Genomic DNA, 273,485 nt, shown 5'->3' with positions numbered 1-273,485 from the left:
TCATTTCATATTCAACTTAATTAGGGCTGGCAAAAGGAATTCTAGGTTTAATTACATGTTTCTTCCAGACTTTAATTTCCTAAAAATGAATACTCAGAACCCTGTATCATTAGAGCTTAAGAGATGTTCTGTAATCAAACCACTTTGTCAAATAAGTTCTTTTTAAGTTAAGCAGCTTTCTTTATTGTAGGATATTTTAAAGCCTCAGATATGCTAATATATCTTGTGAGTCTCTAAACCACCACTGTCCAATAAAACTACCAAGTGAGCCACACATGCAATTTTGAATTTTCTAGTAGCCACATTTAAATAGTAAACAGAAACATGTAAGATTAATTTTAATAATATATTTTATTTAACCCAATATATCAAAAGCATTATTTCACATATAATTATAATAAAATTATTGAGGTGGTTACATTATTTTTTTCATACTAACTCTTTGAAATTTCATATACATTTTAAACTTACGATACCTCTGAATTTGGACTGGCCATATTCCAAGGTTAAATAGCCACATGCTGCCAAACACCATATATTGGACAGTACAGCTCTAACTATAGCATCTCTTAACTTTTCCCTTGGCATTGCAGTGAATTTACCTAAATTTTATTTTAAGAAGCTGAGAAATAAGATCCGATGGTCTGTGTCTGTAAAGGAAACAGCTCAACAGAGTTGGGAAGACGTCCAATATAAACAAAATCTTACATATCTCAGAACATTCAAAAAGAGTCAGACCTATCAAAATGGTATCAAGAAAGCTAAAGAGTACAACGGGCAGATATTTTAAAATAAAATACTAAGACTTTAAAAGTTTCATCATCATTGTTAACTTTATATTTTCTCTGCACTAACACTGTATCTGATAAGTTTTGAAATTCACTTTTTAATTTTTCTGTGATTACATTATAGGTTGGACATAATATATGCTATTACAGATAATGAGATATACAAACAGTAGATTTATAAAATAAAAAGAACTAACTCCTACTTAAGCTTATGACACACTTTGCACTGTGCTAAGCACTTTCATATATTGTTTTATGTAACACTTGCAACAACACCATGAATACTACTATTGACATTTAAAAAGTGAGGAACAAAGAATTTAAGTATTCCACCAAGTCTCATAGCTAATAGGTAAATGGTAGAGCCAAGATTTAGACCCAGAGACAAAGTCTCAAGTTTTCAATCACTATGAAAACTGTGTGCTCCTCTAACTTTCACAAAGTGGCTTACAAATAACAGCAGGTTTTAAAATCCTAAATGAATTAATTAATATTTTAGAATAGATTCAACTGCAAAATTGGATGATCTACAATTTTTCTTTCAAGCCTAAGATCATTATTTGAAGGACTTCTAATTTTGGCTTAAGGGATTCAATCTAAATATGTCCCATGCCAGGGCAATGTATACTTATCAAGTGCCTGTAGCTTCCTCATATTTAAGAAATAGGCTAGGAATAAATTATAAATAAAATAAACATCCTCTAAAAAGTCAGCATTATATCGGATGCCACCAGGGTGTAAAACTCAATTTTTAATACAGACACTGGGCACAGGCCCTAGAGTTGGATTGCTGGGTTCAAATCCTGACTCTGCCTTGTAAACAAGACTTTAGGCAAAATACTTAACATCTCCATACCTCACCGGCCTCATCTATATGGGGATAATAACACCTCACACCTTGTTGTGAGAATAAAATAAGTTAATACATGTGAAGTGCTTAGAAGATAATAAGAACTAAGTACAAATGTAAGCTATGATTAATAGTCTATTGCTATTTCTACTATTTTTCTCTAAAAGCCCTGGTCATCTCTTAGTTAAACCTTCATGTTACCTGTTCTTCATTTCTTAGCTTAGCCCCCTCCTCATATCCACTCAGTGCTTTGCTCAAAATGGATCCCCAAGCATTGCTCCATCATTATCACTCTTCTATTTATAAAAATTAGGACAGAAAAATGTCCTTCTGCTCTGGAGACCACCACCAGGCAACCCAGATTACCATCTTTTCCCATTTCCTCTTATTATACTCATCTCTTAAGTCACCGTACTGTTTTAACAGGGACTTCAATTACTTACCTGCAATATCTCAAAACCATCACCTAAACCGCACTATGCAACCAGAACATCAAGTTCCTACTATTTTATAAAGTGCTCTTTTCTTTAAGTAAAATGAAAACAAAATTCTGTATCTTTTATGAAACTTTCCTGATATTGATACGACCTTGGTTACTTTTTCCTCTGACAAAATTTTCTCTAAGTGAGCAAATTCTGTCACTCACACTAACTGTACTCTTTCCTTTACCTGTGTATAAACAAAATAATTTTTCATATTTTTTTCTTCAATCTTTGCTCAATGATCTATTTGATCTTTGTATCTAACCAAACATATCTGCGTTTACCACTAGTTGTGATTTGCCACATAGGGGACTTGTAGCAATTTTCTAACAAAAATTTTGGTTGGCTCAATTGGGAGGATCCTACTAGCATCTAGTGAGTAGAGGCCAGGGATGCTGCTAAACATTCTCTAATTAACAAGACATATCCTCACAAAGGAGAATCACTCAGTCCAAAATGTCAGTAGTGGTAAGGCTGAGAAATGCTGCCACAGACTAAAACTTCTAGAATGGGTCCCATTTTAGTGTATTTGATTGTATACTTTACCTATCATAATACTCTGTAGAAGAAGACATTTGACACATGATTTAACATATTTGGTTTTTAGAAATAGATAAGGTATATAGTATCTATTAATATAGACAGATACTCCTCAACTTACAGTGTGGTTATATCCTGATAAACCCATCACAATTGATGCGATATTTTCCACTTGTGATGGGTTTATTGGATGTAACCCTTATGTAAGTCGAGGAGTGTACTGAATGCATATTGCTTCTGCATCATTGTAAAGTAGAAAAATAGTAAGTTAAAGCATTGTAAGTCATAGATTATCTGTATAAATAGAACAAAAATGTGCAAAGTGTTTGACTCTTTTAAAAGTCAAAAAGAATCTCAGAGGTCATCTAATTTAAATTTCTCAGAAACTTGATACCCAAAGACATCAGGTAACTTGCCCAGTAGTACTTAGCTAACAAGTGCCAAATCCTGGAGTAAAGCTGGTACATGAATTCTAAACTCATTCCTTGTTTTGCATTATCACATATATATCACATTTGGGAGGATAATAGTGTATGTGTTAAGCAGCATAAGGCCAACCCTCACAAAAGATGCCCAAATGCTAAACCCTGGAATGGTGAATATGTTGTGTTACATGGCAAAAGGCACCTTGCAGATGGAACTAAGATTATAAACCATAAACAGAGATCAACCTGGATTATCCAGATAGGCCCAATCTAATCATATCAGCCCATAAAAGTAAAAGAGGAAGGCAGAAGAGTCACATATGATGGGGGGAAAGGGGAGATTTGAAGCCCGAGTGGCAGTGGACCCTCCTTTGTTGGATGTTGGAAGAGGATCACAAGTCAAAGAATGAGGCATCATCTAAAATCTGGAAATAACTGTCAGCTGACAGCCACCATGGAAATAATTACCTCAGTTCTACAACCACAGGGAATTGAATTCTGCAAACTACTTGAATGAGCAAGGAAATTATTCTCTCCTGGAATCTACAAAAAGGAACACGGCCCTACTAGTACCTTGATTCAACCAGAGAGAAGTATGTTGGACTTATGACCTATAGAACTATGAAATAATACATTTGAGTTGTTATAATTTGCTACAGCAAAAATAAGAAACTAAGAAAATGTTGACAGCCAAATAATAAATACCCATACCCTGAATTATCACCATATGTCTGCGACCTCTGGGTCATTTGCCCAATCCATAGCCTTCAAGATCACTTAAGAGTAATTCTCATGTGTTACTCTTGCAATCTTGTACTTTTTTGAAAAATTTAAAATATTCATAGGCTTCATAGCTTCCTTTGGATTTAAAAATTACTCTCTAAATTACTCAGGATAGGATTTTATTCTCTTTACATATTAAAAAACAAAGTCTTTCAATATTGAATTGCTTATAGTTCCAAAAATACATCATATTCATTTACACCTCCATAATTTTGCATGGGCTGTTCCCTAACTCTGGGAGTCCTCCTTTTCACACACTCCATATCCTCTCTAGTCTGATTAGCAAATTCCTAATCCTTTTACAGACATTACCAGCCCCAAAGAGCTTTCTCCATCAAGGCCATAGAGCTAATCTTTCCCTCTTCTGTGTAACTACAATAAGTTTGGACATACTTCCCTTGCTTCACCTGTTGCATTGACTTATCCTACATGTGTTTCCATGCTTGTATTCTTTACTATCCTGTGGCTGTCATAAGACTATGCTTTTTCATGTGTATAACACATATTAGGATGTCAAAGACAAAGAACACATTTTTAGGAGAATAGATGATCCCCAAATACACCACATAATTCCACTAGCTAGATCTCTAATTCAGTGTGAAACTGAATATAATATTAACCTCATTTATTGATCACTATGTGTCAAATAATGTTTTATTCAATTTATATTTCACATGTCATCTCAAAAATCTGCAGAACAGGCCAGGTGCAGTGGTTCATGCCTGTAATCCCAGCACTTTGAGAGGCCGAGGTGGGTGGATCACCTGAGGTCAGGAATTTGAGACCAGCCCGACCAACATGGTGAAACCCCATCTCTACTAAAAATACAAAAATTAGCCAGGCGAGGTAGTGTGTGCCTATAATCTAGCTACTCAGGAGCCTGAGGCAGAAGAATTTCTTGAATCCAGGAGGCAGAGGTTGCAGTGAGCCGAGATCACGTCATTGCACTCCAGCCTGGGCAACAAGAGCAAAACTCCGTCTTATAAAAAAAAAAAAAATCTGCAGAACAGCCCACTAAAATGTGTACTTTTATCCTCTGAAATAGTCTATAGACTGTAAGTTTTCAAATTTCAAAAAACTCCACTGAAATTTTACCTTGAACAATACAATATATAACAGAAATGTGAATTTCTTAAATATCAAAGATAATTTGCATACCTGCAACAACCCTGGTAAACATGCCAGATCCTCCAAGGTTGCCTCTTATTCTGTCTACCATTATGTTATATATTACACCATGAGTCACACCTGTAACTGTGTGCTCAGTCACCATTTCCCAAGTAAGATAGTCTTTTGCAAATGTTCTATTTGATATATAAATCTTATAATGAGTGAAATTGGTCTTTGTTGTATTCCACATTAAATTTGAAGAAGTATTCACAGCTTTCAAGGTTAAGCCACAAATCCTAGATGGTTCTAATGAAAAGGTAAATTATATGTAAATAGAAATTACACATATATTAGTAAAAATAGAGCAATTATGAATATTATAATTTAAATATCTATGTAACAGTCCTTTAATTTACTCATGTATAATGTTCTTTTTTTTCTTTTTCTTTTCTCTTTTTTTCATGTATAATGTTCTATATGTTTATCTCTGCAAACAGAAAAATAAGATATTACATATGGGTTTTAATTTAAGTGACACAACAATATTCTCTCTAGTTCCCAAATATCTTTCCTTAGTCAATCATAAATCACTTGTAATAAAGACATTCCTTTAGCTTTGTGTCTCTTATAGCCATAAATATCCTTATATAACATAATCAGAATTTTGTTAGCTACCACCAAGCAGATAGCTAGATGCCAAAGAAGATGAAAGAGAATAAGTTATAGAGGGTGTGAGGGCTAGGAGTAAGGGCTTTTCCAAATGTGGCTCTTTTTGTTTACATCAAAGTTTTTAGCATTCCTATATTGCTGCATTTTTAATCTGTTCATCAATGGAACTAATGTTGCTCCTTGCATTATCATTTAGTCTCCACTGAGAGGCAACCTCACAAATTTTCACGAGAACTATTGATAACCAATATTATTATTCCACCTGACCCAGAAACATTACAAAACCAATTTACAATAAATCTACAAACTTCAGGAAAGAGAAAACAGAAGTACTCTGTTTATCAACCCTCAGGTCAGTAGAAAATGAATTGTGTTTATATTATTAGGGCATAATATATATACATGTGTATACATAGATATTCCATGTATGTAACATATATAACAATATGTACATACAAACATATATGCGTACTTTTGGCTTCAGATTATTTTTAAAAAATCTGTGTCACTCTCAGTATATCTAGATATACAAATACTTTTATAAGTTCACATATTTTTGAGTTATCTTAATCACATTAAGATCATCATTATTTATCAGCTTTTGTGTCTTAAAACAACTATAATCATGCTTAGCCAAAATACTTTCAAGTGTTACAGGACTATAAAACTAAATGCTATTTATGATCTTCCTTACTTGTAGTCACTTTTTTCATTACAGATACACTGTAATCTTTGTCTTTAACTGTCTTCATTTGAAACATGTAGTCCATGCCCAGAGTCATTATTTTTACTTTGGCTTTGTCACCATAAACAATGACCTTAATCAGCTTTTCCTTTCTGGATGGCATGCAGTAGGATATCTAGAGAAAGAGAAAAGTAAATTTATATTTTCCAAAGTTTAAAAAGCACTAACTCTGTAATAATCATATTTACCATAATTACTACTATAAGGTAGAGGTTGTGATCCTTCCTGTGTTCACTAAGGAATAATTTTAGGCTAGTAGAGGCAGAATAACTCAGTGAAGTTCACAGAGTAATAAGCATAGTCGATTGTCTTAGAAGTTTATGCACTAAAAGACCAATAGACTCCATCTGTTTTTAAAGTTCACATGTATATACACACATACAAACACATATACTGATTTTTAAGTGTATACGCATATAATAGATATATTACATAATGAGTAGGACTTACTCTTCTGCACACCTGAAACAAAAAAAAATGTAAAAATGTATTTTAGAGATAGCTAATCATTATGGATAGTACCTACTACCTACTCTCTCAACTCCATGTAAACAGAAGACTATAGGAAGAGAAAGAAAAAAATCAATGGAGTCCCAAGTTTCTGGCCTAGCAGAGAATATCATGGCTTTTCCGTGGCTGCCCACAGAATGGTAAATAGGTTGCTTCTGCACACATTCTGACTCCAGCTAAATGAGGAGGGGCCCATGTGTATCACTACCATACATCTAGAGTGCCTGCTAGAGGGATTGACATCTCTCAATTGGACAGATACTTAGGCAGCAGACTTCCTGCTCTGCCCTTATTCCTTACGGAGCAGAGCAAAGGGGAAATAGAAAGAGAAAGCAGAACAAAGAAAATGTTGCTGTGGAGCAATTTGTACACCCACCTTTGCCTGAACAAAAATGCCAGAGTCTCCCATGGGTCAAGTATGACCACTGAGAGTGATCAGTCTTGGATCATCTTACCATTACCCAACCCAAGAAGGCTGGTCACTGTGCAAGAAGACCTAGCAGCAAAAACCAGTGAGATGTGATGCCAGAGGAAGGCGCTAATAGGAGTTACAAATGTTGAACCCGAACTGGGTCTGCCAAGTCAAGGAAATAGGCAATAGAAATAACCCCCAAGGTTCTCCAGAAAACTCACATATGTGCCTCAGGAGACAGCCAGTGTTTGAAGAACTGTCAAACAGATGTCAGTGAAAGCCAGTCAGTATAGTCAGGGGAGTAGTAAAAAACAACAAGAGAGAGAACTACAATAATAGACACCTGAAATAGAAAAGGCACTTCAAGTTCTTGTTGTATAGATTAGTGAATAAATGATAAATTTACACTACATTCTGGTCCATCTTTCATCATAACCTAGGCCAAGTCTACATATTATTCATTAAAACTCTGAGAGTGAGCATTGCCTTTAGAAATTTTCAGTGGTGTAATCTGATAATTCCAATAACCTGGAGATTTTTTAATTCATTAAAAGCTACTTATAACAATTTTTATTCTTCTTTATTCCATACTTCATGTTTGTAGAATGCAAAGAAAGATATGTCAATTTTATAAGTTATTTAAACTTTATTATGCTTTGAAAAACAGCTATTATGTGGTAGAAGTCAAACAAATTTCCTAAGCAGACATAGTTATCACTGTCTTGTGGGAAAAGTGCTTCATTAATGAAGAAGATAATCCTGAGGTCTAGAAGCATACCATTGCTTGTTGATTCATAAGGTGTCACTGATAATTACCTTACTTGTCTAACATATGTAGTGAGTAGAATGCTGAGAACTTCTGGTATGAAAAAGGATGGTAGGAGAAAATGTCATGCAATTATAGTAGAATATAATCTTAATAAAGTGCTAAGTTCAGGCACAGTCACATTAAGACATTACCAAAGGGTAGAAGAAAAAGAAACTGTAGTGATCTAATGATAAAAGTATTTGACTAATTTTTTTAAATGTAATTCAAAAAATAGATGATTATCCCCTCTAAAAATTATGTAGAATACACATGCCTAATAGAAATTCAATTTGTGCTTTATTTCTACTTTTAAAGCATAGTTTGGAGGCATGTGATGATTAATTTTAAATGATTAGAGAAATGATCCCAATTATCCAAGTGCACTTCGCTAAGCAACCAGGATACTGTTACCTAATTCATTAAAATTTAACAAATAATCTAATTGACCAAGAAAGAATCAGATAACCATTAGTGATATAATGTGTTCAATAATAATATTCTGAACCTTAAAGATTAATATGTTACCTTCAAATCAGTTTCATGTAGTAACATACATAATTTATATCTCTGAAAAAAATGTGCCCAAATAGAGTAAAAAGTAATTGTATGGTTATATATTTAACTGACAACAAATGAATTTATGGCCTCAGTTAACCCCACAGAAGATCATTCCATTTGACATTTGCCTTAAGATATAAGAATTAGAACAAACAGAAAAGGTTAAGAAACATAAATCTTTTACAATTAATATTAAAAATGCTTAGGCTTTTCATTATAGAATACCTATAGTGAATATAGGAATGAATTGAATCATTCTGGAAAGGATGGAATTTTTCATGAGTGATTTATTATTCAGGATGCCCCTATCATTGGATGACATTTATAAATGACAAATAGAATACTAATCCCTGACTTTGTGACCTTGCTAGTGTAGAGTATCCTCACCTCTTTTCCATGAGCATGAATCTTATCTGTTATTAAAAGGTCATCTCAAGTTCCACCCTTTCCTGATAACTATATTCAGTATTGATATATTCCCTCCATAATCACTCCAAGCATATATGGAAACACTAGGCATATAAACTGTTATTTACTCATCATCTATTGAACATCTATTAAAGGGGGTTAGCATTATTCTAGGTACTAGAGATACGGTGTAAATAATACAGAAAGGGCTTCTCATTGTAGGAAAGTTACATTTCTCTGGTGGCACCTGATAACAAGCAACTAAATAAACAAATGAATGTGATAACTCAGCTAAATAATAGCGTGACTACTAAGAGGGATTTTATTTAGATTTGGTAATCAGGGAAGGATATAGGGAGATTATATTCGAGCTGAGAACTCAGTGACAAAAAAAGGTTAACCAAAACTGGAGGCAAGATGCCCGTGCAATGGGAATGTCAAGCATTAAAACCATGTAGGGTGGGTGTGCTTGGCACGTTTGAGGAGGAGAGAGATATATACGATTAACACATAGTAACTGAGTGAGCTGGATAGTTAGACAAAAATCCAATCAGGTGAGATCTTGGAAACCATGGCAAGTGTAGATTTTATTTGAAGAGCAATGGAAATCCACTAGAGGATATTCAACCAATGTTATATGAATTGTAAGGAAATCACAAGTGGAAATAGAGAAACCAGTTAAGAGAAGAAATGCTATCATTCATCATCTAGGCTGCTGGTCTTGGTAAGAAAGGATAGTGACTGTGGACCGTGCGTGGTGGCTCATGCCCGTAATCCCAGCACTTTGGGAGGCTGAGGCGTGCAGATCACAAGGTCAGGAGTTCGAGACCAGCCTGGCCAACATAGTGAAACCCCGTCTGTACTAAAAATACAAAAAAATTAGCCAGGTGTGGTGGCACGTTCCTGTAGTCCCAGGTACCCGGGAGGCTGAGGCAGGAGAATCGCTTGAACCTGGGAGGTGGGGAGGTTGCAGTGAGCCGAGATGGCACCACTGCACTCCAGTCTGGGTGACAGAGTGAGACTCTGTCTCAAAAAACAAAAAAACAAACAAAGAGACAAAAAGAAGAAAAAGTAAAAGTAAAAAAGAAAGGATAGTGACCATGACAAGAGGAGTGCAGAGGAGATAGAAAAGTGAACACATTCAGAAGCTGTTTCAGAGGTAGAAATGGCTAAAATAGCTGAGAGATTGATGGATAAGTGATAGGAGGAATCAAAGACAGCTGAGCAAGTGATTGAAGAACAAAGGAAAACTACAAATTTTACCTTTCATTCACCAAAACATTTATTGATTCCTGCTATGCCTCAGACATAGGTCTCAGTAATAGTATATAACAGTGACCAAAGTAGACAAAACATCTGACTACAGGGAATTCGCATGTCAGGGCATTTGCAAAGTGCATTATCTTATTGAATTCTCACAGTAATTTCGTAGAGTAATAAAAATAATCTTCATTTGTCAGATGAAGGAATAGAACCAAAGAGGATAAAGATTTGCCCAAGGTCTCAGAGTAGGGAGTGAAGTCAGAATTTAAAGCAAGGAATTCCAGGGTCATTGCACTATACTGCCTACCACACCTTGTAAAATTACAGACAAACTGAACGTGCACATGTATATAAGACTGCCTCGCATTAGAAGGCTACCACATGAGGTCTGGAAGGAAGAAACTGTGGACAAATAAAAGGAAGTACTGCTTTATTCAGTACATAGTAACTTTGGAACTCCACTCTTAAGGAAAGCTAAAAGATTCCTCAAGGAAATGGCATAGGGATGTTAGCACTTGTGCATCAATAATAACAATCAAAGACAGCATGTTAAAAGTAACACAGAAAAAGTTAAAGGAAAGTTTCATAAAACACTCTGTGTAAGAAAATGTCACTCCCTGCAGATGGGATCAGAGAGGCATCTGGGAAGAAATGGGATTTCAGCCGGACACTGATGGGCCAATTTTTGCCATTCTTTCACTTTATCATTTAATCCAGATGACAATAGTCACTCTCTGTAACTAAGCTGTCCAATATGATAGCCACTTGCTATCTGTGTCTATTGAGTGTTTAAAATGTGTTTAGCCTCAATTGAGATGTGTTCTAAGTGTAAAACAGACACTAGATTTTGGAGAATTCATATGAAAAAGTGATGTAAAAATATCTCATTAATGCTTTTTATACTGGTTACATGTTAAGATTTTGAATACATTGAGGTAAAATAAAATATATTACTAAAATTAATTTTACTTTTTTACTTTTAAAAATATTTCTACTAGAAATTTTAAACTGTGCATATGGTTCACTTTTGTGGTTCACTTAATACTTTATTTCTATTGGACAGTGCTGCCTATAATAAAAATATACTCAGGGTTCATAAAAAACAGCTGAAAGGTATAAGAAAGAAAACGGCAAACTTTCATAAATATTCTGTGTCAACTGCCTGATGTTTTCTAAATTCACAATGAATCCTTTTGGGTCTTAAATATGCATGCCAACGTTTATTTTCATGCTTGGAATAGACTATACCTTCAGTTCCATTACAGTTCTGAGTTGTTTTTTTGTTTTTGTTTTTTTTTGAGACGGAGTTTTGCTTTTGTTTCCCAGGCCCAGACTGGAGTACAGTGGCATGATCTAGCCTCACTGCAACCTCCTCCTCCCAGGTTCAAGCAATTCTCCTGCCTCAGCCTCCTGAGTAGCTGGGATTACAGGCACGTGCTACCATGCCTGGTTAATTTGGGTTTTTTGTTTGTTTGTTTTTTTGGGTTTTTTTGTATTTTTGTAGAGATGGGGTTTCACCATGTTAGTCAGGCTGGTCTTGAACTCCTGACCTCAAGTGATCTGCCTGCCTCAGCCTCCCAAAGTGTAGAGATTACAGGCATAAGCCACCATGCCCAGCCAGTTCTGAGATTCTTTTAAAGGATATAAATCTCTGCACTCCCATCATTCAAGAAAAGAAAGCCGGCAATCTAATACTTTCAGGGAATTACTCACTAGAATACATATTTGGTGTTCAAATGAATTTCACAGTTTGCCCTTATCTTTTGAACTGTCAGAATGCTGGGCAAAACAAAATAGGATATCTGTTTTGTAAAGAAACTTATATTTTCAAATTTATTACCAGAATATTACACGCAAGTATATCACTAAGAGCTAAATTCTTCTCCTGAAAAAAAATTGAATTTTTCTTCTCCTGAAAACAACAAAATTGATTGAAGTTAATATATGTGAATCTGTTAAAAATTTAAGGTATGTGTGTCCTTACGTTCTCTATAACATAGACTTTAATGATCTTACATGCTGCACAGACGCCATGATTTTACATTGCTAGAGAATGTTTAGAGAGTTTGGTGTTCTGAGGACCCTGCAGAGACAAATGGAATTTACACCGCAGTAGTAGAATTGTTAATACTTGGTGACTGAAGACGGTATTTGTTTAAGATTGTTCCCTTTTGAAATTTACATTGATGAATCAATCAGATCTTTAACACATAGGACCCCTTCCTTTTGGTTTCAGGGAAAGAGAGTTATCTGCTCTTCCCAAGGCTAAAGATATTCAGAGGCTTGATCTAACCTCCTCTAGTTCTCTAGAATATACCACAAGGACAAGAAATTGTTGAAGGAATGAATTTTTTGAATTTGCATGTTGAATTTGTTAAATCAATAAAATTATTTTTGTTCTCAAAATCATTCAACTAAGTCTATAGGCATACATAATACCCTCATTCATTTAAAAAAAAAGTCTTCTTGTTGCTTATTTCTTCAAATCTTAAGCATAACAATAAAGAGACCAACTCCATTTGTTTTGTTTCACTGGATCTGGATTGGCTTTCTATTCCAACCTGGGATAATTACATTCCCTTCTTTGGGAATTTAGGGAGAAATTATCTTTCTTGGTGCCCATTTGTGCTTGGAAATTGTATATGGCATTCTTCTATTCACCACATGAATTGCTCAGCAGAAAACGTTGGTCTTCAGGGAAAAAAAAAAACAATAAGGCCAATAAGCAGAAAGAAGTAACCAGACAAAAAGAAAATAATCCCTGGGTTCTCAATGACCTTAAAATAACTGATTCCAATTCTTTCCAACATCCAGTTCTACTGGTCTTCATAAGGGACTCTTGCATTAATATTTTTTTTCTTTATTGCTTAAACTATTTTAGGTTGTTTTCTGTTATTTGAACTAAAGTTACCATCTCCTACCACTGGAAACATTGATTGCTCCCACAGACTACCAAGCAATAATGGTATACTAGAAGCATTTCCATTTGCAAACCATAAGATATAGAACGGGTATAATTTGTCCTCATGCCCACTGCCAGATTACATTATTAACAAAAAGGCAGTGAAAATGCACATATTTACCTGATGAATAACAGACAGTTGGAAAGTGCTATTTAGGCTAAAAGTCTTCTACTGTCTAGGCTAAAAGTCTCCATCCAATTAAATCTCTAGGATGGGACAGAAAGAGCATGTGGCAAATCACGTGGCTGTGAATTCTGGAGTCTTTGTGCCAGCCAATGCTGTCACAGGAGCATTATCCTCCAGCACCACCACTCCTTTATTCACTTTCTTGGTACTACGTAACTACGTATGTACTTGTTTATGTCCACCAAAAAACCAACTCCTCAAAAATCAAGTGTCAGTTTTACACACATTTAAATACTTTCCATAACAACTCTGTACTTTTAAAGAAGTAAATACAAGAATTACTTGGGGGAGAAATCCTACATTAACGAAGTGGCACAATAATTTCTAAAACCATTAATGTAAAATGAATGACAAAAAGAAGGAGTGAAATAAAGACCTGGATAAACATCAAGATGGTATGAGAGCATCAGTGTTATTTACCTGAAACTTGTCAAACCCTCCTTCTGGTAGTTTCCAAGACAAACATACCGTGTTTCCTTCTTGCCCCAAAATTAGCAAATCTGATGAGTCTGGATCTAAAGAAATGAAATAAGACACCAGGACATCTTTTAAAAGACATTTCTACCACTAAATTATTTAGGCTGAACCAATAACCTTGACTTTGAAGAGTAGTAGATATGAGACATAAAACCTAGGCTTATCCAGTCAATTTTAGCACTAAGTGACCATGTGCAAGCTATTTACCCCAAGTCTAAGCTCTCTATCTCTACAAGGAAAGAGAAAAAAGAATTTCTGGAAAGCCTTTTCCAATAATAAAATTATGGATTTTCCCATTTATTTTTCTCACAGCAGAATTCAACTTTAAGTTCTTACAATTGATATTGTTTACTTGTAATTTATATACTGAATAAAGAAATATATCTCCCCTCTTTAAGTTCACAAATTCCTTTTCTCTGTAACCACTTTACCTGAGATAGTTCTAGAAGCTTATTTTCCAAATTGGCAACATGCCTCTATTTCAAACCTATATTGCAAATTAAACTATTGTATTGCCTTCCTTTGCTAGAAGAAATGTAATGTTAACATTTTATTAAAATAATTTCACCTTAAAAATTCAAATTTTGAATTTTTTTGCCCCTACTTACATACTGATTTAAGTTTATTAGAATTCATCCCTGTGGTAGATTTAACCTGAATCACTGACTCATACTCCTTTATATTCTGTTTCTATAATGCAATTCCCTTACAATTGGAATTAATTTATTGTCCCATAATATATTTTAACTCTATTTTGTACATTTATTAATATTCCATCTACTTCCAAATTGACTTGAGAGGACTTGCAAATAAACAAAGGTAACTAAAAAGATAAAAATATCAATAATATATAATAGAAGACAAAAGACAGATTGCAATACGGGAGACATTAAAGAAAGGTTACCAGCCTTGTTTAAGAAAACATAGTCAAAAAGGCAACAACATCATGAACAATGGAAAGTATTATTATTAACCTCAGGTTAGAAATAAGGAACTTGCAGTGCAAACGGAATACGATTTTCTCAAAGTCACAAAGCTAGAATGGGTAGAATTAGTCTTTCCTATAACATAGTGGCCTTTCCACTGAAGCACAAGGGTTACAAAGTCAGAATTTGATGTCAGAGAAATGTGAGTTCAAATTTCTATCATCTTGTATAAGTGACTGAAATTCTCTAAGGCTCTGTTGCTTCTTCATTTGAAAAACATGTACAAAATATACATCTCATTATGATCTGTAGAATAAAGGTTGTCATTCAGAATGAAGTGATATAAAGCATAGAAAATGCTTAGCAGAGTACCTGATAGAGGCTCTCAATGTGATGCAATCAATGTGATGATGACCATGGTGATGATGCTGACAATGAGAATGACAACACCTAAATCTAAGCAGCAACTAAGCTTTCACTGATATATAATAATGAGCTATCTTTTTTAAAAAATTGAAAACTTTTCTCATCTATTTCTGATGTTTCTTTGAATGGTCTTTATGAGAGTCAGCAGGGTCATATCAGTTTTAGATGCCTGGGATAAAATCTCACCTTCAACAATGAGTTATGAACACCTCTGAGCCTTAACCTACATTTTGGGTAGCCTGCAGAGATTTGATGCAGTTACTGAAGCACATAATACCATGCTGGTGTATAATCATACCTCAATTTTTTAGTTTATTTTCACAGAATTGATTTGACCATTGCTGCATTTTAAGTGCTTCCCTTCCTTCACACTGCAACTTCTGCAATCGAACCTCTTCTCATAACTAAGAGGACCTTGGTACTTGAGCACACTTTCATAGGACTCGTCCCCACAAGTGAAAGGACTTTCTGAAATAGCTACACATGTTCAGAGCAAGCATGTAAGTCAAGTTATGCTAATAAGGTCAGAAGAGGCAAACAGAACCCAAATAATTCAATCAAAAAGACAGTATTTTTTAATTTAAAAAGTCTATATTTTTTCATGCCCCAAGTTTATTTTCATAAAATGTTAATATAGTCCAAGTACTAGAAAAATATTATTTCATGCCAATAATACTTTAGGGTTTTAAAGTACTTTACACTTTCATGAAGAGTTTCACATTTCACTTTAGTAACAGGTTATTTTACCTAGGCAGGAATAATTATTCTCATTTCCTAAGTGAGAACATAGTTGTCTTGCCTAAGGTCACATAATTAATAAGTGATAGAGGCAGGAATATATCTCAGGCATTCTCGATGTAAATGCAGTGCTCCTTCTCTTCCAGCATATATAAACCACTTTCTAGTCATTCATTTCTAATTAGGCATTGTCCTTAAATACAACTATGTCTCTCTTCTTTTTACCCATGAAAAGTTAATTAAATATAAAATGAACTTACAAGTGCTAACCATGAGGACAGTAGGATGGCTTCTTTTCAGTCCCTTGTTAGTCATAATACCAATTAAAAATTCGGTCCCTGGAGAAAGGCTCTTAAATGTGAATGTGCTACAGGTTAAAGAAAAGTGACATATTAAAACGTTTAGCTCGGACACATTTGGAGAACTCCATTTTCTCACCTGCAGAAAAATTTGTGTATGTTTCATTTTTAAAATATCTATCATGGAAATAATTTGCTATGCTTAGGCACAAATGGTTAATCAAAAATCATATCTTCTTACAGAGAAATTTTAAGTAAAAAATAATGTATCATACATATGATAATATTCTGAATTCATTATTTATTTTCAGAAATAATTTGTTACAATATGTCAGACCTAGTTATTCTGATCACATTGTAGTCCAAAAATTATCTTGCAAAATTTTCTCATTTCTGTTTGTATTATCCCATTAAGAGAGCTTTCTAAAAACATATATAAGATGTTAATTTGTGTTCCATGTTAACTGGATATAATTTCTTTTCAATATTTTCATACCTCTTAGTGGAGGGCAGAACTTCTTCTTTCATCAAGCTTTCACTGGATATGGAAACAATGTAACCATCCAGAAGACTTCTAGCTGAAGGCCAGCTAACAGTTACTGCACTTAGGGTTCTGCTATGTTTCATAAATTCAGCTGCACTTGGGGCTATATCATTTGAAACAGACAGTAAGAGAACATTTTCTATAGCACAAAGCACCTGCCAGCCCTGAACTGCTCTCAGGAATTGACTCTATGCAAACCCTGAGGATAACCGAGGCACTCCTTTTTGTTAAAATGTAATTTGATTTAATTTAATTTTAAGTTCCAGGATACACGTGCAGGACGTGCAGGTTTGTTACATAAGTAAACATGTGTCATGGTGGTTTGCTGCACCTATCAATCCATCACCTAGGTATCAAGCCCCACAAGTATAAGTATTTATCCTGATGCTCTCCCTGCCCCGCCTCCGTGACAGCCCTAGTGTGTGTTGTTCCCCTCCCTGTCTCCATGTGTGCTTATTGTTCAGCTCCCACTTATAAGTGAGAACATGCGCTGTTTGGTTTTCTGTTCCTGTGTTAGTTTGCTGAGGATAATGGCTTCCTTTTATTCTACCTGCTAGATATGAGAAGTTAAAAGTATTGTTTTAAAACAGCCAGAATTATTTTAAACTTTGAAATAAAATACATGTGTGTTTTAAGGGCACAAAATGTGTCCCAGTAGCATTGAACTCAAAATGTCCCTGGCCTCTAATATGCAGGAAGTAGATCATACCTTAGTCTTGTGTAATCACTGATTTCAGAAATATTTAATTATTTTTAGGACTCATCCTAATTAAATACCAAAGAGTGCCAAGTCTAATTAGCAGGAAAGTTAATTGCAATCTGAATATGAAATGCCTCCCTTCTTTCCTGAGGGAAAAAAAGTTAAATTAAATAGTGTATAATGGGCATATTGTTTTCTCTTTAAAATTCTCCCATATATGAGAAAAGAATCAAATTGTGAAGATATTCTCTCTCAATCTCATTCTTTCTTATTACAGTAAAAGAATACCAGACATGGCCAGGTTCTAAACATATAAATCAATGTACCCATTGCATCAATGTCAAGAATAACTAAAATAGTTTAGTAGAATACTTGACAATTTTACTTTACTAGATACGACACCTTATACATTTGCATGCATCTTTCCCAGTCATCCTTTATTTCATATGATTACCATGGGATAGATCACCATCTGCCTTCGGGAATAAAATGTTTACACTGGCAATGTGGCACTTCATTATCTGCCTAATGGAAAATGGGGTAATTACATCACAAATGGAAACTCTGGCCAGACAATAAGCAGTTAGCAATGCTACCATCTGACAATACATACTTAAAAGGATGTTGTGATAACTCATACTAAGGAAAAAGAAAAAGATACAAGAGACACTGCCCATAAAGAAAACCTGGGAGGAATGAACTACTTACTAACCTTCCCTTAAAGGACCAAGGAACTATCTGAACATGAAAGAAACTCCTAAGGTGCCTACATAGGCTTACCTATCTGTATGTCTTTTATGTTAGCAGAAATGTCTTTAAAACCTTCTTTTTCAGTCCGAATTGAAAAGGTGTACACTGTGGCAGGATCCAGGTTAGAGAATATTGCTGTTTCTTGAACAACCTTCTGAACCTATCAATCCAAAAGAATACATTATCAAGTATGTGTTTAAGAAAAACTCCACAATTGAACACAATTAGCAATTATTTAGTTTCACTACTATACAATGTAAGAATGCAGTAATGTTGGTTTCAGCATGAAAGATTCAAGTTTAATTCCTCCAAGAGCTCTTTATAACATACCATGAAAGCAGCAGCATAGTTTATGCATGTGATTTCATAATGCTGGAAATTCCCAGCAGCTCGATTCCAGAGAATTTCTATAGAAGAGTCTGTAACTTTGTCTTCATGGATATTCAGTTGTGCTTCCAGACCTATCCAAACACACAACAAACTTAAATTCCTCTTGGAAATTTCCTAATTTTTTTTAACTTATCTCTTAAAAGTGAATAAAAAACATAATGACAAAAAGAACAATAGTTTATTAATTAATCTATGCTTCTATCCTAATTAAAAATAGTTTACAGATTCAATGACAGTTTGTAAAATACGGTAATCAGTTCCAATACTGAAAGCCATTGTAAATACCATCACATACAGCTAATTTTGATGCTGTAGCAAAAAACTACATAGGAACAAATTCACTGAAGAAAACACATAATATTCAAGAAAACAAAAAGAGATTAAAACTATTAACATAAGCTGAAACGACAACAGAGAAATATGAATTTTAGATAAGGAAGTGAAAGTATCCCCTTTGTATCAAATATTTGCTGAAGCTAAAAATAAATTGTATCTGATGAGTGTTAATGTTTATTTTTCCCATTTTAAAGATTTAATCTAGCATAAGGAAAGAATTATTTCAGAAGATGGGGAAAATGGCAGCTTTAAACTATCATCTTATATATTGATTTATTTTGCTCATTGATATCACAGTATTGATGTATTTAGATAATCAGGTAGTAATTTTGTTTAAAGACAAGAACTGCCAAATACAAAGACTGTAGCCCATAATGATTTATAAAGTAATGAAGACAGGCAGAGAATACAGATATAAAAAGTACATAGAAATTGAAAGCAAAAATAAACTATAAATAGGTTTTGAAATGATTATAAATATGCTAAAATGCTGTCAAAATAATGTGATTTCTGACATCAGTTTGGGAGTATTTTGTAGACAAGTTGAATTTAAACAGAAATGGAAAGGTTACAATTTGTGGGAGCAAAGATACATGGCAGCCTCGTGACCTAGATGGATATACATAGAGACAGGAAGAGCAAATAATAAGGTAACTGGACATGTTATAAGTCAGAATTATGTTTTTAGGACTCCATGTGATTTTGGTTGGTATGGCATTTATTACTCTTCATCATTAATTTCGACATATACCGGATGGATATTTTAGATAAATTGTATGCGTTCCAAATGTTCAATATAATATATGCAGAATTTGTAAGTGATTTAAAGAGAAGATAAAACAATATGAATCTAAAAATGCAACTACTCATATAAATAAACACCCAGCACACATATATAATAACAAACATTAATTTTTTTATTATTATTATACTTTAAGTTCTACGGCACAAGTGCACAACGTGCAGGTTTGTTACCTATGTACACATGTGCCATGTTGGTGTGCTGCACCCATTAACTCGTCATTTATGTTAGATATATCTCCTAATGCTATCCCTCCCCCCTGCCCCCACCCCACAATAGGCCCCGATGTGTGATGTTCCCCTTCCTGTGTCCAAGTGATCTCACTGTTCAATCCCCACCTATAGTGAGAACATGCGGTGTTTGGTTTTCTGTTCTTGTGATAGTTTGCTAAGAATGATGGCTTCCAGCTGCATCCATGTCCCTACAAAGGACACGAACTCATCCTTTTTTATGGCCACATAGTATTCCATGCTGTATATGTGCCACATTTTCTTAATCCAGTCTGTCACTGATGGACATTTGGGTTGATTCCAAGTCTTTGCTATTGTGAACAGTGCCGTAATAAACATACATGTGCATGTGTCTTTATAGCAGCATGATTTATAATTCTTTGGGTATATACCCAGTAATGGGATGGCTGGGTCAAATGGTATTTCTAGTTCTAGATCCTTAAGGAATCGCCACACTGTCTTCCACAATGGTTGAACTAGTTTACAGTCCCACCAACAGTGTAAAAGTGTTCCTATTTCCCCACATCCTCTCCAGCACCTGTTGTTTCCTGACTTTTTGATGATTGCCATTCTAACTGGTGTGAGATGGTATCTCATTGTGGTTTTGATTTGCATTTCTCTGATGGCTAGTGATGATGAGCATGTTTTCATGTGTCTATTGGCTGTATAAATGTCTTCTTTTGAGAAATGTCTGCTCATATCCTTTGCCCACTTTTTGATGGGGTTGTTTTTTCTTGTAAATTTGCTTGAGTTCTTTGTAGGTTCCGGATATTAGACCTTTGTCAGATGAGTAGATTGCAAAAATTTTCTCCCATTCTGTAGGTTGCCTGTTCACTCTGATGGTAGTTTCTTTTGCTGTGCAGAAGCTCTTTAGTTTAATTAGATCCCATTTGTCAATTTTGGCTTTTGCTGCCATTGCTTTTGGTGTTTTAGACATGAAGTCCTTACCCATGCCTATGTCCTGAATCGTATTACCTAGGTTTTCTTCTAGGGTTTTTATGGTATTAGGTCTAACATTTAAGTCTCTAATCCATCTTGAATTAATTTTCGTATAAGGAGTAAGGAAAGGATCCAGTTTCAGCTTTCTACTTATGGCTAGCCAATTTTCCCAGCACCATTTATTACATAGGGAATCCTTTCCCCATTTCTTGTTTTTCTCAGGTTTGTCAAAGATCAGATGGCTGTAGATGTGTGGTATTATTTCTGAGGACTCTGTTCTGTTCCATTGGTCTATATCTCTGTTTTGGTACCAGTACCATGCTGTTTTGGTTACTGTAGCCTTGTAGTATAGTTTGAAGTCAGGTAGCGTGATGCCTCCAGCTTTGTTCTTTTGCCTTAGGATTGTCTTGGAGATGCGGGCTCTTTTTTGGTTCCATATGAACTTTAAAGCAGTTTTTTCCAATTCTATGAAGAAAGTCATTGGTAGCTTGATGGGGATGGCATTGAATCTATAAATTACCTTGGGCAGTATGGCCATTTTCATGATATTGATTCTTCCTATCCATGGGCATGGTATGTTCTTCCATTTGTTTGTGTCCTCCTTTATTTCACTGAGCAGTGTTTTGTAGTTCTCCTTGAGGAGGTCCTTCACATCCCTTGTAAGTTGGATTCCTAGGTATTTTATTATCTTTGAAGCAATTGTGAATAATCATCTCCACCCAAAAACTCCTTAAGCTGATAAGCAACTTCAACAAAGTCTCAGGATACAAAATCAATGTGCAAAAATCACAAGCATTCTTATACACCAACAACAGACAAATAGAGAGCCAAATCATGAACAAACATTAATTTTAAATATTCAAAAAGCTTAGGAAAATATATACTTTTTTCCAGACAAATGTCAGTATGGGGAATAGCAAGCACAGTCTTAGATCATGTGCTCTAAGATATTATCAGGTCTCCTAGGCTCAAAAAATAAAATTTTATTCTCACAATTGGCTTAAAATTAGTCACATTCCTTGCTCTTTGATTAAGTCATTTAAAGTTCTGGTTTAAATGCAAGCATTTCTTTTTGTGAAAGGACAGATAAAAAAATTCTTCAGAGAGTTTCAACTTTCCATAGATTTAGCTCTACCTGTATACAGGCAATGAAAGATCTGGCTCAATAGTAAGGCATTTAAAATTACCTTAAAAGATCCTTGAAAATGATTACATTAAACTAAGTATAGACTCCTCATTTGAAATGGTACACAAAATTGAAATCAAGAAAAAGCTTTCCAAGTCTTAAAATACTTACATGTTTTTACTGCAGGCACATAATACATATCACTTAATTTAGTCCCACTGATAATGGAAACAAAGAAATTATATTCTGTGTCTGGGGCTAAATTGTCAACAGTTATTTTATTACCATGGTGTAAAGCCATGGTCACGTTTGCCCCTCCTTCCATTACAATACGTATTCCATCAAACACTCCAACGTCGGGCATTTGAACAAATAAGATTACAGAGGTACTACGCCTTTCACAGGGGATAACAATCCAGACTGGTTTGGGCTCTGAAAGATAAAAACGAGATTTATAATTAGTACTTTTTTAAACGTCAATCATATTTCTCTGCATTTTATCTAGCATGTTCCAGAATTTGTGAGAATATAAATGTTTATGCATTAAACTTATGTCTACTATGTTAGCATTAGACAGAGAAATAAGGTAGATATTCTGACAGGTTATACATACATGAAATTGAAAGTACATAATTAACTTTTATTTACTGATTATCAGTAACAATCACAAGAAACACAAATCTGAGATTTTTTCATTATGTTTTACCTTTTAATCTATTCATTAAGTAAATGTTTTTGAGAACCTATATACAAGGATTAGTGCTCAAATAAAGTAAATAAGGCCAGGTTCTTGCTTTCAAAGAGTTCTCAAATCTCAGGAAAGAGATTCGTAGGTTATTAACTAGAATCTCAAATAGTCAGACCTGAGCTAGTGACATGAACAAAAACTTGCTTAGAACAGAGGAGGAAATCACCAATTTTAGCAGAGATAATTGGGGAAGGCTTTCCAGAGTTAACGATGTTTTATCTGAGTCTTGAAAGAGTACAAGTTTACCAGAAACAGTATGTGTGAAGGGGAAAGGGGAGTAATGAAGGAATTCCAGGAAAAAAAAAAGATAATCAGGGGCAAGGCATAGAAACCAAAAAGGGCATTGTCATGTGTTCAAGAATACCAAGTTCTTTTAGCTCTTTAATAGCAGGATATTCTTTGACAAGTTACTTAGCCACTCTGCCTTGGTCTTCTTCTCTAAAATGGGAAGGAGACTAGTATCTACATCGCAGAGTCACTGTTTTGATTACATAAGAAATTGCATTCATATATAAAGTACTTAGAGTAGTGTCAGGCATGCAGCAGGCACTCTGGGTGGCTGAAAGACGGACTGCATGGGAGGAATGAGACTGGGCATACAAGGGCCACCTCTGAGACTGAATGCATCTGTAAGGGGCTTTGCATGCCATGCTATGGAGGTCAGACTGTATCCTGGAGGCAACAGGGATTTTGAGCAGGCATGTAATTTCATTTTTAGAAACACATTTTTGGCAACAGTTTGGAGGAAGGATTCATTTACATTTTACACTCTCCTTGACCTCTGCTAAAGATTTTGATTGTACCTCAATTCTCTACTGTGCTATTTAAAGCAGATTTAAAATTTGAGATAATTTCTAGACACATTATTTCTTTCTCAGGTCAATTTTAATTTCAGTACGATTTGTGGGTGATGGGGATAGCATCCAGTATTTCCTTAAGCCTGCATTTCTCCCAAGCAGATATCTTCTCCTAAAATATACAATCTGAAAATGAATTTTTTCCCTCCAGAGCATAATTAGATGGCCTTTCCTTTTCAGTTTTATTTGCGACATCTGGTTTGATACAACGGAAGTTGTTCCAAGTTACTGTTAAATATTTGATAATGTTATTCTGCTACTTTACCCAGAGCCAGTACTTTATGAAAGAATGTCCACACACACCTATAATGAGAATTCCAGAACATAAAATCAGTGCAATAGCTCTACACATTTTTGTGAGCTGCAACTTGCAATTTTTTTGCCTTTTCCATTCTTGCTGGTGATGAGGAAATGTTCAATAAATGAACCATAACCAATTCCATATGGTGTACTACTGGGTTTCAAGGCACTTTTATCATAGTTTTCCTTCTCCAGTTACATTATGTTAACTTTTATTTTTCCATCATCACTAATATCTTCTGTGGGTTTTCTCTTTAAACTCTGCACAGCCCCCTTCAGTTACAAAGGTCTTACAGTTACTATGACATTCCCCAGACAAGAGTAACATCCCACACACATCTAATACATCTGGGTCTGTGGACAATGATCTATGAAAGCTTCCAAGTGTGGCTTAAGCAGGAATTAAAAGATCTTGGGATGGTAAATGAGTGATGAGTATAGTCATAGAGCCAATTCATTTCCATGTTGTTGGGCACTGAAAACATTTTCTAAAAAAGAGAGGAGACTTTAAATAGGCATGGTCTAGTGTAGGTTCTAAAAGTATATAAAAATCAGCGTCATCCCCTCTAGTGGGTAAACATGGGGTTTTCCATCATTTCCACCTGTCCTAGAAAATAAGTCAAACTGTGTAATGCATGACACTATAGTCACCAAAGCTGGAAAGGTGTAGAATAGGACAGAGTTCTGTCTTGTCTTAAAAGTTATATCCTGATCTGGAAAAATCATATGAGAAAAGATTTCACGAAAAAAAAAAAAAGAATAAAAGAAACATATTGCCACATACTGGGGACTTTCGGCAAGTTTCTACCTCTGGACTGTGATTTCTATCCTGATCCGTTGTCCTGCAAAAGCTTTATCAAAAGAAATGGTAAGATCAGGGGCTACATAAGATTTTTTTTTCAATATGAGGTGAACTGAACTAGGCCAATTTCAAAGGCTTTTATTATAGGCAAGGTAGAACAAAGTCTGAGGGATGCTCCTATCATAAAATGTATTCTCCTATGTCAAGAGGGGAAAAAGGGAAATTCAAACACCAGCTCTCCAATAGCTCTTTCTCCCTCAAGAAAACCTGGGTATAGTTAATTCCTCCAACAAAGAAAGATCACGCAGACTGCTGAAATGGCTTTACTTCCCACTGTGCATGGCCATAGCTCCCCAAGGCCACCACTCCACTCCTATTGAGAAATGAAAATCACAACAAACACTCTTATAGCACTTATTTGGTGCCAGGCACCAAGTCCTTAAATTACATTACCTTCATAAAATGGATAAGATTAATATTATTATTCCCATTTTAGAGAGAAAGAAGCTGAGGACCAAAGAGCCTGAGTGACTTTGCAAAGGATGTAAGAAGCGGCTAAACCATGGAGCTAGAATACAAACCCAGGCAATTTGGTTCCATGGTCTGTGCTCATAAGCGCTGCCTTCTTCCCAAGGGCACATTTGATGGTTCAGGTGCACAATCATAGCTAGAGATCAAGTTCTGCTGGTTATGTTCAGGACAAATTAGAGAGAGGCACAGACAGATAAGTTGCAAAGGGGAAAGGGAAAAAAAGTATGTGTAAATTATATTTTCTTCTACATGCCCATAAAAGGCAAATGCCTCTCTTGCTTGGCTATTTCAAAGTATATGGCAGAGAGATAAATACAATGTGGTAAATTACATGTATCAATAAATATCTGTTGAATGAATGTATGCCAAAAAACTTGTTTCTATGCACCTTGGGACAGGTTAATATTTGCTTTAGGAAGTTTGAAGCAATAACAACGATGCCTGATAAATAATCTGGTGATGCTAAATCTGATAGCAAGCCTACAAACTGCATAGAACACCCACGAGAAATAGTGGAGTGCTTGAAGGAACTAAAGATAATTAGTCAGAAGGAAAGAAGACATAGGAACCAGGGACACCTTATGGATGTCTCTAAACATTTGCAGCCTGTCATGTGAACCTCAGAGTGGGTTTGCTTTCTGATGTCCTAGAGAGTAGACTAGGACCATGATGGGGAAAATTTTGGAAATGAATTATAGAAGCCCTGAATGACCAGAGATATTGTGCTGGGAATTACATATCACATGAGAGCATTGGCAAGATCTCTGTCCTAATTTCAAACCCCAGAATGCTATTATTATTCTTAGGATTTGCATATGTTAATATGTGTTTCTGCATCCATGTTGAATACCAGCTTGACAAACAAATAATTGAATTACATAGAGCTAGGAACTCTATTTAGGCTGGAGATAAGGAGCTGAACAAGAGCTCTAGAAAGAGAGGCAAAACAAGTTTACATTTTACATGGCAGATGGATGAAATATGCTAAGTACCCTAGAGGCAAAGAATTATGAGGCTTTTGGTTTTGACCTGGAAGGAAATTTAGAAATAACATATTAAATGTCTTAAGTTTTTGAGAAAGAAAACAGACCCCGGGATGACATGGGGACATTCTCTAACCTCAGACTGCTAAAACATGAACTAAGAAGAAAAACCATTTTCCATCTTCACAGTTTAGTCCTTCTGCTATGCCAATAATCATTTAGAGGGTTGTTTCATAGGCATGAAATAATTCTTCTTGGTAACATCTCTTTCTTAGTTTTCTCTTTTATAACTGCTTCTTATTATAATTATCTTTAGGTAGTTTTCTTAGAAATTTAAGCCTGGAAGTTCCACACATAAATTTAGTTTTAGTCTTTGGATGGTAAAATAGGAAGGTATAGCCCTGGTTGAGTGTGGATATTATCATTGCATAATTTTTTGGATCAATTTTTTTTCAATCAGACTGCCTGTATGGTTAGCTAGAATGCCTGTAAGGTCCAATAATTTTCTCTTCTTCAGTGTCATCACCAAGCACCCAAATTGCTCAAATTAAAAGCCTAAGTTTCTCCCTTTTTTCATGCATCACAAGCAGCCCATCTTGGACTTCCTACTTCCACACAATAAAATATATCTCCTCCTTTCCTTCTGTACTGTCCCTACCCTTGGTTACCATAATCTTTTGCCTGGGTTTCTGTAATATCATCCTATCCAGTTTCTCAGCTTTCAGTCTTGCCTCTTCACAATTCATTCTTTAAACAGAGCAAGAGGGAACTTTTTGAAACATAGGTCAGATTGTCACTCTCCTGCATAAGACCCTCTATGGTTCCCACTTCCCTCAGAACAAACTCAAAAGCGTAGTCTACTGGATCCATGTGATCTCACTCCTGGGTACCTTTCCAAGATAATTTATTTCTACTTTTCTCCCTCCTAATTAGATGCACTGCATACACTGCACTTTTTGTTCTCAAATGCACTAAGAACTTTTTGAATCTTGCATCCTTTATGCTTGTGTTCATGCCTGGAGTACCCTTCCTCCATCCTGACCCATGACAGATCCTTCTTATCCTTTGGCCTCCGTTCAAATATAACTTCCTTCCATTACAGCCCATTTACGGTAGAACCCAGCAGCCATTTTCAATTACTCTCAATCACATCACTTTCCTTTTCCCCCCCTAGTATTTATCACAATCTACAAATATTTATTGTATTTATTTATTCAATTTACTAATATTATTTTTTCTTCCTCTCTAATAACTACTCAATGATTATTTATTGAGTGAATTAATCATATTTGAGAAAAACATGGAAACATTATTTATTTATTTGAGACAGAGTCTCACTCTGTCTCCCAGGCTGGAGTGCAGTGGCTTGATCTAGACTCACTGCAACCTCCACCTCCCAGGTCCAAGCGATTCTCCTGCCTCAGCCTCCTCAGTAGCTGGGATTACAGATTTGTATCACCACACTGGGCTTATTTTTGTATTTTTAGTAGAGATGGTGTTTCACCCTGTTGACCAGGCTGGTCTTGAACGCCTGACCTCAGGTGATCCACCCGCTTCGGTCTCCCAAAATGCTGGTATTATAGGCGTAGAGCTACCGCACCTGGCCGGAAATATTTTTTAGTTTGATTCCAAGCCTTTTATACTGTTAATATTTTTTTCAATGTGCTATAATATAAGGGTATGTCTTTGTGAATATAATAATAATTATATACATATAACTATGTGTAAGGCACTATTCTTAGTCCTTACATTTATTACATCAGCTGTTCTTAGAATAATCTGATGAAATACATACTATTATTTTCTTCATTTCACAAATACAGAAACTAAGGCATAAACAGGTTGAGTACATTGCCCAGAGTTACTCAAATAGTGGGACCCAGATTTGAGCCCAGGCTCTGTGGCTCAGAAGTCAAATTCTTAATCACAAGGCAATGCTGCCCTCAGAAAAGCATGGAGCCTTTTCAGGAAAAAAAAAAAAAAAGATGCAAATTGCTTCGGGTTCGGAGGCTACCATTAGATAAAGCACACCAAAATCTACTAGAAAAGATGCAACCAGCTACTGGAGGGGTATATCAGGGAGTATTTTACAATATCCTCAAATCAGCAAATACCTCATAAGAATGAAAAGTATCTGGCGGAGCAAGATGGCCGAATAGGAACAGCTCCAGTCTCCAACTCCCAGCGTGAGCGACACAGAAGACCGGTGATTTCTGCATTTTCAACTGAGGTACTGGGTTCATCTCACTGGGGAGTGCCGGATGATCGGTGCTGGTCAGCTGCTGCAGCCCGACCAGTGAGAGCTGAAGCAGGGCAAGGCATTGCCTCACCTGGGAAGCGCAAGGGGGAAGGGAATCCCTTTTCCTAGCCAGGGGAACTGAGACACACAACACCTGGAAAATCGGGTAACTCCCACCCCAATACTGCGCTTTAAGCAAACAGGCACACCAGGAGATCATATCCCACACCTGGACGGGAGGGTCCCACACCCACGGAGCCTCCCTCATTGCTAGCACAGCAGTCTGTGATCTACCGGCAAGGCAGCAGCGAGGCTGGGGGAGGGGCGCCCGCCATTGCTGAGGCTTAAGTAGGTAAACAAAGCCACTGGGAAGCTCGAACTGGGTGGAGCTCACGGCAGCTCAAGGAAACCTGCCTGTCTCTATAGACTCCACCTCTGGGGACAGGGCACAGTAAACAATAACAACTCAGCCGAAACCTCTGCAGACGCAAACGACTCTGACAGCTTTGAAGAGAGCAGTGGATCTCCCAACACGGAGGTTGAGATCTGAGAAGGGACAGACTCCCTGCTCAAGTGGGTCCCTGACCCCTGAGTAGCCTAACTGGGAGACATCCCCCACCAGGGGCAGTCTGACACCCTACACCTCACAGGGTGGAGTACACCCCTGAGAGGAAGCTTCCAAAGCAAGAATCAGACAGGTACACTCGCTGTTCAGAAATATTCTATCTTCTGCAGCCTCTGCTGCTGATACCCAGGCAAACAGGGTCTGGAGTGGACCTCAAGCAATCTCCAACAGACCTACAGCTGAGGGTCCTGACTGTTAGAAGGAAAACTATCAAACAGGAAGGACACCTACACCAAAACCCCATCAGTACATCACCATCATCAAAGACCAAAGGCAGATAAAACCACAGAGATGGGGAAAAAGCAGGGCAGAAAAGCTGGAAATTCAAAAAATAAGAGCGCATCTCCCCCGGCAAAAGAGTGCAGCTCATCGCCAGCAACGGATCAAAGCTGGACGGAGAATGACTTTGATGAGATGAGAGAAGAAGGCTTCAGTCCATCAAATTTCTCAGAGCTAAAGGAGGAATTACGTACCCAGCGCAAAGAAACTAAAAATCTTGAAAAAAAAGTGGAAGAATTGATGGCTAGAGTAATTAATGCAGAGAAGGTCCTAAACGAAATGAAAGAGATGAAAACCATGACACGAGAAATACGTGACAAATGCACAAGCTTCAGTAACCGACTCGATCAACTGGAAGAAAGAGTATCAGCGATTGAGGATCAAATGAATGAAATGAAGCGAGAAGAGAAACCAAAAGAAAAAAGAAGAAAAAGAAATGAACAAAGCCTGCAAGAAGTATGGGATTATGTAAAAAGACCAAATCTACGTCTGATTGGGGTGCCTGAAAGTGAGGGGGAAAATGGAACCAAGTTGGAAAACACTCTTCAGGATATCATCCAGGAGAACTTCCCCAACTTAATAGGGCAGGCCAACATTCAAATCCAGAAAATACAGAGAATGCCACAAAGATACTCCTCGAGAAGAGCAACTCCAAGACACATAATTGCCAGATTCACCAAAGTTGAAATGAAGGAAAAAATCTTAAGGGCAGCCAGAGAGAAAGGTCGAGTTACCCACAAAGGGAAGCCCATCAGACTAACAGCAGATCTCTCGGCAGAAACTCTACAAGCCAGAAGAGAGTGGGGGCCAATATTCAACATTCTTAAAGAAAAGAATTTTAAACCCAGAATTTCATATCCAGCCAAACTAAGTTTCATAAGTGAAGGAGAAATAAAATCCTTTACAGATAAGCAAATGCTTAGAGATTTTGTCACCACTAGGCCTGCCTTACAAGAGACCCTGAAGGAAGCACTAAACATGGAAAGGAACAACCAGTACCAGCCATTGCAAAAACATGCCAACATGTAAAGACCATCGAGGCTAGGAAGAAACTGCATCAACTAACGAGCAAAATAACCAGTTAATATCATAATGGCAGGATCAAGTTCACACATAACAATCTTAACCTTAAATGTAAATGGACTAAATGCTCCAATTAAAAGACACAGACTGGCAAACTGGATAAAGAGTCAAGACCCATCAGTCTGCTGTATTCAGGAGACCCATCTCACACGCAGAGACATACATAGGCTCAAAATAAAGGGATGGAGGAAGATTTACCAAGCAAATGGAGAACAAAAAAAAGCGGGGGTTGCAATACTAGTCTCTGATAAAACAGACTTTAAACCATCAAAGATCAAAAGAGACAAAGAAGGCCATTACATAATGGTAAAGGGATCAATTCAACAGGAAGAGCTAACTATCCTAAATATATATGCACCCAATACAGGAGCACCCAGATTCATAAAGCAAGTCCTTAGAGACTTACAAAGAGACTTAGACTCCCATACAATAATAATGGGAGACTTCAACACTCCACTGTCAACATTAGACAGATCAACGAGACAGAAAGTTAACAAGGATATCCAGGAATTGAACTCATCTCTGCAGCAAGCAGACCTAATAGACATCTATAGAACTCTCCACCCCAAATCAACAGAATATACATTCTTCTCAGCACCACATCGTACTTACTCCAAAATTGACCACATAATTGGAAGTAAAGCACTCCTCAGCAAATGTACAAGAACAGAAATTATAACAAACTGTCTCTCGGACCACAGTGCAATCAAACTAGAACTCAGGACTAAGAAACTCAATCAAAACCGCTCAACTACATGGAAACTGAACAACCTGCTCCTGAATGACTACTGGGTACATAACGAAATGAAGGCAGAAATAAAGATGTTCTTTGAAAACAATGAGAACAAAGATACAACATACCAGAATCTCTGGGACACATTTAAAGCAGTGTCTAGAGGGAAATTTATAGCACTAAATGCCCACAAGAGAAAGCAGGAAAGATCTAAAATTGACACTCTAACATCGCAATTAAAAGAACTAGAGAAGCTAGAGCAAACACATTCGAAAGCTAGCAGAAGGCAAGAAATAACTAAGATCAGAGCAGAACTGAAGGAGATAGAGACACAAAAAACCCTCCAAAAAATCAATGAATCCAGGAGTTGGTTTTTTGAAAAGATCAACAAAATTGACAGACCACTAGCAAGATTAATAAAGAAGAAAAGAGAAGAATCAAATAGACGCAATTAAAAATGATAAAGGGGATATCACCACCGACCCCACAGAAATACAAACTACCATCAGAGAATACTATAAACACCTCTACGCAAATAAACTGGAAAATCTAGAAGAAATGGATAATTTCCTGGACACTTACACTCTTCCAAGACTAAACCAGGAAGAAGTTGAATCCCTGAATAGACCAATAGCAGACTCTGAAATTGAGGCAATAATTAATAGCCTACCAACCAAAAAAAGTCCAGGACCAGATGGATTCACAGCTGAATTCTACCAGAGGTACAAGGAGGAGTTGGTACCATTCCTTCTGAAACTATTCCAATCAATAGAAAAAGAGGGAATCCTCCCTAACTCATTTTATGAGGCCAACATCATCCTGATACCAAAGCCTGGCAGAGACACAACAAAAAAAGAGAATTTTAGACCAATATCCCCGATGAACATCGATACAAAAATCCTCAATAAAATACTGGCAAACCGGATTCAGCAACACATCAAAAAGCTTATCCACCATGATCAAGTGGGCTTCATCCCTGGGATGCAAGGCTGGTTCAACATTCGCAAATCAATAAACATAATCCAGCATATAAACAGAACCAAAGACAAGAACCACATGATTATCTCAATAGATGCAGAAAAGGCTTTTGACAAAATTCAACAGCCCTTCATGCTAAAAACGCTCAATAAATTCGGTATTGATGGAACGTACCTCAAAATAATAACAGCTATTTATGACAAACCCACAGCCAATATCATACTGAATGGGCAAAAACTGGAAAAATTCCCTTTGAAAACTGGCACAAGACAGGGATGCCCTCTCTCACCACTCCTATTCAACATAGTGTTGGAAGTTCTGGCTAGGGCAATTAGGCAAGAGAAAGAAATCAAGGGTATTCAGTTAGGAAAAGAAGAAGTCAAATTGTCCCTGTTTGCAGATGACATGATTGTATATTTAGAAAACCCCATTGTCTCAGCCCAAAATCTCCTTAAGCTGATAAGCAACTTCAGCAAAGTCTCAGGATACAAAATTAATGTGCAAAAATCACAAGCATTCTTATACACCAGTAACAGACAAACAGAGAGCCAAATCGGGAATGAACTTCCATTCACAATTGCTTCAAAGAGAATCAAATACCTAGGAATCCAACTTACAAGGGATGTAAAGGACCTCTTCAAGGAGAACTACAAACCACTGCTCAGTGAAATAAAAGAGGACACAAACAAATGGAAGAACATACCATGCTCATGGATAGGAAGAATCAATATCGTGAAAATGGCCATACTGCCCAAGGTAATTTATAGATTCAATGCCATCCCCATCAAGCTACCAATGTATTTCTTCACAGAATTGGAAAAAACTGCTTTAAAGTTCATATGGAACCAAAAAAGAGCCCGCATCTCCAAGACAATCCTAAGGCAAAAGAACAAAGCTGGAGACATCACGCTACCTGACTTTAAACTATACTACAAGGCTACAGTAACCAAAACAGCATGGTACTGGTACCAAAACAGAGATATAGACCAATGGAACAGAACAGAGTCCTCAGAGATAATACCACACATCTACAGCCATCTGATCTTTGACAAACCTGAGAGAAACAAGAAATGGGGAAAGGATTCCCTATGTAATAAATGGTGCTGGGAAAATTGGCTAGCCATAAGTAGAAAGCTGAAACTGGATCCTTTCCTTACTCCGTATACGAAAATTAATTCAAGATGGATTAGAGACTTAAATGTTAGACCTAATACCATAAAAATCCTAGAGGAAAACCTAGGTAGTACCATTCAGGACATAGGCATGGGCAAAGACTTCATGTCTAAAACACCAAAAGCAACAGCAGCAAAAGCCAAAATTGACAAATGGGATCTAATTAAACTAAAGAGCTTCTGCACAGCAAAGGAAACTACCATCAGAGTGAACAGGCAACCTACAGAATGGGAGAAAATTTTTGCAATCTACTCATCTGACAAAGGGCTAATATCCAGAACCTATAAAGAACTCAAACAAATTTACAAGAAAAAAACAAACAACCCCATCAAAAAGTGGGCAAAGGATATGAACAGACATTTCTCAAAAGAAGACATTCATACAGCCAACGGACACAAGAAAAAATGCTCATCATCACTGGCCATCAGAGAAATGCAAATCAAAACCACAATGAGATACCATCTCACACCAGTTAGAATGGCGATCATTAAAAAGTCAGGAAACAACAGGTGTTGGAGAGGATGTGGAGAAATAGGAACACTTTTACACTGTTGGTGGGATTATAAACTAGTTCAACCATTATGGAAAACAGTATGGCGATTCCTCAAGGATCTAGAACTAGATGTACCATATGACCCAGCCATCCCATTACTGGGTATATACCCAAAGGATTATAAATCATGCTGCTATAAAGACACATGCACACATATGTTTATTGCAGCACTATTCACAATAGCAAAGACTTGGAATCAACCCAAATGTCCATCAGTGACAGATTGGATTAAGAAAATGTGGCACATATACACCATGGAATACTATGCAGCCATCAAAAAGGATGAGTTTGTGTCCTTTGTAGGGACATGGATGCAGCTGGAAACCATCATTCTTAGCAAACTATCACAAGAACAGAAAACCAAACACCGCATGTTCTCACTCATAGGTGGGAACTGAACAATGAGATCACTTGGACTCAGGAAGGGGAACATCACACACCGGGGCCTATCATGGGGAGGGGGGAGGGGGGAGGGATTGCATTGGGAGTTATACCTGATGTAAATGACGAGTTGATGGGTGCAGCACACCAACATGGCACAAGTATACATATGTAACAAACCTGCACGTTATGCACATGTACCCTACAACTTAAAGTATAATAATAATAAATAAATTAAAAAAAAAAAAGAAAAAAAAAAAAAAAGAATGAAAATATCTGATTGTCACTTAGAGTTTGTTGAACAGTTACCACTCACTCAAGTTTCCATTAATCACTGTGGCCACTCCAATGCCATATGTCATTCCAGGGATTAAATTATCAATCTTGAATCTATTCATGACTTCACGTGGATCTGATATGGATTTAATTTGAATGTAGATCTCATGGCCATCTTGTGAAGGTTCCCACTGAAGAATTATATTGTCTTCTCCCACATCTTCAGGTTTTATGAAAACTTTCTGAGGTGGATTAATACCTTAAGTAAACAAATAAATAGATACACACACCTCAGCTTATTAGTTAGCATTATTCATGCTACTGAGTGAAAATAATTCAATATTAATGTTCAAAGTAAATTTCACTATTTCTTATGTCACCATGTCTTGGAAAGTATTCCAGTTTTGAGAAAAGTGTATCTTCTTATTACTATGCAAAATTTATTAAAATGGTTAAACATAAAAATTACAAGTCAAGGGAAAACGGAAATATAATCCTCAAGTTTTTGGCAAATTCTTCATACTTTTAAGAGTGACATCAGAGTAATGTTCCCATTATTGAGATTATTCATGTTTTAATCAAATATACATGGGCACCTACAAAGTGCCAGGCACTCTTCTAGGCAGATAGAGTACATGGGTAAAAAATAAAGATTCTTGTCCTTATGGAGTTCATATTCTAATAGGTGTAATAGATAATAACAATACATAAAATAAGTACCTATGTTACATAGAACTTCAGAGGTGATAAGTGCTACAGAAAAAATAAAAAGTAAACCAGGGTGATGGAGATGGAGAGTATGGTGGCTTTAAGGAGGAAGTTGTGGCATGAAGAAAGGATTTCAGGGCAGACGTTTTTCAAAAGATGGGGTTTTCAGTAAAAAGGTGAAGGAGGTCGGAGAGTCAGACATATGGATTTCTGGAAGAAGAGTATTAAAACTGAAGAAACAGCTAAGCCAAATCCCTAAAGTGGGCGCTTACCTGGTGTGTTCAAGGGCAGAAGGAAAGCTAGAATGAAAGAAGGAGAGAATAAGATGAGGTCAGAGGCTAATAGAAAGCCAGTTCATGCAAGGGCTCAAAGGCATTTGCTCCAAGTCAAATGGGTAGCAACTTCTGAGTTATATACAGAGGCATGATCATTCCTATTTTTTAAGACTTACTTGGTCCATGACATTAATAACAGGCCACATGGAGGGCCAGTGGTAGAAACAGGGAGCCAGCCCAATAATCTAGGTGAGGTAGAATGGTGGCCTGGATGAAAACAGCACTCAGGGAAGTGGGGAGATATAGTGTGACTCTGGATTTATTTTGAAGATAGAACAAACAAGATTTCCTGACAGATTGGGAATGGGTTGTGAGAGAAACAGAAGAGTCAAGAACAACTTCAAGGCTTTTGACTAAACAACTGGATGAAAAAAATTACCATGAACTGAGAAGGGCTGTGGATAAAGCAGATTTGGGTGGAAACACCTGGAGTTCAGTTTTGGGCATGTTAAATGTAAAACATCTCATAGATATCCAAATGAGGGATAATGCATAGGCAGTTAGATGATTGAATGTGGAGTTTGGGACAAAAGTCTAGACTTTATATAAAGTTATACAGAGACATAACTTTATGAGTCATTGACATATAGATGTCTTTAAAGTTTCAGAACTGGTATTTATTATAAAATAGTTCCAACTTTATACTACTTTTCTGATTTTTGAAAGGTATGATATTTATTAGAAATAATATCATTGCAGAAGAATCTTCTTGATATTTTATAATAATAGCTGAAGATGATACTTCAGCTTATCTCCTTGCACAGTTTCTTTATTGAATACCAAGCCTTCTGATTTTTTTCCTATCATACAGTTTTCTGGAAATTGTAAATGCTTTCCTTATGGTCTTATTTATCCTATATTATGTTTTTCCTGATCTTTTAATAGTTCTCAGCTACAATAATCATTAGTTCATATCTCTAAGGATAATTATGCAATTTTAAGCTTTTTAGTAGTTTCACTTAAAAAATCTTTAAAGAATTCTCTATGATTTTTATAGTTTGCAGAACCTATAATTTGAACTTTTATCTGTTTTAGAGTTGACTTCTTTATCAGTACAATTTAATATCACATTTTAACTTCTCAGGAAAATATTCTGGGTGGAACCCTTAGTCTGCATCCCATGTCTTCATTTCACAAAATTGTAGCTGATGTTTAAATTAATTATTTATGTAAAATTATCAGAAAATGCCAGAGTAATCCAATTAGACAAACTATCCAATAAGATTCCAGGGTGAAACAACTTCAGAAAATTATTCATATATCCTTGCAAAACCTAAAAATCTATTTAAACATTTACTACAATGGAGGACTTAGATATAATCTACCAAATGCCACATATAAGCAGAGATTGAGGAAATGCTGGGATTTGGTGGGTCTGCGATAGCGCTGAATTTGCTTACAAAATCGTCTGTGCATACATTTGCATTTTCATGAGAAAGAGTTTTTTGTTTTTTTTTTTTAATTCTCAAGAGGTTCCATGACCCCACAAAGGTTCAATGTTACCAAATAAAATATACTCCAGAGTATGTATCAAGGGTGTTCACATTCTGCACCTAGCTTACATTTTCTAGACTCTCCCTACATGCCCCTCTGTTCTCTAGTCATTCCTAATGTTCAAGTGTCAGTGTCTTCAAAACGCCTTCTCTAGCTTTCCCAGGTCGGCTTAGATGTCTTCTCTCTGGCCTTTGCCTAGGCGCATGCGCTTGCTCTACTTGCAGCATCCTCCTGACTCCCTACTGTCACCTGCTGGCTAATTTCTACTCCTTCATGATTAAAACCATCACTTACCCATGACCATCCGCACCCTGAGTTTGATCCCTCTCTATGTTCCCATAGTATCCAGAGTATAACTGCTATAACAGCAATTATAATGCAGCACTATCACTCTTAACTTACTGGCCTCATTTCATTACTGCATAAACTTACTGAGACTAGGTCTTCTTCATCTTTGTATCTCTAGTGCCTAGCTCAGTTCCTGATACTGAAAAATAATTCACTGAGTGAATAATGCATGAAAAAAAGAATAATTCCTCAAGCTTAAGAGAGTAAAGGAACACTGGATTACTAAATCCTGGACATGCACTGGTATATCAGCTTACAGTAAATATACACAGCAAATGACCCCCAAAAAAATTAAAAGTGCAGACTCACATTGTACCTTTTATGAAATAAATAGGTATATGTCCTAGAAGATTTTAAGTCGACTTCAAAATTAATAAATCTGTGAGAAATCCTTCTAGTCCATCTGTCAATTAAAAATGTGCCTTCCTAAAGTGTAAAGGACCCAACCGACCAAGCATTTGCCAATGGAAGGATACTTCGTCTTGTCTAAGTTTGGGGAAGAGAAAACATCTGCTAGTATCCAATTGGAAAAATATTTTTATTAGGATTTGCAGTACTGAATACTTGTATGTTAAGCACTGGCTTTTAGTAAGCATTAAATTGTATCTATTGTTATTATTTTCAAAGAATCTTAAATATTCCCAATAAGTATAGGAAGGTTAATTAATCTATGGCTCTGCACATACAGGTTTTCCATTCCACCTACCTCAGCCCTAGGGTGTTTACATTTTAGCTGTTGAAATTCCAAAGAACTTTGCACACAGCATGTCAAATACACACACACAATACACACTACACTTATAAGAATGTACTGCCAAAATGTGCTTCACTATGCATTGTTTTGTAAGATAATGTTTTATCTTTTAAAAAATACATCCTTATATTTTAGGGAATAAATAGAATTATTAAACAATCGATTAACAATTATGTTCTGGACAAGGATTCAAAAACTGCTACGTGGAGGTTAAGAGGAGGATAGAAATGCATTTGTCAAAAATGCTAGGATGAGACTGCCCCCTAGAGGTCAACACACTACACTGTGTGAGAAAATAAAGAACCAAGTAAAACTGATGAAAATATGCAGACCTCTTCGTTGGCTCTAGTGTTAACTAAAAAGAACTGGGTGAACTAATATTCATGTGATAATTTGTTTATCTTATGACAAATAAAGATAAATTTATTTTCCATCCAAGGCTATGACAAAGAAGATGTTTTCTAGGGACTTTGGTAGAAAAAAAAATGCAGATTGGAATAATGTTTAAAGAGTTCATGTAAATCTAAATAAATTTAGTATTTTTGAATACATGCTTAGAATTGTGATTCAACATTCAAAAACATGTTCAACTGTATTTGTACTTATGAAGAATCAACATAACTAAATATCAGCAAAATAATATTTTGAAATATGCAGTTAACTATTTTTATTATTTTAGATTTTGGGGTAAGTGTACAGGTTACCTGGACATATTGCACAACAGTGAAATCGCACAGAAACAGAACTATCAGTTTAGATTTTTTTAGTAAAAGGCAATACGCAGCCATGCTTACCTGTAATGACTGAAAGTGGTTTCTCCAAGCAACTTAAAGTTCCTCTTTCTGCTACACTGAATAGATATACTAGATAATGATGAAAAGACTTGAGGTCTCTAATTATTGTGGCTGTGTTGCATTTTTCAACAAACACCTCTTCTGATATATTGTTTTCAACATCCAAAATAGTGATAAGGTAATGATGAAAAAATACAGGATCTGGAGGATCCCAGTGTAAAAATATTTCTGTTGGGGTAACACGTGTAACTCTGAAATTTTGGGCTGACAAAGGGCCTGGGAGATAAAAAACAACCAAAAAATACATTGTATTAGTGACATGATTTGGCAGAATAATCTCTCGCTTCTCAGTATTTCCAAATACTCTAGCTTGGAAAAGAAACAAAAACTGCGTTTGAGTCCTGGCTCTTCCACTTTCAAGTTTCACTCCCTGAGAAAATTATCTACCCTCTCTGACTGTAAAATGGGAATTATATTAGTAGGTACCTCATAAAGCTTTTGTGAAGATTGAATGAGATGAAGAATGTAAAACACTTGGCACGGTGTTTGCCACACGCTATTGTTCAATAATTATTTTACTATCCTCACCACCAAAACAGCATGTATGGCATTCAACGATCATGCATTATATATGTCTCTTACCTCTTCTGTCTTGTCAGACTAGAGAGCAGAGACTTTGTTATTCACCCTTCATTCTCATTATCACTGCAACGCAGGCATTCATCCTTTTACAGAAATGTTTGCCTACTCTGGCCATTTCATTCAGTGCCAGTGATTGTCCTAATTAATGCTTCCAGATTAATTTTCTTAATATTGTACCTTGCAAATGGCCTCAAACCTATACCCATCCCCCACTCCTCAATATACATGTGCTAACACATTCTTGATTCTTTCTTCAGGAGCAACAGCTCAGGAGTTACAATAAGACCATCTAGGTTATTGTGTAGCTCGGTTACTTAACAAAGCATGTTACTCTAGTCAGTTTACTTAACATTCCGGAAGTTCAGTTTTCTCATTTGTATATAGCTACTCTCAGGGTTAAGGCAAGGACTGAATGAGATAATGAATTGAAAGTGCTTTGTAAAATGTAAAACAATTGTTAGAAACTATAGTCTTAATGAATTTCCATCGCTTCCAAGGTCAAGTCCAAGCATCTGAGGCAGATACCCCTGCCAGTCCCAAGTCTGGCACCATCTACCTCCCACACTGATTTTACCCTCATGCCTAAGGAAATTGTCTTCTCTAGTCAATCTTCTTCTAGTCAAGGCTTCTTCTACAAATTCTTATCTCTACACTACTGCTCACAACATGCTTTTTCTTCCTTCAAGTTTGAGTCTAAGCCTCTCCTTTCCATGAGTCTTCTCCTGTCATCTACTGTATGAATTCAAGTCAGTATTTATTAAATGCACCACTGGTTGGATATTTAGGTTATTATTTTGCTGTATAGTTTTGTCTGCTTCTGTTTTTATTCTTTACTAATTATCTCCAGTGCAAGGCGATTAAAGGCAGGGATGCATAGCTCCCCCTTTCCTGCTCTCAGCACATATCGGAAATTCAGCTCCACAAAAATTTATTGATCATCCCCTATGAGGTAGGCAGTAGTTTAGCTGGTACTATAAGACAATTAAGACATAGTTAATGTCCTCATGAGGTTTGTAGTTTAACAGAAAACCCACACATAAACAGATTCATTGCAAATTTATTATTATTATTACTATTTGACACTGAACCTTGATTTGTCATCCAGGCTGGAGTGCAGTGGCACAATCTCAGCCCACTGCAACCTCTGCCTCCTGGGTTCAAGTGATTCTCCTGCCTCAGCCTGCCAAGTAGCTGGGACTACAAGCGTGCACCACCATACCTGGCTAATTTTTGTATTTTTTGTACAGATGAGGTTTCACCATGTTAACCAGGCTGGTCTTGAACTCCTGACCTCAGGCAATTCACCCACCTCAGCCTCCCAAAGTGCTGGAATGACAGGCTTGAGCCACCGCACCAAGCCTAAAATGATTAAATATAGAGGTATCTCCAGAGTTATATGAGAAAATACCAGACTCTCATAAAATATCTGCCAATGACAGAATTAAAAAGTTTTTAAATTATATTTTCAGGTGTCTTGTAACTTACGCGTTTCTATAGTGAATATTGGACTGAAAGTAGTTTTTGCCTCCCATTCATTTATTGCGAAGAGTAAAAATCTATAAATATGACCAGGAAACAGTTGGGTAATTGCTTTTTCTGTAGTATTTGGGGGTATGCTTTCAAAACGTTGTTCTCCTGTATAATCTAAAGAATATTTAATGATAATCTTATATCCCAATTTCATCCACTTATTCAAAGTATTCCAAAAATTCAAATTATTCCAACTAAATACAACTTCAGTTGTTCCAACATCCTTTAAATAAAGCAAAAAGCTTTCTTGCAGAGAAGGTACTGAAAAAATAGAAAAGATAATTATTTTTAATTAGAAATTATAATTCCATACTGAAAATAATGAAATAAATTAAAATTAAATAATGAAAAGCTGCATGAATATAAGAAAGAATAATAAAAATAATTACATTCATATTCACAAACATATGGCAATGGAACATAACAGAAAAATCTTGTAAAGAAATAGTTTGATCCAGTTGCATTTTGCTGTAAAATGTAGCAATGTGTTTCATTCTCGGATAGCAACGAAAGAGAAAATATTTCATTTTTCTTAAGGCTAAAAGATGATCCATCTGCCCATGTAAGAAGACCTTCTTTCTGTAATAAGATGAACAAATTAAGCCAATTAAAAGGAAAAGTGTGATATATTCAGTCACTGCATTTCAAATATGTGTATTTGAAAATTTTAATTAATCATAACTTTATTATAAAATTTTCTAAGATTTTAAAATCATCAGCCAGTTTAAAATTTTTATGTAGATGTCCTTCATGATAAAGTAGCTGGCACCAGGCCAGTGGCTCATGCCTGTAATTCCAGCTACTTGGAAGGCTGAGGCAAAAGGATGGCTTAAGCCCAGGAGTTTAAGGCTGCAGTAATCTCTGCTTCAGTCACTGCACTTCAGCCTAGGTGACAGAGCAAGACTTATGTCAAAAAAGAAAAAAGAGAAAGAGAAGGAGGAGGAGGAAGAAAAGAAGGAGGAGGAGGAGAAGGAGAAAGAGAAAGAGAAGGAGAAGGAGAAGGAGAAGCAGCAGCAAGCAGCAAGAAACAGAGTTCAGTTTCATTTACTCATTAGCCATATTGCAAATCTCACAATAAGCTGCTATTTTCTCATCTGTAAAATGAGTATAATAATAGAACCTACATCTTAAGGTTGTTGTAATGATTAAAGAGGCAGTACCTTCAAAGGCTCAACACAATGAGGCACGGAGAAATTATTCATTAAATGTTAGTTATTTCATTTGAAATCATCAAATAAATTGCATGCATCTGGAGAGGTTGTTGATACCTTCCTGCTAAAGGATGTCCTTGGTGAATCTCACCAACCCAATTTTCACGAGTAATAAATATGTGTCATATATCTACCCTTCTTGAAAGGGGTAGTTTAAAAAAAGTATAAGCTTTGACAAAATACTCCTGCATACTAATTATATTTCTGACACTTACTATCTACTCTTGGGCAACTACTAATCTTAGAAACTAAATTTTCTTGCCTATGCAATGGAAATAATCATGACTACTTTGCATAGTTGTCAATAGGTTTAGAGAGTATGTTTGTAATACAGCAAACACATAACAGCTCCTTAAAAAATAAATGTAATACTTATAGAGATAATGAACACTACGAAAACAGATACTAAATCTATATTTTGGTTATCAGATCATCCCCAAAATCAAGCACAGCGCCACCCTAGCTGCATGGGTGAGAATTAAAGAGACCTGTTTCCTCTGAACATTTTAAAGAGATTTTAAAACAATACATTCAAATTCCACCTAACAGAACGAAGAAATCCCATTTCCTCAGAAAGTCTGCTTTATTGCATATGTATTGCTGTAGTTTTAAAAATAGTCATAGGATCAGAGACAGTATTTCAAGTGATTAAGACATGAGAGTTGGTCAGACAGATACAGGTTCAAGGCCTGGAATGGGCATTGGTAAGTTATGTGCCCCAGGATCTCTCTAAGATCTATTTTCCTGTATAAAATGGGAATAATGATAGCACCTACTACAACTATAAGGTGAGAAGTAAATGAAGGTTGCCTATGCAGGTGCCCTAAAAAGGAAGAAAGAGACTATTAATCTTTCATTCATTAAGTTCCTGCTGAGTACCAAATCCCAGTTTGAAGCTAGGAATGGAATGCTGAATAAGACACACTCTTAATCCTTGAAGTCCAGTAACAATTTTGCACTTATTCAGCACAGATTTACTTAAAGGAGTGATTGCTTTCTGAACCTACCATGGGGATTATGATGTAGCAGGTAACTTTGATGTCAACCTCAAAATATCGTGGTTAAGGGTAGCATCTGATGCATGTCCATATGGGCAAGCAAATCTCCCTGTGCTCCAATTTCCTAATATATCATGCTAACAGTAGTGAACAAATATACATATATATGTGTGTGTATGTGTGTGTGTGTGTGTATATATATACATACATATATATACATACATATATATATACACACACACACATATATGTATATATACACACACACACATACACACATTAACTGGTCTACTTGCTAAAAGACTGGCATGCTGGGAGAGGGAGTCTGAGAGGGAGTCTGAGATGTCTAAGTTGAATTGTGGTTTAAGGAATCTTTATTAGAATGTAATTCATTGCCTACTAAAAGATGAAGAAAATTCAATAAAAGAATACTTTTTAAATGCAATTAAAGATTCCTAGAGGTTTTCCCAAGCTTATGCAAAGCTCCACAGGAAAGTTGGCATCAAATTGGTAGGATCTGCCTTAGTTCACCATAGATAAGGATATCTCATGGAGAACAGATTTATCTTTGAGTGCCAGGAAATAAAAGTCAATGGATCACCAAGAAGAAAACACAGACTAGGCAAGAGATTACTGTGTTAGGTCTTGAGTTTCTCTACAAAATGCTGACCAAATGAAGTTTCATGAGACATTCCAAAGTGCTAGGAATGTTGAAGAAAAATGTTACACATTCCTTATTTCACTAGTGTTAAATAAAATCTCCAGATATTTCTGTATTGCTTTTAGTAAAATTGAGCTTCACAAGCCTGATGTGTGGAGTGAAAAGAAGAAAATGGAAAAAACTTTTCATGTTTTGGGTTTCATATTATTGCACTGTTTGCAGAGGTGAGAAATAAAGGAAGTGAGACAGGTTTGATTAGAGGGAGAAGGCAAGTTCAGTCTTGGCAATGTTAGAGTGTCTGCAAGAAGTGCCAGAGGGATCATTAGAAGAAAATTAGATATATGTCTGGACTCATAAGAGGAAAGTAGACTAGATAAAGAAGTTAGGAATAATTGGTTTAGGTGGTAAATGGAGTGAAGAAATGGATGAGATCACTCAAATGAATTTAGAAATGGTCTGGGGAATACCAAAATTAAAGCGAAATTAGGTTTTAAAAAAGATGCCTACAAAAATACATTAAAATGGGTATCTATAGAAAGAGAAACTGTATTGAATTAATGAAGGAAGAAATCAATGAGTAAAGAATGCATGAATGAATATAGATAATAAAGTTTCATTTATCATAATATATGTATTTCTTTACATTTACTGACCTTCAGATCATTAAGACCAGTCCATATTATTATTTGATTGTTTGACTTGAGATACGAAAATATGAAATTTTTTTCCTCTTCATTTTTTATATCCACAAGGTGTGCAGAACTTAAGGATAACTTACAATGTTGCTGGGCTATATTCCATGGCTTACTGTCATTGTTAATTCTATAACAGTTATTTTTTAATGCTGCCCATCCTTGTGAACACGATCCTACCAAAAGAAAAATCCCGTTAAAGATAAATCCAGTAATATAACATTTCGTAATTATATTTCTTAACATGTATACAATTATGAAAACCTCATAGTATTAAGTGTGCACCTTCCCTATACTACTCTCAAACCAATAAAAATATTAAAGCTTTGTTTATTAATCAAGTAGCAATAAATTACCACCAATTAACATAGTTTTTTAAATAGCTGTAAGAATTAGTTATGCAGAATTATTGTCCAATTATAACTTCATTAAAATAAAAAAACAAAGATGTTTTTCTTTCTAAGGAAAACCTTACTTTAGATTGCCTTTCCTTTCCCTTACTTTTGTACTGGTAGCAAACTTTTTATCATATTTCAGGTTTCTTTTTATTTTGGAGTAGCAGACACAATGCTTGCTAAAAATTTTGCTCTCAGTCAAACACTTTTGACTCAAACACTTTGACTTCAAAAGTGTTTAGCTTCCAGAAAGAAAGCTGGAATGGCTGCTTAGCTTTATTCTCCAAGATTATGTACCAGAGAGACTGGAGAAAATAGCAGCCTGTTCAGAGAAAATATTGCACATCAGTTCATGTTAATATTCTACCAGTGCCTGAAGTCAACACAGTAGGAATATGTGAGAAGGTTCTTCTGAAGATCTTTTGTCTTTTTTCTCCCCCCACACAGGAGAAAGGACACTTAATTACCTTACTGTATTTTTTTCTTACTATTTGAGTGTTTCTATACTTCACTTGTACAATGCATGTGTTGTGTCTTTTTTATTATTCCTGTAGGGGATATTAAAATGGGACTCTCAGACTGTCACAAAGAGTGTCCTGCCCTCATCGGCCATCTATGATTCTGTCCCCTTCTACCTGTTCCCACCTTGTGGAGGAAAGATATGAAACTAGGAAGACCCCCAAAATTGAACACATTCACCTTTCCCCGAAACTTTTCCTAATTTTGGTCAGGTCTGATCATAGATGAGTAATAGAGAAGCTTTAAATACAATGAAAGATCAGTGTGTTTGTAATATATTGCAATGGATCATTTAATACCTGAAAATGAGACTGTTTGTTGACTCACCAAAGTAACCTAAAACGCTATAGAATTTGTATGACTCATTGTCAGAGTTAAGAAAAAGAGAACCCACTTGGGTTTAAAGGAAGTGCTGGGAAGAAAATAAAGTTATAAAGTTGGTTTCTACCATTACTCCGCTAAGTCCAGCTTGTTCAATAATCAGTCAGATACCAGAATGATACAGTCAAAAAAGGAGACTATGCTAATTTGTTTACATGCAGCCTGCAGTGATTAATACTTGGCTAGATCACTTTCAAAAAGGCCAATACAACTGCCAAATTATCTACAAAATATATAATAAATATATAATGAATGATGAACCAAATGTCTATATACCTGTTTCAACTTGAACATCCAGTCTCTGAAACATATTTATGAAATCCAAATGTAACTGTCTAAATTCAAATGTGAAAGCATATAAAGTTGCAGGTTTTAAATTACCCCACTCATAAACCATAACATTATTTTGCATAATTTGTGAAGAATTATTGAAAGATATTGACACTGATATATCTTTGGAAGAGGGCACACTCCAGTTAAAAGAAACACTCGTACTTGTTGCTATTGTTTTAATATTGCTAGTTGAGATTCCACCTAAAAAATCAGGGAGAATAATTAGTACAGATTCAAATAAAATTGAATGAAACACAAAGGATATTAAGTTACATGATTCGCCATGATGGGAGAACATTATCTACCCATAAAATATTTTCTAGACTATGTGGGAGTTTCTTCTATTCTACATAGAATGAATGAATTAGATTACAGAACCACATTATATTTTTTACATAATCTGGATAACACTTAAAATCTCCACTCTACCTATCCATTCATACAAGTACACACAAAATGTCAAAACTGAAAACTATATTCTTACCTTAGTTTATAATTTTCTTTAAATTCTGAGATTTGCGTTATATAAAAAAATACTACTATTATAATTTTACAGTACCATTATATACCTGTTAATCATTGTAAAATTTAAATTATCTGGTAATGAAAGTTGACATAGCTGATCAACATATACATTACTTACGAATTTGAAATGACTTTTCACTTAAAATTTGTCCATATCTCATGGACTGTAAAATGATGTGATAATCTTCATTTTCCTTTAGTGTTATTATTAATTTCTGATGTCTTTGTGAGTCTGCAAGAATACTTTTTACATCCTGCAAATAATTAGATTCATCTGCTTAAGACATGTTTATTGAACATTATCTCTAAGCCAGGCACATTAATTACAAATTTGACTTTTGTATATCTCCTTAATAAAAAGTAGTTTTTCAATATGAAATATAAACATATATATGAAATGTTTATTTCTACATAAAAGAGTTTTTAAACGATTACTTTCCTTTGGTACATAAATTCTAAAAAGACAAGTAGTCATTCCTATGAAACACTTAAATATTAATTTGATCAATTACTTATTAAAGATATTTCAAAAAATGCTAACATTTTATATATTAATAAAATAAGAAACCCTGATAACTATTAGGTTACTATGTACAATGTGGCACTTGGTAATAACAGATTTATACTATGCTTACTTTTTATCAGAACCAAGAAAAGATTCCTTACTTTTCGAGCAAAATCATTAACACGTTGATATTTAAAAAAATAAAATTCAGGATTTCCTCCCTTAGGAAATTCATCCCATTCGATTAAAACTTCTGTTGTTTGTTTATTCACTGGTATATAATGAAAATTTTTTGAGATCTAAAATGGAAAAGAGAAGAAACTGTAAAAAACAGTAAAAATGCATTCTTGATTGTTATTTTATAAGCAGATTTATTAAAATGACACCTAAAATACATCAAATTATAATTTTAAAACATTTCAGCAGTATCAGTGTCTTACATGAATTATTCTGTCAGTTACTGTATTTATAAATATAATTTTGAAAATGACTTCAGTAAAGCAAGTAAAATAAGAGCATGGAAATTTAAGATCCTTGTCTCTGTAACTAGGAAACATTGTGTCCTTGGGGTCAGGGACGAGGCAGAGACTCAAAGTCTTGAGAAAAACACGGCAAATCTTCCTAGAGTGCCAATTGTGAATCTTGGTGATAATGTCTACAAAATGGAATTATTTTGCAGACATTATTGACAACATATTTGCAAAGAAAATACATTTGGGTACAAAATGTTTGACACTAAGTCATTTTAGATCCTTATTTCATCTATATGTAATTAAAATATTAGCAAAGTAAGACAGACCTCAAGATCAGAGACCCTTGATGTTCCCTCAATGACAAAAAGCACTTCAACTTTCAAAAGAATATATGTATCAAAATTCCTACCAAAAACAACTCTGAAATGCCTTATTATACCCTGTCTTCTTCCCAAATTCTGACTTATCTCCATGATCATCCCCAAGACAATTTTTAAGCAATAAAAATACATATGCGAGTGACACCTAGCAAAGAAAATGTTTATTCGTAGGTACTAAACCTGATATTTAGTATTATTTCCCTTTAATATACTCCTCATTTTCCAGAATGATAGATTCAATGCAATCACATCTTGCCCATTAGCTAATTATTCCAAAGAGGGTGCACTCAAAAATGTCTTACCTTAACAACATATTGTAACCAGAGCAGTAGAATAATTAATTTCTCCATCTAGAAAGTAAAGTGTATTCAGTTCAATTAAACATGTATTTCTTAGCTTCAAAACTAAACTATTGGACATTCTTTAAATGGAGTATATGTATATCATTTTAATGTCATGTCTTTTCAATGTAGAGTGACTACTCATCCCATTGAATGTTAAGGCATTAATAGGTGAGTGCTGCATAATTTTTCCACTAAATAAAATTGGAAACATTAGTACTTTCCAAAAAATAACAAAATAACTTTTTTCTAGAAACTGCTTTAATTAAATATAAAGGAGGTGTTAGAAATAAAATGAATTATCAGGCAATTACACAAAATTACATTGCATCGTGTGAAATTATTTAACCTCAATTAATGGAAATCTAGAACACCTACACAACTGCTGCTTCTTTGGAACTAATTCCTCACATTTTAAAATTACACCATCATCATGAAAAATATTTCAAAATACATGAAACTGAAACTTAAATAGAAACAATGTTCAATAGTCGTTTCAACTCAATTTGTTTTAAAAATACATTCATCTAAAAAGCTTGCCTAGCCTTTCATGGGAACCTGGAGCCCCTGAGGACCTAAAAACTTTTATATTCATCTTAAGATACAAAGAAAAAGAAAATACCCCTGTATTTTATATGTTTTTAAAACTGAAAATACTATTTTAATAGTAAACAGTTTCCAAGGATCAATTTTAAAGCTCCTGAAAGCTCACTGTAAAGCAAGTTTATTCCTATAGAATCCTCTTTAGTTCTTATTAAGTAGGTGTTTACCTCAGATAAAATGCAACCCAGTTAAAAAGAAATGCCTAATAATTAAATCCAGACTCTTCCACAAAACTGCAAAGCTTTAACCTTTTCCATTTTTCCAAGCAACCTGATGTAAGTGTTCTAGGGCTATGGTATTAATTCCCCCCTAAACCTAAGCATAAACTATAATTTTGAAGGCTGTGTGCTATAATAAAAATGCGAAAGTGGAAAGCTCCGGGATGCCCGCTCTTTAAGTCCAAACCCCCACTCAAATTCAATTTTGTGTTTGCCCTGGTAGTGTGTAAAGAGCCCCTGTCCTAATGAGCACTATTTTAGAGTTAAAAAGCGCCAACTTTTGAAATGGGGAGAGAGGCAGAGTATAAAAGAAAGGATTGCGGTTTAAAGAATGGTTAGACTGGTGGAGAAAGAAGGAAAGAACTGAGACCTGGAAGTCAAACTGCAGGGGATGCAAGGCTGAGAAGTCGCAGGTGCCGCGGCACCTCTGCAACCCGTCCTAACCCCCATATGGACCCGGACCCGGACCTGCAGCCACGCGGCGCCTGTGCTTTGCAAGTTTCGGTGCCGGGGCAACTGGCCTGGGAGGTGCTGGCACTGCTCTGGGTGCGGCGGCCCAAACTGCCCACGATTCCTGGGTCACAGCCCACCTCGCAGCCTGCCTCCCTCTAGCCCCCTTCTCGCGCTTTGCTCCAGCTTTTGCTGCAGCTGCTCTGGCGGCTTTCATTTGGGCCAGCGATGCCCTCCTGCGTTGGGTTAATTAAGCGAAGGTTTCCATGGAGACAGACAGGAAGCCTTGGGAAGGGAGAGGAGTGGGAGGCAAGTCCCAAAACATTGAAATGTGGAGGAGAATTGCATTCTTCATGGAGGAAGGGAGGAAAGGGAAGGGCGATGAAGGAGAACACGAGTGGGACACATTGGCATCTCATTTAAAAAAACAAAACAAAGCAAAAAGCAGAAGTCGACTATATGGCTGTGAATAGTCCAGTTTGGCTTAAGATCAAATACGTGGCTTTGTATGAAGCCACACTCCTCGTTAACCTGTGTGTGTGTGTGCGTGTGTATGTGTGTGTGTGTGTGTGTCTGCAGTATTTGACAACGTTAATTGAACCCTGAGATAGCTTCCCTGACATCTCCCTTGCCTGGCACTTGCATTGGCTTAGTCTGCATCACTGTGTCCTCTGACATTGCCAGCTTAAAAACTGAGTTGACCTGTGGTGCCTTCCTTGACTGTGGGCTATTTCATTCACTTTTGTGATTTCAACCATATTCAACATTTCCAATCACTCCGTCTTGGATTTCATGTCTTTCTAGGCTTCAGAGAAGTATTTATAGCTCCAAAATGGGCATCTCCATCTGGATGTCCCTACAAGTGATTCAAAACCCTATTTTCAAACCTAAATTTATAAACTCCTTTTCCAGCTCTTCCTGAGGAAAGGATCCTTCACCCAAACAACCAAACGAAAATCACCACCTCTTCATCCTCAGGTCCTTTTCTCACCACCCAGTGCCACTTTATCCTGCAAATCTCTTTGATTCCACTCCTAAATTGCCTCCTAGGCTGAATAATTCTTCATTTTTATCACTGTTACAGACTTAATTGAAAACTTTAAATTTCTCTCTCTCTCTCACACACACACACACATATGCATGTGTGCTCTCACTCTTGCTATCTCTGTCTGGAAAACATGTATCATGTTTAAGGGTTTGTACCTCAGCGCAGATCCTGTGGCTCCGTTTACTAGCTAAGCATCTCTTTGGAAATTTGGCTGTGGTGAAGAGTAAGCTTGAAGAGTGCTTAGTAGAGCGTAAATACTTAACTGAAAGACAACCAACACTGGTTCACTGCAGCTACTGCTAATACACTAACACTTGGATTATGTCTCCTTGTTTGATACTGCCAGTCTGTCTTACTCACTGCTAGCCAGTGTGATCTTTCTGAAATACACACATGATACCATATAATCATGCATGGAGGGTACTTAAAAGCCTGTTGTGACTTTTTGTTGTCTATAATGTACCTCTCACCAAAATCGCTTTTCAACCCCATCTCTCTCCTCTCCTCGTTGGCACCCTGACTTATATGTACCCTCAATAAAGTAACAGGACATGAAAATTTACATCTCTGTTTTCCTGTAGATCTTTGTTTATACTGCAGCACAAAAATTTATTTTTTATACATTTATGTCCTCAGCTAGATTAGGAACTCCACGATGGCAAGGATTCAAGCACAGTTATAGGTGTGAACTATATCTGTTTTAATTCTTGGGGATTCTGCATATCTTTGAGTCTTTAAAAGTAGAAGGTATTAGCCAAGCATGGTGGCTCATGCCTGTAATTTCAGCACTTTAAGAGGCCAAGAGAATTGGATCGCTTGAGCCCAGGAGTTAGAGACCAACTTGGGTAACATGGGGAAACTCCATCTCTACAAACCCATCTCTGTAATTGCAAAACATAAAATGGTGGTGTGTGCCTGTGGTCCCAACTACTTGGGAGGCTGAGAGGGGAGGATCACTTGAGCCCAGGAGGTTGAGGCTGCAGTGAGCCATGATCACGCCATTGCACTCCAGCCTGCGTGACAGAGTGAGATCCTGTCTCAAAAAAAAAAAAAAAAAAAACTAAAAATAAAATTAGAAGGTGTCAAGGCAATTATACCACAAAATGATCTTATCACCATCGAATTAGCTTCTAGGTTTTGAGAAATATGATCAAATTCAAAATCCATCAAGTAAATTGAATAATGGGTATGTATTTTCAATATGGCCTTCTGCCTCCCATTTGCTGTGTAAACAACGTCATTTTAAATAAGTAGCCTTCATAATATTATCATCACCTGTGGTTTACATCAGTATCTCCATTAGGTCAATCAAGTAGGTAGCAAACTAATCAATAGGGTTTCCCTAACCAGCAAGCAAAATGTTTTCCTTGCTGAAGGATGTCCTTTGAAATAGTGTGGTTTTGTTCCTGCCTTACCCTTTCATTAGGCCCTAACAAATAAAGTATAGAGAAATTAAGTGAAATATTTAAGAAAATTCTGGTTTTTCACTTTCAAGAGAAAAAAAAGTAGAGTTTTAATGATATTTCAACATGATTCCTAAGGAAAATAATTTATTTTTTAGATGGAGAAGCACAGATAAAAGACATTTAGGCAATAACGGAGGCAACTACTATCCTATCATATGATTCTTTCCAATATCCATAAGGGCTTTTCTTTCTTGATGCTTTACTCTTTAGAGAAGCCAAAATCCATCACATTCCAGAGTGTGTAAAACTGAACTTTTGTAAGGTTAAAATGAAATCATGCTCAAGAATTGAAGACTAATATTAAAACATCCTTCCTTAAACCTGGAAAAAAATAATGGTACAGCTTTTTGTTTTTCCTGATCTCATCGTGTTTCCTATTCTTGCAAGTCTTTGTTGCTGTCCTCCTTTAAAGAAGACATTTTACTCAAAACTTTGACACAAAAATAACACTTTCATAAGCTGTAATATGTTTAAAAATTAGCCAGATTTCTATCACTATTTAAGGGAAAGCCATTGTTGCTAAAAAATTCATAAGCTTTATTTTGGTGGCATAAATTATAAGAGAAAGAAAATAAAAGATGGGTTAGCAGCATTTTTCATCCATATTTGGTTTCTTAAATGTGATGCCAGAAGGTTTATTTTTTTTTAGTTTTATAACTAGGCTTGGCCTTTTCTACAATGTAAAATTTCCTAAAAATTTGTGGTATTATTTTTCTAGCATGTTCATTTACACAGTATAAAAATAGTTATTCCAACAGTTCTTATATGAAAAGATATTCAATCAACCAAATTAATCCAAATTAATTTACTTTGCATGAATATGGCATATTTGATAAAGTGGCTTCATGTCAAAATCCAAGATAAATATTTGGATTCATTGTTGTGGGTTAAAATTCAAATACCATGTCGAAAATTGCGACTAAACAAAAAGAATTTTTATGTCTGAGTTGGTAGTGGTTGTGAAGTAATTTATAGCTTTACTATAATGGTCCATTTATAGCTTTACTAATAGATGTTTTTAAGGCGTATGCCAGGACAGGTGGGAATTTATTTCTCAAAGAGATTATCAGCACATTTAACATATTTAATTAATGGATTCAGTTCAGCAAACATTTACTGAGAAATTCTGATGAAGAAAGTATCTCGGATGCATGAACAGGAAAGAAAAGACAGCAGAACCCTGACTGCCTGCAAAGGCTTTATATCCAGAGAATAAGATTCATTATCCTTACACTTTGAAATGTCAGAGAAAAAGAGGAGAAGAGTAGAGGATAAGTGAGCTCTGTGAGCTCATAGGAATGGCCAATGACTCTGGCTGGTCCAAGTGCAAATCTCTAGCCCCTATGATAGGCAAAATTCTAGGATGACACCTAAGATTCCCACTCCCTGGTACTTACACTCTATATAATTATCTTCCTGTGAGGGTGGGTGAGACCAGTGAATGTGATGGGATAGTCATTTCCATGATTAAGTTACATTATATAAGACTTTATTGCAACAGAACAAGAGAGGGGTTCTCCTGCTGGTTTTGGAGAATTCAGCTGCCAAGATGTCAGAGGGTCAGGTGGTTAGGACATAAGCATGGCCTCTAGTAGCTGACAGTGCACCCCAGCTGACAGATCTCACCAAAAAAAATGGGGATCTCAGTCCTACAATCACAAGGAACTTAATTCTGCCAACAACGTGAATGAGCCTGGAAGGACTCCAAACCTTAGATGAAACTACAGAACCAGCCAGCAACTCAGTTTCAGGCTGTACGACATGAGCAGAGAACCCAGCTAACCTACATCCAAACTCCCAAGCCATAGAAACTGAGATCATAAACGTATTTTGTTTTAAGCAACTAAATTTGTGGTAATTGGTTTCACAGCAATGGAAAAGTAATACACTCACAGTCACTGTGATTGGCCAGTCATTGCACTGGATTTTTTGAAATAGAGCTCAGAGACAGATGTTCTCTCCTTTTTGCTGGCAAATACATAAAGGTTGCTGCCTCAAAGGAAAAGGGCCATGTACAAAGTTGCAGTTGCCCATGGAGCAACCTGCAATGAGGTAGGAAAGAACAAAATTGGCAGAGCAAGAGAAGCAGAGATTAATGCACTCAAGTCCAGACATTTCATTCTCTCCTGCCTATCTTAAGTTTGGTTATTGTTAGAAGGCAATATTTATCTCAATTTCTTTGAAGTACATCTCTTGGAGTGAATTCATGCCACAACCACTACCTCCCTTGGGTAAGTAAATATAATAACATCATTGGGATTTGAACTCAGTCTAGTTCTAGAGGCTGATCTCCTTACCACTAATCACATAAAGAGTTATAGAATCTCCTTACTGATTAAGTAATTAATTCCCTCTTCTTTGACATAATTAAACCAGCTGCTGTTAGAGCAAGGAAATGAATATAACTATAACTAGATGTATTCTGGCACTACTTTTAGCATACACCTTAATATGTGTATATAGCCTATATACTTATTCTACAGGTAGAAATCATTTCCTAAATGTAGACTTGGCCAGGCATGGTGGCTCACACCTGTAGTCTCAAAACTTTTGGAGGCCAAGGTGGGGAGGTCGCTTGAGCCCAGGATGTTTGAGACCAACCTGGGCAATATGGCAAAACCTCATCTCTACAAAAAAATACAAAACAATTAGCTGGGCATGGTAGCATGTGCCTGTGGTCCCAGCTGCCCAGGAGGCTGAGGTGAGAGGATTGCTTGAGCCCAAGAGCTCAAGGCTGCAGTGAGCCATGCAGGCTGCACTCCAGCCTGGGTTACAAAGTGAGACCTTGTCTCAAAAAAAGTTGTATATATACATATATATGTATATATACACACACACACAGACATATATACATATACATACACACACACGTTGATTTTAATATACTTATTATAACAGCAAATAATTCTCATGTATTTGATTACACATTTATTATCCTAATATTACAGTCAGCTTATTTCCTTAAGACTCCGCTGCACAATTTTATGGATCTTTTGTACAATGTTGATATTTGATTCTCAAAATTTGTGCTGTTCTAAAACAAAACAAGTGATAAGACTTGCAGTGCAAAAAAAAAGTATGCTATATGAATTACAATAGTTCTCTGGAAAATAAAAAAACTAAAAACTAAATGTTCATCACAGATGAGGAGAAAGCACAATGTTCTATTTCAACTTGGTGTGCCACATAGACATGCAGCATATGCATGTTATTTTAGCCAAAATCAAGCTGCTGAACATGGTCAGGATTTTACCATGACAGATATAAGCAGTGACCTTTTTCAATGTTTTCTAATTCCTAAGTGAAGCAAAACAATTATGATGTTGGCAGATTTTAAAGGGCCAGTGGGAGTTTCTCTTTTAAATACAAACAAACATTATTATCTTCAAATACGAGTTACAAATTCCACATAAATTACAACGCAGCCTCCTTTGCTCAGCTGGCCAATGTTTTTCGCTTCTGCAAAAAGTTAGCAATACTTATTTGAAGTTGGTATTACTCAAAATGGCTAATACTAAAAAAAAGTCAAATGAGAATTGTTTACGTATTGTTTAAATAGTACAGTTTATACCTTGGAGTAATTTTGGTTTTTTAACCTTCTGCCAAAATCACTATTTTCTAAGAACCTCACTATCTCTTTAAAAATAAAACAAAGCAAAACAAAATAAACACTTGCTTATTGAAGGTAACTTCGAATATACGTACAAGTAAAAAAAAAATAGAAATTCACCCAAAATGCCACCAGCCCAAGATAGCCAATGTTGAACATACACATGTGTTTCTTCCCAAGATATTTTCTGTGCAATGTATATATATATCTTTTTTTAGCAAGATTGGAACAATCCAGTTATATATCTCTTGTTTTTTCACAAAACATTTTGTGTCAGTAAATAATTTTTTAAAATATGATTTTGAATTATGCATAATAATCCAAGTTAAAAATGTCACAATTTATATAATAATCAAAAAATAGAATTATAGAATAATTAAGTTGTTTCCAAATTTTTGATATCAGAAAAATGTTCAAATGTATCTTCAAGTGTTCATGACAGTACTCCTTAATGCATACCTGACTAATGTTTCTCTAAACATTGAAGAAAAATAGAAAAAAACAAAAAAAAATCACAACAAAAATTGTGTAACTATAAAATTTAGTTCAAAAGAAAACCTGTAAAATAGAAAAAATGTCAACCAAGAAAAATGAAAGGAGATAGCTATCATATCCATTTCCAATTCTTCAACTCAGAGTTTTGGAATATATACCTAACAGGAACTGGTCAGAGACCACATTATTATACAACCATGTATCTAAAAGTAGCTAAAGTTTCTCTCGCTCCAACTATCTCCCTGGCTTTCTAGTCTTACTCAGAGATCATAGCTCCCAGGAAACAACACATTCTAGCCCACTGTATTTTATTGGTTGGTCATCATGAGACAAACATGGTAGATTTAGAAAGAATCAGGAAAAACAAAAACCCAAAACAGGAGTTGTGCATGAAGGGAACTGGAACTTGCCTTATATTTTGACAATTCCGGATATTGGAGAAGCACAAATAGAGTTTGGAAAAGTGGCCACCTCTGTATAATTGAGAATATTAGGAAATGCTAGCTAAAATATGGAAAACGAAATAGGAATCAACTTTATCATCCTGCCCTATAGTTGGAGATATGAGAATAAAAAGTTGACAATTCCTCAAGTGGCAATAGACTATAACCAAGAGTAATCCATATACCCTAATCATTAATAAACAACCAAAATGACATGAAAATAAGCCATATAACCTATGGAATATTACTGCAAAGAAAGGGAAAGAGAACAGCATCCTAAAACATCAGAGGAATAACAGACAAATTTGGGTAAGCACCATGTTGGAAAATTTGGGAACAAAGTACAGGAGAGTTTGGTTTTCTCTAAAGGATGCAAAAGACATGTTGAAAAATATTTAGAGGAAAAAACAGTCTAGCACAGATATAAAACAACTTGCGGTTAAAAAATCGGATGATATGAAAATGACATTAGATAAAAAATTAATGCAAGGAAACTAAAAATTCTGCATTCACAGAATTAAAATCTACACTGATCAAAGTAAGTGTAAATTGGTATTGTGGAAGGAAAACTTGAAAACCTCTATAATTATACAGAACAAAAAGATGAAATATGAGAGAAAATGTCAAAAGTACGAAAGATAAACAACATACATATAATTATAATATTCCTAAGTATAAAACAAGTTTAACTGAAATGAAAGCATATCAAATAAAACATACTAGTAATAGAATACATTTTATGTATTTAGAAAAAGATGTGTGAATATTGAAAGACTTAAAACGTCTTAAGGAATATCAATGGATAGAGAACCATAACCATACACATTTTCACAATATTGTTGAATTCAAACCTTGATGGAAAATTTCAATAAGCAACAATTTAGGAGACATAAGTAATATACCTATAATGGAACCAAATATCAACTAGAACCACTTTTCTTTTGCAATACTAAAATGTCCAAACACAGTGAAGCAATGTCTACTTTTTTGAAAATTACCATAACCTCAAATTTTTCTACCCAGCACATATATATATATATCAAGAACATATCTTGTACTTGATATATATATATATCAAGTCCTTTGTATGTGCTTAAAGTTCTACTAACTGCTTTACATATGTTATTCTCATTAGCCTGACACTATTTCTATAGGACATTTGAAAAAATATGAAGTATAAAATTGTTCAATTTACTTATAGTCACAAATAATTGTATAAAGATTTGACGTTATACCTATTTGATCTGAGAATCTGAGACCTTAGCTGTCATGCTATGCTGTGAATAAAACCTTAGAATATACAATCCATGTGCCTTTCCAGAGAAAAATTACTTGATGTTACATATCAAGCAACCACAAAATAAAGCAAACAACAATTCAGTAATGGAGACATTAGGCCTGGCAGTAAGGGTTATAGCTAATTCACATATAGAACTATTAGGTTGGGTTACAAAACTGAGCTTATTTATGTGTTTGTGTGTTTATGTGTATGCATATACGGCTTTTGACAGAAAATATTAATATAGACAGACATAATTAAATATAATTTTGATGTAAAATACATATGGTTATGAAGGCAGAAAAAATTAAATTACATATTCTTTCATAAAAAACATAGTTTTATATTTTTAATCCATCTCTGTATTTCTGTAAATGCTGTATTTTTAAAATAGATAATATTTTTTATAATATAATAGAATTTTATCTTTAGCTAGACATTTAAAACTTTCTCATTAGCAGCTGTTAGTGAATAAACTCTAAGTAAGTTTTTTTCCCTCCGCAAGGATGCAATGAAAAAGCAATATTCCAAGCACCACAGCCATTTATAAGACTTTATTAGAAAAAAAATGAAGGCTAGTAACACAACAGTACCTAACTTTTGTACAAATTACCACGTGGTGCGTCCTCAAATACATTAGGAAAACACATAATGTCTGGTCCACTTCTAACCTCGGGAGTTATAGGAAACAGGCTCCTCCCTCTGGGAAGATGCAGCCCCAAACTTGAGTGTTTGGCTTGATAAGAAGACAGTACCTTCATCTTCATGCAAATAAAAAAAGGCATTCCTTCCTTTAGGTAGAAACAGCCCCTTGTCAAGTTACACGTCTTGGCTTGAAGAGCCTGACCTACAATTCAGCACTACTTTTCTTATATAAGATAAGCACTTTTATACAATGCCCAAACTGTACAACCATTCACAGCAACCCTGTCTGGGTTTATTAGCACTAATATAAACCCGAACCCACTTGAGCTACAGGTCCTCTAGTCAATGATACTTATTATGTATTTTGAAATTATCTGAATCTATATGTTGTAAAATGAAAATAAAATCCTAAGCCACCCCTAAACCAACTAAACAGACCCCTCTGGGCCAAAGGGACCCCAGAGAAACCCAAAAAACTGAATTCCTGGCCACGAGGTGAAAGGAAGTCATACAAGTCTCATTATACCTCCTCCCTTTTGTACTTTAGGTACAACTGACCAGCATTAACATTGAAATGAAGACCATAAGACTGATAAAACAGACTCTGTGTGGCAATAAGATACCAAATTCCAACCTGAGTCTGGTATAGCATCACATGACAGATAGCAGACCCTAAAGGAAATAAAGGTAAATTTTATCCCAAAATATATTTCTTGGACATATTGTGAAATGGTCCTGCAAAGTCTTCTCTTGTGGGGTAAATTTGCATCTATAGAGAATCTCCTTCCCTTTCTAGGTCTTTCCCAGATCTACAAGAGATTAAATGAGAGTGTGACACTTTTTTATTTTATTTTTTTGAGATGGAGTCTAGCTATGTTGCCCAGTCTGGAGCGCAGTGGCGTGATCTTAGCTCACTGCTACCTCTGCCTCCCAGATTCAAGAGATTCTCCTGCCTCTACAGGTGTGCCACCATGCCCAGCTAATTTCTGTATTTTCAGTAGAGATGGGTTTTCACCATATCGGCCAGGATGGTCTCGATCTCTTGACCTTGTGATCTGCCTGCCTCGGCCTCCCAAACTGCTGGGATTACAGGCATGAGCTGCCGCTCCCAGCCCTGACACTTTTTTAAGGTCTGAAAGAAAACATTTACCATCTACTCTCTCTGAAGGCTATAATCTGGAGGTTTCATCTACCTAACAAGGACTTGGTCTCTACAACCACCATTATATTAACTCAAGCATTTCTTTCTACTGACTTCAAGTCTTTAGACAGAACTTAACTCTTTCAACCAACTGCCCATCAGGAAATCTTTGAATCTATCTATGATTTGTAAGCCCCCACCTTCAATATATTCTGCCTCTGTAGGCCAAACCCACATATACATCCCATGTATTAATTTATGTCTTTGCTTGTAACTACTGTCTCCCTAAACTGTATCAAACCAAACTGTAATCTGACCACCTTGGGCACACTTTCTTAGGATCTCTTGAGACTGTTCCTTGGCCATAGTCAATTGGCTCAGAATAAACTGAATAAACCTCTTTAAATTTCACAGTTTTACTGTTTTTGGTCAACAATATAACCACAAATCTTCTCAATATATCAATTTTAATTAGTTGAAATATCTAGATTTCAAAAATTTAGTGTTATTTTCTGTGTAATGTGAACATTAAGCATAAAACTTTGCATGATAATTAATTGTCTAAAAAAAATCTCAAAAACCTTTCAGTCCCTATTAAGAACCTCCTTTCTCCTGTTAGGCATAGCAACTCAAGAGACTGTCTGTCTCTTCTCCTTTTCAGCTTCACTGAATTGATGAATTAGTAATTAATTTGGATTCACCTGTTAAAATGAACATGAATGACAGGTTTTATTTTGTTAATAATTTAACTTTTAAAAATGGAATCGCAATTCTTAGGTTACATTCATTGTAATATAACCTTTAAAAGGTAGTGTTAGGTAAGTTAAAGTTTGTAAAATTGTTTGTCCTTATAGGGCATAGTTTGAAATTACCAAGTAAGAAAATAGACAAAGGAAAAATAGACAAAAGAAGAACTACAGTAAGTATGTAAAAAGGTTTGAATTCAGTGGCAAGCTCAGATACATATACTAATATCATATGAGCTGACATTTTTTGCTTATTATTTCAATGAGTTTATCTGTTACTATATAATATTGATGATAAAGGAAACAAACTCATAGTGTTTATGGGAGCAAAAGTTGATTCATCAGTTGTGGAAGACAAATTTGGCAACAGGAAAATAAATTTTTCACATGTTGATACCATTCGATCCTTCAATTCCACTTCATGCTTAAGGATTTATTTAAATGAAAAAAATAGAAACAAATTAAATATCCTTTAATAGACTGGCTAAATCAATTGTGATATTCACTTAATGGACTACTGTATAGCATATAAAATCTCTGCTGCAGAAAAAGTGCATAAGAATATAAGAATTTTTCCGAATTTAAAAGTTACAGAAATATATGTTCAAGATCAGGAGAGGCAGAGAGAAAGGCAAAAATGAATAATCAGATATTCGAAATAAATTATTTGTGTGGCTATTTTGTTTTTACTTTCTTCAATCAATACATGAGAGTCTGTTTTTTACTCTTCTCCCTCCCAACATGACAGAGTATACAGTAAAAGTCTTTAATGATTTAATAACCAAACAATTGCATCTTGTAGTTTTAATGTTTATTTCTGAGCCTATCAGGAAGTATATACGTATGTGTATGTACACACAACACAAACACACACACACACATGCAGTGCTGAGATCTGTGAATGGCCAGCGAAGGGGACTGAGAAAGAATGGCCATAGAGGCTGAAGTAGAACCTGAGGTGGGGAAGACTGGAAGTAACTTAAGGAAAGTGAGATGAGGTAAGAGAGGATCAAAAGCAAGTACAAGGCAGATTGTTAGATAGCAGGCCACAACTCACAGAGATGTACCTGGAAAGGCCAAATGGAACCCCTACATCTTGGAAAGATTGCCGGAAGTGAGGAGCAACGGTGAGCAATTTACTGGCTGACTCCTGGGCCTGCCACTCCTTGGTCAGAGTTCACCCCATAGGATATTAACTCCTCTGCTCTTTCCAGCTGCATTACTCAGCTCATCAAGGCATTCATGAGGGCACGTGCCTCTTTCCAGAAGTAGTGGTGGAAGCTAGAGCTCCCATGGCAGGCACTGGGCAGGGATGGAGTCCTTCTTCCGCAGAAGTAGACTGAGCAGTGATCCGAGGAAAGGAAGGAGGCCCATGATGGGGACTGGATCAGCTGCGCATGTGCGAAGCTGTTCCCGTGTCCACAGCCTGTTGGGAAGAATCCACTATGAGTGTGGAAGCAGAAGCGGGTCCAGCACCACCAGCTGCAGAAACATGAGCATGTGCCTAAGCGAATCTCTGCATGAGCAGAAGTGGAGAGAGGCATGTATCGAGAACGATTTATCACCTACCAATCCGCTTTCAACTCACTTCACTATGCGTTTGTCCATAAGAAACGCCAATTCTTCTTTCTATAAATTCAGTGACTCTTCATCATTTGACAGACTGTAACTCCAGTCCCATGTATAGCCTTGTATTGCCTTGGGTCTATGACCTCCATCAAGGTTCCAGGCTTTACTTCACCCTCTATGGCTATTCTTTCTCAGTCCTTTTCCCTGGCCATTCTTTTTCTATATGATCCGTTAGATATAAGAAGTCTTCAAGACTCAAGTGTTGGATCCTGTTTTCCTCTCACTATATACTCTTGCCCTAGATAACTTCATTCATCCTCATAGTTTCATACAATTTATATGTTAACAAATCCTAAAAATACTTCAGTGAATACTTTTTTGAGCACCAAACCAATAGATAGCCACGTTCTGATAACTTCACTCAGTTGTCTGATCAGCCATATCAACACGCTCAGAAACGGATTCTAAACATTCCCCATCCCACAGCTAAAATTCACCTTTATGTCCAAGGTTTCTATCCTCCATTCATCCAGCTGCTGATCAAACTCAGAAGCATTCTCAGAACACTTTTCTGTATCATAATGACTACCAAGTCCTCGACTTGACCTCTGAAATGTATCTTATATAGTACAGTTTCTCCTATCTGTACTGTCACTGCCATTTCTCACCTGTTCTATAGCAATAGCATCATAACAACCTTTTTGTTTATTGCTTGGCTTCCCAGTTCATCTCACCAGCCTCATTCTATACCACACTCCCCATTACTCAAAGCAAAGAAACAAACAAACAAAATTCTATCAGTTCCCTGGTCAGCCCTTGTCCTTTCCTCTCAAAAGACCTTAATACAAGTTGTTCCCTTCTCTTGGAAATGCTTTATTGGTTGACTCACACTCATCCTTCAGGTCTCAGCTTACACATCATTTTCTCAGAGGCCTCCCTTTACTTCTCACTCAATCCAAATTAGATTTTGTTATGTCACTATCTCAGCAACCTCTACTCTTCCCTTGCAGTATGTATCATAACTTAGAATTGTTCATTTATTTATATTAATATGTATTATACCTAATTTAAATATTTGAAAAGCAATACATTCATAATTCAAAAATCAAAATGTATATTAAGATACACATGGAGAAGTCTTGTTTCCATCCCAATCTTCATCTACCCTGATCCACCTCCACCATTGGTTTATGTAATTTTGTTAGCTCATTGTTTACTTCTTATGTAAATATGATTATATTTTCTTATTTGGGCCCTTTTTAATTTACAACACCTAGAATTCTAATATGCTGTTCTAGATTTCAATACTTTATTCAATTTAAAAATATGTTTTAGAAATCATCCCACACCAATATATACATTTCTTTTTCATTCTTTTTTCACAGATGTATAGTATTCCATATGTGGATTAACATACTTTATTCAACTATTGTTGGTTCTTTTCTATTATAAACAATGCTGCAATTAATAACCTTCACAAATACCACTTTGCATTTGTACAGGTTTGTATAGCATATATATTCTAGATTGCTAGAATATATATTCTAGATTGCAATATATTACTATATTTTATTACAATATATTACTATATTACTAGAATTTATATTCTAGATTGTTTTTTGGTCAAACCAAAAAGCACTTCTAATATTAGTATACATTGCTAGGTTTTTCCTAGGATACCTACAATTTTGTGTTATTATCAAACTCCTATCTTCTTTTGTTTTTGAACATTTAAATCTCTGATTCATTTGGAGGTTATCCTAATGTCAATGGATGTATGAATTCAAATTTTTCTTTAAGTAACCATCTAGTTGTCCCAACACTATTTGTTAAAAGCCAATTTGCACCCTTCCACTGATTTCAGAGTCATCTTTATCATATGACACATTCTAATAAGTTTTGGAATCTCTTTCTGGACTCTCTCATATGTATGGCTATTTAAGGCCTGCTTTCTTAGGAGACTCTAAGTAGCCTGGGGGTTAGGACTGTGTCTGTTTAGTTTGGCCTGTGTCCCTAGAGTTTATAATAGTGCCTGGCACATGTAGGCCCTAAATGCATATTTGTTGTATTTGTTGAATGTTTATAAAGTTCTAGGAGAATGTTTCCCATTTCTCCACAAATAGGTTTAAAGATTACTTAATATTTTTAATAACAAATATTTTACAGAAAATGAAAATAAAAAGAGGCCATAGACAATATACATTAGTTACTTCTATTTGAGATACATAACATTTTCTCTTAAGTGAAATTTAATATATTTTAACAAAAAACATTTAATTTTATATATATATATATATGTTAACAGGAATCAGAGAATATTGAAATGTTAACATTTCAGGAACACTTATATTAAGCACAAACAGGATAAATCAATTTCATATACAGTAAACACTGGGATTTGCAGATGCAATGTTAATTTTTTCACACATATTTAAGTAACCCAAGAGATCTAAAATATTTAGTAAGTTGCAATATTTTGGGGACACATGATTTTGAAATGAAAACATTAGTATGTGAAAGCAGATAATCTAGTTCAAGCCTAATCTAATTGAGGCCCCGTATCTGCTTTGCAATGCGATTTTACTGTTCTTTTATTGATATTTGGCTTCATTTGATACTCACAATTACACTAAGCAGGGCATTCACTTCTTTATGCTGAGGAGAAAATTCAGACAATTTTTAATTATAGGTGGCAAAGAATTTGGGGATTTCCAAAGACCTCAAGACATTCTTCTTGCAAATGTCAATAATCTACCACATTTTAAAAGTGCAGCATTCCATTGTAAAGTTATTAATACATTCAGATAAATTTATTTCATTCTTCAATGCAAAGCAGTAGCATTAACAGCGAAACAGCACTCAACTTCAATAGTATGCAAGTATATCCTCAAAATTAAATGTTAATGAGACAGTAACTACATGTTAAATACTGACAACACACTTAATAGCAGTTTTAATGATATAAAAAAAGTTCAAGATCTATCTCCTCTATTTAGCAAATGATGCTATATTTCCCTGTTCCTTACTATTGGAATAACAGTGTATGCGGAGCATTTTTCAAACATGTCAAACTTAAAATACTTAATTCTATCCAATGCAAACTCTTTAAGAATGAAAGATTATGTGATATACTCTTACTATATACTGCTCAGGATTTTAAAAGTGATATAGTACTGGAATAAGAGAGACCTAGAATTTAACCCAACTGTTAACATGAATTTACTATATTATTACACTGAACAAATTTGTACGAGTCACACAGCTTCTCTGGTTATCTGTTACATCTGCAAAATGAGGGGAATTTACAATGACTTTCCTAATAACCATTCAGGTTTTAAATAATCTATTATCTGTCTCTAAGCATATCACTCTTTATTGCTATCTAGATGCCTATTTTAACTGATCACATTAACAGACTAAGGAGTACATATTAAAGGGTATCTTAATTTGGATAGCTGTAGCAGACTTTGTAAATTAAGAAAAAAAGAGCTATTGAGTGAAATTGAAGGAATTTTGCAAAATAACCTTCCAATTGATGAGAGTATACTGTATCTGCACCAGGTTGCAATTAAATACATAACAGCATTTCAGCTGAACAACTTACAGTCATTTGATTTTCTAAAATAGAGTAAGGCAATAAATTTAATATTGCTATTGAAACTGTATATATTTTGTATTAAGTGCTAAATTTCCACATTCCAAGTCTGAAAAATACAGTATTGTTAAAACAACATAAATCTGCCACATGCCTAAGTAATAGTAATAAAAGTTAACTCTATTTGACATTTTGATGTTGTACAGAGTTCTTGGAACCCAAGAGTTTAATTCCACTGGCATGTACAGTCTATGGGTTCCTGGAGAGCGTACATAATTTCAGTGCCATTTCCTGAGCAATACAGAGGCACAGACAAGTTTCGTACTCCATTTTCACGACAACACTTGCAGAATCTTAGGTGACTTTCAATATTGATGTTATATATAGTAGCTGATGGGCATTTGCCGTCACAAGATGCAACATTTATCTGTAAGAAGTGACAGTGAGAAAAAAAGTCTTAAACTTTTAAAAGTACTGGTTATTATTTGATTTCACTAAGAAAATCAGATGAAAAAGTTTCTTCCTCATCACTCCAACCCTCAAGCTTCTGCATGTTGGAAGATTGTGAAAAACAGTAAGTGAAATGTCATTCACATAAGTCAAAGGGATGTTCCATGGCAATGCTCAACATAACATTCAAAGCATTAAATGTGCACATATAACGCGACATAAATATATATATGGAATATGTTAATCACAATAATCTATTGTAACCTGTGTTATATCATGGCTCAAGTATACTGCAGGTCATATTAAAAGGGACAAAGTTAGAAGTAGGACTCTTTTTGCTGAGTAAAATTGCATAGTGAAGACAACATGTAGTCAAATACATTTAGATTCAGTTTCTATCCCTCTGGATTGCAATCATCATTCAGAACTGTTGATTATGCTAAGAATAATTCATACTTCTTCACAAACAGAATATGGCAACATTAGAATGTAGGAATAATCTCAGTTAAATATTGTAAGTGTTGGCATTTTGTTGGCTTACAAACTTATTCGTTCTGTAACACATATACTTTCTAAAAAGATGCGTGCCACTTATGTAGCAAATGACATTTTGCCACTTACAGGGCTTTGGCTTATACAGTCCTGTTTCCTTATGACCGATTTAATGATCACTTTCTGGCATATTCTTTCTTCTCGTTTGCCTGATAAAATATAAAATGCATTTATTCATCAAAGGCCCATGTTAAATTATTTCTTAAACATATTAATATATTTACAATTGAAAATTGGTGCATTTATATAAAATATATTCCAATATTGAAAGATATTTTAAATTTCCCTCTTACATTTTTATGTGCAATATTTATTTCATCTTCTAAATAGATTTTCTTATATTTTCTTACAGATTTCTATATATTTTCTTATAAGCTTTACACTTATTGATTTCCACTTTATATCTTATTATCTTAGAATAATTATCATAATCAGAAATCAGAAATATTCCACACATGTAATAATGCTAACCTCAACCTGTGTGTGGCATATATGTGCTTAAAATAATTTTTGGAATGAACCATAAAGTGTATAAGCAGATATACACATATGTAATTAATGCATAACTACATATATACATGAATTTTAAAATAAAAATTGAGAGATTTAAAGCCACATTATCTTAATGGACATTAACATAAAATAATGCAAAATTTTAATAGAATCACTTATCAACCATATTGAAATGTATGGATGAGTCATACTTGAATTTATGGTTCTGAAATGGTCTTTTATAATTTCAAATGAAAATACTTTGTATGCATTCATGATATCTTAATATGTGTCTGTGTGTGTGATGGATTATCACTTGCTATTACATGCAAGCATCTGTATTTAATGATGTGTGATAGTGGGTGTAATCCCTGAATCAAGATGCAAAAACCAAGGTTCTCTCTATTCCAACTTGCTTTATCACTTTAGGAAAATCACTGAATTATCCTGCTGAGTTTCCTTATTTACAAAAGAGTGAACTTATATCCCAATTTTCAAATACAGTTAGCCATGAAATCCTTATTTAAAACAATCTCAACATGTAAAATAGATAAAGATTAAGCTACTCTGCTTGAAGGAGAGATGGGTAGCTAAAATTGACTGAAAAATTACCATCCTCAAGTCACTCACGACCTCCAAATTGCTAAATTTCAAGATCATCTCTCAGTTCTCATCCTATTTGACTTCTCAGCAGCATTTGACCCAGTCTATCACTCTGTCCTCCTTAATATACCTTCCACACTTGGCTTCCTGAGCTCACCTGCTTTGGTTTTCATCCTGTCTCACCCATTGCTCCTCAGTCTCCTATGCTGGTTCTCTCTCTTTTCACTGATCTCTTGCTCATGGTATGACTCAAGGCTCAGTGCTATTGGTTGAGTGCAGGCTGTTCTGCCCCTTATGGTGCCTTCACTCAGTGATTATTTCATTAGCCCTTCCATTCTTATGTAAGTTCAAGAATAAGAATAGTCAAGGAAAAAAAATCATCTTTACCATGACCTATTAGATGCCTCACCCTCTTCTTTCTATCACCTTCCTCCTCTCACTTTCTGTGCAACAGCCACATTTTGCTATTTCCTCCACTTTGAACACTCTTCACCATCTGGGTGGCTTCCCAAGGACACTCAGTCTCTACTCAAATGACGCCTCATCATCAAGACATTTTCTGAGCCCCCACTTAAGCTAGCAGCCCAGCCCCTCTCATTCTCCATTCCTTTTATTCTGCATTATTTTTCTATATACCACTCATCACTAAGTGACATATTACAATACATTTATGAGTTTGGTGTTTCTTCCCCTTCTTGATAATGAGCACTCTCCATGCAGATATTGCTTCATTCACTATTATAGTCCCCGTGGTTAAAAAGATGTTCATCATGTAGGCACCCAATAAAAACCCAACAAGTTAATTCATTCCGTAAATGAAACTGGGGAAGCATTAATTTATTGTTAGCTGAGTTTGTTTGTACCAAGAGGCATTTCTAATTCATTCCTCAAAAACTTTATTGTAAAAGATTTTACTCAATAATATCCAACCTATGATAGTATCCAACCTCCACAATCTCTTCAACATAGCCTGGTCTTCAGAAAGCAAAGACAGCAGAAAAGGGTTTTCAAATAGGCCAGCAGAAACTACATTATGAGTCCTTTCACGTCAGATGAGAGAAACTGAAGTGGCTTGTTATTATTCTGCAACTTCAAAGAACTCAGCAAAGTTGAAAGACCCAGGGCCCAGATACTGGACAGACCTAAATTTATTATTGAATAGTGTGATCAGCTTCTCTCTGAACCTTCTATTTCTCGTCTGTAGGGAAAACATACCTGTCTCCCAGAACTGTGGTGAGGATTACGTGTGGTCCTGTCAGCAATGTGCTTAATAGAGTGTCAATGTGTGGCAGCCAATACTGGTCATTCATATGATTAGTCAGAGATATAACCCTGTCTTCCCTGAGTTATCATAAATATACTCACTTCTCTAATAATTAACATGGAGATACAGAAGCCAGGGCCTTAACATTGCCATGTGACTCTATTCCTGCATCTCATACCTAAGGAAGAGTCTAGACTCTGAAGAAGAAGATTTAAAAAAAAAAGTGAAATCTTAAATTTCCTCATATTCTAAAGTTAAATTTCATTCTTTGAGTTCCTGATACAATGACTATTTGATTCATATTAGTTTATATTTGATTTAAAGAATTCTGAATGAAACCATGCTTATTTCTAATGAACAGAACATTTTTAATCAGTGTGTATATAATTAAAGCCTTAGTGATTAAAAATATCTAGGTGATATTATATTATCCCTAAAAGTCTTCCCAATATAATCATGAGTTGAATGGTGTCTTTTAAAATACCTGTTATCTTAGAATGTGATCTTATTTGGACACAAGATCTTTGCAGGGATAATTGAGCAAAAATGAGATCATTAGGGGTTGCTAATTCAGTATAACTGGTGTCCATGTAAAAAGGGGAAATCTGGAGTCAGACACACATACAGGGAAAACACCATGTGAGCATGATGATGGCCATCTACATGCCAAGGAGAGGTTTGGAGCAGAACTCTCTTTCACAATCCCTCCAAGGAACCAACCCTGCTGACATCTTCAGTTTGGAGTTCTAATCTCCATAAATTTCTATTTCAACCACTTTTTGGTTTGTTACAGCAGCCCTGCAAACTAATATAATAACAAATTAGATGTCAGGCCATCCTATGCTGGACTTTTTTGCTTGTTGTCGATGTGTAGGTGTGCATTGAATTTGGCTTTTTAGACATTATGTAAATAAAAATTCAGTCATTCTAGCCCTGCCACTTCAGCAGAGCTCATCATTCAGTCTCTGCCCTCTCCTAAAACTTGTCCTGGCAATGTTCCAGAATACCATGAAGAGTTAAGAAGCAGGATGTGAAATCAGGCCCGCAGTAGATTCCTAGCATTATCACTCATAAGAGGTATGACTTGGACAAATTATTTAACCCCACTAAGGAGAAAATCAAGATAACGTCAGAACCTATTTCATTGGATTTTGGGGGGAATAAATTATAATATATTACATGTTATATATTGTACATAGATAGTATATATTATATAGTATTTGTATTAACACTTTAATACTTTCTAATATTCTGTTCAATATGACTCTATGGATCTAAAAATATAAGACTAGTCTTACATATTTATGGGATTTAGTCTTTCATGAAAGAAGTTCAGAAATCTTTCTCAAGAGGCATGTCAGTTCATATCTAAGAATCTGGCCCTATACCACGGTTTTTTGTTTTGTTTTTTTTGTTTGTTTGTTTTTGGTTTTTTTTTTTTTTTTTTTTTTTTGGAGACAGAGTCTAGCTCTGTCACCAGGCTGGAGTGCAGTGGCATGATCTTGGCTCACTGCAACCTCCGCCTCTCGGGTTCAGTGATTCTCCTGCCTCAGTCACCCAAGTAGCTGGAATCACAGGCACGTGCTGCCATGTCCAGCTAATTTTTGTATTTTTAGTAGAGACAGGGTTTCACCATGTTGGCCATGATGGTTTCGATCTTCTGACCTCGTAATCCACTCACCTTGGCCTCCCAAAGTGCTGTGGTTACAGCATGGTATTATTAAATTGAACCTTGTTGTGCCCCTTTCCTAAAAGCTTCTCTAAATTTTAAAATTACTGTCTATGCCAATTTTCTCAAAATTTCTATATTTTTATATTGAGATAAATTCATAAACACTTTTAAAAGAAAAACTAAATGTGGTTTCATGGATAACCCACTTAAAATTATTCAAATTATTCAGTCCTTAAAAATATTCAAAATTACTAAGAAATGGTAATCCTAGCACTTTAGGAAGATGAGGTAGGCCAGGAGTTTGAGGTCATCCTGGCCAACACTGAAACCCCATCTCTACTAAAAATATAAAAATTAGCCGGGCATGGTGGCACATGCCTGTAATCCCAGCTACTCAGGAGGCTGAGGCATGAGAATTGCGTGGACGCAGGAGGCAGAGGTTGCAGCGAGCTGAGATCATGCCACTACACTCCAGCTCGGGCAATAGAGCAAAACTCTGTCTCATAAAAAAAATTACTATGAAATAAACCTTATAATCCAAGTTAATAAAAAATATATTGCATTCAGATAGCTTTAATTATGAAAACAACTATGAGAACTTTTATGAAAAGGATATAAATATTATTTACTAAAATGATATTATCCAAATTTATTGTATAAAACTATATACTTGTTCAAACAGGTTTGAAAAGTACTGCACCCCATATGTTGTTTTTGGAGTCACAATGCCATTTTAACTGTAATCTACTTGTTTGTGTAAGTTCAGCATGGTGCAAACAAATATGATCACAAGACACTTTTAAATTTTAAATACACTGAAATCTTATGAAATACCATTTGTAATATGCCACAATAAAAATTTAATATTTAAATTAAAATTAATCTAAATGAAAACACTTTCTTTACACTCCAGAAGTTAAAGACTAATTTATAAAATTATTAACCATATGATACCAAAAACATATGATACAAAAACACTTTATAAAATTTGTTTTCCTCTTTGCATCATAGGAATTGAATTTTGTGAGAAAAACCATACTCACTATGAGCAATTAAAACTAATCTATCAAGTAAATGCATGGAATATGCTCTCACTTACAGATCTTGCAACAGCCTTCATTATAAAGCTTCACAATCCCTTCATTCTAGAAAGAGAAAAAATGAATAAAGTCCAAGAATATGGTGTTCATCCATGCTCTCTTATACTAGAACAAGAAAACTAACTTTTCTAAAACTTTTATCAAATATCACAAAGTCTTTATAGAAGAATAATTGGAATTTAACTATTACTAAAAAGAATTTGTTTTTAAAATCTAGAGTAGATAGTTTGCTTAAAAATACATTATTTATACATTGGTACTACAGAAAAGAGTGTAAAAGGATTATTCTACTAAAAAGGACACTTTAAATGCCACAAAATATTTTTATTGAAACAAAATAATAATAGCTATTCTAAATAATGACCATTATATATTTTCAACTCCTTGAAATAACCTAAACCACTTCCATTTGACTTGAGTTTCTGAATATAACTGACTGCTAAAATTGTACATCTTTTTCTTTAATAGTTTATTATGAAAAAATGTTTCCTTCCTTGGAAGGACTCTCGTCTAAGACTAAACTTTTACAAGAACTACTAATTGCTTTAGCAACCTGCTAACTGCAGTTGAAATAAGAGAATGATTTACTCTATAAATATTAGTCTGTGAAACAAGATGATGCCCAAATTTTTTCCAGGGCAGAAATTCTGTGACTTTAGTACATGTTATATCTAGCTAGCCAGCCAGCCATCATCATTGAAAAGGTACATCCTGAAAAAAAATATCAATGAAACTAGACTGTACTATTTCGTTATACAACAGAACAAAGCTTAGTTTTCATTAGGAATTATTATGTCTAAATAAATAAAGCTACAAAAATCTTGTAAAATAAAAATTATATCACGTTCACAAATCTACTCTCCCAGTAAACTCTTCTCTGAGAGAATAGGGAAAGTTATAGAGCAAAACTTAAGAATAGGCAATCTTGTGACTTGTACTAAATTTTTCAGTGGCCTGTGACCAGAAAAGCTAAGGCAAGCATCACATAGGCCAGCATGCATTAAAGTTGAATGACATCATAAATCTCACTGTTTGTTTAAGAAAGAAAATTTCCCAAGCTCTGATTCCTTAGCTTATTAATCCATATTAAAGGGAAGGCCAAGTCTGCTGATCAAATGATTTTTCAATAATCTTTGGATCTATAGATAAAAACCCAATGATTACAAAGTATCTACTCAAAGATAGTCAGAATTACCTGGAACATTGTATATAACTCAAAATTTCAAATGGGAAAAATAGAACAGAGTTTTTATTTATTCATGAAAATAACACATTAACTATTATGTATAAGCCACAATGTAAGTATGACCTTAGACAATATTAATGTATATTTTCTAAATTATATAAATTTTCTAATTATATAATTATCTAAATTTTCTTAGATATAACAAAGTACAAACCATTTTGCATTCAGTCTCATTAAAAGGGGGACAGACCATAGTGTAGTTCAGAATTATTGCTCCTTCATCAGTTTTAATACATTCATATGTGGTGCAGTTATAGTGCCAGGTACTCCCTTCCTAAAAAATAAAAAGAAAGTTACTACTTAGCATATTAAAATCTGCTGTATTTCTTAAGTACAATATTACTCTATTGAATAAAAAGTCAAATCAAGATGCAGAGGCTTCATGTGACACAAAATGTTCCATCTGAAAATGACCTTAAATTTATCTAAAATGATTAGAAATGCATGTGTATGTAATTATAAAATAATTAGAAATATACATGTATGGTATATACTTAACTAAAATGATAAAAAATACATACACATGTATGGTGTATTTGTATATGCTAGGTTTCATACTAGAACTGCAAGGTAAATGTGAAATAAATAGAGAATGAAGAAGCAAATAGGTATCTGTTTCTACTACAAAATTATCTAATTTAAGTAAGTGTCAAAGGTCTTGCTCTAATATTTTCTCACTAATTATAAAACAACAAATCTTATTACTTATATACCTCCTTTCTTGAGATGTGTTTATTCTTCCTTCTACTCCCTTATCGCCAAAAAGTTTAAAGAAATATTTAAATGAGAGTGTTTATTGGCTTGTGGTTCTAATTGTGCATACCTTACATTATTTAAAAATTTATCCCTATTCTTTCAAGAAGTATTTAAATATAATAACTGTTTCATTCTTGATTTCAGAATTTCTATTTAAAAGTAAAGTCAGCTGAAATAATTGTTAATCTATATTTTTATTTTATAACTCACATTTAAAAAATGAAAGTAGTTAATGTCAGCATTACCTCATCACTTAGGCAAAAAGGAAAATTCATAAAAGAGATGGAAAATACGTCTCTTTTTCATTTTATTCTACTTTAAGAAGATTGACCACGGTGGAGGGTGTGTTGTTCTAGGCCTTCTCAATTTCTCATAGATTTTACCTTAAATTAATTAAGGCCATTCTCTTGATAAATTTATACACCAGACCAGGCCGCCAGCTATGATGCAGAAGGCTACATTTTTGAATCTCAAGTTACTTTCCATGGTGCTGGACAAATTGACTTAATTCTGTGCAAGTAAACACTTTGTATCATAAGGTTTTTTTATTGCCACTCCATCCTTACTACTACTGGAGATTCAAACATCTACCCCTGTTCTGAATCAGGATGTTGACACTTTGTGGTTATTTTCAGATGAACAGTAACCGTCACACTCTTAAAACCATTTAAAGAAAGTGTAAGCATGTCCTAAATAGTCAACCATTTAACCTGGTACAACATAGGCTTTTTGTTTAATCAAGTATTAGGCCAATCTATACATATAATCTTAAAGGATTTTCAGCTGTCATGAAGACAGTTTGGGAAAGGAGAAGGCACTTTAAAGACATGAAACCTTACATTACATGCTCTTAGATATTTTTAAACATAATAAGCTCATTGGATTCAGGTATTTTTCCTTTTGCATTTTAAAAAAATGTGTTTCTAATTTTTTTGCATATTTAATTAAGTCAAAGCTGAGAAATTCATGAGTTAAATTTATAAATGTCATTTGCAACCAAATGAAGTATTTATTTTTAAAAAGAAAGGGTGAAGGAACCAATACTGATTTGAACATAATAAAAATATACATGTGTATTATAGATATACATATACATATACATATATATGTATATATATTTCCTCCTTGACACTACTTTCTTACCAAATCAAGTGTATTTTTGTACGTAATATGTATTGATTAGAAAAATGTCAACTGTCTATTCCAAAGAATTCTATCTCTGTGATAGATTATATATATGCTAATCTGTTGATACCTCTGTTAATTTGCTTTAAGAGATAGAATTATATTTTTGGAATTTGCAAAAAATAATAATAATAATAGTAGTAGTAGTCAAACTTTGGCTTGAAGATTCCTTACAGATCAGTAAAGAATTCTGATGAACTTGACTACTTTCTTGTTTTGTATTCTAATTTTATGTATAGCTTAAGGTCTTCTGTGAACCTCAATTAGAAAAGATCTGTAAATATTCAAATTCAGGAAACAGTAATATGTAATTTATCTGAAATCGAAAATTAGCTGTCACATAAAAGTATTAATTGTTCCTTTCCTTTGCAATCAGCATTTCTCAAAGCCTACTCCTTACATCTAGAAAAAAGGAGTGAAGATATATGACAAAATAAATTTGGGTCACAAGTTAAGCATTTTTCTTTACAACATAAATTATCAGATACTTTAAAATGTAACAAATGTAACTGTGGCTTGTGTGATGTAGGTGTACTGTGTTTGCTGTACGCAGTACAGTGTGTGGGGGGGACATTTTCCAAACTTTGACTCAAGAACACCTCCTTCAGAAAATAGCACAGAGCGTTACTCTCCATGAAACATACCGCGTATACAACTGATGTTCCATTTTCCATCTGGAATTTGCAGGATACATTTTTGCAGGTACCACAACAATCATAATCACTTGGGGATGGAGTATATACCTGGTGCTGCATATAATGATATTAGATTAGCGACACCATATCAATATTTTAATGAATTACTTCTGGAGAGTTATTTCTTCCAAACATAACTACTAGCTCTCTCCAGACAATTGTAAGAATTTCTAAGGTTGAATATGAGAAGCTTCCAATAATGATTGACTTTACATGGTTATATTAGAAGTGAGATAGATGTTAACCTTTACTTCTAACAGCCAAATTCATCAAGCAGGTGTAACAACCTCAGGTAAGGCAACCTGGCAAGCTGTATATAATAAGACTCCTGAAGTTCAAGGTTATGCACAGGAAAGTGAAAGTCTATGTTTTATAGATACATTACAAAATAGTAGACTATTGAAGAACTATACAATGTTTATTTTTAACTAATGGAGTATTCACCATTTCTAATTCCATAACTCTGCCATTTTTGAATGTATTAACTCTCACCAGAATAACTTACAAAGAATACTTACAACATCACATTTTTTTGAACAATTCACCACTGTAAAATTCAGAGTGTGAAAGCCTGTATGGTTATCTTTTTCTTCCAGACACTCTATAGTATAACAAAAGTCTTCTTCCAAATATTTTATCATGGATTGTCCAGGATTCAATACTGATACTTCTTGGAATACACACACATCATCCTTTTCTAAAACAGAAAAAATAGTCAATAAGAAAATATACTGTTGAGATTTTTACTAATCCATCATTGGAACTTATATTTGAGTTTATGTTGTCATTCTGATGTGCCAATTTTTCAAAACTAATGAAGATTTTCACATTTACATATTTTTAATAACCCAATATTTACTTAAAAATGTAGTACACTATTTCTTAACATAAAATAAAAATTTATCTGTAAAATCAACTGCTGTTTACTGATTGAACTTCCTCCAAAATCCATATTTTATAGCAAGTTTGGAATATGAGTTCTTGGCCAGGCACAATGGCTCACACCTATAATCCCAGCACTTTGTGAGGCCAAGGCAAGAGGATTGCTAGAGACCAGAAGTTTGAGGCCATCCTGGGCGACATAGCAAGACCCCATTTCCAAAAAAAAAAAAAAAAAAAAGCTGGGTGTGGTGATGCACGTCTGTAGTACAAGCTACTCAGGCAGTTAAGGCAGAAGGATTGCTTGAGCCCAGAAGTTCGAGGCTGCAGTGGGCTGGGAGGGAGCCACTATACTCCAGCCTGGGTAACAGAGCAAGACCCTGTCTTAATAAAAATACATTAATAATAATAATAATATAATGAGCATAACTTCATACTCTTTAGATGTCTGTATTTTTAAATTAAATACAGACATTTTAAAAAGAGCCTAATGCCAACTTTAAAATTCTCTGAGGTCTCTGAAAAAATATTTATATTTCTGTTCTGTTATTCCATTCTCAGAACATTTAGAGATATTACAAAAGAGGAAATTGAAACATAATAATGCATTTTATACTCAAATACTGGCAAATGGCTTAAAATGTATAATATGTGTCTCAAAAATGAGATTTTTAACTTGTTAATAGTGAAAAACAGATACTAATGATATTCATTTATAATTTAAAAGTTATAAAAGACATAGTTACCACAGAGATACTGTATGCATCCACAATCACTCTGGAAGTTATGGTCTATTGCAGTAAATTCTCCCTATTGGAAATAAACTACTATTACTTATCATTTAGCTTATTACATTATTATATTACATATATAAAAAACAATTTATATATATATATAGACACACATACATACTCAGTGATAGCATCTAATAAGTCCCTTATCACACAGTCATACACTTTAAAATCATATTGTTTGATTCTGAGCTTCTGCAGGGCAATCAAAGACAACATTTGCCAACCCTGGGAACTTTGCTTCATGGAAATGTTCTTGACCTGCTCTACCGAGGCAGCCCAGGACTCTGATGTCTGCATCTGCACAAGGCTGCTATAATATATACAACAGCAACACAAGTATAGTATAGTGGTTAATAGCACAGTCTTAGGAATGGAACTGCCTTTGCACCAATCCTGACTCCATAACTTACTAACTTTTTGATTTAGGGCACATTACTTAATCAATCTGCTCCTCACTTCTCTCATCTGCAATATGGAGATAATAATACTGCCTGCCTCTTAGGATTGTTGAGAGAAATAAATAGATCAATATATGTAAAGAGTTTACAATAGGACTGACACACAGAAAGTGCTATAGAGCCTTTTGCTGTTAGTACATTGTTACTATGACAGATACTCAAACTTTGCCCTATCAGGACTGACAGAGATTCTTCCCACCAAATACAGGACCAGGCTTAAAGTTTCAAGAATTGTATTTAAAGCATCAGCTTTTCCTGGATGCATTTAATTTTCGTATGACATCAGTAATAAAATGAATTTTATTCTTGACACAAATAAATGATGCCAATAAATTCACATAAAAGGCATTTTCCCTCATAAGCTAATAATGTTTTGCTTTTTATAGGGCCTTATAAGTTGTAAAGTAGTTTTATGAACACTAATTCATTTGATATTTTAGGACTTTAGTCATTAGACAATTCCAATGGGACTGGAAATAAATGTTAGAACAATGGAGTTAAAAAAAATAATAAATCGAATTCTCCCAGTGCATGACTACTCCAAAGATTTTAAAAAGACACTAACTCTTTTAGGTAACATATGTACCTGTTTTTTAATACTTAAAGCCATAATGTTAGCTCTGTTTCCTCGAGCTTAGGCTTAAATCTTCTATCCTTCTCTTCCATGCTCATTTCCTTTGAGATCTTATCCACATATTCAATTATGCTTTTATTCTAAGTTGCCAATTTTACCAAAAGGAAATACCTCTTTGATTGCTCTACCAATCCTAAATATTACCTGAAAAAATATGGTAGTTTTTACTCCCAAATGAACGTCCCTCTCCTGTAAAGTCTGCAGCGAAATCACTTTAGGGGGCTTCCACTTTGGACTATTATGAAGAGTGCTGCTATGAACATTCAAGTGTAAGTTTTTATGTAGACATATGTTTTCATTTCTCATCAGTACATATTTAAGAGTGAAACTGTTGTGTTATATAATGAGTCTATGTTTACCTTTCCGAGTAATAGCCAAGGTGTTTTCCAAAGCAGCTGCACCATTTTACATTGCCACCAGTAGTGTAAAAGCGTTTCCATTTCTCCCCAGTCTTGTAAATGTGTTATTTTTTGTCTTTTTAGTAAGTTAACATAATGGGTTAATATACATGGAGGGTTATGTATATTTGGGCGAGATGTGAAGTGGTATCTCACTGTAGTTCTGATTTGTATTTAAATGATACTTAATGATGTTAAGCATCTTCTCATGTGCTATTGGTCATCTGTATATCTTATGTGGATAAATATCAAGGTATATCCATACAATGGAATATTATCAACAACAAAAAGAATGAAGTAGTGACACATGCAACAACATGGATTAACCTTATCAACAACAAAAAGAATGAAGTAGTGACACATGCAACAACATGGATTAACCTTGAAAATATTATGCTAAGTAAAAAGAGCCAGACACAAAGACCACATATTACACCATTCTCTTTATAGGAAATACCAAGAACAGAAATACATGGAGAGACAGAAAGTAGAGTAGAGATTTCTGAGGGCTGGAGAGTCTGGAAAGGAATGAGGAATGACTGCTGTAGGTACAGGGTTTCTTTTGGATTGGTGAAATTCTTCTAAAATTGATTGTCTTGATGGTTGTGCAATTCAGTGAATATACTAAAGGCCACTGAACTGTATACTTTATATGGATGTATTGTATGTTATGTGAATTTATTTCAATAAAGTTTTATTTTAAAAAATTGCAAAGGCCCAGGTTGAAATACATTTGTCTATGTGAATAAACTAATGCGATTTTTTTTTTTTTTTTTTTTTTTTTTTGAGACGGAGTCTCGCTCTGTCGCCCAGGCTGGAGTGTAGTGGCCCGATCTCAGCTCACTGCAAGCTCCGCCTCCCGGGTTCACGCCATTCTCCTGTCTCAGCCTCCTGAGTAGCTGGGACTACAGGCGCCCGCCACCTCGCCCGGCTAGTTTTTTGTATTTTTTAGTAGAGACGGGGTTTCACCGTGTTAGCCAGGATGGTCTCGATCTCCTGACCTAGTGATCCACCCGTCTCGGCCTCCCAAAGTGCTGGGATTACAGGCTTGAGCCACCGCGCCCGGCCGCGATATTTTTAAAAATCACCTTAGTCACCGAAACAAACATTAGCCATTATTCAGAGTGAGTACTCAGGAACAATGAGTCAGATAAATGCTTGTGTAAAGCCATGAATGTTAAAACTAAATCATCATGGATGGAGGGTTATGTATATTTGGGTAAGATGTTCAAGGATATTAAAGCTACTAGTTATGTTCTGCGTGTCTAGCACAGTGCTAATAATATAATAATCATTTAAAAATGCTTGGAATAGTGAATGTCAAAATATGATTCACAATTAATATTCAGACATTGAGGGTTGAGTTGGAAATAAGCTAGATGGGCCAGCATCTAGCACAAATGCTGAGGAGGGAAATAAGCTAGATGGGCCAGCATCTAGCACAAGAAAAGAGAAAGTAGAGACGGGTAGAAATCCACTAGGAAAAAAAATACAGAGCTAAGGTCACAACCAGACCAAGGTTAATGAATGAACATAGAGACTGCTACCCCAAAAAGCTTCAAAGGGTCTAGAACACAGGAAGTATAAAATCCCATACGAGGAAAGGTTAGGTTTTTCTTGTTACATTGAAAGTTATTGAAATGACTCAAGATGCTATGTTGCCTTTTCCAGGCCAAAAAAAAAAAAAAAAAAAAAAAAGGGAGCTCTGTATGAGGCTGGTTACAAGTCAAATACTAGGACCTCTACTCTCAGCTGCTCCACTGGCCATCGTAATGTTTTTCAAGGACCTCGTAATCTTGGACTCTTGGTGTGCAAGGCTTGAAACCTTAAAGTTTTTTAATATCTCTCTCTCTCTCTCCCCTCTTCTCCCAACCAATACATTTGTTCAATTTGTTACAAAAGGTCAAAGTCTTTCATTTTGCCCTCCTAAATTCACACCAACCTCACAATACCCAAGATGTTCATTGATGAACAGCTACACCAGTCTCTTTGCTGATCTCCTGACCACTAATGTTTTAGTGCTCATATCCTGCTATGCATAAATAGAAACATCTCCCTCAAACACCATTTTCATCATAACTTTCATCCTATGCAGGACTCTTTCCAGCTCCTATCATATAAAATTTGCACGGAACTCCTCAGGGTAGGATTGTGCTTTTTCAAGTGTCTGGCATGATGACTGCCCATAACTGATCTTCAACAAATGTTGGTTGAATAAATAAATGAAAATAATAAATGAATAAATCAAATCTGCATTCCTCAGCCTTGCCTTTAAAGCCCTCTTGGCCAGGTGCAGTGGCTCACACCTGTAATACTAGCACTTTGTGAGGCCAAGGTGGAAGAATCACTTGAGCTCGGGAGTTCAGTGATGCTATGATTGTGCCACTGCATTTCAGTCTAAGCAACAGAGCCAGACTCTGTCTCTAGAAAATAAAAATAAAAAATAAAGCCCTCCCCAAATATACCAATTTGTGTAGATTTTTATCTCTCATTCTTCCTTCAGTTAGCTCTTTCTCCAGGCAAGAGAGAGGGTGTTATGGTTATTATTCTTCAGCATACAACTATTACCTCATACCTTTGTAAATCAACTTCTGTTTCTATTAGCCCCTGTCTGAAATAGCTCAACTGCTTTCATCCATTATTTTTAACCTATCACATTCTTCCAAGTTTTTCTTGATGGTCACCATCTCTGGAAACTTCTTTATAATGATCTCTATAATGTGATTAACACTCTGAGCATCACGTTTAACTTGTAATCAATTATAATAAAGTAATTTAAGAAATTAAGTTTTAATGTGCTCCCCAAATTTTATTGTTGAGATATCTATACTACTCAAATTGCTCTACAGATTCAATGCAAACCTTGTCAAAATTCCGGTGACATTTTTTACAGAAATAGATAAAACAATCCTCAAATTTGCTTGAAACCACAAAAGACACCAAATAGCCAAAGCGATCTTGAGCAAAAAGAACACAGCTGGCAGCATCATGCTACCTGACTTCAAAATGTGCTACAAAGCTACAGTAATCAAAACAGCATGGTACCAGCATAAAAACAGACACATAGACCAATAAAACAGATTAGAGAACCCAGAAATCAATCCAGGCATTATGGTCAATTAATTTTTGACAAAGTTACCAAGAACAAACAATGGGAAAAGGATAGTCTATTCAATAAATGATGCTGGAACAATGGCATGTCCACATGCAGACAAATTATATTAGACCCTTATCTCATACAACACACAAAAATTAACTCTAAGGGGATTAAAGACTTAACCGTAATGGTTGAGACTATAAAACCACTAGAAGAAAATATAGAGGAAAAGCTCCAGGATATTGGTCTCAGCAATGATCTTTTTGGCTGTGAACCCAAATGTAGAGACAACAAAAGAAAAATATACAAATGGGAGTATAGCAAGCTAAAAAGCTGCTGCACAGCAAAGAAAACAATCAACAGAGTGAAGAGACAACCTACAGAGTGAGAGAATATATTTGCAAACTATATATCTAAAAATGGGTTAATATCCAAAATATATAAAAAACTCAAACAACTCAATATCAAGAAAAACAAATAAACTGGTTTTTAAAATGGGCAAAGGGCCTGAATAGGCATTTTACAAAAGAAAACATATAAATGCCCAACAAGTATATTTTAAAATGCTTAATATTAGTAATCAGGGAAATGCAAATTAAATCCATAATGAAATATCATCTCATACCTGTTAAAATGGTCATTATCAAGAAGACAAAAAATAGCAAGTGTTTGTGAAAATGCACAAAAAGAAACCCTGCACACTGTTGGTGAGAATGTAAATTAGCACAGTCATTATGAAAAATAGTATATATGCTCCTCAAAAAATCAAAAATATAATTACTATATAATCTAGCAATTCCACTACTTGGTATATATCCAAAGGAAATAAAATCACTATATTGTAGAGATATCTCCACTCCTATGTTTACTGCAGCACTATATACAATAGCCAAGATATGGAATCAACCCAAATGTCCACCAAAGGATGAATGGATAAAGAAACTGTGGTATATATACACAATGCAATACCATACAGCCTTGAAAAAGAAGAAAGTCCTGTCATTTGAGACAACATGGATGAACCTGAAGGACTTACGTTAAATGAAATAAGCCAAGCACAGAAAGACAAATACCACCTGATCTCATTTATATGCAGAATCTAAAAAAGTTGAACTCATAGAAGGTAGGGAGTAGAATAGTGGTTAACAGGGCTGAGGGTAGGGGAGTAGGGTTTGAGGACATGTTGGCCAAAGGATGCAAAATTTCAGTTAGATAGGAGAAATAAGTTCAAGAGATCTATTGTAAAATGTAATGACTATCGTTAGTAACAATGTATTGTATTTTTAAAAATTGTCAAGAGAATAGAGTCTGTGTTCTCATCACAAAAAAATGATTTTGTGAGGTAATGCATGTGTTAATTAACTCAATTTAGCTATTCCATAATGTATACATATTTTAAATTAACATGTTGTACATAATAAATATATACAATCTTTGTCAATTTTAAAAATAAATAAAAAATAAAAACAATTAAACACAAAGATTGTATAATGCTTCGTTTGTCTTTAGAAAACCTATGTGTCTCAGCCAGGCACGGTGGCTCACACCCATAAAATCAGCATTTTGGGAGTCCAAGGTGAGCAGATCACGAGGTAAGGAGATTGAGACCATCCTGGCCAACATGGTGAAACCCCGTCTCTACTAAAATACAAAAAATTAGCTGGGTGTGGTGGCACGTGCCTGTATTCCCGGCTACACAGGAAGCTGAGGCATGGGAATTGTTTGAACCTGGGAGGCAGAGATTGCAGTGAGCAGAGATCGTACCACTGTACTCCAGCCTGGCAACAGAACAAGACTCCATGAAAGAAAGAAAAGACAAGACAAGACAAGACAAGAAAAGGGAAAAGAAAATGAGAGAGAGAGAGAGAGAGAGAGAAAGAAAGAAAACCTATGTGTCCCAGAAAAAAAGATAGAAAGTAGAAAAGGGCTAGGTCAGACTTGTACAGGGAAAAAAAAAAAAAAAAATTAAGAAATTGAAGTTTTAATGTGTCAAAAAAACTAATACTTGTAACTAATACTGATTGAGCCCTTCCTATATGTCAGACACTAAGCATTTAAATTATATTTGCTTATTGCCTATAAGGTATTATTATTTTTATATTCCAAATGAGAGAAGTGAGCCACAGCAAGAGAAAGGTAGAACAAGGCAGTCTCACATTCTCTTTCATTCTTGTTTCAAATTGTGCCTTGGCTACATTTTCTAAGGGAAATAAAGAGTTAAGGCAGAGTAGAAAGAATAGGGAATACACAAACATACACACACAAAAAGCAATCCTTGGTTAGAATCCTGAAAATCTCAGTCAATAATTTATTCCCTTGGATTTCATCTCTCTCACTTATAAAATGAGCTAAAGTACTGACTTGGTAAGGATTCAGTAAGATAGTATACTGAATTCGTTATGTAACTGTGAAGGACTAGAGAAATACATGGCATTATCATTCTACTCTCATGTAGATGTATATACAGTGTACACACAAAATAATCAAATGAGAGAATTATTATGAAAGTTATTTGTAAAGTTAAACATTCTCTGTAAACTATAGATGACAGCATCATTAAAGCAAATGTTGGATTAATGCTTTTTAAATAAAACCATGGCATCCTAAGAGGGGTTCTGTTATTTTAAAAAGTACCTCATTCCTTCTTCATAATAGAGCTTTGAACTGGAGATTCTGAATGAATTCTCTAAGTGTACACATTGTTTGAGAAGGGAAAGAAAAGTAAACTGCTTTGTGAAATAAAGCGTGTCTTCTCTAATAAATAAGGCCAGGAATATATTACCTTTCTCAAGCCTTATCGGTGTATCATGAAGATAAATAGTTAAAGAAAACAAAGACTTGTAAAGAACTATGGGATACGTTTAAGGATTAAATAAGTGATACCAGAGTTATCCTTGCTATTTCTAAAAATTAAATATTTGAAATTTCTGTAAGGTTTGCACATTCGCAGATAATGCTTAAGAAGAAACAGGCAGTTCCATGTTTATATCCCCTTCTCTACAACAGAGGCATTATTAGCGCACTTTCTTAAAGAATCATTAGAGACACCACTCGATAATTTTTTTTCAATATTTTGCTTCATTTTAATACCAGTGAACTTAAGTAGATACAAGACTAGCAGATTCTATCAGCAGTTAAAAAAATAATGTATTGTACTTTCCTATCTCAAGTAAAATGTAACTTATTTTACTATTTCTTAATATCAGAGTACATTATTTTAATCTACTTCAGTACAATTTAATGTGGATAATTTTAACTCTGAGAAGACTTTAGAAATGAGAGAAACAAAGGAAAAATAAACAGATTTAAATAAATATGACAAGTCAATCAAAATATGTGTTCTTACCACTTCACAAGTTGGCATAACAAGGTTTTCACAGTTACATTCTGAAAGGCAAAAATCAACATATTTACATTGATCAAAATAATTAACTTATTATAATGAAAACTTAAAATATGAAAATTAGTTACCACAATGCCATGTTGGGCAACATTGACCAGATACATTTTCTTTCACAAGATTCATATCTTCTGCACAGGTGAGTAATGGCATAGGACAAAGGTTTGGCTCACATACTAAAAAGAAAAATTACATGGGTAAAGATGGATTTTATAGAGTTGCCATTTCTTATTACCTACCATTTAGTTCACTGCCATAACCAATAATGCATGGATTCATATTTCCCAAGTGCTACCTCTCCCACCACCAGATTGCCATGTGTTGTTGGTGAAGATAAAACAACTAACATATAAACAGGTACAAAAAGAGTACTGGTGCTAGGATAGCTCATCAAGTGAAAAACTTTGAAAAAGGGTCTGATGTAACAGCCAACTAAGATGCACTGGGCTTCTTAAACATTGGAGACATCTAAATATTTTAAAATAGTTAATATACACTTACCACAGTAATACTGAGGACAACAGAAGTGTGTACTATTAAGATCTACTGTGAGAAATTCCCCATCATGACATAGTGGAACAGGTTTGGTGCAAGATTCACAAACTAAGGTAAAACAAAAAACCAAAAGTCACAGCTGAGCTAAAAACCATGAATTATAATATGAGCTTAAATTACCATACATAAATCAATTTTGTTTAAGAAAATAGTAAAAGAAATGTAAGGTATATCTCCTTATTTGGTCATAAAAACAATAATACTGTCTGAGTATATTGCATTATGCTTTCCAAGCACAGTGACATATAGAACACCACCTTACCAGAAAGGTAGAACATTCAGATTTCCTAGGTAATTTGTTCTCATTAGAATCAAAATGTCACTTGTTTATTTATTATATTTATGTTTTCTTAATTTACTACCATTGATTACTCTCATTTAGGGATGAAAATGTAGTAGGCATTTGTTCTTTTGGGCTGTTTCAGCATGCCCTCCCAACTTTGGTAACTACTCTCTGAATGACCTTGAGGAAATGCACCACCCACATATTTTTGAGTGACTATCTTTAAAGGTGCCTCACATCACCGGGCCACTCTGTAGAAACAACCCACATAGGCGTAATCAGAATCCCTTTCGATGGAATTTGAGTCATATATAGAGACACATCAAGTGAAGAAAAAAATAAAGTTGGCTCAATCATTAGTGACCTCTACCTAGAGCAGCTGGTTTCTCTCCTTCCAAGGGCTTGACTGTTCTGCTTAATTTTGATCCTACTTCCCCAGATTCTTCCAATAACAGCTTGTGCTAAAGCTAGCCAGAATCAATCAGTTTTACCACTTGCAGCCAATGAATCTTAACTGGTGCTAATAAATTGTTTTGATTACTTCTGAAACCTACATTAATCACCAAGGAATCATGGATATAATGATTCATTTTAAAAAATTAGAGAATTCTTTATATTTCAATCCAGTTCACCGGGCAGAACATTTAGCTCCAGCCATTTTCCAGTCATCTTTGTTTCTGCCATTCTTTTTTGAGATCATCATACCTCAAACATGATATGCAGGACATGAAGTTTTAAAGACATCTTATAAAGTCTTAGCAGAGCTCATTATTCAAGTTGGTTCTTCGAGGAAAGCCAGTGCTAAATTGTTCTTCGAAAAACTTACGTATTGGCCTTATTATTTAAAAAGCTTGATTTTAAAATCTTGGTCATATTTGGACTGAGGTATATAGTTTTTGTTGATGGGGGAAGGTATTTGTTATGATTGTCTAGTCATTCAAAATGTCATTCTTTACAACAGTTCTCATTCAGTTGAATTCTTATAACATCAGAATATTGCTTACCAACAGTCTCATAAAATTCACATCAAATTAGAGATTTTTTCCTAGATCCTTTCTCTTCTTCTAAGAAATTATCTCTAGAATACTCACCACAAAGAGGGGAAAAACAACAAGGTTCTTCCTGTTGAACTTGAATCATGAATTGGTCTTCTCTGCATTCTGGTGTTGAAATACTGGGGCATTTCAATGGGTCACATTCTGCAGAAACACAATTATATTAGAAAATGTGTATAGCATGAGATGATAAAATAAATGACATAGTGTTTACCTCTCTTTGAATTTAGTAATAAATAACTTATTTTAAAGTTTTTAATCATATACATATACATATATATGAAAGATACATACCAGGTTTAAAACATTAGCAAGACAACTCCACAATCTTTTATAATAAATCATTGTCTTGGAGACACAAAGAATGAGAATCTAATCCACTGTTCTGAATAAACAATGAACCTCACTCTTAATTTTCTATATTGATTACTTACCACATTTGTACTGTGGACAGCAAGAAAGAGGACTGTGGCCAACAATCAATTTTTGACTATCTGTACATGTTGGGATGGTAGTTTCACACAAAGTCGTGTCACATCCTATAAATAAGAAAAACTGTTAAAATATTAGTGAACACAACTGAAATCTGCCAACTCAAAGCAGGGAAATGACTGCCAACTCAAAGCAGGAAACTCAAAGAGGGGAAACGACTCTTATTATGCATGTTTTTACACTGCAGTTAACCCATTCAGCTAACAAAATGGGCATATATGAAAATGCAGCAGCTTTGAGGTTTTTCTATTATTGCCTTTCACCCTTGATTCATAAATCAAAGATTCCCAGTTCTTTTCTCTTCTCATGTTTTGTTGAGTGTTATTAACTGTGAATAGCCACGGTTTTTCATGTGTATTCAACAAAATTGTAACGAAACAAAACTTGCTTTGAGAAAATGGCATTTATGCCACATTTTTTAAATACAAAGCATTATATATGCTCTGCTCTGCTTTTTCACAAAGAGTATCAACATATTTTGTGGAATCAATTGAGTATAAGGCTTCTTCATACATACCACAAACTTCCTTTGAACAGCAGGTCCATTTATCAATGATGCCCATGACAACTTCAGCTTCACGTTCACAAACTGGCGTGGGCTCTTCATCACAGTCAGGTTCTATAGGAATAATACTTCCATTCTCCAAACATTTGTATAGAGCGCATTCATCAATGCCCCCATTCCAAATCTCCCCAGCAGTGCGAGGTTGGTCTTCACTATCAGTGCATGCTTAAAAAGATCAACAGTATTATAACACTCATAACCTGGGCACTAAAGTAAATCATGCCACCATGTTTTGGTTTCAGACTGTGACATGGCCCAGTGACATAGATGATATGTCACAAGTCTATTATTTTTCTCAGATTTCTCTTTCATCACCCACTAACTTACACTTTTCTTTAATGGAAGTTTATACTTAGTCCACAGAAAGTATTTTGTTCCTGGTCAGATGCAGTGGCTCATACCCATAATCCCAGCACTTTGGGAGGCTGAGGAGGGAGGATTGCTTCAGGCCAGGAGTTTGAGACCAGCCTGGGCAACAGAGCAAGACCTTGTCTCTACCAAAAAGAAAAATAATTAGCCAAGTGTAGTGGCATGCCTACTCAGAAAGCTAAGGTGGGAGGATCACTGGAGGCCTGGAGTTTGAGTCTCAGTGAGCTATGACCACTGTACTTAAGCCTGTGCAACAGTTTAGACCCTGTCTCAAAAGAAAAAGAAAGAAAGAAAGAAAGAAAGAAAGAAAGAAAGAAAGAAAGAAAGAAAGAAAGAAAGAAAGAAAGAAAGAAAGAAAGAAGGAAGGAAGGAAGGAAGGAAGGAAGGAAGGAAGGAAGGAAGGAAGGAAGGAAGGAAGGAAGGAAGGAAGGAAGGAAGGAAGGAAGGAAGGAAAGAAAGAAAGAAAGAAAGAAAGAAAGAAAGAAAGAAAGAAAGAAAGAAAGAAAGAAAGAAAGAAAGAAAGAAAGAAAGAAAGAAAGAGAAAGAAAAAATTTCTTTCCTTTTACAACCATCTATAAATCTGCATGTCTTCTTCTATAAATGAAATGTTCTATTATTTTTGACACATTTTAAGTCCTGTTAACATAATTTATTTAACCTAAACAAATTCAATAATATAAATTCAAATTAGTTTGAAAATAGTACCTGTTAAAAATGAGTGGGATTAGAAAGCAAGGTAGCCCCTACCTCATATAACATTTATATCATATGAAAATTCAAAATATTTCTGCTTTAAAATCTAAAAGTAAAAAGTAGGCAATCAGGCAAAATATTATTTAGTGACTATTATCTTTAAGTAAAAGTTTTATGATAAATATGACCATCTAGTAGTTCTTTTGAGGAATAATAATGATAAATGTAGTTACCAACCACATCCCCAGCCTTTAGGGAACTCTTATCCTATTTACTATCAAACTAAATCTCATAGATCTCTAAACAATAAATATAAGCACACCTGTACACCCTCAAAGTCTTCCACAGATACTTTCTATAATGGCAAACACTAGCTTATTTCTGAAACTATATATGCATTTCACTCCTCCTTGCCTTTTTCTTTAATTATTAGTCAATTCATTTTCTTATGACCATAATGAAGAGGCCTATGACTGACAATTCCTGTGTTACAATCATCTCAATTTTGCACTTTTTCATCCGCCACCACCATGGAGACAATGCATCAAAATAAATGTTTGAAAATAAAATTAGAAATACTAAATATGTTCCTCCAGTATCTTAGTCCATTTTGTGTTGCTCTAAGAGAACACCTGAAAATGCGTAGTTTATAAAGAAAAAAGATTCATTTAGTCACACTTCTGCTGGCTGGGAAGTTCAAGGTGCATGGTGCCAGCATCTACTTAACTTCAAGTGAGGGTTTTTCTCCTGCCTTGTACTATGGCAGAAGGTCAAAGGAGAAGTGGACAGATGTGAAGATGAATCAAACGTGAGGAGGAAACTCCCTTTATAACAATCTGTACCTGAGGGAAAGATTCCATTTCTGCTAGAACTAATCTAGTCTCACAAGAGCAATAAATCACTTACAACTTTGAGAAGTCACTAATCTATTGATGAGGGCAGTGCCCCCATGATCCAGACACCTCCCACTAGGCCACATCTCCCAGCACTGCCACACAGGGGATCAAACCTCAACATGAGTTTTGGTGGGGACAAACCACATCCAAATCATAGCACCCAGATAATAGTACCATCTGCCATTTCTTACATGCTAATTTTCTCAAGGCACCATGTTAAATGCAAAATGCTTTTTACTAAATTACGTAGCCCCACACTAACCTTATAAGTACTATCATTTTCCTCACTTTCCAGATGCATAACCTGAGACTCATAGGAGTAAAAGTGAACCACTAATATATGAATTAACTTGAATTTGAGTTCAGTCCATAATCCACACTCTTAATTCTTGATTTCCCATGCTTTTTCTCAGTTACTATAGGCAGATGTAAAGATTAAAACACATTACCACTAAAGCTTTTATAACAATTAACTTCTCTTGAATTCGTATTAAAATCAAACTACAGAGAAACTCATTTCCTTTCCAACATTCAGGCTGTCTTTGATAAATCTTTGTTAGCACATCTCTGCAATATCTAAAAAACGTTTGTGTCTGTTTGCCGGATCCCTGAAAAGTCATTTTGTATTTTGTGTCTTACCACACTCTTTCTCTGGAATGCACTGGGTTGAATGTGGCCTGTGAAGAATAGTTCCATCTTTGCACACACAGTCTTCTCTTAAGTTCAAACAGGAAGAGTGTCCATAGAACCATTGGTTCAGGCATGTTCTTGCTTCACAAGGTCGCACACAGGGTTGATATTCCTTCCCCTCTGGGCAACTCAGGGCTTTGAAGAATAGGAGACAAAATTTGCTAATGATAAAAGTAACCTATTTAAATTCTAGTAAAAGAAAGAAATGTCAGATTTCTTACAGAAAATGTATTTTGCGAATTTTAGTCTTTTCAAAGTCCATTTTTCATTTACTCTGTAACCATACATCAGAAACAAAGGCACCAATGTGTTTGCTTTTTGCATTTTTTGTAATTTTTAAGCATTTTCCAAGGGTCTACTAGTATTAGCTGTTATGGTGGGAAACACTTATCAGATGTATAACAAATAAATATCACCAACAGGCAGCACAAGTCTGGTTGGCATAAATATACAATCAACTATTATGAAATTATTGCTCTGTGCAGTAAGAAGAGATAACAGTCTACTTAGAACTATAACCGAAATACACTTTCAGTATATAAAACTCAACCAAATCATAAAAAAGAAAAATGCTGTTATGTTTAGGTTTGATCCTTCACTGTCAAAAGAAATTACTATTGCTGAGCAGTTTATACATGATGTTTTAGAAAAGCCTTGTGGATTGTCAATGATTGTAAAAAGTCATACTATTAAAAATTGAATGCTCAGCTGGTGGGGTTATAAATTGGTACAATCTCAGTGAAGAACCATTTGACACTGTCTAGTGAAATTGGGGATGACACTCATTCCCAATGAATCAGCAAGGCCCCTCTTGAATAGTGATTACCTCTCAGGGAAAAGAGAGAGGGAAGGGCTGGAGAAGGCACATAGGGAGCTTCATGTGTGATCGTTTTATTTCTGAAATTGAGTGATGCAACTTGTGTTTGTGATAGCTTCTTCTGTGCATTTTATGCTTACTAAATTCATTCGTGATGAAGAAAAAGAAGGAAAGAAGTGATTGCAAAAGTGATATTTATTTATGATTTAAAAATATTATTCAGTTAACAGTTACTTACAGCAGTAATCAGGTTTTCTCCACTGAATACAGATATCAAACTTGTTGCACAGAGCCACATATGCAGAAAGTGCATCACATTCATAGTTCCAAAAATAGGTATAATTGATCCACATCTTTTCACAAAAGTCTTTCGGTGAAACCTAGAGAAACATTTTGCTTTGAAATAAGTTATATTGTTTTATTTCTCTGAAAGCCCTAAGCTAGACTAAGATTATTCGGAGAATCAAAGGGTAGCAAGTTAATATTCATTATACTTCATCATAGACCTTACTTTTTTCAAAAATTCTTAATATTAAACATCACTCTAAACACATTTAAATAAGACAAATACCATGTGCACTAATCTACACACATCTTTCTTATAAAGGTGGGAAAGAAAACAGTATGTGGAGCCAAGCAAAAATTTATTTCTAATATCCACTGTGGGCTACGATTGCCCTTTCTATATACTGAATAAGAGTTTGAAGAAGTATAGATTAAGTCGTAAGCTCACAAAGCATTCTATAATGGTATACAGTATTGATTATTAAATAAAGTTACAAATGTTTCTCAAAACTTTTATTAATATTCAATGTTGGTTACATGATTTGTAAAATTTGGCACACCTCAATTTAATTAGAGACTCATTTGTTCCTATAGAATAGGTTCCATTTTGATCTAGAGATACCTGAAATATAAATAATGTAGCATGTGACAATATTTATTCCACTTTTCTCTCAACTCATTATTCAGTAGGCACATACTAAGTATCTAAATTCAGATGCCAAATTCTGATACAGGCCAAAGTATCCAATAAAAATAATGATCATTGGCGAGGTTGTAGGGAAAAGGTAATCCTTGCGCACTGTTGTTGGGAATGTAAATTAGTACAGCCATCGTGGAAGACAATATGGGGGTTTCTCAAAAAATTAAAGATAGTAATATTACATAATCGAGCTACCCTACTACTAGGTACATATCCAAAGGAAATGAAATCAGTATGTCACAGAGATGTCTGCACATCCGTGTTTACTGCAGCATTATTCACAATGGCCAAAATACAGAATTAACCTGCGGGTCTGCCAATGGATGAATGAAGAAAGAAAATTTGGTGCATATACACAGTGGTACATTATTTGTCCTTTAAAAAGAATGAAATCCTGTCATTTGTGATAACATGAATGAACCCAGAGAACATGATGTTAAGTGAAATAAGCCAGGCACAGGAAGACAAATACCACATGATCTCACTCACATGTAAAAACTAAAAAAGTTGATCATATAGAATTGAGCAAGGAATTATAGTTACCAGGGATTGAAGTGCTTGGGAAGATGTTGTTAAAGGGTATAGAATTTCATTTAGATGGGCAGAAGTCCAACAGATCTATCGTACATGTTGACTGTAATAATATATTATACTATTGAAAAATGCTGAGAGTGGATGTAAAGTGTTATCATCACAAAAGTGAAAATCACATAAGGTAATGCATTTGTTAATTGGCTAGATTTCATCATTCCACAATGTATATACACTTCAAAACATCATGTTGTACACAGTAAACACATACAATTTTATCTGTCAATACAAAAATAAAATTAGATATTTTTAAAGATGCAGAAAAAAATCCTAGGAATCGACTTTCTTTTCAATGTCCTTTGTGAAATCTTCTCAGTTTCCAACCACCTTACTTTACACACAATACTTGCTTTAGTCACTAATAGCCTCCTTTTAATCAAATGAAATGAAACTGATATTCTAAACCCTCCCTGACCTCTCAGAAACCTATATTGCCATTAGCACATCCACTTGCTTAAAATGTTCTCTCCTTGAACTTCAAAGGTACCACACTCCGTTGCCTTTCCTTCTATTTGGTCATTGTTTCTTCTACCTGCCTCTCATTCTGTTTTACTAGATCCCATTCTCAATGGTCATGTTCTGTCACTGAAAATGCTCTCCCCAAGCTCATCCATTCCCATGGTTTCTATCACCATTTGGGGCATTTAAATCTTCTCTGTCTTGGTTTCTTCATATGTAAAGTAGAGTTAATAGTAACAACTACTACTACTTAAGATTGCTGTGAAAATTAAATGAGCTAATACATGGAAAATATAAAAAAAAAAAACCCTGACACATCATAAATTATCATTATTCTTAAAATCCATATACTAATAACTCTTCCGACCTGATCTCTGGCCTCAACTTACCTCCTCTGAGCTCCCGAATTATGCTCCAGTTTCTGCTCAATGTTTTCACTCTGATGATGCACATGACTTAATCTGTCCGAAATTAAAAAAAAAATCCCTTCTCTACTTAGCCCACAAAAGCTGATTCTTCTGTATCCTCTACTTACTTGTTAACTGATGAACACTTTCATCTTTTATTGGGTACCTAACTACATATCAGACACTGTACTATGCATAAGAATAAAGGTAAATAAAACAGACCTGTTCTCTGCTTGTGGATCTCAATAACTACAAAAACAAAGCCTTTGAGTAAGATGAAGAGAAGCCACCATGCTAGAAAGGATTGAAAGAAAAAAGTATTCCAGCTGGGGAAACAGCAAGAAGTATAGCCTTTTGACAGAAAAAAATAACTCTTGGAATATGAAGAAAGCTGAGAGGAGGCAACAATGTTGGAGCTTAGCAAACAAGAGGAGCGTAGCACAAGACGTGGCTGGAGAAGTAGGTGGGCCATATCATAGAGGACATTGACAGCCCTGATAAGAACTTTGGAATGTAGTCTAAGTGAAATACAGTGAAGGATTTTAGGTAGAGAAATCACACATTCTATTTATAATTTTAAGATATTATTTTTCCTGCTTTGTAGAGATTTGCAAACGAGGATGAAGCTCAGTGGTAGAAAAGGCTACAGTAACCAAAACAGCATGGTACTAATAGCAAAACAGATACATAGACCAACGGAACAGAACAGAGGACTCAGGAATAATGCCACACATCTACAACCATCTGATCTTTCACAAACCTGACAAAAACAAGCAATGGGGAAATGATTCCCTATTTAATATATGGTGTTGGGAAAACTGTCCAGCCATATGCAGAAAACTGAAACTGGATCCTTTCCTTACACCTTATACAAAAATTAACTCAAGATAGATTAAAGATTTAAATGTAAGATCTAAAACCATAAAAACCCTAGAGGAAAACCTACGCAATATCATTCAGGATAGTCATGGGCAAAGACTTCATGACTAAAACACCAAAAACAATGGAAACAAAAGCCAAAGTTGACAAATGGGATCTAATTAAACTAAACAGCTTCTGCACAGAAAAAGATACTATCATCAGAGTGAACAGGCAACCCACAGAATGGCAGAAAATTTTAGCAATCTATCCATCTGACCAAGGGCTAATATCCAGACTCTACAAATAGCTTCAACAAACTTACGAGAAAAAAACAACCCCATCAAAAAGTGGGTAAAGGATAGGAACAGACAATTCTCAAAAGAAGACATTTATGTGGCCAACGAACATGTGAAAAAAAGTTCAGCATTACTAGTCATTAGAGAAATGTAAAACAAAACCACAATGAGATACCATCTCACACCAGTTAGAATGGCGATCATTAAAAAGTCAGGAAACAACAGATGCTGGAGAGGATGTGGAGAAATAGGAATGCGTTTACACTGTTAGTGGGAGCGTAAATTAGTTCAACCATTGTGGAAGACAGCGTGGCAATTTCTCAAGGATCTAGAACCAGAAATACCATTTGACCCAGCAATCCCATTACTGGGTATTACCCAAAGGATTATAAATCATTCTACTTATGTTTATTGCAGCACTGTTCATAATAGCAAAGACTTGGAAGCAACTCAAATGCCCATCAATAATAGACTGGATAAAGAAAATGTGACACATATACACCATGGAATACTATGCAGCCATAAAAAAGGATGAGCTCATGTCCTTTGCAGGGACATGGATAAAGATGGAAACCATCATTCTCAGCAAACTAACACAGGAACAGAAAACCAAATACCACATGTTCTCACCCATAAGTAGGAGTTAAACAATAAGAACACGTGGACACAGGGAGGGAAACATCACACACCCTCTGTCAGTGGGTGGGAGACTAGGGGAAGGATAGCATTAGGAGAAATACCCAATGTAGATGATGGGTTGATGGGTTGATGGGTGCAGCAAACCACCATGGCACATGTATACCTATATAACAAACCTGCATGTTCTGCACATGTATCCCTGAATATAAAGTATAATTTAAAAAAAAAGAAGATGTAAGTCAAGAGAAGCATCTATTAAACTCTCTGACATTCTGTTTAAAAATATTGAATTATAAAGCTTTGTCATTGGACCAGGCAAGAGGTGATGTTTGTCTGGATTCAAATGGTGGTGGGAAGAAATGCATGGATATTGAATATATTTTGGAAGTGGACTCAACATGACTTGGTGATAGTTTGGATGGAAGAGACCGAGTATCAACAAGTCATCAAGAATTTCTTTATCTCGATATGTTACCTTGTTTAAGCTAGAAAGTTGAAGTCATCTACAAACGCTCACCCTCCCTTAGCACTAACATCTAATTGGTCCTTAAATCCTGCCCATTCCATATCCCAAATGTCTCCCAAATGCCATCTTTCTTTTCTGAACATGCCGCTATCCTCACTTGCTTCCCACGACCAGCAGAGTCCATCATCATTTTCCCAAAGTAGACTTGCTTTAAAAGAATTCAACAGGGGCGGGGTGTGGCTGGAGTGAAGAAGATAGGCAGAAAAAAAGAGGCAATTTTTAAATGATTTTTTAATATGATGGACACCAAAAAGTTCTTATACTGTTCCCACCACTTTTGTGAATATGTAAACATTACCACAATAAAAGGTTAAAACAAGAAAATAAATAAGAACTACTCAGAGAACTTTTAATTAGCTACCTTACTATACCTGCCTAGCCCATCTTCTTCAGACCTTCATACAGATCTATAGAGCAAATTGCCATGACCCTCCCTTTTTTTTAGTTCTTAACTTTCTTTTTTTTCTTGCAACAGGACTTCAATCAAAGTAACTTTTAAAAGGGTAAAGAAAGGGAAACTTTATCTCAAGGTTGATTAGAGTTCAGCCCAAAGAAGTCACTATAAACTCAAAATTTCTTTAAAGTATTTTTTTGAGGTCATGCAAGTTTTACATTCTGGTATTTAATAGTCTGTGTCTTTTAAATAAAAATAATGTCTTACAACTTCAGGCTTTGAAAGAAAAAGAAATACACCCTGCGTATCTCATGACTTAATGGGCACTTTGATATTGCATTCAATCCCTAAATATCCATGTAAGAAATCTGCGGTGAATTGAGGAGATCCAAGGCCAAATATCAAGTTCAGCATGATGGCAATACTATGTCTTCTCTTTCTCAGTTTTGCAATATCCAAGAACTATATGGGTAAAAAGAAAATGCATTTTCCACTATTGTATGCACTGTGCCAGAGTTATCACTGAATCATCATGACCAGAATGCAGCTAAAGACATTGTCTGAAGACACAGGCTACTGTGCATAGAATCCTCATAAGCTTTGTAAAGGTCTCTTTTAGTTTCTCAAGGAAACACATCTAGAGACTTTGAGTACTTGAGAGTCTGAAAGTGCTAGTACTTCCTACAGTCAATTATTTTATCTTATTCTCAAACTTTTTTTATAATATTTTTAATTGGTCACTCTTGAAAAAAAAAATCTGCAAAATAAGCCAATTTTGTGAGCTCTTCTTTACCATTACAGTTAAAATAATCCATTTATATTGTTTAGGTTTTACTTTTTATCTTTTCTTTCCATGATGACAAATAAATTTTCAACTCCGACTGTAAAAATATTATAGCCATGTCCGGGTATGATGGCTCACACCTGTAATCCCAACACTTTGGGACGCCAAGGCAGGTGGACCATTTGAGGTCAGAAGTTCGAGACCAACCTGGCCAACGTGGTGAAACTCCATCTCTATTAAAAATACAAAAAATTAACCAGGTGTGGTGGCACATGCCTGTAATCCCAGCTACGGAGGAGGTTGCAGTAGGAGAGTCACTTGAATCTGAAAGGTGAGGCTGCAGTGAGCCAAGATCACACCACTGCACTGGATGACATCATTGCCTGGATGACAGAGCAAGACTCCTCAAAAAAAAAATATATATATATACACATATATTTCATATATATTTTATAGATAGCCACTACCTTCTTTAATTAAATTTATTTATATCTATGCAGCAGATAAAATGGCAAACTAACTTTCATTTGTTGAAAGAGATATTCAAACTATAATACTTAAAAAAATTATAAAAATGTATCCCATCATTGAACAGCCTATGAAAATACAAAAGCAAAATGTTCCTAGTGAAGACAGTGATGTTGGGTTAAATGAGGATCATGGTGGACAAGCCTGACCTTCCACATGATTCTAAAACTAGTTCTGAAGAAACCTTTTGAGACAAGATTACTTGTTATTTATAAAAATAAACAATCAAGCAAAATATTCTAATAATTATCCTTAAATTCTGCATGACTGATTTTTAGATGTTACCCTAGGAATAGTTTTATGTAATTGTTGATTCAGATTTTCCAACATAACACACAACATAACTTGGTGCCCATTTACATTTCTACAATAAACAAAACCCACACTTTAAGCATTAAGGTATCTATTATAATTGTAAGATTAGCCACTTGTGCTAGTGTCCAATTCCTCCTGTATATTCGGATTTCAGGTTTCTTTTTTTGCTGTCAAATTCACTGGAGGATTTTTCTTTTGTTTGTTTTTGTTTTTTGAGATGGAGTTTCGCTCTTGTCATCCAGGCTGGAGTGCAATGGCACAATCTCGGCTCACTGCAGCCTCCGCCTCCTGGGTTCGAGCAATTCTCCTGCCTCAGCCTCCTGAATAACTGGGATTACAGATGTGTGCCACCACATCCAGCTAATTTTTGTATACTGGAGGATTTTAAGAGAAAAGTGGAAGCCATCACAGACTAAATGGTATCCTGTGTTGCTTCATTATGCCTTGAATAGTCAAGCTGAAAGTTTCCTAATATAATCAACCTTTCAAGTTCCCAGTTAAAAATGCAATTTAAAAAAATCATGATGCTTTAAAAAGACAGACTAAAGTGGCACTGCAATGGGTTTTAAAGTATTTGCTATTTCTTCATGTTTATGTGCATGCATTTAAAAAATGTGAACATTGAAAACTTATTTGCATCCAAATCTCCATGTAAAACTGAAGCTCCAAAAAGACATGCCATTTTTATCCCATGACTTCATACTTTTGTCTTTTCCCTCAGGGAATGCACAGGGCAGCACAGTGAGCTCCTTCCTGACTTGACAATTCCCTTGCTTTCCTTCCCTGACTCTTCCCTTCATAGATGTTGCACCAAACTCTTTCAATGTTTTCCTCACATGGCCTTTAAACAATACTTTCTCTTGCATATACAATCAGCTCTTCTTATCCAGGGTTTCCACATCCATAGATTCAACCAACCATGGATGAAAAATATTCAGAAAATCCCACATGAGAGATATCTGGCTGCAACATCTGTCACCCCATTGACTGCCCGGGTTGATTTGGCTGATCTGGCTTACTAGACAAGTGTACCCTTCCTCCCTCACTGCTCCATGTACCTCCCTCCTGAAGGTGCACATTTGGTTGAAAGTGAGAGGTGACAATGTGCTAGCAGCCCTCACTCTCAGCACCTCCTCGGCCTTGTCGTCCACTCTGGCAGCACTTGAGGAGCCCTTGAGCCCGCTACTGCACTGTGGGAGCCCCTCTCTGGGCTGGCCCAGAATGGAGCCAGCTCCCTCTGCTTCCAGGCAGGTGTAGAGGGAGAGGCACGGGCGGGAACCAGAGCTGTGAATGGCGCTCACAGGCCAGCACAAGTTCCTGCAGGCACTTTCCCGCCGGCACCAGCGCAGGCTTGGTGGGTGCCACACTCAGAGCGCCAGCTGGTGCCACTTGGCCCAGGGCGGTGAAGGGCTTAGCACCTGGGCCAGCAGCTGCTGAGGTTGCACCAGGTCCCCCAGCACTGCCGGTGCCACGCTCAAATTCTCGCTGGGCCTTAGCCACCAGCCCACGGGGCAGGGCTCCTGACCTGCAGCCTGCCATGCCGGAACCTCCCCCACGGTGGGCTCCCGGGCAAGGCCCAAGCCTCCCTCCCCGAGGAGCACCACCCCCTGCTTCGCAGTGCTGGGTCCCATCAACCACCCAAGGGCTGAGGAGTGCAGGCCCAGCTAGGGACTTGTGGGCAGCTCCACCTGCAGCCCGGGTGCAGAATCCACTAGGTGAAGCCAGCTGGGCCCCTGAGTCTGGTGGGGACTTGGGGAACTTTTATGTCTAGCTAAGGGATCGTAAATGCACCAATCAGCACTCTGTGTCTAGCTCAGGATTTGTAAATACACCAATCAGCACTCTGTCAAAATGGACCAATCAGCTCTCTGTAAAATGGCCCAATGAGCAGGATGTGGGTGGGGCCAGGTAAGGCAATAAAAGGAGGCTGCCCAACCCAGGCAGCAGCAACCTGCTGGGGTGCCTTTCCACACTGTGGAAACTTTGTTTTTTTGCTCTTTGCAATAAATCTTGCTGCTACTCACTCTTTGGGTCCACGCTGCCTTTAAGAGCTGTAACACTCACCACGAAGGTCTGCAGCTTCACTTCTGTCAGTGAGACCATGAACCCACTGGGAAGAATGAACAGCTCCAGACACGCTGCCTTTAAGAACTGTAACACGCACCGCGAGGGTCCGCGGCATCATTCTTGAAGTCAGCGAGACCAAGAACCCACCAATTCCGGACATAAAAAGACGCCCATCCCCGACAGAGGACCAGCCTTCAGTCAAGGGTAGAAGAGTAGCTGCACTCCCCTGCTAGAACCTCCAAAGAAGCTCTCAAAAATATTCAAAAAAAGAAAGTAAAAAAACAAGGATAAAATAAAATTATTGGGGCCATCAGAGCCTAAACCATAATGGCCATCAACTTCTCCACCCACAGTTCAAATGCCTGTGACATTACAACCTCAAATACAGGTTAGACAAGTACAACCCCATAAAAAAAATCAAGTAAAAAACAAGAATAAAATAAAGAAACAAGAAAAAAATAAAAGCAAGAATAAAATAAAATAATACGAGAATAAAAAATAATAAAAATGTAAAAAACAATACAGTGTAAAAACTATTCACATAGCATTTATCTTGCATTAGGTATTATAAGTAATCTAGAGATGATTTAACATATATGGGAGAATTGTACAGGCTATATGAAAATACTATACTGTATTTTAGAAAGGGACTTGGGTGTCCAAGGATTTTGATATCTGTGGGGGTCCTGAAACCAACCCCTCACAGATACTGAGGGGCCATAGCATTGTTATCTCTGCCTGGAACTCCATCCCTCCCTCTTCTCTCCTGGCAAACTCATACTTCTAAACCCTTCAAAGATCAAAAACTCTGGGCTGGGCATGGTCGCTCATGCCTGTAATCCCAGCACTTTGGGAGGCCGAAGTGGGCAGATCACGAGGTCAGGGGATCGAGACTATCCTGGTTAACACAGTGAAACCCTGTCTCCACTAAAAATACAAAATTAGCCAATGTGGTGGCATGTACCTGCAGTCCCAGCTTCTTGGGAGACTGAGGTAGGAGAATGGCATGAACCTGGGAGGTGGAGGTTGCAGTGAGCCGAGATTGTGCCACTGTACTCCAGCCTGGGTGACAAAGTGAGACTCCATCCAAAAAAAAAAAAAAAAAAGAAAGAAAGAAAAAGAAAAAATATCTAAAACTCCATAAAGTTTTCTCTAAACCTGGGCTCCTATATATCTCCATAATGTATATTTTAATGTATCTGCTCACAGACTTGACTTCCTACTAGGCGTCCTTTTCATTTTCTATCACAGGAATCTAACACAGTGATTTCTATGTACTAGATGCTCACTAAATTTTAGTTAAATGATTCACAAAATACTGTATTTGTCCTTTGTCTTTAATGATGGATCATTTTGACAATATAGATTATTTAAAATGCCTACTAATCACTTAAACTCAGAAAGTTGGAGACTAATAAAGACCAAGTAAATTGAGTGAGAGACAGATTCTATTACAAGCATATGCCTAAGAAGCCAGGATCACAAGGAATTGATTAAAGCCTCACTGTACTGGTTTTGATACTGGATTATCAAACATCATTGATCTCTGTCTCTTCGAGATATTTATTCATAGGACAAATTTTCATTTTTTGAAAGCTGTAGATATATTTCTAACAAAGCATAAAGAAAAGAAATAAAATTATCCTTCCTGTGCTTGTAAGCCTATAAACAATAAGTGATTCTAAATTCCAAAGCATACTGACAGAAGGTTGGGGGTTTTGTTTTCAGTAGAACATCACAGCAAGAAGAGTAACGTATTGGCTTTTACTCTCAACATATCTAACATGAAAGTATAATTTATGGTTGCTTCCAACTTACTTTATCATGACATGGAATGAAAATTCTTCTATTTAATAACTCAATGCAGTGGCTGCAGTCATGCTCAGTACAATTCCTAACAGGTCTTCTCATTGTTACTTCAAATGATTTCTCAATTTCCCAGCTCTCAATAAATAATCCTATGTCTTCCATATTTGTAATAATTGTGCCATTTTGCATCCTTAGGTCATCATCTGGATCTTCATTGCAAACTCCTTGAAAGAATATGTGACAATTAGAAAAAATAAAACTTAAACCAGTGTAGACAGCACAACTAAATCAGTTAAATAATAGATTTTAAATGAATGAATGATTTACTGTATGAGGTGCCAAGTTTATGTATCCTTGAACTCTTACATCGAAAGAACTTTTTAAATTATGTTCTGATTTTTTTATAAAATCGTGTACAACTAACTGCCATAACCCAATAAGAAAGATATCAAAAGCCTAGAAGTCAAGATACATGAAGAGATCAGAGAAGATTAAGAAAGAAGACATTCATTCTGCTCCTATACTCTTCCATTACTACCACCGTCTTCTAACTTAGTAACTAGTTTTTCAGTTTGGCAAGGTACTTCCCACAGTAATGGATATTTGGTGATCTGCTCCCAGGCTTCCACTTCCCTGTGAAAACTATGCCTGAAAATATTAAATATTTTTCTTTCAGGAGCTATCACTGCTCCATCACCTAGTGCAGGACATCATTCCAGGTGAGGGCTCTGATTGACATAAAGGTAATCTTCACTCCCTTGCATCAGCAACTGTTCCAGGTAATCCAGGCATAAACCAGCAAGCATGTAGTAGTCACCTAGGCACATAAATTTATTCAAATAGGGAAAACTTTGATCAAGTTCAAGACTTGAACTGGGAATTCTAGGACACAGGCAATTTCCCTTCCTTGGGATAACATGACCTGTTGATAGCTATAATGCCTTGACCTGCTGCAGCCTCTATCTTCCTGGAGAAAAGTCAAATTGTGGATGAGCTTACTCTTCATCAAATGCAGTGCAGAGCCAGGAAAGTAATGAGATCAGATCTATAATCATACCTTACCTGAATCCCATCCTACTTTAAGACATAATTTTTCTTAATTCCCAAGACTCTGAGCTATAAAATATATGAATAAAGATTTTCTTCAAACATCAAATCTTAATCCCCAAGTGAAGGGGTGGCCTGCCCCTCCACACCTCCAGGCGTTTCTCGTTAGGTGGAATGAGAGACTTGAGAAAAGAAATGAGACACAGAGACAAAGTATAGAGAAAGAAAAAGTGGGCCCAGGGGACGGGTGCTCAACATACAGAGGACCCACGCCGGCACCAGTCTCTGAGGTCCCTCAGTATTTATTGATCATTATCTTTACCATCTTAGAAAAAGGGAAGTGGCAGGATAATAGGATCATCGTAGGGAGAAGGTCAGCAGTAAGACATATGAATAAAGATCTCTGTGACATAAGTTTAAGGAAAAGTGCTGTGCCTTGATATGCATATGTAAACATCTCCATAAAGCTTTTTAGGGCATAAAGAGCAGCATTGCGCTAGCAAGTCCCACCTTTCGCCCTAAGGTGGTTTTCTCCTTTCTCAGTAAACAGAACATACAATCGGGTTTTACACCTGAGATGTTCCATTGCCCAGGGATGGGCAGGAAACAGATGCTTTTCTCTATCTCAACTGCCAAGAAGCCTTCTTTCCTCTTACACTAGTCCTCCTCAGCACAGACCCTTCATAGGTGTCAGGCTGGGGGACGATCAGGTCTTTCCCTTCCCACGAGGCCATATATCAGACTATCACATGGAGAGAAACCTTGGACAATACCTAGCTTTCCTAGGCAGAGGTCTCTGCGACCTTTGGCAGTGTATGTGTCCCTGGGTACTTAAGATTAAGAGAATGGTGATGACTTTTAACAAGCATGCTGCCTTCAGGCACTTGTTTAACAAAGCACACTCTGCATAGCCCCAAATCCATTTAATCTTGAGTCACCACAGCACATGTCTCTTGCAAGGACAGGGTTGGGGGTAGGGTTACAGATTAACAGCATCTCAAATACAGAACAAAATGGAGACTCTTATGTCTACTTCTTTCTATATAGACACAGTAACAGTCCGATCTCTCTTTCTTTTCCCTACACCCAAGGAGATATATCAGGATGAATAAAGGTTGCAATGCCTCACTTCTGTAAATACACAGGGTACTATGTGCAATTAAACATTTAAAAAAATTAAAAGCAGCTACTATTTTTTAAGTCTAAACTTTTCTAGAGAAAGGCAATTGCAAGTAAAAATATGTTTTCACTGCAACTTCAGTCACCACTCCAGACTTCATAGTGCTGTGTAGAATGAGATGTCAATATAAGCCTCTCACTCCAGTTTTCAGACTCTGGATAACAGTCTTACTCACCAGAAGCTTTTCAGCCAGCACCCAGCCTAGTGATCCTGACAGCACCCAGATTTCCCTTTAATTAAGCATACTTCTCTCATTGTGGAGGTCAAGGAATTTAGGGAATGAGCCCTGGTTAGCAAAAAGGTAATCCTAGCCCTCTCTCTGTAGCACTTAGTTAAGAATTCAGCTAGCAGAGTGGCTGTCTACATGAAAGCAAGAGCTAATAGTAGAGAAGGATAAAAAACATAAAAATCAAACAGAAATAATACCCTTCAACAGTGATAAGTTATAGGAGAAAACATGCATTTTCAGTCTCGGTTATTACTCAATAATAACTACTGATTTAGTACATATATATACTAAATTAAGTATATATTCAATAATGCTTATTTCCAAATAATAACCTTAAGTCACCATAGAAATTTATGCTATGTTTAGCATGCTGTAAACAAGTGAGGAACTAAGAAAACCATTTTAGCAAAAATTTCCAATAAATGTGTACATTTTAAAACAGGAACTGTGGATATTTTGTGTAATTTGTTGAGGGCAAGGACTTAGCCACTCATTTTTGAGTTGTCAGCATCAAGGGTAATGTCAGACACGCAGAAGGTGATCCATAAACTTTTGTTTAATTAAGATTTACTGAGATTAAAAATAGATATATTTGTACTAAATCAACATTTATTGACTGTGTGTATTTATGTGTTGTGTTTACATTAACTTTCACATGTAATCCAAACAATCTTGAAAACAGACATTACTGTCCCCTTTTAAAGATGAGGAAACTGACATTCTCATAAGAGCACAAAGCTGTAAAGATAATAACCTGTGTTCAACTTTCTAGCAGACACCAGAGCCGGTACTCTTTTTATTTCATTATGTACCTACAGATATTTCTAATTTGTTTCCTTTGACTTAAAACTCTTTATGTATCTGCATAATATATTACAATATTAAACCTAGATGTAATGGTATATCTAAGCCTTGCATTTCATAATAAAACTAGGACAAATATTCTGAACATTGTGTTCTTTCAAGATGACTTAAACGAGTTTTCTCTGATTTCAAACTTTTTAAAAAATTAAGAGGAAACAAAGATACACAAGCCTTTAAACTTTCTACACCTCATTTGTATCACTTATAAATTGAAATAACACTATTATCTACTTACTAGATCTTAAAATTAAGTGAATTAAAATATGTAAAATAATGCCTGATGCTTCATTAATGCCTAATAAAGACAAGCTAGTGGAAACACAAACAGCATCGTAGTAATAGCAGTAAGCATATATTTTCATAAAATACCCAAATTGAAGTGTTATTTCCTGCTTCCTAGTGCATTTATGGAAAAATCATTGCTTCCTTCAGTATTTACATGGGAACTGAAAGTTAATATCACATCTCAAATCTGAAAAATGGGGCAACAGGGCCCAAAATGGTATAGCGTGAATAGAAAAAAAATAATAATAATAACAGACAAAAATCAAGATTTGAAGGGCAGCGCTCACCACAAAGTCCTTCTGTGTAGGATGACAAGTTAAATCGGAGGCCAAAATGAATGTCTATGATTCCTGTAAGATGAGACCACTTTATGATTAGTCCAGCTGGAGTAGTAATTACATACATTGAACCAGAATCGTCTATGGACAGTTCCTGACTTGAAAATGGCAAAGGCACAACAATGGAATCCACTTCTACCTAGAATAACATAAATACAACTGTTAAGAAATGTTTACTTAAATATACAAATTAGGAGAATACAGATTATTCTTTTATTCTGATTTAATGTAAACTGTTTTTTAATTTTAAAAAAGTATTTCTTACTGCTGCCACAACTTCTCAGAACCTTTAAGTTCTTTTATTGTTCCTTTGCTGTGCCTTGCTCTAGTCAGTATTTGTTCTAATGTCATTGCCTTTCATTTTTCCTCTAAATTTAACTGTTTTATGTTATGTATGCTTTTATGTCTGTTTCCTTCAATTTATGTTTATATTAATAACACCATCCTTCTAATATGAATTTAAGATAATAATGTTATTTTCTGGATGTTTTTCTTAATCTGGATTCTTTCCTTGATCTGCTAAATCATTGTTTGCTTAGCTGCAGTGTTCATAACAATCATCTGTCAGGCTTGTTAAAGATCAAGATTCCCAGTGATTCGACTTTCCAGGTTTGCATTGGATTATAGACTGTATTTTTAGCATGTACTAAATAAGTATAGACAGTCTATACAGGTATTTGATGATACTAATGTAGGCAATCCAATGATTATACTTTGAAAAATAGTGCTTTAAATAATGGCAATGACATGAAGCCATGAGCTATAACTAGCAGGAAATTTCTCGAAGCTATGCCTCACCAACCATTCAATTTCTCATTTTTATATCTTGTTCATACTGTTGTCCTTGAGCTGAAACATACTTTCTCTTTCTCTTCCTTCTTTCTACTTGTTCTTTAAGATTTATCTTAAGTGTGACCTCCTCCAAAAAAGACCTGTTCGACTCGCCTATAAACTATAAAACATTAAGTTACTCTTCTTTTTATTTCTATGATATCTTGGTCATAATTCTATCACTGTACCTCCTCTTGCTTTCTAATCAGCAGATAATTACATTATGCAAATCATGCACAAGTATATGTTACTTGACATCAGGACCTATGTGGTTTTTTCATGTTAAACTCTCACTAAGTGATTTTCAAAAATAACTCATCATTAGCTGAATACAGTGCCTGACCAGTGAATGACCAGTGATGAGTTCATCTGGGGTCAAAAATAAGTCCTTCCACCCAAATGCTACAAATAATGACACTGACCAGCTTTGTGTTTACTTCTCACCCACTTCCTTTAAGTATATCAACCTCATCAAACTCAAAGGTATACGCAAATGCTATCATTTTTAAAAAGTACCTTATTTATATATTTTGTTTTACTTAATTAAACCTTTTAAATATCTTCTTACAGTTTTAGGCTCATTTTAATATTATTTTCAGTCTAGAATCTATGGACCTATGCTAACAGGTGGAATTATTTCCAGAAAGTGCATAGTACCTCAGCCATATTAAGAAAAATCTTTACACATTTTTTTTCATATTTTAGAGAGAATGACTTAGAACTGAGTGAAACACTGAGTTCATAACTCACTCCTGTTTGGCAAACATATGGGATAAGAGTTTTTCCTGTAAAAGCAAAAGGCTCCTTTCATTTTTTTATAATGCATTGCTTTTTTATAATGCATTGTGCTTCTTCAATTTATTTCAAAAAAGTTAAATTTTTTTTCATATTTTTTCTTATTTTAGCTATCTTATTTTTACCAAAAACTTAATTATGTCAATACTTCAAATCCACTCCTTCCATCTGTTCTTAACAGTCTTTATTCTGGTGTTCTTGGCTACTATACTTTTCAACATTATCATCCCTCTCCTTCATATCTTTTCCACTCTGTCTGATTTGAAACGTGATATTAACTCTGACAAAAAGAGGACTGGTCAATCACATTATCTCACCAGTCGCTACTGTATTTAACATGGTTCCTGCAGTTAACCTCACAGGGGAAAATATTTGCAATAATTGGCACATTATTGAGATAAAATATAATATTAAGAAACACATTTTATATTGTCCATGAAATGATTAGTATATATAATAACAATTACATTCCATTGATATGCTTAATTTTCCCTCTTATTGGAAATAACTGTTTATATAATTTATTTTCATCTAATGTGATAAAAACTTTTAACTTTGTGTTCTTACCTTTCTTGCTAACCGACTGACAATTATTTTATGTATGGATGTTGTCACATTTAACTTCTTAAAACAAAGTCCAGAGATTCTTCCAGAGGGAGCCTTAATTTGAAGAAAATTAAAACTTTACAGAGTTAAACATAATTGTAGTGACAAACAGAATGAATATACTAAACACTTTGCAAATACTCACTAGCTTTTTTAAGGATTTTCCATTCTGGAAAAAAATAAAGAAAATACTTTTAAATGCATTATTTGACTTTTTAAAACATTATTTGGATTAATATTATATGCCTCTAAATAGATTGATATGAAAGGTTTTCAGAAATGTTTCTGAAACATTATCAGAAGACCGATCTCAGTATCTCAGTGAGTTCTTGAGGTCCCTCCTCCTATGAGAATCCTTGATGTTGTAATAGACATCAGCTATAGATTTATAACAAAATGACTGCAAAAATGAATTATGACCCACCTGATTCATGGAACATTTTTCAATATGAGCAACTATAATTTCACCAGGAATTCTTACTAAGATATAAGAAGCCATGCTATATAATGCTGCATTGTTTCCATCAAATGTAATAATGCTCAGTTCTGACAACATGGAACACCGACCTACAAAAATGGTAGAAAGTGGATTTAGTCTATTAACTATCTGCATTTTTAGTAATAATTGCACTTTTTAAAAAAATCTGTTAAATTAGCCTTGTTATGGCTGACAACATATATACTATGATACTATACTGTTATATACTTTGAGCCAAAATCATAAATCCAATAAAGAAAACTCAAAAACAATAACTATGGCTTGATGAGGTGAAAGGTTCAAAAAAGTAACACTCCCTCCAGATTGGGAAAAAAAAAAAAAAAGATCATCACTTAAGAAATGCAAACTTACAAGGACATTCCCATTCAGGGCAGCAGATATCACTGTTCACTTGAACTGGCCTTCCTCGGAAACCACAGTCAGGCATTTTCACCTCCTTTGGGCAATTAAGAGACCAGTTGTATAACTGCCATTCCATATTAAGGCATATGTATTGGCTACAATTATAAACAGGATCAAATTGCTGAGGCTGTTAATAAAAAAAGATTAGGGTTTTTTTTTCCATTCTCAATTAATGTTTTTAATTGATTTTTAAATTTCACATTAATATTGCCCATGTGTACATTTATTAAATATAAAAACTTTTGAAAGATAAAGAATTAAAATTTCACTACAACTTCTTATTGATGTACCCTTTCTATAATATTCAATATGTGTTTAATGTAAGCCTTATCTTAATATTGATTGTGTATTAGATTACCCATATATTCGAACATCTGAAGAAAACAATGTTCTCCTAAATTCCCTAGATTAGTTTTTTTGCAAGCATATTTATAAAATGACAGCTGACCTTTCACATTATGTTGTGTAAAGCTAGCCTATGAATATAACTTCCATTAATGTCAACTTAAAAATCACAACTTAATACTATCTAAATATTTCATTAAAAATTTATATATAACATCAGTTTGACAGCACCTAGACTGTATAATCATAAATTAATTTTATATGTAACTCAAAATGTCTAGGTAAACAAATAATAAATAAATAAGTGTTAGGTGTTTCAAAGTTTATAAATCACATTCCATTTAAATTATGGTAATAATTATAGCAATGCTAAACTAGACATTTTCTAATTAACCCATTTCATTCTCATAACCCTGTAAGGTAGATACTATTATTTCATATTTATTTTATAGATGAGTAAACAGTGTGGGGGTTAAAGTAATTTGCCCAAGGTCCCACAGATAGAAGATAGTAGAGACAGCATCTCAGTCCAGGCATTGTTACTCAGGAATCTGTACTCTTGACCAATACTCTACTGCATGTCTGGGGATTTGAGAATAAAAATTAACAACTATTTACCACCTATTACATACCATACACTAATAAAGTATCTTTTTTTATTTGCTTCTCCCTAAATCTTTTGGATCAGTTTCTATCAATCCAATATAATATTTGATTTTAACAATAAGGTTAAGAGAAATTACTAATTTTCTAAATAACAAGACTCTTAAGTGAGCACTTCAAAATTTAAGAGTCCAATTTTCCAAAATTTTCTCTGTGAAAGTTGTATCACTTCTCAGGTATTGACCTTGCTTTTCATTTAGCCAGAAAAATGAAAGCAATTACAAGAAAACCTCACAGACATCTAAACCACCCAAAGGATTTTAGACCTACCACTCTACTGAAACTCTTTTTAACAGGGTCACCAACAACTCACCTTGCTAAATCCAATGATCAGTTCTCAGACCTCATCTCAGACCTATTAATACATTCAGTATAGCTTTTTACTCCACCTTCCTTATAATACTTTTTTCCTTAGATTTCAGATCACCTGCAGCCTCCAACATTTTCTCCTATTTCTCTGGTTAACATTATTTGCATGTCTGTCATCTTCTCTCAACCTATGAAAGTTGCAGTGGCCCTTTTCACTTCTCTATCTGTACTCCCTTTATTATCTCGCCCAGTCTCATACCATTTATCTGATGAGAATTCCCAAAATTTTTTCTTAGCATGACCTGTGTATACTCCATGTATGTCCACCAAATCTGTATGACCACAGCTTTTTGCTGTCTGTGAGGAATCTCAAGCTTCACATGGCAAAAGTAAACTCATGATTATACCCACTCCAGACATTCACTTCCCATGATTTCTCCATCCTAGTTGACACCAGCCCTTTTAGTTGCTGAAAGCAAAAGTTTTAGAATCTTTGTGGCTTCCCTTTTACTCACACTTCACATCTAATCTTTCGGTAAGGTCTGTGGCCTCTACCTTCAAAATATATCCAGGATCCAGGTACTTCTCACCATCTTCACTGCTATCACCTGAACCAGGCCATCATCATCTCTGGCCTAAATTCCTATAATAGCCTCCTAACCAGTTATATTGTCTCCTTACACCTTACCCACAATACACCAGCCAAAATGATCTTGAAACTACTCAGATGGTGTAATTCCTTGACTCAAAAATATACAGCACCTTCCCAAGTCATTTAGAACAGAAGCCACAGTCTTGACAACACAAGGTCTAACATAATCTACTTTATTGTCTACTATTTTATTCCTTTCTTATTACTTGTCTCCTTGTCATTCTTTTAATACAGTAGGTACATTCTTGCCTCAAGGCCTTTGCACTTGCTGGTCCCTCTACCTGGAACTTTGCTGCCCCGGTCCTCTACATGGGTTCACTCTCTCAAATTTGCACATCGTTTGCTTAGAGGTCGCCTTATCAGTGAAGATTTTCCAACCATCTTATTAAAAATAGTATTATTTTTCTCCTGACCAGCACCTCTGACATTTTATATAACTTCATTTATTTTGCTTATGGGCTATCTCAGAAATTCCAATAGAACGTAAACTCTGGAAAGGCAGAAATGTTTGCCTACTTTTACATTTTTTCCATAGGATCTGAATAGTGCCTGGCCAGAAATGGTGCCAAATAAATATTGGTTGAACAAATAATTAGTTTATCAGAGCAAATGGTATGTTTGAAATAAGAAGATCTCTGCCCAAGTCTTAGGAGAGAAAACTACTAGCTCTAGGAGCCAATGACTTTTACCTTTTCTGCTTACCAGTGTATGTTTAACATCTTGCACAGTGACTGACATTGAGTAGATGCTTAATAAATATTTTATGAATGCCTGATTCACAGATAAATCCATACTAGATAACTCTTCATTAAGGAATAACACTTAAGACTTAAGATCTTATTTCAATTTTGTTTTTCTTAGTGTGACTAGAAGCTAATTAATAAGAAATATCTTATCAGTTACAATTGTTCCAATGAAATGCATATTTCTTATTATCTGTTAGCAAGGATAGACTAGAGAACATACCAAAAAAAAGTTTAGTAGCATTTGGACATTGACACAGTAATTTGAGTGGATGATATATGGAAATGACAAAGAGCTGGAAGATATTGCTCAGTCATACCTCACATTCCAAGCCTGTAGTTGGTGTTAGCATATCAAACACAGTGATTTCTGATGGAGTAATCATTTCCATAACTGTCAGAAATGAAAAGGTAATCCTCATTAGTGGAATGTATTTATCTTGTATGGAATTGATATGTGACAGAAAGTGTACTAAGAAATTTTATATAGATTATTTCACGTATTCCTTTCTAGAATCCTGTGGTGTTGGTAATAATAGTATCGACATTTTACAGATGAACAAACTAAGCTGTAGAGAAGTAAGGCTGTTAAGTGGCAGAGACAGAATTTGAACTTGGAAATGAATTCTGATTTCAGAAATTTGGCTTTTAATCACCATTCTATAAACCCCTTCACTTTCTTTCCTTTTTTTTTTTTTTTTTTTTGAGACAGAGTTTCGCTCTGTCGCCCAGGCTGGAGTGCAGTGGTGAGATCTCAGCTCACTACAAGCTCCGCCTCCTGGGTTCACGCCATTCTCCTACCTCAGTCTCTCAAGTAGCTGGGACTACAGGCGCCTGCCACCACGCCTGGCTAATTTTTTGTATTTTTAGTAGAGACGAGGTTTCCCCCTGTTAGCCAGGATGGCCTCCTCTCGATCTCCTGACCTCGTGATCTGCCTGCCTGGGCCTCCCAAAGTGCTGGGATTACAGGCGTGAGCCACCACGCCCGGCCCACCTTCACTTTCTTAATGGTGTCAATACAATTGTGCGAACAGGTAAAAAAAATATTAATAGTATCACTAACCATTCCTCAGGAGTTAAAATTTTTGTTACATTTTGAAAATAAGTAACGAGGCTGACCCCTTGATTTTGGTGAACCTTAAGAATGTGTTCCTTGGGAGCAGAATAAATGCTGATGTGGACCATGTGGAGACCCTAGTTGATGGGTGTGATTTAGGGGTGACCCATGAAAATGGGAGATGTGATTGGTAAACACATCTGTGAGGCACCTTCTAAGGTGCCAATATCAGAGCTATCTCTAAAATATTCAGTCCGAAAGATTGCAGAAGAGCCACAACGAATGGCTGAAACTATTCTCAGCCATAATTGCAGTGCCCAGAGTTGATAGTGTTTAAAAATAACCTCATTAGTTTCCTATTGCTGCTGTAATAAATTACCACAAATTTAGTGGCTTAAAACAACACCAGTGTATTAGCCATTTTGGAGCTCAATGTAGCTATTTCACAATGCACACATATTTTAAAACAACATGTACATAATAAATATATACAATTTTTCTTTGTCAATTTTTAAAATTAATTAATTAATTTTTAAACACAGTAAGTCCTAAAATCAAGCTATCAGTAGGACTGCATTCCTTCTAGAGGCTCTAAGGGAGATTCTGCTTTCTGGTCTCTTCCAGCTTCTATGAACTACCTGGACTTGGCTTATGGTCCCTTCCTTTAACTTCAAAACGACAGCACGAAATCTGCAAATCAATCTCTCTCTCCCTCTCTTCCCCTTCTTCCTTCCCTTCCTTTCCCCTTATTTCCTCTGATTCTGTTGTCACATCACCTTCCCTGACTCCAACTCTCTTGCCTCTCTCTTATAAGGACATTTGTGATTACATTGGCGCCTCATGAATATTCCAGGATAATTTCCCCATCTCATGATCCAGGCATAAGCCAGTCAGCACCTTAATTTAGCCACATGAATGGCCATACAAGGTCATATATTCAAAAATTCTGGGGACTAAGGCAGTGACATTTTTGGAGGGCCATTATTCAGCATACCACAATGACATTTTAAAAACTTTTAATATTTCTGACCAGCCGCGGTGGGTCTTGCCTGTAATCCCAGAGCTTTGGGAGGCCAAAGTGAGCAGATCATTTGAGGCCAGGAGTTCAAGGCCAGCCTGGCCAATATGGCGAAACCCTGTCTCTATTAACCATACAAAAATTAGCCAGGCACGGTGGTTCACGCCTGTAGTTCCAGCTACTGGGGAGGATGAGGCAGGAAAGTCTCTTGAACTTGAGAAGTGGAGGTTGCAGTGAGCCAAGATCATGCCACTACACTCCAGCCTGAGTGACAGAGCAAGACTCCATCTCAAAAAAAAATAAAACAAAAAATTATAATGACTGGGAAGTTCAGTGGTCCTAACAGTGAAGGAGTTCACTGTTATCTAAAATCATCAAAGGCTTACAAACATTATCTGGGTGTGGATTTATAATGGCCAAGCTGTCTTGATAACTACAGCTTTGTAGTATGTCTTGAAACTGGAAGTATGAGTCCTCCAAATTAGTTATTTTTCAAGATTGTTTTGGCTGTTCTAGGTTCCTTGTATTTCCATATGAATTTAGGGTTAACATCAATTTCTGCAAAGAAGTAGCTGGGATTTTGATAGGGATTGTATTGTGTCTATAAATACAATTTGGGAGTATTGCTATCTTAACAACTCTACCAATCCATGAATATGGAATTTCTTCAGCTTCTTTATTCTATCAACGTTTTATAGCTTTCATTGTACAAGTTTATACTTTTTTTGCTACATACATTCTAAGGATTTTATTATTTTTTGATACTACTATAAACGCAATTGTTTTCTTGATTTCATTTTCAGATTGTGCATGGCTAGTATATAGAAATACAATTGATTTTTGCGTATTGCTCTTGTATTCTGCAACCTTGCTGAACTCATATGATATTGCTAATAGGTTTGAGCAGATCCCTTAGAATAACCTAAGATCATGACATCTGCAAATAGATGTAGAAATAGCTTTATTTTTCTTATCTTTGAGGGTAATGAAATATAGTTTGTGTTCTCTGCATATAGATTGTGGTGGTATAAATCATTTTACACATTTGAGATATATGTTGAATATTAATTTGGGGCATATAAGAGAGCTCAAAGTAGAGAGCAATACTTAGAATAATTAACAGTCTATGCCCCAGATATTAAAACATGCAATCTTATTTCACAGACTTATTCCCCTTATAAACTGAATGATGTAGGTGAAGTACCTCCACCCTCTCCCACAGCATGCTCTAAATTATACTAAATTCACTGATGCCTAAAATTTCACAACAATATAGTAATTCTTCATCTCTACAGGGGTAACACCTCTCTCATAGGGCTCTTTTCAGGATTAAATGTATGCTAAATGCTTAATCCAATACCTGGCATATAATTAGTACTCAAATGGTAGCTAACCAGAGAAGCAGTGTTACTAGCGATGGTTATAGTGAGGCTATTAATACCTTTTTAAAAATCCAGTTTCTTACCATGAGTCCTTTGTGACCTGCCCCCGATAATCTCTTCCACTCTATCTTTCAGCACAATTCCCCTCAAACTGCACATTCAAGATACACTGGACCTGCTTAAGATTCCTTCATGTGACATATTGTCTCTCACTTCCAGACTTTGCACATGCTGCAAATAGGAACATATTTCCCCCTTCTCTTAGCCTACCCAATTCCTGTCTTCAGTTAACCTCTGACGCCACACCTCCAAAATAAGTATGATGGCCCTCCTGTGGGCTGCTTGTATTTACCCCTGTTATAAGATTGCAATAGCCTCTGGTCTATCAGCAGTTTTAGGCTAGGAGCTGTGACTTGTTTATCATACCTCCTCACTGAGGGCCAGGACAGTGCCAGGTAGAATTGGTGTTCAATTAAAGCTTGTCAAATAAATTGAAAGAATAAATATCTGAACTTGGCCTACATTATAATACCTTGAGGAATAATGGCTTAAGTTTGTCGAGCCTCGCTGTGAGTAGATTTATTAAATCCTTCCCTGAGGCAAGTTTCACAGTGCGGGAGGAAAGCAAGGTTACGAACCCAGAATGCCTCCTCCAGAGCCTGAGACAGAACGCAAACATGGAAATGGACGCAGTAGAGAAAACCCTGATTTGTGTCTATGTTTCATGAGAGCCAATTTAATCACTGTGAAAATCTAGGTGGGATTTAATCAAACCTAAGAGTAGAATTTAGGTTTTTAGATATGAGGGAAGTCCAAGGAATCTACACTAACTGAAAAGAATGAGGTGGACCAAATGCAGAAACCATTCAGAAAATGAGGCATGCAGCCCAGTGCGGTGTGGCTCATTCCTGTAATCCCAGTACTTGGAGGGGTTCAGGCAGGAGAATCCTTTGAGGCCAGAAGTTCTAGAAAACATGGCTTGCTGAGCCAAAGGATAAGCTTAATGAAGCAAAAGCGACTGCTGGGTTTCCTAGCCCATAGAATAGTATTAACAATAGCAGCTGTGATAAGCGTGCCAACACTTAAATTACATAGTGCTACTTTTGTTGTCTAAAATTGTAACAATACCTGTAAACATGGGCACAGTTGGCTTAGTTGGTGGCATTAATGTTGGTTCTGTGGGAATCACAGGTATACCTACAAAGAAACAAAGATGCTCTTTTTAAAACTATATTTGCTTAAAATGAGACCCACATATTTCATACAGGGCTCTTTAGCATCAAGGAAAACGTTTTGGAAAAGAGAAAACAGGAGAGATGTTAGTGGAAGATCTACATGATTTAAAAAGTAATTAGAAAAAAAGCTATGTAAGAGATATTGACGAATAATCTTATGAGAGTTATCTGTCTAAAACTTGTTTACAACCACTTGCCTCAGAGAAAAAATATGCAAGCGTATCATTTTTCAGAGTAAATTAAGCAAGGTTCACACTTACAGTCTCCTGGATAAACACACTTGAGGGTGACCTCATCAAGGATCATATTTTTAGGGCAGTAGGGCAAGCATCCTTCAACCCTTTACATGGAAAAAGAGTAAATCAAAGTGAAAAAAAGTTTGAAATAACAAAAAAAAAAAAGGACTATATTTAACATATGTAACTAAGATATATTCTTCCTAAAATGCTTTTATATACCCTTGTCAAGCACTAAGAACTGCTCCATCTGCTACCAACCCATTATATTTCATTTTATAAAATCACAAGCTAGAGGATGATAAGAGAATAGCATTAAGATTAAGGCAGAACTTGAACACAGAATATTAGAACCATACACTTATGTCTGGGGCACACTAAGGCCATGTTCCACGAGTCAGTGGAAATGTGCAAGAATAATTTATTAAGGTGGTGGTGGTGTTGTTGTTGTTGTTGCTGTTTGTGACAGGGTCTCACTCTGTCACCCAGGCTGCAGTTAGTGACATGACCTTGGTTCACTGCAGCTTCATCCTCCTGGGCCCAGGTGATCTTCCCACCTCAGCCTCCTGAGTGGCTGGGACTACAGGCATGTGTCACCATGCCTGGCTAATTTTTTCTATTTTTTTGTAGAGATGTGGTTTCGTCATGTTGCCCAGGCTGATGGTGAATTCCTGGGCTCAAGCAATGAGCCTGCCTCAGCCTCCCAAAGTGCTGGGATTACAGGCATAAACCCTGGCACCTTGCCAGTTTATTGAGATTTCAACCTGTATTGATTACACTGTTGCTTTCCACTCTTATACTCCCCTCACGTCCAAGCAGACTGGCATGTTCTTTGACACTATCCTTGCCTTGACGGTGTTTGTAGAACAAATACAGCATCTTCAGTGGTCTCCCTGCCTGTTATTAATCCTAAACTCACTGAAAAGATATTAGTGATCTCTAGGTGGAAGGGATGAACATGGTTGTAGTTCTTTTGAGAACAGGGAAAGGAAGGAGCAGAAGCTATAGTTTTCAAGATTATTAGGACCTGTGCCCAAATCTGGGGCAGTGCTCTGGAACGACATGGTTGTATAAGAGCCTGAAGAGATTCTATTTCAAGCCCTAGGATATCTGGCCTTGGTAAGAATCCCCAGTCCTTGTTTGGAGCACAGAAGCCAAGGAAGAGTCTCCAATTTCAAGAGGCCATGTTGTGGGCCAAAGACAGGAAGGAACATGAGAATGCTTTTCTGCTAAAGGAATGGAGACAAAATAATGACTGAGAGGGCATTTTCCTATGTCCAATAAAGGCTCAGAGTTCAATTTATTCTAAATCAAAGGAAAAAAATATAATCCTTCAGGTGCAACCAACTCTAATTATTGTATTAATACATACTACAGAGAATTCATACAGATATTGCTATAAAAAGGCTTGCTCGTCTGCCTCTAGAATATACTAGCAGTTTTAACTAATATATTTAAATATTTTAAAAACATTTCCATTGCCTCGTCTGTAAAGAATTTGAACTAAAAGTGTTGAAGGTCTCGTTTCATTCCAGATGGAAACAAACTAACTTGGCACTAAAGGTAAATGCTGCTCAGAAGACCCTTGTTCTTGGAGGCAAATCCAGGCAACGCTTTTTAAAGACAAGAAAAGTTAACTTCTGTCTTAATGAGGTTTAATGAAACACATTTAGCCATCTCCTGGATACCTCCTTCACAATTGATTTTTTTAAAACATAAACAGCTTAGCTTATATAACTGTTTGTTTCATAAAATGAAGTTGAGTAATAAAACTTTTAACTAGCATATGATATTCTTATTCTCCTCTAAACTTTGTGAAGTGTAAGAAAAAAGAAAAATGGAAGTTACTGAATCACTGAAAGACAAAGTCTAGTTAGTTATTGTTTATTTGAGTCAACATCAATTTTTATGCAACTCAACTATTTTGCAGTTGTTTGATGCAAGTCAAAACCACAGCCATCCTTGTAAAATACTTTTCAAAAAACCATTAACAGCCATGTCTTCTGTCTTACAGTAAAAGGCAAAGTCCTTACAACAGGTACAAAGCCTTATATGATTTGCCGACTACTATTATCATCTGGTCTCATCTCCCACTTCTCTCCATTTTGCTCACTTTGTTCTAACTTATTACCTCCTTGCTGATCCTCAAACACAAAACACATTCCCACTACAAGACCTTTGCACTGTTCTCAAATTAAAGACTCTTCCCCAAATATCCACCTGGCCAGCCCCTTCACTACATTTAGATCTCTGACCAGATGTTACCTTGTCAGGGTGCTCTTCCCTGACCACCAATATTAATTAGCACACACACACACACACACACACACACACACACACACACAAGCCTTATGCTGTCTCCCTCACCTTCCTTTATTTTTCTCTGTAACACATATCCGCCATAACAATATGTTGCATTATATATTTACATTTTTGTTTGGTTATTTTCTGCTCAATCCAACAGTATGGAAGCTTCATGAGGGCAAATACTTGTCTATTTTGTTCAGTATTGTCTCCCCAGCAGCAAGAAGATTGCCTACCACATAGTAGACGTTCAATAACTACTTCTTGATTTAAGTGAAATTAATAACATACACAACTTCAGAATGGCTGTTTTTAAATCTTGAAAAAATTAACTAAAAACAGAATTTGCTAAGGCTGGACTTTGATCACTGATTGATAAACATTACTTACGGTGGAAGAAATTTGCATGCTACTGCTTCAGGGTCACTACAGGTTTTAAAACAGGGTGTTGCACAAGGTTCATATCTCCATTCACACATCCTCCTGTAAGGCACTGCTGTCTGGATTTCTGGGAAAAAATAAAGTTTATATTGTGTGCATATTTAATATATAGCTTGAAAACTAATAATTTCTTTTCTTTTTTTTTTTTTTTTGAGACAGAGTCTTGCTCTGTCATCCAGGCCTGAGTACAGTGGCACTATCTCGGCTCCCCACAACCTCTGCCTCCTGGGTTCAAGTGATTCTCGTGCCTCAGCCTCCCAAGTAGCTGGGACTACAGGCACACGCCTCCATGCCCAGTTAATTTTTATATTTGTAATAGAAATGGGGTTTTGCCATATTGACCAGGCTGGTCTCGAATTCCTGACCTCAGGTGATCCATCTGCCTTGGCCTCCCAAAATGCTGGGATTACAGGTGTGAACCACTGCGCCTGGCCAAAAACTAACAATTTCTTAAATGAACCCTCCTAGGGTTTGACCCTTCTTTGACGACAATGCTACAGGAAAGACAGAACTGAAGAAAAAAACACTGTTATTTCTTGGTGATCAAAGCATTACATGCTCAGATTAAATATCTAGATGTACACCTATCTTCCAAAGATTTAAAAAAGCAAGGGGTTGGAGGAGGCTGAGGAAAATTCAAAGCATTCTTTATATATATATATATATATGTAGTAGGTTTTCATCTGTCTTCACATCATAATACCAAACACTTGTTTAGAATTTTACTTTTTGCAAAGTGATTGTCCGTCCATTATTCTATATTATTCTATTTTATCCTGCAAAAACCCTATTAAGTAGATATTATTTCTAATTTATAAATGAGGAAATTGAGTCTCACAGCAGCCAAGAAACTTGGCAAGTTCAAACAATTAGAAAAATGACAAGACCAAACACATTTCATGAACTCAAATCTAGGAAGAGTATTCTGTTGTTTTTCTCACAAAACTTAGCACATTGCCTTGTACCAGATAAGTAGTTTTTGAATACAAAATACATGGGCGGATTTGAAAAATACATGCATACAGTTCTAAAATCTCCCTTGATTGAAGTTTTTCTCCTGCAAGGTCTGCTAATACTCTCCCCTTCCCACAGCATAGAGAAGTCCTTTTGTAGCAGTTCAAAGATATCTCTGAACAAGAGAACCTCTTAAGACAGAAAATTCAGGAGGCAGGTATGTTTCTTGGACTCTGGATACAGAATTCAATTCCAAATTATAGCAAGGAGAATAAGTCTTTTTGGAAAGCATCTATGTATCTAAACACTTAAGTAATTGCTGAACTTGAGTTACTGGTCCCATGCATCCTGAAAGAGGACTGGTTCCAAGACTACAATAGGCTCCTGGAGTTTCCTAGGTTTCAGAAGCCCACAAAGATCGACTTCTGATATTCTGATGATGCCACGTGCTGCAGTTCTCTAAGCCTCAAATAGGACTACTAGGTCTGGTTCTAAGAGCACAGATTTCTAGAGCAGAGGGGAAATAGAGGCCTGGAAAGGTCAAATGTAGGTAAATTGAAGTAAGCAAATCACATCCACTCTATGGAATGCTATATAGATGTGTCAGTGGCTCCTTTTCTCAAGAGCACAGTGCAGGAGGACAGCTCTCCCCTTGGTTCTCCTTGCTTTCTCTCTCCCACTTGCAGTTCTCAAAACAACTGCAAAATATTCTGAGAGTTATCCTGAGGTAAGGAGGAATCTTCTGAAACAATCCAGGATCTGTTGCCATTCCCAACAGGATGTCCTGCAAAGTGTGTGCTCAGTGATTCCAGTTGCACCTGAAGTATCAAATCCAGAGCAGACTGCTTTCAGGGTCCCTCAACTGCAGTGCAACATGGAGCATGTGCAGACAAGATTCAGTTCACCCTGGGCTTTTCCGAGCCTAGAGGACTGGCTCACCATGAATCCTAGGCTTCTGTTGATTCTTGCCGTCTATCTGTAAGTAGTAAAATTCCTTTGCCTGACTTGTTTTGTGAGTATGTCACCACACTAAAGAATGTATGGACCACATCTAATAATGCAAATGGCAGAGATATTAGAACTTCTTTTGCTTTGTTCTGAGCTCGTTGCCCGAGTAAGAACCCTTGCAGAATTCTGGAATCTGGGTTTGCACAAAACCTCCTGCCAGACTTAGACACCTTTGTATACAGGAACTATATTCGATAGGTAAAATTTTGAAGCTCAATTTGTGCTTTTTAAAATTCATTATTAGAAGGGCTTGCAGAAATATACCCTCAACAGAAAAGGCAAATTAACTGCTCTCTTGAACTGCTTTAGGAGGGCTCACAAGGATGAGACAATTTCTTGGGGAGACTCAAGATAGATATCAACCTCCTGGATTTTGAAAATAAAGCATGACTTTTAAACATTGCATAAAGAAGTAAAGCTCACTTCAGAAAATTCAATAGCTATAGACCTCAAAGGCTCTCTAGAAGTAAGATTAGGCTTCTGCTGAACTAGATAAATCTTCTAGAGGTCAATGGAAACAGATACCCTGTATCCAACTGACAGAGATAAACATATTGTCCTTATCACTAAGAATCAGATTAATAAGAATTTGCCTTCTAGGAAAGAAAAAGTAGATACAAACATTAGACAACAATGCCACATGAGTGGGCCCTGATTCCAATGTCCAGACAGCACTGGTAGTAATAATTGGGGTAATAATAATAAATCAGGTTATTTAGGATTGTTCTAAGCAATGTACATCAACTTATTCAACACTCACAATAACCCTATAAAGTGGGTATTATTATTTCTCCAATTTTATAGTTCAGTAAACTAGAGGGTATAGAGGTTAAGAAACTTACTTAAGGTCATAAAACCATCTGCTTATATACAGTAAGAATGGTTTTTAAATTAAAGACATAAATATTCTGCCTAACATAAATTACCTATTTGTTCTCTTTTTGGACATCTCAGGAAACATACCTTCTATGCTGAAGCTACTTAAATGTTTAAATTCTTCAGAATCATCATATTTTGATGCTTTGACACTAGCACCTGTGAATATGATGAAAAAGCCTTTCTTGCTGTATAATTCAAATGCACTGTAACCAGGAATCCAGAGGCCCTGATGGTGGAAAAATGTTGCTCTCCGATGAAAGGCTGAATTTGCCTCCCACAGCTCCAAGCTAAGAGTATCACTGTCATGGACATAGAGAAAGTAGTTTGGCCTTTCAGCAGATTCCAAGGAAACAAGTGCCAATGCTGTAAAACATAGAACAGTGTAGATTCTCAGAAGAAGGAAGATCATCAACATTGGTATCACAAAATGTACTTATAAAGTAAACAAAATACTACTGCACAATTGCCAAACATAGGGCTGATCACTAGTATTTCAGAATAAATTAGGAGATGCCTGAAAGAAGAAAAAAAGTAGTCCTTTAAATTCAGTGAATAACAGTGATATCACTAAAAAGAAAAAAAAATCAGTCTTTGGTAACTTCTGTCTTTTAAATAATTTGTCCTTGGGGGAAAAAATAAATGTCAATGAGGACTCCAGAATGTACAATTTTATACAAGAAACTGAATGATTAATTGGACATACATTTGTGTTTGCAAGCTTTAACATTTACAAATGTACAAAATCTACAAACGGCTAAATTGGATGATAAAAAAGGGAATAGAGAAATAGATCAATTTAGGGACGTAACTGCATTTCAGTATCACTGGGCTCTTTTAATGAGCAAATGTTCTTGAAAGAGAGTTTACTGCACCAAAAAGGGACTATTTATCCAACATTATTGTCAATTTCCCAAAAGATGATCAAATGGCTAATGGGCAATTGGGCTTTACAAAGCATTGAAGAATTATCACCTTTTTTTAGCTAGAGCTTTGAACATTTACCTTATATTTGTAAAACTCATGAAATAAAAGTTTTTAAATTGAGATGATTTTAGGCTGATTTTCTTAAACATCATTTGGATTTTTTCTAGTAAAACCATTAGTTATTACAAATTGTAAAACGAAGAGTTTTCTCAAATTCAGTATGGTTTCAAAGGCATTTATCATGTTGTAAAATTTAAGTTCTGCTGAGCACCAAAAGATGCCAAGAATAATAAAATAAATTTTTATATGAGAAAAAAATGTAACCAACATAATTTAGAACTTGATGGTGATAGGTGTTTTCAGAACTAAAAGAGTTCTTTTTAAAGGAAAGAAATAATTTATTCTAACTGGAGAATTGTGAGCATTCTCAGAACAAGCGAAAGTTAAGTCTGATGATTCATCCAACAAATAAATTCCTAAGCTGATAAAACATGTCATGCATGGTTCCAAGTAGACTGAACATCACTGGATCAGAAGGGAAACTACCACCAATCAGAACAGGTGCCAGGTGGATACAATCAGTACAGACCTGCAGGTGCAAACCAGTAAAAGTAGGACTAGGTTCAGGGCACTGAGGACATGTCCAGGAACCAGGACAGACAAGGCAGTTAAGGATAATAGAATAACAGACTGTCACAATGACTGTCTACACTCTGATTTATGTTCTTCATATAGAACTTCTTTGGTATCAATTCACAATTTACTTTTACTTTTGGGGGCATTAAAACCTTTCAAGTGTTAAGAATCAGTGGATGGTTTTTCAAAAACATCAAACTAAGTTCTGTGACTAATATTAAGAAAATTTTAGCTATATTTTATTTAACACCAAAAACTCAAACAATTGTCATTCTAACATATATATGCCAATAAATAAACAAAGAAATTATTTTGTATACAAAAGAGAAAGCTGGCTCTTGTGCCAATGTTGTATTTTATTTCATATCCCTTAGAGCACTTTTTAAAAATGCCATGAACATATTAGATTCTCAATTAATATTTACTGAGTGGCTAAATCTTAAAATGTAAATGGAAAGCTAAACTCTTATTTTCAATTATACTTACATGATACCTTCTCTTTGAAAAGGCCTGGAGTGATCATAAAATAAAAAAATAAATTGGTATGAACACTGCTTCTTGGCAAAGAGAAAACACTTCTGCTGGTCATATTGACCCCCAGAACAAGGCCACTCTGCCCATAGCTTGCCAGCATATATGGTCCTTCTCCAAGTCCTAGTTAAGTACAAATATGAGAATTATAAATTGGCACAGATTTTTAAAATTTCAATCTGTCATTTCAAAGAAATGTTTTAATAACAAAATACTTAAAAATATTGAGCAATTAGAAATTTATCACTAATAAAATAACTAAATTCTTCAAAAATAATGATGTATATACATAATGATGTATATGTATATGTTTGTGTTGTGGGTTATGTAAAATGTTGATATACATGTGATCGGTTGTTTCATAAAAGTTTAACCTTACTGCTCTCGGTGTATTTTACTTTCCCTCTTCTCTCATTTTTGTCTCAAAGCCAATTTAACTCAGCACATGCTGAAGAACGAGAAAAAAGATTCAAAGAATGTAAAGGCAAGACTTTCTTCCCCTTAAGGACTTAAGACCAGGCCTAAATAAAGGGGAAAGGATAATTGCATTGGAGGGATAAGAAGTCTTCCAATTAGGAAAGGGGAAGGAGAACCAAAATTTCCACCATAAAGACCAGGAGAAGAACAAAAAGACTGAGAGGATACACTATTTTCAGGTGTACTCTCCTCACTGACCCATCATCTGGGACACATTGAGCAGCTGGGGACCCTTCTAAACGATGAGGAAAAGAGCTTCACTAGGGACTTTGGTACCCTGTATAGAGATAGAAACCTGAAACAGCTTTGCCCCCACATCAAGGTGGAGCTGAGCAGAAACAGTGGACAATTTTTCTTAACCTGGCTGCAGGAGACTCACCATCACAGTTACAAATGTTACAAATGCAGTGTTTCTCCATAAGCCAAAATACATGAGGACCAAAGAAAATTACAGCAATAGTCTCTACCTGGTAATGGCTAACTTTCTAGCATGGACAAGAGGAAAGTGACACAAACCTCCAAGATGCAAATATACTTCAAAGTATAAATATGTAGATTTGTACAAATATGTGAATAATATACAAATAATAAGATAAGTGAATTATAATGAGATACAATTCAAAATGGAGAAGATGTATATACAATTACAACTTGAGGACTTGAAGCACCCTTATGAATATTCAACATAAGAATGAGAAAGGAGAAGGAGAGCAAAACGAAACCTCTCCCCTGCTGCACATGCCCCTTAATACAGCAACCTGAAGAGACAATTGCCATCTGAGAAATCTGTTTGTATAAAAACCTAAAGCTTTTGAATTGACTCTTAGTTAACTGGTAGCTTGATTCTGGACTATTTTCGCCAGCAACTGGGAGACAAAAGTCATTGATCTTATCATTAATTTTAGGCAGGGAGAAGTACAATTCCACCATCTACTGAAAGCAATCATTTCCTGCAGTGATTCTTTAAAAACAGAAATGAGCATATCCTATCTAATAAAATTACTCTGAACTTAAAACTCATGTAACAATTTTTAGTAGGAAATTGAAGTTCTCCCTCACTTACAGAAATAGCATTTCAAATGCAAGCTTTACATTTTTAGTAAAAATCGTATAAATGAACACAAAGATATTATATAGAATCATTGTGCTAAGAATTATTGAAATAATCTCAGCAATAACCTTTGAATTCTTCTACTACTTTTTAGAATTCTTCCTACAGAATCACAATTATTTATTTATGTATGTGCTTTAAATATTATAAGTATCTTATAAGTATGTTATTACATAGTGTCTGGGATGTAACAAATAAAGAAAGGGAGAAATATGCCAGCTATAAATGCCCAAAAAGGACTAGGTAAATTTACAAGGGCTGTGAAATTTATTTGGGATGAAACAAATTAAGAATAACCATTTAAAATCATTTTCTATTCATTATCACTCTCCACAATCATCACAATTTTATATTCCCCTTCAACGTCTATCACTGTTGCATTGCTTTTACAAATTCTAACTCCCCTTGGCACATTGATGCCTTTCCCTATTACTCTGATCATAGGAAATTTATTCATCTGCCACTCCACTGAGCCAATCAGTGTCTCATGAAGGCCAAATGCCCCATGTTCATGCTCTGATATTATCAATACAGTATTACAAATGAAACTAGAACAGGTTTGAAGGATTCTGTAACACATTAGAAGAATGAACCATCACTAGAGGTACTGCAGACTTGTTAACAGAGAGCAAAATGTAGCAAGTAGCAAGAGGTAAAGAGATTCAATATGCATGGAAAATTCTGCTTCTGGGTACACAAGTCTGCAGAAGAAATGCCAGAAAATACAAAGGCACAGATGGAGACTGTCATAACAGAACTGGGTGAGACAGGAATCTCTGAGTGAGGAAGTTATTGGAGCATTTTCTCAGAGTGTTGTCTGTGTACATTATGTAGAACCTGTGATGACAATGTGCGGTGATCATCCCTACACTAGGATGTATTAACCATACAGTAGGCCATGTAGCATGGAGGTCATGCTCACTGGCCCTGAAGCAAATTGTTTACAAATCCCAGTTTGCCACATTTTGGCTAAGTGAATTTGGCAAAGCTATTTAATCTCTCTCTGCTTCAATTTCCTCTGAAAGTGTTGATAATAGCAAAATGCTGATAATAAAATAAAATAATAACATATTTTGAAGTTTAAATTATAGGATCTAGAGAAAGCAGTTAACACAACAAAAGCTTCTGTTATTGTTAATAGGCAATAAATCACATTTTAATTATGGAATCCAAAGATTGATGTGTTTGTGTGTGTGTGTGTGTGTGTGTATGCATGTACGTGTATGGCAGTCTCTTCACAATCTTGAACAGGACATATTTTTAGTTAGATTTTCTTTAACTACCACAGATATTTTTTAATGTTGAATTTGCCTCCTCTATCAAACTTCTATAAATGTAACAAATACAACTAAAATCAAAAATGCCAATTTTCTTTTTAATCATTATCTCTATTTCTCTGAAATTATCTAGCTGACACATTTCTCCAATAAGCCACCTGAAGTGCCTCAGATTGGTTGCTTGGCCCAGATTTCCTATAACTATTATTCTAACTGACACATCCATCATGGATCCAGAGTTTGCCCAGTTACTGACAAAATGGATACTTCCCTAGATCACTTTACTTGTCTGAATTAGGTTTTGAGGCCTGTGCCTTCCTCATTAAATAGTTTTGCAAAAAGACTCCAATTCTGCTATCTTCAAGTATTTTCACTAAAAACATAATTATCTGTCTCTTCTTACATCTATACCTTAGTTTTAGACAGCAGCATCTCTCAGATTTCTTATTGCAAATCTGGATGTTTGCTGAGACCTGGAGATTTTCATTATTATTGTATCAATAAGTTCTCATTCTGGTAATGTGTAAAGAATGATTTTTGCCTGCAATGATGGCAAATTAAATTCCTTACATTATTTCTTATGTCAGTGCATTTAGACTTTGTTTCTTTGATTTCCACAACGTAAGAAAAATGTGACTGTAGTCACCACACTGTGTAATCGATAACAGAACTTATTCCTCCCATCTAGCTGAAACTTTGTGCCCTTTAACCAACATCTGCCCTTTCCCTGTCCACTTCCCCACCACTAGCCTCCGGCAACCACAGTTCCATTCTCTACTTCTAAAAATTCAACTTTTTGTATAATAATAATAAATTAATTAAAAAAAAAAAGAAAAGAAAAATTCAACTTTTTTGGATTTCGCAAATAAGTGAAATCATATGGTATTTGTCTCACTGTGCCTGACTTATTTCACTTAGCATAATGTTCCCTAGGTTCATCCATGTTGTTGCAAATGATAGAATTTCTTGGTTTTTAAGGAATGAAGAGCTAAAAGAAAAAATTTCAAATGTTCTCACCACAAAGAAATGGTAAATATTGTAGGTGATGGATATGCTAATTAGCCTGATTTGATCATTCCACAATGTGTACATGTATCAAAACACTACATTGTACCCAATAAATATATACAATTATATTTCTCAATTTAAAAATAAGATAAAATTGTAAAAAATATTTGAACAATGTTTACATTTATAAATAATGGTAAAGGTATGCCTTTGTTATAGATCTTTCATCCTTTTTATCTAAAAAATTAACTAACTTCACCCATCCATTCATTCATGTCATTCCAAAACTGTACTGAGGGCCTCCTAAATTCTGAGAACTTAATTTACACACTATTTTAGTTTTCAGGAAATAAATCTTAACACAAATACTCAGAAATTTTTGAAAATTTTAAAACTTAAAAGCTTTTATGGCATTATATAGTTGTGAACTATTTATAATTTGTTCACAGCATAAGTTGTTCAAAAACTTTTAACCTGAAAATACACCTAATAGAATACTATAGTGATATTTTTAATTGGAATGTCACATACCTTCATTGTAGTATTCACAATCAAGTGCTAAAAGAAAAAAAGAAAAAATATTAAACTATTTAAGAAGCCAATCACTTACCTGAATGTGGGCAAGATATGGCTATATATTTATCAATAACTATGTGAAAGAATATAGAATGGTATTATTTAGGAACTTTTTCTGAGCAAAGAACATTCTTTAAGTGTTGTGCTGTAATTAAATTTCATATAATTGTTTTAAAATAGGAAAATATACCTGCCAATTTAGAAATCTCAACTGAAAGTGTTCAAATTGTAAGTTTGTTCAGATGTCTTACCACCTACACAAGTAAATTAAAAGTTTAAAGAGTCAAATCTGGAAGCAAATTCAAGGTGATTTTTTAAAAATATGTTTATCATCAGAACAATGAAACTTCATAGGCATAAAAGAAATAAAGTTATAAACAATTTCTCTAAGGATGGTATTTAAATAATTTATATTTCAAATGGTACAATGACAGCAATCAAACACAGAACAAAATATTATCTCACAATTTCTTTTTATAAGTCCTTTCGGTATTCTATAATTTATGACTGTCAAAGGAATATAAAATTTCATCATTTTAATTTAATTCTATTTCCATGAGTTTCCTGGCATTATTTCTAAGATAAATCAACAATTAATATGTATTTATTTATCAGTTCTCTACATAAAGATGTTCTAAGTAGGGTACTCACAACAAACAGTAGATGATCTCCAATGAATTGATATTCCTTCCTGACAACACTTGTATGCATACGCGGCTATACTAGTGCACAGACACTCACAGTCCCCACCAAGATTACAGTTACATGTATCCTCATGGCAATTTTTGGCAAAAGAAGTAACATCAATCTGAAACATGAGGTGAAAGATTACTTAATTTTAATAGATACTGATTATGATTTAAAGTCAACCCTCTAAAAGAAGATTATGTGTTTTCAAAGTTTCGTATTATCAGCTTAACACTGCCACCTAGAGAGTTCTCTTTATTTCAAACTTCTTTATTGCCCAAAGGAGAAAAAAATGTATTAGGAAAATGTCACATCAAAGAACTAGCAAAGGAAATAATAAGATTAATAAATACATAAAACTTCAACATTGGCAATATAACAGATTAATTTTTGGAAGCTTCTTTCATTACTGACGTAATCACATGGCGTTAAAATAAGGGCATCTTCTGCTTCCAATTGTAATCTTATATAATTTTGTATCTTTCTTCCTTCTTTCCTTTCTTTTTTGTCCCCGCTTATGCAACATCCTAATGGCTATTAATGGTAATAGCAATCTTTAAAAACAACTTATTCTATTTACTTTATTTATTTTATTTGCATTATATTTAAGTAGCTGACAAAATTTAATATACTGACAATGCATTAGAAAAGGAGCAAGAGACTCAGGAAGCTGAGGCAGGAGAATCCGTTGAACTCGGGAGGCGGAAGTTGCACTGAGCCGAGATTGTGCCCTTGCACTATTGCACTCCACCCTGAGCGACAGAGCGAGACTCTGTCTCAAAAAAAAAAAAAAAAAAAGCAAGGGGCTGGGAGCTGTAGCTCATGCCAGTAATCCCTGCACTTTGGGAGACCGAAGCAGGTGGATCACTTGAGATCAGGAGTTCAAGACAACCCTGGCCAACATGGCAAAACCCTGTCTCTATTAAAAATACAAAAATTAGCTGAGCATGGTGGCACGTCCTGTAGTCCCAGCTGTGGGAGACTGAGGCAGGAGAACCGCTTGAACCCAAAAGGTGGAGGTTATAATGAGCCGACATCAAGTCACTGGCCACACCATCTCAAAAAAAAATAAAAAAAGAAAGAAAAGAAAAGAAAAAGAAGCACAGTTTGCTGTCACTGAGCTGTATTTTATTTTTTAGGTCAGTTCATGGGTTAACTTTTCTTTTCAAGTGAAAAAGAACCAGCAGGCTCCGTGGTCAGGACTCCAGACTTGACACAATATTTCTTGTCAAGCAGGTGTGATCCTTGGAAACTATGAGAAGTCTCAAAAGCAACCCTTTCTATAAACAAGACTCTAGTCTACCTATGTGGCTCTAATACGGCAGCCCTCAAACTTTTCTGTCTCAGAATCCCTTTACACTCTTAAAAAAATCACCGAGATCCCCAAGGAGATTTTGTTTATGGGATTATATCTACCAATATTTACTCTATTAGACATTAAAAATGAGACATTTAAAAATAACAATAGACATATGTTTACATGAATAACATGGTTTTAGTGAAAAATGCTTATACATGCCGAGAAATAGTGAAAAGAGTGCACTGTTTTACATTTTTGCAAATCTCTTTAATGTGTGGCTTAATAGCACACAGCTGGATTCTCATATCTGCTTCTTCATCTGGTCTATCATAATGTTTTTGTCTTGTTTGGGTTTGCGTTGAAGTAGATGAAGAAAATTCGGTTCCACACATATATTTAGTTGGAAACAAAGGAGTACTTTAATATCTTTTTCAGGTAATTGTGATATTCTTTGACACTATATCAAAATTCAAAAAAATATCATTTTCAAAAAGGCCGTTGCAATGTGAAATCTAAAACCACATCAATAAACTTTAACTTTGCTATGTTAAAATTATTTTTATATTTTGCCCTTTGAATGGATCTTTTACTTTTGCATGATTTTGTAACATCATGCATTGGTCATGTGGAAAATTTATGGACCCGTGCATATCTTCAAAATGTTGATGCATTTGATTACATACAATAGCTACAAGTCACGTTTGTTAATATCATCATCTAGATCATCAAAAAACTCATTAAGTATCAAAAACCTTATAAGCTAGCAGGGGTGGATCTAACTTTTACAAAACTCTAATTTTCCTTGAAAGTAAATTTTATCAAAGACAACAGACACCATCAGGTGTTTCCTTAAAGCCACAGACTCATTTCACACATTTCAAGAAAATATCTGCCAGGCGCAATGGCTCATGCCTGTAATCCCAGTCTTTTGGGAGGCAGAGGTGGGCAGATCATCTGAGGTCAGGAGTTCCAGACCATCCTGGCCAACATGATGAGACCCCGCCTCTACTAAAAATACAAAAATTAGCTGAGCATGGTGGCACACATCTATAATCCCAGCTACTTGGGAGGCTGAGGCAGGAGAATCGCTTGAACCGAGGAGGCAGAGGTTGTAGTCAGTCAAGATCATGCTACTGCACTCCAGCCTGGATGACAAAGCAAGACTCCATCAGAAAAAGAAAGAAGGAATGAAGGAAGGAAGAAAGGAAGGAGGGAGGGAGGGAAGGAAGGAAGGAAGGAAGGAAGGAAGGAAGGAAGGAAGGAAGGAAGGAAGGAAGGAAAATATCTGCCAAATATCCCTGTCTGACTGTCTGAATAACCACATATCATTTGTTCTTTGAAATAGAATGGCATTCCAAGAGAAAAACAACCATCTTAGCTCACAAGTCAAACAGTCATGCAAGTGACATCCCTCAAGACCACTAACATAGCTTTGTATGCAGCAGAAATATTATATTACCTATTTTTTACCAATACATTGAAGTATTGCTTAAACTTCTATTGGGACCTAAAATAATCATGCTAGGAAGGAGCTTTGAAAGTGAAATTTCTATATAAGTTACATTCCATCTTGGGATGTGCTTCTAAAACCATTTCAAATGTGCTACAAGCAATACTTTTAAACTGTACTTTGAGTTGAGAATGCCCATTTGACAATGTTCTCTAAAGAAAAGTAAACATTTATGCTGTTAATCATAAAATGATGTATGTAAATAATGTTCCATAAACTAGAACAAATTATTACAAATATGCACAAAGGTACACTGTTAAATTAGATGGAGTAAGGGAGAAAATAAATCAACTAAATGTGCCAGTTGTACAGAAAAACAAACTAACACATAAGTCCCCCTAACAATAGTTAGGTGGTACATCTAAAAAGCCAGTGGGTCACCCAGTTATGTGTCATGTTCACCTCAGTATTATAGACACAGTAGAACATCTTTAAACTTGAGAGTTCATTAAAGTATTCATTTACCACATTGCGACAAGAAGCAAAAACATCGCTGTACAAAATGGAGCATTCTTTCTTGGCATAAGGAAATTTGTTTTGATGTGCCTCACAGGGTTTAATGGTTTCATCTGGATTTTCACACTGTTGAAAAAATATAAGAGAGAAAAGAAGTTTTTCAAGGGATAATTTCTCAAGCAGAGTAACCTATCCGACTTCACTCATTACAATTGCACCTACTATATTCTCATCCTTTTAGATAGGATTTGCGTAAAGCACCTGCTCACATCCAATTCAATGTTAATTGCATATATTATTTTCGAAAGCAACTAAAAAGAATATTAAAATCATGGCAATATTAGAGATAGAGTGGTGATAAATGATTTTTAAATTATCTTAAACACAGCATTTGCATGACTTAAAAAATTACATGAGCATGACCTGTTTCTTTCATTTTCATCTTCTTTATTTCTGTCACAAATCATCTGAGAGGTTATATGTACTCAAATCTCTGCAGACTCAATTCCCATACATACAGCAATTTGGCCTCTTCCTCTCCTAATCCACTCCCCTGAAACTGCCCTGAAAAAGGTCATCCATGACCTCTTTATTGCTAAATATAAAGGCAATTTTTCAGTCTTCCATTTTGCTTGACTTTTGCTGCTTTTGATTCTATTTAATACTTTACCCTTCTTAAATGTCTCTCCTCATTTGGCTTTGGTGACACAATTTTCTGCTGGATTTCCTCTTGCTACATTGGCTGCTGTTCCCTAATCTCTTTCTCCCTGCTTTCTTTGCAAAGCTTAATTCTCAAATCTCTATTTTTCTCATTCGGTACATGTGTCCTGGCTTTAACGTTCTGAATATACTAGTAACTGCCAATCCCTATGTCCATCCCACATCTCCTTCCTGAATTTCAGAACTAAACATTTCCACCTAAATATCTCTGTCACTTCTCTCTCAGCAGGTCCTAACCATCCCTACCTCTATACCATTGTCCTTCCCCGACTATCTACATTCATTTCCTCCTCTTTGCCCTGCCTCAGGGAGGAACACCAGCATCCACCCAGGAAGCCAGGAAAGTAGGAGACCTTCTTGAAACCTCGAAATTCATCCTTCATAATACAGTCTTTCAGCAGATGCTGATGATTTTTATCATTAATGTTTCCCAAATTTGTACAGTTTTCTAAATCTCTACTGACTTAATATTTCTAGCTGGATTATAAGAGCCTCTTGGCCCTTGTATCTTACAGATCTATACTTTGCACTTCAGCCTACACCACAACCAAAATTAACTTCTTGAAATTCACTTTGTGCACCATACTCTATCCAGCCTCTTGACGCCTTCTAGGTGGCTGCTCCCTCCTTTCCCTGTTAAATTCTTTCCGATAAATTTCACTTTCTTGGCTCCTATAAATCTTGTAAGATTCACCTCCCGGGTACCTTCTCCAGAAACCTTTCTTGGACCATCACAATCCCCATTTTGTGTGCACTTCTATCAAAGCAACTACTTTACTATGTTCTGACTGTTAATTTTTTAACCTCTAAATTTTCCACCTCTAGACTCTAAATTCCTTAAAGGCAGAGACTGTGATTTATCCATATTATGTGTCTGTATGTAATGGAAAATATTAAGTGCTAAATAAAAATAGTGAATTTTTTTAAATGACCTGAGTTTTAGCTTTGTCTATCAGGTGTGAATAAAAAACTTATTTTGAGGGGGTTTAAAATTATTTGACTACTCCTAATATTTAAGTACCATTAAAATAGTTACTTCTTAATTTATTTGCAGATACAAAAATGTAAAATAATTTTTTTTCAAAAACTTCTAAAGGTAACAAGATATAAGATAGCCACAGTTAAAAGGATTTTGTCTCTCTCAATATAGTAGATATTTTAGGTATTAAAAGGTACACTTTTGTACTCTTAAGCTTAGACCACACTCAAATATTACTGACTGGAATAAATGTTCTACCCCATCCCCTCTTTATTCTTTAAAGAGATTTAGACATATTAGTAAACTAGGCAAAGTAGAGAAGTAACTAACCAAATGGCAATCAATCAGGAAATTGTGGTTTCAAACACCGCTATCAGTTAAAAAGAACAACAGGCTAAAAAAGAAAGTAGAAGAAAGAATAGAACCGATTTCCAATTTGACTCTGTTTCCTGAGTTCAGAATTTTTCAAAATGTGTTTCATATAACACTACTTCCTTGAGAACTAATAAATAAAAATATAGATTATGTCAGTCAGTTTGGAAAATCCTTCAAACATGTCCCTCCTTTATAGGCTTATAATGCCTCAAGAAACCCTTTGAAAGAAAAATATGTAAAAGTTAATTTATCCAACTGCCGCCAATGGTAGTTGACCACAATCCACCCACCCACACACATACACACACATCCCCCTTTATTTCATATAATACAGTAACATGGCTGTTAAGAAATTCTGTCTTCATTTATTTATTGCTTTGAACTGGCAAAAGTTCCACCATCCTTCAAAATGCAGATACATTGATAAGGCATTTTGCTATGGTGAGGAAAACATGAGGGAGAAGAGATGAATTTGCATGTCACCTCTGCTACTTTCTAGCCATATAATATTAGACAAGTCATTTAACCTACCTGAGCCTCAATTTCTTCATCTATAATAAGGAGAAAACATCCTTTATATAAGGTAATCAGAAAAATTACATGAGAAGATAAATATGAACATTTATCAGCTATAAATTACTATGAAAATAGTATGTAAAATAATATTACCTAAATAAGAATAAAATGTTCTAGTGAAAAAATATTCTTAAAAATTTCTGTTGACTTCTAAAGTACATTTCTGTAACTTACCTGTCCTAATGCCCAACTATCTCCAAATACCTGAGCATTTCTCACTTCCAAGTTATTAGATGTGGTCATGTCATTTGAAGTGCATTTGTCAAAGTTTCCACACAATCCTGATAGCTTGTTCTAAAGTAAGAGAAAATCACCAGGAAATATTCTATATTCACTTTAACATTTAAAGACTCATGTTCATTAAAACTTTTGAGACATTTCAAATATACATTTAAGAATTTTCATAGCAATCATTTAAAAAAATTAACTTGAGGAAGTGGATTTTCTCATACCAATTTAATTATATTTAGTGATTATTTTAAATTTGCAAAAATATTTTACCCGATTTCAAGTCCTATTTATCCACACTTACCAGTGTCTTGGCATTAATACAACTAATGACATAAATAGCTTGGAAAAGTATAATTCAAACAAGACAGTACATATGGGACTGTATGTGTATGCAAATGTACATGTGTGTATATACAGAATTCATGTGTGTGTGTATATATATATAATTCATAATTATATATATTCCCATCCTTGGTGGAAACAAGAATATAGGATGAAGAATGGCAGATATATTCCCTGCTTGTTGAAATAGATCATATTGCCTACCTGATTTGCCTACATACAAGTTAACCATTTGTTTTTCCACAGCCCCCTTCCTGATGCCTCAGCTTTAGGATAACGACTATTAGTAATGGCCACTGTCTTTGAACAGATGTAATTCCAGAAAACAGAGATCTCATGGTAATAAGTGGCTATGGCAGATGTAATTCTATGGTTATTGTCTGCTTTGCTAGAGATACAGGCAGCCAACTTCACCATTAAGAGATGGATTCTATTCTTCAATATTGAAGAGAGCATTCAGCATCTTTAAATTCAAGGTTTTAAAGAGTAGTTCTACTGCTTTTAGAAAATCACTGCAAGTTCTCCTCCTTCATCTAGCAGTAAAATACATTGTTATTCTTATTGGAAACAAGGATATTGGATGAATAATGGCAGTGAATATTTGTTGAAGAAAAACAGCAATGACTGAAGGTTATTTCAGTTCATCAAAGAAATTCAAGATGCCAACAAACCTAGGAATAGATCTTTGGGCTTTATCCTTCTTAAGACTTAAAGACTATAACTTCAATATACAATCATATTTTACATCATATTAAAATCTTTTTTAAAAAATGTATCTTTTCTGTATTTTTGAGAAGATACTGTTAATATTCCAATTTTCTTTAATTTGACAAAAATTATATCCATGAGTCTCAGTCTCAATTTCAGGTAAAATAGATTAATAAAAATACATCAATGTTTTTGCAAACAACTTTAAAATATGAATTCAAAATATTCAAATAAATATTCAAAATATTTAATCAAATTTGAAATATTTTAAATAGCAAACTACTTAACAATATTTAATAAAAATATTTAGCAGGGAATAGTATATAAAATAATTTAAAATATAAATTGACAAAAATTATAAACAACTCAGATTGGATATTCAACCATGAATGGATAAATAAATTGTGTGGTACATCCACACAACAGAATACTACTCAACAGTATAGAATTCACACAACAATTTATATGAATCTTAAATATACTTTGCCAAGTCAGAGAAGCCAGACCCAAAAGACTACAGATTGTACAATTCCATGTATATGATATCTGAGAAAGATAAAACTATTGCAGTGGAAAATATAATCAGTGGTTGTCTGAGGTTAGGAGGCAAATGTAGGGGTTGACAAAAGAGAAGCAACAAGAAGTATATTTGGAGGTTGACAGGTATGTTCTACGTAGAAATGTTGTGACAGATACAAGGCTCCATGCACAATATGGTTTGGCTCTGTGTCCCCACCCAAATCTCATCTTGAATTACAATCCCCATATGTTGAGGGAAGGACCTGGTGAGAGGTGATTGAATCATGGCGGTGGTTTCTCCCAAGCTGTTCTTGTGATAGCGAGGGAGTTCTCATGAGACCTGATGGTTTAAAAGAGTGGCATTTCCCCCTCACTCTTTCTGTCTTTCGGGCCACCTTTTGAAGAAGGTGATTGCTTCCCCTTTGCCTTCCACAATGATTGTAAGTTTCCTGAGGCCTTCCCAGCCATGCAGAACTATGAGTCAATTAAACCTCTTTTCTTTATAAATTACCCAGTGTCAGGTAGTTTTCATAACGGACTAATACAATGCATTTGTCAAAATCCATAGACCTGGATACAATAAGAGTAACTTTTATTTACATTTTAAAAATAATTTTACTGCACGTAAACTTAAAAAAAAAAATCCAGAATGTGGAGGAAAACATGGAATGCAGACTGTAAGAACTGAATCTAATTGCACTATGAATAAATCAAATAGTTAAGCTGAAGAAAAAGAGAAGAAAGCTGGCTTAAGTAATCTTGGAAAAGTGGATACTGCAAGGTTAAAGTCAAAAAGAACTGTACACAAACAGTGTACATAGTTGGTAAAGTTCTTCTTCACAAGGGTATAAGTTAGTAATTCTGAAAATATAACCTAGTTCTTAAAGGAAAACATTAATTATTTTATTTTCATCAAATATCAAAAACTAAATGTGATTTTATTCATTACATCTCACTAGGAGCTTAGGTTAACCTACCTTCCACTGTGGCCCAACTTTGATATGAATAGTTGTCTTCCTGTCCCAAAGAATAGTGATATCTTTCTCTGGAAAGTATACTACTATATAGTAACCAGCCTTCCAGAGCTGGTAGGTAGGTTTGTTTTCCAGGAAAAAACCTGATCGTTTCTTTAAAAAAAAAAAGAAAAGAGAAGAAATAAAGTGAGTACTAGGTTCTCTAACCAAAATATATCAAATTAGCTTAGTTAATATTTACCAACAACTATCTATGTGCTAATATTGTTGCTTGGTCATGCCTTTTCTGAATTCTGTAAGAAAAGACAAAACAATTGCACAAAATACGTAAAAACATAAATATTGATTACCAGACACAAACTAGCAGATGGACCCCACATGGATAAATGGACAAAGGGAAAAGATATTTCAGTTACATATGGGGAAGAGCAAAACAAGGGAATGGAAACAGAAGACATTAAATGATATCCCCGCCAAATCAGAAATTTTACATCTGTGATGAATAAATATGACAGAACTAAAAAAGGTATGGCCTTGCCTGCAAAAGAGAGAAATTTGGTCCTGCTCATGTTTCTGAGTAGCTAATGATAGCATGCAAATAGTCTACTGACTTTATTAAAAATGAATTGAAAATCAGAATCATTAAGTTTGGTAGGAGACATTGCCTTCCCAATTCAGGCAAAAAGAAGCTGTGAAGTACTTCCTTTAAGTGAATAGGAGAAAGTTCTCAACTTAACAAGAAAGAAAAAAAATTGTATGCTGTGGTTGCTAAGATCTACAGTAAGAATGAATCTTCTATCTGTGAAATTGTGAAGAAGGGAAAAGAAATTCAGCTAGTTTTGCTGCTGTACATTAAACTGCAAAACCAACAGCCACAGTGCATGGTAAGTGCTTAGTTAAGATGGAAAAGGCATTAAATTTGTGGGTAAAAAGCATGAACAGAAACATGTTCTGATTGCTGGCAATTGGGGCTGCTACTGTCTACAGTTTCAGGCATCCACTGGAGGGCTTGGGACCTAACCTTCATGGACAAGGAGGAACTACTGTATGTGTGTAGCAGGGTGGAAAGGGGTGAATTACCATTAAAGGAATTCCAGAAGGCTTCTTGCAAAGGGTGGGTGTGAACTGATCTGCAAGAGGATATGCACAGCAAGGTATAGGGGGTTGAGAATGAGAATGGAGAAGAAATCCTTCCAAACAAAAGAAATGGCTTGAATCAAGACTTAGGGACAAGAAAGTCAAAGATTTTTTTCAGAACTAAGGAGAGTACCAAAAGGCTAGAGCATGAATTACATGATGGATCATAGCCTGAGACCTTTGCAACCAAGTTATCCAGAGTAATTATCACATGTGCAAAATGTGGTTAATAAAAGCTTTCAAACAAGGAAGTATCAGACCATGGTTGTATATTAAAAGAAGATAATTTATGCAGTAGAAAGGATAAAGCAGAGAGAAATGAGAGATGGAACATATCGGGAAATGTTAGAGAACTTTTATTGTAAAGTAGGAATATACAATATTCTTTATTAAGCAAGGGCAACACATGGCTATATTGATTTGAATCTGACCTTGAAATTAACTCATATAATAACTTCAAAAAGGCACAGTTAACATCAAAGTAAGTAAGACAAATTTAGCCAGAAGCAAAATAAAAATTGTGAAGGAGATATGAAATTCTTTGGTTACTTTTCTCTTTCAAGTAATAACAAAAGCATAGTTTGAAAATACTACACTACAGTAGACTTTTTAATAAATATTTCAAAGGGAAAATGAAATAAATTTAGTCACATCCATAAGGAGTTTTCAGTCTCCTAGACCAAGGTCATACTTAAAATAGGTGCACGGTATATTGTATAGAACAGTATATATTGTATATAACCATATGTGTTGTTGATTGGCTCTCTCTGATCTCATTTCCTTCCACTTCCCAATCCCCACCCTCACTGACTAAGCTTCAGATATGCTGGGTCTCTTTCTGTTCTTCAAATTTACCTAAGCTTTTACCCATCTCAAGTCCTGTGTGTTTGGTGTTCCTCCTGCTAGGAACTCCACATCTTAGCGTAATGGCCTCATTCCCATCAGTTGTGACCCATATGCTCCCTCCTCTGTGAGGCCTCCCCTGATTGCCCCACTAGAAATTTCATCCTCAAGATGAGCCGGATTGGTAGGCATTTAGACAGCGCAATGCTCTTCTGAGCAAGGACAGTCCCTTGCTCAGATGTGGGCCACCACTTGGGAATTAATGCTCTGTAATTGCCGTCTTGAAATTCTGATTTTACGTGTGAATCCGTGTTTTGTCAGTGAAGGTCAGTGAGACAAAGAATCATGTGTCTGGGCCTTGAAGCCTTGGCTCACATCTCCTGCTGTCTGCCCAACCTCCCTGGGATTGATTCTCAGATGCCTGCTTCTCTGCAGCCACCCAGAGACCACTGCTACGCTCTACTTGCAACACAGAGGCAGGAGGAGTTGGACTTAGGCATGCATACCCAAATGCCAAGTTAGAGTTATGAGGCAAGGAAGGCCCTCAGCACTGACAGGGTGTGTGGTGTGCACTCACCCCAGGACTATCCCTATGCTTGAGTGAGCATGGCATTAAATGATGATTTTAAAAAAAAACAAAAACAAAAACAAAAAAAAAAAAACACGACACATCAAGACAGAACACAAAACAAGAAAATGAAACATTTTACCTGTTTTGAACAAATTGCGTAGTTTGCCCTACCCCCAAGTCGGTCTCTGCCACCAGAAACTAATTCTATTGTTTTCACTGCACTCTTTAGTATCTTTCTATCATCTTGCTTGTCTTTGATTTGTTTCTCTTTTGCTCAGTTTGGTTTTGCATCAGTTATCCTGATACAAAAGCACATCTTTTCTATTTGTCTTTAGACATAAAATCCTTCATTTTCATTAGATAGGGCAGTTTACTACAAGAAAATCCTCTGTAGTCAAAGGGAGTTGCCATACGCCTTACTTTTCAGATTCATAAATAATGCTGTTCATTAGAACAGTGAGGTATTATGAATTGTCCAAAATAGAGATCTCCACTTCAGATGAGAATTAGAGCACTTTAAACAAATTCTAGTGATGTTAGCAAGATATGTTAGAAATATGGAGAATTAAAATATTTAAAGTACAGCTTAAATAAATTAATAAAATAGTTATATCTTATACATTTGATAAAATTAGAATTGTACATTTACATATAAAAATAACAGAAGTGGGCCGGGCATGGGGGCTCACGCCTGTAATCCCAGCACTTTGGGAGGCCGAGGCGGGCAGATCACAAGGTCAGGAGATGGAGACCATCCTGGCGAACACAGTGAAACCCAGTCTCTACTAAATACACAAAAAATTAGCTGGGCGAGGTGGCGGGCACCTGTAGTCCCAGCTACTCAGGAGGCTGAGGCAGGAGAATGGCGTGAACCTGGGAGGCGGAGCTTGCAGTGAGCCGAGATCACGCTGCTGCACTCCAGCCTGGGTGACAGAGCAAGACTCCGTCTCAAAAAAATAAAATAAAATAAAATAAAATAAAATAATAAAATTACAGAGGTGATTTTTTGTTCTTCCCTTGAATGGGTGGTCCATCTACCATAAAATAAATAGTGCTTATTTTTCACTTTCGATGTTTGAGAAAAAAAAATATTGCAGGGGATTTCTTTAGGGTCAAACTGTTTTTATGACTTTTCTTAATCTTATGTCATACAATTTATATAAAGGAGACTCATTAACACCTACATACAAGTGAAAATTGGAAGTTGAAAATTATGTGGATTTGCAATCACCACTTCAAAGATGTGTCAAACTGTCTTTATAAGAGCATTCACTATTTTCTCTTGTTTCTTTTTTAACATCCTTTTTCTTAGAAATAACCTTCACCAATAGATGAATATCTGGTTGGTGGTTATGACAAACCGCTGTAATTACTTTAAAAACATGTCAACATGATTGTAGAAACTCTGTTTTGCCCAAAGGTTGATGGCTGCCCAATTAGTTTCAATGTTTCTGACTGAAACATAGTTATGTTTTAAGGTAATTGTTCTCAAACTTTAGTGTGCACAAGAATTTCAGGTACCATTGAAAATGTCAATTTTGTTTTCAGCAACAGCCATTCCAATTACTGAAGTCAGACCAAAAACCAGCACTTACAAGAAAAAAATCCAGATGATTTTAATGAATATTGGCAGACCAAACTGAGAGAAACACTGTTCTAAACATCTCAGAATATAGGTCAGTTTTTAAAGCCCATTTGTTAAATCATGTACTTTCTAACTCTGAAATTTCTTGCCTGTACAATGAGGTTCAAATATCTTGCACCATTCAAGAGCCTCCATAGTCTGGACTCAGCCCCCTCATCTATGGCCTTTACACCATGCTCCCTGAATGACAGCTGATCAGGACACTCCTCCCTGAGTCTCTTTGCCACTCCCTCCATCCACTGTCTCATATGGTGTGCTTCCACCAATCTAAACCACCTGCAGTTATCCAAACATGCCATTCCATCTCTCAGCTCTGCTCTACTGAGTGGGTTTATTTGTCTGTACTGATTGCCACCCTACTCCCTCTCTTCACCTGGCTAATGCCTAATCATCCTTTAAGACTCAGTGCAAATCATTTCCTCCACAGCATGTCTTCTGAGCCTTCAACAATAGGGAGGGTAAAGGAAATAAGAAGAATCACTTCAAATCCATCAATTTATACTTTCATTTCAATCCTCACACAAACTAAAAAAGTAGGTTCTAAAATCTTCCCAAATTTACAGATGGAAAAGCTGCAGCTTGGAGAGGTTAAGTAAACCTGCCCAAAGTTATAGAGCAAGCAGGTGATGGAACAGAGGCTCCAAGTTACTACTGAGTGACTCTAAAGTCTATGCTCTTAACAATCACCCTAAGCACCCCAGGTTTCTTTAGGTGTTCTTCCCAGCAGTTCCCATATTATCCTACATAAATTCCTACCATAGGACACCACGCTGCGCATCCTTATTTACCTGAATGTATCCGTCACCTGAGCAGAAACTTCTTAAAGGCAAGCACAGTGTTATTTCACTGTTGTAGTCCCAACAATTAGCACATGTTTTGATATTCAGTAAACATTATAAAAGAAGGTACGAGATGAATGAATGAATGAAATTTATTCATTCTATTAAATTGGGCAGGCTCCAAGGATACAATAAACAAGAACTTGGAGACAATTGGGGAAGACAAGCTCACAAGTAGTTTCATTAAAGCATGATACACATTCCAATAGGGTGCTTCAGGGTATGAGGAGGAGCTCCCTGGAGGAGGTATGGTAAGACATATTGCATAAGAATAATTTAAATGGAAAGACAGATCCAGGAAGAAGCAATAATAGTAATGAAGGACTAATAAGATGCTCCACCTTCTGGAATGTGGGCTTGAAGCAGAACGTGATGAAAGAGCAGGCAGGAGAGGTGGGTAACAGCCAGATTGGCAAGGCCTTGGAGGAGCAGTGGGAAGGCATCTCAAAGTCTTGAAGAACCACAGAGTGACATATTAAGATTTCCATCAAAAATGTACATATATAAGGCTGGGCATAGTGGCTCATGCCTGTAATCCCAGCGTTTTGGGAGGCCAAGACAGGTGGATCACCTGAGGTCAGGAGTTTGAGACTAGCCTAACCAACATGGTAAAATCTCGTCTCTACTGAAAATACAAAAATTATCCAGGAGTGATGGAGTGCGTCTGTAATCCCAGCTACTCAGGAGGCTGAGGCAAGAGAATCGCTTGAACCCAGGAGACAGAGGTTGCAGTGAGCCGAGATCATGCCACTGCACTCCAGTATGGGCAACACAGTGAGACTCTGTCTAAAGAAAAAAAAAAAAAAACATATACAAGTAAAACTACCTATGCTGCAGTATGTGAGGATGAATTAGAGGGGAAAGACTAAAACTAGAAGCCAAGAGTCTAGCCTGGAAGCCACTGAAGTAATTAAGGCAATAGGTGAGGGCTGCAAGGGCCCAAATGGCAACTATGGGAATGAAAGCAAGAGGAATGAATTGGAATATGGAGAAGGCAAGTTAAGAAATAAGAAGAGAGAAGTGAAGCACAATTTACTGAAGCCACACAAAATGGAAAAGAAAAAACAACATAGATCTCATAACCATTTACAGAGAGAAGTAGCCCAAATCATTTCTATTCTATTTGTAGTATCCTCAGGACAACTTCAAATGATCCTGAAAGAAATAATTCACTAACCTGTTTGTAAGGAGTATCATTCAGGTAAATTTCAGTGTCCCCAACTGAAATCAAAACACTTTTAGAACAAACAATATCGTTGTCAAAGCATTTCTTGTTCTGGGCAATGATAGATATATCTGAATCATCTGTACTCTGAAATGTCAAAAATATTTTATTAATACAAATATATACAACCTATATTATTTTAGTTATTTTTATTAAGAAATCTTAAAGATCAATATTGACAATGGATTGCATTAGAACTGAAAAACAACTTACCTCTATAAAAAAAGTCATTTTTAACTAATAATGTGAAGAATTTTATAGAAATATAGTAGGATACCTCAATCTTTAAACACCTATAATATCTCTGTTAAAATTTTGTTCCAGCCAAGTTTACCATTTTATTTCTATACCTCAAATGTACTAACCATTATCATTTTCTTTGTCAATAATCAACAAAACAATATGTCACTTAGGGAAATCTTAAAAAATATTCATTGGATATATGTCTTTGGTTTTATTTAAAGGATATTTCTGGCTGAATAATTATTTGTCTATACATAAGAACACAAATAGTTACAAAACTTTGGTATTTGTTAGTAAATAAAATAATGTGTATTGTTTGAGAGCTTACTTTGCATTTTACATATATTATCCAATTTAGTTCTTAGGCAAACTTTTTGAATTAGGTATTATTTCCATTTTACAGATGAGGAAACTGAGGTTAAGACGGACTAATTGATTATCTGAGGTCGCTTTGCCAAATAAGAGGAGGATCAGAATTCAAATCCCTAATTTGTTTTGTTTGTGTTGATGCCACTTATAAAGAAATTAGGAAGGGTCTAGAAATGGTTGAGGAGAGAGACAACTTTAGATGATAGGGAATCCCTAACTTCAAGGAACACTATTTGGTCTCTCTACTCTAAATGTCACACTTCCACCTCCAGTTAGACCCTTTCCTTAGCAACTCCCCACTGCATCCACTAAGTCACTCTTTAGAATCAAAGTTTCTAATTTTCTCCCCCAGTTGAATGGATAGGTTTCTTCAGTTGCACTGACTCTGGAAATTTCATTCTAAAATATTGTTTGTATCTGGTTCTTTAAAAGTTTTAATTGGCAAGTTATAATTGTACATATTTATGAGATACAAAGGGATGTTATATGTATATAATGTGAAATAATTAAATAAAACTAACATATTCATCAATTCATATACTTACCATTTTTCTAGGAAGAAAGTACATGCTTCTTGTCAGATTTTCAAAGTGGTCTTAATCTCCCCCAAAGTTAAAAGCTACTGTTTGAAGAGCCCTTTCACTAATAGTGGACAGTAGAGATTTCATTAAAAGGAAAGGAAGAAATGTGACATTTCTCCTTGGATTCAATGTTCAGTTTTCAAAGGCCCACACATATTTCCTGAATCTTTTCCATTTTGAGATATATGGGTCAGCGTTTACTTTTATAGTAAGAAAAAGTCATTAAATGTTTGGCAATCATAGGCCATGCACGGTGGCTCATGCCTGTAATCCCAGCACCTTGGGAGGCCAAGGCGGGCAGATCACTTGAGGTCAGGAGTTCAAGAGGTCAGTCTGGCCAACATGGCAAAACGCGGTCTCTACTAAAAATGCAAAAATTAGCTAGGCATGGTGGCACGTGCCTATAGTCCCAGCTACTTGGGAGGCTGAGGCAAGAGAATTGCCTGAACCTGGGAGGCTGAAGTTGCAGTAAGCTGAGACCATGCCACTGCACTCCAGCACTCCAGCCTGGGTGACAGAGTGAGACTCTGTCTAAAAAAAAAAAAAAAAAAAAAAAAAAAAAAAAATTGGCAATCATACAGTTTGTTTTTTCTTTTTCTTTTTTCTTTTTTTTCAGATGAGGTCTTGCCCTGTCACCCAGGCTGCTGGAGTGCAGTGGCATGATCATGGTTCACTGCAGCCTCAATTTTCCAGGCTCAAACAATTCTTCCACCTTGGCCTCTGAGTAGCTGGGAGACTACAGGTGTGTGCCACTACACGTGACCAATTTTTAAAATTTTTTTGTAGAGGCAGGGTGTCACTATGTTGCCCAGGCTGGTCTCAAACTACTGGCTCAAGTGAGCCATTCATTTTAGCCCCCCAAAGTGCTGGGATTAGAGGTGTAAGTCACCTTGCCTGATGATCATAGAGTTCTTGATGTAAATTCTCCACACTTAGTTTTTCACAACACTGGCAATATGAAAACTAGCTCAATTCATCTCTTATTTTGGCTAAATTCGTTCTGCCTTGTTAATAAGTGTTATAGTGACTAGAGGATAGGTTTTTAATGAATGGTATTGATGGAGTAATTAATGTGTCCCTCTGTAACCCATTTTTCCTTCATAGATGCTGGGAGCTTTTGCTGCTTTTTAAACAATCCTTTTGCAAAGCATTGCCTAAATTTTGAAAAGTGGAATAATAAGGGTCATTATGATGATTATGGCATTGTACTACTCAAAAAAAAATAATGTCATACTTTCCTGCCTTTCTGCATAATTTTCAAAGAAGTAAAAATACATAATTTAGGGTTTTGCTTTGCTCTTCCTCTTGGGAAAAGTTATTTAGATTAAGGGATGTGAAAAGCTGATTGAAAGGCTTTCTATTGCCATTATATTTTATTACTATTAATTAAAGTACCTCAATGTTAGTTTTATCCTTTATATTAAATCTGAAATGTCAAGAAATATTCTATCTATATGGTTTGTCTTATAATAGCATGTTATGCTGACAGTAATTGGAAACAATAGCACTATACCTAAAAGTCACATTTCTATACTTTCCATTTCTGACATATTTCAAGTTAATATTAGGTTTAGAAATAATGCCGCAGAGTTGCTAAGCAACACAGTAATAATGATAACAAAGCTGGAGGAAAAAGGTCAATATCAATGTGCCACATGGGCTCCTCAAAACCCTTTATTCTCAGGTACTAAAAGCTTTAATACAGAATATGCCCCAAAATGACTCTGAAACAGAAACTCAGCACCTTTCAAGGACATATATAATTATACTTGACATGTCAGTCTCAGCACCTGTCATAGCCCCAGCCTTTTAAGGGTAATTATCCCACACAAAGTCTCTGCTGATACCATAGCCTCAGGCAGCCATGGTTTATGTCCCAAAGCAGCACATTCATTTATGGGCAAAGAGACTTCAATGCTGGCAGAAAAAACGAACTATACTCTATTCAATTCTCTCTCAAATTTGAACCAGAAAATACCGACTTTTTTTTTTTAACGTTTTGCAGTAAGATCTGAAGGTGAATAAACACGTAAAGGATGTAAGGAACAGCGGGAGCTGACCAGGTAAAAACAAGCTGAACATATGAGGAAGTAGAAAGGATGACTGAACTGAAGAAAAAGTAGAGAAAAGACATGGAAAAGAAAGTTAGACACGCTGGCCTGAGTAAGCAGAAAATAGGGCAGTCCCACAGAGATTGTCCAAGTTGCAAGAATGACATCAGGTCAACCATGACTCTCTGCTGCCTGGAGACAAAACCACCCTTCAGTTGACACCTTCATGAGGTTCTTGTTAGAACACATAAAAAGTTGGAAAAAAGAATGGTAAATATTGTAAAAGGTTACAAAAAGTTTATGAAGATCTTACCTTGTGATCAAACTAATTAAAATTGGATGTATTTTTTAAAATTAACTTTAGTGTTAATAATGCACAATGCAAAGGTAAAATTTGTTTTTCTCTTTTGAACAAGATTTTTGTGTAATATTAAGAGATAGTAAAAGATTTTTATTTACCTTTTGAGTATATGGCAACAAAAAAAGAGAGAAGAGAGAGATAGATTAAATTTACCTTTTTAACCATCTTTATTAAGTTTTAAGATTATTTGGGAAACTGAGTCTCCTCTCTACCAAAGAGTAAAGGTTATTGCTTTTTAAAATATTTGAATTATCACTTTGATTAAATAAATGACTAATTTTACAGTGATCTGTGACTCTATTTTGCAATATCAAGTGTTTTAAGTCTTTGATATTTGATAACCTTTCCAAATTCTAAATTCAGTCTTTTGGCCTCAAACTAACTTTTTGGATATTAGGGCTCCTGAAGTCCGAGACAGACATATTAATCTTCATTGGTACATTAAAATTATACCAGAATCATTGTCAAATACGAAATGGTGTTTAACTTTCTTTGAGTTATTTTTATATGAATGTGTCAATAATGTATGTTCCAAAATTATATGAGATTCATATAATTCTTGTATGTCTTAATCTATGTTATCAGGAATAATTATGACTATTACGTTAAATGATTGTATGCCACAGAAGTAATCAAATTTCCTTGTCTATTGTGTCTTTAACCATTGCTATTCTAAGACTTTTGTCATGCACAGACAATTATTGTTTTACTTTGATTCTTCTCAGAAAGCACTTTATAATCAGCTGCAGTCCACAACTTGCTTCCTTAGGGAAGTTTGTGGAAAGGACTCTGACAGGTGCTCTTGAAGGCAGGTTTCTTATTACTCTGGAGACTGTGTCATTAGACTAGAGAGAAAACTTCTGGGATTCTCATTGGAAAGCAGATGTGTTCGTGAGGATTGCTGGCCCAATACTGGGCAGAACAGGAGTTAACAGCATGGGACTGAAATAATAGAAGGCAGAAATATTTTCCTATGACTTTTTTGTTTGAAACATTGGGCTTCTTATTGTTTTGTTTTCTAAAGTCAAGAAAACAATTCTGCCGGGTGCGGTGGCTCATGCCTGTAATGCCAGCACTTTGGGAGGCCAAGGCAGGCTGATCTCCTGAGGTCAGGAATTCGAGACTAGCCTGACCAACATGGAGAAACCCCATCTTTACTAAAAGTACAAAATTAGCTGGGCGTGATGGTGCATGCCTGTAATCCCAGCTACTTGGGAGGTTGAGGCAGGAGAATTGTTTGTACCTAGAAGGTGGAGGTTGTGGTGAGCAAAGATTGCACCATTGCACTCCAGTAGGGGCAATAAGAGTGAAACTCCATCTCAAAAAAAAAAAGAAAAGAAAGAAAGAAAGAAAAATAAAAGAAAACCTTTCTTTTGAGCCATTTATGGCTTAAAATAAATTGAGTAAAGCATGCTCTTGTGAGCAAAATTTGAGGCATATTTCTTAACATCTGATTTCTCCAGAATTTGAAAATTATTTGTGAGTATTCTTAAAGTATGGCAATATAGCTATTTGCATAAGTTCAATAAGAATCTATTTTCTGCTGTAACAGGACACAGTTGGAGACGCTGGTTATTTTACCATGGCTTTGACTAGGATGGAATATTTACAGATATGACTGGACTGCTTTGGGGAATTTAAGTTGACATTATAGAGCTGACCAAAGCCTCTTGTACAGACTGGCCTAGCACCTTGTTTATGCAATTCCTTTACAATGTTTGTGACCTGTAGTAAGTGAAACACATCACTTTCTGACAGGACTAGAAACCCCAAGTTATTCTGGAACCTCAAGAAGAGAGAAATTAATCCAATTCATATAGGTATTTGCAGGCACAGATAAATCCTTAGCTTGGCTAACCTCAAGAGGTTTTTAAAAGGTCTAACCTGAGATTATGAAAAAGTTACAACAAAGTCAACATAAAAGAGCCTATATGAACAATAATTATTCTTCCTGTACTTTATGCAAATAATCAAGCCATACATATTACAATTAAAACTTATTTTGCAAGTAAATTGGTCCTGTTATGATTTGTCTTTCATAGAAATGAGGAACTACAACATGGCACAAGTATACATATGTAACAAACCTGCACGTTGTGCACATGTACCCTAGAACTTTAAGTATTAAAAAAAAAAAAGAAATGAAGAACTAGAGAGAGAAAAAGAATATCATTTGAAAAGAAACTATGGTACATCTTTTATTAGATTGTGGCCTTGTCCATTATTTCTTAGTTGTTATTATTTCTCTACAATTAAACACAAACACAAGAATATACTTTCCTCTTGCCAAGACTCAGAGTTAAGACAAATACTCTACTTGAAGTATTTTCTACACAATCACTATTTGAAACTACAATGATAAATGTTATGTTTTCTCTACTACAAAAGAAAATAAGGGTAACAGGAGAAAACACTAATAAGTAGTTACTGAGTTCACCAAATGCCCAGCATTCTGCAAAATGACTTGGAAAGAATAATAAGAAATATAACGTACTATCGCCACCATCAAAACCTTAGAATTTTCTTAGAGAAATCTGGAGCATATACTTTACATGGAGTATACATAGTAGATATGTCTTTACTGGCATGCTTTATATTTAATAGGCCTCTAAAATTGTTTTATTAAATGAATGAAATAATAATGTGAACAAAGATCACCACCATACATTGGAGAATGTTTGTAGAGATGCTGACACATGAATAAGACTTTTAATGCTTTTGGTAGAAATGTGCAAATATTTTTTCCATATACAAAATGAAAAAGTTTCATAGAATCTTTGTCTTACTACTTAAAATGATACCATAAACAAATATCTTTAACAGTAATGATATATACAGTGGGAACATTTAATGTTTGACATTATATTGTCAATGAAACTTTCTTTGTTCTGAATGTAACTTAAATTTGACTATGCAGAAGAAGAGAATAATTTCAAAAACAATTAAAATCAGGTTGTTAAGAAAGTGAAATGTTCTACATTCTTACTACTCAAAATATGGTCCATAGACATGGAGCATCAGCACTATCTAGTAGCTTATTGAAAAGGCAGAACCTGGGGGATTTGGCAAGATGGCAGAATAGGAACAGCTCTGGTCTGCAGCTCCCAGCGAGACCAAAGCAGAAGGTGGGTGATTTCTGCATTTCCAACTGAGTTACCTGGTTCACCTCACTGGGACTGGTTAGACAGTGGGTGCAGCCCACAGAAGGCGAGCAGGAGCAGAGTGGGGCGTGGCCTCACCCAGGAAATGCAAGGGGCCAGGGAACCAGGGAACTCCCTCCCCTAGCCAAGGGAAGCCATGAGGGGCTGTGCTATCCAGCCCAGATACTACAATTTTCTCATGGTTTTTGCAACCCACAGACCAGGAGATTCCCTTGTGTGCCTACAACACCAGGGCTGGGTTTCAAGTTCAAAACTGGGCAGCTATTTGGGCAGACCCCAAGCTAGCTGCAGGCGTTTTTTTTTTTTTCATTCCCCAGAGATACCTGGAACCTCAGCAAGACAAAACTGTTCACTTCCCTGGAAAGGGGTCTGAAGCCAGGAAGCCAAGCGGGCTCACTTAGCGGGTCCCACCTCCATGGAGCCCAGCAAACTAAGAACCACTGGCTTGAAATTCTCACTGCCAGCACAGCAGTCTGAAGTTAACCTATGATGATCAACCTTGGCTGGCGGAGGGGCATCTGCCATTACTGAGGCTTGAGTAGATGGTTTTCCCCTCACAGTGTTAAGAAAGTCACTGGGAAATTCAGACTGGGCGGAACACACCACAGCATGGCAAAGTAGCTGTGGCCAGACTACCTCTCTGGATTCCTCCTCACTGGGCTGGGCATCTCTGAAAGAAAGGCAGCAGCCACAGTCAGGGGGCTGATAGACAAAACTCCCATCTCCCTGGAACAGAGCACCTGGGGGAAGGGGCAGCTGTGGGCACAGCTTCAGCAGACTTAAACGTTTGTGCCTGCCAGCTCTGAAAAGAGCAGCAGATCTTGCAGCAGAGCGCTCAAGCTCCGCTAACAGACAGACTGCCTCCTCAAGTGCCTCCTGACTGAGAGACACTTCCTAGTAGGGGTCGACAGACACCTCATACAGGAGAGCTGACTGGCATCATGTGGGTGCCCTTCTGGGATGAAGTTTCCAGAGGAAGGAGCAGGCAGCAATCTTTGCTGTTCTGCAGGCTCCACAGGTGATACCCAGGCCAGGCAAGCAGGGTCTGGAGTAAAACTCCAAGAAACGCCAGCAGACCTGCAGAAGAGAGCCCTGACTGTTAGATGGAAAACTAACAAACAGAAAGTGATAACATCAACATCAACAAAAAGGACACCCACACAAAATCCCCATCCAAAGGCCATCAGCATCAAAGATCAAAGGTAGATAAATCCACGAGGAAGAGGAAAAAGCAGCACAAAAATGCTGAAAATTCCAAAAACCAGAATGCTGCTTCTCCTCCAAATGATCACAGCTCCTCTCAGAAAAGGGCACAAAACTGGACAGAGAATGAGTTTGATGAATTGACAGAAGTAGGCTTCAGAAGGTAGCTAGGAACAAGCTCTTCAGAGCTAAAAGAGTATGTCCTAACCCAATGCAAAGAAGCAAAGAAGCTAAGAACCTTGATAAAAGGTTACAGGAACTGCTAACTAGAATAACCAGTTTAGAGAAGAACATAAATGACCTGATGAAGCTGAAAGACACAACACGAGAACTTTGTGAAGCACACAAAAGGATCAACAGCCAAATGAATCAAGCAGAAGAAAGGTATCCGAGATTGATTATCGACTTAATGAAACAAAGGATGAAGACAAGATTAGAGAAAAAAGAATGAAAAGGAACAAAGCCTACAAGAAATATGGGACTATGTGAAAAAAGACCAAGCCTATGACTTATTGATGTAGCTGAAAGTGACGGGGAGAATGGAACCACGTTGGGAAACACACTTCAGGATATTATCCAGGAGAACTTCCCCAACCTAGCAAGACAGGCCAACATTCAAATTCAAGAAATACAGAGAACACCACTAAGATACTCTTCGAGAAGAATAACCCCAAGATACATAATCGTCAGATTCTCCAAGGTTGAAATGAAGGAAAAATTGTTAAGGGTAGCCAGAGAGAAAAGTTGGGTTAGCCACAAAGGGAAGCCCATCAGACTAACAGCAGATCTCTCTGCAGAAACCCTACAAACTAGAAGAGAGTGGGGTGGGGGGCAATATTCAACATTCTTAAAGAAAAGAATTTTCAACCCAGAGTTTCATATCCAGCCAAACTAAACTTCATACACGAAGGAGAATTAAAATCTTTTACAGACAAGCAAATACTGAGGGATTTTGTCACCACCAGGCCTGTCATACATGAGTTCCTGAAGGAAGCACTAAATATGGAAAGGCAAAACCGGTACCAGACTGCAAAAACATACCAAAATATAAAGACATATGATGAAGAAACTGCATCAACTAATGTGCAAAATAACCAGCTAGCATCATGATGACAGGATCAAATTCAGAGCTAACAATATTAACTTTAAATGTAAATGGACTAAATGTCCCAATTAAAAGACACAGACTGGGAAACTGGATAGAGTCAAGACCCATCGGTGTGCTGTATTCAGGAGACCCATCTTATGTGCAAAGACACACATAGGCTCAAAATAAAGGGATGGAGGAATATTTACCAGGCAAATGGAAAGCAAAAAAAAAGCAGGGGTTGCAATCCAAATCTCTGATAAAACAGACTTTAAACCAACAAAGATCAAAAAAGACAAAGAAGGGTATTATTACTTAATGGTAAAGGGATCAATGTAACAAGAAGAGCTAACAATCCTAAATACATACACACCCAATACTGGAGCACTCAGATTCATAAAGTAAGTTCCTAGAGATGAACAAAGAGATTTAGAGTCCCAAACAATAATTGTGGGAGACTTTAACACACCACTGTCAATACTAGACATATTAACAAGACAGAAAATTAACAAAGATATTCAGGACTTGAACTCAGCTCTGGACCAAGCAAACCTAATAGACATCTACAGAATTCTTCACCCCAAATGAACAGAATATACATTCTTCTCAGCACCACATCACACTTATTCTAAAATTGACCACAATTGGAAGTAAAACACTCCTCAGCAAATGCAAAAAAAAAAAAAAAAAAAGGGAATTCATAACAAACTCTCTCAGAACACAGTGCAATCAAATTAGAACTCAGGATTAAGAAACTCAATCAAAACTGCACGACTACATGGAAACTAAACAACCTGCTCCTGAATGACTACTAGGTAAATAACGAAATGAAGGCAGAAATAAATAAGTTCTTTGAAACCAATGAGAACAAAGACACAACATACCAGATTCTCTGGGACACAGCCAAAGCAGTGTTTACAGGCAAATGTATAAATGCCCCTAAAAATCTAAATGTCCACATCAGAAAGCGGGAATGATCTACAATCGACACCCTAACATCAAAATTTAAAGAACTAGAGAAGCAAGAGCAAACAAATTCAAAAGCTAACAGACGTCAAGAAATAACTAAGATCAGAGCAGAACTCAGGGAGACAGAGACACGAAAAACCCTTCAAAAAATCAGTGAATCCAGGAGCTGGTTTTTTGAAAAGATTAACAAAATAGACCACTAGCCAGACTAATAAAGAAGAAAAGAGAGAAGATTTTCTAGTTTATTTGCATAGAGACACAATAAAAAACTATAAAGGGGAGATCACCACTGATCCCACAGAAATACAAACTACCTTCAGAGACTATTTTAAACATTTCTACCAAATAAACTAGAAAATCTAGAATAAATGGATAAATTCCTGGACACATACACCCTCCCAAGACTAAAGCAGGAAGAAGTCAAATCCCTGAATAGACCAATAACAAGTTCTGAAACTGAGGCAGTAATTAATAGCCTGCCAACAAAAAGAAGCCCAGGACCAGATGGATTCGCAGCCCAATTCTACCAGAGTTACAAAGAGGAGCTGGTACCATTCCTTCTGAAACTATTCCAAACAAAAGAAGAAGAGGGACTCCTCCCTAACTCATTTTATGTGGCCAGCATCATCCTGATACCAAAGCCTGGCAGAGACACAACAAAAAAAAGAAAATTTCAAGCCAACATCCCTGATGAACATCAATGCGAAAATCCTCAATAAAATACTGGGAAACTGAACCCAGCAGCACATCAAAAAGCTTATCCACCACGATCAAGTTGGCTTCATCCCTGAGATGCAAAGCTGGTTCAACATACACAAACCAATAAATGTAATCCATCACATAAACAGAACCAATGACAAAACCACAAGATTATTTCAATAGCTGCAGAAAAAGCCTTCAATAAAATTAAACATCCCTTCATGCTAAAAACACTCAATAGTTTAGGTATTTATGGAACATATCTCAAAATAATAAATGCTATTTATGACAAACCCATAGCCAGTATCATACTGAATGGGCAAAACTGGAAGCATTCCCTTTGAAAACCAGCACAAGACAAGGACGCCCTCTCTCACCATTCCTATTCAACATAGTATTGGAAGTTCTGGCCAGGGCAATCAGGCAAGAGAAGGAAATAAAGGGCATTCAAATAGTAAGAGAGAACGTCAAATTGTCTCGGTTTGCAGATGACATAATTGTATATTTAGAAAACCCCATCATCTCAGCCAAAAACTCCTTAAGCTGATAAGTAACTTCAGCAAAGTCTCAGGATGCAAAATCAATGTGCAAAAATCACAAGCATTCTTATACACAAAAAATAGAAAAACAGAGAACCAAATTATGAGTGAACTTGCATTCATAATTGCTACAAAGAAAATAAAATACCTAGGAAATAAAATACAACTTACAAGGTATGTGAAGAACCTCTTCAAGAACTACAAACCACTGCTCAAAGAAATAAGAGAGGACACATACAAATAGAAAAAGATTCCATGCTCATAGATATGAATAATCAATATTGTGAAAATGGCCATACTGCCCAAAGTAATTTATAGATTCAATGCTATTCCCATCAAGCTACCATTAACTTTCTTCACAAAATTAGAAAAAACTACTTTAAATTTTATATGGAACCAAAAAAGAGCCCATATAGCCAAGAAAATACTAAGCAAAAAGAACAAAGCTAGAGGCATCATGCTATCTGACTTCAAACTATACTACAAGGCTACAGTAACCAAAACAGCATGCTACTGGTACCAAAACAGATATATAGACCAATAGAACAGAACAGAGGCCTTGGAAATAATGCCACACATCCACAACCACCTGATCTTTGACAAATCTGGCAAAAAATTACTTGTCAAAAAAACAAGTAATAGGGAAAGGATTCCCTATTAAATAAATGGTGTTGGGAAAACTGGTTAGCCATATGCAGAAAACTAAAACTGGACCCATTCCTTACACCTTATACAAAAATTAATTCAAGATGGATTAAAGACTTAAACATAAGACCTAAAACCATAAAAACCCTAGAAGAAAACCTAGGTAATTCCATTCAGGACATGGGCATGAACAAAGGCTTCATGACTAAAACACCAAAAGCAATGGCAACAAAAGCTAAAATTGACAAATGGTATCTAGTTAAATTCAAGAACTCTGCACAGCAAAAGAAACTACCATCAGAGTGAACAGGCAACCTACAAAATGGGAGAAAATTTTTGCAATCTATCCTTCTGACAAAGGTCTAATATCCAGAATCTACAAGGAACTTAAACAAATTTACAAGAAAAAAACCAAACAACCCCACCAAAAAGTGGCCAAAGGATATGAACAGACACTTCTCAAAAGAAGACATTTATGCAGCCCACAAACATATGAAAAAAAGCTCATCATCACTGGTCATTAAAGAAACGCAAATGAAAACCACAATGAGATATCATCTCACACCAATTAAAATGGTGATCATTAAAAAGTCAGGAAACAACAGATGCTGGAGAGGATGTGGAGAAATAGGAACGCTTTTACACTGTTGGTGGGAGTGTAAATTAGTTCAACCATTGTGGAAGACAGTGTGGCTATTCCTCAAGGATCTAGAACCAGAAATACCGCTTGACCCAGCAATCTCATTACTGAGTATATACCCAAAGATTTATAAATTATTCTACTCTAAACACATATGCACACATATGTTTATTGCAGCACTAGTCACAATAGAAAAGACTTGGAGCCAACCCAAATGCCCATCAATGATAGACTGGACAAATAAAATGTGGCACATATACACCATGCATTACTATGCAGCCATAAAAAAGGATGAGTTCATGTCCTTTGCTGGGACATAGATGAAGCTGGAAACCATCATTCTCAGCAAACTAATGCAGAAACAGAAAACCAAACACTGCACGTTCTCGCTCATAAGTGGGAGTTGAACAATGAGAACACATAGACACAGGGAGGGGAACATGAAACACTGGGGCCTGTCAGGGGGTGAGGGGGGCAAATGGAGGGAGAGCATTAAGACAAATACCTAACACGTGGGGGTGCTTAAAACCTAAATGATGGGTTGATGGGTGTAGCAAACCACCATGGCACATGTATACCTATGTAACAAATCTGCACGTTCTGCACATGTATCCCAGAACTTAAAGTATAATTTAAAAACAGAAAAGGCAAGAAAAGGTAGAACCCAAAACCCTACTGCAGTCCTATGAAAACAGAATTCATATTTTAACAATTTCCCTAGGTGATGTGCATGCACACTAAGGTTTAAGAAGTGCTGTTCTAAAAACTTCACATTGAAAGCCTGTGTATGCATTTATCACAAGTGTTAGATTGCTAGAACTAAAAAATAATGTTTAAGCTTGTGGTCTCTATTGTCAAGTGGAGACTGTTGAAAAAAAGTCATACAAGTGATTTTTTAGCTTCATAATTCAGCCATAATTGTGCTAGTTCCATGAAGAATCCAGAAGTATACCACATAGTTCTGACATAAAATAATACACAATCTAGATTAGTACATAAAAATAATCAGAATATAATGAGCTGCTTAATTTTGATGTGATGACTATAAACACAATAGGATAAAAGAACAGGACAGATAAGTGTGAGCTGAAACTATGACTTTGAGGGAGCAGAGGAAATCAGATACAGAGAGTACACTGAGAAAAGACATAGATGAGGGATGGAGTTGACAGAACCCTTGTAAAGACTGGTGTAGGAGGTTTGACTTTATGACAATATTGGAAGCCACTGGAGGCCATTGGAAGTCGTAGTTCTTAAGAAGCAATGATATGATAACAATATGAGTCTCAGAAAGATAAATAGAAAGAAATAGTATATTATTGTGAGGATGAACTTGAGTCAGAAATATAGCCAAGAAATTAAGGGGCAGAGCTGTACATATCAATTTGGAACTCATCAGTGTGTAGGTGTGGCTAAGATTTTAGAAGTGGATGAACACATCAAGCACCAGGAAAAAGGGGTAGAGAACCACAAACAGATGTCCAGTTCAATAAACATTCAGTGAGAAACTATGTGCCCAGCATGGTGCTCCTCCCTTGTGAAACGTGGATGAGCAAAACTTGCTCTTTGCTCTGAAGGAACCAAATCAGTCATCTCTGAGTGGGGACTTATATAAGAGGAAAAGACAACACAAGACAAAGAAGAAACCAGAGAGAGACTGAAAGACTCATAATATCCAGAAAGTCAAGGGTGGAGGTAACTTAAAGGAGTGTCGGAGGCACCTAAATATCAAGGAAAATGAGCATTTGATATAAAATCAACCTGAAAGGTGTATTTGTTTATGCGTTCAAATTTCTAAATTGTTATCTACTTTTCTAAGTCTCTAAATTTATACTCTAAACCTCAGGGGATGAAAGGATTCTAATATTAAATTGTTAGCTAAAACAGGCTTGTTCAAAGAGGATACTTAGAGAAAGTATATTCATTAGTGTGCCTTCCTTAGGCTCCAAAAATAATCCAAACATCACAAGATTAAAAAAAAAAAAAAAAAAAAAAAACCTACAGGCAACTTACCATCCGCTGTAATTACATGACTGCCAAATCCATTGCTAGGTATTTATTCTTTAAGAAACTTAAAATCATTCATAAAGGAAGCCAAGACAGGTACCAACAGGAAAATCCAATGACGTAAAACATAAGCAAGAACCTTGCTTAAGTTCAAAAAGCTACAGATTTTACTGTTCATTTTTTATTTAACAGAACTAATATAAAATGTAAGATAGTCTGTTTTCTTGACTTAGGCTTAAATAACAGAATCACATACAAACCTCTAATAACACAAAAGTCATATCCAGAAAAAAATGCATTACTCATAGGTTAGTTTGCTGGAGGAAAAGATGTTATTTTGTTTATTCTTGTGAAACTTCTTTCTAAAGCTCACATTTTTCATTTAGAAATGTAAATCTGTGATCAGTAATGTCTAAAATTTGAGTATGCAGGTAATCCAAATGCATTCAATGTAAGAAATTTTAAGGATTTTATCAGATACATAAAGCCTGGAATTTACCAACGCATATCATCAAAATAGCATTTCTAGAATTAAGCATAATATCTTTTTATTGTTATAACCATAAAAAATGTATAACCCAGTTATGGTTTAATGTGTTATATTTATATTCACCAAACCAAATTAATAACAATAAAAATGGCTAACATTTATTGAACACTCACTTTATATTAAACACTATCTAAGCCTTTTGTATATGTTTATTTAATCCTCAGAAGTACTTTCACAGTTATTTTTCTCATTTTATAGATGAGGAAACAGAGGCACAGAACGTTTAAGAACTAACCCATTACCTATAAATAGTAAAAGTTAAGAATGAGTTAAAGAAATACCAAAATCTGGCAGAGATACAATGAAAAAAGAAAATTTCAGGCCAACATCCCTGATTAACATAGACACAAAAATCCTCAACAAAATACTAGCAAACTGAATCTAGCAGCACATCAAAAAGCTAACCCACCACAATCAAGTAGACTTTATTCCTGGAATGACAGGTTGGTCCAACATACACAAATCAATAAATGTGATTCATCACATAAACAGAACTAAAAACAAAAACCATGTGATCATCTTAACAGATGCAGGAAAAAGCTTTGAATAAATTCCGACATCCCTTCATATTAAAAATCCTCTAAAAGTTAGGCATCAGAGGAACATATCTCAAAACATTAACAGCCATCTATGACAAACCCACAGCCAACATCATTCCAAATGGGCAAAAGCTGGACCTAATCCCACTGAGAGTGGAACAAGACAAGGATGCCCACTCTCATCACTCTTATTCAACATAATACTGGAAGTCTAGCCAAAGCAATCAGGCAAAAGAAAGAAATAAAAGGCATCCAAATAGGAAGAAGAAGCCAAAGTATCTCTCTTTACAGACAATATGATTCTACACCTGGAAAACCCCATAGCCTCTGTCCAAAGGCTCCTATAACTGATAAACAACTTCTGTAAAGTTTCAGGATACAAAACCAATGTACAAAACTCAGCAGCATTTCTATACACCAATAACGTTCAAGCTGAGAGTAAAATCAAGAACTGTAATTCCATTCACAATAGCCATATACACACAAAAAAATACCTAAGTATACAGCTAACCAGGAAAATGAAAGATCTCTACAACAGGAATTACAAAACACTGCTGAAAGAAATCAAGACGACACAAACAAATGGAAATATATTTTATGCTCATGGGTAGGAAGAACTGATATTGTTAAAATGGCCATACTTCCCAAAGCTATCTACAAATTCAATGCCATTCCTAAGCAAAAAGAACAAAGCTGGAAGCATCAAACTACCCAATTCCAAACTATACTACAAGACTACAACAACCAAAACAGCATGGTACTGGCACAAAAACAGACACAATGGAACAGGTTAGAGAACCTAAAAACATAGCCACATACCTATAACCATCTGATCTTTGACAAAGCCGACAATAATAAGCAATGAGGAAAGGACTCCCCATTCAATAAATGCAGCTGGGATAACCGGCTAGCCATATGCAGAAGATTGAAACTGGAACCTTTCCTTTCATTAAATACAAAAATCAGCCAAAGATGGATTATAGACTTAAAAGTAAGACCTAAGATCGTAAAAAACCTAGAAGAACACCTAGGGAATACTATTCTGGATGTAGGCCTTGTCAAAGATTTCATAACAAAGACACCTAAAGCAATTGCAACAAAAACAAAAATTGACAAGTGGGGCCTAATTAAACTAAAGAGCTTCAGCACAGCCAAAGAAATGTCAACAAAGTAAACAGAAAAACTACAGAATGGGAGAAAATATTTGCAAATTATGCACCCTACACAGGCCTAATAACCAGAATCTATAAGGATCTTAAACAAATCAATAAGCACAAAACAACCCCCTTAGAAATGGGCAAAGGACATGAAGAGACACATCTCAAAAGAATACATACATGCAGCCAACAAGCATATGAAAAAATGCTCAACATCATTAATTATTAGAGAAATGCAAATCAAAACCATAATAAGGTATCATCTCACACCAGTCAAAATGGCTATTAATAAAAAGTCAAAAAAACAACAGATGTTGGCAAGGTTGTGAAGAAAAGGGAATGCTTACACACTGCTATGCACTGCCGGTGAGAATGTAAATTAGTTTAGCCACTGTAGAAAGCAGTGTGGCAATGTCTTTAAAAACTTAAAACAGAATTACCATTCAACCCAGCAATCCCACTATTGTGTATATACCCAAAGGAATATAAATCGTTCTACCGTAAAGACACATGCACATGTACATTCATTGCAGCACTACTGACAATAGCAAAATCATGGAATCAACCTAAATGCCTATCAACAGTGGAATGGGTAAATAAAATATGGTACATATACACCATGGAATACTACACAGCCACAAGAAAGAAATGTCTTTTGCAGCAACATGGATGCAGCTGCAGACCATTATCCTAAGTGAATTAACACAGGAGCAGAAAACCAAATACCACATGTTCTCACTTATAAGAGGGAGCTAAACATTGGGTATATATGGACACAAATAGGGGAACTATAGACATTGGGACCTACTTAAGGGTGGAGGATGGGAGGAGGGTAAGGGTCAAAAAACTATCTATTGGGTACTATGCTACTACCTGCATGATGAAATCCTTTGTACACCAAACCCCAACAACATGTAATTTACCCACATTAACAAACCTTCAAGCATATTCCCGAACCTAAAATAAAAGTTGAAAAAAGATATAATTGTTTTATAGGTTTTATAAATAACACATGAATTCGATATATCAGGGAGCAGCATACTTGTTTTTTACATTAAATCTTTACACAAATGCAAATAAAAATGTGTAACTGTGACCTACCTTTATCAAAAAAACCTGGCAATCACTGATATAGTCATATTCTAGTCCATCAAAAGAATAATAATGCCGGTCCCCATATATTGTGCACACTGCTGGGCATGGATAATATGTGCAATTGAACATTCCTCGTCGACAAACGCTATTAAAAAATAACACCAGTTACCTTTCTAAAGAAACTTGACTCTAACTAGTGATTTCAAGTGACAGTAACTTTGGAATGTCTGTATTCAAGAGAACTCATGAGCCAATATCCCTTACGAATACTGCCAATTCATTCTGATACCACCTATTACATTGACAAATTAGGCATACGTTTTTCACTTTGTTTAAATAAATTATCAGACACCAAAACCAAGCCTGGGAATTGTGCATTGGTCACACAGAAAGTAGATGACAGAATGAAAAACTGAACACAGGTCTGCTGGTAACTGACAGAGCACAATTCCATCTCCCATATTTGAGTACATTTAAATGCATTAGACATGACATTGCTCATGACTTTAGAATTTTTGTCCTTACTTTAGGGAAATTATATTTCAAATTTTATTTTATGGTATTCTTTTGACTTACCTTGACACTGAAAACCTTCCATTAAATACGGTCTTTTCCTTGCAACATTTAGCACTTTCTTATAAACATGAGATATTTTTTCCTATTAAAATTTTAGATTGTTGTATTTTACACTTTTCTTCTGGGCTGAACAAATATGCATAAAAATAATGGTACAGTTCCCTGCAGATAGTAACTGTCCACCTACTCCTGCAAGCCTTTAAATTATTTGCTCAGGCTTGATTTACTTTTTGCTGATGTCAGTCTCATTAAATAAATACTACAAGATGACTGAAATTAACACAATTACTTAGGAAAATATTTGTGAAATAAATGGATCTCCTTACCAGGTGTAACACGGTGTAGCAATCACTTCTCCTGAGAGATACTCCCAATCTTTCCAGATACATGGGCAGCTTTCAGGAACATAACACTTTCCTTTGTGTTCTGCCATTCTTCCGAATGAAGAATAAAATGCTATTTAGTATGAACTACAGATTTCAGTTTTAAAATATCAATAATCTTAGCATATTAACACTATCATCTATATTTATTAGAGCTGTCTAAGGCACTCTAGCTAACCTATTGAGGAGTTGAGTCCAGTCTTTCTCCCCACTTTTTCCACATAGTACTTTACATATCACAGTACTAAATGTCAGGCAAATGGCTAGATTGTTGACCTTTTTGCTATTCACTGAGTGCATGAAAAGAAGACAGAAGCCTAAATTTCTAATAAAGTGAGTCATTCCAAAAAAAAAATTTATGGAGGAAGTGAGAGTCCCGTTCTTCAATATCTGCTACTTAAAAGAGTCTGTAGGGCCTACAATTTTTTGATGAAATAGTAAATTATTAAATGATTAATATTTTTGTTACATGATGTAGAGAGTAATCGAAAGCTTCTTTCTGAGTACTGAAAGTTGAAATCAGGAGAGTTTAACTTAGGTGTGTGTGGAACTAAAAAACATTATATTAAGTGTTTCACATTGTTTATTTAATGTGATAACTTTCGAATGTTGGTTTTCTTTCAAGTATTATTTTCTTCTTGAAAGATTATCCCCTGAAATAGTGTCTAAAAATGTCTATGACTATAAAAGTTAAACATATACAAATGTTATATTTTAACATACAATTTAAATATAAATACATAATTAAGTATAAAATTTTATATAAAAATTGAACAAATCTCAGAGAAGAATTAATTTTGGTGTGTTATCTAAATATTTGCTATGAAGATTAAATATATATTACATATAACATCAAATCCTTTAATATAAATATATATTTCAATATATTTACAATTTTCTCTAAAAGTTTTAATAACTTAAAATAAGGATAAATAGTATAACAATAATTTTGTTAGTAATAAATTATAAATATAATAAATATATAAAATAATAAAGATAAAAATAACCTTAAATTTGAAAATTAGTTGTCATTATTTATATAATTTGTTATTATGAATTAATCTATAATGTATTATTTAAATAATAACAAATAATAAATAAATAAAAATTAAAAGCTCCTAAAATAGATAAGGTATAAAACTTTTTTTACATTTTGCTTTAAAATATAAAAATTCAAGATTATAAAAATTAACATGGAATTCAGGAACCCTGAATTCTTGCCTATTCTCTAAAACAGAAATAACTTCTCATGTTGTTTTAGCTCTCTGCTTTCTCTCTCATGGCTCTTTGTACACAGCACTGTAATTCCTTATTCAGTGTATATGCTGTCCACTAGACTTTCAGCTTCACTTGAGAGGACCATAAATATCTTGTTAATGTTCATGTCACACAAAATGTAGCACATAGAAGACAACTGAAGAAACTTATTTATATAAATGATGGATTATCTCATTTAGATTTCTTTCTTTTAGACCAACAATGCCCTCGATTCTAAAATCTCTCACCCTGGCCCTCCCAAACTTCTAGCCATGCATCCTGAGCTTTGAATTTTTCTTCTGCCTGGAAAATTCTTCTCGCATGTTCTGTCTGGCAAACTTATCACTTAAGACTCAATTCGATGCAATCTTTTATGTCCCCAGCTCCTTCACATACTCCCTATACTTAGCAATTTTATGAACCTTTATTGGAGGATTTATCACAATGAACTGTTAAGTACTTCATTAAATATCTTATAGTGATAATAAGAACAATAACAAAACTAATATTTTTTACTGCTTACTATGGCAAGGTACTATTCTAATCATTTTAACTATGCCGCTAACTGATCTTATCCTAGTGATAATCTCCTAAGGTAGATTCTATCATTATCTAATAAATGTATTTTAGTACCCCCCATTCCTAAGGCTTAACACAATGCCTCAAACATTAGACACTTCATAAACTTTAATTGTTCAGTTGTTTCAGTGAGGGAAACCTCACCAAAATGAACCACAATTCTTATATCACCAGCCAAAGTCATGGTTTTAACTGGCTTTGCTAATTAATGACTGATGAGTTTTTCATAACTACTCAAGACTGGAAGAAGGAAAAGGAAAACTTTAAATCACTATAAATTATAGGTGTATTTCAGAGAGATTGTTAATTTGGTTCTAGACCACAGCAATAAAGTTAATAACACAATAAAGCAAGTCACACAGATTTTTTGGTTTCCTAGTACATATAAAAGTTATATTTACATTATAGCCTATTAAATGCATAATAGCATTATATCTAAAAAATATACATACCTTAATTTAAAAATACTTTATTGCAAAAAAAAAAAAAGTCAATGGTCATCTGAGCCTTCAAGGAGCCATAATCTTTTTGCTGGAGGAGAGTTTTTCTTCAGTGTTGATGGCTGATGACTAATCAGAGTGGTGGTTGCTGAAGGCTGGGATATCTGTGACAACTTCTTGAAATAAGACACAGTGAAGTTTGCCACATTGATTGACTCTCCCTTTCACAAAAGATTTCTCTGTAGCATGCAATGCATTTGATAGTGTTTTACCTAAAAATTTCTTTCAAAATTGGAGTCAGTCCTCTTAAACCCTACCACTGCTTTATCAACTAAGTTTATGCAATATTCTAAATGATTTATTATCATTCCAACAATGTTCACAGCATCTTCACCAAGTATAGATCACATGTCAAGAAAGCACTTTTTCAATTGTGATGTTAGGGTGTCAATTTTAGATCTTTCCTGCTTTCCCTTAAGGGCATTTAGTGCTATAAATTTCCCTCTACACACTGCTTTAAATGTGTCCCAGAGATTCTGGCATGTTGTGTCTTTGTTCTCATTGGTTTCAAAGAACATCTTTATTTCTGCCTTCGTTTTGTTATGTACCCAGTAGTCATTCAGGAGCAGGCTGTTCAGTTTCCATGTAGTTGAGTGGTTTTGAGTGAGTTTCTTAATCCCGAGTTCTAGTTTGATTGCACTGTGGTCTGGGAGACAGTTTGTTATAATTTCTGTTCTTTTACATTTGATGAGGAATGCTTTACTTCCAACTATGTGGTCAATTCTGGAATAAATGCAATGTGGTGCTGGGAAGAATGTATATTCTGTTGATTTGGGGTGGAGAGTTCTGTAAATGTCTATTAGGTCCACTTGGTGCAGAGGTGAATTCAATTCCCAGATATCCTTTCTAACTTTCTGTCTCATTGATCTGTCTAATGTTGACAGTGGGATGTTAAAGTCTCCAATTATTATTGTGTGGGAGTCTAAGTCTCTTTGTAGGTCTTTAAGGACTTGTTTTATGAATCTGGATGCTCCTGTATTGGGTGCATATATATTTAGGATAGTTAGCTCTTCTGGTTGAATTGATCCCTTTACCATTATTTAATAGCCTTATTTGTCTCTTTTGATCTTTGTTGGTTTAAAGTCTGTTTTATCAGAGACAGGATTGCAACTCCTGCTTTTTTTTGTTCTCCATTTGCTTGGTAGATCTTCCTCTATCCCTTTAATTTGAGCCTATGTGTGTCTCTGCACGTGAGATGTGTCTCCTGAATACAGCACACTGATGGGTCTTGACTCTTTATCCAATTTGCCAGTCTGTGTCTTTTAATTGGGGCATTTAGCCCATTTACATTTAAGGTTAATATTATTATGTGTTAATTTGATCCTGTCATTATGATGTTAGCTGGTTATTTTGCTCGTTAGTTACAATTGAAAGAATTAGAGAAGCAAGAGCAAACACATTCAAAAGTTAGGAGAAAACAAGAAATAACTAAGATCAGAACCAGAACAGAAGGAGATAAAGACACAAAAAACCCTTCAAAAAATCAATTAATCTGGGAGCTGTTTTTTGAAAAGATCAACAAAATTGACAGACCGCTAGCAAGACTAATAAAGAAGAAAAGAGAGAAGAATCAAATAGATGCAATAAAAAATGATAAAGGGGATATCACCACTGATCCCACAGAAATACAAACTACCATCAGAGAATACTATAAACACCTCTATGCAAATAAATTAGAAAATCTAGAAGAAAAGGACAAATTCCTGGACACATACACCCTCCCAAGACTAAACCACGAAAAAGTTGAATCCCTGAATAGACCAATAACAGGCAATAATTGAGGCAATAATTAACAGCCTACCAACCAAAAAAAGTCCAGGACCAGATGGATTCACAGTCGAATTCTACCAGAGGTACAAGGAGGAGCTGGTATCATTCCTTCTGAAACTATTCTAATCAGTAGAAAAAGAGGGAATCCTCCCTAACTCATTTTATGAGGCCAGTTTTATCCTGATACCAAAGCCTGGCAGAGACACAACAAAAAAAGAGAATTTTAGACCAATATCCCTGATGAGTATTGAAGCAAAAATCCTCAATAAAATACTGGCAAACTGAATGCAGCAGCACATCAAAAAGGTTATCCACCATGATCGAGTGGGCTTCATCCCTGGGATGCAAGGCTGGTTCAACACGCAAATCAATAAATGTAATCCAGCATATAAACAGAACCAAAGACAAAAACCACATGATTATCTCAATAGATGCAGAAAAGGCCTTTGACAAAATTTAACAGCCTTCATGCTAAAAATTCTCAAAAACTTAGGTATTGATGGGACATATCTCAAAATAATAAGAGCTATTTATGACAAACCCACAGCCAATATCATACTTAATGGGCAAAAACTGGAAGCATTCCCTTGAAAACTGGCACAAGACAGGGATGCCCTCTCTCACCACTCCTATTCAACATAGTGTTGGAAGTTCTGGCCAGGGCAATCAGGCAGAAGAAAGAAATAAAGGATATTCAATTAGGAAAAGAGGAAGTCAAACTGTCCCTGTTTGCAGATGACAGGATTGTATATTTAGAAAACCCCATCGTCTTAGTCCAAAATCTCCTTAAGCTGATAAGCAACTTCAGCAAAGTCTCAGGATACAAAATCAATGTGCAAAAATCACAAGCATTCTTATATGCCAATAACAGACAAACAGAAAGACAAATCATGAGTGAACTCCCATTCACAATTGCTTCAAAGAGAATAAAATATCTAGCAATCCAACTTACAAGGGATGTGAAGGACCTCTTCAAGGAGGACTACAAACCACTGCTCAACAAAATAAGAGAGGACACAAACACATGGAAGAACATTCCATGCTCATGGATAGGAAGAATCAATATTGTGAAAATGGCCATACTGCCCAAGGTAATTTATAGATTCAATGCCATCCCCATCAAGCTACCGATGACTTTCTTCACAGAACTGGAAAAACCTACTTAAAGTTCATATGGAACCAAAAAAGAACCTGCATTGCCAAGACAATCCTAAGCCAAAAGAACAAAGCAGGAGGCATCACGCTACCTGACTTATATACATATATACTATACTACAAGGCTACAGTAACCAAAAGAGCATGGTACTGGTACCAAAACAGAGATCTAGACCAGTGGAACAGAACAGAGCCCTCAGAAATACTACCACACATCTACAACCATCTGATCTTTGACAAACCTGACAAAAACAAGAAATGAGGAAAGGATTTCCTGTTTAATAAGTGCTGCTGGGCAAATTGGCTAGCCATATGTAGAAAGCTGAAACTGGATCTCTTCCTTATACCTTATACAGAAATTAATTAAAGATGGATTAAAGACTTAAATGTTAGACCTAAAAAACATAAAAACCCTAGGAAAAAACCTAGGCAGTACTATTCAGGACATAGGCATGGGCAAGGACTTCATGTCTAAAACACCAAAAGCAGTGGCAACAAAAGCCAACATTGACAAATGGGATCTAATTAAACTAAAGAGCTTCTGCACAGCAAAAGAAACTACCATCAGAGTGAACAGGCAAACTACAGAATGGGAGAAAAATTTTTGCAATCTACTCATCTGACAAAGGGCTAATATCCAGAATCTACAAAGAACTCAAACAAATTCACAAGAAAAAAACAAACAATCCCATCAAAAATAGGCAAAGGATATGAAAAGACACTTCTCAAAAGACGACATTTATGCAGCCAACAGACACATGAAAAAATGCTCATCATCACGGGCCATCAAAGAAATGCAAATCAAAACCACAATGAGACACCATCTCACACCAGTTAGAATGGTGATCATTAAAAAGTCAGGAAACAGCAGGTGTTGGAGAGGATGTGGGGAAATAGGAACACTTTTACACTGTTGGTGGGACTGTAATCTGGTTCAACCATTGTGGAAGACAGTGTGGCAATTCCTCAAGGATCTAGAACTAGAAATACCATTTGACCCAACCACCCCATTACTGGGTATATACCCAAAGGATTATAAATCATGCTGCTATAAAGACACATGCACACATACATTTATTGCAGCACTATTCACAATAGCAAAGACTTGGAACCAACCCAAATGTCCATCAATGATAGACTGAATTAAGAAAATGTGGCACATATACACCAGGGAATACTATGCAGCCATAAAAAAGGATGAGTTCATGTCCTTTGTAGGGACGTGGATGAAACTGGAAACCATAATTCTCAGCAAACTATCGCAGGGACAAAAAACCAAACACTGCATGTTCTCACTCATAGGTGGGAATTGAACAATGAGAACACTTGGACACAGGAAGGGGAACATCACACACCAGGGCCTGTCATGGGGTGGGAGGAGGCAGAAGGGATAGCATTAGAGATATACCTAATGTAAATTACAAGTTAATGGGTGCAGCACACCAACATGGCACATATATAAATATGTAACAAACCTGCACGTTGTGTACATGTACCCTAGGACTTATAATAATAAAAAAAAAGAAACCACTTTTTTTGCTCATCTGTAAGAAGCAACTCCTCATCCAATCAAGTTTTATCCTGAGATTGAAGCAAATCAGTGATATCTTCAGGCTTCACTTCTAATTCTAGTTATCTTGCTATTTCCTTCGCATCTGTAGTTACTTCCTCCACTGACGTCTTAAAACCCTCAAAGTCATCCATGAGGGTTGGAATAAACTTTTTTCAAACTCCTGTTCATGTTGATATTTTGACCTCTTCCCATGAATCACTAATGTTCTTAATGGTATTTAAAATAGCGAATACTCTCTAAAATATTTTCAATTTTCTTTTCCCAGATCCATCAGAGAAATCACTATCTATGGCAGGTATAGCCCTGTGAAATGTATTTCCTAACTAATAAGACTTTAAAGTTGAAATTACTACTTAATCAATGGCTGCAGAATAAATGTGTTAGCAAGCATGGAAACAACACTAATATATCATTCTGTATCTCCACTGGAGCTCCCAGGTACCAGGTGCGCTGACAATAAGCAGTAATATTTTAAAAGGAATCTTTTTTCTAGGCATCAGGTCTCAACAGTGGGTTCAAAATATTCAGTAAACCATGCTGTAAATAGACGTGCTGCCATCCAGGCTTTGTTTTCCCATTTACAGAGCACAGGTAGGGTAGACTTAGCATAATTCCTAAGGGTCCTAGGATTTTTTGAATGGTAAATGAGCATTGGCTTCAACTTAAAGTCACCAGCTGCCCTAGCCCCTAACAAGAGAGTCAGCCTGTCCGTGGAAGCTTTGAAGCCAAGCATTGCCTTCTCTCTAGCTGCGAAAATCCTAGATGGCACTTGACTCCTATATAAATCTGTTTCATCTACATTGGAAATCTATTGTTTAGTGTAGTCACCTTCATCAATTATCTTAGTTACATCTTCTGGATAACCTGCTGCAGCTTCTCCATCAGCACTTGCACTTCTATGTTATGGAGATAGTTTCTTTTCTTAAACTCCATGAGCCAACCTCTGCTGACTTCAAACTTTTCTTCTGCAGCTTTGTCATCTCTCTCAACCATTAGGGAATTGAAAAGAGTTAAAGCCTTGTTCTGGATTAAGCCTTTGCAGAAGGGAACATTGCAGCTGATTCGATCTATCCAGACTACTAAAACTTTCTTCATATCAGCTAGCTGCTTTGCTTTCTTACCATGTGTGGGTTCACTGGAGCAGCAGCACTTTTCACTTCTTTCGCGAACTTTTCCTTTGCATTCACAATTTGGCTGTTGCAAAAGAACTAGCTTGTAGCCTATCTCAGCTTTCAATATACCTTCCTCACTAAATCTAATCATTTCTAGCTTTTGATTTATGGTGACATATGTGTGACTCTTCCTTTCCCTTGAACTTTTGGTGACTATTATAGAGTTATTAACCAGCCTACTTTCAGTATTGTGTCTCAGGGAATAGAGAGACCTGAGAAGAGGGAAAGAGATGGTGGAAGGGCCTATACATGGAGCAATCGAAACACACATAACATTCATCAATTAATTTTTCCATCTTGTATGGGCACCGTTTGTGGCACCCTGAAATGATTACATGATAATCAAAGTTCACTGTTTACGAATTACCATAACAGATATAATGATAATGAAAAAGTTCTGAAATCCTGCAAAAATTACCAAAATGCGACACAGAGACACCAAGTAAGCACATGCTATTGGAAAATGGCACCAACAGACTTGCTTGAAGCAAGATAGCCACAAACCTTCAATTTGTAAAAAATGTAACACCTGTGAAGTGCAATAAAGCAAAACACAACGAAACAAAGGTATGCTTGTATCTGCTTTAAGCAGGTTTGGGCAGTGGGATCGGAAATAAACATTTCCTGAGCACTTACTATATAACTGGTGTGCAGCACATACTCAGTCATCCAACAAGTAAATATATTGTTATATCCATTTTAAAAAGAGAAACTTGAGATTTCAAGTGGTTAAGTAACTTGCTGTAAGGTGCTTCAGCTTATAAGGAGGGCCAGCATAGAAGCTATTTCTATCTGACTTTTCCTCTATACTACTTTCCATTTCTTCAATCCATACTGATTTCTCAATTAGGGTTATGTGGTCCTTTTATAGTCACTAAACTGCTGGCACTGTTAGGAGCCACATGAAATAAGTCACACTGGACTGTTGTGCCAAAATGAGCTAGACAAGGTCACACAGAAGACATGGCAAATCACATTACCAAAAACAACGTTGTAAGAGAAAGCTATCTTAACGAAATATTTCCAAATCTATCAGAGGCCTCTAAGTCAATTCTAACCACATTTATTTCAATACAATCAGAGAAGGTAGGAGGAAATCTCCTTAACTTTTTATAATGAGATTTAGCCAGTAAATAAATCATTGTCCAACTAAACGTCAAAGGTGACAGTAAATACATTTTAAAAGATAATAGCTTAAGCACAGCATATAAAACAAAATTAGGATATGGCTTTAATTAGTCATGCATTCCTAAGAGTCACAATCAAATCAACTAAATCAAGCAATGTTGTGGGTTTTAATTATTCTACCATAATAAAGGTTTTATTTCCCTTCTCATTTTTACTAAAATGTCTTCCTTGCTTATCTGCTCTTTGGCCTAATTTCTACCTGTCTTTATTCTCCCAGCCATGGGCACTTGTTCTTTTGTGACCTTCTTTTCTCTGCCTGCTATGTCCTTTCTTTCTAAAGAGATTAATGCCAGTCCCAAGTTACTTGGCTCCTCAAACTCTTCCAGATGCGGGCCATTTAGACAAATGCAATTCTCCTGGGAAACAAACCACAAGACCTTGCTCTTCTTTGCCCCTGGTTTATATGAGCTGATCCCAGGAATCCCTTTGTGTGAACATGTTCATTGAGGAAGAATGGGTGACCTGTTTGCCTTAGATGGCACTCCCTCTGCACGGCCTCTATTTCATCACCAGAAGAGGGAGGGCCAGGGAGGCCAGATTATATGTATCCCTGTGAGGAAGCCAATAGCCACCACATTCTGTGTTTGTCTTTCACGCATACTAAGCATTTCTGCGATGGAAGAATATTTATGAAGATAAGATTAAGATATGCTGCCACAAAATAGTGGCTCATATTTATTAAACACACACACACACACACACACACACACACACACACACTCCACATATCACAATGCCTAACTGAGGCTTAAAAGGAACTTGCAGAAAAATCCCTCCACTAACAGTGTCAGAGCTGGGATTTGAGCAGTGGTGTGTCTGAAGCCAGAGCTCCCACTGTTACCCACTGCCCTTTGTAGCCTCAATACACTATTTTCTTTAAGATAAAACAGTTGGCATCGCTATTACAACTTCACATCAACACCAGTAACTGCACAACAGAATATTTATAAATGCACTTGAAGAGTGTTTTGAATGAAGAGTGATTAATTGTGTCACTTTCTCAAAATTGCAGTTTCATCGGGGAGAAATTCCAGCTTCATCCAGAAATGAGTTTTCTCCTCAATTCAGTGTATTCTATTAATAATATTTCGCAATATCACATGAGCCAAGCAAAATAATTACAATAGTCTTCTAGCTACCAACCCAGTTAACCACTAGTCAGAACAACAATTCTGGCTATTTCAGGAGATCTTGTGCTTTCAGGCCAATCCTGAATGTTCTGTATTATGAAGAAGAGGCTTACCCTGGAGCACAAACACAGCCACTTATACAAGGTGAGGACGGGGCGCAGGTGAAGTTCATGGCTAGGTTTGCACATGTAGTCTCACAATTAACACCGCCAGCTGGTAATTCAGGGTCAGGAAATCTGCAGTCAAAATACTCTTTTCCCTCTGGGCAGATGTGAACTTCAGATGTAAGCATAGACAAAATGTTCTTAACTTGTATCTGCTCCATAGATAAATAATCATATTGGCATGCACTCATCATCAAAACAAAATTCACCATACAATATTTTACCAATTATTAATAGATGATGTTCTTACTCCATGATTTTTAAGGAGCTTGAAAATATCCCCTAGCCAGATTCCCTTTAGTCACAAAATAGGTTTATTCTAACCCTATTTTGAGTTTGAGAATGTTAGCTGCCTTCCATAAGACAGTAACTAACTAGAATATAATTTTGTGAAGTCAAAAAACAGGATATTTTTATTAATTCATACACATATTATCAATTTTTCAGCATATGTTATCAATTTTTAAGCATAATGTAAAAGCATTGTGGCTTTTACAAAGCTACAATGAACACATGATTATTCTAAATCTCGCTTCACCTCGAGTCATTGTTTGTATCAGTTCTCACTCTACCACAGAAGTGCAGAAATAGACATAATTATAGTCAGGACAGGGGCTCTATATTCTTCCAGAAAGCTTTTGGGCTCTTAGAGATCAAATAAATTTCCTCAAGTGGGGCCAGAGGGATCAAATCTTGTGGGTTCCTCTGTGAGAAGGCTAGCCACCTGGGCTTCCCTTCATTGACCCGGAGTCACTCTGAATCAAATGGGGCAGAGTCAGGATGGCCCTGCAGCTACTGAATGTGTGTGGTCCATAAACATATCTTGTAAAGAAGCCCTAGGCTTGTCTGAATCCCTTGTAAAGTAAATTCAGGGCATGTAATTCAAAGCTCTCTAATAATAATATATACCAGGCCATTCAAGTACATAACAAAGCAATAATAGCTCACAATTACTTTTATCAGCCTACACTCTTCCTGCCCATTAAAATCTATGAAAGCAAGTGTTGTTTTATTATGTGCCTAGAATTTGCCCACAGTAACTGAGAATTTGAGGCTCTTTATATGATGAAAATAAATAATACATATGGTCCTAATATATAAGATCTGAGGAAAGATATTTAAAATGACATTCTGAAGGGATGACAGTGAATGTCATTTTACATGCCATGTTAAATTTATTGCTACTACTCCCAGAGCCTTGCTACTCATAATGCAGTCCAGGAACCAGAAGTATTAATGTTATCTTGGCCACTGATAGAAATGTAGAATCTCAGGTATCACCCCTGATCTAATGAATCAGAATCTACATTTTAACAAGATCCCCACATGGGCACACTAAAATCTGAGAAGTGATGGTCTAGAATAGAGTTTCCCAATTTCTGTCCCACAAATCAGTAACAATAGTTGCCTAGATACATATCCCTAAAGTCCTTGGGATGCCTGAGGTGGTCCTGCCGCCGGCAGTATCTAGGCAGCATCCCTGGGTTGATCTGCTCTGCCCCTGAGCTGACTTATATGTTCAACCCAGACTGCCCTAAAATTATAATTTTCAATGTGGAAAAAGTTGGGAAGCACTGGAACACCATGTTGAAGAACATTCCCAAGGCTATAGCCGTGCACATTGGGAAGGAGAGGTGACTGATAACTTCTGCCAGGAGCGGAGGCGATATCAGAGCTGCATCCTCCTTCAGGAAAACGTCTTTTAACATCTTACCAGCAGAGGGCGTTGCTAATTCATCACATTTCACAGTCCCATTTGAACACTGGCTAGAAGTAAATAAATAGTTAATTTATGGAACCAAATCTGTTTTGTTTTGTTTTTTTTCCTGAATTTCAACAACAATCTAATGTACAAGAATTGATTGAGTACATTATACAAATGCAATTTTTCCCACAGAATTTTTTACAAGCTATTGGGTTAGGTCCGATTTCAGGAACGCGCTATTTCAACACACTTTTTATCAAACACCTGTAAGTGTGGAGCATTGGGATAGGCATGGGAGATACGAACACCAAAATTCATAGTCCTTAACATAATTTGTCTTGTAGGAGGGGAAGATACACAAATAAATAATGTATGCAGTGTGACACACGCAATATAGAAATATGTTAAGAGATAGAAGTAAAACAAAGAAAAAATGTTTTTAAAGTCTGTTGTCAACCAACAACAGGGAATCAAAGGAAGTAAAGTCTGAAAAGTTTTGAAGAGTGGATGGATGTTATGGCACACCTAAGGTAGGAAGGCTATAACACTCAGTGGAAACACATAAATATGAAGAAGTAAAGCCACATTCTACATAGCAAAGTGCAATGCAGGAAGGGACAGGCTGTGAGAATGTCAAAAGAGGCAGAGGTTAGCTCCTAAAAGATGCTAAGATTTTACCACGAGGTGAGCCATTGAAGACCTTAAGCAGAAAAGTCATATGGTTGCTTTGAATCATTTTAGCAGCAGCATTGAAGATAGGGTGGAGTCATAGCTTCCTTGCAATTTACATTCTAAAGTCAGGGTAGAAGCCAAGAGCCGCATATAGGAAAAATTAACCTTGAAAATCCCTGAAGAAGATAACATGATAGGAAACAACACATCAGTTCTCAATAACTCCAATACAGTTTTTCTTTCAGCTTTGGACCAGATCATATGTTCTATATTTAAGCCCAGATGAAGAAGCTGACGCACATATACAGTCCACATCACATGAAAAATATGCTATGCATAGTTGAACACTAGAATGACATTCAGAGGTGTGATTCACCACTGAGTGAGTCACCTCTGATTGAATTTGCTCACACTTTGGCACAGAGGAACTGAGACAGACAGGTCTCAGATCACACATCCAGGTCTTCCATATAATACTTATTCTGGGACAAAGGCTTTTAAAAAGGAATGGCTAACAAAGTCACTATATTAAGTGAATTTTGATTTTTTTTTCATTGAGGAGAGATGGTTACTTTGTTTTTGCTAACTTTACATACATTAATTATGTTAAATCCAAAAAGACATGACACCTCGGCAGAATGAAAGAGGGGGAAAACTAGAGGCAAGAACACCAGAGAGGAAGGTCCAGGGAAGAGAGAGTAAGACACACTGATTGCTAAAGCAGTGACGATGGAAAGGAAGAAATGGCTTTTGACTATGCGTAGAAAGTAAAATCAAGTAAAATCTAAAGTTGCTGAGTATTTACTGATTAGCTGTTTTGAGCAGGAGGAAAGAGTCGAAAATGATTCCCAGAGCTCTGCCTTGGAAAACTGTGACTAGCAGTACTGCCTACCACAGAAAGATCCAAAAGCTAGTTGCCATTGTGTCTTGATGTGGAGAGGAAAATAGGTGGAGATAAAGATAAAGGTAAATTGAACATAAACAATATTCTGTTGTGAATACAAAAATCAGCTGCAGAGCAATCAGGCAGGAGACAAGCACTGCAGAGCCAGGTTGCCTGGGACTAACTCCCAGCTTTAGTGTCAGGGTCCTTAGCCACCTGTATCCCATTCTCCTCACCTGTAAATCAGGATAAAGCAACATCGCCTATCTCTTAGGGTTATGGTGATGAGTAAGTATTTTAATAATAAATATTAAACATTTAGAATGGTGCCAGCACAAAAGAAGGTACACAGTAATTGTTAGGTATTATTATTATTGTTATTATCTACTGTCTATTATTATCTGTAGGCACCAATGGGGCAACTAAAAAGGGGAGGTTAGGAATTATATGTAAGTATGGACTGCTGCATGGACACGCCTAGATTTTCAACAGAAAAGTTATAACCAGAATGAGTGTTATCCTGTGATTAAGTGTTATCTTTCTAGTATTGATGGGCCTGGGGAGGAGGCACACTTACTACTGTGCAGGACATTTTTCAAATCTATTTCAAAATTGCTTTTTTTGAGCAATTTCAGTAATGCTGTAGTATTTAAACACGTACTTCACCCCTAACTTCTATCTAATAACCAAAAATGATCAAAGGACTTTCATTTCACTCTGAAATACTTAAATTCATAACTCCTTTCTGCAGTTATGAGTACAAAACTTGGTTATTTCACTTTGAAATGTCCGATATGCATGTATTATGTATATCTGTGTTTGTACATATATATACAATCATATGATCATAACATAGTTAAAGATTACATTGTTACCTTTATTTTTTAATTATAGAAGTCTTATTCCAACTTACAGTTTGGGTTAAGAAATTGTATTTTAGCACATACATCATTTGTCAAACACAATCCCCATCATCGAAACCTACCATAAGCCCGAGGGTGTGGGGATGAGCTCTCCAGGTTGATAAACACTGCCTCTATAATGACACCGGCAGTGGAATCTATAAGAAAAAAAAAAATAAATAAATTAAATAGGATATAATTTGTTTTGAAAACCACTAAAATTCAAGCCGACCCTGTGCTCTTCATTGGTCACTGTAAGGTACACTCTAAGGTCTGCGTTATTCTACAAGACTGCATGCAATCCTATCACACAAATGGCGGAAGACGCTTACACGTGAAGTTTGTGTGGCTCCAGATTTTGTTTTCTAAAATACAACTCACAAACTGTGTTGTTTTAGACACAAGAAAAATCACTGAATGCAATTCAGAGAAACATAACTGATATATCATTTAACACTATGTCTAAGACAAAAGGCTTTACTTCATGTGTGAATTGAGAAATCTGTGAGTGCTGAGATATTAAAGTCCTGCTACTAAAGTTTGCCATGTGACAGTGAAACACAAACCTTGTTATTGATTTGACTATGGTAAAAACAAGCAGGAGTACACTTCAAGATCAACCATCAGAGATTCCTTAGCTCTTTTTGTAGCTATTGATGAACATGTGCAGGGTTTTTTTTGTTTGTTTTGTTTTGTTTTAAGTAAAGATGATAAGAAATAATTTTTCAAAAACTTCCATGAAAGCTCATTTAGCTCATAAGAAGAAAAAGGGATTAAAACAGGATGCTGCCAACCTGTTTCTGTGACTTACATGGGTACACAAAAGTTAAGAGTGTCTTCATAGAATTTGCCTTCCGGACAATTACAGCCTTCAGCACAGTCATCATTGCATTGCTCCAGAGAAGAGAGAGAAATGCAGGAACGGAGGCAGAACGAGGAGCAGTGATGGTACAGCATGCCCTTCTGGCACACCACAGCTAAGGACAAAGGAGTATCGCTTGAGAAAGATTCCCATGGCACACAGAAACATTCTACGCCTGCTTAGAGGTCTGTGATAGAAAACGAAAGCTGGCCCATTACAAGGCAAGGAATTGGGAGACCCTTAACTTGGATGCTCAGAGAGCATCATCCTCAGCGAAAATGAAGGACTAAAGCAGGAGTTGGAAACCTTTTTCTGCAAAGGGCCAAATGGAAATATTTTCAGCTTTGCAGATCATATAGTCTCTGTCATAGCTACTCACCTCTGCCCTTGTAGTATAGAAGCAGCCACAGACAACACACAAACGAATAGGCATGACTATATTTCAATAACTTTTATTCACAAAAATGCAGGAGACCCAATGGTTGTAATTTGTCAACCCCCAGACTAGAAGAAATTGGCTCATAGTATAGAAAGATGATAGAAAAGCTTCTCTTAACTGCTGGGTCTGCGATTAAAAAGTTACCTCTAAGAAATCAAAATCCTAGACTGATATCCTAAACAAATTTGGTATATGAATTTACATTACTTTCATATTTACATTATTTTTGTCTTAGAAAGCCAAAATTGAGCAATGAACATCAACACCAGCCAATGATACCCCTGGAATAACTGGAAAAACCCACTGAGGGAATGAGGAGGTGGAGAGAGTGGTACCCCTAAAACCTAAGTCACAAAAGATTCTAATGGGGGTGGAGGGGTGCTGGTAAAAATTAGCTGATAAAAAAAATTATAAAACACACAAGGAAACAATCTACCATGAATGAAAATGGCAGACAACATAGTGTGAAAATTAGAGCCCCGACAATTTGATAATAATTGCCTGTTGCATAACATCTATTTAAGTACAAGTCAACTGCGTCACTGTATTACATAATCTTTTCCATACTTTCCAATATTTAGATATGATATTTCCATGATAAGGATTTTTCAAATGTTTTAAATTATTTGTTGCATATTTCAAAGCATAGTTACAATACTTTCGTTTAATACAAAACTAGTTAAAAGTTATTGGTCTTATCCAACATATCTCTGATCTTAAGAAATTAAGTATTTCATTTGCTTTTCATGTTTGTACATAATGAGAATATTTCAAACAACTTACATGCAATATCGACCTTTCATTTAAAAAATAAAAGCAGTCATTACAAACATAGAGGTCTCTAAGGTATTATCTGATAGTCTTTATCTGTGCTGTTGTACTCACCACAGAAAGAAATCTGAGCTCTGAAATCAATGGGAATACCATGCTGGCCGCAGAGGTAGGCGTAGTGGGCAAGAGCATTGCACAGGCAGGAGCTTCCACACTTGCATGCATCATGGCGGCAGAGCTGATAGTACAGGCCAGGGCTAATATAGATGTGGCAAGGAGCAAAGAGCTCCTGGTGGATGACATCACAGTGTGCTGCATACCCAACTAACAGACAAAGAGCCCCATTAGCATCTTATTTAACAGTTCAGATCTTACCCCTAAGTATCAAGTTCCAGATTTATCCAAGCATTTCACTTTCTCGGAAATATACTGTAGTGCATATTACTTTTAATACTAGAGTGAACAATTTCAGCTTATACGGTTTTTATTTGTTTTTTTATAATATTGGTAACAGCACTTAATCCATATTCAACAGTCTTTTAGGAAAAACAATAGTGTATTGTACCTGAATAGCATGAGTAACTGAAGGGTTGAGAGAAGCAGTGGCCTCAACCATCCTATTGCATGAGGATCATCTTAGGAAACCTACTATAAAGAATTGGGGCATATTGGGAGGCTTATTTCCAGACATCCACACAAAATAAAGTGATTCCAGATTGTGGATGTTATGGCAACTCTGTGTAATACACAATTGTCTAGGAAGAATTGGGAATGATCTCATTTCAGTGGAGTCTCTGAAATGGATGGTAATGTGTCAGATGCCACATAGTCATTGAACTCAATGTCTGCACAATGCACAGTGTACATGCCAGGCAGATATTAGGAGCTCAATAATATTGGATAAATAAATCTATAAATGCATGAATAAGTGAATAATGAATAGAAATTGGGGATTGGGGTATATGCTAAAGGCCATGAGATATAACTATAAAATCACCTGAGGAAGGGAGGACATCTCTGTAATCATTTCTTGAAATCTGTTGATTTTTCCCTTGAGAATGACTTATCGTATATAATCCTTTATAGAAGTAACCAAGTTTGACAAAACAATTCAGATTCCATCTTTCTGAAAGAGGGTAGGTTTGTGGTTTCTTGATATATCAGATCTAGTTTGCATCAGTTTCCTAACAGATAAAATTAATCAATCTTTTCATTGTCATTGTCTTTGACAGACTAGATAAGCTGTTGGAGATCAGTTGTTTCACTACTAAGGAATTATACTGAACTTATTTTGTTGAGTATACATATTTTAGTATTGGTAAGAAAACATGGTAATTGCTCAAGTATGATATTTTTGCATTCAGTATGTATATGTATATAAAAACAAATGACTTAAACTATAGGGGTATACTGTTTACATATATATTCTTAATGCCAAGGATCCTGAAAGAGCAAAGTAATCCACCAAAAAGGCCTAATAATTTATAGATCAAAGTATATTCCACTGACAAGTTAAGGATAACTAAAGAAGATCCTCATGAAAAAAAAATATCCTTTAGAATCTAGATCAGAGTTATTGACTTTTGTCTATTTATTTTCCTTTCTTTGGGGATCTTCCTGAATTTACCTATTTGAAATTGTTTTTAAAAAATCACAGTTCATAGTAAAGCTAAAAAAAACTAATATCAAATATATATGCATGTATATAGCATGTGTATGGCTTACGGTGCATGCGGGGAAGTTAGTGTGGGTAGTTCACATGATTCTTTTCAAAGTAAAGACAAATATCTCAAAATATAAATAGTCTATATATCCAGTTCAATATTTCAGTTTCATATATATATAAAAGACATGGGGTATGGGAAGAAAAGTGGTAGAAAATAGAGCAAAATAGCATATAATAAAGGAGGTAACTAAAAAATGACCACTGGGAAACTGAATTTATCAGTTGAACCCTACTTCAACTTTAACATGTTGATAAAAAATAAAAAATAAAGTTGCTATAATATCCAGGAGGAATCCAAGAAAGAAACAAACCAAACAAGAGTAGCTGAAGGAGGAGGAGTAGATTAGTTAAAAGTTGGGGACAGAATGGAGGAAGGTATTGTTAAATGGGAATGAGATTAAAAGTAGTCATTCATGAAACTAAAAAACTCTAGTCTAGCCCTGTTATTATAGATAAGAAAAATGATCAAAGAGGTTACCAAACTTCTTCAAGTTTAAAAGCTGGCTTAGATTAAAAAAAAAAAAATTAGCACAAAGAGCAAAAGTATCTAGTGCTCTTTCCAGCATACCAGAATTCCATGTTAATAATAAAAACAATATGGCAATCAACAGAATCCACCCAATAACCACCACATAATCCATAAACTGCTGGCTTCTTATGAATGCTCATCCAATATGAATAATGCATTTTTTAAAACTACATCAGAATAGTGAACTAGCCAAGATGATTAAAGGAAAAAATATAAGAATATTTAAGCATGTACATTAACTTTTTCACAATTATATATTTGTGTGTGCCTTGTGTATATCTTCCATCTGAATATATACATGTATATCTTTTTTATTGCAAAGTGAACTAGACTTTAACATGGTTTGCTGGGGCTTAATTTTAAAAAATGAAGTCAAAAATTCTTAGCATGTGGGTTGTCCTGTCATTACAAAGTGGAACTCTGGAGCATGACCATCTCAAATTGTTGCCCACTCTATGGCCCAAAGCCTCTTTGGATCACTGGCTTCCTGCTTATAAAGCCATAATAAATGCTATGAGTAGGGACTTGTAATGAGATGGTAATAACTAACATCGAACATCCCTGGACTATCACAGCATTCTCAGAGGATTCCCAGAGGCTTTTCTTTAGCATTTAAAGACTCTGAAAACTTCCAAATGCTAGTCCACATCTGCAAACAAGGGATTTTTAAACACCTAAAATAAGAAAATTTATGCATGAAAAATAGGAAATAAAAGTCTTTGTCAGGTTCTTAAAAAACAACCTAGATTACATGAAAAGACATATGTAAAGGCATAATATTAAGCAAAAAAAAAAAAAATACATGAGGAATGGCATTGATTTTACCATAATGAAGAAAATCAGAATTTAAACTCACCATCTAATCTTATAAAATTATAGTAATACATAGAACTTTTCCCTAAGTTTACAGCAGAAAGGAAGTTTACATGCAAAACTTACTGTTTTGTTGATTGATGTTACAGGGGTCCACCATTGGGACATGAACAGGTGCAAAACAGGTAGAAGAAACTCTCCACGCATTTGCGTGAAGTTGTGGTGTACCTTCTATCATGCCTGATGGAGAACTAGAAAGCAAAGATAATGCTTACCTTCATGTATCTCTCATTTATTTGTTCATATCCTTCAGATATTTAAATAAGAGAATACTATTTTTCATAATGTACAAGGAAATCTTAGAGCTTGAAATTTTCTACCAGTTTAATAAAAGTACAATGGTATTAAGCTCCATATTACTGACATTTTACAATGTACCAAATTGTAGACATACATGATTTTATTTAATCTTCATCTCAATCTTATAAGAAAAATATCTTTTCTCCCCATTTTACAGAGAAAGCAAAGCAGAAGCTCAGAGAAATATTAAATTACACTAAGCTGATAAGTATCCAAGCCACGATTCAAACCCAGTTTTCCCTGACTAAACCATACACACTCACACAACCAAAACTTTAGCGTGTGTGTGGTTTAGGGTGCACGTGGGGAAGTTAGTGTGGGTATTTCACCCAATTCTTTTCAAAGTAAAGACAAATATCTCAAAATATAAAGAGTCTATATATCCAGTTCAATATTTCAATTTCCATTATGAGATCTGAAATGTCAAGATTCCATTATGAAGTGGGCAAACCAAATGAAAAACATCTATCTTAAAACTACAACAGCGTTTAGGAGACAAACACTGCAATTCCACCCCCAGCAGCCATTCCGATGTATTATATAATCAACCAACATTTATTAAGTGACAACCCCTATTGGACAATGTGCCAGACACTGTCAAAACTTCTTAGGGAATCAGGTTAAACTAGATCTCCCGCAGGAAGTTTTTGACCAAACCACAACCCTGACTGTGTTAACTCCTCCACTAGGGCTAAGTGGAAGAGTAGGCATTATCTCAGCTTTCTCTAGTGTCCTTATAGATGAACTATTTTCACTGGAGTTGCTCAACAGAGTGACTGAGAGAGGACAAAAAAAAGGGAGCAACACATGCCATTTCCTTGTCGCCACCGTTTCGTCCTTCTTTCCTTTTCCTATTCCTCAAAATCAAACTAGCCCATAACGGTAAAGAACCACAACAAACACCCTAGTACAAAATCTCGTTTTGTTTATTTAAGAACACTGAGACTCAAAGTAATTGCATAGTTTGTGCTAGTTTATATCTTCTCATTCTTTCCCCTTCCTTCTCTCTCTGCTCCTCTGAAGGACAATAAAATAGGTCAGGATGATACTTGTAGTCAAGGTTTCCAGGTGGAACTTGGAGCTTGGCTCTCTGATTTCATTTAGTTTACCTTAAAACAATAAATTTTAAAAATAGGGGCTAAAATGTGGACCTATTTATTGTCTTTCATTTTATAAAATAACCTTTCAGCTCACCATAGTCGACTTACTATAATAAGGCATACAAAATACGTTTTCAAGTAATTAATATTTTCTATTCCACTGTGCCCGCATATTCACATTAACCTTTGTGAAGAAAGAATTTTAACTACTTAAGTTGGAAAGCTAAACACTGTTCACAAGTTATCTCTGACTCTGAAATATCATCCTGCACTCTTATCACACCTAAATGTTTATACGTGGCAGAGACTGGTGCCTTAGAAAGAGGCAGACAGATCTGCCATCTCTTAAATATTGACTGCTGACCCATTCTGACAAATAAAGAAGAGAAAGCGGGAATAATGTCTTTTCTGAACATAGCCAAGCCACTTAATGTAGTTTGTTTCTCAAATGTGGTGAAGATATCAATATTTTGACCTACAAATAAATAAAAAACTAAATTACCTAAAAAACAAGGTACAGGAAGACAAGGAGACAAGATACAAGAAATTAAAATTTAAAAAAATTTAAATGCCAGTTCCCCTTGCCCATCCAAACTATCTTCATGATGCCCCACTAAACATTCTACCTCAGTTCAATTAACTGTCCACTATATGTGAGGTTCTCTGCTAGTTCCTAAGAATACAATGACCAAGGACATGACTCTTAGTCTCAAAGCCCTAACAGATAAACAAGACAAGAAACGAGACAGATAAACAATAAAGTTTCATAGATAACACATTGTCAGATTTAACTTTGTATGGTGGGATATGAATCAGCTTTTTGAGGCAAAAAATGTCTGAATTGGGGTGAACAATAAATGGGAGGTCACAAGAAAGATGAGGAGCAGGAGAGAACCCAAGCAGGAAGGAGGGTATGTGCAAGAGTGTTTTTTAAAAAGCACATCTATTTATTGCAGCACTATTTACAATAGCGAAGACTTGGAACCAATGCAAATGCCCATCAATGATAGACTGGATAAAAAAAATGTGGTACTATGCAGCCATAAAAAGGAATGAGTTCTTGTCTTTTGCAGGGACATAGATGAAGCTGGAAACCATCATCCTCAGGAAACTATAACAGGAACGGAAAACCAATCATCACATGTTCTTACTCATAAGTGGGAGCTGAACAATGAGTACACATGGACACAGGGAGGGGAGTATCACACACCGGGACCTGTCAGTGGGTGGGGACTAGGGAAGGGAGAGCATTAAGACACATACCTAATGCATGCGGGGCTTAAAACCTAGATGACAGGTTGATAGGTGCAGCAAACCACCATGGCACATGTATATCTATGTAACAAACCTGCACGTTCAGTATATGTATCTCAGAACTTAACGTAAAATAAAAAAATAATAATAAAATAAATAAAATTAAATTTAAGAAAAAAGAAACAAAACAGTATTTGGAGAGTAGTTTCTCCATGAAATGTCCCCTGGCTACCCAGCCCAAAATGAACCCTCTATTGTTCTTCGAGCCATAATCACAAACCCCAACACTTAATTTTTAGAATCACCTCAGTATTTATATATATAGCTGATTTTTATATATAATAGTTGATATATATATAGTTGATTGATCCTTGCCTAACATTAAATATTCATTTTTTAGCTATTTTTAAAATTAAGGTATAGCTAAAAAAATTATGTACATTTACAGAGTACAACATGATGTTCCAAGGTATACATTGTGAAATGGTTAAATCAAGCTAATGAACATGTCCATCACCTCACATTCTTATTTTTTGTTATGAGAACTTTTAACACCTACTCTCTTAGCAATTTTCAAGTACGCATTACATTAATTATAGTCATTATATAATTAATTGATCTCAAAACATCTCCCAAACTTACGCATCCTATCTAGCTGAAACTTTGTACCCTTTGACCAGCATCCTCCCATACTCCCACCCCGACACTTATCCCCTGGCAAACACCATTCTATAATACTTTGCTTCTGTGATTTCAACTATTTTAGATTCCACATATTTCTTAAAGGTTATTATCCTCTCCTGATCTGCAACACAAAGCTCCGTGAGGATGAGAACCATGGCCTACTGCTTAAATTGCTCCCATTGTGCTTTTAGCATGATAACAAGTGTGCAAAGCATTTACACTAAATTATAAACTGCTTCTTTTCACACATAGGTGAAAAGTACCTGGTTAATACAAGGGGTACAAATATATGTTATTGCTTCTCTTCCAATGAAACACTAACAATCACAATATCTAGCAAGATAACAAAATGTTGCTTTAGAGGTATTAATATTACCAAATGATTATCAATATTTATAGAGTATCGTTCACTACCACTAATGCATAATGATATCGAGCTGTTATTTTTGTTGTTGTTTATTTGTTTGTTTGTTTTTAGGCAGCAATGTCTCAAAAATAAAATATGTTAAGGTTGATAGGGGTAGAAAAGAGAATAGTGGGGAGCAGTGAGCATAGCTGAGCCACACTGCCTACATCCAAAGCCCAGCTCCACTGCATGTGAGCTAAGTGATCTTGAATGATTTATTTGCCACTTTGAGGCCTTGGTTAGTTTCCTTATCTATAAAATAAACATATTAATCAGAGATTGCTATACATTTTAAATATGATGATCTATGTAAATCTCTTGGCATAATGACAGCTAAGCTATTATTAGTTAAGTAAACATTTTTAATGAATTTATATCCTTTAAATGACCAGTCATCAAGTTATGTTAACTATGCAGAAATCATACTTACAGAAAATCATCCCTTATGTTCCCATTAAAAGTGCCACACAGACCTAATGTTCTTCTTTTCCATGCACTAGTGAGCTGAATATAAATTCTTTCCCCATCTATAGCGAACAGAATCTTTAAACCAAATGTGGTTCTTAGAAGTATAAATAAGGATGACAGAGTTTGAATTTCAACAATACCTGCAGGAAAAGAACATATGTAAATCAGCTTTGACATTCACAGACGATGTTCTGAAATGCTAGGGTACACCACCAGGAATCTCCTCCCTGGATACAAGGGAAGCAGGGGAGGCAGGCTAGTGGTTCCTGCCTGTGCTTCAGGGCCAATTTTTGCCACCCATGGCTGCCTTTTTTCCCTTCTATTCCTCTCTTTTTCTCCCTCAGCAGCCATTTTTAATAGTTTTTCAGGTCAACACATACTTTCAGTTTGCAAGCATCTCACAAGGAAGGAGGCAGTCCTTAGACATTTGAAATCCAATTCATTACCAAGTTCAGGCTTTTGTCCTAAATGTTTTTTCAATCTGTCTTCTTCTCTCCATCTCTACCATTACTGCCTTAGATGACCTCCTCCTCATTCCTTGCATGACTTTTATAACGTCCTAACTGTTGTCCATGTTTCCTGTCTAGCAACTCTCAAAGTCACTTCTACACTGTTGTCATAGTCATCTACCATTAAAAAAAAAAAAAAAAAAAAAAAAAAAACCTCCTTAAAAACTCACCATTTATTCGGTTGAACCATGAGATTGCCCTCTTTGTAAATAAAAATGGTCAAAAATGACAATTACATATTTGATTCATATCAAGTTCAACTTCCCTGGCCTGATACCTGAGTAGTGTGAGCAAGCGATTTGCAAGATAAATCAGGACATTTTTGAGAGTGAGAGTGTTAACAGCTATGCTGGAATGCAGGCATGAACAGGACATGCCCTAGAAATCCACAATGTAAAATGTCTCCTCCATACGCCTTTCTCATCCTTACCTACATTTAGACATTCTCCTTTACCCTGTCTCTGCTGTAGCAATACCAATCTAGTTCTGGTTCTCCCTAAATATGCTGCAAAAATTGACACCTCCTTGATCTACATGAAACATTTTCCCCATCCCCTTCAACCCGGCAATTCCTTATCCTTAAATGCTCAATGAGACAATCATTATACAATAACCTCTTTCAGAAAACACTCCTGACCATTTCAGTACACCCTTCTCCAGGGCTGAGTGAGCTGCACCTCATTTACACTCCCAAAGTCTTTATGTATGTCTTTGAGTTTATCACATTTTATTGTAAGTGGCTGCTTGCTTGTCTCTCTTCCCGTCCAAAGTCTAGGTCACTTGAGGTAAACACTAGGTCCCATAAACATGATTATCATCACTATCTGTAGCTGATGGCCTGGTGACGCACAGGAACTCAATAAATATTAGGTAGTCAGCCTAACATTGGGAAAAGATCCCATTTTTTTGGTGTGTGTTGGTTTTTTGTTTGTTTGTTTGTTTGTTTTTTAATGTAAAGAAAGTACACCACTAGCATTGCTTCTTACCATTCAGGTTGAAGCCTTGGTTAGGACTAGTGAGAATTTGTCCTCCCCTACCAAGGGTCACTTGTTTGTTAAAATCATCCTCCAGAATCAGAGTTATAGACTGAAGGCAGACCAAGCCAAGATTCTGCATAAAAATCAAATTATCAATGAAAGGAATGGGAGAGAGATAGAGTCATAGAAAGAGATAGGAAGATAGAGAGTGAGATGGCAGAAGGGGAGAAAGAGAGAGGAGAGAACAAAAAAGAAAGAGAATACATATAAATTAGAATTTCTAATATATAAAAGGCTTGAGTATAAGTAATATAATAAAGTGGTTGATACATAACCCGTTTTATGTAGCCCCATTCCTAATAAAATATAACTTTATATAGTACATTAAATATATCATGTGTATACATACATTTTACTTAGAACATTAAATTGAAGTCTTTCAGTAAAGTACCAATAGTTATGTTTTCCATGGCATGTAAAGTATCTCTCTAAATTCATTCAACTGGCATATTAGACATAAAAAGTTAGTAAAGCAAAGAACCAAGAGAATTAGACTTCTACATAGAAAGTTAATTCAGACTCTAATATATTACATAGAAAAAATAAAACTGGAAAAGAAGCAAATAAAGCAGTTCAGAATTTTTGTTGGAAATAATTATTTTCTATTAGAATAAAACTAGAAACTTAAATATTTTGGCAAAATTTTGACTACCTGCTTTAGAGAGATGAATGAAAGACCTGGATTTCTTTATTTAGAAATTATTGATGAGCTTACCATTTCAAGAAAAGATCTAAATAAATAAATATTCCAATATGTTAAGAAATTCATCATATCTGTTTAGAATGCTATGAAACCAGTTCAAAACTGTCAAAAATAATCCCTTTAAAATAGCTAGATTGAAGTCAATAAAAAACTTAGATTCACTGTAAAATCATGCATAAAATATTCAAAAAACTGTACGTACAAACACTACTTTTTTAAAAAGAAAATGCAATTAAATATATAGTATTTAGTCTAAGATATAGTTGTTTTCACAGCTTAATATCTTTGAGATCAAGATGCGTCATATAACCAATGGTATGTCATAGAATAATCATCAATGCTTCTTTCTAATATGTAGAATCATGATGTAGCTTAATAATCAACGTCATCTCAGTTTTAAAGAAAATAGCTATATCCATTCATGTTACAATTCTTAGTCTGAAATGAAGTTTAAGTAAAACTCAATGAATCCATATTCCTCTGGTCATTTTGAAATGTTCTTACCTGCTCACAGGGAGCTTTCTGTAAAGTAATAGTGAATTTATCTTTTCCAGTTCCTTTCACGAGGATGTATTGGCACATGCCAATAAAAGAATAATGTCGACCATCAAAAGTTGTAAAGTGAGAATCACCTACAACTGAGCATTGAACTACCAAAAAAACAAAGATAAAGAAGAGGAGGTGGAGATAGAGGAGGAGAAGGAGGAGGATGATATGATTAGGTTAATACTTTAAAAGCAGATCAACTTAGGGTAAATAATCATGCATCAAAACTTTGAACACCTACTGTGTTTGTTTAAAATTTACTGGTTTGACAAACTTACTAGACTAAATTATATTAACCCATTTAATTTAATGTTTATAAAATGATATTTATTCTACATACTTTTTTAGATTTTATAATATTTACACTATTTTAATAAAGTTTTACCAAAGTTGCCCACTCAACGCTATCATTTGCTCAATTTTCCATGTATCCTCTGAGTAACTGCATTTACAGATTATTATAGCCCCTGGTATATATGAGATGTCTTCATAAAGATCAGTGCTATCTTTCTCCCCAATTTAAAGAAATTTGAAACATTCTCTATAAAAACATTTTAAAAGATTACCTGGACAGTCATGCTCAGTGCAATTCCAAACTCCACCAACACACACACTAAAAGAAATTATAAAAATGTTAATTTATTGGCATAGAGAAACTGTATTAATGTTTGCATCAGTGTATTGATTAATGTACCAAAGTATACCATGTTTATAGGTTCAGAATAATCTGACTTAAAAAACATATCTGCAAAAGTTCAATTGACTGGTAATTTTGAGCTGGCTGGCACCTAAATTATTATCTCTTGTGTGTCATATTTAAAAATCACTGACTATGATGAAGATCAACAGATATTAAAAAGAGAGAAGAGATCTCCTCTTATGTCAGACAAGTTCTACCTTCCACCCTGACAAAGGTATGAGTTTTAGAGGACAAAAGCAGAGTACCTGTAAAATGGAAACAGAATCAGCACCTGAGAACGTGGTTAGTTATCCTATTACATTTCAGCTATATACACTGACACTAAAGGGAAAAGCATCTGACAACATTTAGACCTCTGTTTCCTTTTAGGACTGTCCTGCAGGGATTTCATGTCTGCTAACAGTGTTAGTTAGCAAATTTAATATGGAATTCTAAATGTTTCTAATCACAGACCAAAAATTGGTGACCTGGAGAGTCATGTTTTACAGTATGAAACAGAGAAGCCCAGAAGCACCATCAAGTTCTAAAAGTATGTGCAAATTAGTGATTACAAATAAGAAAATGCAACAGACTCATCATGTGGATATAAGATGTTAATAGAATTACCAAGGTAAGTGATAAGAATTACATCATAAAAAGAAATACAGATTTCCCTTCCCCCAAGGAGTTTAAATAAAATGCAAGTTTTGTGTTGGAATTTGGGGAAGCTAATTAGTAATGAGTATATTCCTTTAAACATCTCTCATGGTAAAGTTGTCAACTAGCCAAGTACCCAGAAATAATTGGCTGATCACATACCATTCAGTACATTCTTGTTCAATTTTTGAACCAACTGAATAAGCTAATCCATGAAAACTGCACGGGCAATTTTCCAAGGAGATGCAAGTCCCATTGTCCATTATGAGGCCTATTTGAGAAGAAATACACACCAAAATTTCAAAAGAAATAATAAAAATTGTATTTCTTGAATATAAAAATTCAACTAACTTCTGTTGAACACCTACTCGTGGTGCTGGAAATACAAATTTCTTTACTTTCAGTGGGATTACTGACAACCTGACTCTCAGGCAGTAGCTACCTTAAAGGATCTATTTCAGTAGTTTTCAATTTTCTTATCCCATGACTTGCCATCAAAAACTCAAGGTTCACCATACAGAATAAAGGAAACGAAAGAGTGTTTCCTTGCATTTGAGGGAGGAAGGGAGAGAAGGCGGGAGAAAGTACATTTTTAGTTTAGTTTCTGTTCATTCCATGATGAGAAAAATTTACACTGTCATACAGAATCATAAAGAGCTAGGTACGACTCCTCAAATGTCCAAGACCATGGGAATGCGTTTGTTACTTCTCTCCAACAAGTAAAGGAGGTTGAACCAGAACTTAAATCAGCCATGTTACTAAGTATACTGTTTCATTCAGCTGACCTTTTTCATGGTAAGACTGTAGGAGAAAGCACTGACTTTATTTTGGTGCTTGAGTTTACATTCTGGGGCAAATGCCTTATCCTTATCCTGTTATTGACAGGTCACAAACAGCTCGAACTAGGACTTGTCTGCCATACTTTGAGTAGCACTAACCGAACAATGAACAGAGGCCAAACAGATCTGGTTCCAAGTAATCCTCACTCAGTTAATGAGAATAATGGGAAAATCACTTATCTCTGTGATTCTATTTTTTTAATCTGTAAAAATAAAAGGGTTTGAGTAAATCCTCAGCATTGTTTAGAAACAGTTACCAGTATAGCAGATTCATTCCTAATTTTAAATCCTACCTCCCTCACTTGCTAAGTTATTTTCATTTCAAATGTTAAAACTATATCAATACTAAATCTTGTGCTAGAAAAATGTGAAGGCTTTCTCTCAAACTTCCTTTCCTTTTTTAAAAAGTGAAGTCATATAAATTGTTAAATACCATTAACTATTGATAGAACAAAAGATTTCTCATGGGTAACTTCAGGACTATAGATTCCAAATTTCCTGGGAACTTTAAAAAGTAATGAGCATTTTATTAGTGAAAAGTAGCCATTCCTCCTCGTCACTTCAAGGACGAAATTCTACAAGAACAGAAAATTGCAATAGGTCTAATGTCCTGCGAGAGGACAGAATAACGAAGATGTGATCCTTAGATCACTGGGTACTAGTTTTCATGAGTGCACACATGGTTTCTTCATGAAGCACTTACCATCTGGGCAGTAACATCCATCAAGACAATGGAGATTGCTCCCAAGACATTGCTTCTCAAATGTGCAGGTTGGTGGACAACAACTGATACAGTCCCGATGGACAAAGCTATCATCACATTTATCAGCTAAAAGGGGCAAACAGGGGAACTTAGGTCAATTTTATTAGCCTCTATTTATTTTTAAAAATTATAATTTTATTTTTTACAAAAAACTATTTGCAAAAAATAACTTTTAATTGCAAAAAAATGCATACTTGTTTCAAAAAGTATGCAAGTTCATAGATATATCAATAACAAATCTTTGCAATTCATTAGTATTTAGTAGTACAGTGAGTTTTGAGTTCTAGGGTTAACCCAAAATTGGCGAAAGTACACAACACTTGGGAAATAAAAAAACATACTGCATGCTGGAAAGTCATCTCTCCAGTCTTGAATAGGGTAGCCAGCATGAGAACAGGCTCTAGCATACTCAGTGGCTGCTCGACAATAGGTTTCATCATCATCAGTTCTAAAAAGTGAAAAGACAGAGCCAGAATCACATAGGAAATATTGACAGAAACCATACTTGAGGTCTTGATCCCTAGAAATGCTGGGTGCATAATAATCATAAATAATAATAAAAATAATAATAAAGAGAAAAATAACAATAATAAAGACCAATAATCTTTATCAAAGCATTTTAATACTTTTGTCACTTTTCTTTTGAGTCAAAGGAATACTATAATGAAAAAGATTTATATTTTAATTATACCATTTTCCCCATAATCCGTGTATGTATTTTTTCACTCACACACACAACATTCCAGGCCTTTTAGAATAAGTCCCATTAAAACAGATAAAATTCTATTACAACAAAAACAATAAATATGAAAGCTGTTTCCAAAAGATCATACTCTTGATTGTCCACATACTGGAATAAAACCTATGCCAATAAGCTATAGTACTCAAAAATATTTTAATGGTTCCTCAGCAGTCCTTGCAATAAGAATCTAAGGCATAGTATTCCATGGTGTATATGTGCCACATTGTCTTTATCCAGTCTATCATAGATGGGCATTTGGGTTGTTTGAAAGATTGAATAAATGGCATTTAACTTAAGACTTAAAAGAGGATTTTGAATTCTTTCAAATTTAAATTACTAAAGCTAATTATTTTTATAACACTGCCAAGACTAAATAATATTTAATTATTTTCTTATAATCACTTCAGCAGCTTCCCCCCAAAATAATTTCTTATTAGAGCTCTGAAAATTCCCAAAGCAGATTAACAAGGCGCTTATGAAGTAAGCAGATTTACACCAAGGTAGAGGGCTTGTTTTCAAGACAATCCAAACTCAAAATTGAATAGTTAAATATCTTAGAAGATAATGACCTTAAGAATGTTGCATTTTATTTCCAGTGTCACTATTGTAAAAGCCACCATCTCGAATTGCCTTTATCCTGTGCTACTGTAATGGGAGTCCTGCAGCTTATCTAGTCCAATTAACTGAGCTTTAGAAGGAAAAAAGGACTGAGCATATAAACTCCAGAGGCTCAGAAAATATTCTAAACCTACAAAAAAGAAAAGTCTTTTCAAAACAGTATAGGCTAAAATTGCTAAATTCCTGGAAAGACGTTACAATTATGATTTACCTTCCAATATGTGCATTCTTTCCTACATTAGTGGTGGTTTTAAAAGCTAGCAAAGGAACTGAATATTAGTTTTCCAACCCAATGCAACTATTGCTATAATACTCACTATTTGTTGTCTACGTTTTTCTAGGAATCATGACAGGCACATTAATATGTGACACCTCATGAAAACACACAATAATTGGGCAAGAAAGAAATTATTATCAAGAAAGAAATTATAATTTACTAAGGGGAAAATAAAGGGTTTTTTTTTCCATTTTGAATGATAACTTTAATAAGAAAAATGGGCATTAAAGAATCTTGATTTTCACATCAATTGGCTTTGGCATGGCAAAATTAAAATCATTTCCTTGCTGCTGGGTTTGGCATTCTTAGAAGCAGAAACAGGAGGGCATAATTCAAGGATTGGTAGAGTATCATGCAAGTTTCCAAGTCAAACGTTATCTCTTCCATGGAGCCTGTGTAGGCGCTTTCTGATAAAGTTAATAGTTCTGTCCTCTGCATCCAAAGCACTTTGCATTTAGGGCACTGTGTCATTTTTAGAGACCTGTTTATCTGTCCTATTAGAATATGAGTTTTTAGGACACAGATCATGTCTAAATTTTTTCTGTTTCTCCAAGGGGTGGAAAAATACTCAGCTCAGAATAGATGCTCAAAAGATGTGTGTTGAATTGAATTCAATACACTATCATAACCGAAGCAGGAAATTAATCTGTGTTCAACCAATTCACGTTTTCATTCTCATGGTATGGGACCCTCAGGATGCAGTCCCCTAATACAGGAAATGAAGAGAATCATTCATTTCCTACAGAATGGAAGAAGGAATGTAAATAGGTCTGGCCCTGAATGAAATATTGAGGGGAGTGAAATGCTGGCTCTAGCAGCTTCCCACTTCCACTTTATCAGTGTCCACTTAATTATAATATCCTTCCTTTGGTTATACATGCCTGCTTTGCCCCTAAACCCAGTCTCTCTACCACAAAGGTATCTCTTAAGGTGTCAGCTGATTTCAGCCAGTACAAGTTGTTTATCTATCCTAGTATTTTTATTTTCCCTGGAGAAAGCATCAAAGTTTCAAAAGTCAAAGTCTAAAAACTATCAAAATTTCAAAAGACAAAAATGCTAATTTCTCAATGATGAAATTTCAGATGAAGTGGGTGTGGCAGAGACCGATCTTTGTCTCCAGTTTCCCCTTCTTTTTAGTATCAGAACATCCAAGTTTTGGCCAGGTAGATGGCTGCCAGCCAAAGACAACATTTTCAGCTTCTCTTGCACCTAGGTGTGGCCATGTATCCAAGTTCTGGCCACAAGGTTAAAAGTGGAAGCATGCATGAGACTTCCAGATCAAAAGATGCCAGTCCTTTTGGGGTTTTTTCCTCCCTTTTTAAGAGCTAAAATGTGGACATGATAGTGGTGATGCAGTTTGGGCCATGAAATTGAAAATAATACCCTTGACAAAAGGAAAAATGTAGCAACAAGATCACTCAGTCACTGGAAAACTCATGGAGCAGAGCCACAATGCCAATCCAAGACCACTAACCAGCATGGATTTGTATATAAGAGAAATATAAACATTCTATTTAATTTAAGTCACAGTCATTTTAGCTGTTGAAGCAGCTAAACAATATCCCGAACTAAAAAATGAAGAATGACTTTCCTGGACCTACAAAACAATATTTTATCTCAGACTACTTGACAAATGGGTGCTAAAGATATTAAAGATAAGGCAATTGAAAAGATGATTGGAGAATAGTCTGAGACTGAGACACTGTGGAATAAGAACAATTTTTAATTCCATATATATGGCTAAATAAGGACTATGGCCTACCTACAGGCATCCTTAAAAAAGAGAGAAAAAAAAAGAGCTATAGCACGTAGCTCTTAAATTAAAAATGAAACCAAATAGGGAACAGAGTTTTTAAAAATATATACTAAGGTCATTAGCCAATATTTTAGGCAGAGTGGGGGCTCTTTCAAGGCTCCTGCATTAGTTCAGGAATCCTTGAAATTGAGAGACTACACATATAAGTCTAGGTATAACTGCACTCTATTCAAAAGTAAGAGATGTCACGAATAAGCTTAGTTTAGTATCTGGGAAATATTATATTTATTATTTTTGTAATAATTTCAATTTAATTAAAGAGTAGTAGTTATAAATAACACAATTTCATACTACCTCAACATTTCCTCTTTGTTCTCACCTTTTATAAACCTCTTAAAGAGCTACTCAAGATGTCATTTAAATGGTTTTACTAAACTAAAAACTAGTCTGGTTCTGTATTTAAAAGTTTCTATGTATCACTTATACTTCTTGGGGTTCATAAAATATACAGACATATTAAAAAATGTCTTTTCTTTTTCTTTTTCTTTTTTTTTTTTTTTTGTTGAGACAGAGTCTGCTCTGTTGCCCAGGCTGGAGAGCAGTGGCATGATCTCAGCTCACTGCAAGCTCCACCTCCCGGGTTCATGCCATTCTCCTGCCTCAGCTTCCCCAGTAGCTGAGACTACAGGCCCCGCCACCATGCCCGGCTAATTTTCTCTATTTTTAGTAGAGACGGGCTTTCACCGTGTTAGCCAGGATGGTCTCGATCTCCTGATCTCGTGATCCACCCGCCTCGGCCTCCCAAAGTGCTGGGATTACAGGCGTGGGCCACTGCGCCCGGCCGACATATTAAAATTTCTTTAGATACTCTTGAATGTTCAAGATGAGTAATCACATATACTTGTAATGTTTTGAAAGAAAAATAATTTTTAAAAACTTTAATTGTGGATAATTTATGGTAGGTTCTACATTGAACTATCATCCATGAACACAGTATGATGAGTCTCATTAAATCTGTTGCTTGTGTGACCACCTATCCTAGATGTTCGTAACCTGAGACAGAATGCAGGAATCTGTGACCTTAGGTAGAAAAAATATTACATGCTTATTTTCACTAATCTCCAATGGAAACTTAGTGTTTCCTTCAATTATGCCTATAGGTAACACATCACAATGTTCTTAGCAATATCTGTGACTTTGTCACCATGTGTCTCATATGTCCTTTTTTCATATTTTTTTATTTTCATTTTCCATTGTTGCAGACTCACAAAGCACTGTTTACGCTAATCACTATGTCAAACTGCAGTAGTTAAATCTGTGTTAAAAGCATATATATCAGAAACTCATTTTTTTATTATTTTGATAACTACTTTATTAGAATTAGTTTTCTTTGGTATCTTATGTGTTTTATTTTGTGCATTTCAAACACCGTTTTTAAAAAGGATCTATAAATTTCTCTAGACTCCCAAAAGGGATTCATGGCATAAAAATTCTTAAGAGCCACTGTATTTTGTTCATGCTGGTTATGTAAAACATTTAGAACTACCATCCATATATAATCTAGCAATCCACTAAGGAGTATATATCCCCCAAAAAACGAAATCAACATATGGAAGAGATATTTGCACTCCTGTGTTCATTGTAGAAGTATTCACAATAGACAAAATATGGAATCAACCTGTGTCCATCAGAGGATGAATGGATAAAGACATTGTGGTATATATATACACAATGGAATATTATTCAGCCATAAAAAAGAAGGAAATTCTGTAATTTGCAATAACATGGATGAAACTGGGGGTCATTATGTTAAGTGAAATAAGCCAAACAGAAAGACAAATATCACTCATATGTGGGAACTAAAACAGTGAATCTCATGAAGATAGAGTGTAGATTGGTGGTTACCAGAGTCCAGGAAGGGTTGGAGAGAGGTGGGGGATGAAAAGAGATTAGTTATGGGTACGATGTACATGAGGAAGAAATAAGACCTGGTGTTGGATAGATAAGTGGGGGGGGCTATAGTTAACATAAATCAATTGTATATTTCAAAATAGCAAGAAGATAATAATTTGAATGTTCCTAGCATAAAGAAAACTATTTAAGGTGACAGATACTCAATTCCCTTTATTTGATTACATGAATGTATTAAATTATCACATGTACCCTGAAAGTATGTACATTTACTATGTATCAATAAAAAAAAATTAGAATGTGACTGTTATATAGCAAACTTTGAATAGCTGTTTGTAGTTTATGTTTTACATTTCCCATAATATTTTGTGATCAGTTGAAATGGTTAAGTAACAGAAGTGGCTGTGGGTCGTCTTTTTGCATAAAGAAAATTTTAGTACAACTACAAATCATTTTGCTTACTTGCAAAGATCATTAACACAGCTGGCAATATATAAATACGGATCAATATACTCATGGCAGCTCAGAAAAGGAAACTGCAACAGTATCTGACACTTGAAGAAGATTGCCTGTGCAAAAAAAGATGCCAGTCACTAGAATATATTTCATGGTATGCGTATAGTCTTCTACTATTTTTACACATCTATTTGCAAAATTTTCAGTTCTCACAAGGAAAAAGATGGTAACTCATACATTTTAACCAACATTTTTCTAACTACATTATTTTCATGAGTACTGCATTTATGAAATTCACTACATTCACTATTTCTAAAATTGAAGTGATTTCCTATTACATTTCCTTGATATAATATTTTCAAATTACATTGTGTTTACACTAAAATGCCTAACTAATTATACAAATAAGATATACATGTATTCTGTCTGACATGCCCACATTTCTCGCATCAAATTTACCTCAAATGCTGGCATTCCACTGGAGCACGGATTTGGAAAATCTGAGGGTGTGCGTACACATTTGGTGTCATCTGGAGTTTGCACCGACCAACTATTTGCAAACATAGCGATGTCTTCTGTATAGTCCTCTATTTCACACAAGCACACACACACACACAAACAGGTGTGATCATATCATTTTCCACAAACATAGACATGGTTCTTCAACACAAACTTCCTGGTCAAAACATTAAACTCAGTAACCTTATAATTACCAATGTGATATTAGATATTAATATCTAAACCTTTATTACTTTAACATAATAAAAACAAATTGAAAAAAATGTGGGTACCAAATAAAAGTTGGTTCCATTGGAAAGAAAAAGGAAACTGCATTCAAACAACATAGGGAAGGACTGAAGGTGAGTGAGTACAGTGTACACACTGGTGAAGCGTTAATCGCCAGTGTTCAATCAGTACTGTTGAAAGGAGAAAAAATATGTGTAAAATGAAAAAACATAAATAAAAGTTTAGTGCAAGAATTATCAGACAGCTCTCTCATTATATTTAATATTAGTAAGAACCTTATTAAAATTGCAGTTATATTTGGTGGGGAGGGTCCGCACAAAAAAAGTTGTCAAATTCTTTGGGACATTTCAGAGGACAGTCACATAGACAATGAAAGACTAGAAAACACATCAATAGAAGAGAAGACTACGAAGCGTATCTATGTCATCTAAATATGATGAACAGTGTTTTGAAACATGTTCAGGAAAGACATCCCTATTGAGAATATGGAAGCTAATCCAGCATTCATCTCAGGCAAGATTCAGGAGTTAATGTGTGGGCAACAATGAACAACAAACAGATATTTGGTAGTGAGTGCTCTGACTCCGTAACAGAGTGCTCTCTGTTCTAAATCAAGTTTTTAAGTTGTCTCTCTACCTGAGTAGTTCAGGGAATGATACAAAAATTAATCCTTCCCCTTCTCCATTCAGACAAAGGCTGAATCTCAAACCTCAAAGACTCGGCAAAACCAAACAAGATGACATCTCAAAGTCCCATGTAAGACAGACTTCAGATTTGAGGTTGGAGTTCTCCACCACCTAGATTGGCATGGTCACAAGTCAACAACTGATGACAATCTATTGCACCACTAGAGTCAGAAATCTCAAGCCAAATGTTTGCCACTCTCTCTGAATAGCTTCAAAGTAGAAAAATAATGTGTTACCAAACACTGGGAAGATGAGGGACTTTAATATATGTAAGAATGCTTTGCTCTCTTGGTGTAAAATCTTAAACTTTACCATAGCCTAGCAGACTTTGCATGAGCTGGACCCTGTTCTCCCCTTACTCCCACCCCGCTCTGCTCTTCCTGTATCTTCTGCACCTTTTCTTGCTCAACCTACTCCAGTCATATTGACTTTGTGCTGTTCTTCAAACACTCAAACTCATTCCCACCTCAGAACACTTGCTGCTGTTCTTCCTCCTTCAAAACCACTCTTTCCTAAAATCTTCTCACTGTTGCCTCCCTTACTTGATGTAGGCCTCTGTTTGATGTACTCTTTTCTCTGCCATGTGATCTAGACTAGCACCAATCACACACTTGCTCCATCATTCTTTACCTTCTTTCTCTACTTTTATTCTTTCATGGCTGCTATTGCTCACAAAAATTATATTTAGCTCTGTTTATCTTATTTTCCATTGCAATACATACTACATGAAGGAAGAGAGCTTGTCTCAGCTGTTCTATTGTTGTATCCCTAGAGTAGTATCTGGCATATAGTAGGTACTCAAAATATATTTGCTAAATAAGTGAATGAATACATATAGGGGAATTTGTGAAATTTATTAAAGAGATTATTAGAATCCTAGGGCTTTTGGGCTTGGTGCAGTGACTCACGCCTGTAATCCCAGCACTCTGGAAGGTTGAGGTGGGTGGATCACAGGAGGGAGGCCAGGAGTGCGAGACCGGCCTGGCCAACGTGGCGAAACCCCATCTCTAATAAGAATACAAAAACTAGCCGGACATGGTGGTACACGCCTATAATCCCAGCTACTCAGGAGGCTGAGGCACAAGACTTGCTTGAACCCAGGAGGAGGAGATTACAGTGAGCCAAGATTGCGCCACTGCACTCCAGCCTGGGTGACAGAGCAAGACCCTGTCTCAAAAAAAAAAAAAAAAGAAGAAGGAGGAGGAGGAGGAGGAGGAGGAGGAGGAGAAGAAGAAGAAGAAGAAGAAGAAGAAGAAGAAGAAGAAGAAGAAGAAGAAGAAGAAGAAGAAGAAGGAGAAGGAGAAGGAGAAGGAGAAGGAGAAGGAGAAGGAGAAGGAGAAGGAGAAGGAGAAGGAGAAGGAGAAGGAGAAGGAGAAGGAGAAGGAGAAGGAGAAGGGGAAGGGGAAGGAGAAGGAGAAGGAGAGGAGGAAGAAGAGAAGAAAGAAAAAAAGAAAAACAAACACAAAAAGAATCCGAGGGCTTTCTAATTTGTCTGGCCTGCTGCTTTGTCTCTGATATCACTGAAATGTTGCACACTGAGGAAAGTATGGGCCTGCTATAATATATTTTTTAAAAATGGAAAAACTGATGTCCTTTTTAAGTACACTTATAGTTACATTTCCTTTCAAAACATTTTTTAGAGGTCTGAAGACACAAAAATATTTTCTAAAAACCCACTTATTTCAATGCTTACATACGAATTTTAATGTTTCTAAACAACCTGGCCAATCCCTTAGAGTTCACTTTAATTGCAGCTTTTGAACCATGTATTTAGCTATTTTATATTGCATCAAGGGTCCTAAAAGTTGTTTATCAGGAGATTTTTAAATCCATATCTAATGGTGGTGCAGGAGCCTGCTAAACTAAAATTAAAATACTTTGTATAAAATATGCTCTAAGTAGAGTAATTTATTGTCCATATTGGGACATTTCTGAGAGAGAAAGGGAGGCATTATTAATTATTATGCTGGGGAAAAAAAAAAAAAGAAAGTAGACCAGGACTTCTACATTGTCGCATAGCTAGATGTAGACATGAATTATGGAAACAGAATTCTCAACTAGACAACAAATTATATTTCTTTCTATGTGTACAGAAATTCTGACAAGTCTAATTTCTTTGTGAAGTCATCCCTGAAGGATGAGTTGGAATGCAGAGAGAAATGCAATTTTAATCACCATTAAGAAACTATGCATTCAGTGGCATTCAATCAAACTCACTTTCTCTAAAGACTTCTAATCAGCAAAATACAGGTTGAGTTTCAAGAGAATATCAGGCTTCTTAAAGCTAAAGGTAATACTGCTTATCTGTAGCTATTTTCTTGCATTATTATACTATGGGAGGAAATAGAAAGGCAGTTTCTTGTCAAAGTTTTTGTAAGTCAGGTTTTTAAAAAAATTACTCTGCCTTATACTGTGAAGTAAATAACATTGTGAAGTAGCTGAAATATTTCCTTAGGTCTTTCCCATATACTTTCCGGAATCCTTCTTGCCTTCTGCCAGTTTAGCCATAATTCAGTTCAATTGCCTACTGCCAGTCTTCCTCTACTTCTAATCCACTGACACCCTTGGGCATGCTGGCCCAGTTGGCTCACTGTGAACAACTATTTTATGTTCCAGGTTATCTGGAATGTATAAGTCTGTCTGGCCCTTAACTCAAATCTAAGTCTTCCTGCCTCTAACAAGAGCAGATGTTATTTTCTATCCTGACCTCCGTACCATGTTCCCTGGGCATCCCAGGAGGAGTTGCCCAAAGCAGCAGTCTTTCCCTTTTTTTTTTTTTTTTTTTTTTTTTTGAGACAGTCTTGCTCTGTGTCCAGGCTGGAGTACGGTGGCATGATGATCTCTGCTCACTGCAGTCTCTACCTCCCATGTTCAAGCAATTCTCCTGCCTCAGCCTCCCGAGTAGCTGGGATTACAGGTGTCTGCCACCACGCCCCCAGCTAATTTTTGTATTTTTAGTAGAGACAGGGTTTCACCATGTTGGTTGGGCTGATCTTGAACTCCTGACCTCAGGTGATCCACCTGCCTCAGCCTTCCAAAGTGCTGAGATTACAGGTGTGAGCCACCACACCCGGCCTACCCCAAAGCAGTCTTTTCTAACTCTAACACAGAGAACTGGACTAAGTTTTTTTTTTTTTTTCATGAAGCTTTGATACAGAAGAAAAAGAAATCAGCAATTACCATCTGACTCATTCTGCCTGCATCCAAAACCCTACTTCCTAATACAGTCTCAAGATTCCAAATTTGTGACCCCTCTCATTGCAAATGCCAACTGGGTGCAAAACACCATTTCAAGATGATCCCAGTACTATACATTTGTATTGTGCTCAGAGATTTTTAAACACTTTCATTTACATTTTCTCGTTCAATATTTACTGGCTGGGAAGCTCCCAGAGTCATTATCATTATCTCTATTTTACATATGAGGAAATTGACTTTTTGGAGCCCTGCTCTCCACTCTAGCTACTAGTAAACTAATCCTGATGATGTATTATCTTGCGCAAAACATTTGCATTTTAATAAAGGCTTCTCAAAGCAATGTAGAGACATTTTCAAACGTTTTTATTTCAGCCCCATTATAGGCTTATGAAGAAATACTTGGAGATGACTATAAATTAAATTAAATGTATTGAGTATTATCTATGTGCCAGGTACTGTACTAAGTGTTTTACACCAATTGTCTCATTTAATCCTTGCGACCCTTATGAAGTATATGCTCTTACTATTTTGTTAAACTTATAAAGTTTAATAAGTGATAAAGCTGAATTTGAATCATGCAGTCTGACTCCAGAGCCCACACTCTATGTAGTCCTTTCACCATCCTTTAAAACACAACATAGGGGCAAATCATCTCTATTAATTTTATAATATAAAACAGAAGTATTATATAGCACTTTACAGCTTCAGTGGCAATTACTCAAGAACTTATCTAAGCATAGGATTGGGAGCCTGTCAGGTCTGTAATCCAACCCTGACAGTATCAGTTACAAGCTATGTTACATTGGACACATCACCTTGTGTTCTCATCATAAAATTAAGAAAATAATACTGGCTGGGTGCAATGGTGCACCTGTGGTCCCAGCTACTTGAAAGGCTGAGACCAGCAGATGACTTGAGCCCAGGAGTTCAAGACCAGCCTGGACAAAACAGCAAGACCGCATCTTAATGAAAAGAAATAGCAAGACCTCATCTTGAAAAGAAGAAAAGAAAAGAAAGGAGAGGAAATGAGAGGAAAGAAAAGGCTACTCACCTTATAGGATGTTCTGAGTGTTGGGAATAATATAGCTATGTGCTCAAACTAACTATTGTTATAAATATTATCGAGATATATTATTATTATTACTGATGACTCTGTGAGTTCCAAATTATTATAGCCCCATTTTACAGCTGAAGAAACTGAGCATAAAAGTGATTAAATGAGTTTCCTCAAATTACAGAACTTATAAAAGTTGAAATGAGATTCAAAGCCAAGTTCACCAGTACTAAGAACAGTATTCTTTTTTTATTGCACTTCTTTGTTTGGACCTAAGTCATGATTATGGTGTGTGATTCTCTTATTCTATTGCCATTGCACACTAGTGTCTGAATTGATACAGAACCTATTTCTTATTACTTACTTTTAGTTTCATAACTTAGATTTAATAGATGATCTAGTAGGTACATAAAACCTTTCCAAGTTACTATTCAACTTTCCTGTTCACATTTGATTATTTTTGCAAAACTATTATTTGTCAATTATTCAATTTATTCCTATCAAGAAGGGATATAAAAATAATTTTTGTCCTAACATAGACATATTTGACCCAAATGGGTTTGAATCACTAGAATATAAACTTGAAGATATGAAAGGTTTTGTTCAATGATGTATTCCAGGTTCCTAAAGCAGCAGATACAGAGGTATCCCAACCTTCTGACACAAAGCAAATGCTCTATTAAAATGTGTTATGTGAGTAAGTGCTTCCTGCTAATTTAGCAAAGGTAAACTAGTTCATGGTTTTCAAGAATTACACCAAAATATCTTCCTATTCAACCTTTGCTTAAAAGCACTAAAGCAGGCAAGTGACAGCCACAAATTGTCCCCAATCTATGACAAGTCTTCTGGGTACAAACAACTTGGTCAGGGGAAGAAGAAGGCTTTAGAAGGCACTCACGCATTTTTTCTGCTTCACTTACCTTGCAGAATTATGAAATCATCAGATTGAATGTCATTGTAGTTTCCACATAGGCCACATGATTTCCCTTTATGGTCCTCAGACAGTTTGAGGTAGATCCCAGATATCCCATCCCAAGCCAATGAAAAGCCAAAGGTTGTTTTCACAAGAACGTAGTCAGCTAGTTTCTCGATGAAAACCTGTCCAATTGTCTGAGGCAATGTTAAACTTGAAAAACAGAACAAAAGCTACCTAAGAATGATGATAAAGTCTCAATTACAGATGACATACTTTTAAGCGACTGAGATATAATTAAAATAAAATGATTACTTGAAATTATTGAATAAACTGTGCAGCAAGAGCTCCAAAGCAACCATCCTCTGGAAAATCTCAACATTTTTGAAAACTTCAGTATTGAAAAAAAACCAACAAAAATGATACTGCTTTCTTATATTGATTTAGATTTTGTACTTACAATTAGATGCTTCTTTGAACCAACCAAAAACACAGCTGCTAAATACTGGCAATTTGTTAAATCTGGAAAATAACCTTGCCTATTTAGAATACTTAGAGCTTAAGTGTATTTATTATTTTTTTATCCAGAGTTTAAAGTGATCTAAAAATACTGCTCAACAATTTTGAAGTAAGGACGAACAATCGTCAAAATATATGAACATGATGCTTGAGTTCTGATTTTGTTTAATTTTATTTTAAACATGGCTATAAGGAAATACAAGTTTCTATCTTTAAAATGACACCTCGACATGAGTCATTGTTTTCTAAAAAATATCAAAGGATGATGAATTATAACTTACATTTTTAATACTGCAAAGTACAATATTAGGGATATAATATACTTTATCATGCAGTATTGCATAGAGGTGACACTCAAAATTTTTTAATTGGATACCTTTTGGCCTGTTTAAACAAGGGTCACATAAAATATTTAAGCTCCTGATACAATGTCTAATTTTTCCATTTTTCACAAGCATATGCACATATAAAGGAAGTGGGTAATACAAGGTAACTGAAGAGAACTAAACAATTGAATATTTGAAAGCACCTAGAATACTTTTGAAAGAACACAATTATCCTTTCATCCATCAGTACTGTCAAAAAGAGTAAGTACTAATAATTGAAGAAATTGGAAAAAACTCCTTTCTATTAAGATAGTCATGTCAGCCGGGCTCGGTGGCTCATGCCTGTAATCCCAGCACTTTGGGAGGCCAAGGTGGGTGGATCACAAGGTCAGCAGTTCAAGACCAGCCTGGCCAACATAGTGAAATCGAGTCTTTACTTAAAAAAAAAAAAAAAAATAGCTGGGCGTGGTGGCGCGTGTCTGTAGTCCCAGGTACTTGGGAGGCTGAGGCAGGAGAATCGCTTGAACCTGGGAGGCAGAGGTTGTGGTAAGTGAAATCACGTCACTGCACTCCAGCCTGGGCAATGGAATGAGACTCCATTTCAAAAATAAAAATAAAAATATTTTTTAAAAAGGTAGCCGTGTCAAACAAAAAATATATACCATAATGTAAATAATATGGGTAGTTAATAGGTATATTCATATGTTTCTCTCAAAACTTGCAAATTAGTGAGTTCCTTTCCAGGAAGAGCATGGTTTAATGGACCAAAAACTACAAAATTAAGCATACTAATTAACAAAGGGATAATCCCCGAAGAAACAATTCAAAATATCTGTAGCCATTTGCACAAAAAATTTGTTTACAGATACTTATTTACAGAAAATTATTTACAAAAATAGAAAAATAACTAAAAGTTTAAATTGGAGAATAGATAAAAGAGACTCTACTGCCATAATACGTTCTTATTAAAAATTATAAATATGAGGAATTCATAGTAAAAGTCAATATGAAATAACATTAAAGAAATACCACTTCTTTTAAGTTTGTAAGTTTATAAAAACTATACTTAAAAGAAGTGAATCATGTTTATAAATATATTTCCGAGTAATGGAATGCTAATCTTATGGAAGTATAGTTGTACTATTATGCGTACTTTTTTGTTTGGTCATTTGTCACTTGGTCATTTGGTCTCTTTAACAGTAAATTTAGTTAAATATTCCATTTTTTAAAATAAAGGTGGATAACTGTGATTATCCTGAAGTTTATAACATAGAAGGATGCTAGTGGAGACAGGAGATAATCGTTTAAACTAGACAATATCCAATAGGTCAAAGAAAAACATGCAACCTAGGCAGGAAATATTAAAATGTAAACCTAAATGAATGCAGAACTGAATGCTGAAAAGTATTGAGGGACTCATTTGTACTGAAACTCCTTATTTCACAGGTGAGAGAACTGAAATCCAGAGAAGTAAAGCTTCATGCACAGAGCCACATATTTGATTTTATTATGGCAAATATTTCTGTAGCATTTGCTATGAGTTAGGCCCCAAGCCAGGAACAGCATTTGTATAAGCAATATTGCTGAATAATAATAAAATCACCCTTTTTCCATCACACAATCTGAAATCCTCATAGAAATGCTTTCTCTGAGTTAAAATTAAATATTATGTCCCTGCCTTAATAAAGAATATTCTTGAAAATCAATCTGAATGGCAAGTCTGTTTTACAAAACATAACAAATTTTTAAATGTTCATTGTATTACCCAAGATTCCATATAGAGAATACTAAATGGCTATTTAAATTCAGCTCTAGGAAATACATGGGTAACTGTATTATCTTCTTACTCAAATGCCTAAACTTTCTTTTATGAGAAAATGAGAAGTACAGAACCCAGCTGACCAAGAAAATAAGCCTCAGACAGGGGGAGAAGCTGCTCTGGGTTGTCTGGCTGTTTCAAGGCTCCCCTGGTGCTCTCTCCACTGCCCTTTCTGCTACCACCTGCTGCCTTTTGAGGAATCTAAACCCAGAAAAAGCAACACGGGTTGATAAAGTCATTGTGCTGGAAAGTATTCCTATGGCTCAAACACTTGTTAGTGAATTCTGAATGATGAATGGAATTGTTCCAGCCTACAATTTACTTGTTCTGGCATAATCCAGCCAGGAAATATTAAAAATTGAGTATCTCTATAATTATTTAGATTGGAAGGTAGATTATTCCACAGTATTTCTAGGTTAAAACGTAAAAAAACCTTTTGCCAAATATGGAAACATCCCTGCCCCCAAATTCTCATGTCATGTTCTTGGCAGATAGGAAACCGGAAGTGGGCTTCTCTCTGGTCTATTCGAGGCCAGGCAGTTGTTGGCTCTCAGTCTGTCAGAACTTCCATGGAAAATCTCAGGTGATACCCAAACCCCATTCACACAAACTTGGAAAGAACTTCCAGAATCCTTTCCAAATAAAAGAAAATAGATTTTTAAGTTTCTGCTTTAAAGAAAGAAGAAAATATTTAAGAAAGAAGGCAAAAAGAATCAAGAGTTGAACTCTTAAGATAATCTCTTGAATCTCTCAGACAAAAAAAAAAAAAAACAGACTCTCATCTCCACCCATGGCAACATATTATATTTATATTCTGCACACAGCATTAGGAAGGGTAAACTTACTGTACTCCTGACTATGTGGTTGGCCTCAGAGCCTTCTGAAGTTTTGATGTCTGTATGTTATACCTTTAAGAGTATTGTTGAAGAAATTCTCTCTTCCTACTCTCCACAGTTCACTTCCAGCATGCGATGTTTGGAAATTCTATTAATTTGTGGTGTTATTGACATTTCACTGTTTCCCACATCCTACCTGATTCCATTCTTTTTTATTTCATGACCATAAATTCGAATTTCCTCTTGGTTTGAAAAGAACAAGCTGATTGACCGATAACAAGAATACACCGAACCAAGACATTTAGGGCTGTTATGAACCTTAAAGGGAGAAAAACAAAAAGAAAGCATAGGAACAAATAACAAATTTGAGTTACTAAAACCACAACGTATGTTTACAATCATATAGCTTCATTAGTCCCATGACACTTTATAACGCTATAACTACATTTGGGATTTCTGAGAGAAAAGAAATATTTACCTCAGAAATTGGGCAACAAAATTAACTTCCTAAAATACAAATTAATCAGCATATTTTTAGAACGATTTGAATCTTCACATGTTGGCTGTTAATATTCTCAAGGTACATGGTATGCTTTGGGAGAAATTAGTTCTGATAGTAAAACTGTAGAGCACCACAAAGAAGCACGTTTGTCATTTTTATGTCCATATTTTTTACCAGTTAGAGAATCATGAAACAGAGCTTCGAATGGAGCGCTACACAAAGCAATATTTAAAGGTTGAAAAGTGACCATGAACTCACTAAAAATAAAATTGATTTTATTTTTATGTATTGCCAGACACGTTAGGGAAGAGAGAGATTATTTTTCAAAATATTAACGGGAAAATTAGTTTTAAAAAAAAAGAATGCAAGGAAGAAAAGAGAAGAGGAAGCTTAGATTCTTTCACCCTATACCAAAATTAATTTCAAAAGATCCATAAAGTAAAGTATAAATGTCTAAACCATGACATAACTGAAAGAAAACAGAGATTACAACTATAGAGGTGGAAAAGAACTTTCTAAGCCTAAAAGTGATTTTAAAAATTATCAATAGTATAGGGGTTTTTTGTTTGGTTTGGTTTTGGGGTTTGTTTGTTTGAGATAGTCTCTCTCTGTCACCCAGGCTGGAGTGCAGTGGTGTGATCTCAGCTCCCTGCAACCTCTGCCTCCTGGTTTCAAATGATTCTCATGCCTCAGCCTCCCGAGTAGCTGGGGCTATAGGCGTGTACCACCAAACCGGCTAACTTTTATATTTTTTTGGTGGAGATGGGGTTTCACTATGTTAGCCAGCCAGGCTGGTCTCAAACCCCTGACCTCAAGTGATCCACCCACCTCGGCCTCTCCCAAAGTGCTGGGATTACAGGTGTCAGTCACCGTGCCCAGCCTCAATAATATAGTTTTAATATTGTAGTAATTTAATGCATATTAGTTTTATGCTTAATCAGCAAATTGTATTGATCATTTATTATGTACCAGGCACTGTTCTAGGTTCTGGGGATAGATCAGTCAACAAAGCAGACAAAATATCTGCCTCATGAAACTTGTATTCTATTAGAGGAAAACAGCTAACAGAAAATATAGCTATGTGAAACTAAAATATATACTATGTTAGATGACATTAAGGAGAAATATTAAGCAGGGAAAGGGGATACGCTATGTATGTGTCAAGGTCTGGGGGCAATTTCGGAGTGAGTGACCAAGGAAGGCCTTGCTGAAAAGATGAAATTCTAGTAAAGATGGAGTATGAGAGAGAGCAAGCCATATGGGATATCTGGAATACCATTCTAGGCAAAGGAAATAGCAAGTACAAAAGCCTGAGGTAAGAGTAGGCCTAAAATGTTCTCAGGATCCAGGAATCCAGCCACATGACCCCAGACTAGATATAGGAGGATTCTTCTTTCAGGAAACAAAATGGAAAAAAAGACATATAGTTACTAATATCTGGGGGCTTATCTAATGAAACAAGAAGATCCTTGCTCACTCTCACACTAGTTCAACAAGCCCCCATGTATATATCCAGAGTTTCCAATTCATTTTTAGAGCCTTATTCTCAAATGTGAACAAATATTCGTGAATCATTAGTCATTTGATGAAAGTCTGTGACATGAAAGACATCAAATAAACAAAAGAAAGGGAATCAAAGAAATAAAAAACAATTTAGAAAAATCCAAAAACTTTAAAAATACATAGTTGACATCTTCTGAGAGAAAAATGATATATGCCATCCTTGAACTGAGAATAAAATGTTGCTAAAAACGAAATTCAAAGAATAAAAACAATTGAATACTGACAATATAAAAGGAGAAATGTATAACTGAAGTAGAAAGGTGGGAAAATAAACATCTCAGAATTGGACAGAAATACCCCAAAATGTAGAACAGAAAAGGAAAAAGGTGGAAAATAGGCAAGAATCAATGATAAAATTAAGGGATCACTCCACCCCACAGCTCCAATATATGAGCTCCAATATAAAATCCCATCAAGTGCCCAGCACAAAAAAAAAAAAAAAAATGGGAAAAGAAATTCACATATTTACAAAATATCAGAACTCTGGGAATTAAAAGAGGTAAAAATTTCTGGAGGTTGGGTAAGGTTATATGCAAAATGATCAGAAATCAGAGTGAATTGAGATTTAAAATTCTGAAAGTGATTTTTAAATTAAAATCAAGGCTTCAAAACTTCTCTTCCCATGCACACTTTCCAGGAAAGTATCTTCCCTTTCCAGGAACCAACTCAGTCAATTAAAATGAGTGAGTAAACAAAGAGGAAATGGGTCTTTGCTTAATCACCACTACAAACACTGGCCACATATTCAGAGCATCCAATAAGCTTTTCAGAACCTATCTCTCTAGTATGAACAAAGTTAAAGGACCACTAGACATTGGTGGGAACCAAGAAAGAGGAAAACTGAGGAGAGAGAAGAATAAAATTCTCCAGTAGGATGATGAAAAGAAATCCGAAGTGGTAGGTGTACAGTAGACTTCAAAAGCAACTAGTCTGAATTAAAAGATGAGAAGGAAAAACTGAGGAAGGGTTGTCTCATGAGGGAAAAGAGAAGCTGATAGCTTGCCTAATGCATCTGACCATATTGAAGAGTTTTATAGAAGGAGAGAGTTAGGAAAAATATTAGTGACTGGAGTAAAGAGAATGCAGCAAAGAAAAAATGGGATAACTGTTTACTCTAGAAAAATATACAAGTAGAGACATAAAATCATCATAACCTATTGGGATCAGCTCTAAACAATATTTACATAGTGACAATAATATAAAAAAGATAAATTATTTAACCAAAAATAATTTATCTCTCCTCCTCTGTTAGGAGGAGAGAAGGGAAGTGTGTGTGTGTGTGTGTGTGTGTGTGTGTGTGTGTCTGTGTGTGTGTGTGTGTGTGTGTGTGTGTGTGTTAGGAGCAGGAAGGGTGGTATAACTAAGATAATTTCTCATTTTCCATAATAGGAAGTGAAGGAATAAGGCCTAACTTTGAAAAATAAAGAGATAATGGCATATTTTGATGTGTAAGATAAAAACTAGAAGAAACAGCTAAATTAGTTGAAGTAATTGCCTCTTGAGAGCCAGACTTCTGCTAGGGTAGAAGATGAAAGAAGGCAGAGGCTATTTTTTCTGTATATTCTGGGATGAAATCTTTCTCCATACACATATATTATTTTCATAAAAATAAAATAGAATTTAAAGGTGGAAAAAATAATAGGGGGTATAGATAAAGATATCTGTATCATAATGTTTATCAATATATCCTTTGAAATTATAATTTTAAAAAAATCTACATTTCCAATATAGGACATCATTAAATTATTTGAAGCAAATTTAATTATTACAGAAGTTGGAAAAAATACAGCTAACTGTGTTTGGATGTATCAAGAATATTTGACATTGAAGGAAGTTGAAGACATAATGTTAATTGAAAGTGTAGGGCAGAAAACTATAGTTTAAATTTTATAAATATGTATAAAATTCAGAGGAAAAATGTTGAGAAGGAAATAGATGAAGCTGTTAACCAATGGTAACTCTTAAGTGATAATTCTAACATTTTTCAGACTTCTCTGAATTTTCCAAATTTTCTACAAAAGAAGTGAACTGCTTTTATAATCAAGGGGAAATATGACATTTCAAGTAAATTGATGTATTTATCTGAAAGCAAATTTTACTCTTCAAAACCAGGCCACGCAGAAACAATATCTACTAACTCCAGAAGCATAGTTCAGCATTGTGTGTTACTAACAAAGAACAGGTTATCTCATTGATACCTCAGTCCTCAAAAGAGTGAGACACTGAGCAAGAACATTTTAAAGAGATGGTCAAAGGGTGTTCAAGCAATAAAACAAGTGAGGGGTTGGGGAGTAGTAAATGAGAGAACCAAGAACAGGAGACCTGTAAGCACAGAAGATGCATTTCGCCAACTTCCCTATTTAAAGAGACCTCTAAATTTTTATTCTTATGCCCCATAAGTTAACTTTCAATAAATCTCATTTCTTTTTTTTTTTTTTTACTTTAAATACATTTGTTATTTTGTTTGGTTTTTGATTTTTGATTTTTGTGGTTACATCGAACGTGTATATACATATATCTGTGGGGTACAGGAGATGTGTTGATATAGGCATGCAATGTTACATAATCACATCATGGAGAAGGACGTATGCATCCCTTCAAGCATTTATTCTTTATGTTACAAACGATCCAATTACACTTTTAAAGTTATTAAAAAATGTACAATTAAGATATTATTGACTGTAGTCACCGAGTTGTGCTTCTTTTCTGGGTCACAAAGATTTGTAGCCTTAAATGTTTCAGGGTCTAAAAGTTTCAGGATACAAAATTAATCTGTATAAATCAGTAGCCCTACTATACACCGACAGTGGCCAAGATGAGAATCAAATCAAGAACTCAACCCCTTTTACAATAGCTGCAAAAAACATTAAAATACTTAGGAATATACTTAACCAAGGAGGTGAAAGACCTCTACAAGGAAAACTACAAAACGCTGCTGAAAGAAATCACAGAAACACAAACAAATAGAAACACATCCCATGCTCATCGATGGGTAGAATCAACATTGTGAAAATGACCATACTGCCAAAAGCAATCTACAAATTCAATGCAATTCCCATCAAAATATCACCATCATTCTTCACAGAACTAGAAAAAACAATCCTAAAATTCATATGGAACCAAAAAAGAGCCCACATAGCCAAAGCAAGACTAAGCAAAAAGAACAAAGCTCGAGGCATTACATTACCTGACTTCAAACTATAGTATAAGCCATAGTCGCCAAAACAGCATGGTACTGGTATTAAAACAGTCATATAGACCAATAGAGAACCCAGAAATAAAGCCAGATGCTTACAGCCAACTGATTTTTGACAAAGCAAACAAAAACATAAAGTGGGGACAGGACACTCTATTCAACAAATGTTGCTGGGATAATTGGCTAGCCACATGTGGAAGAATGAAACTGGATCCTATCTCTCACCTTATACAAAAATCTACTCAAGATGGATGCATCAAATACTTAAATCTAAATGTGAAACCATAAAAATTCTAGATTATAACATTGGAAAAGCTTTCTAGACATTGGCTTAGGCAAAGCATTCATGACCAAGAACCCAAAAGCAAACACAACAGAAACAAATATAAACAGACAAGACTTAATTAAACTAAAAAGCTTTTATGCAGCAAAAGAAATAATCAACAGAATAAACAGACAAGTCACAGAGTGGAAGAAAATCTTTGCAATCTATATGTCCAACAATGGACTAACATACAGAATCTACAAGGAACTTAAGTTAGCAAGAAAAAAACAAACAATTCCATCAAAAAGTGAGCTAAGGACATGAATAGACAATTCTCAAAAGAAGGTATACAAATGGCCAACAAACATATGAAAAAACGATCAACATCGCTATTTATCAGAGAAAAGCAAATCAAAACCACAATGCGATACCACTTTACTCCTACAAGAATGACCATAATTTAAAAATCAAAAAATAATTGATGTTGGTGTGGATATGGTGAAAAGGGAACACTTTTACACTGTTGTTGGGAATGTAAACTAGTACAACTACTATGAAAAAGAGTGTAGAGATTCCTTAAAGAACTAAAAGTAGATCTACCATTTGATCCAGCAATCCTACTCCTGGGTATCTCCCCAGAAGAAAAGAAGTCATTATACAAAAAAGGTACTTGCACATGCATGTTTATAGCAGCACAGTTCACAACTGCAAAAATATGGAACCAGCCCAAATGCTCATCAATCAATGAATGGATAAAGAAAATATTAGATATATACATATATACCATATATACACATATATACCATATATATACACATGCATATACATACACATGCACACACACACATACATATGTACACATACACACACACCATGGAATACTACTCAGCCATAAAAAGGAACAAAATAATGGCATTTGCAGCAACCTGGATGGAATTGGAAAGCATTACTTTAAGTTAACTAACTCAGGAATGGAAAACCAAACATCCATGTTCTCACTCATAAGTGGGAACTAAGCTATGAGACTGCAAAAGGACAAGAATTATACAATGGACTTTGGGGACCAAGGGGAAAGGCTGGGGGTGGTGAGGGTGGTGAGGGATAAAAGACTACACATTGGGTACAATGTACACTGCTCAGGTGATGGGTGCACCAAAATCTCAGAAATCACCACTAAAGAACTTATTCATGTAACCAAACACCACCTGTTCCCCCAAAAACCTATGGAAAAAAAACAAGCTTCAGGGACTACTTTTAATGTTTGTATCACCTTAGAGAGGAGGAGAATGTAGGCAGCCCCAACATAAGTAAAAAGGGAAAGCATAACAGAGATTCAAACATATTTTGGCTATGGAGAGCTGTAGCTTTTAAATGGAACAAAATAGCAGTTTCCTGGTAATGATTGAAATACCTAGAAATTCAGAAGATGGTAACCAAGGAAAGAGGTCCTTGATATCCTTATTCAACTAGAGCCACTCTACAGCTTATATTTTTGAGAGGTCTCCTAAGAATTCATTTGAGTCAAGAATTCTGCAACTAAGAACTCTGAGCTCAGTCATATAGTATCAAACTACCTAGCAATTAGTTGTCCGTCTTCCCATCCTATAGCCTGTGCTTATGTAACTCATACACTCCATTTTATAAATGTTAGCCTCTGATTCATACTGAGTGTGTCATTTCAAAAAATTAAACCAGCTGGACATATCTCACTGGAAGTATCAGGAAGGAAGGAAGCGTAAGTAATACGGTTGGTACCTGAATGCAAACCCTCTTCAAAGTAAGTATTCATTCTATGATTAGTATATATTTTGCATCATTTGCCAAGTACTTTTAAAAATACATACTTTTCCAGAGATAATATTTTTAAGTTAATTATGTCCTACAATCACCTACCCATACAGTGTACCGAGGCTCCAAATCACCACAGTCCTTTGCAAAAATGTAAGAACAGTTTCCTGGGAAGTAATAGTAGATGCCATCAAATGTTTCAAAATGATACTGTCCCCAAGTTTTACAAATCCCATCTCTGCCGTTGCCCATGTTTGGTACTGAAAAGAAACAGGATAATATTTTGTAGACAAAATGAATTACATGTTTCTAGCAGTGTTCAGTCAGTCATCGTAAATGATTTTAATTTTCATTCAAATTTCCTTCCTTGGTCTATATCACAGGAAGAAATAACTAACTTAAAATTACCAATTGTTCTCAAAACTATCAAAGTAGTTGATAAAACAGGGTTTCCGAGTAGTTGTGAAGAAGATTTATGTTAGAAAGTTCCTGAATTTTTGTTTCCAAAAAAAGATTCTAGAAGAAAAAAAAAAGGAGTATGGAAAACAATACAGTAAAAGGTGATAGTAATATAGCAAGTAAGATGGCTCAGAAAAGAGAGAAATGTCACCACTGAGTGTCCTAAAGATTAGCATACGCAGCATCAGAGTATTCTAGTCTTTCAAAAATGGCTTTTCTATGGTATCCACAGAGAAAAATAACCATTGACCAAAAAAAAGTCATATTTATGTGTCTGGGACCTGGATGTGGGGAGCATTAGTCATTCAAAGTATGCTGGAATTTGGCTGGAGTGGTGGCTTGCACCTGTAATCCTAGCACTTTAGGAAGCCAAGGTGGGCGGACTGCCTAAGCTCAAGAGTTTGAGACCAGCCTGGGTAACATGGTGAAACTCTGTCTCTACTAAAATACAAAACATTAGCCAGCAAGGTGGGGGGCACGCATCTGTAATCCCAGGTACCCAGGAGGCTGAGACACAAGAATCCCTTGAACCCAGGAGGCGATGGTTGCAGTGAGTCAAGATGGCGCCACTGTACTCCAACCTGGGTGACAGTTAAGACTCTGTCTCCAGAAAAAAAAAAAAAAGGTATGCTGGAATTTAACAATTCATGACCTCAAACTGGCCAAATTTCAAGCAGTATTTATCTTAAATCATACAACTGCATCTCCTATTGTCATGCCTACCTTTTTTTCTTACCCTTGTAGATAATCTTCTATTCCATTTTTGTTCTCTAAACTATTCTCTTTAGAATAATATGAAAATCAGTAACATTCACTGAGCACTCAATACGTGTAAAACATTTTGATACACTCTGGGGCGGGGTGCATAAAGATAAGGGTGACTCTTTACATCTTGTATTTTTGTGATTCCCACCTAAATTTATTAGCCTTGGACAACTGTGGCCTTTTCAGGAAAAAACACGGAATTATTCATTATTCAGGCAGTCTTCCCTGACAGTATGCCTCACCTCTGCTTCATATTTTCATAGCATCTTGTACTTCACTTTACAGCACCTGTCACAAGTTTAATTATTGTGTATCTGTTGCGTATTTATCACCTTCTCTAGACTGCAGCCTCCAGGAGGACAGGAACAGGTTTGTATTATTCACCGTTGTATCCCTAATGCCTAGCCTGGGATCTAGATGCCAGTAAATATTGATTAAACAAATGAATATTTATTGATTATGATTGACATAGAATCCTTTCTTAGACACTGTGGATAAAAGGTTTATTAAAAAAAAAAAAAAAAGCCCCTGCCCTTGAAGAAGTCTCAGTACTATTTTTTAACATACAAAATGTCCAATTAATTAAAGGTCCAAAAGAATGACCGGCTCCAAATAAAAAAATCTGTTTTATAAAGCAAAAGGGAGATGAATGAGAACCTGGTTTTAATAGGCTATTACTGGCTGGGTGCAGTGGCTCATGCCAGTAATCACGGCACTTTGGGAGGCCTAGGTGAGAGGATCACCCAAAGTCAGGAGTTCAAGACAATCCTGGCCAACATGGTGAAACTCCATCTCCACTAAAATACCAAAATTAACCAGACATGATGGCGAGTGCCTGTCGTCCCAGCTACTCGGGAGGCTGAGGTGGGAGAATCGCTTGAACCCGGGAGGCAGAGGTTGCAGTGAGCCAAGATCGTGCCATTGCACTCCAGCCTGGGTGACAGAGTGAGACTCTGTCTCAAAAAATAATAATAACAATAATAATAATAGGCTATTAGTATAGAAAGTGGAAAAAATACTTGAAGCAATAAGAGAGTTCAATGAGAAGGGATAGTGGCCCTATGTACTTTTGTTTTACATTGTTTCTAAATTACATCAAATAACTGAGAATGAATTGTGGGCTCTCTAGGTAATATACGACCCCCAATGGATGAACATTATTATAGTAAATTATGCCTTAATTTTTTCCTTGGTATCTCATAATTCTCTCATAAGCATCTCTGAAACTTACTGATCTGGCATCTTGTCCCAAGAGCCTGAAATATTTGACAGTCACATGTTCCAGTCTTAGAACAGAAAGCTCCATTAAGGCATTCATAAGGACAAGAACCTGAGAGGGAGAAGAAAAAGTGATCTTCTGGCATCCATTTGTTCTTTTAAGCATAATATGTCAAGATACAGCTTGGACAAATTGTAATTACTATTAACTTAAACAGAACTCTCGGCCTCTTGCCTTGCTAAGCTAAAGAACTAAACCCATCAAGTCTCTGTCTAGTTCATTTTATTATGTGTGCTGTGAAGCAAGAAAGGCAGGCTTTCACATCTCAAACTACCCTGAGGGCAAAGGTTAGCCCCTTTCAAGCAAATCAAAGGTCAAGTTCCCATGTAAGGAATCTCTGTCCCAGATGATGAGAACCAGAAATACACAAGCTGCAGATGATTCTGTTGATGGAGTTTGGTGCTGGCTGCACATCCCATCAGCTACTCTTACAGGAGCAAACACTCTATTAAAGAATAGGGTCTCTCGTGCCTGTAATCCCAGCACTCTGGGAAGCCAAGGCAGGCAGATCATTTTAGGTCAGGAGTTCAAGACCAGCCTGGCCAACATGGTGAAACCCCATCTCTACTAAAAACACAAAAATTAGCGGGGTGTGGTGGTGCATGCCTGTAGTCCCAGCTACTCGGGAGGCTGAGGCAGGAGAATCGCTTGAACCCAGGCAGTGAAGTTTGCAGTGAGCCGAGATTGTGCCATTGCACTCCAGCCTGGGTGACAGAGCTAGACTCTGTCTCAACAACAACAACAAAAAGAATCGGGACTATCATTAACTTGAGGGATCAGGCAAAGCATAAAACTCAAAGGGAGACTCCTGCTTTTGAAGAGAATGATTAAACATTTCATTTGAAGTTTGTATATTAATCCTCAGGCTCAATTACAAATGACACATTCTTTGAAACCTATGCTGCCAGGCGTGGTGATGGACACCTGTAATCCCTGCTACTCTGGAGGCTGAGGCAGGAGAATCACTTGAACTCAGGAGGCAGAAGTTCCAGTGAGCCGAGATCATGCTACTGCTCTCCAGCCTGGGCGACAGAGCAAGACCGTCTCCAAAAAAAAAGAAAAAAGAAAAAAGAAAAAGAAACCTATGCTTAAATTTTGATGAAGCAGAAGCCAAAGTCACTACTGTCACCAAAAATATTATTTCTTTCATGGAAAGAAAAATTATAAAATTGTCCCAACAAATTATGTTAAAAAGAGGAAGCAAGTAACTGTGAACTCTAACCCTAATTTTACCATCATCTCCTAAGTGAGTTTTAAAAATGCAAATGAATCAGTGAAAAAATTTCCTCTAATAAGGAGAGAATAAGAGGCAACTGGCAAAACTCAAGCAGGAAGAATTTAACACTTGAGGAGAAGAGAGAACATCTTAATTCCCAGAAGATAGTTATATAATTGATCATTTGACCACAGTTCTGCCAAAGGCAAGAATTTGAAAACCCGTATGTTTCCTCTCCACCTTAAGATCCATTGATCTAAAATGTCTCTTTACTTTTAAAAATGCACAAATCTCCAAGTATATCTTAAGTGAGGAAAAAATATGCTGTTTTAACTTAGTCCATCAATACAGGTTAAAAAAAAATGATGTTCTTCATAAACTTAAAAGCAGTTTTTTCCACTAGGAGCACATCTATATTTACCGTTTATCTTAGATCACGGTCTTGCATTTTTCTGATGAAGAGATGCTAAATATTTAGATAAACAAATGTATTGCCTTTAAAAATGTATTTACAGTCCTGCTTATTCTCCTGAAAACAAGTATCAAATGAAAACTGGTGAGGATCATTGTTATTTTAAACACAACAATGATAATTTCTATTTCATAGTTACCACTCAAATTAAATTTCAAACTACCATCAGCATTCTTCTTAATGGAAATGGGGAACTGGTAACAAAAAATAGGGATCAAGTAATTGATTCACACAAAAAAACAGTTTCTGATATTCAGTGACATCTTCCCTGGTCATGCAGTTATCAGGTTTGTCTAAATGTTTGGCCCTGGTTATTCTCAGAAACAACTCAAATTTCTCTAAGAAGTGAACTTAAATTATTACTAGGTATTATTACCATCCTGACTCACTTTCCTTCATGTGGTTTATGGAAACAATGAATACTTGATTCAATATATCCCCCAAAGGGATTTTCTGAGAAAGCAAATATGAAAACCTAAGTATAAACACTGACCTTTTATTTTGCTCTCACCCCAATTAATAGCATCATGGAAAAAGTATCTCGGAGAAGTAGCTTCAAACTTTGAAAGAAAGAAATGAGAACGCAAGACAGTTAAATTATTTAATTCAAGCCAAACATGCAAACTGGTACATCTAGAAAATAACTACAAATGCAGAAGTGATAAAGTGCTGACTTTATACTTTCTGGGGTTATTGAGGCTTATCATCTCCATGAGGCAGAAAGGGTGCCTCTGAGGTTGTGGTGAGAACACCTCATTCAAGTCTTGGTTTTGCCTCTTACATGACTTTGACAAGTCATTTACTTCATCTGCTCTCTGTTCTGTTCTCACTTCCCATCCTCCCTCCCCTTCCCATCACCCACTCTTTCCCCTAGCCCCCAATCCCTCCACCTACCTCGCAACCTCATGAAAGAAGCCTGGTTGGAGTCTAACCTTTGGAATTATTGACTGCTTTGCCTGCAGAAATAGCAGTTCTCTGACACTTCCAGGTGCAGACAGGTTTGGAAAAAAAAAATGTGTAGGGCTGACAGACCTACAGACGGTGATGTCCTGCCTGCCTGCACACCAATTGGTAAAGAAAACATCCACAGAAGCATCTACTGTTTCGGTGCCAGTGTGTTACCTTCAGGCTCCAAAGAGCTGACTCACACTTTAAAGTTCATAGAACGTTTAAATATATCTTTTTATAGAGCCCAAGGTAGTTCAGAGTAGTGGTAAATAGCATGAATTTTGAATCAAACGGAGCTGGATTAGAATCCTGACTCCGTAATTACTTACCCTTAGGCAAGTTTCCTAACCTCTTAGTGCCTCTGTTTACTCATCTGTAAAAGGGGAACAATAATGGCACTTCCCTCGTTGCATAGTTAGGATAATGAATTAAAGCCATGTACGTAAATCTTACATACATAATGCCTCACACAGAAAATTAGCAATAAAGAGATTTATGTCAATCAATCTAAGCAATCCAGATGAAATTGTAAGGTTTTTAAAAGATCTATATGGCTTAGTAGCAAATAGTTGTGGCTTACTAAAACTAATTGATTGTGGATTATTATTCCAACTCCACAGCAGTTGAGTGTATGGGCTGGGGCAACATTCTTTCCAATAGCACTTATATTTCACCAGAATAAACACACTCAAAACTTGCCAAATAATTGTCAAATTAAGTAGTAGATGATATTAGAAAAACTGAAGAAGGGGGAAAGATAAGAAGGATGGGAAAATGAGCCATGTGACTTCAGGAACAAAGTTGTTTCTCAGCAGATTCTCGTCTCTCTTATGTTAAGTTTTATTCTGACATTTTCCATCTCAGTACTTTTTTCTTTAACAGGAAAATCTACCCAAGCTATATCTTTTTTTTTTTTTTTAAGAGATGGGTCTCGCTAAGTTTCCTGGGCTGGGCTTAACTCCTGGACTCAAGCGATCCTCCTGCCTCAGCCTCTTGAGTAGCTGAGACTGCAGGCGCACGCCATCATGTCAGTCCATGCTATATGAAAGACACATTCTCTCACTCTTCGAAGATTTCTTTCTGAACTCTTTGCCCCACACAATGGTCTCAAGTTCACTGTCTCCTGTTCTCAATACTCCCAGGTTTTATCCTCACTGTTCAATCTCCCCTTTTTGTTCTTGCCTCTGCCTTCAAACTAAGTTAGACGCAACAACAGTCTATGACCTCGATTCCTTCAAGACAGCAAGTCTTATTCTCTCTTCAGCCACATTGCTTCTGGCTGCCTAAATCTGACACAGCCCCGGATATTACTGGACACCAAAACCTTCTTCCTTTGGCTCCGAAATGATTTATGTCTATCCCTTTAATGGAAGCCAATCATCTCTGATACTCACTAAAAGTGTATAATGACTTCTACTCTACCTCATAGGGCCTATCGCCTTGAACAAATTATTCAACCAGCTCAGCCTCAGTTTCCCAGTCTATAAAAGTACCTGCCTCACAGAATTGTAAGGATTCAGTGAAATGATGTGAATGACACACCAAGAATAGTGCCAGGCACATAATAAGAGTTGTAAACATGCAGGCCGGGTGCGGTGACTCACGCCTATAATACCAGCACTTTGGGAGGCCGAGGTGGGTGGATCTCCTGAGGTCAGGAGTTCGAGATCAGCCTGACCAACATGGTGAAACCCCATCTCTACTAAAAATACAGAAAATTAGCCAGCGTTGGTGTTGTGTGCCTGTAATCCCAGTACTCAGGAGGCTAAGGCAGGAGAATAGCTTGAACCCAGGAGGCAGAGGTAGCAGTGAGCCGAGATCAGGCCATTGCACTCCAGCCTGGGCAAGAAGAGTGAAACTTTGTCTCAAAAAAAAAGGAAAAGAGTTGTAAACATGCTACCTGTTTTTACTATTAGGCAAAAACTGAAAACACTGGATAACACTAGAGGAAGATAAAAGTATATAATTTGTTTTTCGCTCTATATCCTTTAACCTAACTCAATCCACATCTTGTTTATGGAAATTAGAATGACTCCCTAGCACACCACCTTTCTGGCTACAACAATATCCTATTTATCCAGCATCCCATACATCATAATACATTTCACCAAGGCTAATGTGTGACATGCAGAGCAGATTTTGTTTATTTATTGACATATTTGAAGTCAGAATGGCATCTTACATTTATAATTGGAGCATATTTATTTTTTATGTCATATAAATAATGGCAAATGATTGAGGTTGTCTTGGATTCAATGAACCAGTTGCACAGAAATGACTTCTTCATCAGACTACCTCCATAACAGATGGAGTTTCTAGGTAACAGGCACTGCTATTCTTGTTTCTATCTCTAGCACTGTCCTTGGTATGTCATCAACAAATACCAACTGAAAAATGAGACATGGTTCAAATGGGAATCTGTCTCCCAAGGGTGTTTAGAGCCAAGACTCCCTCAGACTTTGTTGATGCCTCTCCTCACATCCTCTCAGCCCACCTCTGAATTCACCTTGGAATTCATCTGGATTTCTGTGTACACTGAAAGCCTCCAACTTCAGCACTAGGTTCTTTCTGCCTTTGCCTGACGGCAGAGTCCAAGCAGAAAAGACTATAGAAAGTGCCTTCCTGGAGATTTTAGGCTCTCCAGAGGCTTCCCTCAAGCTAGAAATTTTTCTAGGACACATTCTACATGGTTCAGAAGTCTCCAATAAGACTGAGTTCCAGCTGCCTACCGCAGAAAGCCCCTCATTAATACACCCCATATTTTATTTTCTCCCTTCTTCACATCATTTTCCTTTCTCCTTTATTTGTACACTTCCAAATAAATGACCTGCACCTAAGTCTATGTCTTAGGGCTTGCTTTCAGGAAAGGAATTTTTGGAATGTAATGCAAATGCAAAAAAGTCCCAGGCAGTAGGTGCATGTATTCACATGACTGATAAAAGAGGACAACCCATCCTTCCTCCTTCCTGATTACACCTCCGCAGGACGGAGAGAAGCCCAGGGAAATACAGTCTTTAGATGGGAAATCATTGCAGCGCACAAATACACTATTTACAGAAGTCTGCGTCTACCCTTTCTTGCTCACCTCATTGCCAACATATTTCTGAGTCATTATTTGCACACTTATCTACCTATTGATGCTCTGTTTTCCTAGAGCAGAAGAGTGAATCTATGGATAAGAATGGCCTTGTAACACATGAAATTCCAATTCTAAACAGCGCAGTGCAAGATTATGACCTCATTGCCCGCTGTTGAAACCTCTTCTTTTAAAAATTGTTCTGAAAATAAATGATTTTGACACGTTTTCTAGCCTGAGGAAATAGAAGTACAAGTCTCCTGCTGTTCATTCTTGCTAAAAGGGAGTAAAGTATACAAATCCTGAAAACATCTAAATGGACAACAGTATAACCCCAATTTGACACTTAAGTATATCAGTACACAAAACACTTTTTAAGAAAAATAAAAATATGTTTCCATTCCATAGACAATCCTTTGCCTATTCTGGTATGAGAGGCGCTCCAACCAGAGTGGTTCCACCTTGAATAGGGGCTGGGTAAAATGAGTCTGAGATCTGCTGGGCTACATTCCCAAGAGGTTAGGCATTCTTCGTCACAGGATGAGATAAGAGGTCAGCAGGACTAGTATCACGAGATACAGGTCATAAAGACCCTGCAGTAAAGAAGCCGGCCCAATCCTGCCAAAACCAAGATGGCAATGAAAGTAACCTCTGGTTGCCCTCACTGCTCATTATACTCTAGTTATAATGCATTAACATGCTAAAAGACACTCCCACCAATGCTATGACAGTTTACGAATGCCCTGGCAACATCCAGAAGTTACCCTATATAGTCTAAAAGGAAGAGGAACTCTTATTTCCGGGAAATTCCTGTCTCTTTCCTGGAAAAGTCATGAATAATTCATCTCTTGTTTGGCATATGATTAAGAAATAACTACAAGTATACTCAGTCAAGCAGCTTATGCTGCTGCTCTGCCTATGGAGTAGCCATTCTTTTATTCCTTTACCTTCTTAATAAACCTGCTTTCACTTTACTCTGTGGACTTGCCCCAAATTCTTTCTTGCATGAGAACGAAGAACCCTCTCTTGGGATCTGGGTCAGGACCCCTTGCCAGTAACACTGGTACAAAAAAAAAAGGTCTCTACTCTTGATAAGAATAAACCAGTTCTGTCTTCTAACCAGACACAACAGCATATCAGATCTGTCTTCTATTTAACTACTAATTGTCTTCAATTAACACTATAAAATACACAAATTCAGACATCTATCACAAAATGCTAACAAAAACTATTTGCAATTCAACCTTTAACAAAGACTTCCTTGAATATTTAAGCTGCTTGCTATGTAAATACTCAAATCATATTCCTTTTCAAAGAAATGCCTTTGCTAAGTTAGGATTCTGTATTTTACCATCCATCTTTTATAGAGAAATATTTTTAAGCCCATCCATTTGAGCATTCCAACCAGTTTGAAGAAATTGCAATTATCCAATATCCTTCATATGAAGGCAACCAAGCAAGAAGGTCTCCTCAAATGCAGTGCTACACTGCCCCTCCAAAAAAAAGTTACCTATTCAGAGATACCCACAATTTAGATTTATCAGACATTATAAAAACTTTCTGTCAGGACATCAGGATGTATCTGATGCCCTTTTGCAGTATTTAATTCATATTATTTACACCTTTTTCGGCCCCTTTTTCCATGTACATTATACTGTTGTCATTGTCCTAACTGATATTGTGCTTAATTTTTAAACTACTTCTAATTTTCTGGCAAGTACATGGGATTAAATGCCTCAAGTCTATTAGTAGGTAACTGAGCTGAATAGCAAAAAGAAATGTATTTTATTCCAAACAAGTTGATGTGACCTGAGCATGAATTTGATGGTCATAGAAAAGCAATAGAGGTTACTTTGCTTCTTCCTCCTCCTTCCTATCTTGTTCTTAGCATTTTATTCCCCTCCACAAAGGTCTCATTGTTGAAGTGACAGCAGAGTCCAACACAGAATGGATTATTTCTCTGCCTCTCTCTCCACCTGAAGCATAACCTACCTGTGCTGCTAAAAGAGCTCTTTTCTGTCGATTTTCATTAAACCCGTTTCTGGAAGAAAACAAAAAGAACTTGTATAGTCAAAGGCCCCTAGGCAACCTGAACAAGCCTTTCCCGAGAGAGCTGGTGTTTTCCTCCTGATTTCCATCACTTTATCAAAGAGGTCTTTCTTGGTTTAACATTTAAAAGGTCCTCCCTCCCCTTTCTGGAAGGGTTAGATTTGGGTGGTGGTGCTGTCTCATTTTACAAAATTCAGGAGTGTCCCCAAATTTCTCCAGTCTTTGATGTAAACTGACTTTTAGGAAGGAACTTTGAGATAGAAAAATAAACAAAAGAGTGTAACATTGTAGCACCAACCCTTGCAATATTTTCTCCACATGATTTTGCAAATCTAGTGAGGTCAGTATTTGTACCTTCCCTTTTTTCAAACATAGTACTTAATTCTCTCCTGTGCTATGTCATAAAGGGCAAGTTAACATTAATGTAAGTAAGAACATCAAATTGTAATTTATCAAAATCAAATGGCTAATAATTCACTAAAGTATATATTTGCTTTATAATGTTTTCTGTTTTTGTGTTATATTTATCAATAAACATTTTATTTTTAAAAAATCAAATGGTGAATAGAATTCTGCTTTTTATTAAGCGGATCAGTTTAGTACAAAAAATGATTTTCATTATTTACTGCTAAAACAATTGTTTATTTTAATCATTAAAAACTGTGTGACTCTGCTAAAAATGAACATAATACATTTGTTATCAATAATGTATATTAATAATAATGTAAAGGATAATAGTATGGAATATAACTTTTTATTACAAACCTTTGAAATGAAAGTAATATCTTTTTAGTACCAACAGCCACCAAAGACTCCTCTCATAATTAAAATGAAAACAAATACTTTGTAATTAAAAGGAAAGGAAGTATTTTCATAAATAAAGAAATGAATGCTAGATCATTTTTAATCTGTAGAAATGTTTTTTAAAGTATATTTCACACTTTTTTGTAAAACATTTCACTTATCTTTTTCAAAAGCAGATCTAGTTGCCTGCTGAGATTTGCTTATTACCATTAACTTTTTTTAGAGGACACAAAGAACAAGAAATACTCACTTTGATGTTCCCATCAATATAGATGATGCACAGATATATTCTGCCAGAGACAAATATATAAGAATGAAAAAAAATTATCCAAATATGTTGGCTACATGTTCTAGTTGTTTAAAAGAACATTTTAACCTAAATTCTAAAATTCTGATCGAAGTTTGCTGTTATTTTTGCATTTTTTAGAGGGATTTGACCAGCACATTTCTTGTGAGACACTGAGTGACTGATAAGCTAAAAAGAATGGGCCGTATACATGGATTTACACAGAGACACCATGCAATTGAACAGGCTCTAGTCTTGGAATCAGAGATCCAAGTTTTAGTTCTAGTGCTACCGCTTAGTACATGCCAAGCTTAAACAAAATACCAAGCACACCATAAAATGATGGTGTTGGACAAGTTATCTGTAAAGTCTCCTCAGCTCTCAAGATTCTGTGACGTCGTTCTCCTTGGGGTTTCAGTTACAACTGGAACTGGAAAATAGCACCTTTGACCTCTGTAGTCTTTTGTACTTAAGCAATTTCTCCAATTTCGTCTACAAGCTCCAAAGCATACAGACCTTTACAGGGATTAAAAATCAACAACTGAAAATAAATAAATCCTTTCCCCATTTTGTTAGGTATGATACAGTGCTTATCTATTAAAAATATATAATATGTATTTCATGAATTTAAAATACTCCAAGAAAAAATGTGTAACAGCGTAAAACTAGTTCCACAAAATGCTGATAGTTATGGAACCTGGGTGAGGGCACATGAAGGTGTGTTATTTCATTTAAATTTTGTGTATGTCTATAAGCTTTCCATAACAAAAAAAAATCAAATAGCAAGAAAATTTATTAATAAAATTACTATAAAAATAATTAAAATCAATTTTTAGCCCCAGATGTTAGTCATTCTTAAAACATTTTTTTACTATTCTTTGGGTTGATGGCATGAAGAAAGTTTAAGTACTCAATTGCTCTTAGTTTATTATAAAATTTCAAATGTTTAAATTGCAAATAGACAATTATTTTAAATCATAATTTAGAAGAAAAAAGTTAGAATCAGAGCTTCTTCTAATACAATTGCATATCATGATAAAAGCGTGATTTTTAACCAGTCATTTTAAAAAGATTCAAGAAATGAAAACTAAAAGGTTCTAATACAATTGCATATCATAATAAAAGCATGATTTTTAACTAGCCATTTTGCAAAGACTCAAAAAATGAAAACTAAAAGGTCCAAATTATCTACATTATTAAGAATTTTTTAAAAGGTGATCTGAGTATCACTTAGTACAATTCATTCTAATGACTTCAAAGTGCTTTATAAGGGAAAACTATTTGTATAAATTGTAAGAGAAACAAAAATACAATAAATTAACATAAACATTTAATCTGAGTTCTTACCTTGTAATGAAAACAGCAGTACATGAAGCAAGAATATACTCCACGGTATCATTAAATTGAGTTTTCTTACAATGTTCATTTCAGTGTAGCCTTTCTCCCTGAAATGTAACCAAATTGATGGTCTTTATTATGATGGCATCTTAGAAGTATGCATAGTTGTAGTGTACTCAAATTCTAATAAATATAGCTATGTAATAAAGTAATTCAAAAAGGAATTCCAAGCTTTCCAACTACATACAGCATCTGAAGCTTTAGAACTTGCAGACAACCCTTTGGCTGAGTCTCTCATTAGTGATGCATGGCAGCTTCTTACCTGAGCCCGTATTAGTTACACCCACACCTGCACATCATAGGCCTTTTTAGCCTATATCAACCTTTTTACCTTCTCAAGACAGCAGCATTAAAATAAAAAGAAACACCTCTTGAAATCTCCGGAAGCCATAAGAGATAACCATTATTCCTAATTGTTGATCTAATTGCATTTTATAATTGTATTCATAAAATAATTACTGTCCTTTGAAAAAGGGTGAAATAAAACCCTGTCCATCTTTCCTAGAATGTCTACATGTTCTTTAAGAATTAAAAGTCTGCTTTAGGAATTAAAAAGTACACTAAAACTACATGCATATATTTTCAAGTCCCATTACAGTATAGTTTAAGTTGACATGATCATGGGCCCACAGATATTTCTGTTAAACATTCTGCAACAAAAGTAGCAATTTTTTAAAAAACATAATATTCTATACTTGACTTTAAAAAGAAAATAAAGTAACTCACCCAGCCCTGAAAACCTTCCCTTCACACCCTGTTTTTCCATCCTCTGTGACAAATATCCAATTAAACAACAGACTTATTATTTCAGCACTAGGAGCTCTCTTCTTCAACAGGGACTGACTGCTTACATTGGCATGAGAAAAGAGCTCTAATATGTCATAACGAACTTTATAGATCTGAGCTCCACACATTAGTGAAAACCATTCTTATATAGCGGGTGCACATTTCTACAGCAGATCCCATGAGTTAACTGCACTATTATCAAAGTCATTTAACAGACAGGTGTGCAGTAGTAAGGAATGTCTAACCACACAGAAGTACTTTATGAAACAAAAAGGCACAGCAGTTGTTAACATCCTGTTGTGCAGACAATTCTCCTGCAATGACTTCTGAGTCTTTTCTATTAAGTATTCTTGATATCCTAACTAATGTTACATGGTCCAATGTTCATTATACAAACAGTTTCCTGTTTGTGTTCCAAATCCGATAATCATTTACTCTTGCTCTAGATGACCTTAATGCCTTTCCATTGCTGAAATAATAGCTAATTCCATGAGCCAACAGATGTTTGTCTATAAAGGAAAAAGTTTAAGCATGAAAATACAAACAAATTTCACTAAAATTATAAAGTAGCTATGTGCCTGTCCCCCCTCCAGCACACACACACGTACACACATTCACAGTCATTTTGAATTTTTAATTAATAGGTTTAATTAATTGAAGTACAGTATGTATTTAATATTATTTATTGAAAGGTTACTAGTCTATTACTCTTGAACTAATTAGACAATCATATAAGTCTAACATAATTAACTTATGTATAGTTACATTCTAAATATTAGTCCAAAATATATATTTACTCAACCACAAGCAAAAGTATAAAATATTTTAGATTCTTGAGAATATGTGACTATAAAGTAAATTAAAAGGCTAAGATTGAAATCTGTTTAGAAGACAATACTTTTCCCCAACAAAATATTTTTAATTAAGGGAATTAATTTTGTTTATGCAGAATGTTTATTGACTCTTTCTGAAAAGAGCTGAAATGTACATAACCAATATGCATTACTAAGTCTGCTCCTTATTTTACAATAGTTTCTCTTGTCTTCACAGTTTCCCATATAACTTAACCTACAATACGAAAAATCTATAAATCAACTTCAGGATTATTTTCCCTAATCTACTAACTGTTTGACTGTTTTGCTTGACTTAAAAATTTCCAAAACTTAGGGCTGGGTGTGGTGGCTCAGGCCTGTAATCTCAGCACTTTGGGAGGCCAAGGGAGGCGGATCACCTGAGGTCAGGAGTTTTGAGACCAGCCTGACCAACATGGAGAAACCCCGTCTCTACTAAAAACACAAAACAAAATAACCGGGAGTGGTGGTGCATGCCTGCAATCCCAGCTACTTGGGAGGCTGAGGCAGGAGAATCGTTTGAACCCAGGAGGCAGAGCTAATGGTGAGCAGAGATCATGCCACTGCACTCCAGCCTGGGCAACAAGAATGAAACTCCATCTCAAAGAAAGAAAGAAAAAAAAATCCAAAAATAACAGCCATATGGAAAAATCTCAAGCATAAACCAAAGTTAAATTTTATAGTTCAATAAAATAAACATTTTTATAATAATTATAGCTATTTCTAACACTATTAGAACTTAGTAAAAAAGGGTATTAGGCAGCAATGTTAAGTCATGTGAAAATTATGTGCTTCTGATACAAACTTTGGTATTTTTATGTACTTAATTAACATGTAGTAACTCTGAACTTTTCATCTCAAGTTTTATATAGTACTTTAAAGTTGTTATTCGAAAGCATCACAGTCATTTTCACTGAATAAAGTTGAAAAGTGCAAGCCTGTATTACTTGATGTTTTTGTGACTATTTTTCTGTTTTGAACTATACGTATTTAAAAACTGTTAAGTTGTTTTGTCTGGTAGAATTTGGCTGGGCACAGTGGCTCACGCCTGTAGTCCCAGCACTTTGGGAGGCTGCACTTCAGTTCAGAAGTTTGAGATTAGCCTGGACAACATGATGAAACTCTGCCTCTACAAAAAAAAAAAAAAAAAACCAAAACAATTAGCTAGGCATGGTAGCATGCTCCTGTAGTCCCAGCTACTATGGAGGCTGAGGTGGAAGGATCATTTGAGCCCAGGAGGTCGAGGTTGCAGGGAACTGAGGTCACACCACTACACTCCAGCCTGGCAACAGAGCAAGACCGTGTCTCAAAAAATAAAGAAAGAAAAAATAGTAGAATTTGTAAGAGGAAGCTTCAGGGTTGCTATTATTTTATACATAGAGCTTTGGTGTATGTCTTCTCTCTGCTCCTCTTCCATCCAGGCTCATAGTAGGAAAAAATGTTAGAAAAGGAGAATGAACAATGGCAAAGAGAACAGTAACAAAAATCCCAAGTCCTTTTTCAACTAACTACATTATGAACTCGATACATGAAATGGTAGCCTGCGTGAAAATAAGCAAAATAGACTTCCTTAAATAGCTACAATAGATGCGAGTTTAGATAAAAGATTAGACTCAGAGCCACAAAAAATGCAATTTATGACTGTTGCTACATGTAATTATTACTGTCAAAACATAATTGACAGCTTTTATATTTCATTCCACCCCGACAAAGGAACTTTGGCAAAAAGTAAGTCAGCCACCAGCTTGTGAAGTGATATTAAGTTCATAAGAAGTCTGAGACAACTACATAATGCAAGCAATAAACAGTTCCCTTTCTGCTACAAAAGCACTGCTCATTTTCCCACATGGAATATGATCTTTAGAAAGTTGACACCTGACAGCCCATTGGCCTCAACCCAACACATTAAAACAACTGTCAAGAATGGGAAAATTTTTATCGAATAGTAGGTATGTCAATGATAATAACAGGTCTATTTGTAATGAAGCTCATCATTTTTGAAGAAAGTTAACTTGTTTGGTGATTTATACAACACTCATTTTTCATCAACTGACAACAAATTTCAAGTAGATAACCTTTGACTCCCTTAATATCGCATTCTGCTAGTGAAATGCAAATACTCTTTACTTGTGTTACTAAACCTAACACATTTCAAGTTCGTAGATTTTATCCAGAATTTATGTTATCATTGAGCCAGCAAATAGAATCCTATATCTTTAAGATGATGTTTGCCCCTCTGAATGTAACTGTCTTATTGCAAGATGGTTTGTAGTATTCTATTTATGCTTTCTGGATGTGCATTGCTTGGCAATTTCTGGGATGTTTCATATAATTTTAGAAGTGGCATCTATCTTACCTTTTCTGAATAAGGATATGATTATATTTCATAAACAGTATCTGTGTTGGTCATGATTTCAATTTAACACTCATCCCCAGAAATTAATGTGTTATGTTTTATAGTGATATTTGTTTTTCAACTTGCTGTGATGCCATTGATTTGCAATATCTAAGTGATACCTTGAAAGAAGTAATGTTTCTCCAACTAAATTTTATCTTGTCAACATTTTAGCATCAAGTTCAGTTTCTGCAGCTGTCTTCATTCTCTGAACTACTATAACACATTGCACTTGTACCACATAGTGAAAATATTAATGTAAGGCACTATTTTATGCCATAAAGTTGGTTTCTCATGCTCTGAATTCCTTTATATCTTCAATAATTTTTATGTACTCATTTTAGAGTTGTTGAGAAAGAATGTTATTTCAGTTTTTTAGTGGCAGTAGGGGTGGTTCTAATCTTGTTGTTTGTTGTTTGTTTCTCTCACTTAGGATAGATGACTTCATGGATTTTGTAATTTTGAATTTGGGGTCCATGTCTGGCAGGGCATTTTCTATGGGAATCCATTACCACCAAAGTTGAGGATATTGCCCTCCAAAAAAGATTTTGTACCAACTTCTGTCAAGTGCTCCAGGGAGTTTCACGTTAATTTCTTAGCTTAAGGGTTCACAGACCACAGAGTATAAATTCAAATCCCAAACATAAAGTGAAGGAAAACCAAGTCCAGTTTCTGTTTTGTTTTTGGTCTCTGGTAATATTCCTTACATCCTAGTGAACTCACTCAACCATTTACATGGTTGACTATTTTGTTAAATTCAGTACTTCCAAGTACTTTATACTTAGAAGATTTTTATATCATGTAATCTGCCATATTATTAAAACTAAACCACCAAGCATCAAAAATTACATGATTTTATTTTCTAGGTTACTTTATATATTTTCTTTCTTACTTTTTCAACTTAATTACAACTTAGCTTACTTACAAACAAAAGTTCTTCAAATTAAGTAACTGTAAATTTGTAAAGAAAGCATGCTATACTTGGATCCAATTGTTTAAATTATAAAACAAAACCTGTCAAATCCCAAAATGTCATGATTGGATTACTTTATACAACAGCAAGTTTCCAAATCAGACCCCTGGCAATCTGGTCTATGACAAGAGCCACTGGAGTGTCAAACGTTAGCCCGTCATCTTCTGCTTCCCCTATATTGGCAAGATTGATATGGTAAACTGCCTTTGGAGATATGGCGTTACTATGATATTTGACACAGCACAAATCAGTATGAAAACATAACTTAGAAAGAACTATGCCCTTCATTGAGATTTGAGAGTCAAAAAAATCTTGATCAGCCCATAAAAAGGCTTCCCCTTTATCTTGACATGACCACCTCTTCCCCCAGCCTGAATTAGAGTCTTACTGAGTTACATGCAAAATTGTTATCATTATCTCCCAAAAGCTGCAGTGAAAATACACTAGTTCCTTTGGAAGGTTTTCTTCAGTCTTCTCTTCTAACAAGATAAGCTTATCAGCTTTACTGAGAATACAGAGGTGGTTCTTAAACTTTGGTGTGTGCAAGAATTCCCTAGTGAACCTATTAGAAGCACAGATTCCCAAACCATCCTTCATGGCGTCTCATATTTTCTCATCAAGTCTAAGGGGATTAGGCATCTGCATTATAATAAAGAGAGAATCTAGCTTTGAGAAAATTAAATACTAGTTCATTCTAGTAAGAAAAAGAAGTCCAGGCAAATTACAAATGTGAGAGTGCTGACAGATTCCACTGGAGGGGAAAGAAACAGAGGATGGAAAAATGAAGTAGACGGAAGTAGACGTGTTACTTAATTTTCGTATTCTTACCTCAGTCTTTATGCAAAGAAACTCCTCCCACTCACAGCCTCTGTTCCATTGGCAGCACATCTTTATGATCCTCACTATGAATAATGGAATAATGGTGCTCCTCTCCACCCCCTCAACAAAGATGTCTGTGTCTTAATTCCCAGAACCTGTGAATTTTACTTAACATAACAAAACAGCCTTTGCAGCCCATGATTAAGGATCTCGAGATGGGGAGATTATCCTGGATTATAAGTGAGGGCCAAATATAATCACAAGGGTCCTTATAAGTGAAAAAAAATTTTTTGAAGATGGAAAAATCAATCAGAAATGAAGCACACAGCTTCTAGAAACTAGAAAAGGCAAAAAATGGATTCTCCACTACAGCTTCCAGACAAATACAGTCCTGCCGACCTCTTGATGTTAGCCCAGTGTCCTATTTCAGCCTTCTGATATCCAGATCTATAAGATAAATGTCCATTGCTTTAAGCTACTAAATTTGTGGTAATTTGTTATAGCAGCAATAGAAAATGAATGCATTCACACTCTGGCCACCAGCAATAGTCACTTGATGCTAAGCAGTATAACATATTGGTAGTCCTAACACTGATCTGATTCCCGTTCTCAGGTATTGAAATGTAAATCACAGGGAAAAGGCCATATGTTGACATAAGCTTGTGGGCCCTGGAGCTTTGTGGTCCAGCAGAAGTGGAGATGGCAACTATTTTTTAGTCATGTGCATGCTATTAAATAACCAAAACAAGAGCTATTCTGCAGAAAGAAGTATGAGAATGGAGCAGATGTTCAGAAGGAAGCAAAGATACAAGCGGTGGTTTCCATGACTACATCTATCCAGTAACTCTTGGTTCTGTTTCTCTGGAGAACCCTGACTAATAACATGGCCTTCTGCTGAGGGGTACTATGAATTAGATGGGGTTCTACTACTCCAAGGTCCCCAAATCATCCATTTAGATATAGGAAAAAATTGAGAATTGGAATGTATACATGCAAAAAGATAAAGGTACATTTTCCCAGAAACACCTCCTTGAAAGATACTAGACAGGCTGGGTGCAGTGGCTCATGCCTATACTCTCATCATTTTGGGAGGCCTAGGCAGGTGGATCACCTGCATTCAGGAGTTTGAGACCAGCCTGGCCAATATGGTGAAACCCAGTCTCTACTAAAAATACAAAAAAATTAGCCAGGCATGGTGGTGCATGCCTGTAATCCCAGCTACTTGGGAGGCTGAGGCACGAGAATTGCTTGAACTTGGGAGGTGGAGGTTACAGTGATCTGAGATCACACCATTGTGCTCCAGCCTGGGCAACAGAGCGAGACTTCATCTCAAAAAAAATAAAAATAAAAAATAAAAAATAAAAAAAAATAAAGGAAAGCTATTAGACAAGAGGATAAAGGTTGTAAGTGAGAAACTGAACAGGAAAAGAAATGAAGTGCTGTGAAGTGATCTCAAGGCCACCAAGCCTTCTGCTGAGTCCAGCTCACTCTTCTGCTATCAGGAGTCAGAACCAAGAGAACCTGTGAGCTAGATTTCTATTATGTGCTCCATTGGTGGGAGTCAGGGAAACTTTAATGACACAGGGAAGTTCTGACAGGATTGGAGATCTATCAGGCTCTTTTTGACACTGAGTGGCTTCAGGATAAAAGCATTCATTTAAGAATCAGATGGTGGAATGCAGAGAGCAGCAGGCAGGAATGCCCTTGGATTGATTAGGTTATTATTCCCAGTTCTTCATTCATTGCCTCTCTGACATAGAATTAGAGATATGCCTTTGCTCTTCTAAGTAGCTTTATTATACCTCCTATTGAGGTAGAAAAATTATATTTTCCCTGCTCATTGATGTTTGAATTGGCCAACTGACTTTCTCTGGCCAGTGTAATGATAGCAGGCATAACTTCTGCAGAGGTTTGCTTTGTGATTGGGAGTTTTGGATGGTTGTCTTTCTTTTATGAAATCCATTATAAGTATATGTCCTGGGTAGCCACTAGTCCAAGAGAACGAGGAAGCATGTGGAGAGTACTCTGATGGGGTTTAGATGTTTGTCCCCTTCAAATCTTACGTTAAAATGTGACCTCAAATGTTAGATGTAGGGCCTAGTCAGAATTGCTTGGGTCGTGGGGAACAGATCTTTCATGAATCACTTGGTGCCCTCCCTGTGGTAATGAGTTACCATGAGATCTGGTTGCTAAAATATGTCTCAGATCTCCCCACCTCGCTCTTTTGCTCCCTCTCTCGCTATGTGACAGTCCTGCTCCCCCTACACCTTCCACCATGATTGGAAGCTTCCTGAGACCCTCACCAGAAGCAGATACTGGCACCACACTTGTTGTACAGCCTGAAAACCAAGAGCGAAATAAGCCTCTTTTCTTTATAAATTACCCAGTCTCAGGTATTCCTTTATAGCAATGCAAAATGGACCAACACAGACTCCAACCAGAAACAACCTCAAAGAGGTTTCTTTGGCAAGAAAAATAATTCACCAGGCCTAGAAGAAAACATCCAGTTCCACTTGCCTCCATATGTTATGCCTAAGGGCTACTACCTCTGGGAAAACAGATGGGAGGTGTCACAGGGTTGTGGCATCTCTATAGGCAAATGGGCACCAATACCTACAGTATTTTTCCACCAGAGCAAAGCTATTTCTTGCTTCTCTTCTAGATTAAATTTAAACATTATCCTTTTGGTGTAGGCTTCCTCCATTGACAAGGTGTTCAGCCTTCTGTGAGATGTAGATCATTCACGCCACTACCATTTTTCTCATCACAGTATATATATATCTATTTATTTCTGTATGAGTCCGTCTTACCTGCTATGAATTTTTGAGGGCATGACACACATCATAATATCTTCTTTTGCTCATTACTGAACACAGTATTTCAAAAATATTTGTAGACTGAATGAATTAATGTATGCCTCTGCTATAAGACCCTGGGGAAAGCAGAGTTATCAAAGCCTCTTCTTGCTCAGTGTTTTTGTGCATGGCCTCAATCCAATAGACGAGGCTAACTGCTCCATGTGGATGAATCTAAGCATTGCCCTCTACAGATCAGGCTAATATATTTGAGCTTGTAAAATGACATCTCCCAAGTTCGCAAGCCAAGGGCTCAAGGAGTCTTGGATGAGGGTTCTCAATCACTGAAAAATATCTGTTCATTTGTATTATGAATTCATGTTGCAGTTACAATAGCTTTGAAGATGAGGGAGAAGGAGGAGTACAAAAACAATGGATAAATCACAGGAATTGTCTTCATAGAGAAAAGTGGAACAGTAAATATCCTCTCCTTACCTTTCCTTGTTTCTCCACAGTCACATTTATTTGTGGACACATAAACCTAATGCAGAGCACTATTTCACATCTCAGGAAATCATGCTCCCACTCTTCACTACTCCTTGGCACTTACAATTTAATTAACTTATATTCCTATTTATCTTTTTCATGATACCTGTCACTTCTACTATGTTTATAGGTGATTAAGAGCTGGGATCTTGACTTATGCATCTTGCATTTCCCCGCAGGCTCACACGCAGTGTTTGACCTAGATCAATGCTTAGTAAATATTGTTAGTGGCAATGATGATAATGATGATGCCAATGGTCATCTCCTTTTCCTGATGTACTTGTAGAGCTCAGTGGGAAGGATTGGAGCATGGGGTGAAGTGTAATGGGAAATGAGATTAGAAAGAGAGGAAAAGTTCAGATGATACAAAACCCTACGTTTCAACTAATTTATATGGACTTCATCCTGTAAGCAACTGAGATTCATTAAGTTTCCAGGGTCATTTTGTTTAAAGCTATCTGATAGTAATGTGCTGCAATTCAGAATCCAACATCTGGCTTGCCTCCTGGTTTGAGCTACATTGCATGCAGCCTCACACAAATATCTCACAAAGACCTCTTTTCATATAGACAACAGAGAACAGAGACTCCTAGAAGCAGGCAGAGAGAAAAAGGCAAGAGATCATGAAAATTATTAATAATTATTAATATAATTTCTGGGATATTTATTATGAGTAAAACCGTAAGTTAGATGGTGTGAATTTTATACAAATAAAACTTACACAAATCATCTATTAAACTAATTCAATGGGCACTATTATTACATTGATAAGCAGAAGAAATAGATAAACGAGTAAGATGGCTTCTCTCTTCAAAGATTACAATTCAGTGAGGAAAACAACATTAAAATCATTATAAAAATAATCATTCAACTGCAGTTGTGTGTTGTTATTAAAGAAAAATACAAGATGCCTTGAAAGGGCCTCTCAGGAAAGGGAAGGATCTAGAAGGTCTTCTAGGAAAGGGTTTTAAACTGAGAACTGGAGTTAGCCAAAGAACCAAGATCCCACCAGGCAGAGAAAATAGCTTATGTCAATGTTTTAAGAAGGAAAAAGCCTGGTAAGTTTGAGAAAATAAAAGACCTAGTGTGACCGGAGCAAAGTAAGCTAGGGAGAGAATAGTACAAGGCTGGGCTGTGGGTATAGCAAAGTGAGGTCATTCAAGTGCTTTGGACCATTGTAAGATTTTGAACCTTATCCCAATAACAGAAGCTAAAAGAAAGTTTGAAGCAAAGGAGTAATATAAACAGTATTGCGTGCATGCACATATGTACACATGTACCAATATATTGCACATAAACATGCACACACATATTACAGGCTATGTATATTTTAATTTCAAGATCACTCTGTATTCAAGGAGAACAAAGCTAAATGGAGGAAAACAGCCACAGGAAACCACTGTAGTCCACAAGAGATGACAGCTATTTGGTCTAGGATGGAAGGTATGGAATTGAGAAAAGAAACTAATTCAAACCAGATTTCAGAAACTCAGTAAAAGAATTTGCTAGTTAATCAGGCACGGGGCATGAGGTGAAAGAAGATGTAAAGGATAATGTTTTCTGCCACAATTAAGTAAGTTGATGGTGATGTCATTTACTGAGATAGGAAACATCAGAGAAGATTCAGGTTTGGACAGATGTGAAGTCCATGGAGATTCCACAGAACTAGTAGGAAGGTTGAAGAATCCTACTTAGTAAAATGAATATTAAGCTATCATCTAAAATAAATGAATTCCAACTGTTTCATATTTCCTTATAAAAACTCTGCTGAAGATTTGAAGTCCCTCGAGGGCCTGACTAGGTCACATGCCTAACCTTTGGCTATACAAGAGTATCTAGGGACCCCTCGGCTTCCTTTATTAGCTTTCCAAGATTCCATACAGTTGGAATGGAATTTATTTATTTAGAGGGATGCAGTTGGATGTTGTTGTTGTTGTTGTTACTATTTGGAGATGGAGCCTTGCTCTGTCACCAAGCTGGAGTGCAGTGGCATGATCTCGGCTCACTGCAACCTCCAACTCCTGGATTCAAGTGATTCTCCTGCCTCAGCCTCCCGAGTAGCTGGGATTACAGGCATGCACCGCCACGCCCAGCTAATTTTTATTAGAGATGAGGTTTCACCATGTTGGCCACAATGGTCTCAATCTCCTGACCTCGTGATCTGCCTGCCTCGGCCTCCCAAATGCTGCGATTGAAGGCATGAGCCACCACACCCAACCAGGTAGTTATTTTTAAACTGATAGGAAGCTTACCACAAATAGGGAGATATTGAAGACACAGATAAAAGAGGATACTTAAAAGAGAACAGTTCTTGAACAGCAGAAGAGCCTTCTCTGAAAAAGCTTCTACTCCAGCGGTGAGAGAAGTTAAGCATATGTAACAGGGAGAATATTTTAAGTATATCAATGTGTCCTTCTCTTGCAATTTCATGTGGCCTGCTCCCACAAATTTGCCTTGGGGATTTAGATGATTTTAGCCAGAAAACAAAGAGAAAGAAAGGAAAATATAATATTCAGCTTCAAACATACAAAATGGATTATTTTACCTGTTTAAAAAAAAATAATAAGTTTGAAAGCCAGAGAAAGAAATTTTTATACTACTTATGTCCCCCTTGTACGTAGTAAGAGGAAAGATTGAGGGTCTGGATCTTAGAGTTTCATATGATAGAGTACTCAGTGAGGAAAGAGGAGGAAGGAGTTCAGCCCCATCGCTCACATCCAGAGGGACTGTGGGAAGGAGAAAGATGCCACCACATGCCTCTGTAGGCTGCCTTGGAGAGCTGACCTCAACTCATCTCTTTGCTTACCCATACTTTCTTTCGGCCATTAGAGTGCCTTTTGTGGAGTCAGCTTTCCTGCCTCTGCCTCAGAGCTGTAAGAGGGCCTCTGAATTAAGAAAGAATCACCTCAGCAGCAGAAGTCTGCAGACTGAATAGCATGGTCAGGGATTCATAGACAGACTTCAGTGGTGTTGACAAAAATAGCCAAACTCTGTAAAGTATTGTAAAAGATTTATCCTGGCCAGGCACAGTGGCTCATGCCTGTAATCTCAGCACTTTGGGAGGCCGAGGCAGGTACATCACTTGAAGTCGGGAGTTCAAGACCAGCCTGGCCAACATGGTAAAAACCCCGTCTCTACTTAAATGCAAAAATTAGTCGGGCATGGTGGCAGGCGCCTGCAGTCCCAGTTACTCAGGAGGTTGAGACAAGAGAATCTCTTGAACTCGGGAGGCAGAGGTTACAGTTAGCCAAGATCGCACCACTGCACTCCAGCCTAGGCAACAGAGAGTATCTCTATAAAAATGAATGAATGAATGAATATTTATTCTGAGCCAAATATGAGTGACCATGGCCATGACACAGCCCACAGGAGACCCTGAGAACATGTGCACAAGGTGGTTGAGACAGAGTTTGGTTTTACACATTTTAGGGAGACATGAGCCATCAATCAAATACATTTAAGATATACACTGATGCAGACCAGAAAGGTGGGACAATTTGAAATGGGCAAGCTTCCAGGTTATAGGTAGATTTAAAAATTTTCTGATTGGCAATTGGCTGTTATTATCAATAGAAAGGAATGTCCAGGTTCCATAAGAGGCTGTGGACACCAAAGTTGTATCATGCCAATGAAGCCTCCAGGTAGCAGACTTCAGAGAAAATAGATTATAAATGTTTCTTATCGGACTTAAGATGTGTATTGATGTTAAATACTAGTTGGCTTTTCCTGAATTCTAACATGGAGGAGGGCATAATGAGGCATGTCCGAACACCCCCTTCCCCTCACGGCCTTAACCAGTCTCAGGTTAAATTTGGAGGGTCCTGGCCTAGAGGAGGAAGTCCAGTTAGACTTCTCACAAAGCCAGTAAGAGCTGATATAGAGCCCCAAATCATCAGAGAAAATAACTGGAACAAAGCAGGAGTTACAGTGGCTTTCATCAGCAGCTGCGGACAACAGCAGAGCCCTAGGGAGAAGACCATTTGTATAGCAGAGGTCCTCAGCCTAAGGAGAAGCCCAGAGCAGACACCCGCAGCAGAGACCAACACGCCTCCGGGGAATAATGTCCAGGTGGAAGAACCAGTCTCCCTAAGACAGACAAGGACAAGTGAAACCCCCTCCACTTCCCACACCTAGGGGCAAACGGCAAGGGACTGGAATTCTGAAAGACATTTACCTAAGTCATCCAAACAGAGCAGTGAATAACAGTCATAAGATCCGCTACAGAAAAATAAAAATAAAAACCTAATTGTTCATTGTACATCTTAGTGTAATGTTAATAAATCTGAAACCCCATTGATATTTATAAATAACAATATTATCACATCAACGATGATAGATGTCATGTAAGGTGCATAGTTGAAAGGCTATAGATAGGATAACCATCCCTGGAAAAAATTGCACTGACTACATTTTAAACAGAAGGTACAAATTAAGCAATGGAGAAAAGGAGGGGGACTGTAGCTCAATTTTCATGGATACACCAAGGCTCACAGAAACACCAAGATACTCCCCATCTCATCCACCTGCACACCAAACACTAGTGGCTCCAGAATCCACCTCCAGACCCCACTCACTTATTAGCAGAGAAAGAGCCAGATTGAACTCCCAATAATTGAAAGATGAAACCAAACCTTCAAGGATGATTTTTTGCATACCAGCTGGGCTGGACAAGGCAGGCACGAACAGGCATGAGAATGTATTCATGATTTTAGATGACACAGTTCTCAGAAAATCCCCCTTTTTGTTATGTTTGGTGATATTCTGGTAACCGTTTAACAACCTCCACTGGGGAAAGGGAAGGATCCTACTTTGTAGTGTTTGCAGATGTCCATGGTATAATACTCCCACTATGGCCAATTTTGAGCTACAAATGTGATTTCAACTGGCTCACAAAATTCCTCCAAATTTAATAATGGGCGTTCAGGAGCCACCAGGAGCTGGCTCCAGCTCACCACTGTGACTCTTAAAGAGCCATGATAGGGCACTGTCTATATCAAAATCTAACTTGAGTGGGTCCCACAAACCGCTAAGTTTTTACCTGGACTTCTATCTAAGTAATACACATTGTGATCTTCAAAACAATGGCACATTAAGAAGTCAAATATTAGGTTGAATTAAATCATATAAGCTTCATTCTACTAACCTATGTATTTTAAGTCCTTGTCTGCCTTCATTCTACTAACCAGTCTATTTTATTTTTATTTAGCTCGTGTGTAGGAAATTGATTTCCCTTTAGCATGACCTTATATTTCATAAAGTAATCATTCTTCAATTGTGTTAGGAATCTGCCATTAACAAGTTGCTTGTTGCAAATACAGAAAAGCCCTCTGCTGGCTCACCACTGAACGTCAATGTGCATGCTCTCAGGCTGTTAACCATTCTTTTCCCTGCCTTGCTAAGCTGAGCCAAACTGCAAATTCTGTCTTAAAACGCCATTAAGATAAGAGTGGCCTGTTTCTAGTAGATTTCATTGTTGATATATGAGACCTTTCAGTTTATAAATCATATAATATTGAATCATTCCAAAGATTAGTTATAATAGCCCAAAAAAACATAAACATCAAGCTCCCATTTAAAAACTGTATTCTGAGATATTAAAAAGGGAGAGAGGGAGGGAGGGTCCACTTGCTGGGTACATTAAAAGGAATTACCTTTTTTTAAAAACGAGGCTTTTGCAACACTTTTTCTAAATAACAGGGTTAAGTCAAACGCTTTCTGAGAAGGAATTTGAAAGGAAAAAAACAATTGTAGAGACCTCATTATTCCATTGTTATTTTAGTCTGATTCAAATATCATATGGCTTGTGGTTTGTACAATGTTTCCAGTTTGGTATTTATTTGCCCCTTTTGTGATTTCTAATAGGAAAATAAGCAAAAGTTTATTTTTTAAATTTTTAATATTTAAGACAAACCTGGACAAAAAAATCAGTATTACTTTTATAGTCAGAAAACATAAATGTAAGTGCTATATTAAATAATATTTTAGAGCGCTCTCTAGTATAATGTTATATAATGGAAAACTTTTTCTCATTTAGTCAACAAATAATTTATTACAGCAGTATTGTCAGATTCTTCTTACAGTAATTGAAAATTTGTCATGGCTCAAAAGAATTAGAACATAATATTCTGGTTATGTTTTTGGTTGGGGAATTAGAGTGTGTTTATTTTCCCTATATGAATACGTCTTAAATTATTCTTGGTGACTTATGGTGATTCTGTTGGGTGATTTAAATTTGCAATTAGAAGGTCTTGCTTCATTGATGGGCTAGGGAGTTACTCAAGGTTCTTTGGTTGCAAGTATTGGAAGAAACTAACTCTGCCCAAGCATTAAGCAAAATGGGGAATTATTGGGTTATTGGAGATTCCACAGAACTAGTAGGAAGGTTGAAGAATCCTACTTAGTAAAATGAATATTAAGCTATCATCTAAAATAAATGAATTCCAACTGTTTCATATTTCCTTATAAAAGCTCTGCTGAAGATTTGAAGTCCCTCGAGGGCCTGACTAGGTCACATGCCTAACCTTTGGCTATACAAGAGTATCTAGGGACCCCTCGGCTTCCTTTATTAGCTTTCCAAGATTCCATACAGTTGGAGGAGTATAATTCCCAAAAGAAAATCAGTGTTGTTAGTAAGAGGCAGCTAAAACAACAAAGGTCCACTGCACTGCTTATCCAATTTTGTTCTGTGCCATCACTAACTCCACTGATACAAGAGAATGACAGCCACTTCTCTGGGCCTTGGCATCTTCTTTTGTAAAATGAGAAGGACTTGTCAGATGACTTCAAGCTTTCTGTATTTCACATTCACAAATCCAATTTAGGCAGATACTGAAACTATCTTTGGAAAATGTTTCTGTCTAATCAAAAGGACTTTCCCTAACCCTTGTCATTCTCAGTCCTCACTATTCCTCCCTCTCAGTTATACTCACATCTTTAAAGAACATCTGTAGCTTCCTGGCTCTTGCACATGTACAGCAAGCCTCCAAAACTCAGTGAATCTCACTTGGAGAATTTTTAAACCAAATGCATTTTACTCCAGCATATACGAAGATAAGTTACAGTGTCTGAAATATAATATTTCCTTCATCAAAGAGTAGATATTCCCAATAATATATGCTAACATTATTATTATTTTTATTATTATTATTATTGAGATGAAATCTCGCTCTGACATCTAGGCTGGAGTGCAGTGGCACAATCTCAGCTCACTGCAACCTCCGACTCCCAGGTTCAAGCAATTCTCCTGCCTCAGGCTCCTGAGTAACTGGGACTACAGGCATGCGCCACCAGCTAATTTTTGTATTTTTAGTAGAGATGGGGTTTCACCATGTTGGCCAGACTGGTCTCAAACTCCTGACCTTGTGATCTGCCCGCCTCAGGCTCCCAAAGTGCTGGGATTACAGGTGTGAGTCGCTGCACCCGGCCCGCTTACCTTATTCTTAAGAATAAGGTTCTTTAAATTATTTTCTGTTTAAAATGAATTTCTGAAGTTCCTTTCACAAAAATAAAAATTCTTTGTCTTAACAAAGAAAAAGCCTGCTGCTCCATCTAGAGGACATTTTATATTTTCCAATTGAAGGGGTTTAGGGAGCCTACTCTAGATGTTCAATGTTCCAAATCTTGCTAAAAAAATTCCACAATTTTCTCAAATTCAACTGATTTGTTTTTTAAAAATATTTTAAATGAGCCCATACTGTGTAAGAATGAAGAGGACATGTCCCTCATCTCTCAGTTTCAGCCAAAGATTGTCTAAGTAATAACCTTTATTTTTTCATGAAATATTTGGGCACATACTATATACTCACTGTACTTACTTCTGGGATTTTTATGATTTTAAAAATGATTTCTAACAACCACTTACTAGGTCTTAATCATTTTCATCAATTATCAGACTTTTTTAAATTTGACAGATATTTCCCCTAGTTTAAATATATGAAGACCTTGGAGAAAAATACTCACGTTCTTTTTCACTTAGAATTACACAGCATTTTTCTCCAAAAAGACTCGCCTGTTAAGAGAGCATACTATTTTTATTTTTAGTGACCAGAGTGGCAGTTGGGTAATGCTTCACAGCATCTTGGAGAAACTTCCTTTTTTAATGTAAAATCTAGGACCTTATTTTAGTGAAGCAATGTTTCCAGCATGGAAATTCACTTTTAACCACATGGAGAGCAAACACACCCTCTATTTTCCCACAAACGTCTGTGAGAAAGTCAGATAACATGGTGAGAGCAAAGAAAGGGGGCTAGGAATAAGAAGCTGGGAGAGAATTCCGTGGGGGAGGAGGGGTCCCTGGCTGACCTTAGGCTATGGCCATCTCAGTCAGGGAAGGGTAGCTGACCATGACCGGACCAGCAGGCGGGAGCCCTCCTGGAACTGCACTGGTTTTGTCAGAGGCAGAAAATCAACCCCACAGCAAAGTGTATGAGAACAGAAACAACTGCTGAGCAAAAAGTTTGGCTCTGAGGTCTGACTTGTCCTACTGATCTCATCAAAAAGTTTGCCATATGTCCTGTGGGTATTCAAAAGTGACAAAATAATGTATCTAACGTTGAAGTTAGACAAGCCAAGGACTTTTTCTCATAGAAAGAAGAGGAGGAAAACAAAAACAACAACAACAGTGGTTAGGGTCAGTCTTGATACCTCTTTCACAACGTTCTATATATTCTTAAGAAGAAATCATTATTCTTCTAAGGGATAGCTAATGTAATAACTTATAAGTGAATATGGATTTCTTGAAAGCAAAAATATAAATCTCGTCTAACGCACCACAGTATTTAAAGCTGGTACAGCAGTCTCGACTTCCTCTCTTGCCATTCACAAGAGAGTGAGATCATTTGTCCAAAGTTAGAGAGCTAGTGAGCAGCAAAGCTGAGCCCAGGACTGCCTTACAGGACTGATCCCCAGCCATCACTCTTTCTATTACAATGTAATCGGTATAACACTAGTTTAACACCACCAGTTGTCAATAAATTCTCAATATTCTGTCCCAGTAAGAGGCCAACTGTTTAAATGTTGCATTCTTATTTTGAAGGATAAATAACAGAACGAAACTTTATAAAATGTAATCATATTTGGTTATTTTGAGTAAATGTGACTATATTAAGAAACACAGTATATGGTTTATAAAAATTCACTTATCTCCTCTCTGCCTTGTTCCAAAACAGTATCTGGACAGTAATCAATAATTTTATTTATTTCTTTATTTATTTTGAGATGGAGTCTTGCTCTGTCACCCAGGCTGGAGTGCAGTGGCACAATCTCAGCTCACTGCAACCTCCACCTCCTGGGTTCAAGTGATTCTCCTGCCTCAGCCTCCCGAGTAGCTGGGATTACAGCTGCCCACCACCATGCCCAGCTAATTTTTGTATTTTTAGTAGAGATGGGGTTTGGCCATATTGGCCAGGCTGGTCTTGAACTCCTGACTTCAGGTGATCTGCCCGCCTCAACCTCCCAAAGTGCTGGGATTACAGGCATGAACCACTGCTCCCAGCCAGTATCCAATAATTTTAAAGTTGCAATATGAAAAACAAACTTGAAGATGTCATATGGCCAGGTTTGATCTATCCTAGAAGGTAAAGACAAGGTGGTCTAAGGCCTATGAGTTACACTACTCCTGTCTGTTCCTAGCCCACTCACCTGCAATAACAGAAAGCCTAATCAGTGAATCGGCCTGCCTGAGACTGAAAGGCTGGCCTTTCCCTGTTAGCTGCAACATTACTTAAATTCCTCTGTACCACTCTGGGAAAAGCATCAACTACAAAGTAAAGGAAGAACTATTTTTAAAAAGAAACCACTAAGGATGCTAACATGATACAAAACTTGGATTCACTCTCACACTGAGATGTCAGTGTTCACTTTGCCCACGGTTTTGGCAAAAGATAAAGTTGGGAATAGATTCTTCCCAAATGGCAAACAGTGATTTGATACCAGTGATACCTTGGTGTCCAAAAGAAAAGGTAGACCTCAGCTTTAATTATTTTATTGTGCTTCTTTGAATTTATTTTATGGCTTCTAAGCATTAAAATATTTTAAAATTATGCTAATTGAAATCTGCATTTTACCAGACTGGGGAAGTTCTTTCATCTGTCAGTTAAGATGCACAGCACATCCTGTTCCCAAACAAATGACTCAGCAAATATCAGTGACAGGGAAGCATAAAGCAGCCTAAAAGTCACATCCAAATACAGTTTGCTATTAATGCCATCATGTGCCAAAATAAATCATAAAAACTACTGCATTGCTATGTCTCCTAATTAAAATGCAAGATCCGGCCGGGCGCGGTGGCTCAAGCCTGTAATCCCAGCACTTTGGGAGGCCGAGACGGGCGGATCACGAGGTCAGGAGATCGAGACCATCCTGGCTGACATGGTGAAACCCCGTCTCTACTTTAAAAATACAAAAAACTAGCCGGGCGAGGTGGCGGGCGCCTATAGTCCCAGCTACTCGGGAGGCTGAGGCAGAAGAATGGCGTGAACCCGGGAGGCGGAGCTTGCAGTGAGCTGAGATCCGGCCACTGCACTCCAGCCTGGGCGGCAGAGCGAGACTCTGTCTCAACAAAAAATAAAAATAAAAATAAAATAAAATAAAATGCAAGATCTATAATATTTCTGCTGGCCACAAAAATGGTGCCAGAGATGCTGTGGTCAGCGTCAGGAGACCCTATCAATCTGTGTCTACCACTTCCAGTCACCCAAGCTACCATGGATGTCTAGTCAAGTCTCACAAAGTAGAAACAAGTTTGGGATGAGTCTTCTTATTATATCCAGTTGCTTTTTCTCTCTCCAGAGCTTCTTCCCATATAGGTAACCGATTTCTTGGTTTCACTTCAAATTATTCCTGAGCAAAGAAGATCACCCTAGGAGAAAGATGAGAATCTGTAGACCTGCTGTCCTTGTGAATGATATGCTCCAGGTGCATCAAACAGTCAATCTCAAACCTAGCCTGCATATTTAGATTTATCTTGGAGAGCCCCATCTAGACCAATGAAATTCTACTTTCTAAGTATGGGGTTCAGGCATTAGCGTTAAGCTGCCCCAACATTCAGTAATATGAGTTTTGCAATCTACCTCTTTTGGTCTTTCAGATAACTATAGCGTCATTTCAGAAGCTTCCTAGAAATTCACTTCTTCCAAGAAATGAATTAGTACTAAACAATTTTTGCTAAAGGGGGCAGGAGAGGTTAAAGAAAAAAAAAATCCAACCTCATTCTGATGAGACTTGACCAACTTCCCAGCTGCTGGGTCTTCTTTAGTCAATTGGTCAAAGACTGGATTCTCTTCGTTTTACTCAGAGGCATGTTTGCTATCCATGCCTAAAAGAAAATAAACAATAAGTTAAAGACAATGTTGAGTAAAAGATTATTCAACTGGGATTTACAAAATCTGGATTGTGTTTAGCAGTTAATAGTTGTGGGACATGGGACCTTGAACTTAGCTCTCCCTGTTTCATTTTCCCATCAGAAAAATGGAATCCTATACTTCCTTCTTCCAAACTCTCTATTAATCTGAGTATCTATTTATGATTCATTAACCAAAAAGCCTTAAAGGATGCACTCTTCTTCACATTGCCAAAAATGGTGGAGTAGACTTTCTCCCTATGCACTCATACAAAGACATTAAATTAGAAAGTCCAAATTATAAAACCCTTAGAAGATTAAAAACAGATAAAATAATTAAAGCAGAGCTGAAGCAGAGCTGTGGGAAAGCTTTACTAAAACTAAAATACTGAAAGGTCTGTGGAGGATCAATTGTTTATGATCCTATTCTCTAGAGACTGAAATTCTTTGGATATACCAGATGGTTTTATTTATATAACAAAAGTTCAGCTCCAGTGAGGTGCTGCTTGCAAATTCACACGCAAATAAAAGAAACTGTGTTTATGTTTGTACATATCTTTGCTCATAAGAGGGAGTTTCCTTTGCTTTTTATGGACATTTGAACAAATTTTATACTTACAATGCTAAAGAGAAGGCTCACCTTTTTATATTTATTATTATTATTATTATTTGAGATGGAGTCTTGCTCTGTCACCCAGGCTGGAATGCAGTGGTGTGATCTCAGCTCACTGCAACCTCTGTCTCCGAGGTTCAAGTGATTCTCCTGCCTCAGCCTCCTGAGTAGCTGGGATTACAGGCGCATGCCACCACGCCTGGCTAATTTTTCTATTTTTAGTAGAGACAGGGTTTCACCATGTTGGTCAAGCTGGTCTCGAACTCCTGACCTCATGATCCGCCCACCTCAGCCTCTCAAAGTGCTGGGATTACAGGCGTGAGCCACCGCTCACCTCTTTTTAAAAGGAACAGCAGCTTCCCAGTATAGCCAAGTAATCCCCAGAACATGAAATTTAACACAGAAAATTTCTGACTTTTGTGATCTTCTCTATCCAAGGGCATGACAAATATTTAATTCACTCTTCAATGTTCATATTCAATCCTATTTCTTCAAATAGCATCGTTGAAAATTAAAAAGAAATCTCAACCCTCTCCCCAAGTGAATATTTCAAGCTGCATCCTGTGTCAAGTCCTGGCACTGAGTCAGCCTTGTCAGCCCAATTTAGAGCACATGGCAGTAATCCAATTCATTGTGGCTGTGGTCCCCAGATCAGGTTTCAAAAAAGAAGGGGCAGCAATCCGGTGACCTTCTCAAGATAGTAGAAAACAACTCTGGTCATGACTGACATCTGATCTTTCTGCTAACATTAGCTCCTAATCAAAGATGGTGCCAAGCTTGTATCCGACACCAGCCCACAAATCTTTCTGTCCTCCTCCAAGAGGTGTGGGCATCCTGTCACCCACTGAGTTTCAGTTTTAGAATGACTGTCCCTTTCAGATCCAAGGAAGTCTGGTTTTATTGACATTTGAGATAAAGCTCAAGGCCTGTCTTAATTGAGCTTTCCGGTTATTTATAATGCATACGTATTTACTATTCATTGTCTTTATACTTATCCTCACTAAGTATAAGGTGTTCAATGTGATTCTTAATAAAGACATAGTTATAACTTTCTAAAATTAACAACCCCAGAATATTCATATTAAAATCAGGAGATGGCATCCACTTGGAAGCTTTTTCTGTGCATCTCTCATCCTGTCATCCCATTTTTTTTTTTTTTTGAGACGCAGTCTTGCACTGTTGCCGAGGCTGGAGTGCAGTGGCGCCATCTCAGCTCACTGGAAGCTCCACCTCCTGAATTCACGCCATTCTCCTGCCTCAGCCTCCCGAGTAGTTGGGACTACAGGCACGAGCCACCATGTCTGGCTAATTTTTTTGTGTGTGTACTTTTAGTAGAGACGTGGTTTCACCATGTTAGCCAGCATCCTTTCTTAAAAATGTATTACTCTTCCTGGGCTTTGAGTCATCCTTCCTCCATACTTCTGCTGGATCTTCAGGACTGGCTCAGGCATGGCCACAAATTGGCCCCAGGAACGTCTGCAGAAGTAAACTTTACCTCCTAGGCCAGGCCCCATTTTTCTTACTTCACCAAATACTAAGTATCAGTATAAAAAAAAACAACCTGGCCACTTGCCTAAATCGTCCCTAAATCAGGAAGCTGTTCTTGATGTGAAGAGGCCTTTAGGGAATGCTGTTGTTTTCTCATCCCTTACCTCTTATATAAAAGTCCATGTTGAGGCCTGAAGATTCCTGGAGCTGTGGATGTGTTCAAAGTAACTACTGGCTTTGCCCCAGCTCTGAGTTTACACATAATATATTATTTGAATTAGTTGAGTTCCAAGTTTTCTATACAGAATTTTATCTTCTTTCTATCTCCATAAACAAACAATCTTTGAAGCTAGATAATATGAGAAAAGAGGATGGAATCATTTCACCCTGCCTTGTTTGTTTCCATGAGGATTCTAACCAAAAGGAAAAGATGAGTCATTCTGCATCATTTCCTATGTGGTGCTTTGGACTCTGTGCTATCTTAGCCAAAAGAGGGCAGCACTCCATGGGTTTTGAATTCACAGGAAGCAAAACTTCAAACAGTTTTTAATTGAACTCTTAAGCAAGGCACTGTACTCTATTACATGGGATAACACAGATTAATAAGACCGCCCCAAACAAGCAGGAACAGGAAAGGAGAGAACAGTTGGGGAGAGCAGTTAAAACACTGTCATGTGTTTGGGAGTCGTGAGCGATACGTCTGAAAATAAAGAATGGATGAGATTGTGAGGGTTCCTTGATGAGTAGGCATTTATTCTTTATTTGAAATGCAGTGGGGAGCCTCTCAAAGTTTTTCAACAAGTGAATCATATGATTAGAACTCTGTCTGGGGAAGATACATGTGTTAGGGATGTATTGGAGAGATTAAAACAGAGAGACCAAAGAGCAGAGGGAAACATGGATAGAAAAATAATACAAGAGACATCCAGGAAGTGATGAAGATCTAAACCAGAGGTATGACAGAGAGAAAGGGAGGGTGGCACCTGATGGGAGAGACACAGCTAAGTAGGAAAGATGGACTTTAACGGACTTGATAGAGGGAGAAAGGGACCAAGATAAACCCAGAGTTTCACATCTGAGACCTGGGCATATGGTAGAGCCTTTAACCAAAATTAGGAAGAAAGAAAAACACAACTGTTTGAAGCAAACGTAGCAAATTTGGTCTTGAACACATTTTCCCTTCAGAGAGCGTGAGATGTGACTAAGTTGCCAAGATATAAGGGTTAAAAGATAAAAATATAGGAAGGGTATGACTTAAAGGACTACTTTGGAAAGAAGTAGCCCTAAATGCTTACCTGAAAGCCCAGTGCTGAATATATGGCCCACTTGCAAGTGCAGTGTTGAGCCTTAGTGGCCTGTGTTTCTATACCTTCTTGATGTCATCTAACTCTCCCTATTTGTCCCTTTGTTCTTATATTTTTATAGTTGTATCTTATGGTAGTGCCACCTCAAATCATTTTGTGAATAAATTAGAATAAGCAGCAATTAATCAATCCTAATTATTACATCTTTCTATATAGACTTTAAGACACAGCCATCTTCAGTAAGCACATAGGACCCGTGTGTAAAATGCAGATCACAATATTTACTGAAAACTAATATGCTAGGCAGTAAACTAAAAGTTTTATACACATCATTTAATTTTATATTATGATTAACAAAACAAGATTATGAAGTAACTCCATTATTATCCCTTTTTACAGATGAGGACATCGAAACACAATGACATTAATACTAATTTGGCTGGGTGCAGGGGCTCACACTTATAATTCTAGTACTTTGGAAGGCCAAGGTGAGCAGATCACTTGAGATCAGGAGTTCAAGACCAGCCTGACCAACATGGCAAAACACTGTCTCTATTAAAAATACAAAAATTAGCCAGGCGTGGTGGTGCACACTTGTGATCCCAGCTACTTGGGAGACTGAGGCAGGGCAATCGGGAATCGCTTGAACCCAGAAGGCAGAGGTTGCAGTGAGCCGATATTGCACCACTGCACTCCAACCTGGGCAACAGAGGGAGACTCCATCTCAAAAAAAAAAAAAAAAAAAAAAAATCAATTTATAATATAGCAGAATTTACATTACAACCCAGGCAGCCTGACCTCAGAGCCAGCGTACCTAACCACTATGCCTACTTCCTCTCTGCCCACATTGCCTGTCTCATTATACCACCCCATTTTCCTGATTCCTCTCTATATGTCTCATGCTCCACTTTAGGATGCCATTTACATGTGTTAATAGAACATTGGCCTCCGGGGCAGTGTCTTGAATCAGGAAACTGTGTTGCCTCCATATGTAGAGGATAAATTAGTAGGTTTAAGAAAAGGTATACTACTTCATTTTTCTAAAATTAAATTAAATCTATCTCTGAACCCCTACCCATCAGGGCAGATGAGTAACAGTCCAGTACTTGTCATATGGGAGACACAGTTCTTCCTCCCATGACATCATGCAGGAATACTGACTTATAAGATGCCAGAAAATAAATGGGAGGGAGAAGCCAAGGAGCCATGTTTACTTTTGGCCCTTTATGTCATCCAAGTTGCCTGATATTAGGCAGCCCCAAAAGGGCTCCTCAATCTTGTTCTTCCGTCTGTTCATGAACTTAACCACTGAAGTCCTCAACATTGATTCAGTGGCACAGTTGTTGGAGTCTAGCCTTCCTGAACACTCAACAATTACATAACTCTGGCACTATGGACAACAGGGGCCCACTCAGATTATCTCAATTTTAGGGATGCTCATTACTATCTCCGCTACATAGGGCCATTATCCCCCTGGTCCCAGCCTTGAGAATCTTCCCTTTCCTAGAAAGTCTAGCTTCAGGCTTTAGAAAACAATTTTTGTCTATTAAATTGTCAATGAGGCTAATGAAAACCACATCTCTAAAACACACAACCTTCTCAGTATGGGAGAGAAAAAAATACATCTTTTACTATCGACTCCTTTACATTAGCTAGAATGAAGAATATTAAGATATATATTATTCTGCCACTTAACTATAGTGGAAAAGGAAAAATTAAAGTGATGAATTAATAGTAAAAGTGTCTTGTCTTCTTATATAGCCAGAAGTTAAGCCTGGTGCAGCTAATGTGTTTCATCTAGCCTGATAACTCATTGCTTAGTAGAATCTGCCTGAAGCAAAGAATTGAGAAATAGTTTAACGTCATGACTGGGTTTGACAGAAAAGGGCTTGCCATTAGTATAGACAAGGAAAATACAAGCAACATGCTACATATTTTCCATTCCTAGTTTAAACATAAACTACAGTTTTGCTTACTAAGCAAATTGATCCAGTCCCAAGTACCATAACTATGGGGAAAAGGAAGCTATTTGAAAAGAGGAACACTCTAATATACATAATAATCACCCATAAAGAGTTTCTACAAAACAGTCCCACGTCCAGATATAATTCAACAGCACTAATAGCCAGGAGTATATACTATCAATAAAATGTCCCTAGGGAATCACGATGCCACTTGTCCAATGACCACAATTTGAGAAACACTCCTATGGAGAAAGGGTCCTATTTGTTCATCTCTGTCTGCCCTAATGCTTCCCAACAGCCAACTGAAGACCTCCAATCTGCAGCCCTAGCCTCATTCATCCCTGGACCTATCCTAGCCTGTTTAGCAGGATGGTGCCGAGCATCAATCTTGATGCTCTAAAGCTCATGGAATCTTACACATTCCTGTGTCTTCTACAACTACCAATGTGTGGTGACTATGAAGTCTATGACTTCAGTCCATTCTCTTTCTTGAGCTCCAGATCAACATATTTAATTGTCTATAGGTAAGTCCACAAAGACTACACACTTAGCATGTCGGAAACTAAATTGAACTCATCGTTTCCTAATATACTCCTCTAAACAACATCCTGATTCTTTCTCGGTTATCCATTTTAGTAGGTGACATAATTATTAACCTAATTTCTCAAGACCAAAAGAAACAAAAAACCAAAATAACCTGGAGACATCTTGAGAGTCCTACTACTTCAAATCTTACAGCTAGAGTTTCAAATCCGAGGAAACATAGATCACAGGCCCTTGAATTATTGCTGCTATTTGTTGAAAGAGAGAGAGAGAGAGAGAGAAGACATACTACCTCAGCAGGACTGTCATCTCCAATCTAAGCTACTGCAGTAATTACCTAGTTGGTCTCCACAGGGCAATGATACATGTTTATGCAGTGCGTGCTCTGCACAGTCCCTGCACTTGACTTTGTTGATGAAGGCACAAGTTATATTGTGAGGATTATAGATTTTTATATTTTTATTAAAATTTTCTCACTCTTCAGTAAAATGTCTGTTGTAAGGTAATTATTGGTATAAAATTTTGTAAAAAATGAAGTGAAAAGTAACCTGAGAGAGGGCACCCTTTTCTAATTTGTATAAAAGTTTCACATGGGCTATTAGCAGCCTTCAGTTTCCCTGATTCTAGACTTTCTCTCTAAGCTATTCATGCATTTCTGCCGTGGTGATCTTTCCAAGTGCAAACTTTATCATGGTTTTCCTTCAATAAAGTACAAACATCTGCATATCTGCTTCAGCCTACCTGCTGATGTGAACTCCCTATGCTTCAGCCATCCTGAGCTTCTTACATTACTCAAATGTATCATTGCACATATTTCACATGTGCAATTCTGTCAGCTATTAATTCCAATCCACTCCATCCCTACTATATTCTATCTGAAAAATTTATAATCTTCCTTCCAGAACAGCACAAGTGTTTCCTTCTTTGAAGGCTCTCTGCTACCTCCTTCTCTACCCTGGAAAAGCCACCTCTTCTCATTTATGCTTTCAACCAACTTCTAGGTCAATTGATCATAGTGCATTACAATTCTTTGTTTTTTAAATTCATCTCTTATAGTAAACCAGGAACTCCTTGGTTTAGTATAATCATGCACTATTTAACTTTTCATTTCCTATGGTGATGCAAATTGGTATAGACATTTTAAAAGAAACTTATTGGGTCAGTTGGATCTAACTGGCTCTATTGCCTGCTGTCTAGCACTCTCTTTCAGTTTTGTTTCTTCCTGCTGGCAAGTTTTCACTTTGAGCTGTGATGCTTTCTGCTGCATTTGCTGAGTCGTACCAAGCCTCTGTTATAGATTTCACTGACAGGAGTAGGAAGTTTTGATAACATTTAGGGACAGGAATGTGTGATTGGGACTCATCTAAAGTATATGTCTTTTTTAAATTTTTTTTTTACTCCCTTTTTAAAAATTGCTTTTTAGACAAAGTTGCACTCTGTTGCCCAGACTGGAGTGCAGTGGCATGATCATGGCTCACTGCAGTCTCAGCCTCTGGGCTCAAGCATCCTCCTGCTTCAGCCTCCTGAGCAGCTGGGACTACAGGTGCATGCCACCACACCTGGCTACTTGCTTTTTATCTTTTGGCAGAGGCAATGTTTCACTATGTTGCCCAGGCTGGTCTTTAACTCTTGGGCTCAAGCAATGTTCCTGCCTCAGCCTCCCAAAGTGCTAGGATTACAGATGTAAGCCACCACGCCCAGCCTACATAAAATATATGTCTCAATCAGGCATTGGCCCTAATTCTATAGAATGCTCAGGAGAAAGATAACCTGTGATATATACAAGCCTACTTACATTGTATACAAATCATTTATATTTGGTCAGTTATGCAAAGAAGAGTAGTCACCATGTGGCATGCTGCAGTCATACTCCTAAAGCAGATAGGCTCACTAGGACCCTACGAAATGCCTTTGCTGATGCTGTTGCCTATGACATTATGGCCAAAAAAAAAAAAATCCTGGTCCTCAGGGTTATATAGAAAACACCTATGATACTCCAATGGTACAACTAGAGATTAATTCAAACCCAACTTAAACCTGGAGTCTCTAAACTCTATAAAGCAAACATAGCCATGCAGGAGATCCCTAATCCTGATGACAATGATTGGAGACTCCCTGGGGGAAGAAACGTACAATATGAGCATAATAGAAAAGAGAACACTTCACTCCCACCAAAGTATATTCAATAACCACCAAAGGGGGTGGGCCAGTCTGTTGTAAGGTAATTATTACAGAAAGAGAGAGAGAGAGAAGTAAATTTTAAAAGAAAAATCTAAATACAGGGGTAAGGGGAGGAAACAAAAAACTGAAACACAGGCCCACAATTGGACCCAATCAGAAATTGAAACCCCCAACTAAAAGAATTTATACAATAAATAAAAAAATAAAAGTATGCTCATTGGTTTTTATGGTTCTACAACAAAGGATCTAAATTGATTATAATATCTATGGAAATGTACCAATTGACAAACCTTCATAATCATAATAATGGAGCTCAAACTATACCTGGGCATACTGACAAATTTGAACAAGATAACCTCTTTGCCCTAAGGGAAGATATTGAACATGGACTAGAGATCAAACCCATACGCCTCACCTTAATCATCAGAACTACTGCCTTGTCGAAATTCCCCATAGTTACAGCATACTGATAACTCTTCCTCCAAGGGCATTAATTTGACACACTCATTCAGGAAATACAGATCCCCATGAAGAATCTCACAAAAAGGGGATGGATCATTGACCCATACATACATTGTACAAGGTCATGGCACCTTGGTTTAATTCCTGAAAATTATTTGGTAAACCACCCCATCCTTGACACTGTCAGGGCCACTCCATCCTTGACACTGGCAAAAAAAATTATTGGCCCTCTCAGTACCCACAACACTAAAACAAGCTGAACACCTTTTAGGTCTTTTGTATTTTGAAGGTAATATATTCCTCATTTCAAAATTTAAGCCCATTTATGCGATTTCTCACAAACGGATCCACCTTAAATGGGGCTTCCACAACAAAAGGCTCTTTTCTCTGTCTAAGTATAATAGCACTGCCCTTAGTGTTCCCCCACAGACTCCTTCACTACAGAGGCCTTTGCAAACTCCTCTCATACCTATTAGAGTTTACCGACCACATATGACATAATGGCCATAAGTTGCCAGGAGTTTTTGGTATTAAAAACTGCTCTCCTCAGCTACATGCTAAATACCACTGGAGGGGAACTCACTTGCCACATACTAGGTCATCCTAGGCCCAGAGCCTATGACCCTCCATATCCAGATGGCCATTATGCCTTGGAATATGAAAGTAGAAACCTGCAGGTCCATCGTGGCCACCAAGGTCTCCTTACTAAAATAGTAATAGCACTTGTAGGATAAAATCAAGCCTTGATAGAGCTAAGACTACATCTTCTGGCATATCCCACCTGCAGGATACAGTGGTTTCTTTTGTCTTCGATCTTTGTCAAATGCCATAGTTCTGGAGGAGGTCACTCCTCCACTCACACAATGTTTGGCTACCTATCGGTCCCATTGAGAACAACTGAGTGAACAGCAAAAGGAGTTTTGTATATTTCATTGATAGCAGCACCACCAATGCATGACAGATGCTCACTGGAGAACTGCTGCTTCAACCAAGATGTCCCCAGTCAATGACAGGCAAAATTGTTCACGAGTAAACAAAACTGGCCAAAGTTCATGCAGTCATCTAAGCACTGAATGCCCTGGCCACAATTTCTCAGGCTCTCAAGTCAATGCCAATGGTCTGTCCATCTAGTCCATCAATGATTCCTTATTCATTCTTTACCCTAATGGAGGGTAAAGAACCCCGGAAATCTCTTGCCTCATAGGTCTTACATGTATCTGCGCATACTAAAGCCATGACACGAGACCTCATTATAACACTCTTTATCCCCTTTGGAGTTTGAAACATTACTTGAAGTGACCAAGGCATTTATTTTTAGGTTCCTTATTTTATGTTTTTTTTTCTTTTTTTTTTTTTTTTTAAAAAAAGGCATTTAATGAAGTTTTCACCTCCATTAGTACCCTCAGGCTACAGGCCTTACAGAAAGCCATAATGACTGATTTACACAAGCTCAAATTCAGTTTAATAAAGCATGGCCCATTTTCTTTCATCAGTCAACATCAGGAGTGAGTTATAATTAAGAGCCTGACTCTATTTCTGATGTTTGGCTGCTGCTGACTTTCAAGTGTCACCATTTGCCCTTCTCCTGTCCCACATGTGAGCACACTAATAAGAAAGCTCGAGTGCTCCTTCCTTTGGCCCCAGCAGGAAGTTCAGACCACATAAGCCTGCTCCAATGAGTCGTCACTTTACCCCAGTCCCCACCCACCCCCCATCACAATAAAAACCAAGCCAGTCTCCTTTCCCCTGCTTTCACGAACTATTTTCAGACCTGCCTGGGAGGCTGCCTTACTCTCCTTAGAAAGCTTCATTGTGTCAGTAATAAACCTTTTAATAGCCGCAACAGTTTCAATATTATATTCCAATTCTCTACTGATCTTGGAGTCTTACCTAAAACTTCTACCTCAAAAGCAATAGTTAACATAAAAGAGTCCTTAATTTCCACACTAGGTAGAGAAATGTAGCTTTCAAAATACAAATGTACAAATGCCAAAAGATAAGGATCAAAGAACGATTTATAAAGGTAAATATTGCTTCTGGTTCCGGTAGTTAGAGTACCAGAGATCAGATTTAACTCCCTAGTTGGAACAACTAAAAACCTGTACAAAATATATTAAACATACTCAAGATACTTTACATCAGGCAACACAGGACAGTGATAACTGAGAGAGGACAAACTGTGTGGTAAGCATTTTGATTGTCCCAGCTTACTGCTTGTGTAGGAAGAGAGGACCCAGGTATAGCCTGTAATCTCTCTAAGTTGAGGAGACAAGACTGAGAGGCAGGGAAGGCCAAGGCAGCTAGAGTTTATATGGAAGAGTACTAAAAAATACAGAACTACAGAGAGATCTGCAAAAGGTCCCTCTTGAGTATTCAGTTGAGTATTGATTTGTGCATGTCTGGAAGTACATAATACCTCAGGTTGGCCAAAACAAAAGCAAAAACAAAAATACCAGATAAAAGGCTGGGCATGGTGGCTCATGCCTGTAATCCCAGCACTTTGTGAGGCTGGGGCAGGTGGATCACTTGAGGTCAGGAGTTTGAGACCAGCCTGGCCAACATGGTGAAACCCCATCTCTACTAAAAATACAAAAATTACCCGGGCATGGTGGCAAGTGCCTATAATCCCAGCTACTCAGGTAGCTGAGGCAGGAGAATTGCTTGAACCCAGGAGGCAGAGGCTGCAGCGAACCGAGATCATGCCACTGCACTCCAGCCTGGATGACAGACTCTGTCTCAAAAAAAAAAAAAGAATAGAAGAAACAGGAAAGAACTAAAAGAATTGAGAGAGCAATCTCCAAAACTCACATAAGGCTAGAAATAGTTCATGTTTCTGTAAGACACAATGAAAAAATCTTGCCATTCATAAGGCATCAGCTGGAATATTCAGAAGGGTATTACGGCAGCAGTGGAGCAAAATTAGCCCTAGACTAAAGGTTGCTCTGATTCATCCTAACAAAGCTTAAAAGCAACCTCAAAAGGACAAATAGAATATGTGCAAGACCTGTACACTGAAAACTTCAAAATATTGTTGAAAGAAAATTAAAGACCTAAAGAAATGGAGATATATACCATATTCTTGGATCAGAAGACTGAATATTGTTTAGATATCATTTCCTCCAAAATTGATCTATAGATTAAATGTCATCCCAAACACAACCTTACTTTTTGGTAGAAATTCAAAAGACATAACAACTTTCATTTAAAAAAAGGACAAAGTTGAAAGATTTGCAATTTTGATTTCAAGATTTATTATAAAGTTAATATCATTCACACAGTATGGTATTTGTGTTAAGGCAAACAATGAGATGAATAAAATGAAATAAAGAATCAAGAGATAGATCATACATATGTGGTCTATTAGTTTTCAGAAAAGATGCCGAGGCAATTCAATGGGGCAAGGATAATCTCTTTAACAAATGGTGTTGTAGCAAAACTGGATAGCCATGTGATTAAGAAATGCTCAACCACCTCCTTACAACCTATACAAATGTTAACTTGAAACGGGTCATGGACCTTAAATTAACAGCTAAAATTTCTAGAACACTTAGGAGAAAATCTTTAATCCCTTGGTTTTTGCAAAGATTTCTTAAATATAATACAAAAGGCATGAACTATAAAATTATATTTTATTTCATCAAATTTTAATACTCTAACATTAGGGGGAAACATTTGAAAAACGTTTCTGAAAAAGGACTTTGATCTAGAATATATAAACAATTTTTACAACTCAATAAGCTAAACAACCCAGTTTTTAAAATGGGAAAAATAAAAGAAGATAAATGGATGGCAAATAAGCACATGAACAGATGCTCAGCATCATTAGTCATTAGAAAAATAGGGATTAAAACCAAAACTACTGATCACACGAATTGTTGGCAATGATGGAGAACAACAGGAATTTTCATACAGTGCTTATGAGAATTTAAAATGGTACAACCACTTTGGAAAAGAGTTTGACAATTTTTTTGTTAATTAAATATGCACCTACTATATGACCCAATGATTCTATACCCAAGTTTTTACCCAAGAGAAATGAAAGTATCTATCTACACAAAGTATATACATGGATGTTTATAGAAACTTTACTGTAATAGCCAGAGATTGAAAACAACCCAAATGTCCAAATATGTGACTGGATCAACAAATTGAAGTATATCCATGCAATGGAATACTACTTAGCAATAAAAAATAATTGGTACATGCAAGAATATGGATAGATCTCAAAAAAAATATATTGAGTGAAAAAAGGCAAAAAAAAGAGAACACACTGTGTATATTCCATTTTTATAAAATCCTAGAAAATGCAAACTAATCTATAGTCACAGAAAGTAGATCAGTGGTTGCCTAGAGAGGAGGAAAGATTTTCTAAAGGGAATGGGAAAGAGAGATTACAAAGAGATGCAAGAAAACATATGGAAATGATGGAAATGTCATTATTTTGTCTGTGGTGAAGGCTTAATAAGTTGTACAGATGTTAAAATTTTATACCCTAAATACATGCAGTTTAACATATGTATATTATATCTCAATAAAACTGTTTGAAAAACAAGACCAGAGTTTGGCAGAAAGTATTGTATATGTGAAATGGACTTCAGCAAATGCAGTAAAGCCTGAAAACTTCTGCAACTAGAACTCTTTGAATATTCCTATTAGAAGATGAATACTAGCTGTTCAACTTGGGCAAAAATTATAGCAGAGTAGAAAACTGAGACTGCTACTTCTTTGCTAGCCATCCATAGCTGAAATGGTTTTATCTCCTTTAACAGAGAGTAGTTCATGATTAGATTTTGTAATCAGTCACTGACATGCCTATATTTACCATTTAAAAACCTATCTGTATGTCACTAATAGCTTTGTTTTCTACCTTCAAGTCAACCTCAATTCTTCCGAAGTCTCATTTTAAAGAATTTCCTTCACCCATTGTTCAAATTGATATCTAAATCTAAGCAGTCACATTGAAACCTCAACCTTCATATTGGTATAGACAAGAGCTACTCCTAAGTGAATCAGGCAGGATGCCAGTAACCTTGATACTGGTTTCATCACCAGGCCCCAGACAAGAACCACACCTGCAGTGCATAGAGTTGCCAAGTCACTCAATCTGACATAGGTTACTGAAAAAAAAAGAGCTCAGTGTGGGAAAAGCTTATATAGAACCTGAGGATGCATGAAAAGAAGAATTTGCTTTCTAGATAAAAGAACACACATTCCCCTGTATAAAAATGTGAGTCATGCTTATTCCTTTTATGCTCTGTAATCTCTAAGAGTCTTTATCTGAAAGGTTTCTCATAGAGCAAGGCAATGCTGTAAGTGACTTCAGTAAATTCTCTTGGACCAACACTGATTCACCCTTAGAAACACAGTTCAGCACATTTTTCTGAATAAGAAGTCTTTGGTTTATATTACGTAATTTTGAGTGTTCTTAATATGCCACTATTATTTTCAATGTGTGTCCATCTGAGAGCTTCACACCTAAGGGTGAGAAATTTGTATCGAACTCTTTGATGGTAGGGGTCATTTAAAAACCTTAATTTTAAAAATAGATACTAAATTAAGTACTACATTATTTAATGCTAAATAGATGACTCAGACACTTCCTTGTTTTTATTTCCATTAACAGTGTATTTAGGGGAGAGATAATAGACTTACCATCTCTGTGTCTCTGTGGAAAACTGCACTCTTGTGCCTTTGTGTGTTCTAGGCTTTTGCAGCCAAATATGTGTTTTTAATAAGATGTCCTTCTGCATTCTTTGCCTCTCAGATTGGAAAATACTCATTAAAATTTTATTTTAAAAACTTTCCCAGGTATTTTAATTGTTTTTTTGTTTGTTTGTTTGTTTACCATGTTTTAGCCCTTGCCATTTTTTGAAGATAAACGAAATGTTCAGCACCTTGATGGTAATGATAAGTGGGCAACACATATATTGAAAAGATTAAGCCACACCTTCAAGGAATATTCTAATCTACATGCATTAAATAATATCATGTGTGGTGAGGTGCCTTTTCTTCTGCTCACCGGGGAGGAAAATAAAAAGTACAATTTTGGAAAGATGATTAGGTATGATATCTTCCAAGATTAAGCTAATACTGTTGGGAGATACATAAAACAAAGCAATAATACCCCTCTAAACTTTAGCCAATATGTTCTCACACATAATTTCTTTTACAATATTAAATTTTCACAAACCTTCCACAACTTGCTCAAACCTTCAGATTTATTCTAACTTAAAACAATCCTTTAACCCTCTAAACTAGTTCCATCAAAGCCAATTTAAAAAAGACCCTATGTCCCAAGTAATGGTTCTTGCTGTCCTTTATACAAATAATCAGGCCAAGTATAAGACTAAAGCTTGTTTTTGCAAACAAATAAGTCCTGTTGTGATTTGTCTTTAGTAAAAGTGGGAGACTGGTGAGAGAAAAATTCTGTTTCAAAAACTATGGCACACCTATTATTAGATTCTAGTCATCAGTTGTTTTTAAGGCTTCTTTCCTATAATTTAGACTAACCCTGCTTATTCCTATGAATCAACCAGTGAATCTCTGACTGCAGCTCAGAAGAAACAGGAGGGATGGGTTGTAAAAATCTGGATCAGTATTCTAATTCCGGGCACATATTGGAATCAGCTAGCGACTCCAAATCAGCCTGGTTTCAACAATTGCCCAATTCGTGGAAAGCCTTCTAATTTGTTTACTTGGGATAATTTTGCTTATTTTGCTTTACTGCTGTGGAATCTATTGCTGTTGTACTCTTCATATAGGAATGCAGGATGAGCTTTCTCAATGTTTTCTTAAATTCAACAATTACTAATCTTCCAGATATCACCTTCTGTCAGAACTCAGAGTTATAAATGGCCCTCAGCATACTGACGCTTTCTGACTGAGCTCCTCTTTACCCTGGCTACAAGACACACTAATAGTTAGGCAGGAATATCACCGCCCCTATTTAGCCTGAAGAAATTACAGAAGATGAATCTTCGTCCCTCTACAACCCTTAGGATTAAGGGTACCCTTGTGAAACAGAAATATGTCAAAGGCATTTGAACCAGAGCAACTCCATCTTGAATAGGGACTGGGAAAAATAAGGCTGAGACCAACTGGGCTGCATTCCCAGGAGGCCAGGCATTCTTAGTCATGGAATGAGATAGGATGTCAGCACAATTTACAGGTCACAAAGACCCTGCTGATAAAACAGCATGAGGTAAAGAACCTGGCCAAAACCTAGCAAAACCAAGGTGGCGATGAAAATGATCTCTGGTCATCCTCACTGCTCATTATAAGCTAATTACTAATATAAGCATCAGCAAGCTAAAAGACACTCCCTCCAGCACCATGACAGTTTACGAATGCCACGGCAACATCAGGGAGTTACCCTGTATGATCTAAAAAAGGGAGGAACTCTCAGTTCTGGGAATTGCCTACCCTTTCCCCAGAAAACTCATGAATACTCTATCCCTTGTTTAGCATATAATCAAGAAATAACTGTAAGTATATTCAGTTGAGCAGCCCAGGCCAGTGCTCCATCTGTGGAGTAGCCATTCTTTTATCTCCTTACTTTCTTAATAAACTTGCTCTCATATTATTAAAAAAAAAAAAAAAGTATATGAATCTTATAAAGTAAATATTGATAGGAGCTTAACCAGGACAGTATAACATGACTGACTTATTTTTCCCAACTTTTAAGTTCAGGGGTACATGTTCAGAATGTGCAGGGTTTTTACATATGTAAAAATGTGCCACGGTGGTTTGCTGCACAGAACATCCCATCACTTAGGTATTAAGCCCAGCATCTGTTAGCTATGCTTCCTGATGTGCTCCCTCCTCCCACACCCCCACAACAAGCCCCAGTGTGTGTTGTTCTCCACCATGTGTCCGTGTGTTCTCATCATTCAGCTCCCACTTACAAATGAGAACATGTAGTGCTTGGTTTTTTGTTCCTTGTGTTAGTTTGCTGAGGATAATGGCTTCCAGGTCTATCCATGGCAGAAGAATTGCTTGAACCTAGGAGGCAGAGGCTGCGGTGAACTGAGATCATGCCTGCAAAGGACATGATCTCATTCCTTTTTATGGTGGCATAGTATTCCATGGTGTATATGTACCACATTTTCTTTATCCAGATGACAGTTTTTTAAATACATAGAAAATATAAGATAGAAAAAAAAAATGGAAAAAATCAGATAGAAAAAGGAAAGAAAGCCAATTGTAGGAGGCAATCCCAATGTTCTTCCCCACTGCCCTCCTGACCTGCAGGATTTACCTTTCCAGAACCAACCTATGAGAAGACCAGTGACTCACATTACCAAACTTCACTCATGTGATTTACAAAATAAAAGGCAAGGGCCTTGTTAACTGCTGGAAGAGCTGTGACTTGGGGCAGGAGGGACATCAAGGACTTGGAGCTGGAACAGCAGAAGGAATGAAATGGCATAAGAGAAGTATAACATACTTTAGGGGTTCAAAGAAGGAGGTATCACTTCCTATTATGGTGATCTAGGAAAACTTCACAAAGAACATGACATTTGAGGAGGGTCAGACTGATAGATTAAACTAGGAAGAAAGGCATTTCCAGTAAAGAAAACAGCAAAAGAAAAGGAACAAAAGCTAGAAATCATACAAGTATGGCTCGAACACAGGGTACATAAGGAAAGTCTTTAAAGATGAGATTACAAAGGGATATTGGATTAGAAAATATTTTTCACTAAATAAAAATAAAATATATCAACATTTGTGAGAAGCAGTCAAAGCAGTACCTAAATTAAAACTTATAGCATTATATATCTATCCTGGAAAAGAAGAAAGGTCTAATTTTCACCTTAAGATACTAGAAGAGGAAACTAAATCCAAAGAAAGCAGAAAAACAAAAATAATACAGATTAAAACAGAAAGCAATGAAACTAAGAAGAATAATAGAGAATATTTATAGAATCAAAATATAGTTAGTTGAAAAGATCTATAAAATTGAGAGATATTTAGTGTTCATGGACTAGAAAGTGAATATTGTTAACATATCAATTCTCCCCAAATTGATCTGTAGATTTAATCAACTCCCAATCAAAAACCCAGGAGAAGTTTGGTAGATATAAACAAGCTGATTGTAAAATTCATATAGAAAAGTAAAAGTACCAGAATAGCCAAAACCATTCAAAACCAAAGGAAGATGAAATTTGGAGGGTTCACAGAACCTGATTTTTCAGACTTACTATAAAACTACAGTGATCAAAACGGTATGGTATTAGTGAAAAGATAAATATCAATGAAACAAAATAAAAAATCAAAAAACACCAACACAAACGTAGTCAATTGATATCTGGCAATGGTGCAAATGCTGTTCAATTGAGAAAGGATTTCTTTTCAACAAATGGTGCTAGGACAATTGGACTTCCACATGCAAAATAAAAAAACAAACAAAGAACCTTGTCCAGGAGTGGTAGCTCACGTCTGTAATCCCAGAACTTTGGGAGGCTGAGGTAGGAGGATTGCTTGAGGCGAGGAGTTTGAGGCCAATTTGCAACATAGTGAGATCCCATCTCTACAAAAAATACAAAAAAAAATTTAGCTGGGCATGGCAGTGAATTCTTGTAGTCCCAGCTATTTGAGAGACTGAGGTGAGGGGATCACTTGGGCCAGGAGGTCAAGGCTGTAGTGAGCTCTGATCATGCCCTGCACTGCAGCCTGGGCAACAGAATGAGATTCTGACTCAAAAAACGAAATTAACCCTAACCTATGACTCACAGTTTATACACATACACACACAAAACTCAAAATGGATTGTAGACCTAAATGTAAGATGAGAAACTATAAAAATTGTAGAAGAAAACAAGGGAGAAAATCTCCATGCATTTGTAATAGACAAAGAAATCTGAGGTGTGCCACCAAATGCATGATCCATAAAAGAAAAATTGATAAATTAAACTTCAGCTAAATTAAAATAAATTGTTCTACAAAAAACACTGTTCAGAGAATAAAGGGACAAGCTTTTGACTGGGAGAAAATACATATAACTGACAGAAGTCTTATATACAAAATAAAAAAGAAACTCTCAAAACTCAGTAATAAGAAAAGAAGGCTGGGCACAGTGGATCATGCCTGTAATCCCTGCACTTTGGGAGGCTGAGGCAGGCAGATCGCCTGAGGTCAGGAGTTCAAGATCAGCCTGGGCAACATGGTGAAACCCCATCTCTTCTAAAAATACAAAAATTACACGGGCTATGGTGGCATGCACCTGTAATCTTAGATACTTGGGAGGCTGAGGCAGGAGAATCACTTGATCTCAGGAGACAGAGGTTGTGGCATGCCAAGATCATGCCACTGCACTCCAGCCTGGGCAACAGAGCAAGATTCCATCTCAAAAAAAAAAAAAAAAAAGAAAGAAAGAAAGAAAAAGAAAAAGAAAAACCTCAACAAACTATGAGCAGAAAATATGAAGACACTGCACCGAAAAATATAACAATGGCACAAAATCACATAAAAATATTTTCAACATCAATAGTCATTAGAGCAATGCAAATTAAAGTCACAAGGAGATATCAGTATACATGGACTGGAATAGCTAAAAACAACACACACACACATATATACACACACACACAAACCTGACAAAGCAAGCACTGGCAAGGATGCAGAGCAACTGGAATGCTCATACATTCCTGTTGGAAATGTAATGGTATAACCACTCTGGAAAATTGCTTGACAGTTCCTTATAAAGATAAACATCCACTTACCACATGACCCACTCTTTTACTCCTATGTATTTACTCAAAATAAATGAAAGGATATATTCACATAAAAACCTGCATATGAATGTTGATAGTAGCATTATTCATAATTTCCAAAAATTGCAAATAACTCAAATGTCCTTTAATGAATGGATAAGAAAATTTTGGTGATCCATACAATGGAATACTACTCAGCAATTAAAAGGAATGAACTATCAATATATGCAATAACAAAGATGAATCTCAGATGTGTCCTGCTAAGTGACAGAATCTAAATCCAAATATTACATACTATATGATTGCATGTAGGTCATGTTCTGGAAAAGGCAAAGCTATAAGGACAGAAAAAAGATCAATTATGGCCAAGGCTCAGGGATGGAAGAGGAGCTTGACTACAAAGGAACATCAAAAGGAAAGATTTGGCAGTGACAAAACCTATTTATTGTGATTGTGGTGATGGTGACATGACACTATTCATTCTCATAGAACTCATAGAACTGCATAGCAAAAAAAAAAATTAAATGTCACACTATGTACATTTAAAAATAAAACAATAGTTAAATGCAATTAAATAGATAGGTTAGGACTATGGAAAGTTTGACCTTAATTAGTAAACGAGAAGAAGCAAACAGTGATTTTTGAGCAGGATGTGACACAATCAATCTCAAAGTTCAAATTCCTGGAATAAATTAGAGTTTGGAGGAGAGGGGACAAAAATGCTAAACACGAAGGAAGGAAGACCAGGCAGCAGCTACTGCAATGGTCTAGTCATGTCATAATGAACGACATACTGTGAGGATGGAAATGGAGGGATGAAAGAGGAGGTGCTCAAAGTATCAAGAAGATGCGGTTCTAGGAAAAGGAAAAAATGAAAGGTTATTCACAGGCTTCACATTGAGTTGACTAAGCCAATAGTAGTATCTTTTGCAAAGGCAGGGCAATCTGAAATATTATACTGTTAGAAACTGAGCTATTCTAAGAAAAAAAAATCTAGAAGGCAAATAAGACCATAGCTCTAGATATCTGAAGAACAGAATGAGTTGAGGAGATTGAGCCACCAATCTAGAGAGGATAGGTGAAACTTTGGGGATGAATAAATGGCCAAGTTAGCAGAAAGAAAAGGAATGGAAATAAGGGAGAAGCAAGGAAGGAGAAGGATGATGACAAAACCCTAACTAACATCTGCTACAGATACATACTCATTTTCCTAATTGCTTAGAGAAGGTTCTGTTCACCAAACTAGAAACTAGTTTCTCAACTCCTATTTCTCTGTCCCCTGAAAGAAGATATCATAACTTACGAGATAAGACACTTGGCACTGAGGTTCATGATGAAGATGCCCTATTAGGAAAACAGTCAGAAAAATCTATTAAACAATATCTTCCAAGTCTGCCAAGAGTGACTGCCAAAATAAAGTTACTTATTACTTCAAAAAGTAACTCATATTTTTCCAGGACAAACTCACTACAGCCTTTTCTCCATTCGTTTTAATTTCATACTTTTATAGCTATGACTCTTGCTGATGATAGGGCACAAAGTGATTAGGAACATGAAATCCATCAGCAGTTGCCTTTTATCATGTTCATATCTTAATTCCCCAGTATAATCATTCTGTGATCCCCACAAAAAATATAGCATGATTTAAATAATGAAATATGACATAACCCTGGTTGAACTATATGTGGACAAATTGTTCTCTTATAGACTATATTTTAAAAAACATCTTATAGAGTGAAAGAATGTTGCTAGGTAAACAAATGAAAAAAACATTAGGATGAGTTGAGCATTTATGTACTGGAGGAACTTTCTCCTTATTAGGGTTGAAAAAGTGTGTAGCCTGAAATCCCAGCACTTTGGGAGGCTGATGCAGGCAGACCGCTTGAGCTCAGGAGTTCAAGACAAGCCTGGGCAACATGGCAAAACAGCATCTCTACAAAAAATACAAAAATAACCAGGTGTGGTGGCATGCCCCTGGAGTCTCAGCTACTTGGGAGGCTGAGATGGGAGCATCTCTTGAGTCTGGGAGGTCGAGGCTGTAGTGAGCCGAGATCATATCACTGCACTCCACAAAAAGAAAGAAAAGAGAAGAGAAAAGAAAAGAAAAGAAATTTGTAAAGGATTATGAGAGCTAATTCTCAAGTGACTGGAGTGTACTTTCAATTTCTCAGGCTTTTTGCACTTATTTTCCTTTTTTTCTCGCTATGTGGTGAGAGGCTAAACAAAATCAACTCTGAGGTTTCCTGCTGTTGATTTTCTTGAGAACAAGAAAAACAGTGTTTATCAGATAAAGTAGAGGTGTGAAGTTATGCTTCACCATTATTTTATAGCTTAACTAGAGACAAGTAAAATATTAAAAGGTAGAAAATAAGATGATGACGTTTTCAAAGTAATTTTTGACCAGATGAATATTCCTAGAAGAAAAAAAATTAAAATTCTATAATTAGCATAAAATATTTTAAATTAATTATAAGATTATATTACCCTAATTAATATCTATTCTATTGCTTTTATTTAGGTTCTCAATAGTTCTTATTTTGTTTAATGAAACTGACTCAGTTTATCACCTTGCTTCAAGTCTTGATCTGATTCACTCAGTCCTCTACAAAGGATTCTTCCAAAAATAAAATATTCTTGATATTATTCTTGATTTTTAAAAAAGCCTTCCAATTACTCTTTTTAAAAATCAAAACCAAAATTTTTAGCCTATTGCACAGTCACCTCACAATTCAGCCCTCAACTGTCTTTGGAGAATCTCCACCTCCCCACCACTCCCACAGACTTGCACCCTTCACTCCACTAAGGCTGAACTGTTTGCCATTTACTGGTAAAGCCGTTTCTTTTCCAACTCTGTGACTGTTCCCAGGGAAAAGACTAGAGCTAGAAGAACAGGGCATTTGCTTCAGGCACAAAGTTTAAAGGGATGCCAAAAAACTCAGTCATCAAGGTAAATATTTTAATGCAACATTTTTAAAAATCAAAATCAATGCAAAAAAAAAAAAGATAAAATATCAAAATTTAAAATAAAGGCAATATCAGTATTCCTCCCTGAAATTCACTCTGCCTAGGAAAGTCTTACTTAAATTTGAAGACTTGACTTAAACATTTCTTCTCTGAGGAGACTCTTACCTTCCCAGAGCACAGCATTTTTTTCTGCCCTCTGACTCTGTTGCCATAAGTCTCCAATTCGTGTTTTATTTATCTCAACATGTACTCCTCTGAACTGAGAATTTTTAAACCATTTCTTCATCTCAGTGATTGATATGCATTAGGAATTCCACTACTATCTGCTATTATATATGAACAAATAATAGGTTACAGTAAGTATAGTAAGATACAGAATTTGGAATCAGAAACAGAAATTCCAATTCCTTATCTACAATTTATATATTTGTCAATTTTATGGAGCAGAGTAAATCTCTGAGCCTGTTTCTCTGTCTTTGGAATGCAAATGAACTTACTTCTTTGGGGCTTTCAGAAGTTAGGTATTTATCAAATATTTTGAAAGAGAGGTCAAATAGAGTAGACATTTATTCATTCACGTGAATTCCAGTGAAGAAGGTGAAAAGAGAGAAAGGACAATGTGGTTTACTTAGCAAAAAGAGCTACATCTTTGAAAATAAAAGCAAGAAAAGCATTGAGGACACTGCTAAGGAAACTGCAAGTGCTTCAGCATGGCTGCATATAAACAGTGACAGATCTATCAAAGGATTAGACAGGAAACAAAAGGAGGCAGAGCCTAGGCCATGGATGAGGCTCTTGGGTAATACTCCATCTAAGGGGTCTTAACTCCATCCAAGAACATGTGGTGAAACTGAGTGAGCCTTGAGTTAACAGAATGAGTTACTGCCGAAATTGTA

The 273,485-nt window shown here is 36.1% G+C and overlaps 1 protein-coding gene across 1 annotated transcript; it reads right to left on the bottom strand.

Moving 5' to 3' along the window:
- Nucleotides 1-64,176: 64,176 nt before the first annotated feature.
- Nucleotides 64,177-229,883, bottom strand: OTOGL (otogelin like). Its single transcript, XM_028829753.2, has 58 exons — nucleotides 229,805-229,883; nucleotides 228,422-228,461; nucleotides 227,311-227,359; nucleotides 221,788-221,854; nucleotides 219,559-219,657; nucleotides 217,209-217,363; nucleotides 209,986-210,107; nucleotides 206,297-206,502; nucleotides 200,151-200,278; nucleotides 199,698-199,804; nucleotides 194,273-194,379; nucleotides 193,872-193,997; nucleotides 192,492-192,600; nucleotides 191,560-191,606; nucleotides 190,952-191,097; nucleotides 189,694-189,817; nucleotides 188,161-188,338; nucleotides 184,053-184,177; nucleotides 180,973-181,182; nucleotides 179,598-179,763; nucleotides 178,870-178,944; nucleotides 176,339-176,391; nucleotides 174,574-174,736; nucleotides 164,080-164,187; nucleotides 163,184-163,322; nucleotides 145,234-145,368; nucleotides 139,025-139,174; nucleotides 136,422-136,541; nucleotides 133,607-133,723; nucleotides 130,296-130,452; nucleotides 129,600-129,626; nucleotides 125,151-125,318; nucleotides 123,189-123,467; nucleotides 120,213-120,330; nucleotides 117,543-117,622; nucleotides 117,176-117,244; nucleotides 112,911-112,984; nucleotides 109,828-110,005; nucleotides 109,402-109,544; nucleotides 109,123-109,146; nucleotides 108,939-109,031; nucleotides 106,695-106,884; nucleotides 102,812-103,026; nucleotides 92,380-92,521; nucleotides 91,274-91,459; nucleotides 88,629-88,841; nucleotides 88,054-88,158; nucleotides 87,656-87,763; nucleotides 86,228-86,329; nucleotides 85,798-85,902; nucleotides 85,673-85,713; nucleotides 77,692-77,755; nucleotides 76,585-76,763; nucleotides 76,016-76,120; nucleotides 73,585-73,704; nucleotides 72,184-72,229; nucleotides 67,123-67,202; nucleotides 64,177-66,478 (listed from the first exon to the last, which is right to left on the bottom strand). The coding sequence occupies exons 1-58, from the start codon at nucleotides 229,881-229,883 to the stop codon at nucleotides 66,278-66,280; spliced, it is 7,062 nt and encodes a 2,353-aa protein (XP_028685586.2). The 3' UTR covers nucleotides 64,177-66,277.
- Between the last annotated feature and the right edge of the window lie 43,602 nt (nucleotides 229,884-273,485).

This window comes from Macaca mulatta, chromosome 11, assembly GCF_049350105.2.
Source record: "Macaca mulatta isolate MMU2019108-1 chromosome 11, T2T-MMU8v2.0, whole genome shotgun sequence".
Taxonomy (NCBI): Eukaryota; Metazoa; Chordata; class Mammalia; order Primates; family Cercopithecidae; genus Macaca; species Macaca mulatta.
Note: the sequence above shows the minus strand (reverse complement) of the source record. Positions and strands in the feature narration are given on the sequence as shown.

Excerpts from the sequence above, each read along its gene's own strand:
- OTOGL (XM_028829753.2), bottom strand. The coding sequence starts at position 229,883 with ATGAACATTGTAAGAAAACTCAATTTAATGATACCGTGGAGTATATTC. Across the intron at positions 85,903-86,227 it reads TTGTCCTCAGTATTACTGTG|TATGTGAGCCAAACCTTTGT; the intron begins GTAAGTGTATAT and ends TTTTCTTTTTAG. Across the intron at positions 85,714-85,797 it reads TTGCCCAACATGGCATTGTG|AATGTAACTGTGAAAACCTT; the intron begins GTAACTAATTTT and ends TTTGCCTTTCAG.